This window comes from Coregonus lavaretus (assembly GCF_964263955.1).
Source record: "Coregonus lavaretus genome assembly, chromosome: 2".
NCBI lineage: Eukaryota > Metazoa > Chordata > Actinopteri > Salmoniformes > Salmonidae > Coregonus > Coregonus lavaretus.
The window spans coordinates 34,531,501-34,819,858 of NC_139989.1; the positions used below are offsets into that span (position 1 = coordinate 34,531,501).

Sequence of the window (288,358 nt, forward strand, 5' to 3'; positions counted from 1 at the left end):
GGCCAGCACAGGTGAAACACTTTCCCACTAACAAGATGACAAACCAGCACAGGTGTAACACATACTGACTAACGAGGTGAAACCAATCAGTGCGCCCCACTTGCTAACGTCCAACCTCAAAATATAAATGGAAAAACCAAAGCCTGTAACAGGAACATATCTGTAAAAGAACATATCCTTTTGGAAGTTCCAAGTTAACGAATACTCAGTGTACCGCGATATCAACGACTTCCAATTAAACTCAAAGACAGTCCCTATAAAGACTTTCCAAATAGGCTTATTAAACCCTATGTTTTGATTAATGTACTTTTAATATGTCTGTTTGGGTTATTTGTACATCTCTCCATAACATCAGTAAAACAAATAATAATTCATACTGTGTACACTTCATCTTTGGCACATCTGCATCATTCCTTTTCATTGCGTGCCAATCAAGTGATGATTTAATTATGAAATTATAATTATTATGGCATCCCAAAGGACATTGTAATTAGAAAACGGTATTAACTCTAGAAGAGCCATGGCAGGCAGGCAGAGAAGGACAGGGGGCTCAGTCAGATGCTGAAGCAGTCAAGTTGAACATTAATTTGGAACGAGCGAAGCGTGATTACTTGACCATAGGGCATGAGATTATACATTTCCTCAAAATATTGAAAAAGGGCTGAGCAGGTAGGTTATGAATAAAGAGCAAAAGAGGTGATCAAACTCAAATCTGATGAGTTCACAATTGCTTGAGTTCACAATTGTGAGTGTGTAATTGTGAGTGTGTAATTGCAGAACCCTGGCATATTGTGTGATGGAGATTGATTACTGAGGGGAAGTATTCTACAAATATTTTACCACCACTTTTTAGAACATGATCCTAGGTTACCCGTCTATGTAAGTCACACAGGGGCGCAAATTTCACTGGGGATGGGGGGGACTAGCTAGTAGCTACCACAGCCAGTTCAGCTCTAGCTAGCCTCTAGCTATCTGTCAGGTAGCAGTATCTAACAGCTGTGTGTATGGAATTGTTTTGTAGCCTTTGTTTTGTCCCGTTTCAACAGAAGTACATTTGATGATGTACCATTGTACCATTAGCTAGCAGAGTATCGTATATGAAGATTATGTCTTTGTTAAATGTTTTTCATGAAGAAATGGAATGTTGTTTATGTTAGTATATGTTTTAGTGTAACGTCACATACCACAGACCGGAAGTGTGTTGTAGACAGGGGAGACTGGGGATTGGCCAGAAGAGGGAGCATCATTGTTATAAATAGGGGGGAAAACGAAGAAGAAAGTCAGAACGAGCAGCCATTCTGAGGCGTCACTCTCCGGGTGTCATGTCACCTGTAACTTATGCTGTAACCTCGTGATTTTAATAAAAGCCTCTAACACGATGCAGCATAAACGGACTCTTTGTTGACAGCAATAACTGGCCACCACTCATCCGATACGACATAATGGCACCCCAGATGGGACTGGTCTGCGCCTCTTCTTTGTTTCAGTCAACCGCCAAGCTAACTCGCTTTGAAGCATGGCCAAACAAGGGTGAGTTTTTCTTACCGCTTCGGAGTTTGTTAGATTGGATACGACTTGTGTACACTGGAGAGATGTACCTTTACGACCTTGTCTCGGGTGGCGTTATTGCTGTTGACTAGAGTCTGTTAAAATATATTCCATTGGTAACGGTAGGCAATGGGGAAATTTAGAGCATTAAACGGTAGGATTTAAGTATTGAAAGGGTACAATTAAGGCAGATATGCGCATTCATCTTTAGGGCACTGTACCGCTTTAAGACCTCCAGGGGGGGCCATTTTAGATGTTGGGCCGGCAAATCCGTTTGAACGATAGAATGGGCAGACGGTGGGTTTTTTTAAAAGGAAAACTCTGATTAATGAGGTTTATCTGATTGTGATTATGATTCGACTTTCGTCCGACGGGATGTCTGATTGGGTCTGATTTCTCGGTGTAATGGTCATTAAGTCACGGTAGCAAAAAACGGTAGGATAAATATGTTTAAAGGGAATAAGGGCAGTGCAGGATATGTCTTTGTGTAGTAGGCCGCAGTTAGCTAAAGGCTAAGGCTAATTCTAAATGCTTGATTATATGTTTCAGGCCACGTGGTACATCGTGGCTAAGGCTAATGCTGAATGCTAAATGTGTTTTGTGTCACAGTGTATCTAAGGCTAATGCTAAATGTGTTTTGTGTCACAGTGTACCTAAGGCTAAGGCTAATGCTAAATGCTAATTGTGTTGCGTGCTACATGCTAACATATCCTTAGAGACCCCATTGCGATGGATTAAAGTATCTTAAACTTGTCTCTGTGTGTAAGTCAGGTTATATGTTTTGTGAGCTCTGTTATGTGTAATTGTGTGAGTATAAGGTATAAAATAGTGAAGCTGTAGCGTAATGCTATCGTTCTATGGTGGAAAATGGGGTTAAATGGAGGTGCGCATGTGCATGATTTTACGGCGCTAAAACTACGACATGCGGTTGTGCTAAGCCTACAAAACACTGCATTATGGGTAAAGGTCATAGGTCCCATCTGGGGGCTGCAGGGGGAGACAGAGAAATGGACACAGACAAAGAGGAGAGATTTTAACACGAGTATTCTAGTTTAAACTGCGGTTGGTTAAAGATGAAACTTGTTTTGTGACCTATTGAATTTATAAATTAAATATATGTTGACGGAGTATAATGAATTAAATTAAATGACGGATTAAAATAAAATAAAAATGTTTTTGAGCGATCTAGTTAGTTCTGAGTTTAGTCTTAGAGTGAATAATGTAGAACGAATGAATATTGAATATGGTTGAAATAACTCAGTGATTGCATTAACTACTAAAATGTGATTCTGTGTCTCTGTTTTTCTGTCATATGAGAGGAGCAATACGATACGACAGGAGAGAGGAGGGGCTAACGTGTGACTGACGTGCGTCACGTGACAAGGTGTGACGAGGCAGAGGATCAGATCAGGCTAGTTCACAAAATCATCCTAACAAAATATGTGATGTTATGACAATTTTACATAGGCTTGGCAAATGATTCATTAAAAATTGCATTTTGGAGGCTCTGTATCACTGGGGTTTGATGGGAGTTGTGTTGGGAATCAAGGACTGACATTATTCTGTAAATTTAAGATAATTAGGTGCCTATAGAGCAAGGGGGTTTATGGGAATTGTAGTATTGAAGGGTTAGAGGCTTTGTTTTTGGGGATTGCTTTGAAGTTGACTAACTTACTTGCATTTGATGGGTTGTGGTAAGATAGCCAACACTAATTGATAAATTGGTGACATAGAATATAGAAATAAAAAATTGGTTTTAAATTATTCATAATTTTTAATTGAGTTTTTAATTGGTTTTTATTTTTAATTAAATGGTTTTTGAATAAGGCATTTAATTGAATTTTTTAATATTCATATTTTGATTTATTTATTTTAAAAAATTTTTTTTTTTTTTTTTTTTGGAGTTGTTAGGGTTATATTAATAATTAGAGGGGGGAAGCCATAGGCTATACAGTCTAAAATAAGATAATTCATAATAAAGGAATATAAAAGGGTTGATATAGGGGGAAAAAATAGTAATCCTTTAACTAAAGTAGTGTTAGAAAAACTAATGGCAGAAGTTAGTACACCTTTCTCACATACGGATTCAGCAAAAAGTAGAGCTTAGGGATGTTTATCCTCAGCTTCCGGTGATCATCCAGGAGGGTGATTGTTGCATCAGAGATGAAGATGAATAATAGATAGAGGACAAGCAGAAACGACGATGAAGATGAATCAAAACTCCAGAAGGAAGGAAATGAGATGTCTGGAAGAGAAGAGGGAGGTTAAGGAGGATGGAACTTAAAGAAGATGAGGATGATGAAGATGAGTGATGATGAAGAGGTCATGGGTGGATATGACTCTGTGATCAGAAGGAAGTTGGCAAGAGAGGAAAGAAGAAGGATACTAGAGATTTGATCTCTGATGGAAGTTGAAGGAAGAAGGATACACGAGATTTGATCTCTGATGAAAGCAAAGATGAAGAAAGCGATGAAGATTTGGAGATTAAGGGTGCTTTATGTTCAAGAGGATTTTATCCTACAATGACTAGCAAAGAAGAAATAGATATATAGACCGATGTTTATCATGCCTGGATAAAGCAAATAGTTTAGAAGAAGTAACACAGCTGAAGATACAGAAGAGGAGAAACTGCTGAGAAAAGGATCCCAAGAATTGGAGAAGAAGAAAGAACAGGACGAAGAAGCTCTCAGAAAACTCAATCATACAACTGGTGGAGAAGAGAAGCTTTGGTTATGAAGAATCAGAGTGAACCAAATCAACAATCACTGTTACAGCTTCAACTGAACAATATCAAATGCAATTGTACCAGCCAAGGGGGGTACCAGATGTTCCATATCCACAGCCAGTTTCTGGACAGACACAGAATTGGAGAGGAAGAGGACGAGAAGAAATAGAAGGAGGAGGAAGATTTCAGCTACACTTCCAGCAACTTTCAGAAGACTGTTATAATTGTGGACAGATTGGGTACTTTACCTGTGATGAAAATGCGTCAGGAGGAAACAACAGAGGAAGATAAAGGAGCAAGTGAAGATCACCTGTTAGTGCCTAGAAGATCCGGAAGGGGGGTATCAGCTGAGAGCATCGATTAGAGAAGAAGAGAAAATAGCTAACAATTGAAGTAAAAACCGACCATTAGAAGTGATGGTGAATAGTGGGAAAACTTATCTGGGTTCAGCCTAAAGAGGTTAAACATCTCACTAATTGATAACTAATTAGGATAGGGATTTGAGGTAGTAAAACAGTTAATTACTCTTAAGGTACTAATATTAGAAGATACTGTTATTGCAGTGTTGGGAAGAGATGCATTGTTTAAATTGAATTGTACAATAAGATGTACACTAGACGACTGTCTATTAGGCAATCTGTCTGAAAAGTTAAAAGGGGTGATTGTTTATTCTGGGTTACATTCTTACACTAAGAGATTTCAGGCTAGGCTAAAAGGTGTTTAGTCGTTTGCCAAGTCGGTGTGTAAAGAAGTCAGAAACAGGTGGGAACTTTCCCAATCACGTATTCTAAAAAGTTGGTGGTAAAGGGATTTTGTGAATAAATCAGTGGAAAATGTTTTTAAAAGGTTAGGAGGAAAAGATTAGATTAAAATAAGTTAGGAGAACTAGGTTGAAGGAACTCTAGGACAGTAAGCTAAGTTTCAAAGTTAGTAGTAAGAGAGAGAGAACAATGGTGAAGGACATTTTAGAGTAGGAAGATCAAGGTAATTATAGGTGTATTTGTTATAATCAAAAGTTTGAAAGTTAGGAATTAGGGAGAGGACTGAGAGTTGGGAAAAAGTGACACTAGTGGTGATAGATGGAAGTACAAGCAAAGACAACTTTTCTTTGGGGAAAAATACTTATTAGAGATAATTATGGAGAAGAAGTGTACTTATCTAGTGCAAGCATTAGAAGTTGTTCCGGTTAAGAATTATTGGTTAAAAGGCTATGTAATTCATAAAGTAACGCTTATAATGGAAGAATTGAGGTCTGTTGTAGCCTCCACAGTCATTGAGGGAGTTCAGGAGGAGTAGATTACAGTAGTCACTCCAACAGTAGATAATACACATAGGATATTGGTAATTTCGCACTAGAAGTAATTAAGGTTAATACATCAACTACTTTAATGGTAACTTTGGAAGGGATTAATGATACGATGGCACTAGCAAATGTAGGAAGTATGACACCGACAACAACTTTTCTGAAATTAAAGGGGGTAGCAAGAAGGACTCATGGGTTATGTTACGGATGGAGAGTGCTGTCAATGATAGTACGAATAGGGTTAAAATAAGAGAACAGATAGTAGTAGAGAGAATATAGATTCATCATGGAGGACAGGATGAGGTCTTTGATTTTAATGACAGACAAGGAGAGGTATCTGCAGTACCGCTCGTTAGGGAAGAGAGAAACTAAAGGGAGTGGTTTGATTCTTCTGTTGTGAAAATTAGAGATAGATGGGCAGGTTCCAGCAGCTCATTCTGTAATATCAGTGAGGAATCTTGAGGGTCCATGTCTGGTTAGAATTCCAGTCAAACATGTTAGAGACGGTCGTTCGACCTCTATCAAGTATGTGTCAATCTTATGCGTTGTCATGACTTTGGTATCAGCAGCAACAGTCAGTAACAGATAAAATAATGTCGTTGTCAAAACATTTGTTTAAGCCTAGGGTTAGGTGGTATTGGGTTAAGTGAATTAACTTGTGTGCATTTGTTAGATGTAAAGAAAAATCAGGTAACAGCGTAACTGAAGCATTTGAGGTGTAACCATTGAGGGCTAAAAGTTGATTTTGTTCTAATAAAACATATGAGGTAAGGGGTATGTTTATGGGAATATCAGATTGTGATGATTATATGATGACTTTGGATAAGCATGAACATAAGGTTAGAGATGACAAATATAATGTAATTTTTATGTACCAGTTAGTAGGAACAGCAGGACTTTGATGGTTAAAAGATTAGCTTTTGCCTGACAATGTGACTATGGGGAATTTTAGAGATATTTGGAGGGTTTGTGGTGATAAAGCATATATATTCTTACACTATGGATAGACAGGATGTTGTTACATGTCAACGTTGAAGCTTCCATATGAGGTTTTTACCATTATAAGAGGGATAGCACCAGACACAGCTAAATCTAGGGTTAAAAGGGTGACACTACATGTCATAGTCTTCAAGCCTATCATTGAAGGATGAATCTAAGGGAGAAGGGGGGACTTTTTCCATGGTATGGTGTAACATTTGGGAAGATCCTATTGATGATAATAGTTATACTTTTAGTTCAGATAGTTATATATGCATTGAAGAATATAAGGGATGTGTTTGGGAGATCTGAGAAGATTTGATTTGGTTGCAAGATCAGGTAGGCCAGTAGGGGCAGTGATGGGTCAGATTATAGTTTCAGCTTTGATAACACTGTGTGATGTTTGTAATTTGTTACTGATCTTTGAGAAAGCTATGATATTGAGATAGGTTGGAGAGTGAGGCCTGGAGACAACACTCAGATGCCGGTGTTGACTGTTCCTGATCTGGATAAAGATGGACAAGTGGAACTGATGGATAAATATCATTTTTGATCATTTTTCAAAAAAAATTTCAATATTAGGGTGATGTTGGTATGATTTATGAATCAAAGGGGGGAATGGGTTTATGTGATTCATGCATCATTTATATATCATTTCTATATTCTTAGGTGATATTGATGTTCAATTTGAAAGTGTTTGTTTTGCAAAAGATACTGTTTGGTTTTTTCTTTTCTTCCAGAAGCATTTGGGGGACATGTGGAGATTGAAATACTCAAAACAGGGACAATATGACTGGAGGAGATGAAACAAGGAGGGTGTGGCTGATTCCATCATCAACAGTCCATTGGAAGATGAGACTACGGGGAGATGAAGTGTAGTGGACTACATTCCAGTGTCTGCAATGAAATATAGACATGTGAGGAACTTAGATGTTTTTGTTTATTTCGGTGATGTTTAGGGACAGGAAATTTAGGCAGGGAGAGGTTCACTGTACGGTCCAATGGGTTGACCAGCCTTACAAGTGGATGTTTTTGGATAGGATTTTGTTTGCAGGGGCTTACATGTGTATTTAATTGCATCATAGTTTCAAATGCATTTACATAGTTTATGAGGTTATCTGGAGTACCGAAGGTGGTTGCCTGGGGCAGAGGGACCGTGAGAGAATTTTACTGTCTTGATTGATGGATGGAAGGTTGCCGGACAGTTTTTCGCTCTTACACTCCATAGAGATTTGTTCATATTTCATAGTAATGTATTCACACTTCATAAAGATAGTGATGTATTCACACTTCATAAACAGTTATTTCATAGAAAGGTATTTACACTCTAGAGGAGAATGTTTTTGGTTTAATGTTAAAGATACTCAATAAGATAAATTGTTACTAGTCATAATCCTATTCTGTTTGTTTTCGAGACGTTTAGTTCGTCTCGAAGGGGGGAATATCGTATATGAAGATTATGTCTTTGTTAAATGTTTTTCATGAAGAAATGGAATGTTGTTTATGTTAGTATATGTTTTAGTGTAACGTCACATACCACAGACCGGAAGTGTGTTGTAGACAGGGGAGACTGGGGATTGGCCAGAAGAGGGAGCATCATTGTTATAAATAGGGGGGAAAACGAAGAAGAAAGTCAGAACGAGCAGCCATTCTGAGGCGTCACTCTCCGGGTGTCATGTCACCTGTAACTTATGCTGTAACCTCGTGATTTTAATAAAAGCCTCTAACACGATGCAGCATAAACGGACTCTTTGTTGACAGCAATAACTGGCCACCACTCATCCGATACGACAAGAGCTAGCCAAAAGTTGGCTAACATTAGCTAGCTAGCTCACTAACTTTAGCTATTATTTTTGCCTCAATCACACTAGCCCTGAATCAAATGATAAAACCAGTGGCCAAATGATTGAAGACCAATATTCTGATGTCTTTTCAGCGCAATGTGAGTTTTTATTAGTCAGTATAGCAATGTAATGTTATTGATCTGTCAGTATCCCTAGCTAATTCCCTACTTTTCACACTGACATGGTATAAACAGCTCTACAGGCTTCACTGTCATGATGCACAGTCAGCACACAACACTATGTTCATCATGTCTTAGCAGGATCATATGGTGACAGGTGTCCCTGCAGGGTCAGACAGCCAGGGAAGACCAGTCTATGGAGCTCAGGTGAATTGTGCAGTATAACAATCAGTGAATGGATACCAAGTTCCATCTTGAGTTGATTGGTAGGCTACAGTCTGGGGTCTGTGAATAATGGTCATTTCAATTATTGAACCATTGATTCTATTAATGGATAATATAATGTATAAATGTACACCCATGTTATTCTTTGTCATGCCTCAGCTGAGCAGGATCAGATGGTGACAGGGGTCTCATCAGGGTCAGGCAGCCAGGGAAGACCAATCTGTGATGGCGCAGAGGTGAACTTTTGAAGATACAACACTTTATCTTCTCTGTGCCGCAAACATTGGACAAGCAAGAAGCTTCAAAGATTTAAACTATTTTAAGGCAGTCTGACAAACCTCTAAAGTTGATTTCTAAACTGTATCAAGGGTTGATAGAGGCTTTTGCCGATGACTCAAAACATGTAAAACAAAAATGTGAGGAAGACCTGGGAGATGCTATTGATGATGAATGCCTAGTCATGTTCATATAATCTCAGACATAAATTACTGCAGTTTAAGACCATCCATAGAACGTACTATATGCCAGTGAAACTGAATATCATGCACACAGAAATGTTATTTCTTCTGCTGGAGGTGTCAAACACAAAAGGGGACATATGTTATGGTCTTGTGAAGGCTGGCTGAATTTTGGCAAAGAGTATGTTTGTTTGTCTCAGCATGTCTACAGTCTCTCTTCTTCCTGTTTTTGTTGGCTTGGAAATCTTAATACTGGAGACTTATCAGAAGAAAATGTGTAAACTAGCATTTATAGCGGCTAAGAAATGAATTGCCATTAATTGGAAGTTTGGTTATCCTCCCACAATGGAAGGTGGAAGAAATGTCAAATTATGTATCACTAGATTAGATTTATTTCAAGATTAAGGGTATACTGTGCAAGTTTCATAAGGTCTGGATTCCTTATATGGAATACTGTATGACAAAAGGAGTATGAATTAAAAACATGCCCACGTCAGGGGAGATACCTGTTTAGGTCATCCCTAGCTGCTGGGCTGCTCAGTCCTGGCCCTGGGGGTCTGCCGTCCTGTGGGTTGTCACTCTGGCCTTGGCCTAACACACCTGAAACCAATAATGAATGTTTCACTAAGATCCTAAAGCTGAGTGGGTTGTGTTGGGTGGTGGACCTCTAGGGACAGGACAGGGTGACCCAGCTATATTGTGTGCAAGTAAAAAGAGCTCTACAATACTATTAGGCCTATGAGATGAATTAAATGGAGGGTGGACTGTTTCTGTGTGTTAATGTGTAGGTGTATGTGTTTTTTATTAAACTTTTGTTTTCCAAACCTTTCCTTGAGACATAAAAAAAAAAGATGGGAAGGAAGTTGTGTTGGGGAGAAAGTTGTGTTATTGACCTCTATTCTAATAATAAGCATTACGAGTGTTGATTCAGGAGTTATATTCACTCTGTGTTGGTGTTAGTAACCAGAGTTATTGTTTTATACTGTGGAGAGTAAACCAGTCCCATCAAAACCATGCCCATCATTGTCATATTTCCCAGCGTGCTCTACTGCAGGTAGATTCTTTTTTAGGATTGTTTTAAACATATCTGTTTTTGCATGTACATTGATGAATCTTATGCTAAACAAAGATAAATAACATACATTTTTCTAAACTAATCCAATCAGTTAGTTAGATTTATTGCACCCGTTACTTAAATGGTTTAGGTAGTCTACTTTATCAATTTCTATTATCCTGACTGTCATTCTGAATCCGGGTTGTGGGTAAATACAAATTGTTGGATATCCTAACTCTGTCTGGATTCCGATAGGAATTACACGTCACATTGCATGCGAGCATAATGTGACTTGGAGGCCGGATGTGGCCTGCAAACCAGGCATTTTCTAACAGCACTAAGTTAGGATAAAACTATGCCATCAAAGTAAGGCCTTATGATATATGTTATGTATATAGTTTCATTTTAATGATTACATTCGTCTAGGAACTCAACTGGTGAATGCCACAGGCCTGTTATAGGAAATAATTCAACAACCATGTCTGTGTCACTTACAAATACAGTCATGGGTGGTACCTCTACAATTCACTCAAAGAAAATGCACCCTGGGAAACATGCAAATTAGGCTTTACATCATACACATACAGTGTAGGGTGAAATGCCTATTATTTCACTTGTGTAGAGTGAAATCCTTAATATTTCACTCCAGTCTATTGTGAATTTCACACAGCCAGTGTTCATTTTCTACTATGTATAGGGTTACAGACACACTATCTAAATGTTAACATTTTAATACTTTTGAAAGTGTGAAATTCACTCTGTTGAGAGTGGACGTATATACTCACTGAAAAAGTGTTAAAATGAACACTGCAGCGAGTTAACACAATCGGAAGTGTTAGTCTAGACCAGATCAGCCGCTGCACTTCATTTTCCTCTATTCAAATAACAAAGTTGTCTACTGTGCACTTCCTGATTTATGATAATGCAGCTCAGCAGTTCTAACCTCCTTTCTCTGTCTCTTTATCGTGTGAAAAACCTATACCATATCAGCATCTCCTTATTATTGATGAGCTTTATCATAGAGGAGCAATAGCATAGAGGAGTGTTTTGCAATACTAATTAGCGATGTGTAACACAGATGCTAGCATGACATTGTTATGTAACCTAAGGGGCTGTAGCCTAGCGTAGCTGTGCAGGCAGGTAGAGGTTATCTACATAAATCCTCCCTGAGGGATCCTGCTGCTTTTAGTTATATGGCATTATCACAAGTCCATTAGATACTTTCACTTAAACAACCAGCGAGATTTCAGGCGCTGCTCCCCAAGTCCCTAGCATTAACCGCTAAAGCATCCTTTCACAAATTGACTCAGTGACTTTCACTCCCCAATTTAAGTGTTTATAATCCCCTTTTTCTTAGATGAGATGGCTTTCACACACTTTCACTCTTGTCCTATACTACCTTAATGTTTTAGGGCTGGATTACAGTGTCTCAGACTCTCTTTTATTACCAGAGGTATTCTATTTAAACGGCCACCATTCAAGCTAAGCAATTTAATCAGCAGTCCTTTCCGAGGCTTCTTTTGGTCGCTATAGATCGATTCTGGGGGAAGATTGCTATGAAACATCAATGCGTTTCCACTTTCAGAGTGTATCTTGTGAGAACGCTGTGCAGATCTCTGGAGTACTGTCCTCCTAGCTTACTTGCATCGAATTGGAGGTGGAGGGGGGTTAGTGAGTGGATGCGGAGGGGCCAGATGGGGCAAGTGGAGGGTGAATGTGGAGGGTTGACAGGGATGTACACTGGGAAGAAAGGGTCAAAGGGACCAGTTGATATGCCTGGGAAAACAGACAGACTCTCTAAACATCCTCTGCTGCTACTTAGCCTGCATGCTCAGGGCTTAGCGTCACGGTCCATGCAATCCGGGATCCTTGGGACATCCCTAACCCATTGAAGTTGGTTAGGGTGAGGTCAGGTTTATGGTTATGATTAAGGTAAGGGTAGGGTTTAAGGTTCGATTTAGGGTAGGGATGTCCCAAGGAATATACTATAGTGGGAAAGTGGTCATGTGTTTGGACAATTAATAGACACTGCAGTAAATAAAACCTAATGAAAACATCTGTCTTGTCCAGGACCGGACTCTACCTAGGCTGGTGAGCCATAGCCAATCAGAGCTACAGTAGAGTGCAGGACTGGTGAAGAGATTGGAGGAGGGGGACTAAGGGGATAGGCCAGGGAGAAGCAACTTGTCAGGTGGCCATTGTAAAAGTAAATCGCATTTAAATGTTATTGATTGAGCAAAACAAAAACCCACTGGTTGTTGTTGTTGTTGTTTTCCAAGCCAAAGCCAATACCAGTCCCTCACAGCACACAATTTATTTCCTCTAGCCTATATAAACACACAGTAACCGGACGACTTTAGCAAGCAATTTCCCTGACTTCTCCGATTAACATGTAATTACAAATGCGGCTCTCCCTCTGCCTCTCATCTTACGTCTGTTTGTGTAATTGCACGTTAGCATTGTGATATAGGGCTACACTGAAGGAATCCAATTGAGGGTATCTTCCCACGCAGATCATTCCCTCCCTTACCCTCCCATTGGACAGTCATTATTATTCAGGCTCTTATTCAGTGCAGGTTTTGTCACTGCTAACAAGTTAGCATGCCGTCCCAGTCCAAAGAAAGGCAATTTCACGGCTATGTACGTTCTCAGCCTCTGGCAATGTGAGGCAGCAGTAGCAGTCTGGAACCATGGTTTCTAATGGGGCCCATGTTAGGAGGGTGTTGTAAATTAGCAGAGCAGTAATTTGATTAATTAGGTTGTTTTCTTTTTCATAATGACATCCAAGAGGAAAATAAACCCAAGCCCCACATTGTCTGTTAATGATATTGCCGTAGTGTTGAGAAATGCTCTGTCATTTGTGTTCTCTGTAATTAAATAACAGTAAGTAACAGTAAGGGGTTTGGTATTTTAAAAACGCAAGAGTGATGAATCCTTACAGCGATCCAACTTAACATGATATCAACATCACTGTTCTACTCGTCCTGCTAATGATAAGTCATATGAAGGTTTTACAAACCTGGTTATGCTCATAGCACGTGTACAGTATAACATGTATTTCCAATGTATACAGTAAATGTGGTGTAACACAGAAGAGACAGGAGTCAAGAGAGCAACTGACACAGCCAACACCCTCCTGCCTCATACTCCTCATTTATCCCATATGACACAATACATGTTCTAGAAACACCACAGTGTGTAAAATCACAGTGTGAATCGGCACCTGTAATGAAATCACTAAGATCCTTACTCAAAAGGTGAAAAGGGCCCTCGGAGAGATAAAACATTTAAATGATTAAAGAAGCCAATCTACCCGGCAACACCACCTGGCCATGTCCGGCTCTAATTTGTAATTGGCCAAGCATGCTGCCCAGCTAGCACATTTGATTCCTTGGAAGTTGTGGGAACCGATGTTTTTGTTTTTCCATTGGTTCTGGGAACGAAGCCATAGGATTGGTGACAATTAAAACTGAATGTTTTTTAAGTGTTCCGAATACGGAAATGAAAATGTTGCCTTTTCGGTGAAAGTTCATTTTTAGGTTGCAGGGAGGTTCTGTGAACGTTTTACTATGGTTCCCTGAAAGTTTTCCTGGCAGGTTTTATTAAAGTTCTGAGAACGGAAATTATAGGTTATTTGAAAGTAATTAAATAACTTTCTGAGAACATGTTTCAATAATTCTTGCAACCAATATATATAACAAACTTGGCAAACCTGTATGTGTGGAGTTTCTTCCATTCTTCTCTGCAGATCCTCTCAAGTTCTGTGAGGTTGGATGGGGAGCGTCGCTGCACAGCTATTTTCAGGTCTCTCCAGAGATGTTCGATCTGATTCAAGTCCGGGCAATGGCTGGGCGACTCAAGGACATTCAGAGACTTGTCCTGATGCCACTCCTGCATTGTCTTGGCTGTGTGCTTAGGGACGTTGTCCTTTTGGAAGGTGAACCGTCGCCCCAGTCTGAGGTCCTGAGCGCGTTCATCTTTCCCTCGATCCTGACTAGTCTCCCAGTCCCTGCCACTGAAAAACATCCCCACAGCATGATGCTGCCACCACCATACTTTACCGTAGGGATGGTGCCAGGTTTCCTCCAGATGTGACACTTGGCATTCAGACCAAAGTGTTCAATCTTGGTTTCATCAGACCAGAGAATCTTGTTTCTCATGATCTGTGTCCTTTAGGTGCCTTTTGGCAAACTCCAAGCAGGCTGTCATGTGCCTTTTACTGAGGAGTGGCTTCCGTCTGGCCACTCTACCATAAAGGCCTGATTGATGGAGTGCTGCAGAGATGGTTGTCCTTCTGGAAGGTTCTCCCATCTCCACAGAGGAACTCTGGAGCTCTGTCAGAGTGAACATCGGGTTCTTGGTCACCTCCCTGACCAAGGCCTTTTCCCCCCGATTGCTCAGTTTGGCTGGGCGGCCAGCTCTTGGTGGTTCCAAACTTCTTCCATTTAAGATTGATGGAGGCCACTGTGTTCTTCGGGACTTTCAATGCTGCAGAAAGTTTTTTGGTACCATTCCCCAGATCTGTACCTCGACACAATCCTGTCTCGGAGCTCTACGGACAATTCCTTAAACCTCATGGATGGGTTTTTGCTCTGACATGCACTGTCAACTGTGGGACCTTTATATAGACAAGTGTGTGCCTTTACAAATTATGTCCAATCAATTGAATTTACCACCGGTGGACTCCAATCAAGTGTTTGAAACATCTCAAGGATGATCAATGGAAACAGGATGCACCTGAGCTCAATTTCGAGTCTCACAGCAAATGGTCTGAATACATATCTAAATCTTTTTTTTGTAAAGCAATGTTTTTATACATTTGCAAAATAATTTCAAAACCTGTTTTCGCTTTGCCATTATGGGGTTTTGTGTGTAGATTGATGAGGATTTTATTTATTTAATCCATTTTAGAATAAGGCTGTAATGTTTACAAAATGTGGAAAAAGTCAAGGGGTCTGAATACTTTCCGAATGCACTATATGAACTGTAACTCATTAAAATCTTTGAAATTGTTGTGTTTATATTTTTGTTCAGTATATTTGAAGTGAACGGGAAAATTCAATGGAATAGCATCACTTTTTAACGTTCGACAACATAGCAACCCCATCAATCCTCTGGCTGAAAGTGCTGGCTACCAATAGACATTTTTATATTTCTCACATACACATGATGTCATCCACGTCCTGACATCACTATGAATTCTGGATATTGTGGTTTGCTTACAACCAGGAAATGTAGCTGGCCCGTTTCTACCGATGAGATCAGCGATGCAGAAACGCTCGTATTTGCGCGCAGTGAGGAAATTCAAAGTTTTTATTACACATATTAATGGACGTATATAGTAAAATAGAGCAGCGGTGAAATTTCCCTTTAAGTTATTGACACTTTATATAGGAATCATCAGTCCTCCTATTGCATGTCAGGAACGATTTAATTCCGGACGAAATGCTCAAATTCTACAGATGAAAGGAAAGATGATTTGTCTATCCTTGTTCTACCTCAACATTATCTTTCCAGTTTCTCACGAATTTCTAACGTTTTATCACGGCTCAGGAAAAGACCCAGATGCAGACAGTTTGAATAACGGACGTTTATTATATAAACAGGGGGCAGACATAGGACAGGTCAAGGGTAGGCAGAGGTCGGTAGTCCAGGGCAGTGTCAAACGGTACAGAATGGCAGTCAGGGTCAGGGCAGGCAGAAAGATCAAAACCAGGAAAACTAGAAAACAGGAGTATGAATAACACGCTGGTAAGCTTGATGAGACAAGCACACATACGGGTGAAACAGATCAGGGTGTGACAAGTTTAACCAAGTGTAAAAACCTTGGGCTCTGTATCTGTTGGCATCTTTGTTTGTATGTCAACTTTGATACATCCTCAGTTGTCTAGTCTTCAGGAGGCTTGTCCCCACCCAGTATCACAGATTTTGAAAAAGGCACAAATAGCTTATTGGAAATTCGTGACAGGCACACAATTATTTTTATTTTTTTGTGCGCAGTACATGATTTTGTATACAGTGAATTTCAATCACAGATAAAGACAGTAGGTTACTTAAGACAGAAACTATAGGAGGGAGGTTGGTCGGGTAGGCGTATAACGCGAACGTCTAGCAACCCAAAGGTTGCGTGTTCAAATCTAATCACGGACAGCTTTAGCTAATTAGCAACTACGTACCAGTTTTTAGCTCTTTTGCAACTACTTATCATGTTAGCTAACCCTTCGCCTAACCATAACTTTAACCCTTTAACCTTACTCCTAACCTTAACCCTAACCTTAACCCTTTTACGACTTAGCTAGCATGTTACCTAACCCCTAACCTTAACGCCTAGCCTAGCTAACTTTAGCCACCTATTGTGTTGATTGGCCAGATATACAGGTGGGTAGGAAATAGCAATGCCAAACAGTCACTGTGACTCACTCAGTTCCACTTCGACAGCCTTAACGTGTGTGTGTGTGTGCTTTTGGTTTTACATTTGTGGGACATTTCAAAGTTTTTTTATGGTGAAATATATATTTCTTTTTATTAGACTCAACCAGCTGTTTTTCTGAAGGCAGTTCCCCAGTAGGTGTTGTTTTGTCACTACTGTAGCGAGGAACGTCCTGTGTTGTGTTTGTAGTGATAGGGATGTTATTTGTATGGTTTAAGTTCCTCCACATTTGCTTGTACTGAAGGTGTCAGCTCTGCATTGTGCATAGCACAGAGCGTCCATGCTGGCTCTCCAAAATCCAACAAACCATGCTGTTAAAAAACATTTGCTGCAATTATCGAATTGTTCACGCAGTGTTGTTGGAAGGTGTTCTAATAAAGAGTGAATAATTGGTTTGATGATGCGACTACAAGTGTGAATATAATTATATATCTGTGCACCTGTCTAATGCACAGCATGCATAGCATGCACTTCAGAGAAACAGCAGTTGAAGAAACAGTTCCACTGCTTGAATCTGAACTTGCAAAAGACGTGATTCTTATCGATTCCAAAACACATCTCATTTTTCAAACACTTCTTCCTCTTAGGGGTGAGCCCATCATCACCTTTCAGCACTCCTCCCCAGCTTCAACACACACCTTTACAGACTACACTGACTTTGCACAACTCCGATTCAGATTCCAATTGAGACAGAGCCTTTAGTCAGACAGAGGGAGCCAAAGCGAGAACGTAAGTAAGACAAACCCCTTGACTAGGGCAGTGGCGGTCATGACATTTTGTCAGCCGGTTATTGTCATGCAGATAACTGCTGGTCTCAGGGTAATTGACTGTTAATTAACAAAAACACATTTAGCATCTCCATGCCTCCACGCATACAAGCCAGTGATGTGCGCCTTTCGAACATATACATTTAAAAGTCTAATAAATCCATTGAATACACACCATCACAATAAATCCATTATTTATTTTAGGCCGGTCTAAAGAAACATCATATGAAGAAAATGTATTTCAGAAGAACAGAAAATTAGTCGGTCTACTGTATGTTATCTGGCCATGCGCCAGGCTGTAGGCTAGTATATTTAACAGACAAGACATCCCCTACCATTCTTTTATATTACACTCTTATTTCTGGATAGAACCAAAAAGGGTTATATGCTTGCTTCATATATGGCACACCTAAATGTTCTATATAGAACTGAAATTGGTTCCAAATAGAACCTTATATGGAACCCAAGGGTTCTATATGGAACCAATTTTGGTAGAGTGAAAAATAACCTCTCAGGTTCTGATCAAAGAACCCTACAAAAGGGTTCGATACACCATGGGAATGAATGCTTTGTGTTCAGATTTTCAAAAAGAAAGGTTTCCTCGCTTCTACCATTGTCAGTGGTGTTTTCCAGGCATGGGCTCATATAGGCTTATGCATATGCATAAGCTTTAATATGCCTATGGGTGTTTTGAATTAATCATCACCTTAGAAAGCGCTGTCCTTTTCGTTGTGTTTTGCTTTGAAACAATATCCACAACGACCATGTTTTCCACTCAGTTTCTTCAAAATGATCAATCACAGTGAGGTGAGTTTTAAAAGCATGATCCTGTTTTGATGTGTTTGATGTGATTTTCGCTTTCATTTGCATTGATGTTGGAGTGGTTAGAGAGACAATAGAGCGCTGAGTACCAGGCCATTAGTGACCTGACAGTATTAGCGAGTTGGGCACTACCAACGCATGTCCAGAGTGCATAAGAGGAGATTACCGTGACTCAACTGTCAAGCGGAATTTGACTGCGGTCATGACTGCCGATGTGGCGGTAATACGGTCACCGCAACAGACCTAACATGTCTGATCCTTGTGTGTGTGTGCAAATATTTTAGAGAGCCACAGTACAGGGAAACACTGACAGCGTAATTGACTTGGTGGGGATGTTTGCCGCAGCGCTCAACGACAACACTCTGACAACACGCTGACAACGCTTCTCAACGATGTTCAGCCCCATCGATCTGTGCTGCTGCGTTAGTATGAAGACACACTACATGAGCCATCAAGAGTGACTGCAGACGAGACCCACCCATAGGACTCAATAACACAGGTCAAAGGTGGGAGCACACTTAAATGTCTGCGAGAGAGAGGTAGAGAGAAGAAAAGGTAAGCGACAGAAGCCAGATTTGTGTGAACACTTGAATAACCTGTGCAGATCTCAAGTTAGGATTCAGGCCTAAGACAATAAGTATTATCTTCCACATTACCCTCTATTCTGGCTGCTTCTCTCCACCCTGACCCCTGACCCCTGATGTTAGAGGACACCAGTAGAGCTAAACAGGGAGAGATGGCCCCAATATAGCCAGACAGTATATAGGCTCTGGCCCCAATAAAAGGCTACATCCTTCCCTCAAGTAATTTTATAGTACAGTTCCTATACTGAGTAAGTAGCCTGGGGTTTGTACATTGTATTAATTCATGCATTAGATAGTAATGACAGGTTTCCTTTGTAGTACAGAACCACAAAGACATGTTACAGTTGAAACAGCTTTTTTAATTGTTGTGAAATCTCAGTAAAAAAGGTTCCTCGGGGTTCTATACAGCACCTTTTCTTCTCAGATTGTAGGAAGCCATCTTATCTATTGTTGTCTTGAGCAAAATGTTAATTTGCTTGCCTGAGGGTGTACTGCCCTTTCATGTGAACACACTGATGATAATTGGACATTGGCCTAATCAAAACCCCTTATGCATTGTTTGGCTGCATTTTCTCAAATTCTCTTTTATTCTCTTATTCTTGTTTTCTCTCTCACACACACACGCACGCGCACACACACACACATGCTCACTAAGTGGCAGAGGTGTGGACTCGAGTCATGTGACTTGGACTCGAGTCAGACTCGAGTCATGAATTTGATGACTTCAGACTCGACTCGACAAAATGTACAAAGACTTGCAACTCGACTTGGACTTTAACATCAATGACTCGTGACTTCACTTGGACTTGCGCCTTATGACTCGAGAAGACTTGCTACTTCCCATGAAAACTGGGGAAAAAAAAATTCACACGGCCGCGCCGCTCTCCGTTTATCTGCATCTGTGAAAAAAATGTGCACCATCCACCTGTATGCATACAGAGAGCGCGCGCTGCCTGCACGTTATCCAATCACTGTAGTCCCACGTTGTTTTGATTCGACAGCATCTAAGCAGGCACATTGCAAGACAACCAATGAAGCACATCAAGCAACAACGCGCCAGTTGTCAAAATGATACCGAAGATAGTTTGGTTTGGCTATAAAAATTACGAGGTAGTCGACAAAAAACGAGTTGCAATCTGCAAAACATGCGGATCGAAGATTACAGACGGAGCTGCCACAACGTCCAACTTTGTTCGACACCTGAAGTTGCACAAAGAAAGGTAAGTTTTGAACGAATGCTACGCACCTTATCGGATGTACCGTAACTTACTAGCTAGCTGCTGCATATTTACTGTATCAACGAGACAAACGCACGTCTCCCTTGCTGGTTCATGCTTACAAAAATATGGATTTTTGAACTGCTATTATATGGACATTCTAAAACGCTTTCGTGAAAAACGCTTAACGTTCTTTAATGTACTAAGACAGTGTTATTAAAAGACCAAACTCTGTAAATATCATATTAATAAAGTATACTATGTACAAAACATCAGATGAGCCCAGAATATGAACGCAAACACGTTTAATAACACGTTGCGTTTTCCTCCCATAGAAAACTATTATAAGAAAAGGCTTAACGTGTCTTAATATACTGAGACAGTAATATTAAAAGACCAAACTATAAATATCATATTAATAAAGTATACTAAATGTACAAAACATCAGATGAGGCCAGAATATGAACGCAAACACGTTTAACAACACGTTAAGTGTTTTCCTCCCATAGAAAACCATTATAAGAAAAGGCTTAACATGTCTTATGTAGGCTACTATGTATTCTGGGCTCATCTGATGTTTTGTACATAGTATGCTTTATTAATATGATATTTGCAGAGTTTGGTCTTATAATATTACTGTCTTAGTATATTAAGCATTAAGCAACGTTAAGCGTTTTTCACGTTAAGCGTTTTAGAATTCAGTTTCAGAGTTGCTGGTGTGCTGCCTCATTGAGGTCGTTTATGTAATTTTGGTTAATCACAACTAAGCTGAACTGTCGCTGAAGACAAAATATCACAATTAAACAATGAATGCACCCCCTTTCACAACTCGGATGTAGTTGGTGCATCCCTAAACCCATCCAAGTACAACAGGAAACATAGTAAGACGTATACATTGTAAAGAGGAAAATGATAACACAGTCACAGTAGATCCACCATTAGCCTTCCCTTTTCATATCATGCCCAAACAGCAGACAGCGCATGGACAGAGTGCTACCGTAGTCTACAGTAGGTCTGTGAGGCAGCGCACCACTGGGATATATACAGTATATAATAAAATAATAACGATTATAGTAGTAATGTTCAGAGATGCAATAGATTATTATAGTGCAGTTCTTAACTAATGGGAATATTGTTTAGCTTATTTTTGGTTTAATTTGGTTTACTTTAGTTATTTAATTTATTCAATTATTTTGTTTTTCTATACTTTTCATGCCAACTTGCCATGGCCCCCCTAGAACCCCCTCGCGGCACCCAAGGGTCCCCGTCCCCACTTTGAAAACCACTGCTATAAAGCATATGACTTCAGTTTCTTGAGGGAAAGGGCTTTCTTATGAATTTTGAAGCAGTGAAAATATTCTTAATATTGCATACACTGACACTGAAATGTATTATCGTAAACCGTAGTGTACAATAGGCAATGAATATTAACACAACAACATTGATATGAGTAAAGAGTAGTTTCAAATACAACATGTGTGGCTGTAAAGGATTTTCTGACATCTGTTTCATATTCTTCTCTGTTACAGGTATGAAGAATACCAGATGAACAAAATCATCGTAGATGAACCACAACAGCCTTCAATCTCACAATTCCTTGACACTCGTGACCCACCCACAGCCTGACCCACCCACAGCAGAAGGCCATCTCCAATGCGATACTGTCTGACTTGATTATTGATTGCAATTTCCCTCTGTCTATTGTGGAAAATAAGAGCTTTCGTCACTTTCTGGCTGTGCTGGACAGCAAGTATACCCCAGTATGTCGCCGAACGCTGACCACAAAAACAGAGAGCCTTGCTGAGGAGAGACGGTCAAAGTTAAAAACTCAATTGAGCAACACTGACCATGTTTCAGTCACTGTGGACATTTGGTCTGATCGAAAGATGAGGGGATTCCTTGGTGTCACTGTGCACTGGATGGAGCGAGATGCAGAGAGGGTACAGCTAAAGACTAATCTCTTGGCCTGCAACCGCTTCAAAGGCTCTCACACAGCAGAGCGAATCTGTGACCAATTTGAGGCAATATGTGATGAATACAACATCAAAGCTAAATTGGACTATATAATTAGTGACAATGCTGCTAACATGCGCAAGGCATTTACAGTCTGCTTCCCCAGCGAACAGGAGGAAGATGAAGATGCTGGAGATAATCTTGATGATCCTGAGCTATGGCATGACTTAACCCAAGAAGACCAGCAAACCGTCGATGCTGCTATGGCAAAGAAACAGCGCCTGCAGTGTTTTGCACACACATTGCAGCTGGTTGTGGGAGACGGTTTGAAAGAAACAAAAGCGGCATGTCCTTCTCTCTCCAAGTTATCAAAACTTAGCTCCCTGCTCCACACAAGCACAACGTTTAAAGACATCTTCGATGGTGAATTTGGGGAGCACAGAGGCATCCCTGCTGCAGTGAGCACGAGGTGGAATTCCACACTGCGGCAGGTAAAAGCAGTCCTTCATTGTGATCAGCAAAAGCTCTGCGCAGTTCTTGAGAAGGCCGGGCATAAAGAACTGTCATTCACACCACGAGAGTGGAATCTGCTGAAGGAGTTGGTGGACATCTTAAAACCGTTCGGAGAAGCAACTGATTTGACACAGGGGGAGAAAGTCATTACAATCAGTGCAGTTGTTCCATCCATCTTGTCCCTCAATCACCATCTTGAGAAGCTGAAGCCTCAAGTTCGTTTCCTGAGTGGCCTGGTCAGAGGTCTGCAGGCATCCCTGAAAAAAAGATTTCTTGGGATCTTCATTAATGTAAAAATGGCCCAGTCTCAAGAAGGGATCACTGCCCCCTTTTCAGACACAGTCTACCTGAAAGCAGCTGCCTTGGATCCAGCCTTTTGTCTGCTGTGGTTTGAGCCCCATGTGCTGGTCAACCGTGACATCAAGGCAGAGGTGGCACAACGAGTTAAAGGTAAATATTATTGACTTGCAATGCAACTTAAATGCAACGTACAATAATTTGATCTTAATCTGATATAGGATCTAATGTGATATTAATCTGACTTTAACAATAATAAAAAATTTCAGTCTTGAACAGTATCATCAACATCAGAAATAAGGGCTCTTTTGTTTCTGCTGTTGTGACACGTTTTTATTTTTATTTTTAGAATTGATCCTGCAAGATGCTGCAGAGACAGAGCAGCCTGTGCCGGTGCCTGCTGAAGAAGAACTAGAGGACATGGAAGGAGAAGGGCTGTTTGCTGCATACCATAAGAGGCAGAAAAAGGATGTTGGGACCCCACCAGCAGTACAGCTAAGTCACTACATTGACATGGCAGAAGGACAGAATGCCCTTTTGTTCTGGGCACTGAACAGTAAGACTCTTCCTTCACTCTTTCAAGTAGCCATCCGAGTCTTGGCAGTGCCTGCTTCTAGTGCTCCAGTGGAGCGAGTTTTCAGCCATGGTGGCATCATTCTGCGTCCCCATCGTGCACAAATGACTGACAGACTTTTGGCCAATTTGATCTTTTGCAAATGCAATGCAGTATAGGGGCCTCCCTCCACCTGTCCACAGCACGCATGCGCGCACACACACTCACTCTCTGCTCATCACCTGTCCACACAGCTCTCTCTCTCCTGTGGTAGGAGTTTCACATGGAGTAAGATCTGTTCATTTGCAGTGCAGGTTCCCACACTGTTTTTACTTCCAGAGCTTTGGTGTTTGTCCTTCCCCGTAAACCATTTTCTCTCTCTCTCTCTCTCTCTCTCTCTCTCTCTCTCTCTCTCTCTCTCTCTCTCTCTCTCTCTCTCTCTCTCTCTCTCTCTCTCTCTCTCTCTCTCTCTCTCTCTCTCTCTCTCTCTCTCTCTCTCTCTCTCTCTCTCTCTCTCTCTCTCTCTCTGCATTGTTCTAGTGCAATATGCTGTTCAAATACAAGCATTTTTTTTGTGAAAATTAAATGTTATGTTTTTTGCTGTATTTGATTAATGTTATTGTATAAAAAGGTTTAAATAAATACAAATCTTACAGACATACATGATTTGTATACATTTTATTTCTGTGGTAAGAGGACTTGAAATGACTCGAAACTAAAATGGTAGGACTTTGGACTCGACTTGAGACTTGATGGCTTTGACTTTTGACTCGACTTGGGACTTGCCTCATCTTTGACTCGACTTGACTCGGGACTCGAGAGCAAAGACTTGAGACTTACTTGTGACTTGCATAACAATGACTTTGTCCCACCTCTGCTAAGTGGCAATGGACTCGCACTTATTTTGGCTGAGGCAGGACAAGCCAGAATAAACAATGTTGTGTCAATTCACTCTCACTGACTCCCAGCAGCGCCATGACCAACTAAAACAAATGAACTGAGATCAAATTAACTGAGAGAAATGCCTGCAGCGGACAAAACCACTGCCCATCCTCTTCATGCGTTGTGACTTTCTCTCGCTCCTTCCAAGCTACAGAAGTTAGAGTAGAGAGCTCTCTCTCCCTCTGTCACGCCCTGGCTCTGGGGACTATGTTATGTTGAGCCAGGGTGTGTAATTCTATGTTTGATTTTCGATGTTGGGCTGAGTGACTCCCAATCAGAGGCAACGAGTGTCAGCTGGGTGTCTCTGATTGGGAGCCATATTTAACTCTCTGTCTTTCACTTTGTGTTTGTGGTTTCTTGTTCATTTCGGTTTGTGTTAAACTGTAGACGTCACGTTATCGTTTATTGTTTTGATCGTGTGATCAGTAATAAAAGGGATATGTTCACCTTCAACGCTGCGCCTTGGTCCTCATCTCTAACCAACGATCGTGACAGAAGAAACCACCATAACAGGACCAAGCAGCATGAAGAAGAGAGAGGATGGACTTGGGAGCAGTTGAGTAGGAGTCTCGACTGGGCCAAGCCAAGAGAAAAGGAGAGAGGTTGGAGTTTGGAGCAGTGGGGTGAGAGTCTGGCGAGAATGATGGAGGCCTGGCCCACGGGGAGGAGAGACCCCCAGAAAATTTTTAGGGGGGGGCTCACGACGTCGGGGCAGCAGGAGGCCGCTATGGAGCGGTCCAGCGGGGTTGCAGAGGAGGCCGCCAGGTTACGGGGGCCACTGGTAGAAGAGGGGATGGAGGGTGTAGAGGCACGGCGAGAGGTACTGGCGTGTGTTGCCAGTCCGGTCCGGCCCGTTCCAGATCCCGGTGTAGAGCCAGTGGTGTGTGTCCCCAGTACGGTCCGGTCTATTCCTGCTCCCCGCACCAAACCTACGGTGTGCGTCGACAGCCCAGCCCGGCCCGTTCCTGCGCTCCGCACCAAGTCTGTGGTGCGCGTCGCCAGCCCAGTCCGGCCCATCCAAGCTTCCCGCACCAAGCCAGTGGTGTGCGTCGTCAGTCCGGCACGGCCCGTGCCTGCTCTCCGCACCAAGTCTATGGTGCGTTTCGTCAGCCCTGTCCGGCCCGTTCCTGCTCTCCGCACCAAGTCTGTGGTGCGCGTCGCCAGCCCAGTCCGGCCCATCCAAGCTTCCCGCACCAAGCCAGTGGTGTGCGTCGTCAGTCCGGCACGGCCCGTGCCTGCTCTCCGCACCAAGTCTATGGTGCGTTTCGTCAGCCCTGTCCGGCCCGTTCCTGCTCTCCGCACCAAGTCTGTGGTGCGCGTCGCCAGCCCGGTCCGGCCCGTCCAAGCTCCCCGCACCGGGTCAGTGGTGCGCGTCGTCAGCCCGGTCCGGCTCCTTCCTGCTCCACGCACCAAGTCAGGGGTGCGCTTCGTCAGCCCGGTCCGGCCCGTTCCTCCTCCACGCATCAAGCCAGGGGTGTGCGTCGTCAGTCCAGCACAACCCGTGCCTGGGTCATGTCCGGAGCCGGATCCGCCGCCGAGGCGGAGTGCCCACCCGGTCCCTCCCCTGTTGTGGTTGTTTGGCGCGGCCGGAGTCCGCGCCTTTGGGGGGGGGTACTGTCACGCCCTGGCTCTGGGGACTATGTTATGTTGAGCCAGGGTGTGTAATTCTATGTTTGATTTTCGATGTTGGGCTGAGTGACTCCCAATCAGAGGCAACGAGTGTCAGCTGGGTGTCTCTGATTGGGAGCCATATTTAACTGTCTGTCTTTCACTTTGTGTTTGTGGTTTCTTGTTCATTTCGGTTTGTGTTAAACTGTAGACGTCACGTTATCGTTTATTGTTTTGATCGTGTGATCAGTAATAAAAGGGATATGTTCACCTTCAACGCTGCGCCTTGGTCCTCATCTCTAACCAACGATCGTGACACCCTCCCTCTTTCCCTATCCCCCTCACTCTTGATCGCTCTCCCTCCCTCCTTCCCTCCCTCTCCCAGAGCACCTGAGGAATGAGGGCAGCATTGTCAGAGTGCTGTCCATGGACTCTCTAACAGGCTGTGAGGAGACCCAGGTGTGTCAGAGCAGTGATCCGCTAAGTGCCCACTAGTGTGTTAGCTAGCGCTGATGTTTTCCTCCTACACAATATCTGTCTGACACACACACACAAATAAACACACATACAAACACAGTCTAATCCTCCAAAGTTTTGCAAAAATGTCTCTGTGAGGAAGAGCCAAAAAACAGCTAATTGTTATTCACAGGTTAGGCTTAAGAGTTTATACACATAAACAGGGTCTATATAATTGTATTTTCAGATTTGACTATATTTTCCAACCTCCACTATAGCCCAAAAAAAATGAATGTGCTGAGCAACATCAGAGAAAGGTTGAGAATTGATGTGCCATGCTTGTTCACTCTTAGAAAAAAGGAGCTATCTAGAACCTAAAAGGGTTATTCTGCTGTCCCCATAGGAGAACCCTTTGAAGAACCCTTTTTGGTTCCAGGTACAACCCTTTTGGCTCCAGACAGAACCCTTTTGGTTGCACTTCTACATGGAACCCAAAAGGGTTCTCCCTGGAACCAAAAAGGGTTCTCCTATGGGGATAGTTGAAGTACCCTTTTGGAATTCTTTTTTCTAAGAGCGTATAAGATGCCAATAGAACAATCTCGGGTTCAGGTAAAATGGGGGAAGTTGAGGAAAAGCAGCATTACATTCAATAAGGAGGTTAATTGCATAATGTTAAGAGTCCTTTTGGCAGCCATCCCTTGAGAACGTGGTTTCGCCTTTTCATGCCATATTTTTTAACATCCTGAGTTTAACAAGTACACCCTGGGCAGACGGAGAATGGGCAAGCTCCCCCAGAGGGCAACACTTTATTTTTATTTTTTATAAGGACCAACTGACAATGAAAAATGTGTGCGTGTGCACGCCAGCACGCCGACTCTATTCTCTGTGTATATCAATGATGTCGTTCTTGCTGCTGGTTACTCTCAGATCCACCTCTACGCAGACGACACCATTTTGTATACATCTGGCCCTTCATTGGACACTGTGTTAACAAACCTCCAAACGAGCTTCAATGCCATACAAAACTCCTTCCGTAGCCTCCAACTGCTCTTAAACGCTAGTAAAACTAAGTGCATGCTCTTCAATCGAACGCTGCTTGCACCCGCCAGCCCGACTAGAATCACTACTCTCGGCGGGTCTGACTTAGAATATGTGGACAACTACAAATACCTAGGTGTCTGGTTAGACCGTAAACTCTCCTTCCAGACTCACATTAAGCATCTCCAATCCAAAATTAAATCAAGAATCGGCTTCCTATTTCGCAACAAAGCCTCCTTCACTCAAAGCCTCCTTCACTCATGCTGCTAAACATGCCCTCGTAAAACGGACTATCCTACCGATCCTTGACTTCAGCGATGTCATTTACAAAATAGCTTCCAACACTCTACTCAGCAAATTGGATGTAGTCTATCACAGTGCCATCCGTTTTGTCACCAAAGCCCCATATACTACCCACCATTGTGACCTGTACGTTCTCGTTGACTGAACCTCACTACATATTCGTCGCCAAACCCACTGGCTCCAGGTCATCTATAAATCACTTCTAGGCAAATCCCCGCCTTACCTTAGCTCATTGGTCACCATAGCAACACCCACCCGTAGTATGCATTCCAGCAGGTATATCTCACTGGTCATCCCCAAAGCCAACACCTCCTTTGGCCGCCATTCCTTCCAGTTCTCTGCTGCAAATGACTGGAACGAACTGCAACAATCTCTGAAGCTGGAGACTCTTATTTCCCTCACTAACTTTAAGCATCAGTTGTCAGAGCAGCTTACCAATCACTGCACCTGTACACAGCCCATCTGTAATTAGTCCACCCAACTACCTCATCCCCATATTGTTATTTACATTGTAATTTATTTTGCTGATTTGCACCCCAGTATCTCTATTTGCACATCATCTTCTGCACATCTATCACTCCAGTGTTAATACTCAATTGTAATTATTTTGCACTATGGCCTATTTATTGCCTTACCTCCACAACTTACTACATTTGCACACACTGTATATAGATTTTCTATTGTGTTATTGACTGTATGTTTTGTTTATTTCATATGTAACTGTGTTGTTGTTGATTTTATCACACTGCTTTGCTTTATCTTGGCCAGCTCGCAGTTGTAAATGAGAACTTGTTCTCAACTGGCTTACCTGGTTAAATAAAGGTGAAAAAAAAAAAAACACTTGCCAAAACGTCATAGTTTTTATTTGAAGTTTTATGCTGCCACTCTAACCTGGTGGTCCCTGTGTGCACAACCCACGTGGAGTTCCAGGTCTCCGGCAGCCTCTGGAACTGCCGTTCTGCGGCCAACAAGGCAGAGTTCATCTCAGACTATGCTACCCTCCAGTCCCTCGACTTCTTGGCGCTGACGGAAACATGGATTACCACAGGAAACACTGCTACTCCTACTGCTCTTTCCTCGTCTGACCATGTGTTCTCGCATACCCCGAGAGCATCTGGTCAGCGCGGCAGTGGTACAGGAATCCTCATCTCTCCCAAGTGGACATTCTCTCTTTTTCCCCTGACCCATTTGTCTATCTCTTCATTTGAATTCCATGCTGTCACAGTCACTAGCCCATTCAAGCTTAACATCCTTGTCATTTATCGCCCTCCAGGTTCCCTTGGAGAGTTCATTAATGAGCTTGACGCCTTGATGAGTTCCTTTCATGAGGATGGCTCACCGCTCACAGTTCTGGGTGACTTTAACCTCCCTACGTCTGCCTTTGACTAATTTCTCTCTGCCTCCTGCTTTCCACTCCTTTCCTCTTTTGACCTCACCCTCTCACCGTCCCCCCCTACTCACAAGGCAGGCAGGCAATACGCTTGACCTCATCTTTACTAGATGAGTCTCCGACCACTACTTTGCATCCTTTTCTCTCTCACTCTCCTCCAACACTACTCACTCTGCCCCTACTCCGATGGTAATGTGCCGTCGCAACCTTCGCTCTCTCTCTCCTGCTACTCTCTCCTCATCCATCCTATCATCTCTTCCCTCTGCTAAATCCTTCTCCCTCCGATCTCCTGATTCTGCCTCCTCAACCCTCCTCTCCTCCCTTTCTGCATCTTTTGACTCTCTATGTCCCCTATCCTCCCGGCCGGCTCGGTCCTCCCCTCCTGCTCCGTGGCTTGACGACTCATTGCGAGCTCACAGAAGAGGGCTCCAGGCAGCCGAGCGGAAATGGAGGAAAACTAGACTCCCTGCGGACCTGTCATCTTTTCACTCTACATTCTCTTCCTCTGTTTCCGCTGCTAAAGACACTTTCTACCACTCGATATTTCAAGCCTCTGCCTCTAACCCTAGGAAGCTCTTTGCCACCTTCTCCTCCCTGCTGAATCCTCCTCCTCCTCCCCCTCCCTCCTCCCTCTCTGTGGATGACTTCGTCAACCATTTTGAAAAGAAGGTTGACGACATCCGATCCTCATTTATTAAGTCAAAAGACATCGCTGGTCCTGCTCACACTGCCCTACCCTATGCTTTGACTTCTTTCTCCCTTCTCTCTCCAGATGAAATCTTGCAACTTGTAACTGCCGGCCGCCCAACAACCTGCCCACTTGACCCTATCCCCTCCTCTCTTCTCCAGACCATTTCCGGAGACCTTCTCCCTTACCTCACCTCGCTCATCAACTCATCCTTGACCGCTGGCCATGTCCCTTCCGTCTTCAAGAGAGCGAGAGTTGAACCCCTCCTCAAAAAACCTACACTCGATCCCTCCAACTACAGACCAGTATCCCTTCTTTCTTTTCTCTCCAAAACTCTTGAGCATGCCGTCTCTAGCCAACTCTCCTGTTATCTCTCTCAGAATGACCTTCTTGATCCAAACCAGTCAGGTTTCAAGACTGGTCATTCAACTGAGACTGCTCTTCTCTGTGTCACGGAGGCTCTCCGCACTGCTAAAGCTAACTCTCTCTCCTCTGCTCTTATCCTACTAGACCTACCCGCTGCCTTTGATAGTGTGAACCATCAGATCCTCCTCTCCACCCTCTCCGAGTTGGGCATCTCCGGCACTGCTCACTCTTGGATTGTGTCCTACCTGACAGGTCGCTCCTGCCAGGTGGCGTCGCGAGAATCTGTCTCCGCACCACTTGCTCTCACCACTGGTGTCCCCCAGGGCTCAGTTCTAGGCCCTCTCCTATTCTCTCTATACACCAAGTCACTTGGCTCTGTCATATCCTCACATGGTCTCTCCTATCATTGCTACGCAGACGACACACAATTAATTTTCTCATTTTTTTCGGTTGACAACTCCATTGTGTCCTCCTCCCAGAGTGCAAAGAACCTTGGCGTGACCCTGGACAATACCCTGTCGTTCTCCGCTAACATCAAAGCGGTGACCCGATCCTGCAGGTTCATGCTCTACAACATTCGTAGAGTACGACCCTACCTTACACAGAAAGCGGCACAGGTCCTAATCCAGGCACTTGTCATCTCTCGTTTGGATTACTGCAACTCGCTGTTGGCTGGGCTCCCTGCCTGTGCCATTAAACCCCTTCAACTTATCCAGAACGCTGCAGCCCATCTGGTGTTCAACCTTCCCAAGTTCTCTCATGTCAACCCGCTCCTCCACACACTCCACTGGCTTCCAGTTGAGGCTCGCATCTACTACAAGACCATGGTGCTTGCCTACGGAGCTGTGAGGGGAACGGCACCTCCTTACCTTCAGGCTCTGATCAGACCCTACAACCAAATGAGGGCACTACGTTCATCCACCTCTGGCCTGCTAGCTCCCCTACCTCTACGGAAGCACAGTTCCCGCTCAGCCCAGTCAAAGCTATTCGCTGCTCTGGCACCCCAATGGTGGAACAGGCTCCCCCAGGACAGCGGAGTCACTGACCACCTTCCGGAGACACTTGAAACCCTACCTCTTTAAGGAATACCTGGAATAGTATAAAGTAATCCTTCTTTCCCTACCCCCCATTTAAAAAAAAAGGTGGTTGTCCCACTGGCTATCATAAGTTGAATGCACCAATTTGTAAGTCGCCCTGGATAAGAGCATCTGCTAAATGATGTAAATGTAAATGTATGTTTTCCTTCATGCCCTCTTTCATTTTTAACTCGTTTGTTTCTTTGATACACCATGGGGTTGAATGTTTAGTGTTCAGATGTTCAAAAAGAAAGGTTTCCTCACTTCCTCCATTATCAGTGGTGTAAAGAAATCAAGTAAAAATACTCTAAAGTACTACTTAAGTTGTTTTTTCACTATTTATATTTGTGACAACTTTTACTTCACTACATTCCTAAAGAAAATCATGTACTTTTTACTCCATACATTTTCCCTGACACCCAAAAGTACTAGTTACATTTCGAATGCTTAGCAGGACAGTAAAATGGTTCAATTCACGTATTTATCAAGAGAACACCCTGATCATCCCTAATGCCTCTGATCTGGCAGACTCACTAAACACACATGCTTTGTTTGTAAATAATGTCTGACTGTTGGAGTGTGCCTCTGGCTATCTGTAAAAATAAACAAAATAAACAAAATATGGTGCTGCCTGGTTTGCTTAATATAAGGAATTTGAAATGATTCATACTTTTACTTTCGATACTTAAGTATATTTTTGCAATTACATTAACTCTTGATACTTAAGTATATTTAAAACCAAATACTTTTAGACTTTTACTCAAGTAGTATTTTACTGATTGACTTTCACTTTTACTTGAGTCATTTTCTATTAAGGTACAGTTGAAGTCGGAAGTTTACACCTTAGCCAAATACATTTCAACAAAATGTTTCACAATTCCTGACATTTAATCCTAGTAAAAATTCCCTGTCTTAGGTCAGTTAGGATCACCACTTTATTTTAAGAATGTGAAATTTCAGAGTAATAGTAGAGAGAATGATTTATTTAAGCTTTTATTTATTTCATCACATTCCCAATGGGTTAGAAGTTTACATACACTCAATTAGTATTTGGTAGCATTGCCTTTAAATTGTTTAACTTGGGGGAAACGTTTTGGGTAGCCTTCCACGTTTGGAAATTGCTCCCAAGGATGAACCAGACTTGTGGAGGTCTACAATATTTTTTCTGAGGTCTTGGCTGATTTCTTTTGATTTTCCCATGATGTCAAGCAAAGAGTCACTGAGTTTGAAGGTAGGCCTTGAAATACATCCACAGGTACACAGAAAAATTACTTCAGTCATGCACAAAGTAGATGTCGTAACCAACTTGCCAAAACTATAGTTTGTTAACAAATGTGTGGAGTGGTTGAAAATCAAGTTTTAATGACTCCAATCTAAGTGTATGTAAACTTACGACTTCAACTCTATCTTTACTTTTACTCAAGTATGACAATTGGGTACTTTGCCAAAGTTTTACTTCCTAGTGGGGATTCCCTTTCAAGCACAATCACATTCCCTAAAATAACAAGACTTCAGTTGAACAAATCATTGTCAGAAAAAAACGAACTACATTGCCCTTGGAAACCACTTAGATAGATACTTAAATGGATGAGCAAGGTGAGCTACTTACAGTGAGGGAAAAAAGTATTTGATCCCCTGCTGATTTTGTATGTTTGCCCACTGACAAAGAAATGATCAGTCTATAATTTTAATGGTAGGTTTATTTGAACAGTGAGAGACAGAATAACAACAAAAAATCCTGAAAAACGCATGTCAAAAATGTTATAAATTGATTTGCATTTTAATGAGGGAAATAAGTATTTGACCCCTCTGCAAAACATGACTTAGTACTTGGTGGCAAAACCCTTGTTGGCAATCACAGAGGTCAGACGTTTCTTGTAGTTGGCCACCAGGTTTGCACACATCTCAGGAGGGATTCTGTCCCACTCCTCTTTGCAGATCTTCTCCAAGTCATTAAGGTTTTGAGGCTGACGTTTGGCAACTCGAACCTTCAGCTCCCTCCACAGATTTTCTAAGGAATTAAGGTCTGGAGACTGGCTAGGCCACTCCAGGACCTTAATGTGCTTCTTCTTGAGCCACTCCTTTGTTGCCTTGGCCGTGTGTTTTGGGTTATTGTCATGCTGGAATACCCATCCACGACCCACTTTCAATGCCCTGGTTGAGGGAAGGAGGTTCTCACCCAAGATTTGACGGTACATGGCCCTGTCCATCGTCCCTTTGATGCGGTGAAGTTGTCCTGTCCCCTTAGCAGAAAAACACCCCCAAAGCATGATGTGTCCACCTCCATGTTTGACGGTGGGGATGGTGTTCTTGGGGTCATAGGCAGCATTCCTCCTCCTCCAAACACGGCGAGTTGAGTTGATGCCAAAGAGCTCCATTTTGGTCTCATCTGACCACAACACTTTCACCCAGTTCTCCTCTGAATCATTCAGATGTTCATTGGCAAACTTCAGACGGGCATGTATATGTGCTTTCTTGAGCAGGGGGACCTTGCGGGCGCTGCAGGATTTCAGTCCTTCACGGCGTAGTGTGTTACCAATTGTTTTCTTGGTGACTATGGTCCCAGCTGCCTTGAGATCATTGACAAGATCCTCCCGTGTAGTTCTGGGCTGATTCCTCACCGTTCTCATGATCATTGCAACTCCACAAGGTGAGATCTTGCATGGAGCCCCAGGCCGAGGGAGATTGACAGTTCTTTTGTGTTTCTTCCATTTGCGAATAATCGCAGCAACTGTTGTCACCTTCTCACCAAGCTGCTTGGCGATGGTCTTGTAGCCCATTCCAGCCTTCTGTAGGTCTACAATCTTGTCCCTGACATCCTTGGCGAGCTCTTTGGTCTTGGCCATGGTGTAGAGTTTGGAATCTGATTGATTGATTGCTTCTGTGGACAGGTGTATTTTATACAGGTAACAAGCTGAGATTAGGAGCACTCCCTTTAAGAGTGTGCTCCTAATCTCAGCTCGTTACCTGTATAAAAGACACCTGGGAGCCAGAAATCTTTCTGATTGAGAGGAGGTCAAATACTTATTTCCCTCATTAAAATGCAAATCAATTTATAACATTTCTGACATGCGTTTTCAGGATTTTGTTGTTGTTATTCTGTCTCTCACTGTTCAAATAAACCTAGCATTAAAATTATAGACTGATCATTTCTTTGTCAGTGGGCAAACGTACAAAATCAGCAGGGGATCAAATACTTTTTTCCCTCACTGTATGCACTTTGAGACAAAACCACAGAAATGCTGATACAGCATACCACTAATCCTAAACTTATATCACTCAACATGAACAACTGGCTTTAAACCAGCCTATAAGCGCACCTTCAGTCTACACCACTATAGCTTTCTGATGGTGTTTGGTTCCAGTGGTTAGTCCAGTCCTGTCCGGTTGCCAAGATGAAAAGATGTGAGGAAAAGATCTTGGCCATTCCTCATGGAAATCACTGGTCCTGCCCTCTACTCCATCTCTCCTGTCCAAAAGTAAAGGGTTCATACACACATGCGTACATACACACACACACACACACACACTGCAGGTTGAAGTATTGTGAAAGGGACAGCATTGAACTTATTTTATATACCCCACACCAACATTAGAATGCAAAAAAACCCGCAACCTATTATTATTATTTTGACCAGTCTGATGAAAGCAGACTAAAATCCTCTCAATGAGATGGACTTCTGTGTTATGTATTCTGAATCTTGCGAGAATAGTCTGACATAAGTCTACGGACAACTTGCAGTTTCGTGTTTACTAAGAGCGCACACAGGATGTGTTTATCCCTGTGTCGTTGCTGGTTTGTTTTGGGAGCAGCCTCCTCACTGTCTTAAGACTAATTCAGCCTGCGGCACTGGCACATTAAAGTCTTGTTGAGGTACCCCTTTAATCCACATGTCAGAATCTTTTAACTAGGGTGGAATCTCAGCAAGCCTGGAAACAAACACGGAGTAGCTCTACTCTCCCTTGGGGCAGAGCGGGAATAGGAATAGTGCTTGGAATCACCCCCATTAATGCCACATTGCCTGAAGATCTCTACCCAAAGGCCCTGCAAAAATACCACTGGCCCCTTGTTCAATTATCCTTTCATGACATGCCAATGGTTGCCTCCTTCAAGGTCTTCTTGGCATGTCGTTCTGGTGGTGCTTGTGAGGACATGGTTGTTGTCTTCGACCCTGCCCTCAGCCACAGGCTTTAACACAATACACTTTCCAAATACTCTACCCCTTTAATACATTTACATTTACGTCATTTAGCAGACGCTCTTATCCAGAGCGACTTACAAATTGGTGCATTCACCCTATAGCCAGTGGGATAACCACTTTACAATTGTTTTTTTTGTTGTTTTTTTTTGGGGGGGGGGGGTAGAAGGATTACTTTATCCTATCCCAGGTATTCCTTAAAGAGGTGGGGTTTCAAATGTCTCCGGAAGGTGGTGAGTGACTCCGCTGTCCTGGCGTCGTGAGGGAGCTTGTTCCACCATTTGGGGTGCCAGAGCAGCGAACAGTTTTGACTGGGCTGAGCGGGAACTATGCTTCCGCAGAGGAAGGGGAGCCAGCAGGCCAGAGGTGGATGAACGCAATGCCCTCGTTTGGGTGTAGGGACTGATCAGAGCCTGAAGGTACGGAGGTGCCGTTCCCCTCACAGCTCCATAGGCAAGCACCATGGTCTTGTAACGGATGCGAGCTTCAACTGGAAGCCAGTGGAGTGTGCGGAGGAGGGGGGTGACGTGAGAGAACTTGGGAAGGTTGAACACCAGACGGGCTGCGGCATTCTGGATGAGTTGTAGGGGTTTAATGGCACAGGCAGGGAGCCCAGCCAACAGCGAGTTGCAGTAATCCAGACGGGAGATGACAAGTGCCTGGATTAGGACCTGTGCTGCTTCCTGTGTAAGGCAGGGTCGTACTCTCCGAATGTTGTAGAGCATGAACCTGCAGGACAAAGGATGGCCCTTTTAGATGAGTTGATTAGAATCCAGACCATCCTTCTCACATAGTAGCAAACTCACAGAAAACAATACTATCAACCAAACAGCAGCTGTAGGATTTAATTTGATCACTATTTTGTTGCTGAGAATTTTCCTGCACCGCAGACGAGCTTCGTGATTTACAGAAATTCACTGAAAACCTGCACTAAAACTGGGATATATTAACAGTATTGCACTTTTCATGTAGCACCTTTTGTCCAGCTAATAGCCTAACCACCGATCAAGCAACATTATGGCTAAACGTTAGAATCCGGTTGCTGCAGGATTATTTTGATACGACAATACTGGTCAAATTGAAGATCCTATATCTGTACTATATTGCTAGACCCATCTTATGATGCTCCAATAATACCCTGTCCCAACTTCACCCCTTACTCACTAGGAAAAGCCAATGTACATTTGAAGTCGGAAGTTTACATACCCTTAGGTTGGAGTCATTAAAACTAGTTTTTCAACCACTCCACGAATTTCTTCTTAGCAAACTATAGTTTTGGCAAGTCGGTTAGGACATCTACTTTGTCCATGACACAAGTCATTTTTCCAACAATTGTTTACAGACAGATTATTTCACTTATAATTCACTGTATCACAATTCCAGTGGGTCAGAAGTTTACATACACTAAGTTGACTGTGCCTTTAAACAGCTTGGAAAATTCCAGAAAATGATGTCATGGCTTTAGAAGCTTCTGATAGGCTAATTGACATCATTTGAGTCAATTGGAGGTGTAACTGTGGATGTATTTCAAGGCCTACCTTCAAACTCAGTGACTCTTTGCTTGACATCATGGGAAAATCAAAAGAAATCAGCCAAGACCTCAGAAAAAAAATTGCAGACCTCCACAAGTCTGGTTCATCCTTGGGAGCAATTTCCAAACGCCTGAAGGTACCACGTTCATCTGTACAAACAATAGTACGCAAGTATAAACACCATGGGACCACGCAGCTGTCATACCGCTCAGGAAGGAGACGCGTTCTGTCTCCTAGAGATGAACATACTTTGGTGCGAAAAGTGCAAATCATTCCCAGAACAACAGAAAGGACCTTGTGAAGATGCTGAAGGTAACAGGTACAAAAGTATCTATATCCACAGTAAAACGAGTCCTATATCAACATAACCTGAAAGGCCGCTCAGCAAGGAAGAAGCCTCTGCTCCAAAACCACCATAAAAAAGCCAGACTACGGTTTGCAACTGCACATGGGGACAAAGATTGTACTTTTTGGAGAAATGTCCTCTGGTCTGATGAAACAAAAATAGAACTGTTTGGCAATAATCTTTATGTTTGGAGGAAAAAGGGGGTTGATTGCAAGCCGAAGAACACCATCCCAACCGTGAAGCACGGGGGTGGCAGCATCATGAGGTGGGGGTGCTTTGCTGCAGGAGGGGCTGGTGTACTTCACAAAATAGATGGCATCATGAGGAAGGAAAATTATGTGGATATATTGAAGCAACATCTCAAGACATCAGTCAGGAAGTTAAAGCTTGGTCGCAAATGAGTCTTCCAAATGGACCATGACCCCAAGCATACTTCCAAAATTGTGGCAAAATGGCTTAAGGACAACAAAGTCAAGGTATTGGAGTGGCCATCACAAAGCCCTGACCTCAATCCTATAGAACATTTGTGGGCAGAACTGAAAAAGCGTGTGCAAGCAAGGAGGCCTATAAAAACCTGACTCAGTTACACCAGCTCTGTAAGGAGGAATGGGCCAAAATTAATCCAATTTATTGTGGGAAGCTTGAGGAAGGCTAGCTGAAACGTTTGACCCAAGTTAAACAATTTAAAGGCAATGCTACCAAATACTAATTGAGTGTATGTACATTTCTGACCCACTGGGAGTGTGATGAAAGAAATAAAAGCTTAAATAAATCATTCTCTCTACTATTATTCTGACATTTCACATTCTTAAAATAAAGTGGTGATCCTAACTGACCTAAGACAGGGAATTTTTACTAGGATTAAATATCAGGAATTGTGAAAACTGAGTTTAAATGTATTTCGCTAAGGTGTATGTAAACTTCCGACTTCAACTGTATAAATAATTCACGGTGGGCCTAAGATTCGAGCCCATGCCAGAAAGATACCCTCTCAAGGATCAGCAAACTGCATCACAAAGGGTTACACATATTAGCTCTTTTCAGAAGAAATTCTAAAATAAACAGCATTAGTGCAGGTCAGGGGGCTGTGGGATTGGTCATGGTGAAAAACGTCCTGCTTTCCCAAGCCCGAAAGGGATGGAAAGAGAGATTGAGAGTGGCCTTGAACTGAGGTGAAAATGGAGGGATCTCCATTTGCGCACCTGGGAGCAATCCCTGCATTACGCAACCCCTTGTAGTCCTCATGGCCTTAGTTATGAGGTACTACGATTTGTTAAAGATAAGGGAGCTGGGAGTCGGGGCCATGGGGTGAGAATTTAAATCAAAACTCATTTTGCAAATATTGTGCTAAGGTGTGCTATCTATAATCTAAAAAAGATATCCAGCTATCCCAATAGGAGAACCCTTTGAATAACCATTTTTGTTTCCATGTAGAACCCTTTCCACCTTTTCCCTTTTCACACCCTCTCCTTTTCCCTTTCTACTTGGAACCCAAAAGGGTTCTACCTGGAGTCAAAAACGGTTTTCCTATGGGACAGCCAAAGAACCCTTTTGGAACCCTTTTTTCTAAGAGTGTAGATTGGAAGCCATTAAAATAGGTAATATGAGGTAAATCTCATCAACATGCAGTATCTTATATGATTGGTGTATAATGTATAGTAATAATCAAGTAGAAGAGATGGATGCTAGTCTATTGTGACAGGCCAGGTAAAAGGTAAAATACTGGATATTTAAAACCAGGGTAATGGGTCAGTGGGGCTGGTATTTAAATTTCTTAAATTGGAGCAATTCACAAAGACAAAAAGATGGGGCACCATTTTTCTGTGTTGTATCCTTATGCTGTGTTTTGACAACTTTTACATACAGTTACATCTCTTGATATACACATTCCCTGCCATCCATAATAATTGTAATAGACTAGCACTAGTAGAAGAACATACTAGAAATTCTCAAAAAGGTAATGACTATGTTTCATCAGAGCATGGAACACCTATTCTAAAAAATTTCTCTGTCAAAGTTCATTGTTAGCCCCCAGAAATTCCAAATAGGGTATAGCTGTAGTCAGACACAGCAGGTGGAAAATTGTTGTTAAAATACCAGGGGTCTACAACACACAGCATGCAGGCATACTACCCAAGCTGTTCATTTTAGTCTGTTCAAACACACCCCATTTCAAAGGAAACGTGCACTCATTAAGATCAGGTGTGGCGAATTAGTGGGCGAGGCCAACACACCTGAACACGCTTAACAAGATAGAGGATAGAGATTGTTTTGTTGATGCTGAGAACTGTATGTATATGTTTTAAAATAACATTCTTAGAATGTTCTCTGAATGTTACAAATGTTTTCTTGTGGTTTTTATGGAAGGTTTTCTTAACGTTCTTTGAGAACATGACTTTAAATAGAACCATGAGGAAACCTGTAGAAAATGTTATGCTGAAGTAATGAAATTCCCACAGAAGAACGTTGTTTCTTAACGTTCATAAAAACAGTTTGAGAACATGGCTTTAAATAGAACCATGAAGAAACCTGTTGGAAAGATTATGCTGAAGTTCTGAAATTCCCACAGAATAACATTGTTTCTTAACGTTCTCTGAACTATTTGAGAACATTCCAAATGTCAAACCAGTTGGAAAATGTTCCTAGAACATTACCAAAATTGAAATGAAATCTAACCATATTTGAACTTTTAGGAAATGTTCTGTTAAAGTAATGAAATACCAATAAATAAATACAAATGTGTCAAGTAAGAATGTTCCAATGCCAAGCAACTGTCCTGCACCATTCCCACAATGTTGTGGGAAGGTTGTATGCAAAATAACAATAGGACAACCACGCTCTCAACAAGCTCTAAGAAACATATGATTCTCAGAATGTTATGTGCTAGCTGGGTAAACATCACATAGTCACACTTGACAGAAAACACAGTTTTAACACACAAACAAATTGATCAGTCTTGGCTCTAGATTAGCGAGACTGCTTCAAGTAAGGGCTGTCTGTACACCAACCACACTATATTAAATGGGTAACAAGTGTTATGTACTGTATGACCTGACCTCACTTAATCATCTATCTATATTTCCTTCAAACAATGTAATGATGAATGTGTATTATGAATGAGTTGTGGTAAAACATAATCAGCCATTATGCTGTGGTGCTTCCATCGAGTATTTCACCTTATCTCAAAAGAGTGGGGGTACAAGAACTAAGAACAAAAAACATGTAGAGAAAGAAAGATAGGAAGATAACTTGAACAAATTGGGAAAAGAGGGAGGGAGAGGGAAGGAGATAGGGAGATGAGCCATTTAGTGGCTTACATAAGGAAGCCTCTCCTGCCACTACCCTTATTGTCCTAATAAGCATCGTGACCACAGCAGTGTCAAAACAACTCTAACCTGCCTGACGTGTTTTTCTATCTGGGCTGTTGGTGTGGGGGTGAAAAGACCTACAGCCACTGACACACCAGACACTCCTGTCTGGCTGGCTGGCCCCTGCTCTTCAGACAAGGGGTAGCTGATATCTCTGGTACCTCCAATACAAAAACATAAGGGGGCCCTGAAGTGAGCCCTGATGTGGGGTCTGAGGTGAGTTGTGTTTGAGTGCGTGTGTGCATGACAAAGAGAGCTGAACCTCTCTCTCTCCTCTTGAGTGACAGTGTTGACATTCGAGGACACTTGATGACAATGTAGCCAGGCTAGAGAGTACCCACTCAGTCCTTCATCTCAATCACTTCAACCATGTTCAACAAGATCCCAATGTCATGCACAGTGCTGAATGAGATTACTAACAACTGCTGTGGGGGAGATAAAAACACCAATTGAATATGTCCTGCTGTTGCTAACATAAGGTGAAGTGAGACATTGAATAGAAGTGTCCTTGCTCCACGAAGGTTGACAGCAAAGCAATGAGTGTCATTGTCAAACGTGTCATTTGTGTGAGCGTGTAGTGACACATTTATTGGGCAGCCATCTAGAGTAGAGCGGCAGGTAGCCTAGCAGTTAAGAGCATTGGGCCAGTAACCAAAAGCTTGCTGGTTCGAATCCATGAACTGGCAAGGTAGAAAGATCTGCTGTTCTGCCCTTGAGCAAGGCAGTTAACACCCAGCAACTGCCCTTGGGCGCTGATGACGTTGATTAAGTTACCCCCCACACCTCTCAGATTCAGAGGGGTTGGGTTAAATGCGGACGACACATTTCAGCTGAATGTATTTAGTTGTGCAGGTATCCCCTTTCCCTTACACAACATTGGATTTGGAAGGTGAAAGTAAGCCTGGTCCTATTTGCTTGTTCAGTCAGCCAATTCCTCTGGTCGTTGACAGACTGCACCAAAAAATCTGGGACCAGGCTATAGGCCAAAGTGTATGTTTGTATTTGTGGCTCAATGCTGAATACCAGTGGTAGGTGAAACCGCACGCCAAAACCCTAACCCTAGTTTTATGTCCACACAATGGCTCAACCCTAACCCTAACCTTAACCCTTTCCCCACATGTGCCAGATCTTGAATCCAGTAGGATTCATATTCTGGAGGCAATGTTTAGATTTCCTTTGTGTGTGTGATGTTCTAAAGTCCAGGTAGACTGTGGACAACTAGCGCTGACTGGAGGGGGAAAATGTCCTGATTAGAGAGATTGTGATCATTACATCTGATTGGTAAGTGGTGACAGCCAAGAACGATACGTGGTAAAAAACTGTTGATTAAAAAGCAATTGTAAATGCAGAATGGTTCTCCGTTATTTTGATTGTTTGGTTGTTGTAACCTCAGACCCGACGCCAGAACGAATCAGTTGGACGGGCATTTCATTTCCATAGACGGACCCGTTTTTTCATGGGACCTCCTGTGTGTGCACGCGCCTGCACGCATTGTTTAAATGGGTGTAATAGTAAAGACCATAGGCAGCTTGTGAGTTTCAAGTTTGGGGAAGCTTACAATTGATCCTACATTTCTACCGATCTGCATGTCAGTTATCTGTGGTGTAAAGTACTTACAGTTGAAGTCGGAAGTTTACATACACCTTAGCCAAATACATTTAAAAAGTCAGTTTTTCACAATTCCTGACATTTAATCCTAGTAAATATTCCCTGTTTTAGGTCAGTTAGGATCACCAGTTTATTTTTAGAATGTGAAATGTCAGAATAATAGTAGAGAGAATGATTTATTTAAGCTTTTATTTCTTTCATCACATTCCCAGTGGGTCAGAAGTTTATATGCACTCAATTAGTATTTGGTAGCATTGCCTTGAAATTGTTTAACTTGGGTCAAACGTTTCGGGTAGCCTTCCACAAGCTTCCCACAATAAGTTGGGTGAATTTTGGCCCATTCCTCCTGACAGAGCTGGTGTCACTGAGTCAGGTTTGTAGGCCTCCTTGCTCGCACACACTTTTTCAGTTCTGCCCACACATTTTCTATAGGATTGAATACCTTGCCACTCCAATACCTTGACTTTGTTGTCCTTAAGCCATTTTGCCACAACTTTGGAAGTATGCTTGGGGTCATTGTCCATTTGGGAGACCCATTTGCGACCAAGCTTTAACTTCCTGACTGATGTCTTGAGATGTTGCTTCAATATATCCACATAATTTTCCTTCCTCATGATGCCATCTATTTTGTGAAGTGCACCAGTCCTTCCTACAGAAAAGCACCCCCACAGCATGATGCTGCCACCCCCGTGCTTCACGGTTGGGATGGTGTTCTTTGGTTTGCAAGCCTCCCCTTTTCCTCCAAACATAACGATGGTCATTATGGCCAAACAGTTCTATTTTTGTTTCATCAGACCAGAGGACATTTCTCCAAAAAGTACGATCTTTGTCCCCATGTGCAGTTGCGAACCGTAGTCTGGCTTTTTTATGGCGGTTTTGGAGCAGTGCTTCTTCCTTGCTGAGCAGCCTTTCAGGTTATATCGATATAGGACTCGTTTTACTGTGGATATAGATACTTTTGTACCTGCTTCCTCCAGCATCTTCACAAGGTCCTTTGCTGTTGTTCTGGGATTGATTTGCACTTTTCGAACCAAAGTATGTTCATCTCTAGGAGACAGAACGTGTCTCCTTCCTGAGCGGTATGATGGCTGCGTGGTCCCATGGTGTTTATACTTGCGTACTATTGTTTGTACAGATAAACGTGGTACCTTCAGGCGTTTGGAAATTGCTCCCAAGGATGAACCAGACTTGTGGAGGTCTACAAATTTTTTTCTGAGGTCTTGGCTGATTTCTTTTGATTTTTCCATGATGTCAAGCAAAGATGCACTGAGTTTAAAGGTAGGCCTTGAAATACATCCACAGTTACACCTCCAATTGACTCAAATGATGTCAAGTAGCCCATCAGAAGCTTCTAAAGCCATGACATCATTTTCTGAAATGTTCCAAGCTGTTTAAAGGCACAGTCAACTTAGTGTATATAAACTTCTGACCCACTGGAATTGTGATACAGTGAATTATAAGTGAAATAATCTGTCTGTAAACAATTGTTGGAAAAATTACTTGTGTCATGCACAAAGTAGATGTCCTAACTGACTTGCCAAAACTATAGTTTGTTAACAAGAAATTTGTGGAGTGGTTGAAAAATGAGTTTTAATGACTCCAACCTAAGTGTATGTAAACTTCCAACTTCAACTGTAAGTAAAAATACTTTAAAGTACTACTTAAGTAGTTTTTTTGGGGTATCTGTACGTTACTTTACTATTCATATTTTTGCCAACTTTTACTTTTACTTCACTACATTCCTAAAGAAAATAATGGACCATTCATTTTCCCTAACACCCAAAAATACTCCTTACATTTTGACAGGAAAATGGTCCAATTCACAGACTTATCAAGAGAACATCCCTGGTCATCCCTAATGCCTCTGATCTGGCAGACTCATTAAACACAAATGCTTCGTTTGTAAATTATGTCTGAGTGTTGGAGTGTACCCCTGGCTATCCGTCAGTTAAAAAATATAATAAAATTGTGCCGTCTGGTTTGCTTAATATTAGTAATTTGAAATGATTTATACTGTTACTTTTGATACTTAAGTACATTTGAGCAATTCCATTTACTTCTGATACTTAAGTATATTTAAAACCAAATACTTTTAGACTTTTACTCAAGTAGTATTTTACTGGGTGACTTTCACTTTTACTTGAGTAACTTTTTATTAAGGTATCTTTACTTTTACTCATGTATGACAATTGAGTACTTTTTCCACCACTGCTAGTTAAGCATATTTATATAAGCTATGCACATTTTTGCGGAACAGTTTCAATAATAACGTTTTCGTTTGTCAAAATCATTGTCATGTGGTTAATCATAAAAATCGGAAGTAAAATTATAAAAATCTAAAAATTCAAATAAAACTATGGCGAGAGCCATTGGCAGCTAAAGAAATGAGATCATATAGAACTCAGAGATAGCCTATAGGCCAATGCAGCAGTAGGCCTATAACTTCCATCGTCAACTAAGTAAAATACATAGGCCCAGTGGTGACCCGTCATTCAGGGCAGGTGGGGCAGAGCCCCAACAGTTTTGAGCCCCACCTGTTTAGCTAAAAAAATATATAAGTGCTTTCTGTGGTGGTGGTGGTGGTGGTGGTGGTGGGGCAGCCAGCGGAAAATACGGAGCGTGGGGTTGGTAATGTTCTCTAGTTGTGCCGTGATAAGCTCAGTGTTCTGTCACTCATGGGGACACAACGTCACCGCAAAATCTACGGGGAGAGCTCGAAAATTCAAGCCCCTTGGGTGCTGCCATATAGTTACATTAGAAGTGCCCATCCAAGAAGGCTCAAGGTCATTGTCCACAGATAAAATGATGTTAAATCACATTATATCTACAGTAGCTGTGATTGGACTGATCATGTTCAACATCATACTTTCAAAATCTTAGCTAGCAAGCTAGCAGTCATCATCATGAATCAAGTTTACAATCTACTGGCAAATCCTTTTCAATCCTTGTCATATGAAGAGAAATAATGAAGAGAAATTATAGATAAAACGTATCGGTGCTCATCGGCCATTGGACAAAAACATTACACAACAAGTTGGAAATCGCAAATTCAACAATGAGTTGTTTGGAAGGAATCAGTGGCTAACTGCAAGCATTGCAAAGCAATCACTAGCCTGCTTTTCAGTGGAGTGGATGTGTGGTCCAAGTCTGGGTTTAAGGGTCTCTTTTCCAAGCTTAAAGGGATAAACATTCAACATTGGCCATGCTGTCAATCCAGCATGACTTCTGCCGCTTTCAAAACAACTGGAAACTGAAAACGGGGAAATCTCAGACTTCAGTGTTTCACTTGCTCGGATACTTTAACTGAGATTAATGCGTTTTTCTGTCAGCGCGCGTCTTGGTCAAATAAATGATCAAAATGTATATATTTTATTTGGATGGGCAAGGAGGTACGGTAGCACGGGCCAGGCCCCCTAAGTCCCACCCATAACGCCGGCCCTGTGTAACCTTCTCCTCTTCTGTGTCCGTGCCATTTCGCTATATACAGTGGGGGAAAAAAGTATTTAGTCAGCCACCAATTGTGCAAGTTCTCCCACTTAAAAAGATGAGAGAGGCCTGTAATTTTCATCATAAGTACACGTTAACTATGACAGACAAATTGAGAAGAAAAAAAAACAGAAAATCACATTGTAGGATTTTTTATGAATTTATTTGCAAATTATGGTGGAAAATAAGTATTTGGTCACCTACAAACAAGCAAGATTTCTGGCTCTCACAGACCTGTAACTTCTTCTTAAAGAGGCTCCTCTGTCCTCCACTCGTTACCTGTATTAATTTGAACTTGTTTGAACTTGTTATCAGTATAAAAGACACCTGTCCACAACCTCAAACAGTCACACTCCAAACTCCACTATGGCCAAGACCAAAAAGCTGTCAAAGGACACCAGAAACAAAATTGTAGACCTGCACCAGAATGGGAAGACTGAATCTGCAATAGGTAAGCAGCTTGGTTTGAAGAAATCAACAGTGGGAGCAATTATTATGAAATGGAAGACATACAAGACCACTGATAATCTCCCTCGATCTGGGGCTCCACGCAAGATCTCACCCCGTGGGGTCAAAAGATCACAAGAACGGTGAGCAAAAATCCCAGAACCACACGGGGGGACCTAGTGAATGACCTGCAGAGAGCTGGGACCAAAGTAACAAAGCCTACCATCAGTAACACACTACGCCGCCAGGGACTCAAATCCTGCAGTGCCAGACGTGTTCCCCTGCTTAAGCCAGTACATGTACAGGCCGTCTGAAGTTTGCTAGAGTGCATTTGGATGATCCAGAAGAGGATTGGGAGAATGTCATATGGTCAGATGAAACCAAAATATAACTTTTTGGTCAAAACTCAACCCGTCGTGTTTGGAGAACAAAGAATGCTGAGTTGCATCCAAAGTACACCATACCTACTGTGAAGCATGGGGGTGGAAACATCATGCTTTGGGGCTGTTTTTCTGCAAACGGACCAGGACGACTGATCCGTGTAAAGGAAAGAATGAATGGGGCCATGTATCGTGAGATTTTGAGTGAAAACCTCCTTCCATCAGCAAGGGCATTGAAGATGAAACGTGGCTGGGTCTTTCAGCATGACAATGATCCCAAACACACCGCCCGGGCAACGAAGGAGTGGCTTCGAAAGAAGCATTTCAAGGTCCTGGAGTGGCCTAGCCAGTCTCCAGATCTCAACCCCATAGAAAATCTTTGGAGGGAGTTGAAAGTCTGTGTTGCCCAGCGACAGCCCCAAAACATCACTGCTCTAGAGGAGATCTGCATGGAGGAATGGGCCAAAATACCAGCAACAGTGTGTGAAAACCTTGTGAAGACTTTCAGAAAACATTTGACCTGTGTCATTGCCAACAAAGGGTATATAACAAAGTATTGAGAAACTTTTGTTATTGACCAAATACTTATTTTCCACCATAATTTGCAAATAAATTCATAAAAAATCCTACAATGTGATTTTCTGGAGAAAAAAATTCTCATTTTGTCTGTCATAGTTGACGTGTACCTATGATGAAAATTACAAGCCTCTCTCATCTTTTTAAGTGGGACAACTTGCACAATTGGTGGCTGACTAAATACTTTTTTTTCCCCCACTGTAAGACATATAAGGTGGCAGTGCATTGCAAGTTGACAATCTATCGCTGGTGAAAACGAGCACGGCCTGTGTCATGACACTGTCCCATCCATCAGTCTTCACTTGCCGCAACATTTCACTCATTCAGCAATACTCTCTCAATGGGCCAGAAGGTTATGTCACTATGTGGAACCTTAACTGGTCTGAGACTGACAGAGGCTAATGTGCCTTACGCTTAGGCCATGTGGATCTGCTGGTGCTGGTATTACAATACTTTAGCCACACCGTGGGAAAACTGGGGATAGTTTTATGAACCTCAGAAATAGCCTGCCCTGTTCTAACAGCATATGGATTTGTGATTAAAAGACAAGCTCGTTCCCATGTAAGGGTTGTCTGTCGATTTTACGGTATTACTGGTAAAAAATATCCAGATGCACGCGCACACACACACACACACACACACACACACACACACACACACACACACACAACCCATGACCCAGTTTCTAGTCTGGGAACAACCATTTTTGTTAGATGTGGTGTAAGCTAGGACATGTGAATCTATTCTGGTGATTTCATTTGATATAATTTGATTATAGATTCATGTGCTTTTCTTTAACGTTGACAGCCGGTCAATCTATTCATAATCCATAATTTATAGATGTAAGTGTTGTTGTTGATATGTCTCTTGGCAGAATAAACATGAACCTGGGGAATTTTAGTCATCCTAGTTTAGTGGTGTGTTTTCCCTACAATGTGACATAAAAAGTAAAAATGGATTGTTACATTAATATGAGGAAACAATAATGTAATTTATGTGACTCTTAATTTCTTCATACACTCAGACATGTATTTTCAAACTGAACAGTGATTGCTCTCCTCTACCATCTAGAGGACATACAGTAGAATATATTTCAGCAAAGCATGTCCAGCAGCACGGTATGTGCCTCTCAAGCTTAGTGTGGTTATTATTAGGCTACCCTTTTCACTCGGTGACACTGGACAATAATTTAACAACATTCGTCATTCCCCTATAGCATCACATTCTCCAGAGCAGCTGTGAATGAAGTATATGTTGCCAGGATATGACCGGCCAGATGTGTGCTATATGTCGTGACCTTTGTGTTGTGGTATCTCTGGGGGATAACTGCAAGATGGCTAAGAGAGAACAGCGGAGCCTGCTCTTCTGGCCTGATCACTCATCTAATAATAATAATAATAATAATAATAATAATAATAATATGCCATTTAGCAGACGCTTACAGTCATGCGTGCATACATTTTTTTTGTGTATGGGTAGTTTGAATGTCATAAGCACATTAAGAAGTTACAACGTCAAGAATAGTATGTATGTGGCTGTATGGGGATATTATGTTTGCAACGGTGTGGTTATCCGGATATGAAAATAGTGTATAGCAGCAGGAGGGTAAATCAGGTCTATAGGACAACGCATATTGAATACTACATAAATATAAGTTGCATAATTGAGGGTGAGCGGTACAGTAGTAGTAGTAGTCATTGTTCTAATCTCGACAGTCTTTTGGCACCATCTAGTGTTTCATTACTGCTACATTGCCTCGTGGATGAAATGAATGGCGTTGTGCTGCAATGAATGCATCTTTATGCATTTCTTCACTCTCTAGAAAACAACTCAACTGTACATCCTGGTTTTCTATGCTTACATCGTTTAGATGTTTACATTAAAACATATCAGTTCCATACAAAAATTAAATAAATAGTCCATGCTTTACTTTTTCAATAATTTAGGTCAATGGTCATTAACAAAAAATACATGTATTGATAAGTCCGGGGCCTTGGCAAGAAAAAAAACCCATTACAAAGCGGATTAAATTTGGTACAAACATTCCTCAGGTTATATGAAAACATCCCAGGGGTGCTCATTTCAAAATTAACCAGGAAGCGGAATTCAAAATGGCCAACAATGGAGATGATAATAAATCCATAGTCATATTTAAAACATCTTACTAAGTGACATTTTCAACAACAACAAAAAACATGAAATCAAGTAATAATACATCAAATGTATTCCTTAAGTTCTGATTAGTGATGAAAAGAAAAGGACTTAGGGCCCTGGTTCACATGTGCCAGCACAATGACATAATGCAGTGTTTGACAATCCAGCATCCTGGCATCGACACTTCTGGAAACAGAAGGGGTCACTTTAACAGCCACACCTCAGGAGTTCTCTGCAAGCTTTGTCAGTCTCTGGTAAGAGTTTCCACAAAGGTGTCCAGGAATCAACTATTTTAGCCCATCAAAAACTTTCTGGTGGATGGTTTTCAGACTTGTTGACCAAATGCTTGTTTGGTACACTGCTTGGTTTGAATGTTGAAGCAGTGCAGCCTGTGTTGGGGATTGTTCTCCATTGAAAATTACCTCTTGGAGAAGAGATCCTTCCTCAGATCATTGACATCATCTAGGCTGTTATCTTGTCATAGAGAACACAGGTGTATCTTTCAAGCGATGTGAAAGTGGACGAATCCAGATCAAGGGGTTGAAATGGTTCAGCTGCCATGGAAACAAAGGCATCAGTCACCTCTGGAAATGACTTCCATGCACTCCAAGCTGTCTTTTTGCCCTTTCCATGAAACTGTGAGGTTGTATCACAACTTGTGAATGCATGGAAGTGTGACAAAGCCAAACTCTTGTCCATTCCAAGCTTCTCGTAGAAGTGCACCCTTTCAAATATCAATTAATACATCTCAAAGATCATCTCTACCAAATGTGACGCTTTAATCCGCTGCATAACAGTTTCACATCAAGGTGATATTACATAAATTATATCGTAATATAAAAGCCTATGTTAGAACCACCATCTTCAGTTTAAGGTCATATTAAGAGTAAATTACTCATGTTCTCAATAAATGAGTTTACAGTGGCCATATTGGATTATTTTTTTAAGAAATAGGGGTGCCATGCACCAATTCTGGCAGTGGTGAAAAAAGTACTCAATTGTCACACTTGAGTAAAAATAAAGATACCTTAATAGAAAATTACTTAAGTAAAAGATACCCAGTAAAATATTACTTGAGTAAAAGTCAAAGTATCTGATTTTAAATGTACATAAGTATAGTGGTGGAAAAAGTACTCAATTGTCATACTTTTTTGACAGACATAATTAACAAACGCTGAATTTGTGTTTAGTTAGTCTGCCAGATCAGAGGCAATACGGATGATCTGTTGAGCTGTTGCAGCTCAAGTCAACTACAAAACCCGCAATGCTCTCTCTATTGGCTAGCTGGCTAGCTAGCAAATATACACTACCGGTCAAAAGTTTTAGAACGCCTACTCATTCAAGGGTTTTTCTTTATTTTTACTATTTTCTACATTGTAGAATAATAGTGAAGACATCAAAACTATGAAATAACACATATGGAATCATGTAGCAACCAAAAAACATTTTTTGTTGAGATTCTTCAAATAGCCACCCTTTGCCTTGATGACAGCTTTGCACACTCTTGGCATTCTCTCAACCAGCTTCACCTGGAATGCTTTTCCAACAGTCTTGAAGGAGTTCCCACATATGCTGGGCACTTGTTGGCTGCTTTTCCTTCACTCTGCGGTCTGACTCATCCCAAACCATCTCAATTTGGTTGAGGTCGGGGGATTGTGGAGGCCAGGTCATCTGATTCATGTCAGGAGTGCTGTATGTGGAAGGTGCGGGAATCAGGCGCAGGACACAGAAGCTTCGTTCAACAGTCTTTAGTAGATCAATACGAGCAAAAGTGCCCAGAGACTAGCGATACGCACACAGGCGTAAACGAACAGGAAAAATACTAACGCGCACAATAAGTGCGAAAACCTTTCCTAAAACACAAGGAGGGAAAACCAATACAGACACGAAGACAGGAAGCTCAATAACACACAACACATGACTAACAAAACGAGAACTTATAGGACACATAATCAACGCTAACTAACCACAGGTGTACAACAATCAGACAAAAGCAAACGAACATAGAAACATACAACAGTGGTAGCTAGTACTCCGGGGACGACGACTGCCGAAACCTGCCCGAGCAAGGAGGAGGAGCAGCCTCGGCAGATTCCGTGACAATGCAGCACTCCATCACTCTTCTTCTTGGTAAAATAGCCCTTACACAGCCTGGAGGTGTGTTGGGTCATTGTCCTGTTGAAAAACTATAGTCCCACTAAGCGCAAAGCAGATGGGATGGCATATAGCTGCAGAATGTTGTGGTAGCCATGCTGGTTAAGACTGCCTTGAATTCTAAATAAATCACAGACGGTGTCACCAGCAAAGCACCCCCACACCATAACACCTCCTCTTTCATGCTTTACGGTGGGAAATACACATTCGGAGATCATCCGTTCAGCCACACTGTGTCTCACAAAGACACAGCGGTTGGAACCAAAAATCTCCAATTTGGACTCCAGACCAAAGGACACATTTCCACCGGTCTAATGTCCATTGCTTGTGTTTCTTGGCCCAAGCAAGTCTCTTCTTCTCATTGGTGTCCTTTAGAAGTGGTTTCTTTGCAGCAATTTGACCATGAAGGCCTGATTCACACAGTCTCCTCTGAACAGTTGATGTTGAGATGTGTCTGTTACTTGAACTCTGTGAAGCATTTATTTGGGCTGCAATTTCTGAGGCTGGTAACTCTAATGAACTTATCCTCCGCAGCAGAGGTAACTCTGGGTCTTCCATTCCTGTGCTGGTCCTCATGAGAGACAGTTTCATCATAGCACTTGATGGTTTTTGTGACTTCACTTGAAGAAACTTTCAATGTTCTTGAAATTTTCCGGATTCACTGACCTTCATGTCTTAAAGTAATGATGGACTGTCGTTTCTCTTTGCTTGTTTGAGCTGTTCTTGCCTTAATATGAACTTGGTATTTTACCAAATAGGGCTATCTTCTGTATACCCCCCCTACCTCGTCACAACACAACTGATTGGCTCAAACGCATTAAGAAGGAAATAAATTCCACAAATTAACTTTTAAGGACGACTACCTCATCAAGCTGGTTGAGAGAATGCCAAGAGTGTGCTAAGCTGTCATCAAGGCATAGGGTGGCTATTTGAAGAATCTCAAATATAAAATATATTTTGATTTGTTTAACACTTTTTTGGTTACTACATGATTCCATATGTTATTTCATAGTTTTGATGTCTTCACTATTATTCTACAATGTAGAAAATAGTAAAAATAAAGAAAAGCCCTTGAATGAGTAGGTGTTCTAAAACGTTTTACCGGTAGTGTAGCTACACACAATAATACCAGTCAATATCAGCATGTGAAGTAGCTAGTTAGCCAACCTGGTCTCAGAGCATTTCGCATTATTCTGTATGTAAATCTGAGACACTCTATTTAGTATGATATGTTACGTTTGGTATGGTTACTTAAGGAAAAAATGGGTGGTTGGTCAGAGTGTATGGGTGGGTGTATAACGCGAACGTCTAGCAACCCAAAGGTTCTAATCTCATCACGGACAACTTTAGCTTTTTAGCTAATTAGCAACTTTAACAACTTACTACTTTTCAGCTACTTTGCAACTACTTAGCATGTTAGCTAACCCTTCCCCTAACCCTTTTAGCTAACCCGTCACCTAACCCTAACCTTAACCCTTTTAGTTAACCATCCATCCAGGGCCTTAGCATCAAAAAGTGAGCAGCAGATAAACAATTTGGTAGAGATGCTCTTTGGGATGTATTAATTGATATTAGAAGGGGTGCCCAAAAATAAGTGGTGTAAAGTACTAAAGGGAAAGATTCAACCATTTTTAATGTTATTGTTTTTGTGCATCTCTGAGCAATGTTCTATCGATTCCTGGGGTCATTTCATGCTTTCATGTATATCTGAGCTATTGCCGTTCAAGCAGGCAGAAATTTGGCTGGTATGACATAGTACTGCGATAAAGCCGCTCTCACTACACTGGAAGTTAATAGGAATACGACGTTTAGATCATAAAAACGTCTATCATACATGTCAGATTTCAAAACTGGCCGATGTCATAACGTGAGAGGTTGTCTTCTGTTGAATGAGTCATCTTTTTGCAATATTCCTACCTCAAGAAATGTCCACCACATTTCTCCTATTTGTCTGCCTCTTCAGTCCAGGGTGCATTGCAGCTAACCCTTCCCCTAACCCTAACCTTAACCTTTTAACCTAAATCCTAAATGTAACCCTAACCCCTAGCCTAGCCAAAAATTGCAAGCTAGCTAACATTAGCCACCTAGTTAGAATAAGAACAAAAAATGATTTGTGTGCAAAAACTATTTACAAGATATTTACAGATGTTCACTGTTGCAGTGCCAATTTGTGGTCCTTAAACTCCTCTAGTCTGCCAGAGGTCGTCACGCTGGATGGGGATGGTGATGGAGGCTCTGGTGGCTCTGGTGGTCCACACAACAAAGAAGCAAGTGTCCCTTCCTGTGATGTGGAGCTGCCCTTGGACCTGGTGCCAGTAAGGATGGTCTTCACGGATGGTCTGCCGTGATGCTGTCCTCTTCTGTGCCCCACTTTATATACAACACCCCAACCAATGACTGTGATCTGAGGAACCTTTTTAGCAGCAACGGAGTAACGCGCTTGGCCCTAACCACTGCTTCAAAATTGCTGGCTGTCAACCTCCCTCTCCTCATGGTGTGCCAGTTGAGGTTGGTGCGCTGTCCAACTGTTGCCTGCTGTATAGCCTCCTACTGCTCCACCAACAGCGCCATGCCAGCCAGGATGCCTGCATGCCCCAGGTGCCCTTGTTTTTTAACAATATCCGGTACAGACAGGGATGACAGGGAGGGTAGCGGTTATTCTGGCTCAGGTTCAAGGAGCCATGCCATTCCGCTGAACCTGCCCCGGAGACGGTTCCTTAGCCACTGAAGATCTTCCTCTGTAGTCTTTGGCTGGGTACAGGTCCTCTACTGACTGCACCTGGTTGGGCACGGCTGGCTCCACTCGCATTCCACATCCGTACAACCAATATTGTGAACCGCAAAAATAGCCAATGCAGCCGCATCGCTACACTTATGAACTCCACAGGGGCATTCGCATGAGGAGAAGTGCAGTTTTTCCATAAACTTTTAATTGATAATTTTGGATTTTATCACTTGACATATCAATCAAATAGTGGGAAGGATCATATAAACCAAGACTGTGTGAATGCATGTACCACCCCGAATAAATTAATACTGTGCCTTTGAAGATTTGTCACTGGTCATGAAACTACAATACTGGCTGGATGTCTAAACAAAGTCAATTCTGAATGTCAATAGATTTTTAGATTCATTCTCCTCAATGACTACATTCTAGAACCCAGATATCGCTCATCTAAGTCTGGTATTTGAGGTAATCTAGTTAATGATTATATAATTGATTAAGTGGCTCTTTTCTTGTAGAATGTTGACAGCAGTATAGAACACATTGTATTGCTAAGATGCTCAAACATAACTTAATAGCTACACTCACCGACACAGGATAAACGTTATCCCTCATGCTGGCCCTGACCAAACCGGTAAATTGCTCCTCACTATAGCTGCACTTCTCCACATGGCCAGACTTCCCTTTTAATGCGCTTATACTCATCCTTGAAAAATGCCATGAGGTCTGAAATAGACACCAAAGTCGACATACTGCACAAACAATTATCTAGGCTATGTAAAACCACAGTTTTTTAAATCTACTGCTCTGTTAACTAGATAACTAAAGTGTAGTCAGTGGCTAGCTAAGACTGAGAAACGGGATGGAAGAAGTTCATGGATTGGACAGGTCTCTGATCGCGCTGGTGAACGGTAGCTGACAATGTGGGCTAGAGATGATGTGCAGGAGCTTCCTGCAGGAATATTGGAGTCCTGCTGAGGTCTTCTCTGTTGGTAATTAGCATTTCAAATTTTGGGAGAGTAAATTGAGGCGAATATATTGATAAAACTCACCTTGTCTGAGAGAGAATTACATGGCTATGAAAAAATCACGCCAGGGTAAGCCTACATGAAACACAGACCTTATATGAAGTAGTTCTAAAATCCCAGATGCAAAAATGAATGGGGAAAAAACGATTGGAACCATTACTGGCTTTTACCGTTAGGTTTTATGGGTATTATGACGTGTCCACTGTGCCAGACTATATGAAACGTTGATACCATAGAGAATGATAAAAGCCTCTAGTGGCCAAAAGGCCGTTTTAGCATGGGCAGCGCCATTGAGGGCTTCCACCATGCTTCCGCCATTTTACATTTTTCAAAGTAGTTAACTGAATGAGGATTCTCAATGGCACTGCCCATGCTGTCACAGACACTATAATGGCCAGCCTGGTCTCATAGACTAGATGTAAATACAGGACATGCAAATTAGTATGATATGTTACATTTGGTATGTTTACATAGCAGGTTACTTAAGCAGTGCTTGACATTAACGCTTGTCCACTTCTCCGGGGCAAGTAAAAAAAAATGTTGGAAAAGCAGATTATAGATTTAAGTTGTCTGAATGGACAAGTAAAAATAATCACGCAAAAATCCCAATATCATAATTAGATCAAAATTGGATCAAAGTGTCCTCCGGATGTGATGTTTTGCTCACTGTCCTCTCAATCTCTGCAGAGCTCATCGGAGTATAGTTATTGTAGGCCTGCATTGACAGGCACGAGCGCTCTTTCAATCATGCAGTCGCGAGATGTGTTTTTTTAGATCAAAGCGAGCCGCGTTTGCACATTTGTTGATAATAATTGCTAGTGAGTTTTTTGACCAGTTATAGCAAATTTCTGGTAAGGAATGAAAATCTTGGAAAATTCATGGTGCGTGCATCACCTGCGTGTGTGCCAGTGGGCCGTTGCCAGAGGAGAGAGAGAGAGACATTTTCGCAGCAGGTAAAATAATGATATACAACAGACTAAATAGCCAATTCAAAACATATTGTGTAGTTTGGCTAGTGATCTCGCTAGTTAACTATTTATCTATTAGCATGCATTAATGTAATTGTCATGTCTGATGTGCTAAAATAACTGATAACTGATGAAACCAATGCTGCATACTCCGGTTGTAAAACCAACTTTCAAGCGCTCAAAATTGGCTAGGATTCTCCTCTATTCAATACTGGCCATGTAATTCTGACAAAGTAAAATAACATTCTTAGAATGGCCTAATTGACAAGTAACTCCTATGCTGCCAAGATCTCCCCTGAACACTGAATAATTTTAACCTTACAAATAGATAAACATCTTAGTTAGCTACCGCGCCCACCTTAGCAATTTGATCCCTGGTTCATTGAATGAGGGAATTATTTTATAAAGACATAAAAAGTATTTGGCTGTAATTGTAATGTTGCAAGGTGGCCAACCCTCCTCCTGGAGAGTCCACGAGAGCTACTGGGAGTGCAGGCTTTTGCTCCAGCCCTGCTCAAACACACCACATTGTACAAAAAAAGAAAGAAAAAAAAAGGACCTTAATAAGCTGATTCTGGTGTGTTTGAGCAGGGTTGGATAAAAATCCTGCACACCAAGTAGCTCTCCAGATGGAGAGGGGTTAACGGACCACATGTGTTTTATACAGTAGCCTATCAGTGCAGTATTTTACTCTATGGTGGTTAAGTGCCTTGCTGAAGGCCACAACGGCAGGATATATAATATATAGGATCAGAGACCAGCATCCTTCCATTGTCAATACCAGTGACAATAATGAAGGTTTTTTGTGAAGTGGTTCCTTGCATCATACAACACAATTTTCAGTCACCTTTTTGGCCCATGGTATTACAGACCTTTTTTGGGGGGGGGGGGGATAAGTGACTTGAGCTTTCAGACAAGTAAAAAATCTGTCCTACTTACAAGTGGCTAAAAAGGTTAATGTCAAGCCCTGTTAAGGCAAAAATGAGAGGAAAGTGGTTGGTAACGTGAACGTCTAGCAACCTAAAGGTTGCGTGTTTGATTCTCATCATGTACAACTTTTGTATTTTAGCAACTTTGCAACTACTTACTACTTTGTAACTACTTTGCAACTACTTAGCATGTTAGCTAAGCCTAACCCTTTATCATACATTTTGCAAATGCGTGACATAATGTAAGAATTGCATTTAATTTGAAATTGCAATCCATATGAAATGGATGATGGACATCCACAAATTAATACCATACAACACGTAACATATAATACTAACTGTAAGTAAATCTCGGATTTACTTACAGAATAATACGAAATGCTCTGAGACCAGGTTGCAATGGCACATATATAAAGATGAGTCCTATTTATCTCTATGGTTGATACACGAGTTTATATTTCCGCTAAAGACTGTTTCGGTTATTTCCGCAAGTCTTCGATTCTATTCGTAAGCTGATATGTTCGCATCGGTTTCGGATATTTTCGGGAGCTTTCGGCATGGTCGGTAACGGTCGTGTTCAAATCTTCAGAGCTACTTCTGGCCTGGATACTGAACTAAGATAGGAACTGAAGAAAGAGGGAAACAAAAAACAGTGGACGAGAGAAGGAGCCTGACAACGGAATGACGGTGCTGCAGGAACCTGTTCAGGTAACGAAGTAGTTTGTTATACCAAGAAGAGAACTGTCACATGCAGGACAAGCGGAATGTATTGTGGCCTGCACTGTTCACTCCCTACCAGAAAGATCCACTACTGCTACACCGAGGCCTGAAAACAAATGGCTTGGCTTAGCCAGTTAACGTTAGCATTGCTTCGTTGTCAAAATCGGTAAACTAGTGCCTGTTATTCAATATATACCACACAGGAGTACTCTTTTATAACTGCCACTGTCAGCTACCAGCCAGGTATCCGAAATTAGATAGCGGTAGGTGCCAGGTAGCTAGGTACTCAGTCACTAGCCATATTTAGCTAGGTAGCTATTTTAACTAGCTAGTTATGGAGCCTCAACGTTTGTTTTGAATTATCTTGTTAATGTTAGCAAACTAGATTAGATAACCTAACGTAACTTGCTAACGTTAGCTAATTACTAGACTATGACAGTACATTGAGTGTTTATTTCCGATAACGTTATCTAAATGAACTAATTTAGATAAGTTTGTTAACTAAACATTACAGCTGATCAGATGGATGATGGTTTACATTATTTCGATGTCATTCTTTCTCTGCAGCATAACAGTAGTTAACGCTAAAGTCGTTACGCTTGCAGCTAAGTTAGCTAACTAGCATGTCGTCCGAGGTAACAGTTCATTCAGGTTGTAAATGGGCATTTTGACAGCTGAATTGAACATATTGAAAACCACTGGCTAGCTAACTACTCAGTACTAGCTAGCTACATGGATAACTGCTGTCTGCATTGTCATTGCGTTTGTTGAACATTTGATGCAGCTAGCCACTTGCCAACTACGTAACCTTAAAAATCATCAGATCTGACGTTACATAGCCAAGTAACGTTACCTCAACTAACATAGCCAAGTACCTCAACTTGTGTTAAGGTACTTGGCTAGACGTTACATTGCTAAGTTATCCTGTGGCCACAGATGTTGGTATTGATATCGAACTTTGAAATAACGTTAGCAAAGTGTTTGACACTTGCCACGAAAAACTGGAATTCGACTGAGCCCAATAACATTTTTTTTGTTTTTTCACTGAAAAAGATAGCATTGCCTGCCCGTCGAATGTAGTTAGCTAATGGTTGGTTGTTGTGTCAACATTTCATAGACATCTAGCTAACAGCCAGCCATAAGATGGAGTAGTCATCTATAATAAGCTGCAAACTTTGTATTCAAAGAATGTGTTATCAACGCATGTGCTTATTGACTGACTAGGTCATTGATTATTAGTGAGTTGTAAAGCTTGCTGTCAGAGCGACAACCAGATCAGACAATCGCAGTAGGCTGTGACAATAGAGATGCAGATAGGGGAAATGGGAGACATGACATCATGTATGTATGTGTTTGTTTGTCTCCCTGTGTCTAGGCTGCTGTTTGGCATGCACTAAACCACTATGCCTACCGAGATGCTGTGTTCCTGGCCGAGAGACTCTATGCTGAAGGTAATTAAATCTATCCCTCTTGTCTTGAGAAGATATTGTCCGTGCTGCAGCAAAGCTGAGCTCTTCCTCCTTCAGCTTACTGTGCTGACAACTGTACAGTTCCACCTGACTGCTTTAATCCACACAAATACTCCTGAAAGGTTTTGACATGATGGTGGCTTGTGGGGCCTGACACATGCAAAACAGGTTTTAGAAGACATTGTCATTTCTTATAGAATAGCCTGTAGGTTGCTGTTGCTTTAATGTGGAATGCAGAACACTGCAGTGGACTATTAGGCTATAGCGTAGACGTGAGGCGATCAAAATAACACATCAAGTATGAACCTTGGTCACATGCCAAAAGGAATCTAATGCTGTCAGTGCAAGTCAGAAAATGTCGGAGCCAAATGAATAACATTTATATTTATAACTCCTAGTCGTCTGGGAATGAGGTTGTGCTTTTGGTGTTTGTGTGTGTGTGTGTGTGTGTCAGGGTATGTATCTGTATGTATGTATGTTCATTTAAGTGCACATTTTGCAAATTCATTATTTGGATGCATCTCTTATCCTCCTCACAGTGCATTCTGAGGAGGCCCTCTTTCTGTTAGCCACATGCTACTATCGTTCGGGAAAGGCCTACAAGGCATACCGCCTTCTCAAGGGACACAGCTGCACAACGCCACAATGCAAATACCTCCTCGCCAAGTGCTGTGTGGAACTGAGCAAGTAAGGATGTTATTCTGTTTCTGATGTTTTAGTCCTCATAGTTATGACATTGTGCATGCTTTGAATCCAGAGTGCCACCATATTATTTTCTTGGCCATGCTGCATACTGCAGCCAAGTGGATTTAGGGTCGTACTCTTCTGTCATGCAAGAATTGAATACAATATTTCCTCAAACAAGGATTAAAGAGGGCCAGTCTGAGGACAAGAGGCCTGGATGGCTCCCCTCCCCTTTGACCCCCGTATGCTCACATCAGTGGTCCGGTCCTCTTCTCTTCCCAGGCTTGCAGAGGGAGAGCAGATCCTGACAGGGGGGGTCCTGAACAAGCAGAAGAGCCAGGAGGACATCGTCACAGAGTTTGGAGACTCTGCCTGTTTCACATTGTCCCTGTTGGGGCAAATCTATTGGTAGGATAACCATGTTCATTACTTCATTGTTGACCAATCTAAAGCATGTTCGGGGAACGTTTTCAATTGAGAGCTGATTGCTTGTGTGCTAGCTATCACATAGCAATACCTAATGTTTTACTATACAACTGAAGTATATCATTGCTAATGGATTATTGTACGTGGTTTGAGTAATAGACATTGGACCCTAGTGAAGAGGGTTGGGCGTAGCAGTACCTTGATGTTTGTTTGTCGAGATGGACACGTTTATTGTATCCTGAAGGAAACCTTGTTAATTCAGCTTCCCATGGTGTTGCTAATGAATTAAAGGGAGCAGAAATTGAGAATTGGAGAGGAGGCATGTCTGTGAATGATATTTGAATGTTACCTTGGTCAATTCAAATGGACTATTTGAATGCAGCAAGGGGCTGCAGCAGGATGTGTCCCTTTCTACAGAGATACCGTATTTAGAACATGATGTAAGGTAAGCTCAGCCAGTGGGCTAGAATGTCTGAGCATTTAATTATCACTTAGTCATGAACATCATGTTACAATTTAGACGTGCGTGAACCACAATCAAAATGCTGTTGTCTCAATTTCAAAGGTGTAACCATCTCAGAAATCAGACTCTAAACAACAACGTGGTATGCTGATATATTTCAGTGCTGTTGCATTATTACTGTGTGATGTCAGGAAAACCAATGTAGAGGTGAAGCAAAGGTAATTGGTCTGGTATCTAAGATGTGTGACCGTAATACAACCATAAATGCCCAGTGAGTGGTTGCATCCTCTTATAAATTAGATTTGAGGTACAGGAACAAGCTAATCCTGGCAAAGATATTAGCTGGAATGTTCTAAATTAGATTAACGTGACCGGGTGCAATGTGTTTTGTTGTGTGATTGCACGTGCGTGGCAGTCACCCACATGCATCACTCAATATCGAGAATATCATTTTCTTCCTATTTCTGTCTGTGAAGCAAAACAGATCGTCTGGCCAAAGGTTCGGAATGTTATCAGAAGAGCCTGAGCATGAATCCTTTCCTGTGGTCTCCCTTTGAGTCCCTCTGTCAGATCGGTGAGTCAATCAGCTAGGGTGGGGTGGGGTGGGGTGGGGGGGGGTTAGTTAGTTATATAATGCATATTAAGATGATAGAGTAGAATATGTTTTTGCATGAACAATAGAGTTTGATTCACTCGTCATAGTAAGAGAAAAAGGAGAAACTTCACACTGGTCCTAATCCCATGCATGATGGCAGAACCAAATCTAGTTCCCTGACCAGTGCTCAGGTTCAAATCCACTCTCTATTCCCTCTCCCTGTTCTTAAACTGATTGTATTAACCTGTATCTTTGTTGTCAGGCGATCGTCCGGACCCGGAGCAGATCTTCAGACTGACGTCCCTGCAGTGCTTCAGCGGCGGGAGTGGAGCCCCTCCCCTGTTCCCCATCAGCCCCGCCCACACGCCAAGCCACAACATGCCCCACCGCCAGGTGGACACGGTGCTCATGGAGACGCCCCAGGACACCTTAGTACGTCCCTTCAACTTTTTCTACGGCCAGGTTTGGCTCTCTTTACAATGATGGCTTACATTGAGTTGAGTTTGAGTTTATTTTTACAGGGACAGTGCACATTAATCAACGTTTCAGTAAAAGTGCCGGTTTTAGCCAGCCGGCTAATTTTCAACCGCAGTCCCTGGGCAGGTTATTAAAAACAATTACAATATAGACAATAACAACATAGAACAAGACATTGCATTGTCTTGGTACCAAGATGAAGGAGTGTTTGACCTGGTGTTTGGCAAGGGGTTGGGACTGTGGAAGAATGTGATCTGTGAACTCTAGGGGTGTAACGGTACATTTATTCTTACTGAACAGTTTGGTACGGGGACCTCGGTTCGGTCTGCACTGTGAAACCAAATTAATACATTATATATAAAAAGAACACTAGTAAGCTATTCCTTTTAAAACAACTAGAGCCTATGTGCACGTTGTAATCAAAATTCTAATCTTAATTGGCGCATTTCAAATGATCATTTTGTAAGGAGCAGTCGGGAACTATTAGTTCTGTACTCCATCATTGTTTAAATCTCCAGTTTGGAAACATTTTGGCTTCTCAGTAGAAGCAAACATTTATTGAATTTAGAAGGAAATCAACTAAATGTATTGAATTTATTAGAACATTAATTTGCCCAAGATGATGATGACATGAACAAAATGCATAAGTCATTTGTATTTTCCTTTAACTTTCTGAAGAGGCAACGGCGTGGGAATTCACCCGTCTGTGTGTGTGCGCGTTTGTCTGCCACTATGTAACCGTTAGTGATGATGCTAATGACAACAGTCTTCTGGTAGATGGAAAGGCTTTCCCAAAAACCTTCTCAATGAAATGTTAACTACAAAGTAGTCTATGCTTACCTGGCAGAATGATATCATGATTATTTGCATCAATCCAGTGGTGATTTGTTCAGGAAAATCTGTAATCACGTGTGGTACAGAATCACCGCTAACCAAGCAAGGCTCTTGCTGGCGCACACCTAAATTTAAAGTTGATCTACACCCAAAATGTGTAATTTCTTAGATTTCTCCCAGACCTCATTGTTTCCTGATGTGGTTTAAGAATTGTTGTGGACCTCCATGAATTTGTTTATTTTACCCCCTTTTTCTCCCCAATTTCGATCATCGCTGCAACTCCCCAACTGGCTCGGGAGGCGAAGGTCGGGTCATGCGTCCTCCGAAACATGACCTGCCAAACCGCGCTGCTTAACACCCGCCCGCTTAACCTGGAAGCCAGCCGCAACTATGTGTCAGAGGAAACACCGTTCAACTGATGACCGAGGTCAGCCTACAGGCGCCCGGCCCGCCACAACGAGTCGCTAGAGAGTGATGAGTCTAATAAATCCCCTTGGCCAAATCCTCCTCTAACCTGGACGACGCTGGGCCAATTGTGCGCCGCCCTATGGGACTCCCGATCACAGGCAGTTGGCATACAGCCCGGGATAGAACCCGGGTCTGTAGTGACGCCTCTAGCACTGCGATGCAATGCCTTAGACCGCTGCGCCATTCGGGAGGCCCCAGGACCTCCAATTTTTGAGAGTGAACCTGAATAATGGGTCAAATCTGAGACCTGGAAAAACAAAATGGAACCAGGCAAAAAATAAAACAGATTTTTATAGGGCCATACATTATATGGCTCATGATCTATTCCTGGGTTAGTTTGACATCTTTTGCCAACACTAAAATAATCTACAGTAACGTTTGGCATTTTATTTTCCCACTGTACCGAAACCGAACCGTGACCCAAAACCACAATATGTACCGAACCGTGGGTTTGGTGAACCGTTACACCCCTAGTGAACACTTTATGATAAATAGCACTTCACAAGGAAAGACCTAATAACCTGTCTATCCAAATACCTATCCAAATGTGCACAGAAGAACTGACAACCGCTGTCTCGTTCCCTTTCCCTCCCCTATAGGAATTAAACAGACTGAACCTGGAGTCTTCCAACTCCAAGTACTCGTCTCTGAACACAGACTCCACCATGTCCTACATCGACTCGTCCGTCATCTCCCCGGACACCGTAGGGCCTCTGGGGACAGGTGGCTCCTTGCTATCCAAACAAGTGCAGAACAAACCCAAGAGTGGGCGCAGTCTACTGGGGGGACCGGCAGCACTCAGCCCCCTCACACCCAGGTACCGGTGGTCTCACCACCTACACACACATATGAGATGTTTTTTCTCAGTAGAGGCTCTATTACATGTGTTGGGCTGTTTTATCGTAAGTGGATAGATAACGCATGCCTGTGTCAATCTGCTCATAAGTGTCGTGTGGCACTGTATTTTGAGTGTGCGTGTATTCCCTATGTGTTGAGGCACTCCCGTGTTTCCCACTTCGACTACGTTTACAGTGTCATTATGTAGGGTGTCCACACACTCTGCCCAGAGTGGGTAAACACGCGCTTTGGTGATGAAATGTTACTTCCTTATGTTATAAAATACATTTTACCAAGACAAATATGATTATTCATGTTCTGAATCTTTCAGTGGGGTCTTTCTCTAACACATCAACATTATATCAAAAAAGTTGGATTTCGTAACCTAATACATCCGTTAATAAGCACTAAGCTCTGTTGACATAGCGGTGCAGGTTTCTCGTAACAACTTTTGAGGATTTAGCATTTTGTGGTTGTCTTCAAAGTTGTTTCCGCGGGTCGCAAAGAGCTAAATTAGCATGACACGACCTGGATTAAATGTAAAAGGCTTTGAAGATAAAAAGCTTGGTATACGCTCAATGCTCCGTTGACATTTCACAGAGATACGTTTGTTTTTGTGAGAAATCTTCTAAAAAGAACAGGAATTTCGCATGAATATGAAAAGCATATACTAAAATGTGAAGGCCACTACATATCATGTCTCAAAATTGATATATCTATCTTACCTCTATATTGTTTTATGTCCTCCGGATTTGAGAAGAAAGATGATGAGTTCAACTGTTTGCCTTAATTCTTGCACAGCATCCAGCCTAGCTGACACAATGTTATTTTCCTGTATTTTGACCAGTTTTCTTCTCTGGCCTCCATTGATTTAGTCACCCTAATTTTGGCCATCCTACAAGGGTGAAAACTCCAATAACTTGTGAATGGATTATGATAGAGACATGATATTTGGAGCATTGGTTTTCTTAGAGGGTTATCTGCCCAATTTATGTTATTCTATCCATTGGTCAAAATGTGCGTTTTTGATTGGACACCCTACATTATGGAGGCATATGAATTGGCATTCTGCTCAGAACATTATTCTAATGTCAGCGATCACTCCGCTAGAAATTTGTCCATAGCTTTGAAAATTGTAGTCAAGTAACATTATCTAGGCTATAATTTGATATTGTGCACCTGGCTGCAGTACATACTGGTCTCTCATTCATTCATCCTCCAGCTCCATTGTCCACTAGCCTGTAATTAGGGAGACTGTAATGATAACTGGCTTCAGAAGACATCTTGATTACTGCTTTCCAGATTTTGTCCTCTACGACGGCTTTGTTCTGTGTTGGCTTTTCTACCTGCGTTACAGGCTGCTCTGGTAGTGAGTGGTACTGTAACTGGATGTAAATGGCCTCCATGGGGACTTCTGAATGATAGGCTAAATTATACAGAGCTGAATAAGTCAGCAATGTATATGATGATTATTTTTATACTGAGAATCCGTTTGAATCCTCTTATTCCCAGTTTTGGAATCTTGCCCCTGGAGCCCAGCCCAGGGGACCCCTTGTATCTGCAGAACTACTCTCACAGTGGCTCTGGGATGGATCCGCCCCCTCCCGGAGTCCCACCAAAGAAGGTACGCTATAATGAAGCCAACAAGCCAAACGCTGTGTGGCTCTCCTATTTGGCGTGTTGATCGAAGAGCAACATACTGTGTGTAAAAATCGATCTATGCACGCTTAATAGAAAACAATTCAACTTCAGAGGAGATTCCTTTCATTTCAGTGAAGGATTGAACAAAGTGAAAGTCAAAGATGTTTTGTTGGACATTTTTTAAATGGCTTGTTCCCACTTTTCCACAGTCTGTAGCGAGAATCAGTCAGGCGGGGACGAAGTCGGTGTTTGCACAGAGTGGTAACAGCAGGGAGGTCATCCCTGTCCCTTTCAACCAGACTCAGACCACTGCCCCCCCACAGACCAGGTATGTGCTCATTACCAGGCCCATATGGACCCATGTTTACAGTATGGAAATGCAGAGATGTTGCCAAAAAAGACAGCTGTCCTCACATTACTTTTTTACGTATTATTTTCAGTGCGAATTCATGCAGGGTGAAATTGTGTAAATGTTATGAAATTGTGATCCATATTTGTTTTGAGTCAAGTGTTGTGCTTTAAACTTGAAACATTGCAGCATTTTTGCATGGTCAAAATGTCACTCATGGCGTTGGTGTTCTGTGCTAATGGTTGTCTAAGTATGAAGACCTGATGACCATTGTTCTGCTCTGTTTGTCTGTGCCTACTGTAGTACTACGCCTCAAGTGCTGAGCCCCACCATCGCTGCTCCCCCCAATGTGCAGCCCAGGCGGAGCTCCAGACTCTTCACCAGTGCCAGCTCTACTGCCAAGGTAACATAGCAGAGACTCCTTGGGAATTTGACATCTTTTTTTATTCAAAATGCATCGTCATGATGATATGGCAAGTGACACTTTGCTTCTTGAAAACTTGACTGCTGATATACAAAACATTATGGGACTGTATCAACAGTGGACTAATGAAAGAAATACCAAAATATAGTTTGAGTGGATTTTTCCTTTAAACATATAATCAAATACTGGTATTGAGATGGACATTAGGATTTGTGGTGCATCTTTTTAACCAGGAAAACAAAAACATACATTCGCTCTCAAGTCTAGCATTTAAGTAGTGTAATGATATTTATGAGCAGAGATTGCATTTTATATGTATTATTTTGTTTCTTAATAGAATAGAGGTTGGCACAAAACAGACTGGCACTGGGCTGTGCTGCTGAGATTCTTGGCAAAGACGTTCTATTTCCTAGTAGTCTGTCTGTTCCAAATATCAAAAGCGAGGGGGGGGGAGCAGACATGTTTCTGACGTCAGCAGAGGTCTTTGAGATGCTAAACACAAACAAACATGCATTCCTCAACAGGAGAACAGCAAGAAGCTGAAAATGAAGTTCCCCACCAAAATCCCCAACCGGAAGACCAAGTCAAAAACGGGCAAGGGAGGCATCACCCCCTCCAACCTGAACGAGAGCATTGAGATCCTCAAGCTGGACACGTCCATGACAGAGGGGAAAGTCAGTATGGGCTCTCAGTTCCAGGCCTTCAGTCTGCAGAAGGCTGCTGCAGGTGAACTGGGACACTGTTAGAATTAACTCTCACACATTGACTTTCAATGAGTCTTCTTTACCTGACCATAGCAAGATGTTGAGCTGAGATGTAGGGATACACTGCCATTAAAAACAAATTATGTCAAAGTAATGCAGTAGTTTTCTGACTCTTTTTAAAAAATTTATTGAGTTGCTGTTATAATAGTCTTATTAGCCACCTTGTCATACTTTAGCTATGACTAACACAAACACAACGGAACAATGTCCTTACAAAGATGCCATCACAAGTCCTTATCTCCAACCCCTCTGTGTTCCAGATGGCCTGATGATGCTGATGCGAGACATCGGCCGGGGGTACCTGGCCCTCTGCTCCTACAACTGTAAAGAGGCCATCAGCATCCTGAGCCAGCTGCCCTCCCATCACTACAACACAGGGTGGGTCCTGGGACAGATCGGCAGGGCCCACTTTGAGCTGGCCGAATACATGCAGGTAAGGGAGGGCCTTTTGCTAGGTTCACCTTTCACACTTAAAACGGGGATTGTGGGCATCTGAATATAGATGTACTCCTGTCCTTACTACAATTTCACAGGGTTTAGACTGTCAAATGGATGCAAAGAGTGGACGATGGCTGTGTATGGTGGCTTTTGCTACTTCTCAATGGCTCGATTAGAAACTTTTCTCACTCTTCGCCTCCTGTCCCCTCCCTGCAGGCGGAGAGGATCTTCTCGGAGGTGCGGCGCATCGAGAGCTACCGGGTAGAGGGCATGGAGATTTACTCCACCACCCTGTGGCACTTGCAGAAGGACGTGGCCCTGTCGGCCCTGTCCAAAGACCTCACCGACATGGACAAGAATTCACCAGAGGTACGTAGTTAACTAACACAGACTGGGACTAACATTTGAATGTACCGTATCCACATGTCTAGTCAATTGAGACCTTTCCATTGGGAAATGCTTACAAGTGATTCTGTCTTGGAGTATGGTTGCCTAAATCTAAAAGATCCATATTTTTGTTTCTTCTGCTCCTATTTCTATCATCACTCTTTTCTCTCCTCTTCTATTCCCTCCCTTTTCCCCCTCCTTAACTCACTATTTTTGTCCCCTTAGGCATGGTGTGTGGCTGGCAACTGTTTCAGTCTGCAGAGGGAGCATGACATAGCCATTAAGTTCTTCCAACGTGCCATCCAGGTGAACCCGGGATTTGCCTATGCCTACACGTTGCTAGGCCACGAGTTTGTCCTCACAGAGGAGCTGGAGAAGGCTCTGGCTTGCTTCCGTAACGCCATTAGAGTCAATACACGCCACTACAATGCCTGGTGAGTTAGTGCACAACCTTGGAGTGATAGTGGATGTGACAAAATCTGAATTACAATCGTAATAGATGTGAAATGCTCTAATATTATGTTATAATATTACCATACTATTTTATTTTATTACCTCCGTGTTGTAGTAGTCCGGTCTTGCTCTTGAGACCACATATTGAGTGTCTTGTCTCTGTCGGATACATTTGTACTCGGTCTTGACTCGATCTCGGACATTGAGGACTCGTAATTTCTTCCCGAGACCAGCGGAGTTAAAAAAACTCATAATTCAGTCAGCGCATAAAACCGCTTCACCAGGCCAAATATATACACTCCTTTCTTGAAACATTAATATCTTAACAGCTTATCTATTATAGACATGTTTGTGTAGAGGCGAACCTATAGGCATTCAGTGTGTGACAGGTTCGTGACTCTGAAAGGACAGCAACCGTAATATCAGCGCACTCATGTAGGAGAGTGTACTTTTTGTAAACACAAAGGTGTAGTGGAGGGTATAGGCAGGTATAAACCCTATACCCTGTTTATTTTCAGTGGGCATTGCTTATACTCACTTCTTAATCCCTACTGATGCGTATCAAAGTAGTGTAGTGGAGGTATACAACTTATCAATTATGTAGTACAATTGAGAAATCATGCAAAAAGTAGCCTACACAATCGCAAAGCACGTGAAAAATATTCACATGCGCGCCACACACACAGCCTAGTTTCAGCAGAATATCATCTGCAAGCAGCAAGAGTGTGCAGCTGTCAACTGGTTTTGGCATGGAGCAGCTCACAGAAGAATGACATCGGTAGCTGGAAGGGTAGGAAAGACGTTTCAACATATTTACTAGTAAATGCTAACTAAGGCAACAATGGGTATGCAAACCAGGTATTTAAAAAGTTTAGTCCGAAGTGTTGGTTAGTTGGCTATTTGTGATGTGCAACTGTTATCATGCTCTGTTTGCATCAGGGGCGTAGACATGGATGAGCCTGGGTGGACAGAGGCCCACCCACTGGGGAGCAAGGCCCTGACAGGCCCACCCAATCAGATAGATGTGGTTTAAGCATTGTTGTGGACTTAAAAAGTGTGATTTTGGAGAGTAAAAATCAGAAAAATATATAGAAAAACTCATTAAAAAACATAGGAAAACAGGATTTTTCACACAGGGTGCCTTTTCTTCACTGGGTGGGCCATTTTGGATTTTTTTTGGCAAAATGTGAGTATACCCACTTCTCCAGGCATCACTACAACACTGCATAGGGCCGATGGAAAGACAGCAGTCACACACAGCATGATGTTAAAGGGTAAGCAGTCCATAAACTCGGACATAATAAGCCAGTAGGTCCCAATCGTAAGAATACAAAAACACAACCATTAAGCATTTCCCAACCAAAATGTACTACAACTACTTCCCATTGCAAAAAAACATTTCACGTTTAGCACACAAAGTAACCAACCGGTGACCTAAAGCCTAAAGGGAACTGACAGCGTTTGAACTACTTTGCAGATATGAAACAAACAATCATATCAGTCAAAAATATCAAATTCCCAGTTTATGCTACAAAACCAACTGTATAAGAGGTTTTAAAAATAGGTTATATTTGACTCAACATTCCATATTTGACTCAACATTCATTGGACACTGTGTTAACAAACCTCCAAACGAGCTTCAATGCCATACAACACTCCTTCCGTGGCCTCCAACTGCTCTTAAACACTAGTAAAACTAAATGCATGCTCTTCAATCGAACGCTGCTTGCACCCGCCTGCCCGACTAGAATCACTACTCTCGGCGGGTCTGACTTAGAATATGTGGACAACTACAAATACCTAGGTGTCTGGTTAGACTGTAAACTCTCTTTCCAGACTCACATTAAGCATCTCCAATCCAAAGTTAAATCTAGAATCGTCTTCCTATTTTGCAACAAAGCCTCCTTCACTCAAAGCCTCCTTCACCTCATGCTGCTAAACATGCCCTCGTAAAACTGACTATCCTACCGATCCTTGACTTCAGAGATGTCATTTACAAAATAGCTTCCAACACTCTACTCAGCAAATTGGATGTAGTCTATCACAGTGCCATCCGTTTTGTCACCAAAGCCCAATATACTACCCACCATTGTGACCTGTACGCTCTCGTTGGCTGGCCCTCACTACATATTCGTCACCAAACCCACTGGCTTCAGGTCATCTATAAATCACTTCTAGGCAAATCCCTGCCTTATCTTAGCTCATTGATCACCATAGCAACACCCACCCGTAGTATGCGTTCCAGCAGGTATATCTCACTGGTCATCCCCAAAGCCAACACCTCCTTTGGCCGCCATTCCTTCCAGTTCTCTGATGCAAATGACTAGAACGATCTGCAAAAATCTCTGAAGCTGGAGACACTTATCTCCCTCACTAACTTTAAGCATCAGTTGTCAGAGCAGCTTACTGATCACTGCACCTGTACACAATCCATCTGTAATTAGCCCACCCAACTACCTCATCCCCATATTGTTATTTACATTATTTATTTTGCTCATTTGCACCCCAGTATCTCCATTTGCACATCATCTTCTGCACATCTATCACTCCAGTGTTAATACTAAATTGTAATTATTTTGCACTATGGCCTATTTATTGCCTTACCTCCATAACTTACTACATTTGCACACACTGTATATAGATTTTCTATTGTGTTATTGACTGTACGTTTTGTTTATTCCATATGTAACTCTGTTGTTGTTTTTATTGCACTGCTTTGCTTTATCTTGGCCAGGTCGCAGTTGTAAATGAGAACTTGTTCTCAACTGGCTTACCTGGTTTTAAAATGTACTCTAAGGCATTGCTGGCAGAATAGATGGATGCAGTTCAATGCATTATTCATATAATTCACCAATACATTTCTTGGTAGTCCAAAAAATATTGCTATCAGGTTGTAAATCACAGCTGGCCTGGTACATTGTTTGCTGCCTCCATTCGGGATGCATTGTTTCAGTTTCAATTACTCAATATTCTGGATAAAAACGGATGAATGTAACTAACGTTGGGAATGTCAATACAATCAAACTAGCAAGGGCAATGATCACAAGTCAGTCATAACGCGGCTAATAGGCTAGCGTATCTATTTATGTAGCAAGCTAAAAACATGGAGCCTAACGCTACCTAGCTAGCTAGCAGGATGTCATGCCATTGGAGGAGTGGGTGAGTGACTGACCTTTTTTCCCCCTCATATCATTTTTCGGTGGCTATACACAGCTAGAGATGCAGGTGTCATTTGGTTAGCTAGCAAGATCTTGAAACAACTGTTATACAGTTAGCATATCTCTTGCGTTCGCAAATTCACTCTGGCTATCTACTCTGATTTCAGAGTACTCTCGTCTGATTGTGCCAGAGCGCAGGACAACTGATGAATTTACGAACGCGCAACACCTGCTGAATATGACCGGTGTCAGTAAACGTAGGCAAAAAAAGTTATAGTTAGTCAAGAACGCTCTAGATAACATGTAAACAGCCTAACCAGCTCTGCTACGGTGAGTAAAATGGTCAGAGTGAGGTGTCTGGAAGCAGCTAGCTAGCTAGCAAGCTAGCCAACTTTAGCCAGTTAGCTTGGGTGCTTGGTTAGGACAAGCATGCATGGGCAGGCAAGCTGCAGAAGGATGAGGAGGCTACAATTCCCCATTGTTTAGCTGAAAAAGTTTGAGTGTTTATCTAATGTTCCTTCGTTAGATTCTAGCTCCTCTTGCTCTGGCTAGCATTAGTTGTTGATTATGTTGATGTGCATAACTGAGGTTGAGAGAGCCTGCCTTTTTATGGTTGTTTGATAAATAGAAATGTGAAGAGGACTACCGTGGCGTTTACATATTTGCAGATATCAATTCAGGTGTATTTTGTGGCTTTTGGCGAATGCGTTCTAATGATCTAAAGTCACGCTGTTGCAACTGCCAGTAAACACACAGTCCAGTTCAAAGTGAATGATGGCTGGCCTGTGTGGCAAATGGCTTGTTTGTATAAAGGTCTGTTGTAGCTCTGATTGGCTATAGCGCACCGGTCTGTGTAGACTCCGGTCCCGGACAAGACAGATGTTTTTATTCAGTTTTATTTACTGCACTGTCTATTAATTGTACAAACGCAAGGCCACTTTCCCACTCTATATTGCTATAGAATTTTCATAAATGCCTTAGTATACCTAATTCCTACATTTATGAAAACGTGAAAATGACCATATCGTGAAAATGGTCATTCTTCCTGGGATGTATATGAACTGTTCTTTTTAAATACGATTTCATGTTGCTAAAACGCTGTCAGTTCCACTTTAAATGCAACACTGTTTCACACACAAGTTATTTTCAAAGAGATGGCTATCAACAGCAAGCGTGCCGCAATAAAAAAAACAGTTCCACTCACCAGATGATCATTTGAAACTTCTTGTTGAAAGTTATTCTTGAAATAAGGAGAAGCTAACAAATTAGCAACAACATTCTCTTTGATAACACCTGATGCATCCGCTGCAAACTAGCCAACAACAAAAGCTAGCTAGCTAGACCGTGGGAAAACTACTGCTCGCTATTGCGCAGTGACCTGTTGGCCATCAAGAAGGCAGAAGTTTCCATATGTTTTTGTAAAAACGGTCCCACTCATTAAGTCCAAATGTGATTTGGTTGATTCCACTGTCACTCCAAAGTTTTTCCCAATTACAGTTGAATGGCAGATGCCTTTATCTAGTTTCTGATGGCCTAGCGAATGGCTGGCTTAGCTAGCTAGATGTATCTCCCCAGAGACAGCAAAGAAAAATCCTGATTTTGATCTTTTTTTCTCTTCATCGTTAACCCTTGCCTTTCCAACAAAAACTGAAGAGATTAAATCAGAACATCATTGAACATATTATTATTATTATTATTATTATTATTATTGTCATTATTTTATCAAACCTTAGCCCTTCTCTGAAGGCGTAGAAGGCCCATTGTTCCCCACTGTGTTTGGTTTAGTAATAATTTGTAGAGTGTCTCTATTTTCCCTCAGCGTGCATTTTTTCACTATTCTGAATGTCTAAAGAATCCATATGTTCTGAAATATGAACACAGAAATACTGGACATTTTGAACTCTTACAATCATGGTCTTGAATTAGACTCACATTTTTCTGGTCTCGGTCTTGACTCAGTCTCAGACCCCTTGTCCCCCTCCGGTCTTGGTCTTGACTCGGACTCGATTTGCTCCGGTCTTGGTCATGAATCGGTCTCACTTTAGGTGGTCTCGAACACAACACTGTATTACCTGTATTATGTTATTCTTTGACCTTATGTTATTATATGACCTTATAATGCAGATTAATAAGCTAAAGTCTCAATAAGGAATTAAAACAAATGCGTCATATTTTGATGTTTATGGATTATGGGAGACGCTTGTTATCTCACCTTTCGCTCGTTCTCTCTCTCTACGTCCCTCTTTTTATCCCTCCATTTCCAGGTATGGCTTGGGGATGATCTACTACAAGCAGGAGAAGTTCAACCTGGCAGAGATTCACTTCAAGAAGGCACTTAGCATCAACCCTCAGAGCTCTGTGCTCCTCTGCCACATCGGAGTGGTGAGTGGCCACTACACTCAGTCTTTCAGCTCACTCAGTCTGTCAGGGCACTTTAAGACATTGCAAGCTGATTTTTATTTTTATTTTTTTACTATCTTTGTGTTTTAGAAAAACACTTTATAATTAATATGTATTATTATTGTTACTATTTTCATAGCCTGTAGTATTTTACGTTTGGTACTTGAGTTATATTTCTCCAATGTCCTTTATGGCACGCTAACGAACTCGCTCCATGTTTCCTGTTGTTTCCACACAGGTTCAGCATGCACTGAAGAAGTCTGACCATGCTTTGGAAACCCTGAATAGAGCGATCAACATAGACCCCAAGAACCCTCTATGCAAATTCCACAGGGCCTCCATCCTCTTCGCTAATGAAAAGTACAAGGTAGGTCCATATGGCATTTCATAAGCCACCACTGACTAACCTACTTTTCAGCAGAATTCCTCTTCTTCCGTATTAATATTATCATTATTTTCTATTGGTTAAGTCTAATCAAAAAATTATATTTGTGTTTGCTTTTCAGGCTGCTCTACAAGAGCTTGAAGAGCTGAAACAAATAGTGCCCAAAGAGTCCCTTGTTTACTTTTTAATAGGAAAGGTAAGCAAATGTAAACTTTTTTCTTTGTGGGGATTAAGAGGACAGGAGCAGACCGTAAGTGAAGAATTTACTGTCACTTTGATACTCATACTCAATAATAGACCATAATACACTCACCTCTCAAATCTCATACAGTCTGACTTTGTGCAATGCACTAAATAGCTATGAGAGGTTTATGACATCAAATGTTATTTGTCACATGCGCTGAATACAACAGGTATAGTTTAGATCTTACCGTGAAATGCTTTCTTATGAGCCCTTCACCAAGAATGCAGAGTTTTTAAAAGGTAATAGAAATTTGCTATATAAAGGAGAAATAGGAACACAATAAAATAACAATAACGAGGCTATATAGGGGTACCGGTAATGAGTCAATGTGGGTTAGTTGAGGTAATTGAGGTAATATGTACATGTAGGTAGGGGTAAAGTGACATATTTCCTAGTTTACGAATGTATTCATATGGATGGTGTGTCCTGCTCTAATCATATGCTTTCCTCCCTATTGCTCCCCTCAGGTGTATAAGAAGCTGGGCCAGACCCACTTGGCATTGATGAACTTCTCCTGGGCCATGGACCTGGATCCCAAAGGAGCCAATAATCAGATCAAAGAGGCCATAGACAAGAGGTACCTCCCTGACGACGAGGAGCCTGTCACTGAGGACTACCCCTATGACTCAGGTACAACCACTGTGACTGCCATGACCGACTGATGCATGGCTATGACCATTTAATTCCCTGTTAATGACGACAATGACCTGTACATTTGTTATGAGCTGCATCATCATTTATGAATGTAAAGTATTTGACAGCCTTAAAATTAAACATTGAGTACTAGTAGTAAATAATTTTGAGTCAATATACTTCAGAATTTGAATAGTATATGTTAAACACTCCAGAAAGGTGTGGCCTAGCACTAAAGTACAGATTTTAGGGCGAGGATGCCAATATGGTCAGGCTTCTGTCTATTCATGTTACTTCAGGAAAGAAGCTGAAAAGTTTCAGACTGTCAGGAGCCATGCTTTGACCTCTGACCTCCACCTTGTCCCCAGCAGCTGAGGTGGAGGAGTCGCAGGAGAGCAGTATGACCGACGCAGACGACACGCAGCTCCACACTGCCGAGAGCGATGAGGTCCTGTAACCCTCCTGACCCTACCCCTCCACCCCGACCACTCCTTTGGACTTAAAAATCATGCCAACCTGGAGCTAACCTCTGGACTCCAGTATTTAAAAAAAGAGGAAGAAGAAAAAAAAGGAAAACAAACTGCTGCTAATACAGTACCTCCAATTGTTTGTTTTTTTATTTTTATAAATCATCTGCTATTTCTTGGTTTTGTTTTCTACCACCCCACCACCACCACCATCCTCGTCCTTCTCCCGTCATGCCTTAGTCCTCGCTGGCTTATCATTCTCGTCGGGTCCCATGCAGCCATGTGTTTTTGGTTTGTTTTTCGTAGAATACCTCATCAGCACCACATCGCCCCATCAGTGCTGATTTTGAATGTCCCGCACCTCATCATTGAAAGACATCACTTTCGCTTCTTTTAGGTTTGGAGCGCTGCGCTCATGCCCACGGAAGAAAAATAAAGTCCCTGTCTTAATGTTTAGGTTTTTTGTTAATTTTATCAGCGTTACTCTGAATAAACACTTGTGTTATAGCCTATAGCTCTTTGGTTCCTCTCTCCTGATTGGTCTGTGAGTAAATGTATGGGAGAGGAATGAGGACAAGCACATTTCTCGCCTTTTCTCCGGGGCGTTGGGATGTCCAAGGTGTTCCAACCATGGCTATGGCCCGGCGAGTTTCAGCTAAAGCAGACAGAGAATATCTCCCGACTTAAGATCTAGCAATGCCAGATGTCTCGATCACAGATAAATAAATAAAAGTGACATATTTAACCATGTTTGTTTCAGAAGTGCCTCTTATTGACACTGATGTGAAAAGCCAGTGGTTCGTCCAACCAGTCAACAAGATTCGATGTGCTGTTCTTTTGAGGTGATACATCATAAAATACTTCTAGAAACAAATGTGCTCAAATATGATAATCATCCACAGGTTTAGCCTGAGTGCCAGTCTGTTTGAGCTTTCATGCCATCATTCATCATCATGTCAAACATGTTTTGGCTTGACAATGACAGTAATGGAGTTGAAAAGAGCACAAACCGATCTGGGACCAGGCTACCACAGGTTGGTCCTCACTGACCACACTAATACAAGGTATGATGACGGGGATTAAATGCCCAGTTTCAATATTTGGATGTATGTGATCCCCTAGAATTAAATCACCCAAACAGCCAAATGTGTGTTTGGGGAATTTCGCATTGATTCTGTGTGTATGTATAAAATGTTTCTTGATGTGCTTCTTAACGTACAGTTGGGAAAGGCAAAAATCTCAACACCTCATTCAGAAATATTGCCCCATATCGAGGAGTTGAAATGCCTTTCCTAAAGTTCTGGTGCTTTTTTTCTAAGGCATAGTTTATGCGATAAGAGCAACTTAAAATTTGACCTCCGCACAGCCTGGTCAAAATATGTTCTCATTTTGCAAGTGCGTTGGGGTCTTAATTTTAAATGTGTTCTGTCTTTGGGGATAATGTCTGTTCATGTATATATATGTGCTATTCATTTTAAGGATATTTGAAATTATAGAATAAACTACTTTAAACATGTCTTCGATTTGACTACCTTGTACTCCCCCAAAATGTGATAATGTCAGTAAATGTAAGACTTGTTGGCTGCGTCTGCCTTTACAAACAACTGATAAGACAATGTGTCTTAGTAGATGCTAATCAGAGCAAATTGACCAATGATTGGGGGACTGAACAACAGTTTATAGCCTAGTTATTACAAGCAAAATGGTTAAGTATGGATTTATATAAAGTCTCTCATAATTAATTGCATCGAGAACACTAATGATTAGTTCATGATTTATAAGTGGGGGAAACCAAGATTGTTTCAGGACAGGAGATGAAGGAAGGATATTTTCATCATTGAGGACCTGGATCAGAGAAGAACTGGGATGAGCATCTGCTGTATCCGTGCCCTCACTGACATACCAGGACATTGCATCTTATGCGAGCAGGAACTTGGAGCCAGTGTATGGAGGTTAGGAAGGTTATTCTCTTCTCATGTAGAAGGACAGAAAGACCTCTGCAAGTGGGGCCTGACTTTCACTGACAATGCACCTAGTCCGTTTGTCAGGTTTCAGGTCATCAACAACTGGGCCACTCCACATAGGCTAGCACCATTATCTCTGGATAATGCCATTTTAGTCCAGCTATGTACTATTCCACGCTACAGCAGCCTGAAGAAAAGCCCCTTCAAATGACAGTGATTCAAATGGGTTTAATTGTTGTGACCCAGCATCTGCTTGTCAACACATCTAAAACCGTATTAGGTTGCTCAAAAAGCAAATAAACAGCTTCGACAGTTCTCAGTGGCTATTACTAGGTACAAATTATGCTCCGTTTAGCCAATTAAGGGGTTGAAATTTGGAGACTAAATACAAAGTAATTTGTGGCAAATGATTTGGTGGAGACCGGGATAATTTGGTCAAATTGACGTTGAAGAGCAATTGGCCAACTCTTTAGTCTAACCAAATTATTTTATTTTAAAGTATTGCACTGTTATTGAGCTTGTATATGAATGACAACAACTGGTAAACTTCCATATTATTCACTTTCAACTGGACGCCCATCCCGTGCAGAATAGCAGATAAATAAGCCAATTGCCATCGCTGCATAACCAAATTGACGAATCACAGAGCTAGGCAGGCGGGTAATTCCGGTTCAAGACTGGTTGAGTTGTGCAGGTAAGTGAACATGAATTCTTCACTCTGTCATGTTAAAACTGAGTTTATCTCAGGTAATTTTACAAAACGGATTATGTTAGAGGATAAATGAATAGAGATGGGATAGAAGTGTGTTATCTTGTATGTTATTGATTTATTTGATGATCCAATTTGAAATGCTAAGGTAAAACTGCTAACGTTACTGTGGGGTTGCAGTCAACAGGCCAAATAGTGTATCTAGCTAACGTTAGCTATCGTTCGTTGGGTGTCGTACAGTAGGCACACACACTTGCAAAATTATATACACTATATATTAAAGGATAATTGTGATAACATTGTGACATATTTACAGTAGAATTTCCCACAGTAAGTCACAGTGCGTGATATTTTGTATGGTTAGCTACGTTTATAAAGTAGTAATAGATTTTAGCGCAGGGATTGCTAGCAAGCTATGCTAGCTGCTCGGTAGCTAACTTACTTAGACAAGGGCCGTGGAGTTCGTTAGCCAGTTCGCTAACTATTAGCTAGCCAACATAGTTGATTATGGGCTACAGCCCGTTTCAACGATAAAATCAGTCAAGCTAACAAGAGTATTGAGTCTCAAATGAATACACTTTATTCTTAATTTAGAAGACTGTGGAAGATTGTGCCCTAGTCTAGTGTTACTGTAGCTGCACGTAAATCTTCACCAAAATTCAACAAGATAATTTGCAGAATAATTTTAGAATAAGGCACAATGCCAGGTCATTCTATAAATATAATATGATTGTCATACAGACTCAGAACAACACTTCTCTATAAATGGAAAAATAAATCACATAATGTTCTATGCAAATAGTGTTTTTAGACATTCTTTGTAGTGGCCATACCAAGTAGGCCTATGTCAGTCATATGAGTTATAGTTTTTTTGTTGTTGTCATTTTAGTCATTTAGCAGACGCTCTTATCCAGAGCGACTTGCAGTTTTTTTAGTGAGTGCATACACTTTTCAGGTATATTATTATATATTATATATGATTGATTTATAATGCCATTTGTTTGTATGTACAGGTCCCTTGGACAAAGAACTGGAGGGATTACCTTGTGGAAGTTACAGTGCATTCGGAAAGTATTCAGACCCCTACACTTTTTCCACATTTTGTTACATTACAGCCTTATTCTAAAATGTATTCAATATTTTTTTCCCCCTCATCAATCTACACACAATACCCCATAAAGACAAAGCGAAAACAGGTTTTTAGAAATGTTTCCAAATGTATTACAAAAAGTAAACCTGTTTTTGCTTTGTCATTATGCGGTATTGTGTGTAGATTGATGAGGGGGAAAAAACTATTTAATCCATTTTAGAATAAGGCTGTAACGTAACAAAATGTGGAAAAAGTTAAGGGGTCTGGATACTTTCCGAATGCACTGTACCTGGAAGACTCCTGGATATTTTTCCCCTAAGGATGGATTTGGTGGGAGGCGAGCTTTGCGATTGCAAGGTATGTATACATAACACAATGTGACATCATCATGCAGAGAGCTATTACATGCACTGTGCTTGGTTTAATAACTTTAGACAGATTGCCAAAGTGCATTGTTCCATAAATGACTATGGGTGATATTTCACTATTATCTGAAATGATGTATCACTATAACATTGTGTCACTGTCTGGCATAGCAACCTAAAGACTGTTTCACAAATATGGTGTGGGAGTCAGATGCTGACACAGGTGGAGGAGTGGTTTATCCAATATAGGGGGTGTTAACTCTACTAAAGACCACTAGATGGCGGAATGGCACTTTAGTAGAGTGGACAGTAGCAGAATACAGAACAAGTGGAATATCAATGGCGGGGATCATAAGGCAGGGGATATGACATCCATATATAGATGTTGATTGTTGTCTGAAACCGCAAGCAGTTTTGTGTTTGCCTAATGAAAGGAACTGGATTTGTAAGTAATATAGTGAAGGACTCCAATTCGATTCTCCTAGAGGTCACAGGACCATCCTTTGCCTGTATAGAGCTCGCCAGCTTGTAGTCCTAAAAACCGTAAATGAGTTACCTCTGGTTCATTCAGCCATTCCTATGGGGAAAGTATACGGTTTTGGGATAAATGCTGAAAATAAGGTCTGAGGTTAACACAGGCTTAGGAGATCTCATACGTTTTGTTCTATGCAATAATATCAGTCAGTTAACATTACCTTTATGAATTTTTAAAAATTTGATGTGCTTTTTGTGCTTTTTTTTATTACATAAATGATTTAAAATTCACAAAAAGTTGATAAAGATTCTCATAGAATAAAACGTATAAGATCTCTTAAGCCTGTGTTTACCACAGACCTCATTTTCAGCATTAATCCAAAAACCCTACAAAACTCAATTCATTTTCCCATAGGCTTTGTCCAACTAACCATGGCGGAGTTAGTGCCAACAAAAAGACACCATTACTATTGCTCTCTATTGGTTACAGTTACACACATAGCCTATCTATGATTTTTTCTTCTTATTGGGCTTTGTTGAGAAGGCAGAGACACAGTTCAGGGGTGTATTCATTATGTCTTGCAACAGAAACCGTTTACTGTTTAAGAACCAAACGGAAGAAAACAGAACGAAACAAAGAGGGACCTACCTGAATTTTTCCAAAATAAACTCTAGTTTTCATTTAATATAATATGCCATTTAGCAGACGCTTTTATCCAAAGCGACTTACAGTCATGCGTGCATACATTTTTTTGTGTATGGGTGGTCCCGGGGATCGAACCCACTACCTTGGCGTTACAAGCGCCGTGCTCTACCAGCTGAGCTACAGAGGACCACGTTTTGCGTATGGAGTAATGGAGTAAACGTTTTGCAACACCCATATATTTCCTCTATGGGGGAATGGGACACACTCTTTTCACGACACTTTGATACAAGATGATTTTCGTAGCAGGTTAGGAGACCATTTTCCCTAACCCTTTTCCTAACCTTAACCTCAGTCTCCTGACCTGCTACTTTAAATATTCTAACCTGCTGCGTAAGTTCTCCTTACCTGCTATGAAAAAGTAACTTCGGTATCGAATTGGTGTGAAAAGAGTGTTTCCCATAGGGGAATGCTTTGGTGCACATGCTATCATAACATTGGAGGGTAGTGTCATAGATATTTATAAATAACCTGTGTCCTGGTTATGACCCCATAACCATTCACTTTCACCAATCCTTCAGAACCACGTTTTGATTCGGGGTTATAATGAAACTGGATCCATTCCGGCTCCTGGGTGAAATGTAATAACTGCAAGTCACGGTTTAATTGAGCCATGATGGAAGACACAGCAACCCAGTTTCAGTCATGTAGAAAATGGAACGCTTGACTTTGGCTCCCTCTAGCGGAGACAGGCTGAAGTTCCACTCTAGTGGCGAGTATGTGTAATGTCTCCCGCCGCGGTTTTGCTCTCCGGTTCTGTTTGTCAGACTTAAAATCCGAGGGAGAGGAGCGAGCCGCCATTTTCTGTGTGACGCTCTCCCTAAAACGGCAACAATAAAAACGGATTACCGGGGAAAATACATACAAAAATCGTCGATAAAAGGCGTTGGGAAATATGACAAGACCAATTCGAATTGAATACAACCGCCTTTGAAATAAACTAGATTGAGTATCAATAATTGCACAGAGAGAAGAGAGCAAGCTGACTCGGTTCCTCAGCTACTCGTTGTTTCGCCCATTTCGTGATTCCGGGAGTAACACGGGGTTACCGAATTTGGAGCGCACGAGACGGATTTTGTGAAGAGGCATTATAGAATTATTTGTTTTTCCACATATTTTGTTCCCTTGATGAAATTACTATCAAAGTGCAGGATTTGTTTCTAAAAATTTCCCCGGACTCGGCTCCTCATCACGTGGTAGGTTCCTCCTTTTTTCTTTGTTACTTTTAACTCCGTAGTAAAAAAAGAACTTTGAAATGTTTTAACATCATTTAGCATTTCCCTTGTTAGGTAACCTGCACACCGGTCATTTCACATTCATAGTAATGCACAACTAGTTTTTGTGTGATTTTTATGTTGCATAACTGGGTCTACCTTCCTTTGAAATCCAAGTTCTAGCTACAGACAGTGTAGGTAGGTTTGTTACTCTTCTTTTACTGCATTAGCTGTAGCTGAACGTTCTGCAAAGGTTACAACATTATAGTAATCTACAACTAGCCAGTCAAGATGAGCCATGATATTCTTAAATTATGATTGGGAGAGTGATTTGGAAAATAGAGCTGGCGAGACACAATCATAAAACATTGTACCAGCTACAATTGTGTCAATGTCAAGTGTGTCAATGAAGCTCTTGATTGAGTTTCCAAATTACCTCAAGTCAGTCTATTGGCATACTGATATAATGTATAGAGAACGTCTAAAAACGTAGTTTGCAAGCTTGCTGTATTGGCCACGATATAATGCATCTCTCCGCGCCGCCGCATTCTAAACTTAATCGTGCATAATGTACACACCCAGGCAATTCTATCGAATGATCGCAATCGCGTGAGAGGTGAACCATTTTCGCAATCCTTCAACGTTAACCTAGAAAATGCGTTGTCGCATAGATTACATTGTAATCATGTTGGATACATTTCCAATTGAGTAATTTATGGTGAGGTTTACATAATGGCGCAGCCACTGGCAGTTGCAGGCGCCACGTTTTCCACTAATTGTTTGATCAAAATAATTTCCTTTCTTTAGCAGAAAATTTAGTTTGCTAAATAATTGTACAATTTCAATTTAGCCTAAATTCTGACTTAGCGATATACACAAGGCCTCTAGAAAACAATATAATAATTGTATTCAATATCAACACATCAAGGTTTTGCCATGCCATGATCTCAACCGTCTCCTATGTGCTTGTATACTGTCTAACGTCAGTGCAGATAGTGTAATTTTGTCCCATCCCTTTATCAACCAGGAACTGTGTTTATGTGAATCCCTTTAATTGCACACTAACCTGCTCAACCCCAGGTTAGAGTGTGGCATGATCTGTAGTTTTCCATTATATAATGTGTTATGTTGCATATCCTTGCATCATATGTGATCTCAGCACTTCAATGCTGTCATTGTCTGATATAATAACTTGCTCCAAGATCAAATAATCTCACCAATGTTTATCTTGTGGGGAGGGGGAGCTTACTTTCGTGATGATTGTTTGCTGTCATTATGGGTGGGTCCTCAACACTACAGTACACTCTTGGTGTAGCCGAGCAAGTGAGGCCTTGACTGTTGTGCTCTGCTGCTGTACTGGTGCCTCTGCAGTTTGCAAATCCATTGACTGAATTTCAAGAGAGATCAGGGTCTGGCTGACATGTGTTTTTTGGGAAATGGTTTCAGGAGGTTAAATACACATAAGCGGGACTAGCCCTGACTGTGGAGCGTAGAGAGAAAAAAGCCTACTGATTGCACATATTAGCGAGACAGGGTGACCTCCCCCACGCCCCTGTCCCCATTGCAGCCCACGTGTTGGAGTCAGAATGTGCTGCTGAAAGTGTGAGTCCTCTCACTGCCTGTTTTCACTCCTTTTATTTGTTTTGAAAAGCCATACAATTGACAAAGCAAGACTCATTGACCCTCTAGATCTGGGTGGAATCCTATCAGCCCTCTTCCAGATGTGTGTGTGGTATTGGCGCAACCCTAGGAGGAGGCTAACACAACAAGTATCTAGATTATGAATTTGGAGGCCATTGGTTGACCCAGAGGAAGGTCAACCAACAACATGAATGGAAAACAGCATGGATTCAAGCCATCCACTCAGCTTTTTTCCTTCCCAGCAATGATAACCTTATTTTAGGGCACAGTGTCCCACTTTAATCAGTTTTTCAGGGCATTCCACTCCAAGAAAATTGGTTAGTATTGTTGCAAATGTTACATACTGCCAGTGCCAACCAAAAGTATGAAATTATTATGCTTTGCTGGTTGCATTTTAAGTAAGAAATGTTGCATTATTTAACACTGTGTTGTGGACTAAGAAATAGTCCTATTGTAAGTTATTACAAAGGTGTGTGTAGACATTTTTGGCCTTGATTTAGGCTATCCTAGCACATAGCCACTTGGAGCATATGGCAATTTCCTTAGCCTATATTCTAGATCCTTCTATGTCCTAATTTAGCATCTAACCAATCAATATAGAAGCAGAGTTGCCAGGAAACCAGGAAACAACCAATAGAGGTATGGCTGGTTACTGCTGTAGGCTACAGACCATAATGTGCATAAAGCAACATCTATTTCTCTGGCTAGGCCTAAATGTATGCCTATTCCTGATGATTATGCAAATCTATATAAGGATCTGCTGTGTGTTTTCATAGGCGCACTGGGTTTGGGATTTATCCTGTCAGATGATTGAGTTGGAGAGATGAAAGCAGAGCCTGTTGGTATTTCTGCTGTTATTACTTGGTATTGTTCAGACCCCCTCAGACGGTTAATGTCTGGCTTCTCTGAAGACTTCAGCTCATGATGAATAATCTGTTCCAGTCAGACACACTTGAAATCAGTCCGAGCAATCACAGCTTTATTCATACATCAAAATGATCTGCTATTGTGGTTTTCTGTAGAAGCAGTTTTTGTCGCTCATGTTTTTGGGTTGCAGGTATTGTACACCTTGGTTTGGCATATTCTTGATCACGTCAGGATATTCTGCTGTCGTTTATGTGGAAACACACACACACACAGTAGTCTCTTTCCTGGAATCCTGACTGAAGGATGAGCTGAAGGGTGACATTTGGCTCACTAAAACAACGCCGTTGCTGGTTGTTTTGATAGTACAAACCTAGTCTGCCGAGGCCAAGTACACTCAGACGCACACACCCTCCCGTTTCATGCCCTCAAGCCAACATCCCCCTCCCTCCACCTCAATCCATCTCTCCCCCATCTCAAACCAAGGGGCAGTGCCTCCCTCTGAACTTAACCTTGCTCGGAACACACCTGAAACAATCCCTTTGTTGAAACTCTTCCCAGAATGCTCCATTCCTGAAAATATTTTACCTTTTTTTCCTCCTGCCCCCTCACATAAGAGGAACATGGACCAGCCAGCCAGGTGGGAGAAGCAGGAAAAAGTAATCAACCCCACTCAACAAGGAAGGAAAAAGGCGATCAATGTACATGGCCTGAAGAGAAACCAGAGAAGAAAATTACTTGAAAATCCCCAAATAAACTTTGATTAAAAAGGGAGGGGGAAAAAGATGGGTTAAGAACAAGGGCAATGGCCTAATTTACCAGACTCCTGCCTGGACTTGTCATGGCTCCTCTGTAGGATGATGAAAGTTAAAGGCCAAAGTGTTTCACCCCTCCAGGCCTGACTTCAGACAAGCGGGTTGCCCAGACCCCAGAGGTCAGGACAGTGTCGAGAGGAAGCCTGACCACTGGTAGGCTCAGCAGGGAGTGGTCCGACTGATGCACTGGCCCCCATTCGCTCCTGTGCTGAAGCCACCAAACCAGTCTGGAGGTGGAACCATATGCATCATATATCATTGAGTGAATTGTGGAACACAGAAGCACCACAGGTTTGCTGGTTCCTCAGAGTTTTACTTCTCTCTATGCCAGCTAGCCTATTCAGCCACTGGCTTTTGTTTTTGTTTGTGTTTTTAAAACCCTACAGTCAACTAATTGCCCCAGCTGGGAGTACCTCAGACAGCTGGTTGAAATCACAACCTTTGAGATTAGAGGAGCAGAGGAAACTCTGAATTATTTACACACCCAGTTGCGTTTTTCCCGTTTTCTGGTGTGTATTTCTGTTGCTTTTTTTCCCTTCTCATGGAAAAACCTGAACGACTAAGAGACTTCAAAGGCAGAAACCACTGGCACAGTGTTTACAAAACCAGGTGTGATGTACCGTGTATGCGGAGATGAGTGAGTATACCCACGGGTTGAACCCAACCTATAGTCTAAAGTTCAGTGTGCTGTGGCCTGTGCTCCCTGATGGCCTAATGGCCCAATTAAAACTGCACAGGCGCACATGCTTCCCTTCCTCTCTGGGTCGTTCCATATGATTTCAATCACTTTTTGACTACACCCCTTTTGATTTGAATGAAAATGTATATAGGCCTAGATATTTGCCCCCATGGTAGAAGTAGGGCTTGGCGATATGGCCATAAGATCATATCATGGTATAAACAAAACAAATCTGATGGTATTTGACGGTATTCCATGTTTTTGAATATTAAAAGTTCTAAATTTGCTTTATGAGTTTTGTGACCCAAGGGTAGCAATGCATACATTCTAAGTGATTTTAACGGGTCTTTCTCCATTCTGATTGATTGTTTTATACCTGCACTCATTTGAGGTCATTTCCACACTGCCGCGTAGGGCTGCACGATATTGGAACCTGGCGCCGACGAAGATGACGAGCTCTGCGAAACTTTGCGGTATTTTGTTTTTTTATGTATTATATTTTTTACATGATTAGCTCATTATTAGTTTTGTATCATTACATACAGCCGGGAAAAACCATTGGATATCAGAGCGGCGGTAACTCACCATCATTACGACCAGGAATACGACTTTCCCGAAGCAGATCCTTTGTTTGCTCTCCCCAGGGCAATTGAACTGATTCCAGCGGCTGACCCAAAACATCGCCAGCAAAGGAGAGGCACTCGGAGCGTCGACTTAGGAGGCGCGCACAACACCCACCGCTTCCAAGTATACTACTCGCTAATGTTCAGTCTTTGGATAACAAAGTCGACGATCCCAGGGCAAGGATTTCTTTCCAGAGAGACATCAGGGCCTGTAACATACCTTGTTTCACGGAAACATGGCTCTCTGGGGATATTCTGTCGAAATCGGTCCAGCCAGATGGGTTCTCAGTTCATCGCGCAGACAGAAATAAATATCTCTCCGGGAAGCAGAAGGGCGGAGGCGTGTGTTTCATGATTAACGACTCATGGTGTAATTGTAGTAACATACAGGAACTCGAGTCCTTTTGTTCACCCGACCTAGAATATCTCACAATCGCATGCTGACCATATTATCTCCCAAGAGAATTTTCTTCGGTTATAGTCACGGCCGTGTATATCCCCCCTCAAGCCGATACCACGACGGCACTCAAAAGAACTTCACTGGACTTTATGCAAACTGGAAACCACATACCCTGGGGCTGCATTTATTGTGGACTAGGCTTTGAGGACTAGGCTGCCAAAGTTCTATCAACATATCGACTGTTGTACTCGGCTATTAAAATCCTCAACCATTGCTATTCGAACATCTGGGATGGTTATAAGCCCCCCCCCCCCCCCCCCCCCCCCCCCCCGCCCTCTTTTCGGCAAATCTGACCACGACTCCATTTGCTCCTCCCTTCCTATAGGCAGAAACTCAAACAGGAAGTACCCGTGCTAAGGACTATTCAACGCTGGTCTGACCAATCGGAATCCACGCTTCAAGATTGTTTTGATCACGCGGACTGGGATATGTTCCGGGGATCTTGCGGAAATAATTTAGACGAATACACTGAAACGGTGACTGAGTTTATCAGGAAGTGTATAGGAGATAATGTGCCCACTGGGACTATTAAAACCTACCCTAACCAGAAACCGTGGATAGATGGGGGCATTTGCGCAAAACTGAACGCGCGAACCACCGCATTTAACCATTGCAAGGTGACTGGGAATATTACAAAAAGTGTAGCTACTCACTCCGCAAGGCAATTAAACTTGCAAAACATCAGTATAGAGACAAAGTGGAGTTGCAATTCGATGGCTCAGACACGAGACGTATGTGGCAGGGTCTACAGACAATCACGGACTACAAAAGGAAAACCAGCCACGTCACCGACACCAACGTCTCGCTTCCAGACAAGCTAAAAACATTCTTCGCCCGCTTTGAGGATATCACAGTGCCACCGACACGGCCCATTACCAAGGTCCTTCTCGGTGGCCGACGTGAGTAAGACATTTAAGCATGTTAACCCCTGCAAGGCTGCCGGCCCAGACGGCATCCCTAGCCGCGTCCTCAGAGCATGCGCAGACCAGCTGGCTGGTGTGTTTACGGACATATTCAATCTCTCCCTATCCCAGTCTGCTGTCCCCACATGCTTCAAGATGGCCACCATTGTTCCTGTACCCAATAAAGCAAAGGTAGCTGAACTTAAATGACTATCGCCCCGTAGCACTCACCTCTGTCATCATGAAGTGCTTTGAGAGACTAGTCAAGGATCATATCACCTCTACCGTACCTGTCACCCTAGACCCACTTAATTTGCTTACCGCCCCAATAGATCCACAGACGATGCAATCGTCATCACACTGCACACTGCCCTATCCCATCTGGACAAGAGGAATACCTACAGTTGAAGTTGGAAGTTTACATACACTTAGGTTGGAGTCATTAAAACTTGTTTTTCAACCACTCCACAAATGTCTTGTTAACAAACTATAGTTTTGACAAGTCGGTTAGGACATACTGCTCAGGAAGGAGACATAACCTGAAAGACCGCTCAGCAAGGAAGAAGCCACTGCTCCAAAACCGCCATAAAAAAGCCAGACTACGATTTGCAACTGCACATGGGGACAAAGATCGTACTTTTTGGAGAAATGTCCTCTGGTCTGTTTAAACAAAAATAGAACTGGTTTGGCCATAATGACAATCGTTATGTTTGGAGGAAAAGGAGGGAGCTTGCAAGCCGAAGAACACCATCCCAACCATGAAGCATGGGCTTTGCTGCAGGAGGGACTGGTGCACTTCACAAAATAGATGGCATCATGAGGAAGGGAAATTATGTGGATATATTGAAGCAACATCTCACGACATCAGTCAGGAAGTTAGAGCTTGGTCGCAAATGGGTCTTCCAAATGGACAATGACCCCAAGCATACTTTGGCAAAATGGCTTAAGGACAACACAGTCAAATTATTGGAGTGGCCAGCACAAAGTCCTGACCTCAAGCCTATAGAAAATGTGTGGGCAGAACTGAAAAGACGTGCGAGCAAGGAGGCCTACAAACCTGACTCAGTTACACCAGCTCTGTCAGGATGAATGGGCCAAAATTGACCCAACTTATTGTGGGAAGCTTGTGGTAGGCTACCTGAAACGTTTGACCCAAGTAAGCAATTTAAAGGCAATGCTACCAAATACTAATTGAGTGTATGTAAACTTCTGACCCACTGGGAATGTGATGAAAGAAATAAAAGCTATTATTCTGACATTTCACATTCTTAAAATAAAGTGGTGATCCTAACTGACCTAAAACAGGGAATTTGTACTAGGATTAAATGTCAGGAATTGTGAAAAACTGAGTTTTTAAATGTATTTGGGTAAGGTTTATGTAAACTTCCGACTTCAACTGTATGTAAGAATGCTGTTCCTTGACTATAGCTCAGCATTCAACACCATGGTACCCTCTAAGCTCATCATTAAGCCCGAGGCCCTGGGTCTGAACCCCGCCCTGTGCAACTGGGTCCTGGACTTCCTGACGGGCCACCCCCAGTAGGTGAAGGTAGGAAACAACATCTCCACTTTGCTGATTCTCGACACTGGGGCCCCACAAGGGTGCGTGCTCAGACCACGCCTGTACTCCCTGTTCACCCATGACTGTGTTGCCAAGCACGCCTCCAACTCAATCATCAAGTTTGCAGACGACACAACAGTAGTAGGCTTGATTACCAACAATGACGAGACAGCCTACAGGGAGGAGGTGAGGGCTCTGGTAGTGTGGTGCCAGGAAAATAACCTCTCACTCAAACAAATGAGATGATCTTGGACTTCAGGAAACAGCAGAGGGTGCACCCCCTATCCATATCGAAGGGACCGCAGTGGAGAAGGTAGAAAGCTTCAAGTTCCTTGGCGTACACATCACTGACAAACTGAAATGATCCACCCACGCAGACAGTGTGGTGAAGAAGGCGCAACAGAGCTTCTTCAACCTCAGGAGGCTGAAGAAATTTGGCTTGGCACCTAAAACCCTCACAAACTTTTACAGATGAACAATTGAGAGCATCCTGTCGGGCTGTATCACTGCCTGGTACGGCAACTGCACCTCCCGCATCCGCAGGGCTCTCCAGAGGGTGGTGCGGTCTGCCGAATGTATTATCGTGGGCAAACTACCCACCCTCCAAGACACATACAGCACCCAATGTCACAGGAAGGCCAAAAAGATAATCAAGGACATCAACCACCCGAGCCACTGCCTTTTCACCCCACTATCATCCAGAAGGCGAGGTCAGTACAGGTGCATCAAAGCTGGGACTGAGAGAATGAAAAACAGCTTCTATCTCAAGTCTATCAGACTGTTAAATAGCCATTACTAGCACATTAGAGGCTGCTGCTGCCTATTGAAATCACTGGCCACTTTAAGAAATGGAACACAAGTCACTTTAATGTTTACATATTTTTGCATTACTCATCTCATATGTTTATGTACTGTATTCTATAATATTCTACTGTATCTTAGTCCATGCCGCTCTGTCATTGCTTGTCCATATATATGTGTATATTCTTAAATTCCATTCCTTACTTAGATTTGTGTGTATTGGGTATATGTTGTAAAATTGTTAGATATTACTTGTTAGATATTACTGCACTGTCGGAGCTAGAAGCACAAGCATTTCGCTACTCCCGGAATAACATCTGCTAAACATGCGTATGTGGCAAATACAATTTTATTTGATATTGGCAAACATTGTAGGCCTTATTTTTAACCAAATGTTACAATTGTGATTTGACTTGTGATTTAGAGCAAAACACTTGGGTGAACTGTTGGAATTATGTAAATTCTAATTCTATAGTTAGAATATAATAGTGAGCACTTTGAATACAGTGTTTGACATGACAACAAATAAAAATGCCAGGGAGGAGTAATTGTGACATGGTAGGAACCAAAGTGTTGACAAGTGCTTCTTAAGGGACCCTATACTCTTTGGCTACATTGAATGTTTTCTCTTAGCTACTTAACATATTCTTGCTTCGCGTATTCTTCTTTGATTTAGAAGATACTGTTGCACGAACAACATGCTGATTTAGGTCTACACCATCACTGGTATTATCAGGCTGTATAGCTAGTTACGTTTGCTCTGACTCATTTACATTTATTAGCTAGCCAGCGATTAGCATTAGCATTAGCGGCTAACAAGATTTAGGCCCAACTTGCTAAGAAAATACAAACTAGCTGTTTGCAGATGTAAGAAACACAAACTAATAGTATAATTATAGACCGCTAGTGGGTTTATATTATGGCGCAAAGTGAAAACAGCATCATTGTCATCAATATTGTTGCCTGCGCTGCATTAACCATGTAGACTGAACGCAAGTGTCTCGTGGTTGACGAACAACAAATGTGCTCCTTGAGTGACGCGGTGCTAGGTCTGTGGAAAGCAGCATGAAGAGTGAGCTGAGAGAGATGACTGAAGTAGCGAAGTAAACTAAAAAAATGAATGTTCCACACGGCGTATCATATTTAAAGAACCGAACATTCAAATACCGTTTTATAGAAGGTAAAGTAAAAACCCAAACCGGTCCGTGCATCAGTAACGGTATATCGTAAAATACAGTATACTGCCCAGCCCTGGGTAAAAGTGGTCAAAGTAACTTTTTGGACCTGAATGGCAAAACATTTAGGAGATAGAGGTGCTCAAAGTTGACCCATTTTGCATACCCTACCATAAGCCACCCAACGGTTGAGTTTGAAATCATTTAAGCTTACAAACAGGGTTGCCAAACTATTTTTTAATTTATTGGGGAAAAGTGTTTTAATTCAAAAATAAAAATGTTTAATATAAATTATCTAAAAACGTGTGAGCTCCGATTATATTTCATTTTAGCATATTTTGTAGCTTAGACAAGAGTATGCTGTGTCTCAACTGATGGCGGGCACAACACAAACATCTCAGATGATGAATTGTTAGATATTACTGCACTGTTGGAGCTAGGAACACAAGCATTTCGCTACACCCGCAATAACATCTGCTAAATATGTGTATGTGACCAATAAAATTTGATTTGATTTAAAATAGGTTCGAAGCTATAACATAAGCGAAAATGGGAGGGGGGGGGGGAATCGCAGTTAGGCTAATCGTCATTCAATGCAACAAAAAATATTTCCCCCCATTCCTACCATTTGGCATTTCGCTACACCCGCTATAACATCTGCTAAACACGTGTATGTGACAAATAACATTTGATTTGATTTGACACCAGAGTATGTGAACGGAGCTGAGCGTTCCCAATTTGACTGGAGCGTGGGACGAGATTCCCAAAGGCTGGAGCGTCGGCCTTCTCGCCCGCTCCAGGAGCGCTCACTTCACGAGCTCAGGGCATGCCCGCTCCAGCATGCATTTGTAGTCTACTTGTGTGCTGCTATAGCCCCTTGCTTTAGCTACTGTCATGGAGTTCACTAAATATTTTCATAAAGAAACTAATAAAACACAGGTGCTAAATCAAGGTGACTTACAAAGATGAGGACCAAGCGCAAAAGAGGGAGTGTCCACAACTAAATAATCATTGTGGAATCTGAATATACACTTATCCCAAAAGCATGATGGTGTACTTACTACGTGCACATGCTAAAAGAAAGGAATGAGGTGGGTAGATAAGTGTTTTGTTGTAGCAAAGTATTTATAAACAAAAAATCAGATCTCTTAAAAGTTTAGTTATTATATCTATACAATAGGCCATAATTGATTTGGCCCAATAGGCCTGGCATATTCCCACGTTCAAGGTGCTTTCCGTTTTGATTGGGGTATTTTGCCTAATAACCTTCAGGCCTACCTAATAGAAAAGATCAAAATGAAATCTCTGCCCAGCCTGGCAAGAGTGGCCAAAATGATGTTTAGCATCCTCAGTGGCTCTGCAAGTGTGGAGAGGATATTCTCCGCTGCTTGCCGGCTCTCCAGGCACCATCGCATGAGCATGAAGCCACAGACTGGCCATGAGTAGTTTTTCGTTTAATTTGTATTTAATTCTAAGTAAGTCACAGCCTATATGCACAATTTCTAGACTAGAATGATTTAATACAACGAAATGTTTAAATGCTGAGCCCTTTATGTCCCTACCAGCCTAGTGTGTCGCACTCACAAATGCTTCACAGTGTATTTCTTTGTAGGCTATAGCCTTGAAATAATATAGCCTAAAGAATTCATTTTCGTTCCTTCTTAGGCTCCCTTTCTGGTTCCTGACCTATTTAGAGTGTTTATGCTGTTTTAATATGACGTGTAGCCTATTTGAAATGATGTTCGCTTCTTACATTCACCTTTTCATGTTTATTCAAATACCCTTCATTCAAATCCATATGGTTTCGTTTCAATACTTAAAAAACAATTTTATAGGTCCAGGTAATCACAAACATAGATGGCTATTGGTTAAATTGTGATTGTAATGAATGGAGCGAATTTGGCGCTGCTGAACTACGCTCACATGTCTGACACACACACACGTCAAACACGGACTAATGCATGGACACACACAGTCATTATCAGTGTAGCCTGGGAACTTTGATCCGGACACATTAACTGCTGCATGTAGGAGAAATCCTTATCGCATTTAAGGACTAGGTTTAATGAGAGTTGGTGGATGGTTCCCACGGATGGCAGAGATAGAGGTTACGACCTTCAGCTGCAATACGAGTAGCTGGAGAGTCTGATGGATTTACCTGGTACTGGACCAGGTGAGGGAGAATCATTGATGTTTCTCAGAGTCAATAGGTAGGATATTGTTTTGTTGTAAAACATTTTTTTAAATAATTCTCACGATAGGCCCTATTCAGCATTTTGATTATAATTAAGAACCTTTTTCATCAACATTAGGCCTTTATGGTTAACCATCATCAATGGTAAGTACAGTATATTGTGTTATGACATAATTACAAGCCTGTTTTCCTAATTTAAACATTTTTAGCACAGCCTACATTCTTTCCTCTGTACTGGAGGTTGAACCATTTCAGGTTTTACTGGTGCTGCCTCTGCGATGGCTGCCTCCACCGAAGAATAGCCAAATTGTATTACATCTATGCATTGTGCTCAGAATATGTGATGGGTGTAGAATACGCATCATGTCTTGGTGGGAGGGGCCTAATCAGAATAAGGTGATCGTGTGAAATACGCATCTTCGCAGGGCATGTCCTAAACGGAGCCTGCGGTTTTTTGGACAGGGTATCGCTGGGTGGGTGGTGCTTTTTATACGCCTGCAACTGGTTAGACTGGGATGGTTGGTCTTACATGGCTCTGTAACAGGAGTCCTGTTTCCAACTCTCAGCTCCGCACACTGAGAGCAATATGGCTCAGGGTCGTCCATGAGAATGTGGATTTGTTCGTAACAACGTGTGTGTTTATAGAGCCACTCTTGTGGAATAAATGTGTCAAATTCAATGGTGAGGAGGAGTCTTGCTTTTTTCAGTGCGTTAATAGAATGTGACAACCACAACAAAAATAAATGGGATGACGCAACCCCATGATCTGTAGTTTTGAAGGACTGCCGTTGCAGTGTTTACTTCAAAAACAAAAGTTTTTTTTTTAGGCTTGCTGTTGCCTTTGTTTTTCTTCAGGATCATTATTTAGGGACTAGACGGCGCTCTCGTTTGTTAACTCCTGTAGGCTTCTGTTAATGATCTGCCGTAACAAGGCCCTATTGGAGCGAGGTCATCATATGACGAGACAGTTTCCATCTTTCCTCTTGTTAGGTTATGCCCTCAGAATAACTGGAGGATGCTGGAGAGTGGAGAACATATGTTTGACAGCCTAACATATGTTTTTGAGCTGAAATGACACTCTTGGTCAGTTCATTGAGATTTGAGCTGTCCTCTTTCCCGCCTTCTCTTCAGTCTGTGATTGACAGTCTGATTGGTCCCCTGCAGGAGGCCTCTCAAAGGTCACGTCTGTGACGGCTCTGTCTTTGTAGACCTAGCAGTTAGTAGCTCAATCACTAAACTAAAATTCAAAAATTGACTCAGCTTTTCAACATGGCTATTTCAAGACTTCCTGGTATTGTTCAAAACTTTTTAGGCTTATGAATGTCATAGTAGTAGGGCGTTATGACAATGGATACATTTTCCTTAGTACTTTCATAACATAATAATTTTTAAGTAAATAAATGACACTAATACGACATTTTATTGTGTGTGCGACCAGCTTTGATAGATCTTTAAGCTAGCCTTGATTGGCTTTTCCTGGATATGTGCCAATACCTTTGACCATGTTACCTCAGCCACCTATCTGCACTTTCTTCCATGTTTATTTGCCTCATAACACTTTTTTTCTTTTCCTGTTCTTGCATAGTTCTCTTCAGACGCATGTTATGAAATCTTAAAGCAAAAAAATAAGCTGATTGTAGTTAGTATTAACCACTAGACCTGTCTTTGTCATAAGACAAGGCTTTCAGTTGTTTTGAAAAGTTTGAGCTTTTTATCTGAAGCAGACAATGGATGCCAAAACAATGGTTGCGTCCCAAATGGTGCCCTATATAGTGCACTACTTCTGACCAGAGCCCTATGGGGACCTGGTCAAAATAAGAACACTATATAAGGAATAGGGTGCCATTTGGTACGCCGCCAATATTTAATTCCATTAATATCAGTTTAGTTCACCGGGACAAGCAACTTCACTTGTAAAAAAGTATTATGTCCTTTTTTTGCACTACCGAGTGGCACAGTGGTCTAAGGCACTGCATCACAGTGCTAGCTGTGCTATTAGAGATCCTGGTTCGAATCCAGTCTCTGTCGTATGGGGCGGCGCACAATTGGCGCAGCGTCGTCCAGGGTAGGGGAGGGAATGGCATGCAGGGATGTAGCTCAGTTGGTAGAGCATGGCGTTTGCAACGCCAGGGTTGTGGGTTTGATTCCCACGGGGGGCCAGTATGAAAAAAAATAAATACATGTAAATGTAATTCTAAGGCTATATTGTAACAACAGCCACTTTGATTTAAAAAAAAACCCGCCAACATATTATTTCGCCATTATTACACACAAACATTTTATGTAATAAATGGATTACTAGTAAGAAGTGATGTGGTATATTGCAAAGTTGTATTATATATTTTGTGACCCCAAGTCTTTTAACCAAAATATCAGACAAAAATGTTCAGCTGCCCCTTTAAGGGTGGGAGGTTACTGTGGCAACGAGGGCACTCGAGCTTCTTGCTCCAGTCATCAGTGACAGCAGTGTGCCTGTGAGATGGAGAATCTGACTAGTAGCCGTTTGGTCTTCGCTGAGGGAACTCAAACATTGAAATACAACCTTGCTTGTGCGCAAAACAATATAAATAGCCAAGAAACACAAGGACAAAGTCTCACTTTAGTAGACTTTTGAATAAGTTAGACCAACTTTTATGCCTGTTCACAGCTCTTCTAAAAAGTAATATTCAGCACTTCAATCACAGTGCGCACAGCTCCCCAGCCAGGAAGTTGCTGTGTGTCACACTAGGTGGGATATATATTATAAGATATACAGTGCATTCGGAAAGTATTCAGACCCCTTCCCCTTTTCCACATTCAGTTACGTTACAGCCTTATTCAAAAATGGATTGAATAAATAAAAAATCTCATCAATCAACACACAATACCCCATAATGACAAAGCGAAAACAGAAATACCTTATTTACATAAGTATTCAGACTCTTTGCTATGAGACTCGAAATTGAGCTCAGGTGCGTCCTGTTTCCATTGATCATCCTTGAGATGTTTCTACAACTTCATTGGAGTCCACCTGTGGTAATTTCAATTGATTAGACATGATTTGGAAAGGCACACACCTATCTATATAAGGTCCCACAGTTGACAGTGCATGTCAGAGCAAAAACCAAGCCATGAGGTCGAAGGAATTGTCCGTAGAGCTCCGAGAGGGGATTGCGTCGAGGCACAGATCTGGGGAAGGGTAGCAAAACATTTCTCCAGCATTGAAGGTCCCCATGAACACCGTGGCCTCCATCATTCTTAAATGGAAGAAGTTTGGAACCAGCAAGACTCTTCCTAGAGCTGGCCGCCCAGCCAAACTGAGCAATCGTGGGAGAAGGGCCTTGATGGTCACTCTGACAGAGTTCCTCTGTGGAGATGGGAGAACCTTCCAGAAGGAAAACCATCTCTGTTCAGCACTCCACTAATCAGGCCTTTATGGTAGATTGGCCAGACGGAAGCCACTCCTCAGTAAAGGGCACCTAAAGGACTGTCAGACCATGAGAAACAAGATTCTCTGGTCTGATGAAACCAAGATTGAACTCTTTGGCCTAAATGCCATGCGTCACGTCTGGTGGAAACATGGCACCATCCCTACGGTGATGCATGGTGGTGGCAGCATAATGCTGTGGGGATATTTTTCAGTGGCAGGGGCTGGGAGACTAGTCAGGATCGAGGGAAAGATGAATGGAGCAAAGTACAGAGAGATCCTTTATGAAAACCTGCTCCAGAGCGCTCAGGACCTCAGACTGGGGCAAAGGTTCACCTTCCAACAGGACAATGACCCTAAGCACACAGCCAAGACAACACAGGAATGGCTTCGGGACAAGTCTCTGAATGTCCTTGAGTGGCCCAGCCAGAGCCCAGACTTGAACCCGATCTAACATCTCTAGAGAGACCTGAAAATAGCTGTGCAGGGACGCTCCCCATCCAACCTGACAGAGCTTGAGAGGATCTGCAGAGAATACAGGTGTGCCAAGCTTGTAGCGTCATACCCAAGAAGACTCAAGGCTGTAATCGCTGCCATTGAAGCTTCAACAAAGTACTGCGTAAAGGGTCTGAATACTTAGGTAAATGTGTTCATTTTAGTATATATTTTGTAACTGTTTTTGCTTTGTCATTATGGGGTATTGTGTGTTGATTGAGGGGGAAAAAACAACTTAATCCATTTTAGAATAAGGTTGTAACGTAGAAAATGTCAAGGTGTCTAAATACTTTCCGAATGCACTGTATATTATATGATTCTTAGTTCTTTGTGTGATTAGCTACCAGCTATGAAACAAAACAAACACTTTGAAAACAGTTAATGCAGCATTTATTTTTCTATACATGTGCTTATACAGTGGCTTGCAAAGGTTTTCACCCCCCTTGGCATTTTTCCTATTTTGTTGCCTTACAATCTGGAATTAAAATGGATTTTTTGGGGGTTTGTATCTTTTGATTTACACAACATGCCTACCACTTAGAAGATGCAAAATATTTTTTATTGTGAAACAAACAAGAAATAAGACAAAAAAAACTACTTGAGCGTGCATAACTATTCACCCACCCCCGACCATCCCCCCCCCCCCCCCCCCACAAAGTCAATACTTTGTAGAGCCACCTTTTGCAGTAATTACAGCTGCAAGTCTCTTGGGGTATGTCTCTATAAGCTTGGCACATCTAGCCACTGGGATTGTTGCCCATTCTTCAAGGCAGAACTGCTCCAGCTCCTTCAAGTTGGATGGGCTCCGGTGGTGTACAGCAATCTTTAAGTCATACCACATATTCTCAATTGGATTGAGGTCTGAGCTTTGACTAGGCCATTCCAATACATTTAAATGTTTCCCCTTAAACGACTCGAGTGTTGCTTTAGCAGTGTGCTTAGGGTCATTGTCCTGCTGGAAGGTGAACCTCCGTCCCAGTCTCAAATCTCTGGAATACTGAAACAGGTTTCCCTCAAGAATGTCCCTGTATTTAGCGGCATCCATCATTCCTTCAATTCTGACCAGTTTCCCAGTCCCTGCAGTTGAAAAACATCCGCACAGCATGATGCTGCCACCACCATGCTTCGCTGTGGGGATGGTGTTCTCGGGGTGATGAGAGGTGTTGTGTTTACGCCAGACATAGCATTTTCCTTGATGGCCAAAAAGCTCAATTGTAGTCTCATCTGACCAGAGTACCTTCTTCCATATGTTTGGGGAGTCTCCCACATGCCTTTTGGCGAACACCAAACGTGTTTGCTTATTTTTTTCTTTAAGCAATGGCTTTTTTTCTGGCCACTCTTCCGTAAAGCCCAGCTCTGTGGAGTGTACGGCTGAAGGTGGTCCTATGGACAGATACTCCAATCGCTGCTGTGGAGCTTTGCAGCTCCTTCAGGGTTATCTTTGGTCTCTTTGTTGCCTCTCTGATTAATGCCCTCCTTGCCTGGTCCGTGAGTTTTGGTGGGCGGCCCTCTCTTGGCAGGGTTTGTTGTGGTGCCATATTCTTTTAATTTGTTAATAATGGATTTAATGGTGCTCCGTGGGATGTTCAACATTTCGGATATTTTTTTATAACCCAATCCTGATCTGTATTTCTCCACAACTTTGTCCCTGACCTGTTTGGAGAGCTCCTTGGTCTTCATGGTGCCACTTGCTTGGTGGTGGCCCTTGCTTAGTGGTGTTGCAGACTGGGGCCTTTCAGAACAGGTGTGTATATATACTGAGATCATGTAACAGATCATGTGACACTTAGATTGCACACAGGTGGACATTATTTAACTAATTATGTGACTTCTGAAGGTAATTGGTTGCACCAGATCTTATTTAGGGGCTTCATAGCAATGGGGTGAATACACCACTTTTCCGTTATGTATTTGTTCTAATTTTTTGAAACAAGTAATTTATTTCATTTCACTTCACCAATTTGGACTATTTTGTGTATGTCCATTACATTAAATCCAAATAGATATCCATTTAAATTACAGGTTGTAATGCAACAAAATAGGAAAAACGCCAAGGGGGATGAATACTTTTGCAAAGCACTGTACCTGATTTATCACTCTATTTGTATTCACAAATGCGAGTGACATGCTTGCACTGTGGAGCCCTGACCACCCACCTAAGTTGCTGGTGAAATAGACATCTTACCCGCCAATGCCAAAATCTACAAACATTTGGCGGGTGTTAATTCTAGGCCCTGTTTCTTGCACCCCTTTCATCCTTTCAATGTCAGCCTGCTAGTCTTCCAAACTACACAGAGGGGCAATTCCACCGTAACGGAATAGCGCTGAGACTCAGATCTTTCACTTAAAAGTTTATGCCAAACAAACACCATTGATTTCAAAGTAACAAACCATGCGACTCTGCAGAAGGACTACTTTTAACAATTTACACTGAACATTAAACAAAAACACATTTACTGGAAGAACTGTGCAGATATAAAGTTTGGTACCAGAATTTCTCCAAAATCGCCATGTGTTTTTTATGGGACCACAGTTTCCCAAAACTCTGTTAAATATCTGGTCTGAATTAAGATTCAAAGATGTCTGCAGAAAGACTGGTGTGTCAGCTATATCATGCAAAATATTTTTGCATGATATAGCTTGACTTTGAAAAAGCTATTTTGGTTATTGAACTACAGTAAATTAAGTGGATATACACCCGGTAACAGAATTTCATCATGGATCCCTAACCTGTACTACACAGAAATGCATAATTATGGATATAAATGTCATTCTCTTCATGGTGATGTACAGTTGAAGTCGGAAGTTTACATACACTTAGGTTGGAGTCATTAAAACTAGTTTTTCAACCACTCCACAAATTTATGGTTAACAAACTATAGTTTTGACAAGTTGGTTAGGACATCTACTTTGTGCATGACACAAGTAATTTATCCAACAATTGCTGACAGACAGATTATTTCACTTATAATTCACTGTATTACAATTCCAGTGGGTCAGAAGTTTACATACACTAAGTTGATTGTGCCTTTACACAGACTGGAAAATTTCAGGAAATGATGTCATGGCTTTAGAAGCTTCTGATAGGCTAATTGACATCATTTGAGTCAATTGGAGGTGTACCTGTGGATGTATTTCAAGGCCTACCTTCAAACTCAGTGCCTCTTTGCTTGACATCATGGGAAAATCAAAAGAAAAACAGCCAAGACCTCAGAAAAATAATTGTAGACCTCCACAAGTCTGGTTCATCCTTGGGAGCAATTTCCAAACGCCTGAAGGTACCACGTTCATCTGTACAAACAATAGTACGCAAGTATAAACACCATGGGACCACACAGCCATCATACCGCTCAGGAAGGAGACGCATTCTTTCTCCTAGAGTTGAACGTACTTTGGTGTGAAAAGTGCAAATCAATCCCAGAACAACAGCAAAGGACCTTGTGAAGATGCTGGAGGAAACAGGTACAAAATTATCTATATCCACAGTAAAACGAGTCCTATATCAACATAACCTGAAAGGCCGCTCAGCAAGGAAGAAGCCACTGCTCCAAAACTGCCATAAAAAAGCCAGACTACGGTTTGCAACTGCACATGGGGACAAAGATCGTACTTTTTAGAGAAATGTCCTCTGGTCTGATGAAACAAAAATAGGACTGTTTGGCCATAATAACCATCGTTATGTTTGGAGGAAAAAGGGGGTCACTTGCAAGCCGAAGAACACCATCCCAACCGTGAAGCACGGGGGTGGCAGCATCATGCTGTGGGGATGCTTTGCTGCAGGAGGGACTGGTGCACTTCACAAAATAGATGGCATCATGAGGAAGGAAAATTATGTGGATATATTGAAGCAACATCTCAAGACATCAGTCAGGAAGTTAAAGCTTGGGCGCAAATGGGTCTTCCAAGTGGACCATGACCCCAAGCATACTTCCAAAGTTGTGGCAAAATGGCTTAAGGACAACAAAGTCAAGGTATTGGAGTGGCCATCACAAAGCCCTGACCTCAATCCTAAAGACAATTTGTGGGCAGAACTGAAAAGGTGTGTGCAAGCAAGGAGGCCTACAAAACTGACTCAGTTACACCAGCTCTGTCAGGAGGAATGGGCCAAAATTCACCCAACTTATTGTGGGAAGTTTGTGGAAGGCTACCCGACATGTTTGACCCAAGTTAAACAATTTAAAGGCAATGCTACCAAATACTAATTAAGTGTATGTAAACTTCTGACCCACTGGGAATGTGATGAAATAAATAAAAGCTGAAATCATTCTCTACTATTATTCTGACATTTCACATTCTTAAAATAAAGTGGTGATCCTAACTGACCTAAGACAGGGAATTTTTACTACGATTGAATGTCAGGAATTGTGAAAAACTGAGTTTAAATATATTTGGCTAAGGTGTATGTAAACTTCCGACTTCAACTGTATCCTAAATAGGTACTAGGCCTACACAAAGGTATACAAATGCAATATACTCCTTTGCATATTTGGGTATTATTCTATAAACTGGCTATTTTAATGAGCTCCGCTCCCAAACAAGAACACATTTTGTTGGACTGGACCAAATTTGAACCAATCATAGACGTCTATGTTTCAGCAGTTTTGACATCAAAGTACAGCACAGAACAGAGTTCAGTACAATAGAGTTATGTAGAGTTTTGTGCAGTGCAGTAGAGTACTGTAGAGTATAGTATACTACTCTGTACTGTACTCTACTGTACCGTAAAGGACTTTACTTAACTATACTCTACCCATCTTTAAAAAATATTAATTGTACTGAACGGTGCTCTTCACACTTGTGAAACATAAACGTCTATGATTCGTTCAGATTTGGTTCAGACTGGACCGAATCTGGACCAATCATGGATGTCTATGTTTGGGCCAAATCAAGGCCGTTCCGGACCGGAATCAAAATAAACATCTGTGGACGTTTAAATTAATGCCGGTCCAGACTGTACCAAAAACGTCTTCAGTGGACGTTGAAATCAAGGCCAGGGCGGACTGACCAAATTTCTACTACTTTTCGACTTCCATGGATGTCTGGTGTTGGTCGGTGCTCAGTGGGTAAGAATGCGGCTTACAGTAAATGGAAAGAGAGGGAGCTCGTGTGTGTGTGTGTGAGAGAGGGAGAGAGAGACACACCAAGGAGGGCCTACAGCAGCACCTAGATCTTCTGTCGGACCTGGGCCCTGACAGTAAATCTCAGTAAGACAAAAATAATGGTGTTCCAATAAAGGTCCATTTGTCAGGACCACAAATACAAATTTCATCTAGACACCGTTGCCCTAGATCACACAATTAGACCCAACCCAATCATGAGAAAACAAAAATATAATTACTTGACACATTGGAAATAATTTACAGATAAACAGAGCAAACCGGAATGCTATTTGGCCCTAAATAGAGAGTACACAGTGGCAAAATACCTGACCACTGTGACTGACCCAACATTTAAGGAAAGCTTCGACCATCTATAGACTCAGTAGGCATAGCCTGTCTTCTCTTGAGAACCAGGCTGCCTACGGCGGCCTCTCAATAGCAAGGCTATGTGCACACTGCCCATAAAATGAGGTGGAAACTGTGCTGCACTTCCTAACCTTCTGCCAAATGTATGACCATATTAGAGACACATATTTCCCTCCGATTACACAGACCCACAAAGAATTCAAAAACAAATCCAATTTTGATAAAGTCCCATATCTATTGGGTGAAATACCACAGGGTGCCAGCACAGCAGCAATATTTGTGACCTGTTGCCACAAGAAAGGGGCAACAGTGAAGAACAAACACTATTGTAAATACAACCCATAATTATGTTTATTTATTTTCCCTTTTATACTTTAACTATTTGCACATTGTTATAACACTGTACATAGCCATAATGACATTTGAAATGTCTCTATTCCGTTGAAACTTTTGTGAGTAATGTTTACTGTAATGTTATTTTTTTATTTTATCTATTTCACTAGGAGAGAGGGAGAGGGATGGGAGAGAGAGATTTGACAACCAGATGACAAAGAAAACTGTTATGAGTTGAACGTAATAGTATGCCAGTGGAAGGGAGGACTGTGGTTTGTGACTACTATGATTTCCCATTTTTTCCCCTCATCAATCTACACACAATACCCCAAAATGACAAAGCAAAAGCAGGTTTTTTGACATTTGTGCAAATGTATTAAAAATAATAACGATAATCACATTTATGTAAGTATCGGAGTGGAGTGGTGAGAATCTCAGCTCCTTGCTCACGGAGCTGTTCACCCCTCCGCTCCCCCCGCTCAAAGCCACATCAGTCCGCTCATTATCGCTCAGCGCTCAACGCAGTTTGCATCGCGCTCCACTCAAATCGCCCCCCCCCCCCCCCCCCCCCCCCCCGCTCGCTCCAAAAAAGGAAAGAAATCTGCATGTATTTCACTTTTAGCTTAAACCACAGCCTTACTTTATCTCCCCGAGTTTGTTGCATACAGACTCATCTCGGATTATCCATTCTGTCTTGAAACGGGGATCTAACACTGATGCTAAAATGAGATGTTAATCAGTATAGTATATTCCATAGCGAATTGACACGTTGTTTGCCAATGTTTCTGAAAAAGCAGCGATGCCCATTGGAAGTGCAGCGTGAGTGTCATCGGTGAGCAGGGATTTGATTTCTGTGACAGCAGGGAGGTCTGTGAGGTCTGCCAGTGGCGTCAGCACACTGACAAGGTGCATCAGCTGCCGTACTTGATTCAGGGTGATAGCAACATTAGACTTGAGTTTGTTTTGCCATAACGTGTCTTTTTGGAACAACCGGATGAACGACTGAATAATCCGCAGCTGGCTGCTCCATCGAGTGGCGCAGGCATTTGTGGGGTGGACACCTAATTGGTCGGTTTCCTCTGTGTTCAGGGTGCTCTTGCGTACACTTTTCACCAGGTGCCCGACTTTCACTAACAGCCTATTAATGTTGTCGTGCTCGTTAACGGCGTCTTTGATCGCCAGCTGAAGCATGTGAATGGGGTATCTCAGATGTAAATTTCACACAGTAAAGTACTGATTTATCATAGTTTCTACATTAGAGGTTATCACTTCCACATGGACTTGCGAGGGCGCAGGTGGTCCCTCATCCTCCTCTTCATGTTCTGCGCTGCTGCTGGCATCCGCGGTCACTTCATCCTCCGCCTCCTCTTCAGTGCCAGGGAGGAGGTTAAACGCCTTGATCATGTTGCTGGCACTGTCAGTGACGACCCGTCGTTGCACGTTCCAATATTTGAGTACACTTTCATACTTTTGGTAAATACGATCTGCGGTATGGTGCCCCTGTATGTGCTCACTGCCCAACAAAACCGTGTGCCCCCGGAACGTCCCATCAATTAAACTGGCCATGATGCTAAGGAAGCTGTGCCCTCTTCTACTGGTCCAAATGTCCGCTGACAGAACGAGCCCATCACCATTTTGCAGTAGGTCTTGCAGTTTGGCTTCCATCTCTTCCAGGGCATGTGGCATGAGCGTGTCCCGTACGGTGTTGTAGCATGGGGGGGTGTAGCCCGGTTGAGCTACACCCCCCCGCGTTCTCCTTTACTCAGCGGTTCATAGTCAAAATGCTACATCCAGCTCTCTTTTTCTCTCCCTTGTTATGGTTGGGCCTTTGTGTGCAGTGAAGAAAATTTTGAATTCCTCAACCCTTTTCTCTTGTTGCTGCTGCTGCTCCTCTCGCTCTATAAAATACAAATTCATGGACGACACAAATTATATTAAACAGATGGATTCTGGGTCAGGCTTGAGCATGCTTCAGACTCGTAATGTGAGCGAGCGAAATTGGATCGGGACATAGGGCAACGCTCTGCCTTTTTAAAAATGCTGCTCTGCGCTCTGTCCAAAATCCGTCCCGCTCGCGCTCCACGCTCGCTCCCGCTCCACTCCGCTCACATGCTCTGGTAAGTATTCAGACCCTTTACTGAGTACTTTGTTGAAGCGCCTTTGGCAGCGATTACAGCCTCGAGGCTTCTTGGTTATGACTCTGCAAGCTTGGCACACCTGTATTTGGGGAGTTTCTCCCTTTGTTCTCTGCAGATCCTCTCAAGCTCTGTCAGGTTGGATGGGGAGCATCGCAGCACAGCTATTTTCAGGTCGCTCCAGAGATGTTAGATCAAGTTCAAGTCCGGGCTCTGGTTGGGCCACTCAAGGACATTCAGAGAATTGTCCCGAAGCCACTCCTGCGTTGTCTTGGCTGTGTGCTTAGGGTCGTTATCCTGTTCGAAGGTGAACCTTCACCCCAGTCTGAGGTCCTGAGCGCTCTGGAGCAGGTTTTCATCAAGGATCTCTCTGTACTTTGCTCTGTTCGCCTTTCCGTCTATCCTGACTATGATTATTCAAATTCTATAGTTAGATAAGTGGGCACTTTGAATACTCTGTTTGACATGACAACAAATGAAAATGCCATGGAGGAGTTATTGTGACAGGGTAGTAACCAAAGTGTTGACAAGTGTTTCCTAAATGACCCTAAAATCTTTGGCTACATTTAATGTTTTCTCTTTGCTACATTATGTAGCTAATATATTCTTGCTTTGCGTATTCTTCTTTGATTTAGAAGATACTGTTGCGCAAAAACATTCTGATTTAGGTCTACACCATCACTGGTATTATCAGGCTGTATAGCTAATTACGTTTGCTCTGACTCAGTACGTTTATTAGCCAACTAGCGATTAGCATTAGCGGCTAACATTATTTAGGCCAAATTTACTAAGAAATTGACAAACCAGCTTTTTGCAGATGTAAAAAACACAAACTAATGGTGTAATTATAGAACGCTAGTGGATTTATATTAAGAAGCAAAGTGAAAACCGCATTGTTGTCATTAACATTGTTTCATGTGCTGCGTTGACCATGCAGAGACTGAACGCAAGTGTCTCGTGGTAGAGGAACAACAAATGCGCTCCTTGAGTGATGGGGCAGGTCCGGGTCTGTATGAAAAGTGGCATGGAGAGAGATGGCTTAAGTAGCCAAGTAAACTATAGAAATGGACGTTACACACGGTGTATCACATTTAGCAAACCAAACATTCAAATACCGTTATAGAAGGTAAAGTAAAAACCCAAACCGGTCCGTGCATTAATACCGATATATCGTAAAATACGGTATACCGTCCAGCCCTAGGCCATAGTGCACTACCTTTGACCCTGGTTGCATCAAACATCCTCCAGAATGTTCTCTGTAGACTACTTTGCTGCCTGGCGAAGGGTAAGGGTATTGCTGAGTCATTGCCATAGTCTGAGCTCACTTTCTGACACGACAGCCCAAGCGAGGTCACCTTACATTCCAAACACTCACTGGATCTTTACTCTCCTGGGTTATGAGTGTGACGCTGAGCGCCAGCCCAAGTTGTTTCTGCCTACTCGTTTGTGTGTGTGCGCGCGCACATACATATCCGTGTGTGTGCGGACGTTTGTGTGCGCAGGTTGGTCAACATACAATGATTTTCTCTCTTGAATGTGAATACAGTGTTCTCTTTATAGTGGGAGCTCCATCATGATTACATCCCAACTGTAACATAGTTTGGAGAGTGTAGGACGGGACTTCCCCAGACAGCCTCCCTCATTTCTATCCCTCCCTGCTGCCTCTCAAAGGCTTAAGTTGATGAGAGGTTTTTCTATGTAGAGACACATGGGAAAGCACCCATTAAGAAAACGTGCGCCTGCAGTTGCTGATACAAGAGGTAACTGGCAGCTCTGGAAGACTACGTACCAAGCTGTTCTTGTCACACACAGACAGCTTTAGGCTATTAGATTATTCTTGTTTGTCCTTCTATGTAACTCGGGCCATATTTGCAACTTCATTTTACTAAGTACAGTACCAGTCAAAAGTTTGGACACACCTACTCATTCAAGGGTTCTTCTTTATTTGTACTATTTTCTACATTGTAGAATAATAGTGAAGACATCAAAACTATGAAATAACACATATGGAATCACGTAGTAACCAAAAAAATGTTAAACAAATGAAAATATATTTTAGATTCTTCAAAGTAGCCACCCTTTGCCTTGACAGCTTTGCACACTCTTGGCATTCTCTCAACCAGCTTCACCTGGAATGTGAATTTCCAACAGGAGTTCCACATATACTGAGCACGTGTTGGCTGCTTTTCCTTTACTCTGCAGTCCAACTCATCCCAAACCATCTCAATTGGGTTGAGGTCAGGGGATTGTGGAGGTCATCTGATGTTGCACTCCATCAGTCTCCTTCTAGGTCAATTAGCCCTTGCACAGCCTGGAGGTGTGTTGGGTCATTGTCCTGTTTAAAAACAAATGAAAGTCCCACTAAGTGCAAACCAGATGGGATGGCGTATCGCTGCAGAATGCTGTGGTAGCCATGCTGGTTAAGTGTGCCTTGAATTCTAAATAAATCACCAACAGTGTCACCAGCAAAGCACCATCACACCACCTCCTCCATGCTTCACGGTGGGAACCACACATGCGGAGATCATCCGTTCACCTACTCTGCGTCCACAATGACACGGCGGTTGGAACCAAAAATCTCAAATTTTGACTAATTAGACCAAAGGACAGATTTCCACCGGTCTAATGTCCATTGCTCATGTTTCTTGGCCCAAGCAAGTCTCTTCTTCTTATTGGTGTCCTTTTAGTAGTGGTTTCTTTGCAGCAATTCGACCATGAAGGCCTGATTCACGCAGTCTCCTCTGAACAGTTGATGTTGAGATGTGTCTGTTACTTGAACTCTGAAGCATTTATTTGGGCTGCAATTTCTGAGGCTGGTAACTCTAATGAATTAATCTTCTGCAGCAGAGGTAACTCTGGGTCTTCCTTTCCTGTGGCGGTCCTCATGAGAGCCAGTTTCATCATAGCACTTGATTCTTTGTCCTTTCAAAGTTCTTGACATTTTCCGTATTGACTGACCTTCATGTCTTAAAGTAACGATGGACTGTCGTTTTTCTTTGCTTATTTGAGCTGTTCTTGCCATAATATGGACTTGGTCTTTTACCAAATAGGGCTATTTGAATTTTTTTTGACCTTTTAGTCATTTAGCAGACACTCTTATCCAGAGCGACTTACAATTAGTGAGTGCATACATTTTTCATACTGGCCCCCTGTGGGAATCGAACCCACAACTCTTGCGTTGCAAGCGCAATGCTCTACCAACTGAGCTACAGGAGGGCCAATGGGCTATCTTCTGTATACCACCCCTACCTTGTCACAACACAACTGATTGGCTCAAACGCATTAAGAAGGAAAGAAATTCCACACGTTTTGATGTCTTCACTATTATTTTACAATGTAGACGTGTGTCCAAACTTTTGACTGGTACTGTACATTCAACTTATGTAGCCCTACTTGAATCAATCTGTCATTCACCCCCCCTCCCCGTCCGTTCACAAGGGAATTGTGAACACATACATTGAGCAGGGAGGGGATGTACCGTAGCCTACTTGTTTTCTACTGTAGAGAATGGTGAGAGGTTTATTCGATTGAGGTTTGTGGGTTCGTTTCCCACGGGGGGGCAGTATGAAAATGTCGCTCTGGATAAGCGCGTCTGCTAAATGACTAAAATGTAAAAATGTAAACTGAGATTGAGCCTGGCTGCTGTATTAATGTGCTACTAGCCCTCCACATAGCTTCTACTGTAGGCAGGCTATGGTTACGTCCCAAATGGTACCCTACTCCCTATATAGTGCACTACTTTTGACCAGGGCCCATTAGGGAATAGGGTGCCAGTCGGGGCATATCCTTTGAGTTTCACTGTGAATTTCTCTGCTTGAGTTTGTGTGCCTGGACATATTCTGAGTGAACAAAAGTCCAGTTTGACAAAAAAGGCTACACTCCTCTACAGAGCAAGGATCTGAATAGCAATGTGACAAATATAACATTTTGCTTAACATTTCAACTGTCATTTTTGAATCTGTTTTCCATTAAAATAAGAACAAATCATAAAATTCCACATCAATTCACAATGCATAAAAATGGTCCTATTACGTATGTACAGTGCTTGACTTGGGCAGGAGCTTACCGGAGGTGAGGACCGGCACCTCACATTTTGTACAGCTTGAGCTCCTGCACCTCTTATAGAACATTAGCTCGAAGTATTGTGGAGCTCCTGCAACTAAATTATAAACAGTCTAAGTCAAGCACTGCATACAGTGGGGGAAAAAATGTATTTAGTCAGCCACCAATTGTGCATGTTCTCCCACTTAAAAAGATGAGAGAGGCTTGTAATTTTCATCATAGGTACACGTCAACTATGACAGACAAAATGAGAAAGAAAAATCCAGAAAATCACATTGTAGGATTTTTAATGAATTTATTAGCAAATTATGGTGGAAAATAAGTATTTGGTCAATAACAAAAGTTTCTCAATACTTTGTTATATACCCTTTGTTGGCAATGACACGGGTCAAACGTTTTCTGTAAGTCTTCAAGGTTTTCACACACTGTTGCTGGTATTTTGGCCCATTCCTCCATGCAGATCTCCTCTAGAGCAGTGATGTTTTGGGGCTGTCGCTGGGCAACACGGACTTGCAACTCCCTCCAAAGATTTTCTATGGGGTTGAGATCTGGAGACTGGCTAGGCCACTCCAGGACCTTGAAATGCTTCTTATGAAGCCACTCCTTCGTTGCCCGGGCGGTGTGTTTGGGATCATTGTCATGCTGAAAGACCCAGCCACGTTTCATCTTCAATGCCCTTGCTGATGGAAGGAGGTTTTCACTCAAAATCTCACAATACATGGCCCCATTCATTCTTTCCTTTACACGGATCCATCGTCCTGGTCCCTTTGCAGAAAAACAGCCCCAAAGCATGATGTTTCCACCCCCATGCTTCACAGTAGGTATGGTGTTCTTTGGATGCAACTCCTCATTCTTTGTCCTCCAAACACGACGAGTTGAGTTTTGACCAAAAAGTTCTATTTTGGTTTCATCTGACCATATGACATTCTCTCAATCCTCTTCTGGATCATCCAAATGCACTCTAGCAAACTTCAGACGGGCCTGGACATGTACTGGCTTAAGCAGGGGGACATGTCTGGCACTGCAGGATTTGAGTCCCTGGCGGCGTAGTGTGTTACTGATGGTAGGCTTTGTTACTTTGGTCCCAGCTCTCTGCAGGTCATTCACTAGGTCCCCCCGTGTGGTTCTGGGATTTTTGCTCACCGTTCTTGTGATCATTTTGACCCCACGGGGTGAGATCTTGCGTGGAGCCCCAGATCGAGGGAGATTATCAGTGGTCTTGTATGTCTTCCATTTCCTAATAATTGCTCCCACTGTTGATTTCTTCAAACCAAGCTGCTTACCTATTGCAGATTCAGTCTTCCCAGCCTGGTGCAGGTCTACAATTTTGTTTCTGGTGTCCTTTGACAGCTCTTTGGTCTTGGCCATAGTGGAGTTTGGAGTGTGACTGTTTGAGGTTGTGGACAGGTGTCTTTTATACTGATAACAAGTTCAAACAGGTGCCATTAATACAGGTAACGAGTGGAGGACAGAGGAGCCTCTTAAAGAAGAAGTTACAGGTCTGTGAGAGCCAGAAATCTTGCTTGTTTGTAGGTGACCAAATACTTATTTTCCACCATAATTTGCAAATAAATTCATTAAAAATCCTACAATGTGATTTTCTGGGGGAAAAAATCTAATTTTATCTGTCATAGTTGACGTGTACCTATGATGAAAATTACAGGCCTCATCTTTTTAAGTGGGAGAACTTGCACAATTGGTGGCTGACTAAATACTTTTTTCCCCCACTGTATGTGTGATGATTGTGAGGTACTTTACAATGGCTATGGCACGTCAAGGGAATTGTAGCTTATTGTTCAGATGGGTTAAATGGGAACTTAAATCTGGACACTGACTATAGGTCTATAACCTCTCACATAGTCTTAATATTAATTCCTGCAGAATTAAGCATTTGTTGCTGTAAAATTATACACCAAATGTAGGCTACATTTTGACTGGGGAACAGGAGTGGAGAAACATTATTTATTTCAGCATCTTGCAGAATGCAAATGCTCAGTTAGCACCTCTACAGACGGTATCTATCTTTATCAGCATCATAAAAGCTGATTAGTGTTTCAACCACATACAATATGCATCCAAAAGGAACTTGAATCTTATCAGAAACATGTTAGGTTGTTTTCACAGCTTTCTATTTCCTTACAACCAATGTCATTAGGACATTTAGCATTTTCTCCCCGGTCCCTAAAAGGTTTTGCTCCACGAAAGAAGCAGAGATGATAGCGAACTTTACCGATGTCAACTAGATTGAAGCATTCACTCTATCGATTTATGATATTCTGTTTAGAAGCTGCATGTATCAAATTATAGACAAGTTGACTAACATATAGCCTACCAAAATGTTTGAAATTATAAGCAGAAACACATCTAAATCAGGCCCCCAAAAAATCCTGCACCCCATGTAAAATATTTTTTTCTCTCTGCCTGTAGCCTAGAAGGCATTTGATATGTTAGCGGGTTAGGGTTGGGTGCGGGCCTCAGATTTTCACTTTATCACAAATAGTTGGGCGGTTGCGGATGGGTTAGCAATTGCCGGCTGGTGCGGGTGAACAAACGGCTGACACTAGTGTGTGTGTGTGTGTGTGTGTGTGTGTGTGTGTGTCCATAAACAAATAAACACCTGGGACCCTGTCCACAACTGGAGAGTGATTCCACCCCTCCATTTAAAGTGGGGCCTTCCATCCCCACCTTACCCCTCATCATATGGTAGCAGCACAGATGAGATTAGCACGTTTAACTTGACCTCTCATGCATGTCAGATAAACATACCCCTCCACAATGTTCTAGAATCTATTCACTACTTAAGCCATCTCCCATCTCCCCACTCAACCAGCAACGTGGGGGAGCAGCCTTACGAAAACAACTCACCAAAGAGCATTTCTATAAAGTGCTTCCAGAAATGGCTTGAGATAAACTCAAATGCCTTAGCCCTCCCCATCCCTCTATTCTACCCTTTCTCTCCTTTACATTTTCCCTCAACATTTTGTGAGTAGATAGGCCCCTATCTGCATTGCTGTTCAACATTCCCCACCTACCAATCATGCAGATCCATCCGATTGGTTGCCTTGACTGTCAGTGTTTTCCTGTCAATAAGATGTGGTTGGCCAGACTGGGGACAACTTGTTTCCTCACACCTCTCCCCTCCCCCCTACTGCAGCAGCTCCACGTCCCAGCCCATCCATGGCCTTCACACGCAAGGCCTTTTGAGTAAAACATGATCACAACAAGATTAGGACAAATAATACATATGTCCCTCCTCCCCTCGTCAGTTCTTAGCAGCTGCCCTTATTTTGAAGGTGTTACTATTTGCATTTTCAGTTTCTTTTTAGGAGCTTCTTGTCTTTTTGCTTGCTAGCGCTGTTGCTTAAAATAGTGCAGCTGTTCAGTAATATTGAATTTAGTGTCATTCAGGGACACAGCGATAGGTCAATATTTGCTCATTTACTTGTGACAGTTAAGAAAACACCCTCCCCCGTTGAGGAACATTCACTATTGTAACATCTTTTTGTTGAGTCAAATTGAAAAATGAATTTTACATCTAGGAAATCGGAATAGTTTGAATGCCTGATTTTACTGGGTCAAATATCCCAGTAAATGCTTTGCATTTAGCTTGAAGATGAAATATGGGGACATTTGTTTTTGCACTCTAATAAAGACATAGGCTACATGATTGCATAAAACAAGCCTATGTGATTCTTTACATTATTGCATTTCTTTACATTATTGCATTTCTTTACATTATTGCATTCTTTGTAGACAAATGTAATAAAGCTGAACACAACACTGCCTTTTTTTGTGATTTTAAGCTTAGGCCTAATTTAATAGGAAATGATGGAGCATGTAGCCTAGCCTATTATGCTGCTGCACAATGTTACCCAACACCTGTCATCCATCACCACACCCTTCGGGGCTCTGCAGTGTTACAGCACGGCACCCTTTCAGAAATACATACAAATCTGCTCTCTCTGTTAGTTGACTTCTCAGAAAATGAATAGTGATTTCATGTAGTGTCGTGTCACCCTGGCCTGTATTTTTTTCATGACTGAACATTTCTTCTGCATATTTTTCCTTCCACCATTATGATCTACCTCCCTTCTCCTCAGTCTGTACCCTCCCTTGTTCTTGAATTACATTAGCCAGGCAGCCTGCCAACATCTAACCAAATTACACATTGAAATGGTGAGCTTAGCTTGGCTATGGGGTCTTAAAAGCCCCTCTGAGCTCTAGGAGAATACTTTGAAAATACCGAAATTACCCCTGGTCGGGTACTTTTCCCTTTTCCCTTCACACGGCTCCTTCCTTTTTTACCCCGTTAGCCTACCGCTCGGCTGCTGAAATCCCCCTTGTCCAGATGTGTTTCGGTAGGCCTTCGCTCCAGGTAGGGCTCTGACCTACATTTGGTGAGATCAGCTGTTGCTCCTGTGTCCCACGCAGACATAAATTAAGCTGCATAGCTCCTCTCAATGTAGTACTGCTGTTAAATGAACCCCCCCCCCCCCCCCCCCTTCACTCTCTGTCCCTCCAGCTATGGTTTCATCTACACACCTGCTCCTCTGTGCTCCAGAAACATGTCATTGATGTCTGATGTATTCAAAGCTTCACTGTCTGTCAGCAACCGGTTTTCTTGCAGAGTAGTAATGTGGGATTAGGACCAGATCATTATGACTACTATAGGCAAATTTGAAGCGTCACATAGAATGCTCTTGGTGTAGTCGAAGACTGGTTTGGATGACAGTGAATTATGATTTATCAAGGATGAACGGTTTAAATGGCACATGGATGTTGTGCTGTGTTTTGAATGTAAAGCTCTGTCTGACACACACTCTCTCTACCCCTCTTTCTCCCTCTCTCTGCCTCCCTCTCTCTCCTAGGCTGTCCTCTGGCGAGGCGGTAGGTGGGTGGTGTGGAGCTGGCCTCGGCACCGGGAGAGGCCCCCTCGCCCGCCCCCTCCCTGTGCTGCATGGCTGCGATGGCGCCCGCTCTAACCGACGCGCCGGCCGAAGCTCACCGCATCCGCTTCAAACTGGCTCCACCCTCCTCCAACCTCTCCCCGAGCGGCGTGGAGAGCAGCGGAGGCACCAGTCACATCCTCGTCTCCAGCAACGGCGCCGTCAAGCGCAAGGCCTCCGAAGAGCGCGGTCCCCACGGGGGTTCCATCACAGCTAAGGGGAGGGAGGAGTCGCCGCGAGGCAACGAGGCTCCTTCCACACCTCTTGGGAAACTACAGCCGCTGGTGGCGTCGTACCTGTGCTCGGACGTGACGTCCGTTCCCTCTACCAAGGAGTCACTGAAGCTGCAAGGCGTCCTGCTGCAGAAACACGGCCTTCTGCCCAGCTTCCTGCCCAGGAAACACAAGACACTGGAGATCTCAGAGGTGCAGCTCAAGAGCATCATGAGTAGCAGCAGAGGAGGTGGTCTCCCTGCCCTGTCAAGCCCGCCGCCACCGGTCAACGGCGTGGCCAAGAAGTTGGCCAAAAACGGGCCGGACCGAGACAGTATGACAGCGGTCAATGGCGGTAATAACTGGCCTCCTGCTGGACATGGACTGGACTCCCCAGTGCTCCAGCCCCAACCCCACACGGCTGCCTCTAGAGGAAACTCTCCTCTCAACGGGGGAGGGGAGCACCAGCAGCCCACAGGACTGTCCTATAACCCTGCTGGAAACCCTGAACAGCCAGCACACCCCGCAGCCTCCACCAACACCCCCATAGACTGCCCCGACAGCAAACCCGCCGATAGGCCACCATCGCTGGCCAGTGACACATCATCCCTTTCCCCAACGGACCGACAGACCTCCCTGGGTCTGGGCAGCCTTGGAATGGACGTTAAGGAGCGGACTCAGCAGAGCCAGAGCCGGCAGGGCGAGATCGAGGGGCGTCTGAGGCGCCTGAGGAAGCGCCTCCAGGTGGTTCAGGCCAAGCAGGTGGAGCACCATGTCCAGCAGCAGCTGGGGGGCCTCCTGGAGAGCACGCTGGGGCCACTGGATGCCCTCCGACCTGGCGGAAGACGAGGAGGCCAGGACGCCCCCTTCACCCCGCAGGAGAGGGAGGGGCTTGGGCGATTCTTGAAGGACGGTTCTGTACCAGCGGAGCTGGAGCGCCTGTCCCTCAGCGGAACCACCAACCTGAGGTCCACGGAGAGCGCCTTCGACTCAGACGCCACGGAGAGCAGCTCCGGAGGAGAGACGGACGTGGAGGAGGACGAGCTCACCAGGGTGGACATCGAGCAGCGACACATCTCTCTGTAAGTACCTAGTACCTGGACAAAATGTCTATTAGGGGGGTTGTGCGTAGGAAAATTGGGTTTTGCCGCTTAACAGAAAATGAAATGGATAAAGAAAGAGTGGAATGGGCCTTTTGAAATGAAGGTATGTTGACTAAATTGGCATTTACGATGGGGAGAAAGCAGAGAGAGACGGAGACTGAAGTAGTGGAAAATACAAAGATGCTAGAGTGAGTGAGTGAAAGGGAGGGACTCCGTCCTGGCTTGGTTTGTTGGGTTGTGTTAAGTTGTTAGCCACTGGGGATCTGTAGCCTCGTTTTAGCAGAAACACAATGCCAGTTTCAGGGTTCATCTCCAGTTTACCACTCTCTGCTGCTGAAAGGTAGCCTTATACAGGCCTGTTCATGTCACATACAAGCGCGTGTATGTGAAGTCTACATTTTCCTTTTCCTGTGTTCATGAGGATGTGGCTTGTGCTCTCATTTGTGTGGAAGGTGACCCTGATGAAGTGATGGCTGATGGGTAATGAAAGTGAATGAAAACCCTGTTTAATAACAGGACTGCACTGCTGTGGTGCAGTGCAGTCCTCTGTTTCAAACACACTGTTATGTCTTCAGGGATAAGCCTGGCTCTAATGCACTTATCAGAGAAAGAAACCACAATTTTCTTCAGAGAAGTGAAGGCAGAGATATCCAGAAGAAAAAGCTAGCTTGGCCCCAGGTTAGATTAATTCCAGTGCGGTTAATATCCAATGTCTGATATTGCTGATCTTTTGCCTTGTTGACGCCATTGGATGAGGCACTTAATGTGATCAACGCAAGAGTAGATTTTAACCCATAGATGGTGTTTCCCTCTCTTTTTACAGGCAGATGAAATGATGTGGGAGTAGATGGGCATTTCACCCTGAAGTATTCAGTATTGGTCCTATGTTATTTCATGTTACGTTACCTTTTGAATAGCAGTGGCTAGCTCTTGCTGGTTATGCTAGATGTTCCTATTCAGTTGGATTGGCCTTTTCTTTATGATCCTCAGTTGAGTAACATGTGAGCACCTTGTTTGGATCTTTTTATAGTCAGCCCTGCAGCATTTCTTTCTGACTCCAGCTCTACAAGGCCCACTGATTATTGTGTGTAGTGAGTGGCCCATGGGCACCCTAATCCCTCTATATAGTGCACTACTTTGTACCATGACCCATAGAGCTGGGATCAAAAGTAGTGCACAAAATAGCGGATAAGGAGCCATTTGGGACTCCATGTGAGCCTGACTGTGGGTCAGAGTCACAGAGGCCTTGTTTGAATGTGAACTAAAGCTAAAGACGGACAGACGGCATGAGGGATAACCTACATTCAGGCATGATGAAGGCAGTTGGTCGGTCACATGGCGAATTGCGTAAGACCAAATAGGCTTACTTCCAGCCAGATTATAGTGAGCGAGAGAGAGAAAGGGCGAGAGAGCATGATGACACTGCTGCTGTTTTTTACAGACTCTGTCTGACTGTCCCTGTGGGAGTAAATAGGGGCGCCTGCACCTTTAAGACGTGACAGGGCGGGGGGGACTTTGTTTTTATTAAATGTTTTCTTGTACATGACTCATAGAATGTTATGGAAGGGGATATGATGAACAGATATAACATATTTACAAACACTTCAACTCACCACACAGACCCATTCCTGCTTTTCATAGTTTAGGTTGGCAGCTTGTTGATTTTACCACCTTGTGGTGTCTGTCTGGATATCTGTTATGTCTCTTGTGTAAGGAAAGCTTGTTATTTCCAGACCAGTTGAAGTTGCTATGGTGGTGGTGATGCAGCCACAATATGGTCATTTTAACATTTAGCTCTGAGCAACCCTCTGAGGATCAGTTTGATTTGTGTGATCTGTCTTGTATGTCTGTCTGTCTGCACACAGTGTTTGTCCTGACACACACATACGTACACTAGGGGTGTAGCGGTTTACCAAACCCCCACGGTTCGTTACGTATTGTGGTTTTGGGGTTAAGGTACAGCAGGAAAATGAAATGCCAACAGTTACTCTAGTTAATTTTAGTTTATTTGGCTAAATACCATATTTGTGGCCCAATTCCAGTTTCTGTGACATCATTCACAATGTTCCTGGCATTGTCTGTTGTGACAGAGATTGTTATGTTGGGCCTCTCAAGTAGAGGTCTAAAAAGTTGGACCCGTTCCGAAATGGACCTGGGGCTTTCCCACCCGGACAAATATGCATAAATACATTTTTCACTATAGAGACCCGTTCCGAACCGAGGACCACCAGTTCTATATAGACATGGTCGGATCAGAGTTAGGGAAGCAGCAGAAAAGTCCATTTGTAAGCTACTTTATTAACCAGAGCTTATACAGCGCGAGGGAGAGCAGGTGGAGAAGGGGCATTGTGGTGTGTGAGAGGCAGAGGGACAGCAACCAACCATAACAAGCCAACTTGCGCTAGAATACTAACTTCTGGCTTGTCATAGCTAGGTTACTTATCATCCAATATGATATGAAAGTGTGCGCTTTCTCTTTAAGACCCATGATGTCATTTCGAGGCTTGAGCAAAGATGATATTGAGAGACGTGAGGCGGGGCCCATAGGACGATGAAAATGAAAATGTTTTGGTGACAATCAGCTTTGAAATCAGCAATATTTTGCTTTATGGCTTGTATATTATTTTAAAGGTACTAGGGCAGTGAATTCATGTTAGCTTCAGCTGTAAGCTACCAAGGAAAGCTAGCCTACAAAGCTGGGTTCTACCGGTATCTTCTTGCATTGTAAAGTGTTCTAGCCTGTAATGGATATTGCTTTGCGAACAGTAATTACGTCTCAAAATGTCTACATACCGTGTTGCATTATTCAAGTTTAACTTCTTTGCAGCATAAGTGGTGATGTAGCCCAGACTACCAGTGAGTACAGTGGTTCCTCAGGATGGGCTAGAGCTAGCAATGAGTAAGTGGAGTAGGCACGGAGCTCTCGCGCTATAAGGGGACATCGGCTGCGCTGATAGACATACTTGATTCTCAATCAGTCGACGACACGAGACACATTTGACTGAAGTACCGAAGGTAACAATTCTAGTACCGAACGGTTTTTCATGTTCTAGTATCGAAAAGGTTCTGCCGTTTCGGTATACCGTGCAACAATGCACACACACACTATATAAAGAGTTGTCTGTTGCTAAGCAGTGATGGTTACCCCGGGAGTGTTAACTCCAAGGTGTTTGCTTTCCTTGTGAAAATCTTAAAAGCAGCGCAGTTCCGTCTTGTTTTGAGTTGGTCTCATTTTACAACCCAATCGTTATCTTTGACACAGAAATAGTAGGGTCTCTGTGTACGAGTCTTCTTATTTGTGTGTGGCCTTTTGTACGTGTCATAGTGACGCAACAAAGCTTATGTAAAGATTAGCGTAAGTGAGGGTTCTACTGGAGGGCTTGATGGTCAGTTGGCAGGGCCTAAAACATTTTTTTTTTTGTATACCAGCCACTGTGGCAGGTAGATTAAACAAATAAAAGCCACTCCAATTATTTTAACTAGCCAAAATATTTGTTTTGCCATAATTACACAAAGAAACACACAAAAAAAACTGATGAGCATGCTTAGTAATGTTTCTAAAACAAGTAATGTATTACTAGTAAGAAGTAATGTGGTATATTGCTCGATTTAATTTAATATTCTGTGACCTGAGTATTTTAACAAATGTTTAGCTGCCCCTTTAAGGTTACCTTGGTAACAGGGCCACTCGATGTCATCACATGTGCCTGCAACAATGTCACTAGTAGAGGCCAATGATGTCTCTTTTTGCTAGCTGTGGGAGCAAACTCAAACATTGAAAAGCAACCGAGCTTGTGAACAAAACTATGTAAATAGCCAAGAAACACGAGGACAAAGTAGTAGACTTTAAAGTAAATTAGACTAACTTTTATGCCTGTGCCCATTGCTTCTAAAAACGGGCTTTCAGCACTCAGTGCTCACAGCCTCCCAGACAGGCAGTGTTGCTGCGCAAGGTGGGATAGCTATAACGTTAGGATTCAGGTTTCTTTGTGCATTACCAGATATGAAACAAAACGTCAGAAATACTTAGAAAACCGCTACTGCACCATGTATTTAGCTATAAATCACAACTCTCACTTGTATCCATACTTGACTGTTTTTATGAAGCGCTCACACTGTGGAGTCCGGAGTGTTACCACCAACGTGGCTGGTCGAGAGCATCCTGACTGGTTGCATCACCGCCTGGTATGGCAACTGCTCTGCCTCCAACCGCAAGGCACTACAGAGGGTAGTGCGTACAGCCCAGTACATCACTGGGGCCAAGCTTCCTGCCATCCAGGACCTCTACACCAGGCGGTGTCAGAGGAAGGCAAAAAAATCAGACTCCAGCCACCCTAGTCATAGACTGTTCTCTCTGCAACCGCACGGCAAGCGGTACCGTAGCGCCAAGTCTAGGTCCAAGAGACTAACCGGTGCCCCCGCACATTGACTCGGTACCGGTACCCCCTGTATATAGCCTCGCTATTGTTATTTTTACTGTTGCTCTTTAATTAATAGTATTTTTTTGTGCGTTTTTTTGCGGGGGGGGGGGGGTATTCTTTCTTAAAACTGCATTGTTGGTTAAGGGCTTGTAAGTAAGCAGTTCACTGTAAGGTCTACACCGGTTGTATTCGGCGCATGTGACAAATAACATTTGATTTGAATTAGACATTCTTTCTTTCTACCCGCAGGTGGCCGGTGTTAATTTTAGGCCCTGTTGGTTGGTCTTATATCCTCCTTTTGTAATCATTCACCTTCGGCTACCTTCCAGGCAAGGTCTTGTAGCACCCTGTAGGCCAAATGTTTCACTCACTCCCATAACCCACTAGGCCTAAATATTATGCATTCATTAATAAAATTGCTATATTATTTCATTGCAAAATCAATTAACTTATGTTGCTTTCAGTTCTACCTAACTGGGGTTGTGTTTAGATTCATATCTACTCATCCATAGGCTTAATATGTTTATGAAATACTGTTGCGTTGAGAACTATGTGCATTCTGGTGACCTTTCTCCTCCCTGTGAACCCCTTTCCCACGTCAAAACACCCTCGGGCAACCCGTCTTGCTCCTGGAGTTTTTTTGGGGAGCAACAGGAGCATGTTTGAAATGCAGGACAGGTCACCTGTGCAGGGAAGTGTCCGATAAACATGGCCTAGTAGGCTCTTGGCCCGTATCCACAAAGCGTCTGAGTAGCAGTTCCTTCCTTCAATCCCTTCAAATGATATATGGAGAGCTTGGTCCTTATCTTTCCTCCCACTGATGTTAAACTTGGTGTGAAATATATTTAGTGATGGTGGGGTCCATATCATCTTATTCATTATGATCTACAAGCCAAAACTGATCCTTGATCAGCACTCCTACTCTAAGACACTTTGTGGATATGGGCTCTGATGTTAGCTCCTGAGTGGCTCTGATGTTAGCTCCTGAGTGGCGCAGTGGTCTAAGGCACTGCATCGCAGTGCTAACTGTGCCACTAGAGATCCTGGTTCGAATCCAGGCTCTGTCGCAGCCGGCCGCGACCGGGAGACTCATGGGCGGCGCACAATTGGCCCAGCGTCGTCTAGGGTAGGGGAGGGAATGGCCGGCAGGGATGTAGCTCAGTTGATAGAGCATGGCGTTTGCAACGCCAGGGTTGTGGGTTCGTTTCCCACGGGGGGCCAGTATAAAAAAATAAAATAAAAAAATGTAATCACTAACTGTAAGTCGCTCTGGATAAGAGCGTCTGCTAAATGACTAAAATGTAAATATAAATGTAAATGTAATGTTCTGCTCCTTCAGCCTTATTGCTGCAGTGCACTGACTCAGGATGATAAAGGCCTATTCTGGTGCATTCCACTGTCTGCTCCATTTTGGCCTCTTCCAGAGACCAGCGCGTCCTATGGTCCCCAGTAGCAGCTGTCTGTCTCAAAGTCTGGGCCTTGCCAAGTCTCCATTATGCAAACCCACTGCCTTTGATAACAGGATGTTTATATTTTTTGTAGTGCAGTTTTTTCTCGGTCTCTTCCTCGTCTGTGCACACATCTCAAAGGCTCCTCTTCATATGAAGGAGATTCTCCACAAAGCCTCTTTCATGTATTACAGGTGCAGCTCAATAAATTAGAATATTGTGGAAAAGTTTTAAAGAATTTCAATAATTCAATTGACAAAGTGAAACTCATATATCGTGGATTAATTACACAAAAAGTGAAATAGTTCAAGCCTGTATTTGTTTTAATCTTGATGATTACGACTTACAGCTCATGAAAACCCCAAATTCAGTATCTCAGAAAATCAGAATATGACATAAAACCAGTGAAAAAAGGAAATTTAATACAGACATGTCGGCCTTCTGAAAAGTATGTTCTTGTACATGCAGTCAGTACTTGGTTGGGGCTCCTTTTGCATGAATCACTGCATCTATGCGGCGTGGCATGGAGTCGATCAGCCTGTGGCACTGCTGAGGTGTTATGGAAGCCCAGGTTGCTTCGATAGCGGCCTTCAGCTCGTCTGCATTGTTGGGTCTCGTGTCTCATCTTCTTCTTGACAATATCCCATAAATTCTCTATGGGGTTCAGATCAGGCGAGTTTGCTGGCCAATCAAGCACAGTAATCCCATGGTCATTGAACCAGGTATTGGTACCTTTGGCAGTGTGGGCAGGTGCCAAGTCCTGCTGGAAAATGAAATCAGCATCTCCATAAAGCTTGTCAGCAGAAGGAAGCATGAAGTGCTCTAACATTTCCTGGTAGACGGCTGAGTTGACTTTGGACTTGATGAAACACAGTGGACCAACACCAGAAGATGACATGGCTCCCCAAATCATCACTGACTGTGGAAACTCCACACTGGACTTCAAGCAACTTGGATTCTGTGCCTCTCCACTCTTCCTCCAGACTCTGGGACCTTGATTGCCATATGAAATGCAACATTTTCTTTCATCTGAAAAGAGGACTTTGGACCACTGAGCGACAGACCAGTTATTTTTCTCCTTAGCCCAGGTAAGACGCTTCTGACGTTGCCTCTGGTTCAGGAGTGGCTTGACACGAGGAAAGCGACAGTTGTAGCCCATTTCCTGGATACGTCTGTGCGTGGTGGCTCTTGATGCACTGACTCCTGCCTCAGTCCACTCCTTGTGAAGCTCTCCCACATTTTTGAATGGCCTTTGCTTGACAATCCTCTCAATGCTCCGGTAATCCCTGTTGCTTGTGCACCTTTTCCTACCACACTTCTTCCTTCCACTCGACTTTCCATGAATATGCTTGGATACAGCACTCTGTGAACAGCCAGCTTCTTTAGCAATGATCTTTTGAGGCTTTCTCTCCTTGGTGTTGATGACTGTTTTCTGCTGTCAAGTCAGCAGTCTTCCCCATGATTGTGAAGCCTACTGAACTGGACTGAGAGACCATTTAAAGGCTCAGGAAACCTTTGCAGGTGTTTTGAGTTAGTTAGCTGATTAAAGTGTGACACCTTGAGTCTACAATATTGAACTTTTTCACAATATTCAAATTTTCGGAGATATTGAAATTGGGGTTTTCATGCGCTGTAATCAACAAGATTAAAACAAATACAGCCTTGAAATATTTCATTTTTTGTGTAATTAATCCATGATATATGAGTTTCACTTTGTCAATTGAATTATTTAAATTCTTTAACTTTTCCACAATATTCTAATTTATTGAGCTGCACCTGTATAGTACTGTTGTGTCAATGCTGCTGCTGCTGCAACTCATTCTCACATGGTCTCGGTGCAATACCTTCCTTCCTTCAAGCCCTTCAAATGCAATATGGAGAGCTTGGTCCTTATCCTTCCTCCCACTGATGTTAAACTTGGTGTGAAATATATTGAGTGATGGTGGGGCATGTGAATGCGGACCTAATGCAAATTGAGTGTGAGATTAGTTTGTACCAATACTTTCGGCATCCGAAGTGCAAAACAGTATTTTACATTCTTCTAAACCAAAACAATGGTAAGTAAATTGGGAGAGAGATTACTTTATGAGGTGTGTGAAGGTTTTAAATAAGTAAAGCCTTCTCTCAAGCACTTACCGACCTCTTCCGTCTGTTACTGGTGTGTTAGCGCTTAGTCCTGATTGGTTCCCAGTCTGTCTGTTTTATTACCATAATTGCAACAGTTTGGGTTTCCTGTCATGCTAGCGCAGCTTCCTTTTTTGAATGGCTGTTTGGCACATAAAACTGTAGCCTAGGCCTACATTAGGCTAGTTAGCATGGGAGGAACTAAGCTCCTTCTAGCCAAACAATGGAACAGCCGTTGCCTTTTGTGCCATGTCCTTCAATTATTCTGTGTGCTTCACCGGGCCGTGCCAAGAGTCCTTGTCCATGTGATTTAAGGACCTGAGTCGCTCATTTACAAATGGATCCACTACGTCGTTGCTCCTTCATGCTTGCTTCCTGTTGGTTGACTTTCCAGTTTAGCCAGTTAACTCGCAGGATCCTCGAAGCAAGCGGGTTGGTTTGGATTTCTTCGCGTGCTGGTTCTCATCTTTACAGTGGGGAAAAAAGTATTTAGTCAGCCACCAATTGTGCAAGTTCTCCCACTTATAAAGATGAGGCCTGTAATTTTCATCATAGGTACACGTCAACTATGACAGACAAAATGAGAAAACTAATTCCAGAAAATCACATTGTAGGATTTTTAATGAATTTATTTGCAAATTATGGTGGAAAATAAGTATTTGGTCAATAACAAAAGTTTCTCAATACTTTTATATACCCTTTGTTGGCAATGACACAGGTCAAACGTACACTGTTGCTGGTATTTTGGCCCATTCCTCCATGCAGATCTCCTCTAGAGCAGTGATGTTTTGGGGCTGTCGCTGGGCAACACAGACTTTCAACTCCCTCCAAAGATTTTCTATGGGGTTGAGATCTGGAGACTGGCTAGGCCACTCCAGGACCTTGAAATGCTTCTTACGAAGCCACTCCTTCGTTGCCCGGGCGGTGTGTTTGGGATCATTGTCATGCTGAAAGACCCAGCGATGTTTCATCTTCAATGCCCTTGCTGATGGAAGGAGGTTTTCACTCAAAATCTCACGATACATGGCCCCATTCATTCTTTCCTTTACACGGATCAGTCGTCCTGGTCCCTTTGCAGAAAAACAACCCCAAAGCATGATGTTTCCACCCCCATGCTTCACAGTAGGTATGGTGTTCTTTGGATGCAACTCAGCATTCTTTGTCCTCCAAACACGACGAGTTGAGTTGTTACCAAAAAGTTATATTTTGGTTTCATCTGACCATATGACATTCTCCCAATCCTCTTCTGGATCATCCAAATGCACTCTAGCAAACTTCAGACGGGCCTGGACATGTACTGGCTTAAGCAGGGGGACACGTCTGGCACTGCAGGATTTGAGTCCCTGGTGGCGTAGTGTGTTACTGATGGTAGGCTTTGTTACTTTGGTCCCAGCTCTCTGCAGGTCATTCACTAGGTCCCCCTGTGTGGTTCTGGGATTTTTGCTCACTGTTCTTGTGATCATTTTGACCCCACGGGGTGAGATCTTGCGTGGAGCCCCAGATCGAGGGAGATTATCAGTGGTCTTGTATGTCTTCCATTTCCTAATAATTGCTACCACAGTTGATTTCTTCAAACCAAGCTGCTTACCTATTGCAGATTCAGTCTTCCCAGCCTGGTTCAGGTCTACAATTTTGTTTCTGGTGTCCTTTGACAGCTCTTTGGTCTTGGCCATAGTGGAGTTTGGAGTGTGACTGAGGTTGTGGACAGGTGTCTTTTTTTACTGATAACAAGTTCAAACAGGTACCATTAATACAGGTAATGAGTGGAGGACAGAGGATCCTCTTAAATAAGAAGTTACAGGTCTGTGAGAGCCAGAAATCTTGCTTGTTTGTAGGTGACAATACTTATTTTCCACCATAATTTGCAAATAAATTCATTAAAATTCTACAATGTGATTTTCTGGATTTTTTTTCCTCAATTTGTCTGTCATAGTTGACGTGTACCTATGATGAAAATTACAGGCCTCTCATCTTTTTAAGTGGGAGAACTTGCACAATTGGTGGCTGACTAAATACTTTTTTCCCCCACTGTATATCCATCTGTCTTTTCTTCCTTTTCTCTTCTTTCCCTTCTGTTGATAAGGTCACCTGGTGTGCCTGTTCATCAGTCTGTCAGCCTGACGCCAGGCTCTTTTGTTAGCCCGTTTCTAGACGTTACCATGCAACGTGTCCTCTCCGCAGTCCGCAACAAATGTCGCCATATCCTGGGTTCTGTTCAGCTGCACCCCTGGGCAGTGAATGGGGAAAAAACCCACCCGGACTGACTCAAGCTGCTCAGTGCTCAACAGTAATGTGGCGTCTCAAATGGCCCTCATCTGCTCCTCTCACACACTACTGGTCCATCTGTAATGACCACCTTATCTCTCCCCAAAGCAAGGGTACACTACAAAATGGTTTTTGCAATGTTTCCCTTGTTATAAGTAATCATTTTGTGTCCTCTGCATAAAAATATAAACGCAACAATTTCAAAGATTTTACTGAGTTACAGGTCATATAAGGAAATCAGTCAATTGAAATAAATAAATGAGGCCCTAATCTATGGATTTTACATGACTGGGCAGGGGTGCAGCCATGAATGGGCCTTGGAGGGCATAGGCCCACCCCCTTGGCAGCCAGGTCCACCCACTCGGGAACCAGGCCCAGCTAATCAGAATGAGTTTTTCCCGACCAAAGGGCTTTATTACAGACAGAAATGCTGTTTAATCAGCTTCTTGATATGCCACACCTGTCAGGTGGATGGATTATCTTGGCAAAGGAGAAATGCTCACTAACAGGTATCTAAAAACATTTGTGCACAAAATTGGAGAGAAATAAGCTTTTCTCCTATGGAAATGTTCTGGGATTTTTAATTTCAGCTCATGGAACATGGAACCAACACTTAACATGTTGCGTTTATATTTTTGTTCGGTGTAGATAATCATTGTCTTATTGTTCATTGTTCTTATCTAACCAGAAGGTTTCCAACAAAACAATATTGATTTAAAAAGAAGGCAGTGTTGGGTTGCACATGGGGCTTTAGACGCCTGTTTAATCAGTCTGGAGATTACGAGTCTGCTGGATTAGCAGACACACACCACCACCAGCACCACCACTAGATTAATAGGATGGGATTGAAACGACAACACGCCTGCCTTCTCAGGATGGCTTTCTGGAGCTTATGGTAGAAGATATGGTTCACCCACCCCCTCCTCCCCCATAATGAACACCTTGGGGGTTGGATGGTAGTGTTTTCCTCATCAGGTTTGTGTTGATTAGGGCACAACGTAACAATGTTTTGCAACGGAAAACGAACATGAGCGTTTATTATTGGACAAGTCCAGGTAGTCCCTTCTTCTTTCAGTCAAGTTTCTTCCATTTAGTGCCTAATGAACACAACCCAGCTGAAGGGTTCAACTGATGTTACTGCAAGGCTGTGCCAATGCATCTGATCAAGTTTAGGCCTATCCCAGGGCCAGGGGACAGAATGCTGGTGCCTTCCGTTGCTATCAGATGTATTGGTCTAACTGGTTTGGGAATTTAAATTGTGCTCTACTAAAACAATCGCAAGCACACTGATTGAATAGTTCGCTAGGGCAACCACCACAAAAATGGTCTCGTTTAAATAGGCCGGTGGGCCTTGTCCTTTTACAGGTACAAGACAAGCCTGAAGTGGTATTGAAATGTCTTGTTCTTGGTTCGTTAATGTTTCCTATGATTCATTGAAATGGAAGCTGCTATATGGCACACCCATAGCATTGCTGCACAACACAATGACAATGGGAAGCAATAGCTACAGAGTTAAATTATAAAGTGGTCTTAAGACTCATTCTTACTCAAATGCAATCATATTTATGTTTAATGCCTTTTTTACATCTGCAGTTGTCTCAAAGTGCTGTACAGATACCCAACCTCAAAGAACAAGCAATGCATAGGCAGGCAATGGCATTAAGTTATTTTTTCCAGGGAGGTTGGCCTCGGGTCTCTTTGTTCTCTGTTGCATTTGTAACAGGCACATATTGTATGCTTCCCAGTGTGCACTTTGGGAGTCTGTTATAATGTAGGCCTCATGAATACATTATAACAGGTAGAGATGGTAACCTGGCTTTTTAGTATTACTGGGCAGTAGCCCCTTTTTTAAAATGCATGAATCGATTAATGTTCAAATTGGTATGGCACATATTGTATGCTTCCCAGTGTGCACTTTGGGAGTCTGTTATAATGTAGGCCTCATGAATACATTATGATGGTAGAGATGGTAACCTGGCTTTTTAGTATTACTGGGCAGTAGCCCCTTTTTTAAAATGCATGAATCGATTAATGTTCAAATTGGTATGGCGGTCAAGTCCTCCATTCGGTGTGTTTGCAGTCACTATGACACTCCGTATCCGCAGTAGTGCTCTCCAGAGTCATTCACTCTCTCAGTGATAGCAGGAAATGCCATACAAATATTAGTTAACCACCACCACACACTTCTCTGCCTGTGGTGGTGTGACTGCAAAGATTTGAAGCATAGCCGTTCTCTCTCTCCCTCACCCTCTTTCTCACTATCTCTTTCTTTCACCCTCTGTCTCTCTCTCACCTACCCCCTCTCTCTCTCACCACTGTGTTTGCTCTTCGCTAATGGAGTCAAGAGAACCGCTATGGCTCAGCGCATCATCTCTAAAGATCATGGAGGTTCTCTTAGAAAACCAGCATATCTTAAATCCTAGGACGAATACCACCGAAAGATGGATGGGGTACAGACAGTCATGTTCATGTGTGGTTTCAGGGGATGGTAGGCTACTAGGTTTAGACCGTATTCTCAAATGAATGGGAAATGGGAGTCTCGTTTTCCATGATGTTCCACATTTCCATAATATCGTTATATAGGCTGATGAATTGACATCAATCTTATTTACATTCCAGGGGGACAGAAAAACATGTCAACAAGAGGTGTCTCTTTACGTGCATCTTTTTTTGTGCAGTAGACAGAGTAGGCCTATATTTGGTGCTCTCTTTTGAAAGCTTCTGTGAGAAGGTGGTATAGCTACAGCAGTGTTTATCAGACCCTGAGACATCCCCAAAATCGGTCTTCTCACGAAAACGTGTGTAGCGTCCGACTGGTTTGAGCTACAAACTAATGACTATGGAAAGGGGAGACTCACGAACACGATGGTGTTCTCAGTTTTGCTCTACGACCCCCACAAGTGTCAGGACTCATCTGAAGGTAACCCATACAAACAAATGGAAGTATGGAGGTAGTTTTGTGCCAACAAAAATAAGGGGTTAAATACACTGAGTATACCAAACATTAGGAACACATTGCTAATATTGAGTTGCATCCCCCCCCCCCCATATTGACTCCAATGCATCCCACAACAGTGTCAAGTTGGCTGGATGTCCTTTGGGTGGTGGACCATTCTTGATACACACAGGAAACTGTTGAGTGTGAAAAACCCAGCCGCGTTGCAGTTCTTGACACAAACCGTTGCGCCTGGCACCTACTACCATACCCCGTTCAAAGGCGTAATCTTTTGTCTTGCCCATTCACCCACTGAATGGCACACACACGCAATCAATGTCTCAATTGTCTCGAGGCTTAAAAATCCTTCTTTAACCTGTCTCCTCCCCTTCGACTACACTGATTTGAAGTGGATTTAACAAGTGACATCAATAAGGGATCATAGTTTTCACCTGGATTAACCTGGTCAGTCTACATCAAGGAAAGCGCAGGTGTTCTTAATGTTTTGTATTCTCAGTGTATGTGTCCAAAAAAACTAAAATATTTTCTGAGCTTTCTTGAATCTGCTAGATATAGGACAGACACTTCAAAACCTTATTCCTTATGATACATTTTGACTGTCTTTTTTTGCCATTTATGAATATGCTATTCAATGCGTTTCAAATGGATATAGTATACTGAACAAAAATATAAATGCAACATGTAAAGTGTTGGTCCCATGTTTCATGAGCTGAAATAAAATATCTCAAATGTTCCATACGCAAAAAAAGCTTATTTCTCTCCAATTTTGTGCACAAATTTTTTTACATCCCTGATAGTGAGCATTTCTTCTTTGCCAAGATAATCCATCCACCTGACAGGTGTGGTATATCAAGAAGCTGATTAAACATCATGATCATTACACAGGTGCACCTTGTGCTGGGGAAAATAAAAGGCCTCTCTAAAATGTGCCGTTTTGTCACACAACACAATGCCATAAATGTCTCAAGGTTTTTGAGGGAGAGTGCAATTGGCATGCTGACTGCAGGAATGTCCACCAGAGCTGGTGCTAGATAAATGAATGTTCATTTCTCTACAATAAGCCGCCTCCAACGTCGTTTTACAGAATTTGGCAGTACGTCAACCGGCCTCACAACCACAGACCACGTGTAACCACGCCAGCCCAGGACCTCCACATCCGGCTTCTTCACCTGCGGGATCATCTGAAACCAGCCACCTGGACAGCTGATAAAACTGAGGAGAATTTCTGTCTGTAATAAAGCCCTTTTGTGGGGAAAAACTCATTCTGATTGGCTGGGCATGGTTCCACAGTGGGTGGGCCTGGCGCCCAAGTGAGTGGACCTATGCCCGGCCATGTGAAATCCATAGATTAGGGCCTAATTTAATTTATTTCAATTGACTGATTTCCTTGTATTAACTGTAACTCAGTAAAATCGTTTAAATTGTTGCGTGTTGCTTTTATATTTTTGTTCAGTATAGTAAACACCAAATTCAATATTTGATCAAATAATTTCTGTATATCATTTTTTTATACCTAAAGGGGTCCTAACAAAGAGCTGAATGATCCATGGGATGGCCAGCTTAAAACAATTCCATATTTTAGCAATTGGGTACTTTTCTACCACTGACACACACAGACACACACACACACACACACACACACACACAGCTAGCTGCAGCAACAGTGTGGGCGGGCGTGAAGGAAAGCTTTAAACATTCTGCCTCTACAGTTTCTTTCCCCCAGCAGCAATGCAGCGAAAACACTGACTCTGCAACCTGCCTTTGCATCATGTGGGTGCACCTGTGTTTTTGTGTGTGTAGTGTGCATGTTAGTGATGTGCGGTTCGAATGATTCGTAGTTTCTGGATTACTCTTTTTACTGACTTGAGAGTCATGATTTGTTTTTCTTAGTGACGCGTTCATTTAAGTCTTTCGTTTGACCTGCTGGCCACAATTAATTCTATACAGCAGGATTAAAACGCACTCCTCCTCTGACTTTGGAGACGTGCTCCGACCAACAACTGTCTGTCATATATGGGTCTTTCTATAAATAAAGGGGCCAATATGGGATAAACATTTCTAAATGGTTTGAAACAAAAATAAGTGATTTTTTTATGCAGTTCCACATTTACTTAGAGGAATTTACGCAAATTGGCCCATAACTCCACCTATACAACAACATAGGCCAAGGATTACACATCCTTCAGAGTTCATACAGACATTGGCATTAATAAGTATTTAACCGCCTCTCAATCAGAAAGATTTCTGGCTCCCAGGTGTCTTTTTATACAGGTAACAAGCTGAGATTAGGAGCACTCCCTTTAAGAGTGTGCTCCTAATCTCAGCTCGTTACCTGTATAAAAGACACCTGGGAGCCAGAAATCTTTCTGATTGAGAGGGGGTCAAATACTTATTTCCCTCATTAAAATGCAAATCAATTTATAACATTTTTGACATGTTTTTCTGGATTTTTGTGTTGTTATTCTGTCTCTCACTGTTCAAATAAACCTACCATTAAAATTATAGACTGATCATTTCTTTGTCAGTGGGCAAACGTACAAAATCAGCAGGGGATCAAATACTTTTTTCCCTCACTGTATAGGGCCTACTAATTATTAGTACATTGTAATATATTTGAAAATAATGTGGACTTGCCTGACTAAATAAATTGGATGCATGCATGGTGATTTTTCTGTGGCTGACACAGGCACAGATAATAAAGAGAAAGTAACCAAAAACCACTTCTTTTGTAATGGAAGGATTTGTATGCAAAGCCAATTTGAAGCCAGCATTAGATGTTGTCTTCCTTATAATAACCGCACGTGGTTTTACCTCAACAGAGTAGCGCAACACCCTTCAATTGAAGCGGCGGGAAACAAATGAAAGTGGCCACACCACAGAAAAATGAATCAAAAATGAGGTCCCGGATAATTATAAGGGAGCAGGATAACTTTTACATTGGCTACAATAATTACAAGGACACTTCAAGGACCATATTTAGGAAATGTCTGATTTTCAAGGTAGGCCTATTCCAGTAGCCAAATTTCAAGTTCAAGTAGGCTATTTCAAGACCCTTGTATTGTTTAAAAATGCAGATGTAACATGGTTACCAAAATGTATTTGTCATGTTATTTAATTATCTGATCATATTGTGAAGAAGCTCACTAGGCTATGTAATGTGTGGTCATTATATCCAGAATATTTAATAGGAAGAGTGTTGGGTGATGCCCAATAGTCGATCCTACACAATTGTTTTAAGTATCAAGGGAAGGTGACTCTTTTGTTTAGAAGCATTTGATTTTGCAGTCGCATAAATTATTTTGGATTTGTGTGCCCATAAACTGTTTTCACACCGTAACATATGGAGACACGGAATGTTACGTAGTTACACTGCATTTCTGAGATCTCTACACAAAAAACTGCCCGACAGCTATATCCAGGATTCGTACAGTGTTCAAGTTCAATGTCTAATTTAACAGTTTAATATATGATATAACAACAATTTACACTGCCATAAATGGAAGGACAAAAGTAATGTTTAATGTCACATGATTTTGGACAATTCCGTCAAGACACCAACTGTGAGAAAGGGTTAACCCTTTCAGGTTTTAAATAATCTCGTGAGTTGTATTGAATATAGCTATGTTCCCACCTTGTATCTTAATGTAATGACATGAAAGAAATTGGCAGATTATTATCAATGACTTATCAACAGCTGTAACAAGTTGTCCAGCGTAGGAACTCCTCACTGGTACCCTAGTTTATCGAAAGAGCCATATGCGCACAGGCAATATAGATAATACTGCAGGCAGCATAAACAAGAAAAATACATGTTTAGATCTGATAATTGATCGCATGGTGCAATAATTAATGCAATTCATTGATTATGGAATGTTATGATGGACACAGCTTTGTAAAACCAAAACATAGACCACCTCTGCTCAACAAAGTCGAACTCGAGAATGAATCGTTTGCGGTGCTGCAGTTCGCAAACGATATTGTGCTTATCACCCTCACAGCAGTCAAGCAATGCATCCGCCAACAGTCGTTCACAATCTAGTCCGGTTGCGGCGACAATTAGACCTTGTTTAAAATGTACCAAGAAATAATCGTATTTGTAGGCCTATGCCTAGCAATCAACACATGTTCATTGTTTAAGCACGCTTTTACAAGTTTGTCACAAATTACAGCTCCAATGATCCCCTTATTGTGAACAAGAGGTTTGTAGAATCATTACTATTTCGAGTTGTCAGTTCATCGTTCACCGGTAAGGGGTCCTGCGTGGGTATTACTGACTCAAATGAACTAAATAAGTCAAAATGTTTGTTATTTTGACTGAACAAGTCAAAGATAAGTCAGTAAAAAGAGCCCAACTTCCCATCACTGTGTGTGTGTGTGTGTGTGTGTGTGTGTGTGTGTGTGTGTGTGTGTGTGTGTGTGTGTGTGTGTGTGTGTGTGTGTGTGTGCGCGCGCGCACCTGCCTGTGTCTTCCACACGTGCATGTGTTAGAAATAAGTAATCCTAACCTGACCAGTTCCTTCCTTTCCCCTTCACAGGTGATAACCTGGATTACATTTCTAGTGGACAGTGCTTCCTTTAAAAATAAACTTGTGTGTTCCTTCATGGTTGAGAGCTTTATTCATTGTGGCTGCAGGTGTACACCTTGCCTGAATCTGCATGAGTCTGCATTCTGCATATAAATGACCTCTAAGCCATTTGATTGGCCAAATGTCCCTCTGCTGCACAATTTAAAGGGAAGTGTGGACTGTGGATGAATTTCCCACCCCTGCCCCCACCTACTTATATTAACCTGTGGTTACTACATTACCTCCCTTTTAAGAGGAACTCCTAGCTCTACAGTTGGAGATATGCTGGGGGCTGCAGTGGCAGGTGAACTGGTTAGTGGTTATAAAACCTGGTCATGTCCCTGTGAAATGAGTTCCTCTGCTGCTCGAGAAGGAATTGAAGAACCCTTCGCTGTGGTGTGTGTGCTCGAGGGGTCGGGTAGAGGGGAGCAGGTCGCACATGTAAAACATCTGTCACAGTTCAAGTATCAGGAACAAAATAACAAACAGCGTAGTTGGGCTCAGCGCTATTGTAACACGAATACCACAGCTCATATTCTGTTTGTGTGTATGAAAGGTTAGGCGTGTCAGGTTTGGATTAACTGCTAACGTGCGTTGCTGTAGTAGCATGTTATGGAGAGAGAAAATAAGTGCGAACCTATTGGAGTGATGCCTCCCTCATACACAGTACATAATATACAGTCGTGGACAAAAGTTTTGAGAATAACCAAATACTAATTTTCACACAGTCTGCTGCCTCAGTTTTGATGATGGCAATTTGCATATACTCCAGAATGTCATGAAGAGTGATCAGATGAATTACAATTAATTGCAAAGTCCCTTTTTGCCATGAAAATGAACTTAATCCCAAAAAAACATTTCCACTGCATTTCAGCCCTGCCACAAAAGGACCAGCTGCGAGAATCATGTCAGTGATTCTCTCGTTAACACAGGTGAGAGTGTTGACGAGGACAAGGCTGGAGATCACCCTGTCATGCTGATTGAGTTAGAATAACAGACTGGAAGCTTTAAAAGGAGGGTGGTGCTTGAAATCATTGTTCTTCCTCTGTTAACCATGGTTACCTGCAAGGAAACAAGTGCCGTCATCATTGCTTTGCACAAAAAGGGCTTCACAGGCAAGGATATTGCTGCTAGTAAGATTGCACCTAATTCAACCATTTATCGGTTCATCAAGAACTTCAAGGAGAGAGGTTCAATTGTTGTGAAGAAGGCGTCAGGGCGCCCAAGAAAGTCCAGCAAGCGCCAGGACTGTCTCCTAAAGTTGATTCAGCTGTGGGATCGGGGCACCACCAGTGCAGAGCTTGCTCGGGAATGGCAGCAGGCAGGTGTGAGTGCATCTGCACGCACAGTGAGGCGAAGACTTTTGGAGGATGGCCTGGTGTCAAGAAGGGCAGCGAGGAAGCCACTTCTCTCCAGGAAAAACATCAGGGACAGACTGATATTCTGCAAAGGGTACAGGGATTGGACTGCTCAGGACTGGGGTAAAGTCATTTTCTCTGAATCCCCTTTCAGATTGTTTGGGGCATCTGGAAAACACCTTGTCCGGAGAAGACGAGGTGAGCGCTACCATCAGTCCTTTGTCATGCCAACAGTAAAGCATCCTGAGACCATTCATGTGTGGGGTTGCTTCTCAGCCAAGGGAGTGGGCTCACTCACAATTTTGCCTAAGAACACAGCCATGAATAAAGAATGGTACCAACACATCCTCCGAGAGCAACTTCTCCCAACCATCCAATAACAGTTTGGTGACGACCAATGCCTTTTCCAGCATGATGGAGCACCTTGCCATAAGGCAAAAGTGATAACTAAGTGGCTCGGGAAACAAAACATCGACATTTTGTGTCCATGGCCAGGAAACTCCCCAGACCTTAATCCCATTGAGAACTTGTGGTCAATCCTCAAGAGGCGGGTGGAGAAACAAAAACCCACAAATTCTGACAAACTCCAAGCATTGACTATGCAAGAATGGGCTGCCATCAGTCAGGATGTGGCCCAGAAGTTAATTGACAGCATGCCAGGGCGGATTACAGAGGTCTTGAAAAAGAAGGGTCAACACAGCAAATATTGACTCTTTGCATAAACTTAATGTAATTGTCAATAAAAGCCTTTGACACTTATGGAATGCTTGTAATTATACTTTAGTATACCATAGTAACATCTGACAATAATATCTCATAACACTGAAGCAGTGAACTTTGTGAAGACCAATACTTGTCATTCTCAAAACTTTTGACCACGACTGTAGAAGTGCCTGTGTGTGAGAAGTAGCTGTGTAAATAGAATAGATTGGCTGCTCAGGTATCCTGTTGACTGCAGCAGAAAGTGGAGATTGACTTGTTTTAAAGGGCAGCTCCCCCTGTGCATTGCTCCGGAGCTGTCAATGTGAGCCACCGCCGTCTTTGTTTGTGTCACCGTGTGTATGTGTTTGTGCGCACATGTGGGTTGTGTGTTTTAAGTCAGAGGCTCAGAGACCGATCGAGCAAGCTTTATTCGTTCAACAAACCAGATGTCACATCGCCCTCTTTGTTTCTCCTCCCTCTCTTTAACAGATACAGGAAGTGTGTATGCATGCATTTGTGTGGTGGTGGTGATGTGTCGTGTGTTTGTGGCAGTGTTTCCTGTTGTGCATCACTCTCCAGTCAAGCTAAGGTGGCTGACAGACCTGTTTGTGTGTGTGGGGAGCTGAGAGAAGGAAGGAGGAGTGCCTCCATTGTGAACTGTGGTGTATCATTACACATAGGGTTAGATTTCTTTGTTGACCTGCGCATCTCCTCCATTTTACGCTTGCTTGGTTTCTTTCTATGTTTGGATATTCTGTTTTATCAGGCCTTACTAGTCCAGTGGGAGCATTTTATAATAATATTATCATCTATGATAATATTTCTACACCCAAGGCTAATAAAGACCTCTGTGACTCACATCGTATACCCATTGGACTACACAATGCACCCTGGTAAGAAGAAAATAGAACATAGAAAACGAAACAGGGACAGTGCTACCAACTAATACAAAATGGAGCCTTTATTAGTCAACCAACCTCTTTTTATGGACGTGGCTTTTCTATTTCAGGCAAAGCAGCATATCCCCTCTTGCTTTGCTTGTCAGATTATTCAGGGCCTTCCTCCTCAGAATGGCAGAATTACTTTGGGACATCAGTCTGATAACGCTTTATCGGCGAGAACTCCTCTGACCTTTTGCGAGACAAAGGGTTGATTGAATATGACATTTGGATGCTCTATCAAGGTTGCCGTTTTTCATTCATACAGAACTTAGCAGCCTTGGGCTTTGTCGCCCTACCCTTTGCATGGCGTTCATCAAAGTGAGCTTTTGCTGTACAAGCTATACGACAATTTATTCCAGACGTTGAATAGCGAGGCCTATTCGTGACGGCCTGCCCATGTTCAATGGAGCACATTCTAGTTTGTGTGGATGTACTGGATAGTGTTGGATGCGGTCGACATTTCGGCGGCAACAGTTGCCTACCGTAGTAAGGTGCTTGGAGGCACAGCGGAGGTATAAGCTAGTATGCTCATCAGTTCCTGGTTTCAGTTGGTAGATGCAGCACATCCTTGGTTTCATTTGGAGTGCTGCTGCCCCGCCTCCTCCTCCTCCCCTATCCCAATAGGCCTAGCCCGAGCTCAGTGTGTGTGAAGAGCTCTTCTCTCCCGTCTCTGTGTGCTGCCTCAGTACCTACAGCGTAGTCCCTCCCTCCCTCCTCTAGTCCTGTCTATCCCTCCCTCCCTCTCTCTCGCTCTCTCTCACACCCCATCTGTACCTGGCAGCGCCCGCAGAGCCTGGCCCATAATGAAAGGGCTCAAGTGTGTGTGTGGCAGTGTGAATAAGGCTAATGTGCCTAGTGTGTTAGTGCCCGCATGCCTATATGGCACTTTTCTGATTGCTTGTGAATGTGTGTAGTTTGCAAGGTTTGTGTATGCAGTTTATTCCGCTGCGGATGGTGGTCTTGGCCTATGTACTTGTTCTCTCTTTTCTTAGCTTTTTTAGAAAACCCTTTGACTTTTAATAACTTTAATAAGGATCTAAAAATAAAAGAGATGGCACTGCTATTCATTTGGTCTCCATATCTCTTAGTCTCCAGTATATTTGTAGTTAAGGGGGAGATGGGGTGGCGTCCTCAGGCCCCCAGGAGCATGCTTCATCCCTGGGCCAAACGAGTCCTGTGTCTGCTGCTCTGTGGAAGGAAGGTCTGCTGGATGGATAATGAGATTACAGGGCAGAGAGAGAGGCGAAGACAGGCTGGTTGGGGTTCAGGCTGTCTGCTGCCTCAGGACCACTGGGAACCGCACCGCGCTGGTCCACTATACTGTAGCACCCCAAGGCCTGAATCCTCTAGAAACACAACATCCTCATATTGCGGTGGATTTTCATTTGCTATAGGCTACTACCCCCATAATGGTCCCTCACAGCTCAGAGTGGGTTTATTACAAAATGGAGGCAGTCCTTTTTTTAAGACCAGGCCATAAACAAATTGATTTTTCACGCTATACATCTGTTGGGACAGGACGACTTCTGGTGCCCTCCAAACTTGGAGGTTGGCAGATTTGACGCACTAAAATATACACACTAAACTAAAGGCCTACACACTGCTACACAATACAACTATTCAAATGTCATTATAAATGGTGTAATTCAAAGGTTACACACGAGAAAGGGGAAAATGTGAAAACAAACGCAAAGGGTGTAATTGGACAGGGTTTTGGCATCAGATTTTAAGAGGTCTCGTTATGTTTTCCTCAAGTTGACACCCCCACATGGTTTCTCTTAGACCATTATATGTTTAACAAGAACTTGTGACTACATTTGAAATTGCATGTCATTTTACAAAGAAAAAGAAACAGTCAACAGAAAGCAGTTTGCATATTAACCATACTAGCATGACATCATCAGTAATGGGGCTGCAGATAACTCAATATTTGCACATTTTCCCCAGGTTGGGGGGGGTGTGTATCAATCTGTCTGTGAGTCAGGCTTTACTTAAGTCACTCATGTAATCCTAAACCTGTTGAAAGCGCTTGAAAGACTACAAGCCCCGTCGCTCCCTGCGTGAGCCTCCTTCCCCTGCCTTGTGCGTAGGCCTATATGCACACACAGTGGCCAGTTTATTAGGTACACACATCTAGTACTGGGTCGGACCACCATTTGCCTCCAGAGCAGCCTGAACTATTCGGAGCATGGAAAAGTTGCTCAATTGATATCAAGGGAACTAACATGTGCCAGGAGAACGTTCCCCACACCACCGCCACAAGCCTATACCGTTGACATCAGGCAGGATGGGGCCATGGCTTACACCAAATCCTGACTCTGCCATCAGCATGACGCAACAGGAACCAGGATTCGTCGGACCAGACAATGTTTTTCCACTCCTCAATTGTCCAGTGTTGGTGATCCCGTGTCCACTGTAGACGCTTCTTCTTGTTTTTAACTGATAGAAGTGGAACCCTGTGTGTCGTCTGCTGCAACAGCCCACGAGGGCAAGGGCCGACGAGTTGTGCTTTCCGAGATGCCGTTCTGAACACAACTGTGGTCCGCTTGTTAGCTTGCACGATTCTTGGCATTCTCCTTCGACCTCTCATCAACAAGCTGTTTTCACCCACAGGACTACCGCTGACTGGATGTTCTTTGTTTGTTGCACCATTCTTGGTTAACCCTAGACACTGACGTGCGTGAAAGGCTCAGGGGGCCGGACCGTTCTGAGATGAAACGTTGATTAATGTGCACTGTCCCTGTAAAAATAAACTTAAACTCAAACTCAGATACTGGAACCGGCGATCATACCACGCTCAGTCGTTTAGGTCCCTCATTTTGCCAATCAGTCGAACAGTAACTGAATGCCTCGATTCCGGTCTGCCTGCTTTATATAGCAAGCCACAGCCACATGACTTACTGTCTGTAGGAGCGAACCATTTTTGTGAATGGGTGGTGTACCAAATAAATTGTTAATTCAGAGGAGGCACTAATGCGTTGGAGATAATCTTGTTGTTTTCTGACGTTGTCTGGGGACAACAATACAAATTCCTGGACCGGTGGACTGTACCATGGAGGAAGCCGCTGGGTTCTTGGTGAGTTTATTTTCCGGCAGGCAGGACAGACGCTGGGAATGGGGGCAGAGAGAGCAGTCTACTGGGCTCGGCTTAGTGTTTGTTTGGAGAGAGGATTCCTGTCCTGATGCTGCCGTGGTAAAGATTTGGCCCTGCCAGAAGCTCAGTGACTCAAGGGCTCCTCAGCCTTCCGCCCCCTCCTCAGCCCCCTTGGCCCTTCTCATTCAACAGCCTAGAAAGTGGACTAGATCCTCAGAGGTGGACTAAGAAGACATGCACATTTGGTATTGGCTAGGCCTACTCATGCAAATCAACTGAACTACTGCCAATTTATTATGAGTATTTTAGTAAGCGTGGGCACTGGACATGGTGCATGCATACTCCCTTCCCTGTTGGACCTATGGCAAAATTCCACGGTTAAAGTAGTGCACTATATAGGAAATAGGGTGCCATTTGGAATGCAACCCATGTAGCGTCAAATAGGGTCCGTTTCATTTAATCCCCCAGTCCTTATTTCAACCGCAGTCCTTTCAGCAGATGAATTGCCATAAAAATGTTTTGCATCTGGATCATTCTATTTCATCGGTACACAACGCTTTCCCGTGATTGTAATGTGCTGGTCTTTGTCCACACTTTTACATTGGCAACTGGTTAAAAGCCCAGGCAAAAAACTGTTGGTCATCTCCCTTGCCAATCGGACATAAAACCATACGACACAGAGAGGAAGCTAGGCTAGGATGCTACATTGAGACGGTCTCCTCCAGGGTTGGTGCAAAGCCTAGAGTGAGGGAGGGCCCAGCCTGGGCCTTGCAGTGAGGTAGCTGCAGCCTGCCTGCCTGGCCTGCTCATTAATACATAGAGGAGAGCTGCTGCCGGTCAGATGGTGCGGTAGTCTGGAGGTGGAGAGGAGTGGAGCCTAGCGCCCGGCTGTGACACAGCAGACCAGCCCGCCCCAGCTCCCGCTTCTATTTAAGGCATTTGTCATTTGTAGGCCTTCCACGAACTGGAAAGGATGTTTTGGTTTCCATGGCAAAAGATGTTCAAAGGGTAGGCTAGCCGAGTCATGGCTCATAACCTATGGAGGCAATTTACAGTGGGGGAAAAAAGTATTTAGTCAGCCACCAATTGTGCAAGTTCTCCCACTTAAAAAGATGAGAGAGGCCTGTAATTTTCATCATAGGTACACGTCAACTATGACAGACAAAATGAGAAAAAAAATCCAGAAAATCACATTGTAGGATTTTTAATGAATTATTTGCAAATTATGGTGGAAAATAAGTATTTGGTCAATAACAAAAGTTTCTCAATACTTTGTTATATACCCTTTATTGGCAATGACACAGGTCAAACGTTTTCTGTAAGTCTTCACAAGGTTTTCACACACTGTTGCTGGTATTTTGTCCCATTCCTCCATGCAGATCTCCTCTAGAGCAGTGATGTTTGGGGCTGTCGCTGGGCAACACAGACTTTCAACTCCCTCCAAAGATTTTCTATGGGGTTGAGATCTGGAGACTGGCTAGGCCACTCCAGGACCTTGAAATGCTTCTTACGAAGCCACTCCTTCGTTGCCCGGGCGGTGTGTTTGGGATCATTGTCATGCTGAAAGACCCAGCCACGTTTCATCTTCAATGCCCTTGCTGATGGAAGGAGGTTTTCACTCAGAATCTCACGATACATGGCCCCATTCATTCTTTCCTTTACACGGATCAGCCCCAAAGCATGATGTTTCTACACCCATGCTTCACAGTAGGTATGGTGTTCTTTGGATGCAACTCAGCATTCTTTGTCCTCCAAACACGACGAGTTGAGTTTTTACCAAAAAGTTATATTTTATTTTCATCTGACCATATGACATTCTCCCAATCCTCTTCTGGATCATCCAAATGCACTCTAGCAAACTTCAGACGGGCCTGGACATGTACTGGCTTAAGCAGGGGGACACGTCTGGCACTGCAGGATTTGAGTCCCTGGCGGCGTAGTGTGTTACTGATGGTAGGCTTTGTTACTTTGGTCCCAGCTCTCTGCAGGTCATTCACTAGGTCCCCCCGTGTGGTTCTGGGATTTTTTCTCACCGTTCTTGTGATCATTTTGACCCCACGGGGTGAGATCTTGCATGGAGCCCCAGATCGAGGGAGATTATCAGTGGTCTTGTATGTCTTCCATTTCCTAATAATTGCTCCCACAGTTGATTTCTTCAAACCAAGCTGCTTACATTTTACATTTACATTTTAGTCATTTAGCAGACGCTCTTATCCAGAGCGACTTACAGTTAGTGAATACATATTTTTTTTAATACTGGCCCCCCGTGGGAAACGAACCCACAACCCTGGCGTTGCAAACGCCATGCTCTATCAACTGAGCTACATCTCTGCCGGCCATTCCCTCCCCTACCCTGGACGACGCTGGGCCAATTGTGCGCCGCCCATGAGTCTCCCGGTCGCGGCCGGCTGCGACAGAGCCTGGATTCGAACCAGGATCTCTAGTGGCACAGTTAGCACTGCGATGCAGTGCCTTAGACCACTGCGCCACTCAGGAGATTCAGCCTTAGACCACTGCTTACCTATTGCAGATTCAGTCTTCCCAGCCTGGTGCAGGTCTACAATTTTGTTTCTGGTGTCCTTTGACAGCTCTTTGGTCTTGGCCATAGTGGAGTTTGGAGTGTGACTGTTTGAGGTTGTGGACAGGTGTCTTTTATACTGATAACAAGTTCAAACAGGTGCCATTAATACAGGTAACGAGTGGAGGACAGAGGAGCCTCTTAAAGAAGTTGTTACAGGTCTGTGAGAGCCAGAAATCTTGCTTGTTTGTAGGTGACCAAATACTTATTTTCCACCATAATTTGCATATAAATTCATTAAAAATCCTACAATGTGATTTTCTGGATTTTTTTTCTTCTCAATTTGTCTGTCAAAGTTGACGTGTACCTATGATGAAAATTACAGGCCTCTCATCTTTTTAAGTGGGAGAACTTGCACAATTGGTGGCTGACTAAATACTTTTTTCCCCCACTGTATATTACTGATTCTGATTTTGACTCCACCGCAAAGTTGTTTTGTCCTTTTGAAAATCTATAGTGGATTACGGTGTGAGCCACCATTTTAATGTCCATAACAGATATAGTTCTGTATACCCTGTCATCCTTCTCATACAACAATAAAGGGTGGCTGTTTAGATTTGATTCGTACAGCTCCTCTTTTTGAGGAGATTCGTACACCTCCTCTATGTATTTCTTAGTGTTAACATCTATATTTCAAGGTTGTATGTTTGTAGGGCCGACATCCCTGCATCTGTCTGCTTGTATGGCCAGTATGGACTGTGTGTCGTGTACTGCGTTTGTTGTCAAAGCGTCGACTAGGAGCTTGGCTTACTTTGATGTGGGTAGCTTTGATCGCTGCTCCCATCTGTTGTTGTAATTTGCACAGCCTTCCCCTCCCCCTCCCGTTCAACAGTCACCGTTCTGCTCTGCTGGGTGACGTCCCTGTCTCCCTGTCTCTGGCCCTATCTTGTCATCAGCATCACTGTGCTAATTGAGCTAGTAGCACACAAACACCACGCTGTGACCATTGTTACCGCTCTGCTCGGTTCTGTCTGGGTAATGTTTTTTGTTATATTCTCTGACATACAGACAGGCAGGAGGAGAACATGGTACACTGTAGGTAGCCCTAGTCTAGTTTTCAAGGCCTGTGTACTGTCTGTTTAGTCTTTTGAGTAATGTCTGGGTTGTATTCTATGCAGGTACATACAGTTAAAGTCGGAAGTTCACATACACCTTAGCCAAATACATTTAAACTCAGTTTTTCACAATTACTGACATTTAATCCTAGTAAAAAGTCCCTGTTTTAGGTCAGTTAGGATCACCACTTTATTTTAAGAATATGAAATGTCAGAATAATAGTAGAGAGAATTATTTCTTTCAGCTTTTATTTCTTTCATCACTTTCCCAGTGGGTTAGAAGTTTACATACACTTAATTAGTATTTGGTAGCATTGCCTTTAAATTGTTTAACTTGGGTCAAACGTTTCGGGTAGCCTTCCACAAACTTCCCACAATAAGTTGGGTGAATTTTGGCCCATTCCTCCTGACAGAGCTGGTGTAACTGAGTCAGTTTTGTAGGCCTCCTTGCTTGCACACACCTTTTCAGTTCTGCCAACAAATTGTCTTTAGGATTGAGGTCAGGGCTTTGTGATGGCCACTCCAATACCTTGACTTTGTTGTCCTTAAGCCATTTTGCCACAACTTTGGAAGTATGCTTGGGGTCATGGTCCACTTGGAAGACCCATTTGCGCCCAAGCTTTAACTTCCTGACTGATGTCTTGAGATGTTGCTTCAATATATCCACATAATTTTCCTTCCTCATGATGCCATCTATTTTGTGAAGTGCACCATTCCCTCCTGCAGCAAAGCACCCCCACAGCATGATGCTGCCACCCCCGTGCTTCACGGTTGGGATGGTGTTCTTCAGCTTGCAAGCAACCCCCTTTTTCCTCCAAACATAGCGATGGTCATTATGGCCAAACCAGTTCTATTTTTGTTTCATCAGACCAGAGGACATTTCTCCAAAAAGTACAATCTTTGTCCCCCATGTGCAGTTCCAAACTGTAGTCTGGCTTTTTTATGGCGGTTTTGGAACAGTGGCTTCTTCCTTGCTGAGCGGCCTTTCAGGTTATGTCGATATAGGACTCGTTTTACTGTGGATATAGATACTTCTGTACCTGTTTCCTCCAGCATCTTCACAAGGTCCTTTGCTGTTGTTCCTGGATTGATTTGCACTTTTCGCACCAAAGTACGTTCATCTCTAGGAGACAGAACGCGTCTCCTTCCTGAGCGGTATGACGGCTGCGTGGTCCCATGGTGTTTATACTTGTGTACTATTGTTTGTACAGATGAACGTGGTACCTTCAGGCGTTTGGAAATTGGGTGAACCAGACTTGTGGAGGTCTACAATTATTTTTCCTGAGGTCTTGGCTGATTTCTTTTGATTTTCCCATGATGTCAAGCAAAGAGGCACTGAGTTTGAAGGTAGGCCTTGAAATACATCCACAGGTACACCTCCAATTGACTCAAATGATGTCAATTAGCCTATCAGAAGCTTCTAAAGCCATGACATCATTTTCTGGAATTTTCCAAGCTGTTTAAAGGCACAGTCAACTTAGTGTATGTAAACTTCTGACCCACTGGAATTGTGATACAGTGAATTATAAGTGAAATAATCTGTCTGTAAACAATTGTTGGAAAAAATAACTTGTGTCATGCACAAAGTAGATGTCCTAACCGACTTGCCAAAACTATAGTTTGTTAACAAGAAATTTGTGGTGTGGTTGAAAAACGAGTTTTAATGACTCCAACCTAAGTGTATGTACATTTCCGACTTCAACTGTAGGCTATACTAATTCTTACGCCTCTGTAAACACCGCAATTACACCTAATCGTATTTTTATGAAGCAGCATGTAACCTAGTTTGAATACGACCCTGCTGTCAATTGTTGAGTGCTTGCTATGAGCAGTGCCTGGGAGGAGGGATTTTCTTGTCAAGCAAATTCATATTGCGATCAAGTATTAATAATACGTCCTGTTGCCAAGTAACAGAGCGCATTTGGCCTTCGGTGGTAGATGTATTGAGAGTTCATTAATCTAGCTTTTCGATTTGAATATTCAAATGATCCTTTTTATATTTTGCTCTCATTGACCTAAATGGGCCCAAGGTGAATGGGAGAGCATGCAACACTGGCTTGAAACCTCCCCTGTGTAGCAATCTAGAGGGTCACCTTTCCACCAATCACAACTTAGATTGACAGCCTTGTCGTCATATCATAGTAAAAGCCTACTAGATTTACCACACATCAACAGTAGTACACATCAGTATATTAATTGTTTCTCTTAATTTGATTGTAAATGTTACAGCATTCAACAAAACAAAGCCAACAAAACTGAAATGTCACAATACGTAAGACTTGCATTGTTTTGAGTAATGAGATAAGTCTGTTGACAGTAAAACAGCGATAGTAGCTCCAACGTGATAGGTTGGAGATTAACTAAACATAAAATAGCCTAATAGGTGCAAGGCTGTCAGCCCTATCGAAGCCCACGCAGAGAGAGAGCAGTGTGCTGGCAGGACAAGTAGTTTGAAGCCATTGGCACTGAAATACATTCACATGCAGCAGAACCGGATACTCCTTTCCTCCTCCTCCTATCACCAGCCAAAGGCAAGATGTCTTCCTCTGTTGCTGGCTGGCACCACTCTACGAAGGTGTGGTATTGCTAGGCAAGATTCACAGTAACATGCAGCCGCCCAGCCTCCCTGTGGGAACCTATTAATTAATATACTGTAGGTTAGGACAACACATTTGTTGTACCCTGCAGGGTTGGGGGCAATTCCATTTCCAATCTTGTCAATTCAGGAAGTACACTGAAACTCCAATGCCAATTGAGTCTAGTTTCCGGAAACTAGGCTTATGTCGCATGTCACTACTTCACAGGAGCGCCATTTGAACATAAACCTTTTCTTTCTTTTTTCAAATGTGTTTTTTGGTAGAAATGCCTTCTGGTAAATGTGAACTTTCATGTGCCTTTAATAACAAATTTGTATCCCCATCTGTAAATACGAGTAATATGGTTAAATTACAAGCCTAGTTGGTTAGCCATGGAAAGCAACCTTCCCGCTAGCCATGATTGGCTGAGATAATGAGTGGGCTGGACATGCTGAGAGATGAGTTCAGATTGGTCTGCAATGTGGCACGCTTCTGTCTATAATATGAGCTGGTCAGTATGTGTAGGTAATCCTATCTAATGCAGCTTTTTTTTTTACGATATCACGTAGTAGAACTGCATAAGTGTTGCTCTCCACTTTCTGGAGGACCAAGGTTTGAAATCAGTGGAATTAGAGTATGATAGCTAAGGAGATTAAGAAAATTCTGCCGTTTGATTGCAAATATGCAGACTGAGTCGAAAAGAGAGCACACAGAAAGAAGGCTGTATAAAACACCTGTCTCCGGATTACATCTTCAAACTAAGGGCAACCATGGCATCGTGACAGAGAGGGAAAAGCGTCCATCCATGTATACGGGTAAGAGAGTCTAGCTAGCTACATTTTCAGATATTACACGTTTCTAATTTTGATAGAAAGTCATTTTCATTTCAAGTTAGTGGACTGTTAGCTAACTAGCTAACGTTAGCTGGCTCGCTAGCTAGCTAACGTTACGCGTATGATCTGTGTAGTAATATTCGTATCTGAGCCATTTGCATTGCTAGTTATAGCCTGGTGTTCGCTAACATTGAACCTGGTTGGTTGGCTACCTGCAGATTCACGCAGGGTAGTAAGGTTATGAGTTGGGATTATGGTTCATTGTTTAGCTAGCTAGCTACATGTCTAAACAAAAGACTCCACTATGCAAGTAACTATTTCAATAGAATGTTTATGATGTCACTGCAACAACTGTTGCTACACGTAGCTGGTAAATTCGCTCTGGCTATCTACTCTGATTTCAGAGCACTCTCGTCTGAGTGTGCCAGAGCACAGAATAACTGACGAATTTACGAACGCTGAACACCCATTGAATATGGCCGGTGTCAGTAAACGTTGGCAAAAAAGCGTAATTAAATTGTTGCCAGCAGCACAGTTGCAGTTACCAACACTCTGGATAACATAAAAACAGTCTAACCAGCTCTGCTATGGTGAGTAAAATGGTCAGAGTGAGCTGTTCTCTCATTTGTGTCTGGAAGTAGCTAGCCAGTGTTAGCCAGTTAGCTTGGGTGCTTGACTGCTGCTGTTAGGTCAGAACGCTCGGATCAACCCTACTTTTCGGCCAGAGCGTCCAGTGTGCTCTGAATTTACGAACGGCCAATCTGACAACGCTTTGAGTTTACGAACGCCCAGAGCACACTCTGGCACTACAGATTAAATTACGAACGCACCCGTAGTGTATGCCAGCCTTTAGTCTTGAAATCTTTGGTTGTTTAGTTCATAGCCTCACATGTGAATCCTTAACGAGATGGGTGGGGCTAAAGCTTAAAATGGTGTGAAAGATGCTCTCCAGTAGGTACCAAAACATTCAAGTGCCGTTGTCTCAAAAGTGAGGTTACAGGTTTATCAACTGTCAAAGCAGAATTACTTTCCCATTGTTCCTCAACTGTATTGTATGATATACCAGTTTCTAGCTCTGAGTCTCTACTTTTATCCCCCCCCCCCCCCCAAAAAAAAAAATACATTTCAAATTTTGTTACGTAAGACTGACTCGAGCCGGTCGGTCACAATTATAAAAAAAAATATATAGTACCAGTCAAAAGTTTGAACACCTACTCATTGGGAGCACCATCATGATTACATCCAAACTGTAACATAGTTTGGAGAGTGTAGGACGGGACTTCCCTAAACAGCCTCCCTCATTTCTATCCCTCCTTGCTGCCTCTCAAAGGCTTAAGTTGATGAGAGGTTTTTCTATGTAGAGACACATGGGAAAGCACCCATTAAGAAAACGTGCGCCTGCAGTTGCTGATACAAGAGGTAACTGGCAGCTCTGGAAGACTACGTACCAAGCTGTTCTTGTCACACACAGACAGTTTTAGGCTATTAGATTATTCTTGTTTGTCCTTCTATGTAACTCGGGCCATATTTGCAACTTCATTTTACTAAGTACAGTACCAGTCAAAAGTTTGGACACCTACTCATTCAAGGGTTTTTCTTTATTTGTACTATTTTCTACATTGTAGAATAATAGTGAAGACATCAAAACTATGAAATAATACATATGGAATCATGTAGTAACCAAAAAAGTGTAAACAAATCAAAATATTATTTATATTTGAGATTCTTCAAAGTAGCCACCCTTTACCTTGATGACAGCTTTGCATTCTCTCAACCAGCTTCACCTGGAATGCTTTTCCAACAGTGTTGAAGGAGTTCCCACATATGCTGAGCACTTGTTGGCTGCTTTTCCTTCACTCTGCGGTCCAACTCATCCCAAACCATCTCAATTGGGTTGAGGTCTGGGGATTGTGGAGGCCAGGTCATCTGATGCAGCACTCCATCACTCTCCTTCTTGGTCAGATAGCCCTTACACAGCCTGAAGGTGTGTTGGGTCATTGTCCTGTTGGAAAACAAATGATAGTCCCACTAAGCGCAAACCAGATGGGATGGCGTATCGCTGCAGAATGCTGTGGTAGCCATGGTTAAGTGTGTCTTGAATTCTAAATAAATCACTGACAGTGTCACCAGCGAAGCACCATCACACCACCTCCATGCTTCACGGTGGGAACCACACAAGCAGAGATCATCCGTTCACCTAGTCTGCGTCTCACAAAAACACTGCGATTGAAACCAAAAATCTCAAATTTGGACTCAACAGACCAAAGGACAGATTTCCACCGGTCTAATGTCCATTGCAAGTGTTTCTTGGCCCAAGCAAGTCTCTTCTTCTTATTGGTGTCCTTTAGTAGTTGTTTCTTTGCAGCAGTTCGACCATGAAGGCCTGATTCACGCAGTCTCCACTGAACAGTTGATGTTGATGTGTCTGTTACTTGAACTCTGTGAAGCATTTATTTGGGCTGCAATTTCTGAGGCTGGTAACTCTAATGAACTTATCCTATGCAGCAGAGGTAACTCTGGGTCTTCCTTTCCTGTGGCAGTCCTCATGAGAGCCAGTTCCATCATAGCGCTTGATGGTTTTTGCGACTGCACTTGAAGAAACTTTCAAAGTTCTTGAAATGTTCCGTGTTGACTGACCTTCATGTCTTAAAATAATGATGGACTGTCGTTTCTCTTTGCTTATTTGAGCTGTTCTTGCCATAATATGGACTTGGTCTTTTACGAAATAGGGCTATCTTCTGTATATCACCCCTACCTTGTCACAACACAACTGATTGGCTCAAACGCATTAAGAAGGAAAGAAACTCCACAAATTAACTTTTACAAAGCACCTGTTAATTGAAATGCATTCCAGGTGACTACCTCATGAAGCTGGTTGAGAGAATGACAAAAGTGTGCAAAGCTGTCAAGGCAAAGGGTGGCTACTTTGAAGAATCTGAAATATAAAATATATTTTCATTTGTTTAACACTTTTCTGGTTACTACATGATTCCATATGTGTTATTTCATAGTTTTGATGTCTTCACTATTATTCTACAATGTAGAAAATAGTAAAAATAAAGAAAAACCCTGGAATGAGTCCAAACTTTTGACTGTTACTGTATATTATTAAATGTGGAATTAAATGGAATTTGGTTTACTTTCATAATTGACTCGAATTGAAATGGATTTGACCCCAACCCTGGTGCGTCTGCGGCTAACATCCCTAGCCTGATCTAGTGAAAAGTTATTGTATGACGACTGGAACACCAAGTTAAAAAAATTGATAGATCTTGATTATTTTTGTCTTTTTTTGTAAAAAATAATATATTATTTAGCTCTGTTTTTTCAGCCAGACTGTATTTAAATGCCCCTGATGAGCTCCAGCCATCTCTGCACAGCATGGTGATGTGTCTCCGGACAAGCCTGGGCCAATAGGGACGTGTGGAATTGGAACATGTAGAGGAGTGGAGCCTCGACCCGATATCTGAGTTCCTTACTAACCCCTGTGGGTTGTGCAATCAGACACGCAATGTTTCCCATCCTTGCATCTGGACTGGGTTAGCCAACACTACGTCTATCCTTCCTAATACCAACCCACAACAATTTCATAACACTCTCTTTATTCACTCTCTCCTCTCTTCAGCTCTCACCCTAATTCATCTCTCTACTCGCTCTCTACTACTCTCTCTGTCTCTTCTACTTTCACTCTCCCCTACTCTTTCTCTCTAGCTCATTATTTCTTCTTTATGTAATGACTCCAACATTCCAGCCCCACTTAATCCCGTTAAGTCACAGCAACTATGCTTTAGGCCACGCCCCCCTCTGGCCCAGGCCCCAGCCACGGTCTGGTCTGGTGTCCCAGCAGCACACATTCTGTCTCTCCGTTCACCTAGAAACTCAACGCTGGCCGGGGACGTCACAGAGCACAGAGAAGGCCCCGGGAATACAGGCCTACACTCTTCGGTACCCGTCAGGTCTGCAGCCATCGAACCGTTTGCTTTGAATCATCTGTGGCCTAAATGTATTGCAGTATAGTCCTACCCCTTTCAAAAAACGCTGTAGGTGTTGCCTGGGTATTGCATTGAGTTATCGGTATTTAGTGATTCCCCCACTTTATTTCACTGGAAAGCAGCCGTGCTTCTCCTTGTATGGATCGAAGCGTCCATGTGTTTTATTAGCAGAGAAAAGTGGGAAATACATTCCAGGAAGCCAGGCGCTAAAAGACAAAACATAAACACAAACATGTAAAATTGGGTTTCGACATCATATCCTGTCAATCTTAGTTTCCTGTTCCTTCCTAGAATTTCCCCAAAGTAACTCTCGCTGAGTACACAATACCTCTGCCTGTTGCCCCATATTACAGAATCCTGACAACATATTCCAGAATCATGACCGTTCAAATCTGTGTTCCAGCATTCCTCAGCTGCCTGGTTACAGCAGAGCAGACAGGGAGGCATGTGACCCTCGGGTTAGATCTGTCTCCTTCCCCAGATAGGAAGGAATCCTCAACCTTGTTCTATAACAAATATTTTATTTTGCAGTGCAGTTCAGCCCTCGAAACAGTGTGCAGAAAAAGGAATTCATATGCAAAAACCGTAGTCTGAATATTCAAATAATTATATGTTATGAACCTAGCAAATATGTAAGCCAGATGTGTCCTACCTTTTGGTAGGGTCATAAAAACAAGCCTTGTTGTGTCTGGGTCTGTGCCCCAGTTAAAACATTCACAATCGTTTACAAGACTTCCAAATGCAGCTATTATTCCTCACTTATCTCCTCTCTGCAAGACATTGACCCTCATTGCAGTGAAGTCAAGAATGACACCACTCTCTCCTCCTCTCCCATCCGGCCCTGTTTAGAACCTGTGGAATATATGCTGGTCCAGGGTTGCGTCCCAAATGCCTCCCTATCGCTATATAGTGCACTACTATTAATGTCAAAGTAGTGCACTATGTAGAGAAAAGGATGTAATTTGAGACGTAGCCCAGGTTTTTGGCTGGCTGGTGGTTATGTCTCTCACGGTGTCTATAGAATCAGGTCTGTTATCGGGGTACCCAGAGAGGAGCCTATCAGCCTGGCCGGCCTGCCTGGTCCAAGCGCAACTGTCATACAACAGGAGTTATTTACTGGGTTCCACTGCCTTATCTCCCACACCATAGGGGGCTAATAGTGGGAGGGGGGTTTGAGGCAGGATTGGGGGGAAGAGCGAATGGAGGCAGGGTTAGGGGAGAGTGGCAAAAAGAGGATGGTGGGTGGGGCTAGAGGATGGTGGTGGGAGGGGCTAGAGGATGGTGGTGGGAGGGGCTAGAGGATGGTGGTGGGAGGGGCTAGAGGATGGTGGTGGGAGGGGCTAGAGGATGGTGTTGGGAGGGGCTAGAGGATGGTGGTGGGAGGGGATAGAGGATGGTGGTGGGAGGGGATAGAATTAGAGTATGGGAAAGGGGGAAGGGATAGAGAGTATGGGTGAGGGGGGAATATTCAGTGTGGGGGAGGGGGTGAAGCGGTCACTCGCTCGGGCACGCATCGACCATGTGTCCCCCAATGAAAAGGAGCAACACGGTGGGAATGTGCCTACAGGCAGAAATGTGGCGGGGGATTGTGGGGGCTGGGGGTGTGTGAGTGCAGAGAGGTACGGATAGGGTGCTTTTGTGTGTGTAGGGCCCCCTTCAGAAATCAAGCATGCTGTCAGATTGGCATGCCAGGCAAACTTGAAGCCAGCCTACTTTAAAGTTGCTTCTGTCTGGCTGTGTAACAGAGTTAATATACTGTACATTGTGGATCAACATCCAGTCAAAATAATTGAGTGCTATGGTCTCTTTTCACTTTGAAATGTAGACAATTTTCTGATGAAATGTAGACAATGCCACTGTTAGATTGCATTTCGATTGTGAACATTTTTGTCCTTGAAGAGAAGACTAAGCTGAAATGACAAGAAGCTGCAGTATGCACGACATGAGAGCTTAATCATTCTCACATAAACCCCTTCTTATTCACAGACAGTCTTAATCATCCAGTGCCTTCAGAAAGTATTCACACCCTTTGAATTTTCCCACATTTTGTTGTTACAAAGTGGCATAATAAAAAAAATCTGTCCGTTTAAGCTAGATGCCTATGTCGCACTTCCACATCTGCAGTGAAAGGTGACAGTGCTAGAGCAGAGTTTGTCAGACCATGAAATCGCTCTTCTCACAAAATCGGCAGTACTCACAACCAGCCTCACAACCACAGACCACGTGTATGGCGTCTTGTGGGGGCGAACGGTGTGCTGATGTTAAAGTTGTGAACAGGTGGCCCCATGATGGGGTTATGGTATGGGCAGGCATAAACTATGGACAACAAACACAATTGCATTTTATCGATGGCAATTTGAATGGATAGAGATACCGTGACGAGATCCTGGGGCCCATTGTCGTGTCATTCATCCACCGACATCACCTTAGGTTTCAGCATGATAATGCATGGCCCCATGTCGCAAGGATCGTTACACAATTCCTAAAAGCTGAAAATGTCCCAGTTCTTCCATGGCCTGCATACATACTCACCAGACATGTCACCCATTGAGTATGTTTGGGATGCTCTGGATTGACGTGTACGACAGCGTGTTCCAGTTCCTGCCAATATCCAGGAGTGGGACAACATTCCCACAGGCCACAATCAACCGTCTGATCAACTCTTTGCGAAGGAGATGTCACACCAGATACTGACTGGTTTTCTGATCCACGCCCCTACCTCTTTTAAGGTATGTATCTGTGACCAGCAGATGCATATCTGTATTCCCAGTCATGTGAAATCCATAGATTATGGCCTAATGAATTTATTTCAATTGACTGATTTCCTTAGATGAACTGTAACTCAGTAAAACCTTTGAAATTGTTGCATTTATATTTGTTCATTATATTATGAACCCTCTATGGAAAGATGACTCTCACTAACAAGATGGTGTTCTCCGTTTTTGCTCTACAACCCCCACAAGCATCTTGGGACTCGTCTGAAGTCGGTACAGCCGATCTGCCAACTTCTGTCTGTAGCGTCCGAACAGTTTTACATGTCGGTTATTTTGCTCCCACTGCCCTCACAAGACTCGTCTGAAGGTCCCCCGGTACCAGTTTAAAAAATGAATGGAAGTATATAAGGTGACTGTTTAGTGCGGAAAATAAGAGGTTAATAAATACATGTAAAAAAAAAAAAATATATATATATATATATATATACAGTGGGGAAAAAAAGTATTTAGTCAGCCACCAATTGTGCAAGTTCTCCCACTTAAAAAGATGAGAGAGGCCTGTAATTTACATCATAGGTACACATCAACTATGACAGACAAATTGAGAAAAAATAATCCAGAAAATCACATTGTAGGATTTTTTATGAATTTATTTGCAAATTATGGTGGAAAATAAGTATTTGGTCACCTACAAACAAGCAAGATTTCTGGCTCTCACAGACCTGTAACTTCTTCTTTAAGAGGCTCCTCTGTCCTCCACTCGTTACCTGTATTAATGGCACCTGTTTGAACTTGTTATCAGTATAAAAGACACCTGTCCACAACCTCAAACAGTCACACTCCAAACTCCACTATGGCCAAGACCAAAGAGCTGTCAAAGGACACCAGAAACAAAATTGTAGACCTGCACCAGGCTGGGAAGACTGAATCTGCAATAGGTAAGCAGCTTGGTTTGAAGAAATCAACTGTGGGAGCAATTATTTGGAAATGGAAGACATACAAGACCACTGATAATCTCCCTCGATCTGGGGCTCCACGCAAGATCTCACCCCGTGGGGTCAAAATGATCACATCAACGGTGAGCAAAAATCCCAGAACCACACAGGGGGACCTAGTGAATGACCTACAGAGAGCTGGGACCAAAGTAACAAAGCCTACCATCAGTAACACACTACGCCGCCAGGGACTCAAATCCTGCAGTGAGAGACGTGTCCCCCTGCTTAAGCCAGTACATGTCCAGGCCCGTCTGAAGTTTGCTAGAGTGCATTTGGATGATCCAGAAGAGGATTGGGAGAATGTCATATGGTCAGATGAAACCAAAATAGAACTTTTTGGTAAAAACTCAACTCGTCGTGTTTGGAGGACAGAGAATGCTGAGTTGCATCCAAAGAACACCATACCTACTGTGAAGCATGGGGGTGGAAACATCATGCTTTGGGGCTGTTTTTCTGCAAAGGGACCAGGACGACTGATCCGTGTAAAGGAAAGAATGAATGGGGCTAAGTATCGTGAGATTTTGAGTGAAAACCTCCTTCCATCAGCAAGGGCATTGAAGATGAAACGTGGCTGGGTCTTTCAGCATGACAATGATCCCAAACACACCGCCCGGGAAACAAAGGAGTGGCTTCGTAAGAAGCATTTCAAGGTCCTGGAGTGGCCTAGGCCAGTCTCCAGATCTCAACCCCATAGAACATCTTTGGAGGGAGTTGAAATCCGTGTTGCCCAGCGACAGCCCCAAAACATCACTGCTCTAGAGGAGATCTGCATGGAGGAATGGGCCAAAATACCAGCAACAGTGTGTGAAAACCTTGTGAAGACTTACAGAAAACATTTGACCTGTGTCATTGCCAACAAAGGTTATATAACAACGTATTGAGAAACTTTTGTTATTGACCAAATACTTATTTTCCACCATAATTTGCAAATAAATTCATAAAAAATCCTACAATGTGATTTTCTGGATTTTTTTTCTCATTTTGTCTGTCATAGTTGACGTGTACCTATGATGAAAATTACAGGCCTCTCTCATCTTTTTAAGTGGGAGAACTTGCACAATTGGTGGCTGACTAAATACTTTTTTTCCCCACTGTATATAAATAACAAAAATCATGCTGTTTCTTATATCTCTCAGATATAGGACACACTTCAAAACAAACTTCCTTCTCGAAAATGTTTTGGAGGACGATTTGTTCCATGTCGTGAATTTGTTATTCAATGTGTTTGTATGGGGTAATGGCAGTAAGGCCAAAAATAATTTTTCATCAAATGCTTTTTTTAAGTATTTTTTTTTTATACCTCAATGGGTCTTAAAATTACAAATCGAATACCTAAATGATCCTTGGTATGACCTTCTTAAAACAATTCCATATAGCTTAGTATAATCTTATGGGTTGAAATTGATTGTCATTTTTTTGTCGACGATCTACACAAAATACTCTGTCAAAGTGGAAGAAAAATGCAAACATTTGTATAAAAAAAATATGAAAAATAAAACGCAAATATGTCTTGATTAGTTAAGTATTCAATCCCCTGAGTCAATACATGTTAGAATCACATTTGGCAGTGATTACAGCTGTGAGTTTTTCTGGGTAAGTCTCTTAAGTGCTTTCAACACATTCTTCAAGCTCTGTGAAATTGGTTGTTGACCATTGCTAGACAACCATTTGCAGGTCTTGCCATAGATTTTCAAGTAGATTTAAGTCAAAACTGTAACTCGGCCACTCAGGAATGTTTACGGTCTTCTTGTTAAGCAACTCCAGTGTAGATTTGGCCTTGTGTTTTATGTTATTGTCCTGCTGAAAGGTGAATTAATCTCTGTGTCTGGTGGAAAGCAGACTGAACTAGGTTTTCCTCTAGGATTTTGCCTGTGCCTCCATTCCGTTTCTTTTTTATCCTGGAAAACTCCCCTGTCCTTAAGGATTACACGTATACCCATAACATGATGCAGTCACCACTATGCTTGAAAATATGGAGAGTGGTACTGTTGTATTGTATTTGCTCCAAATATAACACTTTGTATTCAGGACCAAAAGTTAACTGCTTTGCCACTTTTTGCAGTATTACTTTAGTGCCTTGTTGCAAACAGGATGCATGTTTTGGAATATATTTTATTCTGTACAGGCTTCCTTTTCACCCTGTTGATTAGGTTAGTATTGTGGAGTAACTATAATGTTGTTGATCCATCCTCAGTTTTCTCCTATCACAGCCGTTAAACTCTGTAACTGTTTTAAAATCACCATTGGCCTCCATTGTGAAATCCCTGAGCAGTTTCCTTCCTCTCTGGCAACTGATCTTTGTAGTGACTGAGTGTGTTGAAACACCATCCAAAGTTTAATAACGTCACCATGCTCAAAGGGATAGTCAATGTCTGCTTTTATTTATATATATATATATATATCTCTACCAATAGGTGCCCTTTGTGAGACATTGGAAAACCTCCCTGGTCTTTGTGGTTGAATCTGTGTTTGAAATTCACTGCTCGACTGAGGGACCTTACAGATAATTTGTATGTTTGGGGTACAGAGATCCGAGGTAGTCAGTCCAAAATCATGTTAAACACAATTATTGCACACAGATTGACTCCATGCAACTTATTATGTGACTTGTTTATCACATTTCTACTCCTGAACTTATTTAGGCATGCCCAAACAAAGGGGTTGAATACTTATTGACATTTCAGCTTTTCAATTTTTTTGTAATTTGTAAAAAAATAAAAATACATACATAATTCCACTTTGACATTATGGGGTATTGTATGTAGGCCAGTGACAAAATATCTTTCATCTTTAATAATAGTATTTATCAAAGGCTCTCACTATCTATCCTCCATCACTTGGTCTAAACATACTTTATATGGTAGAGGACTATGGTAGAGGAATATGTAGGCCTAAGGCTAGTAAGCCGTTGTAGAGGATTGGCCCACCATTGATCTGGCCTTGTTATAAAACATGTTTTAAGGGGCAATCTGGGATTCAAACAACAAAGCAGGTCAACCCACCACTGTTTCATTGGCTCTAGGCCTATATCATTAATTTAAAACACTTATATTGCCCCTTTAAACCATGTTTCCCTGTCGGTGCTTATAGCATGTTGGTCTCAGTCGGTCAGTCAAAAAAAAAGTATTTATCACATGCTTCGTAAACAACAGGTGTAGACTAACAGTGAAATGCTTACTTACGGGCCCTTCCCAACAATGCAGAGAGAGAAATAATAACACAAGGAATAAATACACAATGAGTAACGATAACTTGGCTATATACACAGGTTACCAGTACCAAGTCGATGTGCAGGGGTACGAGATAATTGAGGTAGATATGTACATATAGGTAGGGATAAAGGGTCTAGGCAACAGGATAGACAATAAACAGTAACAGCAGCGCATGTGATGAGTCAAAACAGTGCAAAAAGGGTCAATGCAGATAATCCGGGTAGCTATTGGTTAACTATTTAGCAGACTTATGGCTTGGGGGTAGAAGCTGTTCAAGGTCCCGTTGGTTCCAGACTTTGTGCCTCGGTACCGTTTGCTGTGCGGTAGCAGAGAGAACCGTCTATGACTTGGGTGGCTGGAGTCTTTGACAATTCTTAGGGCCTACCTCTGACTCCGCCTGGTATAAAGGTCCTGGATGGCAGGGAGCTCAGCCCCAGTGATGTACTGGGCCTTACGCACTACCCTATGTAGCGCCTTGCGGACGGATGCCAAACAGTTGCCATACCAAGCGGTGATGCAGCCAGTCAAGATACTCTCAATGGTGCAGCTGTAGAACTTTTTGAGGATATGAAGGCCCATGCCAAATCTTTTCAGCCTCCTGAGGGGGATGAGGCGTTGTAATGCCCTCTTCACGACTGTGTTGGTGTGTGTGTGTGGACCATGACAATTCTTTCCTTAGTGATGTGGACAGCGAGGAACTTGAAGCTCTCGACCTGCTCCAATACAGCCCTGTCTGTGGATGGGGGCGTGCTCTGCCCTTCGTTTCCTGTAGTCCACGATCAGCTCCTTTGTCTTGCTGACATTGAGGGAGAGGTTTTTGTCCTGGCACAACACTGCCAGGTCTCTGACCTCCTCCCTATAGGCTGTCTCATCGTCATGGGTGATCAGGCCTACCACCGCCGTGTCATCTGCAAACTCAATGATGGTGTTGGAGTCAGACCATTCGGAAGAGACCTGGTTAGCTCCCTGTATTTTTCCAGCAGGAATGGAATGGGTTTGTAAATGCCCTTCCCAGACTTCTCCATTCCTCGCCCTCTTCTCCTCTTTCACCAGCTTCTCTCCTCTCGGCTCCTCACTCCGCTACTCCCCTCTCCCTCCATTTTTTCCCTGCCTCCTCACTCCCTCCCTCCGCTTCTCGCCTCTTTCACTCCCGCCTTCTCACTCGTCTCTCTCACTCGCGCCGCCTTTGCTGCGCCATGAAGGCTAGTCATGTGACAGGGGAGGTGGGCGTGATTATTATTATTTTTTCTCTCCCAGCACATCAAACCCTTTGTTCTCCACTAAACCCCGCCCATAGACAGACACACACACACAGGCTGACTGGAAGAGCTGCTTTCTCTTCCTCTCTCTCCACCCTCCCTCTCTCTCTCTCCCTCTCGCTCTTTTGTCGCTGCTAAAAGCAGCATGTTGCTCCTGGCTCATCCCACACTGCTAATGGCATTTAGATATGCTCATGTATTTTAAAGAAGGGTAGATGATTTTTCTTCCCATGCGCTCGTTCCTTTCCCTTTAATAATCAGATGTTATTTTCCTTCTGACGGTTCAGTCCCTGTTACCTCAGCGACAATGACGATTACCACCCTCCTTTTATTTCCTGTGTTTTTGTTTTGCCTCACTGCTCGCTGCGTTCATTTCCTGGTTGGGCGGGTTTCTCGTTTGTGTGCGTGTGTATACCACTGACTGACATGTAAGCTACTGGCTGGCTTCTGAAAATATCTTAAATATTAATGAAAGTGTTAGATTTTTACATAAATCATAAGGCACTTGGTTTGATGTTGGAGTGGTGGGCTAGTTTGATGTTAAGAGTGCTATATTGAGCATGAGATTCCATTCTATTTCTCTCTGTAGTTTACCAGCTAACAATCATCTGGTGTTCTGGCATTCCTTTACTATGGACATTACTACTGTCTAGCCACACACACACACACACACACACACACTACAAAACAGAATGGCTGTGACGATACCAGTTTCGCAATATTTTGTCCATGCCAAAAAGGAAAATGCGACCAGGATCAAATCCTTTGGTCCTTTAAAAACATGCTGTATGTAAAATATTGGAAAGTAAATAAATGTCACAATATAATGTTGTTTCCCACATTAGGGCTGCTCTCTTCCAGAAGTTAAATCCGCTTTGTGTTTTGTTTCCTTGCCACGATACTAACGAGGATTGTGATACTGGTATCGTCTCTGCCCTGCAAAACAGCTCCCATTCCTAGGTGAGAGCAGAGTAGAGAGCAGTGTGAATGACTCACCCCGGGTGAGAGGACAGGACCCCACGCTTCAAGGTCACACACACACTTTCCTACCACAAAGCCATACATGCTCCTTACTGATGTTACTCTGGATTTCTTCTCAATACCAGGCAGTGTATCCCTATATTTCCACAAGGGCTTGTTTCACCCAGACACGTCCTCCCAGAGTTCTGTGACCCCTCTGTATGTGTCTCTGAAGTTAGGCCTCTCACAGAGACTTAGGAAGTGTGTCAAATAAAATAAAATGTTATTTGTCACATGCTTCGTAAACAACAGGTCTTGACTAACAGTAAAATGCTTCCTTATGGGCCCTTTCCCAACAACGCAGAAATAAATAAAATAGAGAAATAATAGAAAAGTAATAACATGTAATAATAAATACACAATGAGTAACGATAACTTTGCTATATACACAGGGTACCAGTACCGAGTCCATGTGCAGGCTTACGATGTAATTGAGGTAGATATATACAGTGGGGGGAAAAAGTATTTAGTCAGCCACCAATTGTGCAAGTTCTCCCACTTAAAAAGATGAGAGAGGCCTGTAATTTTCATCATAGGTACACGTCAACTATGACAGACAAATTGAGAAAAAAGAATCCAGAAAATCACATTGTAGGATTTTTAATGAATTTATTTGCAAATTATGGTGGAATATAAGTATTTGGTCACCTACAAACAAGCAAGATTTCTGGCTCTCACAGACCTGTAACTTCTTCTTTAAGAGACTCCTCTGTCCTCCACTCGTTACCTGTATTAATGGCACCTGTTTGAACTTGTTATCAGTATAAAAGACACCTGTCCACAACCTCAAACAGTCACACTCCAAATTCCACTATGGCCAAGACCAAAGAGCTGTCAAAGGACACCAGAAACTAAATTGTAGACCTGCACCAGGCTGGGAAGACTGAATCTGCAATAGGTAAGCAGCTTGGTTTGAAGAAATCAACTGTGGGAGCAATTATTAGGAAATGGAAGACATACAAGACCACTGATAATCTCCCTCGATCTGGGGCTCCACGCAAGATCTCACCCCGTGGGGTCAAAATGATCACAAGAATCCCAGAACCACACGGGGGGACCTAGTGAATGACCTGCAGAGAGCTGGGACCAAAGTAACAAAGCCTACCATCAGTAACACACTACGCCGCCAGGGACTCAAATCCTGCAGTGCAAGACGTGTCCCCCTGCTTAAGCCAGTACATGTCCAGGCCCGTCTGAAGTTTGCTAGAGTGCATTTGGATGATCCAGAAGAGGATTGGGAGAATGTCATATGGTCAGATGAAACCAAAATATAACTTTTTGGTAAAAACTCAACTCGTTGTGTTTGGAGGACAAAGAATGCTGAGTTGCATCCAAAGAACACCATACCTACTGTGAAGCATGGGGGTGGAAACATCATGCTTTGGGGCTGTTTTTCTGCAAAGGGACCAGGACGACTGATCCGTGTAAAGGAAAGAATGAATGGGGCCATGTATCGTGAGATTTTGAGTGAAAACCTCCTTCCATCAGCAAGGGCATTGAAGATGAAACGTGGCTGGGTCTTTCAGCATGACAATGATCCCAAACACACCGCCCAGGCAACGAAGGAGTGGCTTCGTAAGAAGCATTTCAAGGTCCTGGAGTGGCCTAGCCAGTCTCCAGATCTCAACCCCATAGAAAATCTTTGGAGGGAGTTGAAAGTCCGTGTTGCCCAGCGACAGCCCCAAAACATCACTGCTCTAGAGGAGATCTGCATGGAGGAATGGGCCAAAATACCAGCAACAGTGTGTGAAAACCTTGTGAAGACTTACAGAAAACGTTTGACCTGTGTCATTGCCAACAAAGGGTGTATATAACAAAGTATTGAGAAACTTTTGTTATGGACCAAATACTTATTTTCCACCATAATTTGCAAATAAATTCATTAAAAATCCTACAGTGATTTTCTGGATTTTTTTTCTCATTTTGTCTGTCATAGTTGACGTGTACCTATGATGAAAATTACAGGCCTCTCTCATCTTTTTAAGTGGGAGAACTTGCACAATTGGTGGCTGACTAAATACTTTTTTCCCCCACTGTACATATAACTAGGAATAAAGTGACTAGGCAACCGGATAGATAATAAACCGTAGCAGCAGCGTATGTGATGAGTCTAAAGAAGTTGGTGCAAAAAGGGTCAATGCAGATAGTGTGTGGTAGTGTGATGGATGGAGAGGGAGCCTCACCAGAGAGGATGGCACAGGGCCACTTAACCTCCCCTCTTACCGAGAGGAGACACGTCCCAGACAGCGTTCATGCAACCGAGAATGTCAGCTTAAAGTCGAAAGAGAAAAGCGAGTGACTCATGTTTGCTACTAATCCATGGTGTGTGTCAGTAAATATCACTGTACTAGTCAGAGATAGAGAGTGGCACTTGTTTTCCTGATTGTCATCACACTCACACAGAATTGTTGTATTATGGTATTGTCAGAAAGTCAAGGAAGAGGCCTGTTTTGCCGAACGCCCTCGCCGGCTCTGAGCGCTTATTGAAATGAGTCGTAAATAAATGTAACATGTCTTGTTATTTCTAAAGAACCTTGTCTGTGTTTCTGGAAGTCAGAAGGGGCACTTCACATGCCCTCTGTGAGAGTGTTGTTATATTACACACACACACATCATGTTTTGTGTGGGAGAGACTTCTTGTCAGAGCTCCTGTCCTGGTTTTAGTTTTTTTGATTTTACTTGTGTGTTTTCCTGTGTGGGTGTTTCTGTGAACGTCAGTGTTATTGGTTGTCCCTGTACTGGTGCTTTTCCACTGAGGCTTACCCCTACACCAGTAGGTCGCCAGTGTTTTATGTTAATGTAAGCTCTAGTGTAATTGTTTCCATAAAGAGTGTGACACTAAGACTTGGGGCGAGCAGAACCAAGAACCTCTGCATCATTCAAGACAGTATCTCTCTCCCGCTCGCTCTCTCTCTCTCGCTTTCTCTCTGTGTCTTGAGTGAAAGAGAGGGAGCGAGAGAGAATGTGATTGTGGCTACTTCCTGCTTCCTGTTCCTGTGTGGATCACAGAAAGGAGCGGGGAGACTCATTGTTGGTACAGCAGCAGGCAGGCAGCAGCCAAAACTCCTCCCTCTGTCCCTTCCCCTCTCTCTCTCACCCTCCCTCTCCACAGTCCTACAACACACAGCATTCTCCCTCTCCTTCTCTCTCCATAGCCCTACAACTCATGGTTCATTCTCTCTTCGCTCCACTGCCCCCGGTGGCTGACTGTAGTACTGCAGTACTTGGCCTACTACAGTACTACCCATCCCCCACACTCACCACAGCCCATGTGGAATTTCTTTAATTTAAAAAAGAGACTTGGGGTAGAAAATAGCACTGTTAATTTAAAATGAACAGGATAAACAGTGGATTCAGGGGTCCTGGTCCAGATTTGTGTTTATTTTGTTAGACAGGAAGAGTTAATTGTTTCTCTCCTATAACTTGTCTTTGGTTCCCCACCACCTTCCCTCTCCGCAATGGCCTTGTATATAGGTCCATGTGTGCTTTTTTTTTTGCTAATCGGAGTATATAATACAGCACCTATGAGTAGATGATTATTCAGTCCCATGTGTTACTGCTCACTGGCTACCTTCATGGAACTGGCCACGTCACACTTCAGGGACCTTTTCCTATATCACACTACAAATGGAAATGGTAGGCTGCCTTACTTTCGTTTTCCTACAGTTGTGTGTGTGTGCGCTAATTAGTCTGCATGTGTGATTGTGTGCTAATGAAGAGAGGGAGTATACAGTGCATTCGGAAAGTATTCAGACCCCTTGACTTTTTCCACATTTTGTTACGTTACAGCCTTTATTCTAAAATGGATTCAATTGTTTTTGTCCCTCATAAATCTACACACAATACCCCATATTGACAAAGCAAAAAGTGGTTTTTAGAAAATGTTTGCTAATTTATTTAAAATAAAAAACAGATATCACATTTACATAAGTATTCAAACCCTTTACTCAGTACTTTGTTGAAGCACCTTTGGCAGCGATTACAGAGTCTTCTTGGGTATGACGCTACAAGCTTGGCACAAATGTAATTGGGGAGTTTCTCCCATTCTTCTCTGCAGATCCTCTCAAGCTCTGTCAGGTTGGATGGGGAGCGTCGCTGCACAGCTGTTTTCAGGTCTCTCCAGAGATGTTCGATCGGGTTCGAGTCCGGGCTCTGGCTGGGCCGCTCAAGGACATTCAGAGACTTGTCCCGAAGCCACTCCTGCGTTGTCACGGCTGTGTGCTTAGGGTCGCTGTCCTGTTGGAAGGTGAACCTTTCGCCCCATTCTGAGGTCATGAGTGCTCTGAAGCATGTTTTCATCAAGGATCTCTCTGTACTGTGCTTCGTTCATCTTTCCCTCAATCCTGATTAGTCTCCCAGTCCCTGCCGCTGAAAAACACCCCCACAGCATGATGCTGCCACCACCATGCTTCACCGTAGGGATGATGCCAGGTTTCCTCCAGACGTGAAGCTTGGCATTCAGGTTTCATCAGACCAGAGAATCTTGTTTTGGCAAACTCCAAGCGGGCTGTCATGTGCCTTTTACTGAGGAGTGGCTTCCATCTGGCCACTCTACCATAAAGGCCTGATTGGTGGAGTGCTGCAGATATGGTTGTGCTTCTGGAAGGTTCTCCCATCAGCACAGAGGAACTCTGGAGCTCTGTCAGAGTGACCATCGGTTTCTTGGTCACCTCCCTGTCCAAGGCCCTTCTCCCCCGATTGCTCAGTTTGGCCGGGCGGCCAGCTCTAGGAAGAGACTTGGTGGTTCCAAACTACTTCCATTTAAGAATGATGGAGGCCACTGAGTTCATGGACCTTCAATGCTGAAGACATTTTTTGGTACCCTTCCCCAGATCTGTGCCTCGACACAATCCTGTCTCGGAGCTCTACGGACAATTCCTTCGACCTCATGGCTTGGTTTTTGCTCTGACATGCACTGTCAACTGTGGGACCATATATCTGGGACCATCTTGTTTCCATTGATCATCCTTGAGATGTTTCTACAACTTGATTGGAGTCCACCTGTGGAATATACAATTGATTGGACATGATTTGGAAATGCACAGACCTATATATATATATCTCAAGGATGATCAATGGAAACAAGATGGACCGGAGCTCAATTTTGAGATTCATAGCAAGGTCTGAATACTTATGTAAATAAGGAATTTGTTTTGTAACTTTTATTTATACATTTGTAAAAAATCCTGTTTTCGCTTTGTCATTGTGGGGTACTGTGTATATTGATGAGGATTGTGTGTAGACGCTTTGGGGCATTCATCTGAATGTGTGACATGAAATCTCTCTGAGTCTTCGAAATACATTTTCTATTTTACATTGCCACATTGTGAAAACAGCATATTTAGCTAAACCAGTCCTCCTAGGCCTACGTCTTCCTCCTAGGCTTAAGTCTCTGTGTCGGTATAAGAGATTCTGGGAGCGAGAACAATAGCCCCTTCTAAACAAAAAGTGACCTTGTTTGGTTGGTCTGTATCGATTATTGATAGCTGTAAAGAGGGTGAGAATGAAAGCCGTAGGGTGTTTGGGAGGGTATTGAACCAGTGTTGTGTCCCAAGTGACACCCTATCCCCTATATAGTTCACTACTTTTGACTATGGGCCATGGTCAAAATGGGCCATGGTCAAAATGAGTGCACTAAATAGGGAATAGGGTGCCATTTGGGATGCACACATAGTGTGTTGAAAGGTTGTCCTCTAAATTCCAGTCAGTGTAAATGAGGAGATGGAGGGAGGGAGAAAAGGAGGGGGTGGGGAAGGAGGAGGGGGGCCTGTAGCAGCAGAGGCCTCACTGGTCTCCAGCCATCTCACCAGACTGATAGGAAAGTGGGTTATGTAACACTGGCTCTATAGAAAGAACATAGCAGCCCTCTCTTTTTTTTTCTCGCTCTAACTCTACATGCCCCTTCACTTTCTCAGTTTCTGATCATCTCTCTCTTCCCTACCCTCTCTTTTACCCCCATTGCACTGATTTCTTGCCCCTGTCACCCCCTCCCACCCTCGTTTCTCTCTGTCTCTCTCCCTCCCTCTTTCTGGGACAGAGTGTGATCGAGGGTAATCTTGAGTCATGTCACAGAGTTCAGAGACCTCTTCCTACCCAAAATGTCCTTCGCTCACAGCGCAATCATGTCGAAATCTTGGCTTGAACACAGCACATTCAGGGTTGGGGAGCCAACTACTAGGCGTGCAGACCCAGGTGTAGAACACATGGGAAGGGGATTCAGTGGAAAGATGGCAACTACAGGTTTGTAACTAGGTACATGTTGTGCTGCTACTGCTATTGAAATGTAAGAACACTAACAAAGTCGAGCAGCTTGGGGAGCCAAGAGAAAGTGTCGATTTAATTAGACTAAATGTCATCAGTCACTGGGGGACTGGAAGTGTGTGTGTGTTAGGAATGGGCATTTGATTTCACTATTCGAATAATATCGTGAATGATTTTGATTTCACTATTCGAATAATATCATTCATTTTCTAATTCAATGGGGACTTGCTCGCGTAACTCAGGAGAGGTGGTGCACTTTGCTTGTTGGAAGGAGGGAGAGGGGGATTTTCCATTGATTAGAAATCTCCCACTTCACTTGCTACACAAAGAGCCTCTGACTGTAAAGCTTCTTTGATTGACCGACAACAACAAGCTAGAGGCGTGAATAGTGTCTAGGCTACCGGTGCGTCTTTTTTATGGGGCGCATTCAGAAAAACTGTCATAAAACTGTTGTTTAATAAAAATGTTGTATGGTCTGTCCTGGAATGTAGCAATGTCACACAGATAATGAAATCAAATTTTAGACAAAGCCTTAAAAAAATATATACACTTCAGTAACCGAGTACTAATGCCGTTCGAATAACCGTGCCCATCTCGTATGTGTGTGTGTGTGTGTGTGTGATGGCTTACATTTTAGATGTAATAACGAAGGTCTGTGGCTAGTGTTGAGTGGAGGTGGGTGGATGTTTTTGAGGCTTTTTTCAATTACTGTTATTTGTGTGACGCACCTTTTACTTCATTCCAAAAGGCCTTGTCACTGACCTTCATAGCCCTCACTGACCTTCCTCCAAACAAGCAATCACACTACCCACACACAATCTCTCTCTCTCACTCACACACACACCCTTCTCTCCTGCCTCTACTCTGACCCTGTCCTCCTCTCTCTCTGCCCTACAGATGGAGACGTGCGGAGGGGCGCTACGCGGTGGATAGGGCCTCCATAGTCAGCCACTGGAACTGGCTGCAGGCCCACGTGTCCGACCTGGAGTATCGCATCCGCCAGCAGACCGACATCTACCGCCAGCTTCGCTCCAACAAGGTCAGCACCGCCACCACACAATAAATACAACACTGGTTTTTAACACTGATTACATTTTTTTTGTTTAGTAATTAAATGTTTCTCTATGATCAGCACCCTCAGTCTCAGCCACCTGGGTTGCCCTGGCAACAAGCCCAATAGTGGAGGGGGAGGGGGCGAACCTGGTGAAAGTCATGATGTCATTGGTAGATGGGGATGTAGAAGCAGGTCATGTGACCTAACATGTCTCTCGCACCCCACGCTCAAAGTAGCTCAGCTCACACCTCAACGACAGATGAGAAAAGTGGGAATGCTTTTCTATTCTGTTCTTGTCAAGAGTATGGTGCGCACCTCGATACCTCTGACATGTCAGTCTGCTTTTATCCCTCACTCTCTTCCCCGCTCTTATCCTCTGCTTCTTTCTTTCTCTTTCTTTCTTTCTCTCACTTCATCCATCCAACAGTAATTTCCCAGTGGAATATCATAGCCTTCCTGGTAAAATCTATAGCAAATTGTCTCAACAGCTTGTTCATGGTGCCCCTTACCTTGTCTGTGGCTACACCAAAACCAGTTACTTTGGTGCAAAGCCACAGTTATCTCTGGTATTATGAATCAGAAGGACTGAAGAGCTCACCCTGGCCTATCTGCGCTCTCGTAGGGTTCCATAATGCTGGCAGAGACCTCCCTCTTTGACGTGTCACCCGAGGACGGGGAGGTGAAGGCGGAGCCTGTTGGTTGCCCGGTAATACAGGTAAATGAGTCTGACGATGTAACTGTCCAATCAGATCCTCAACAAGCCTTTGTCTTAATTTCTTAGACATCAAATCGCATGTCCTAAACATGCCCTAATTTTCGGTGAACATGTCCAAAATTCAATTAGTACTACATCCTCTTAAGTCATGTAGTATAATGTACTGTATCATAGCGAAAGGGAGAACAAATGCGAGTTTTCCACTTAGTGTGGTCCCTCCTTACCAGTTCAGGGGAGAAAGAGAAGAGGGAGGGAGGGAGAGATGACAGCGCTCAAGATGGCACCCTGGCACTGTGCCCAAAAATAGAGAGATGGGAACAAGACTCGCCCACAGAACCCCAACCAGCCTCCGGGACTTAGGGGGGAGGGGGGGAGGTCCCAAAACAGTGGTGGTCTTTGTTTTGTCATGCCAAGTGTGTTGACCTTTCTATCCATTCAGTTGTGGCCCGATGAATTCACTAGGAGCCCATTCAACTGTTCTGGGCTAGGCTGTAGTGGAATGGAGTTGAGGAGGTTGGGTTGGAAGAGAGTTTAGAAGGGGAGTTCAATGGTAGCCGTGCCAACCTTGTCTTTGGTTCCAGGAGTGCGGCTCAGACGGTGGGGCGGAGGGTCCCGGATCGGTCTCCGTGGAAACGGGCCCGAGGAAAGGATGCACGTCCGGGAGACAGGTTAACGGGATCATCAACAGGTACGACACGACCGAATGAACCCTCTTACCCGTCCAGTGTGTGGATCCTGCAGCAAGGCCTCCTCAATGCCAACCACTCTGTCTGAACAAAGGGGGGGGGTTGTGTGAGGGGACATGATCCATGTGGGAATTGCAGCTGCTCATTGTCCTTCCCAAACATACTACAGGGTTTTTACACACAGCACTGTACAAACATGACAAACATGTACATACATGTGTCCATGCTGCAGCCATGCTGCAGCCATTGTTTTCCTCAAGTGGAATGCAGAACTGTGACTGGAAGTTATTTGTGTCATACATGAAAAATAATTATGTCACTGAGTAATATGTATTCACACTCATTATAGTGATAAATGGGATGGGAGTTTTCCCCCATACTGTTACATTGAGACCTACCAAATAAGCTACTCAATGGACAATCAAAAAAATAAATCCATAATTATCATTATGAACATTATCAGTAGTAGTAGTATTATGCTGAGTCATGTATTGCAATGTTGAAGAGTGACTGTCCCTCCCTTCCCTCCAGCTTATGGCGTGGGTCTATAGACCTACATTGTCCATATTTATTAGTGCTGAGCGATTAACTGAAATGTTGGTTATTTTTTGGGTTTTAAACAACTAGTTGACAGACATCGGTTCAATTATTTGAATTCCATTTTGTTCTGTTTTTTTCTGTGAGCTCAATGCGCACATTGCACAGTTTCTCTAGAGATAAATCAGATCCAGCCTGAACTGTGCGATGTAGTAGGGAGTTGTAGTTTCCAACAGGCCATTATTCTACATAGTTTAGCTCATAAAATGTGGTAATTTACTAAAATGAGCATAATCCATTTTACATCTACTTGTCCGGTCTCTGTTTCTTTTATGTCTACTATGGAAGAGGCAGAATGAGCGATTGTGAGGGGATATAGAGAGCAGCTGTTGCTTTGTGAGGTGTCGCTACCTGAAAATACATGATCTAAGTGATTGATAGTTGGTATTCAGCTGTCATAGTATGCCTTATTTACTTTGAAGAACTACAAAATAGTGATTTTGTCAGACAGCATAGGCAGCAGCTCTACAGAGATGAGATGATGACTTGGTATTAAATAATAAAGTAATAAAAATGTAATATACACAACTGAAATATTTTATTAAAGTAATGTGAATATATTATGCTTAATAAGTGATAAGCAGTAATGATGGGCAGTCACTAGCATCATGGGACTTTTATTAATTGTTTTATTCTGTGTTACAGCATTCAACCCAAATAATCGAAACCGAAAATGTGATTTTTTTATTTATTTATATAATCGAACCGAAACCGAACCGACCTCGAAAAGCACTAATCACTCGGCACAAATATTTATCAGCAGCTCATGGATCTAGATGCACTGCTGTGCACAGGGTTTCGCTTTCTATTTTCGTGTAGCATAGTATTGATGAGTGACTGTCCCTCCCCCTTCCTCCAGCCTGCGGCCTGCTTCTCCAGAGTGTTCTGACCTGGAGGAGCAGCTGAGGAAGCAGCCCTCGTCCCAGCCCCAGCCACTGTGCTCCCCTCAGGATGACACGTGTGTGGCGGCCCGCACACGCCCCCTCCTCAGCTGCAAGAGACGACGCCTCGTCAGGCCCAGCACTGTCACCAACCTCAACCGCAAGGTTGGTGTGTGTGTGTGTGCACGCTTTGCTGTTTGTGTGTGTGTTCTATCGTGTGTGTGTGTGTGTGTAATATTGTTTGTGTGTTGGCTTTCACGGCTACATTGTCATTTAGTGTGTTTTTTGCTTATTTTTTTTACTGGGTAGTGAATGAGTGTATTGTTTGGGCTAGTATGACTGTCAGTGTCCTTGAACTACAGAGTGGTTGGCTGATATTTTGTGTGTGTGTATAGCCTATATATTTATGTGTGTGTTTATATGGATATGCCATCTGCAATGTGTGTCCTTTTACTCATGGGTGGTGGATTGGTGTGTGTGTTTATTTGTTAATGTGTAATTGTGTTTCGTAAGCAACTTTTCATAATACTACATGGCTCGACATTAACGCTTGTCCGCAAGTTAAAATAATTCACTCAAATCACAATATCAAACAATTACTCACATCAGAATTGGACCAGAGTATCATCCACATGCGTTGTTGTGCACTGTTCTCCCAATTTCTGCAGAGCGCATCAGAATATAATTGTATTGCATTGACAGGCTGGGTATGTCAATCACTTTTAAAGATCAAAGTGCAGAGCTGCATGTAGCCACATTAGCACATTTGTTCATATTCCTTGCTAGTTAGTGAGCTATTTGCCCAGTTATAGCTCATTTCTGGTCAGCAAACAGGGTTCTTATGGTCATGAAAATCCTTGAAAAGTCATGGTGTGGGCATCACCTGGTGTGTGCCAGTGTGATTGGGCCCCAAGGAGAGAGAGGGAGACGTTACAGCAGGTAGGCCTATAAAATATTGATAGACAACCAATAAACTAGATAGCCAATTCAAAACATATCGTGTTGCCTGGCTAGTTATCTTGGTAGTTAACTATTTAGCTAAAAGCATCTATTAATGTCATTGTCATGTCCGATGTCCTAAAAAAAACGTTCCAGCAGCACTCGTCGTGAATAATGAACGAGTGTGTTAATAAACCAAACCAAAATAGTCCTGTTGTAAAACCGCCTCTCAAGCACTCAAAATTGGGAGTTGTGTAGCTCAGTTGGTAGAGCATGGCGTTTGCAACGCCAGGGTTGTGGGTTCGATTCCCACAGGGGGCCAGTATGAAAATGTATGCAGTCACCTAACTAACTGTAAGTCGCTCTGGATAAGAGCGTCTGCTAAATGACTAAAATGAAGAAAAAAAAAATGTTAAAATTAAATAAATCTGACACATTTGGAAAGATTATATTAAGCATTGGCCATGTCATTCTGTCAACGTTAAGATATTGGTATGGTTGACCTATCCCAAATGACACATGACTCCCAATGCTGTCAAGTAGATCTCCACTGAAACCTGAATATTTTAGCCTTACAAGGCAGATAAACATGTCTTCAATTAGTTACCTTGCTTTGAGGTAGCCAACCTTAGCCATTTGATCCCTGATTCATTCAATTAAGTATTTAGTTGTAATTGTAATGTTGCAATATATTTTTGGCCAACCATCCTCCAGGAAAGCCTTAAAGGGGCAGTGTTCTATTTTGAGACAGGCTTGAATATGCAAAGAAGCCTATTGGCAGAGGGTAGCCTACATTTTTGTGATTCTCTGTATGGTAATAATAATGATAATTGTATTTTGTAAAGTGATTCCTTGCATCATACAACACAATTTGAAGTCACCCTTTTGGCCCGTTGTGTTACAGACCATCATTATTTGGGTGACAAGTGAATTGAGCTTTCGGACAAGTACAAAATCAGTCCTACTTGTCCAAAGGACAAGCGCTAAAAAAGTTAATGTATGCCAGTCTGTGTGTCTTGATTTACAAGTGTGAAAGGACATGCGAGCATCTGTGTTTGTACTAGCATTGAGTGTGATTACATGTGGGGAGTGTTTGTCAATGTACTAACTACAGCATATGGGTTAGTGGTGAGTGATCATCAGCCCTCCACACCAGAACATTTAAGGATCTGCATTAGAACGCTCATAGTGAGAGAACACACCCTCAGTGTGTATATAGGATAGATGTCTTCTACCTCTGTGTTCTCCAAAGAGGTCTATTCCTTCATGTGGCCTTGGAACAGGTGGCTAGTCTCCCGACGACACAGGCAGGGCTGAATGCTGCTGACTCCTGTTCTGTTAAAAGCAGAGGTGTTGTTTTATCTCAGACTAGGAGGAGCCGCCTTACAGACACCCACAATTCAAAAAAGGTTTGACTGGACAAGGGGAGCTTATCCTAGATCAACACTCCTACTCTGTTCAGTAAAAGGAAACGCTGCCATAACGTGAAGGTGCTGTGAACAAGCTCTCCTCTCAGCTCCTAGTGTTTCAGATAGTTGCTAAAGCAAAAAACTAAACAGGGACTCTGGCTTATCTTGGTAAACCAGCACCACCGCAGTTTCAAAGGCTTAGCCTACGTTATGGCAGTAAAAGCTAAGCTAGTGGTGCTATGTATGTTTGAATGTTTTATTTCTTAAACAATTGAATCTGGTCCGATTTTGATTGCCTTACAAGAAGGCAGGCGTTGTAGAAAGTACCTATGTTCGCAGCGGTTAAATTTTTAGAGACATTAGACCCAGAGTTGATATTGTGCAACAGTATGTTGTTGTTGGAACAGGAATATGATGACTAGTTTTGTCCGAGCTACGTCAGAGACTGTTTCCCTCTGTTGTGTACATGTTTCCCATGTGTCTGGATCTTTTACGTTTGTCCTTGTTATTGTATTGAGAATTTGCGCTCAGACTCAATTACTTAGGCCTACCTGGTTAAATAGGTTTAAAGAATCATCCCCCTTTCCTTCCCCTCCCTCCCTCCCTCTCTTCTCCAGGGCCAGAGGATGGGCGTCCCGGGTCCTCGCTGTGGCTGCGAGGTCAACCCCCAGTGTATGACGTGTGGCGGCCGCACCCCCTCCTCCTCCGACGTCCAGTATGAGCGCCCTCTACTGGAGAGGCTGTCCCAGTTCGACCCCTGCGTGCACCCCATCCTCTCCCTCACAGACGGTAAGATTGATCGGTTTGTTGATGGATTGATTGAGTTCATAAAAATACATCCAAACCAGCTCCAGCTGGAGACAACATTGCATTAAAAAGGGTATGCCTAATAGCTACGTGCGCCACATCTTCTCTCTCACAGTTGTAAGTAGCTCTGCCCTCGTCATGCCCTATGTCAAGGGTCAGGGGTTGGCTAACAAGGGACGGGTTGCTGTGCCATCCTGTGCTTGCTGGGTAGTGGAGCAGCATAGTTGGTTTATAAGTGATAAAGATCCAGTATTGAATACTAGGCCATTATATAGACTATTTTCTAGGTAGAATTTGGGATGTAGCTTTGATGTATCGAGAACATGCAGCACCACGAGCTTCAATCCAATCAAGGGTCATTGTTCCACACATTTCATATAACATATATTTAATTCTCACTGATTTCCACTAGTGAGCTCCCTCCCACACTTCTCTAATGCTGTAGTAAAGGCCTGTTTCTGGGCCTGTAATGTGGGCCTGCCAGTGCTAAGATTAAAGGCAGGGGGAAATAGGAAGCGGTCCAAATCCTCAGGGGAGTCTGCGGGGGTGGAGGGGCTTCTTGAGCTTCCAGTCTGGACCTGCCGAAGTCCTCCCCCTGGTGGATTGAGTGAGAAATCCACTCTGACGCTCTGTCAAGGCACTGCTGCTCACTGCATCCACCCTCCCCCTCTCGCAGTCCCAGATGTGCCTTTTCCACATGAGAGGAGCTAGCTAGGCCTGAGATATGTGAAAGCGTCAAAAGTCTGCAGTGTAATGAGGTGTAAAGGACTGGCTGGAGATGGATGGTGCAGTCAGAACTAGGTCAACTGGTGAGAGGGGATGGTTGGTGGTTGAAAAGCCAATGCAGTCTGACCATGCGATGCTACTGTCTGTAGGTGGTAGCGAGGGGTCCAATATGGCTGCTGTAGCTGTTACACACAATGGTGTTGGCCTTTTTAATAGTGCACAGTTGATGGGGTTTGTAGTTTTTACAAGTTTGATCTGATCTGTAGTTCCCCTAGAATATATGCCTATGCAGTTGTCAACACCTGATTGGTGCTTTGTTTCTATTTTGCCGGGCCAATGTGCCCTGTTTAGGTGTAGGTTTATTTGAACATCTTGCTACATATGCAGAAACAAACATAACATTTGATGTCATACAATGTAAAACACAAGTAAAATATTATGATCAGCCTAACTATGTACAATGCATTCTCAATAAATAAACATAGTTTGAGAGCTCTTGCCAAGAGCTTATAAAGATATATTTTTTTATAATGTAAAAGAAAAAAAGGTTTTCTGCTGCTAACCACAAATCCCCTCCCTCTCCCTCTGTTTGTGTAGACGTGACAATGAGTCTGCACCTGCAGCGCGTCCTCAAGTCCCACTGGAACAGCCGGCCCCTGGAGAAGATGAAACCCCTGAAGAAGCTCTCCCTGAAACACAAGCTCTCCACGGGACGCCTCCATGACCCCTCCGCCTCCTTCACCTCCAAAGACAAACACAAGATGACCAACTCCCTCCTCTCCACAGTCCGTAAGTAAAGCCTCATCACCTCTAAAAGCCTGAGACTTTAAGCCAAGCACCGGGGTATTGCCTCACAGTGGGAAAGGCTCGTATAGCCATTTGTCCCTAAGCATGTTAATTTTCTACACCTTAAATGTTGTGTAATACAATAGATTAAAATGTACACTGTAAGGTGATGTATAGGAAGGATCTCTTAGTTTTGCAAAGCTCTTGAGATATGTTCAGTATTGGCTGTTCATATACCAGTGTAACAACACGAAACGTAAGAGGCCCCACCAGCCTGAAATTTGACCATCCTACATAACAAGCCTTTATTTTGTTTGGTACTCTGTTGTATTCAGGTGTGAGTGTGTGGCCCAGCGTTTCCTGGTAAATACAGTGACTCAGCTGCCTAAATGACAAAGCAGTGTAATTGATAAAGAAGCTTAGGAAGTTTTCTGCTTTGAATGCATGGACCCTATTCAGAGAGCACAGATGGATGGAACATGATACACTGATAATAATTTCATTACAACGTTACATAATTAATGCTCAGTGCTCTCCAGAGCTCTGCAGCACAATGTTAAAATGTAGATTTCTAAGCCAGTTTTGTTCGCATTTTTACTCTCACGCAGACCTACTCACAGACCTTGCCGAAAATATGACCGCTTTAGTGTTGTGGTGGGGTCTAGTTTATGAGGATGTTTTTACAGTCAATTAACACTGTTAGACAAAATCAGAACTATATATTGACTGGTCGTGGCTAAAGTAGAAAATGTATTCATATAATAGACAGTATATCTGTGTGTGTGTATACAAAACATACACACTGCCTAACCCTCCATGTTGCTCCATCCTCCTCCCCAGGCCTGTCTCATCACAAGGTGCGTTCAGAGAAGCTACACAGGCAACAGCTGGACAGCCTGCTGGGGTCCACCAAGCTGGAGGGCCGCCCCCACTACCGAGGGGAGCGGGGCCACGGGCCCTACGACAAGAGCCACGCACGCAAGAGGCCCCGAGAACACTCACTGTCTCTGGACAGGATGGACAGTAAGTTGCCTGCAGTCTATTTATTTTCCTATCTCTCTCTTTCTTTCTCTCTGCCTCCCTCTCTCTAAGCACCTCTTTCTTAGCTTGGGCAGCTCAAATGAGTTCTGAAGGGTTCTCCCTCAGGTAATTGTCGCACCGCTCAGACAATTTTTGTTTTGTTTTTCACTGTACGTTTGACCCTTTCCATCTCGCTTACACCTTTTACAAGGTCCATCTTCTTTAATCAGTATACATTTTATCCAGTGTCAGTTACGGATTTTTTAAAGGCTTGAGTACTTGAGAGATGGATGTATATCAGTCGGGAGGATTCTAGGGTATTTCATGATTTTCTCTACTGAGAGGAGCTTGCTGTCAAACGTTGGTTTGGTTATTACAAAGAAATGTATTGCATTAGATCTCTCTAGAGCTATCTCGCTCTCTCCTCAGACACCCCTAAGCTGTACCTGGATGGGGGCAGTCTGTGCCCGTCCCTATCTGCTGGGCTCCACACCCCCACCCACAGCTCCCTGCTCCGACAGCTGTCAGCCTCCTCAGAGACCTGCTCCATGCCCTTCACCCCCTTCAGTAGCAGCCTGAGGGACAACAGCACCCCGGTACGATACACACACATCTGGCCTGTACATCTGTGTGCGTATGTGTGTACTGTGTGATTGAAACAATAATGGTGAAGTAATCATGGTAGAAGTACCTAGAAGTTGGATTGACAGTGACTGACCCTGCTCCCCTTCTACCCCGTACAGCATCAGCCCATCCGCAGGAGGAGGGGAGAGAGCTCCTTTGACATCAACAACATCGTCATCCCCATGTCTGTGGCTGCCACCACCCGCGTGGAGAAACTGCAGTACAAAGAGATCCTCACCCCCAGGTACGCAAGACACAAAATGGCCGCCATGCCTACCTCGGCATGAGGAAGTTGCCTAGAGACAGGAAACTAAGCACAGATCCAGTTTGTGGATTTCCCCCGTCTAATAGATTAATAACGGTTAGGATGTGGGACTGTAATGCTGATCCTAGATATGTCCAGAAGGGCAAATAGCAATAGTTAGGATATGATTTCGGGGACTGTAAGCTGATCCTAGATCTGTGCCTAAGAGAGACTGCTCAGAGCCACGCACATCAGCTGTACACTCACACACACACACTCGCACGTTGGTGGTAAATTACTGATGTATTAATTATATGGCTTCCATTTTGCAGTTGGAAGGAGGTTGACATTTGTGCTAAGCCAATCGCTGAGGAGGCTGACATTGAGGAGGTAAAAAGGATTTTCTCTTAATATAGGATACCAATATCTATTTTGACCTTTTCAGAATCTCAATTGGTGTAGTTTACTGATGCAGACCAGAAGAATAATTCAGTTGCAGTGTTGTCCAAAGATGTCAAACATCTAGATAGAGCTGCCACCAACCTCCAAATAACTGCTTCCTTTACACTATATAGCTCTAATGCAATACATTTCATGGTAATAACCAAACCAACGTTTGACAGCAAGCTGCATTCATCAAGTGTTACAGCACTAACTTGGAGGGCTGATCTTTCTCTCCCTCAAGGTTGAGGACCTGACAGACAATGCGTTCTCCCAGCTGCACCAGCCCTGCGAGGACCAGGAGCGTTCCCGCTGGAGTTGGACGGCCAGCGCCATCGCCAAGAGGAGAGGCAGCCGGTCAGTGACACACACACAACAATACACCCCCTACCCAACAACAATACACCCCCTACCCACAATATGAGTTGCAAGAACACCCCCCCCCCCCCCCCCCTACATGGTCTGCCATAATCCACCCACTCCCCATAACGCTCTCTACGTTAGCTTTTCCAAGAAGGAGTGGATGTGGAGGTTTTTCTAATTTCTTTATTAATCCAGCAATCAGTCCTTTTGGTGTGATCTGTAGCAGAGATGAGGTTCTGAGCTGCATATTGATTGTGATTCTCTTATCTCTGAGCCTGGGACAGTACGTTATACTGCAGTGCAGCACAGGGAACACCTTGGCATGTAGCCTAGCGGTTAAGAGCCTTGGGCCAGGCCGCTGGTTCTGATATCCCCGAGCGGATTAGGTGGAAAATCTGCCAATGTGCCCTTGAGCAAGGCACTTAACCCTAATTTCTCCAGGGTCGCCGTCAATAATGGCTGATCCCTGGCCTTGACCCCACTCTCTGAGGGTGTCTCAGGGGGAGTTGGGATATGCAAAAAAAAACAAAAACATTTCCATTTCACACACTTGTACAGGTTACCCACTTGTACATGCAGTGAAACAGGACAAATATAAGCACCCCCTATTTGACCTTTGGCCTTCTGGAATCTAGATGATAGGTTTCTCTACTTAAGGCTATTCTTCACCTTTCTGTTCAATTGAAGTCTAGCTGAAGATTTCATTTCTGTTCTTCATGTCAAGTTTACTCCCCTCTCCCCCCTTCCAGTTCGTATGTCAGTGGACGGTCGGACGGTCGCACCACTCCCCTGCAGGGTGGCACCAACCCCTCCACGCCGCAGCCCTCCTCCCCAGACACAGCCCACTTCCATGCCCTGCAGGACTACGGCAGTGCCGCCTCCCCCTGCTCCCCAGCCAGCCCCGACCTGCTGTCCTACCCGTACACCCCAGGGTGTTACACAGCGGGAGGGTACTCCTACACCCCTATAGGCTCCAGGGACTCCCACCGCCTGCTCTCCAACGAAGACACGCGCTGCTCCACGCCTGACGGCACCTACGAAGAACTGGTAGGCTCCCCATGGCACATACACTTTAATACTATACACACGTTCACACACTTCAGCTGTTTAATCAGTGTGTATGCCGTCTTTGTGAGTAATGTGGCAGATTGTAGAGGATATATGAGAAGGCACCAGGCCTTTGGGTATAAATGTACACAGACAGACCAATAATATTTGTGATAAGTGAGTGATAGCCCTGTGTTAAGCGGTGTGGTTCTTGTCAAGTCTCTGACGTGAGTTTCCTCTCTCCCTCTCCAGGTTCCCATCCCAGTACACCCGTGGGACCGGAGGAGCTTCCCCCTGGAGAGCGACCCACCACCGGAGCCCGAGGAGCAGCCAGGGAACGCCGAGGAGCGCCCCTACAGAACCATGCGCCACATCTCCGGCTGCAAGACGGGCTCGTCCAGGTCCGAGTCCGACACCGGGGGTCCCCCCTCGCCCCTCCTTTCCCCTGACGACAGCAGCAAGCAGAAAACCCCCTCCGTCACCACCCCCACCACTACTCTCACCAGACCCTCCCACCGATGAACGAAGGCTCTCACCGCATAAAGGACTCGCTACTTTTTCCTTTCACAAGACTCAAAACAAGAACTACATCAACAATGGAATAATGGACTCCTGTTGTTTGATATTCAAACATCAGTCAAATTCTTTCACAGTTTTTAGTGAACATAGACCGAGACCCCCATCAGAAATCAGTTTTGTTCTTTCTTTTCTTGGTCACTGAAATGGAAAAATATATAAAAGTGAAGGGAAAAGGAGAGAAATTAGACTGAAAGCTGAATTTGTGATGAGCAGGGCAATAGTTGCTTCCTGTTTCTGGGCCAATGGGCTGAGGGCTAAGCAGCCACTCAGGCAGTGTGTGTACCTTTCTATCCCCTACCCCATGTCAGTTTAAAATTGAGTAAAACAAAAAACAGCAATGCCTTGTTGTCATAGCTTGTATTTGTTGTGTCCCCTTGAATCAACCTAATAATATTTGTCCCTCCCCAGAGAACCGGAGTGAACCTGAAATGATCCAGTAAGCACTTGTTTTACAGAGCTGTAGTAGTAATCAGTTTGCCATTTTCCTTGAAGTCTGTCTGCTTTTCTTTCCTCTCTGTTTGTCTGCATTGGTATAGTTGTTTGATACATATAGGTTTAATAAGATATTTCCTTTCAACCCCGTCACATAGACTGATAGAACAAGTGGTTGTGAGCGGTGTATGAAATAAGTTTAGCACATCAAGTGACACCACCCTCAATATGAGATTACACATACACTAGTTTCAATAAATCATTCTATCAGCCAAACCAAAGTGAAACAAATAAATAATAATGTGGATATGTTAACTAATATAACGACAGAAAAAAAACGCATTACCTCTACTACATAGGAATTGTCCTGTAGAAATGGAGGGAGTTGATGTGAGTGTCTTTGTTCAACTGTGTGCATGTTGGATTTCTGTCTTCATTTTCTTTGTTGTGTGCGTGCTGTTATTTCACACTTTTCTGATTTGGTTTGGATAATGTGCAAGAAATCACTAAAGCGTGCAGTCAGGTTCCAATTACAAAGAAAGCTCCTCTGTTTTTGAATGTAGTATTTTGGCTTTATCTTGGATCAAGGCCCTTCAATATTCGCTCCACCTAAAATGTCTGTACCCTAGCTATTGACACGGGTTGGCGTAGTTCACATCCGATGCACTGTTTCCAGCTTGTAATACATAATTGCCATGTCACTCGGTATAGTAAAAGAAAACATGAGGGGAAAATATGTAAATGTACCTAATTCGACTCGGTCCTGTGTCACTATCCGTTTTTTGAACTGGACAAGGCAGATAATGTCAATGTACCTGTTGGCTTGTTAATGCAGTTCCACAATTGGATTAAAATCACTCACGCTCTAAGTCTTATTGGGGGTTCAAATGTCATGTTGGTTCAGTCAAATGCTTTTCATGTAACAATACAAACTCCCCAAGTGTGGGTTGTGTTCATTAGAGCAGACAAACGGAAAATGTTCTGAAAAGTTATGTAATGGTTAACGAAAATTAGCGATTCTTATTGGACAAGTCCAGGTAGCCCCTGCCTGTTATATTCCGTTTGGTGCCTACTGAACACGGCCCAGATCTGCCCAGTCAGCTGCCCTAGTTCCCAGCACCCCCTGCTTTGTCCCTCCCTGCACATGAAGTGGAGCATTGTACAGAAATCATCTAGACTAATCTCTCCATCTAAAAAGGCTTTTTATGTTCAATTCACTTGAAGTCAGAAGGCTGTGGTCATCACACACATATGAGGCTATGTAGGGCTTTATCAGTTGTGGAGTCACTTTGACCATGCCCATCTCACCAACCCTCCCACCCGCCTGGCCCTTTCTATTTGGTCACTTTGTAAGTCTGATTCATGCTCTGCCCCAGCAGTCAAACCCACCTGTACCTGTTAGTTAGCCAATCGTAAGCCTGCATCAACCTGTGCCCCAACCAATGCCCTGCTCTTGTTCCAATTACCGCTAGTTTGGAATCATGTCATGAGACGTGTGTCTCACAAGAAAAAAATATGAATGTGCGAGAGAGAAAAAATCCTTCAGATCACTGTTCAGTTGAGCCTTTATTATTTTGTCTCCACCCTCTTCCCTGATTCTGCTGTCTGTAATTTCAAGGAGGTAACATGAGGCATTCACTGGTGAATCCTTTGAATCATTCTCCCACAGGAGTCTGTCTGTCCACTAGTCCCCTTGGTCGGTCCAGACAGACAGACAGGACTCAATTTCTAGGGACCATCGATGCCTGTCCTTGTCCCCTTCCTTCTCCTCACAGAAGTCCCCCCCCCCCCCCCCGTCATGAATCATGATCAACTATGGTTTTCTGTCTGCGAGTGCGGATCGATGTACAATAGGGTTTGACTAGCGTTGAAAAGCCGATATTGTATTGTCTGGGCTATTTTCATACTTAGAATTTCCAACGTGGTGAATGGGGGTGGGTGAGTCGTTTATCCTTTAGCATGTAATAGTTTGTACAACAAAAAAAAAAAGTATATTTTGTAAATAACTTAACTGTGTTTGATGTTAAGGCTGTAGCTATCCTGATTGTATAGGGAGAAGACACGACAAGTACAAAATATTGAACACTTTTTCTTTATGCAGAGGCAAAAAAAAAAAAAGTTTATGGATGATTGACGAATCCGACGGGCAGGCAGCGTTTGTGCTTCTCAAAATAAAAGTGAATTATATTGTATCAACCTTGTGTTCCCTATGATCCTGTCAATTCTGTGAGCTTGTAAGTTCTACATGTGTAAAGCACTTACATATTTCACCAACAAGGTACGTTTGACAGGAAACACCCTAACTCCTTAGTGTCTTCACAAATGTAATGGGAAAGAAGAAACCTTTAACATTGCTGTTCCAATACTGACTTTATTTCCTAATCCACATTTACAGCAACAAGTATTATCCATGTAAACCAAATATTAATAAAATGCACATCACAATCACGACTGTCAAGATTAAACTGCAAACTCAGCAGAGAAGGAGAAACAAAACGGGTCATGGAGAGGAGGGAAGCTAGTTAACATATCATTGCTCCCTTTAAGAGGCAAAAAGGAAAAGTAATTTACTACACTGAAAAGCCCCAAATTACCCTGTATTTTCCACATTTTCTTTCCCTTTAGTTGAGTTAATGACAAGTCCTAGACCTACATACCACCCTCTGCACTAACTTTCTTCCCCTCGTCACGACAGATTTAACTACAGTACAATTAGCCATTTGCTTAAAATGTAAGTCATTTTAAGAAAATGTTTAAAGAATTATAAACCTTTTGAGTTTTTGCTGTCCTTTCAGACTAGTAAACCACTCCTTCAGATTCACTTACTGTATGTGGTTACTTGGAAAAACTAGAAGAGTGAGATTACGTTTCAATTTTCAGCTTATAAATAAGACTAATTTGGGAAAAACAGCCTTACACTTGTGCGTAACATTCACCACACACAAAGTGCATAGGGTTGTTTTATGGTACCTTTTCTACAATACAATAAAACCGTCTAAAAGGATATGTGGCCTAATGTGAGTATCAGTCTAAGTATCCCTACCTATATCTACCTCAATTTCCTGGTACCCTGTGTATATAGCCAAGTTATCATTACTCGTGTATTTATTCCTTATTTCTCTGCATTGTTGGGAAGGGCTCATAAGTAAGCATTTCACTGTTAGTCTACACCTGTTTACGAAGCATGTGACATAACATCTGATTTGAGTATTTTTGGGGCACTTCAACAGTGCAGAACTTTCGGTAGTTCATATGCTAAAATGTCTTATCTTTAATAGATTTGTTCTATCGTAACAATGAATATAATCCGCTTAACACCCTTTTTATATATCAGCACAGTACATATTGTTCATGTTGACCATGAGGAGGAAAGCCAGCAAGATATCATTGACTTACAGTACCAGTCAAAAGTTAACACCCCTACTCATTCCATGGTTTTTCTTTAGTTTTACTATTTTCTACATTGTAGAATAATAGTGAAGACATCAAAACTATGAAATAACATATGTAATCATGTAGTAACCCAAAAAGTGTTATAAAAAACATTTTGATTTGTTTATTTGAGATTCTTCAAAGTAGCCACCCTTTGCCTTGATGACAGCTTTGCACAGTCTTGGCATTCTCTCAACCAGCTTCATGAGATAGTCACCTGGAATGCATTTCATTTAACAGGTGTGCCTTCTTAAAAGTTAATTTGTGGAATTTCTTTCCTTCTTAATGCGTTTGAGCCAATCGGTTGTGTTGTGACAAGGTAGGGGTGGTATACAGAAGATAGCCCTATTTGGTAAAAGACCAAGTCCATATTATGGCAAGAACAGCTCAAATAAACAAAGAGAAACGACAGTCCATCGTTACTTTAAGACATGAAGGTCAGTCAATATGGGACATTTCAAGAACTTTTAAAGTTTCTTCAAGTGCAGTCGCAAAAACCATCAAGCGCTATGATGAAACTGGCTCTCATGAGGACCGCCACAGGAAAGGATGACCCAGAGTTACCTCTGCTGCAGAGGATCAGTTCATTAGAGTTAACTGCACCTCAGATTGCAGCCCAAATAAATGCTTCAGAGTTCAAGTAACAGACACATCTCAACATCAACTGTTCAGAGGAGACCGCATGAATCAGGCCTTCATGGTCGAAAAGAAACCACTACTAAAGGACACCAATAATAAGAAGAGACTTGCTTGGGCCAAGAAACATGAGTAATGGACATTAGACCGGTGGAAATCTGTCCTTTGGTCTGATGACTCCAAATTGTAGATCTTTGGTTCCAACCGCCATGTCTTTGTGACACACAGAGTAGGTGAACGGATGATCTCTGCATGTGTGGTTCCCACCGTGAAGCATGGAGGAGGTGGTGTGATGGTGCTTTGCTGGTGACACTGTCTGTGATTTACTTAGAATTCAAGGCACACTTAACCAGCATGGCTACCACAGCATTCTGCAGCGATATGCCATCCCATCTGGTTTGCGCTTAGTGGGACTTTCATTTGTTTTTCAACAGGACAATGACCCAAAACACACCTCCAGGCTGTGTAAGGGCTATTTGACCAAGAAGGAGAGTGATAGAGTGCTGCATCTGATGACCTGGCCTCCACAATCACCGATCTCAACCCAATTGAGATGGTTTGGGATGAGTTGGACGGCATAGTGAAGGAAAGGCAGCCAACAAGTGCTCAGCATATATGGGAACTCCTTCAAGACTGTTGGAAAAGCATTCCAGGTGACTACCTCGTGAAGCTGGTTAAGAGAATGCCAAGAGTGTGCAAAGCTGTCAAGGCAAAGGGTGGCTACTTTGAAGAATATAAAATATATTTTGAGTTTAACACTTTTTTGGTTACTACATGATTCCATATGTTATTTCAATGTTTTGATGTCTTCACTATTATTCTACAATGTAGAAAATAGTAAAAATTAAGAAAAACCCTTGAATGAGTAGGTGTGTCTGAACTTTTGACTGGTACTGTACATGTAGTAGTGGTCAGCTTGAGAACTTCCGTGTGTAAAAACTACCTTGCAAAAACAAGAATGCATGGTGAGGATCGGGAGTATAAAAAATTATAGGAGGGGGTGTCAGCAGGTGTATCTACAAGCATTCGTAAATATCAGTTTATGTCTTACATCCACAGAATAGGGCTACTAGTAGGAAAGAAAGTGCGCAACATAAGTTTTGATCTACAGCATTTTAAAAAATTGTGCCTGATCTTTGCGAAGAAATATTTACTTTAGTTAAAATTCGATACGTAAGTAGTGCGCTGTGTGGGTAGGTAGGGGGTGATCATTTGATCATCTCTGACAAGAAAGAGGGAGTGTGCAAGTGCACACTTCAGGAGTAAAGTACAGATTTGGAGCGCAACCTATGTCAGGCTTTAGAATTCCATGCAGGGAAAATCTACACTATTGTCTAGGCATGTGTGTTGTGGCTATGCAGTGGCATTTCTATTGCCTGAGGACAAACTGAATTATTCCGCTGCTCTATCATTCGCTACATACTTCAGTCTGAAACTGCCATCATTCAAGTTGTTTGTGGTGACGTCAAAATAAGGGGTGTTGTACAAAACAAAGTAATCAGCAATTGGATAATCTCTAACCAATCAGAGTATCAAAGCCAATGATGAATTTTCAAAAGGCCCCTATATGTGTTCTGGCTCTGGACCAATCAGACGGTCTAGAATGGATTTCCATTCTAGAAATCGTTGGGGACGTACTCAGGTCCAGACTCATTGCTGAGAAGAAACTAAAGTCCATGGGCGTGGCGTTTGGCCGGAGCAAGGAGTTTGGGCAGCCAGGCAAGCATTTCTATGCATTCATTAAATACCTTGAAATGTTTTGAACTGGACATGGGCTTTAACTCTAAGTCAAATACTTTGGGTAATAGACTTGTAGGTAATTGTCATTCTCATGATTTATTTTAATTTTATAATTTCACAAACAATGTGCATTTTAATCATTTCAAAGGCAGAGTTAATTTGCATTACTTACACGATATTCAATACATCACAGCAACTGTTTACGACAACGTTCGAATTTAAGAATCCCGTAAATAAATCTTCGCGGATATCTCAACTGGGGAATATCGGAGTGATTTAAGCACGAAAGGGCAACGGTCTATTTGGCACTTGACCTTGTTTGAATGGTATAGTACAGTGTTACTTTAATTTAGCTGACTTTTTCTAGTTGAGAAAAGAGTTGAGTCTTTGGCTACTTCACATTTTAAGGCCTAAATTATCTAATTAAAACATCCACAGCATGGCAATGAGCAAAGCAATGTGCAATATTTTCATGCGAGATTTTGCGTTCAAATTGAGTAGCCCAATGAAATGCACTGTAAATGGAAAGTAGGGTAAATGTCTTTATAGGGCCTGGCTGCGTGTTTATAGGAATTGAATACTGTTGCTTTTCTGTCACATATAGGTTTTCATTACCTGTGTCTATCTAACTATCAAGAAACAGCTGATCATTAACGGACCACTTTGCCCAGACTGATATCCCCCGTCGGCAAATCCTGCGAGCGATTTTCAATTTCAAGGTCGAAGGGAGAGACTGTGAGGTGCTTCTTTTTCTCTTCGTTTCTTTTTTATCACACAGTTGGTTCCCTTGGTAACCTACAATGCTTTTTCAGGGAGGGACGTGGTCGAATCACAGGCCTTGCTTGGCGAGGGAGGCGGAAACCTGGTCGGCTAGCATGGACAGCGGCGGCGTCTCTGTCATGTTCTGGCTGCCGGGGGATGACACGTTGCTGAGAAGACGGGCGGGTGAGCCGCCTGTGATGATCTCCACGGGGACAATCTCCGCTCCGTGGTCGGTGCGGGCTTTCGCCGTCTCACGGAAACTCAGCTTGTGGCTTTCAATCTGCAGGAGTGGAGATTGATAAATTATGTGAATGGCAAGCAAGGGCACCTACAGTAATATGATGAGCCAAATCTTCCATGTGTAATTATGCATCATTCAAGGGTGTGTGTGTGTAAACCTTCAGGGCCAGTTTTCCCATTAAGCTTAGTCCTGGACTAAAATTTCTTCTAAATGGAGAATTTCCATTAAAAGTGTATTCTAGTCCAGGACTAGGCTTAATCTGGATCTGGGAAGAGTGGAAGTCATGTTAGAGCAAATCCAGTATTGTACTTTTTATGTGATGGCATCATAATGTAAGGATGTCGAACAGAGGATGTGCATATCATTGAACACAGGACCAGTGACGCTGCAGTTTGAAAGGCTCTTGACTTTGTGTTAAAACGCCCTCTTGTGGTTAAATATATACAAACTCCCTCTTGATAGTGTGTGGAATCTTATGGACATGCTGTGTGGGTGGGTGGGTGTTTGGCTGCACAGGTGCGTGGATGTGTGGGTGCGTGTATGTTTTTAAAAGGGGAATTTAGGTCTTAATTTCAAGGTTGAGTATCTCTGTTGTGGCTTGATCCATCCAATTGACTGGACATTTTTGGCGACTTTGGTGTTTTGGTCTGAAGTGATATGTTGTGTACTTACTGGAGACTTCTAGCTTTACCAGGACGCCCCCTCGATTGGGCTGTGTTCAGAACGGGGCGATTGAGGGGGCTCAGTGGAGGGGCCAGTAGGGCTGGGGCTAGGAACTTCCCCATTTAGGGAGGTATCTCCTTCTCCACAAACCCCCTCGGCTTCCTTCCCCTTCTCTCTCTATGGATGGATACCACACCCAGTATGGACGGAAAACATGCATCGGGGTTAAACTAAACAAATTAAACGTAACAAACAAATCAAACAAAATAAATCAAATTAAAAGTAAAAAAAAAAAAAAAAAAAGTTAAAAAGATGAAGAAAATAAAAACGAAATACATTAAAGTTGTTTAAAAATCTAAAAGAAACAAAAAAATAATAATCCCAGATTGCAGTTGAATGAGCTGAGCAAGAGAGTGGTCTGCAGTGCCAGCTTGAAATCAGAGTGAGAATGAGAGGTAGTCTGAGTACCAGTCTCTTTAGCTAAAGTTCCACTCCTTGTCACGGCCAAAGAGACTGGTCTTTCGGCAATCTCAACACTAGATTTACGGCGGAGTTGCTCATTGGTTTTTCGAAAGAACATTAATATTTTCCATGAGAACATGTGGATCCTCGAAAATAGAATTAATAACTAAGTCCAAAACAAATATTTAGCTGTTAGCTAGGCAAGTTGTTGTATTTTGAAGTTTAAAATCGTATTGTGGTTGGAATTGGCAGCATTTAGTTTCAGAATTTAGACATGAGCTAGCAACTTTTGACAGACTGGTTTCGTCTGGACAAACAAAAACGTTTGCTTAGCAACCGGATACCAACGTTCCAATAATGTCTATCTGCAGACTGCGCCCACTAAGCATCACTTACTACATGCCGCGCCCACTGCCATTGCGCTGCTAGCACTCTCTCTGGCCCACACTCCTGCACAGTAGGTGGCGGTAATGAAGCAACGGCTGGATGCCAACCGCCGAAAACCCGCACCTAAGGGGGCTGCTAGCTAGCTAGGCTCGGGGACCCCGCCTGAGGAACACTGCTTTCCTGCAGTTATGTTAAACGTTACGACGAGGGAAGTAGCTAGCTAACTACAACACGCTTGTGTCCTAGCTAGCTAGCGGCTTAATGGCGGTGGGCGCGGCATGTAATACGCGTTCTGCAGCAGATAGACCCTACTCACGTGTTCTGTGGAGGAAAAAAGTTCAAATATTTGCATAATAGTTGTGATTGGAGGATCGCTCGAAAGGTCGAATCAGGATTAAATCCTCTGTTCTCCTCGAGCTCATTAATGATAGAAGGATCGTATTTGAAAATGGCAGAAAGGCCACTCTATTTGGCACATGCTATGGAGTGGATTAGCTAAAGAGACTGGTACACAGGCTAAATAAGAAGAGCTGCTGCCACTGAAAAACATGCTTGGCAAAGAGAAGAGGAAGGAGAGCAGAAGAATGGGTCACCAGAGTTGCCATTGCCAGCGAAAATATAGGCTTAACAATTAAAATATTGAGTATCTGATTTGGTTCTGGGTGCCGAGATTAGGGAAAATACTGCCTCAGTTTTTTACTTTATTGACTTTAAAATGAGCCTTCATGTATTGTGTGGTTGAGAGTTTTTAAAAAGGGATCAGTTACCTTGAGGGAAGTTTGTATTTGCAATAAAATATATTTATTGTTAGGCTTTATATTAACTATTGATATAAAAAATATGTTTGTAAAAAAGTTTTTATAAGTACATGAAAGGTACATGACAAACTTAGGCATACAGTGGGGAAAAAAAGTATTTAGTCAGCCACCAATTGTGCAAGTTCTCCCACTTAAAAAGATGAGAGAGGCCTGTAATTTTAATCATAGGTACACGTCAACTATGACAGACAAAATGAGAATTTTTTTCTCCAGAAAATCACATTGTAGGATTTTTAATGAATTTATTTGCAAATGATGGTGGAAAATAAGTATTTGGTCACCTACAAACAAGCAAGATTTCTGGCTCTCACAGACCAGTAACTTGTTCTTTAAGAGGCTCCTCTGTCCTCCACTTGTTACCTGTATTAATGGCACCTGTTTGAACTTGTTATCAGTATAAAAGACACCTGTCCACAACCTCAAACAGTCACACTCCAAACTCCACTATGGCCAAGACCAAAGAGCTGTCAAAGGACACCAGAAACAAAATTGTAGACCTGCACCAGGCTGGGAAGACTGTATCTGCAATAGGTAAGCAGCTTGGTTCGAAGAAATCAACTGTGGGAGCAATTATTAGGAAATGGAAGACATACAAGACCACTGATAATCTCCCTCGATCTGGGGCTCCACGCAAGATCTCACCCCGTGGGGTCAAAATGATCACAAGAACGGTGAGCAAAAATCCCAGAACCACACGGGTGGACCTAGTGAATGACCTGCAGAGAGCTGGGACCAAAGTAACAAAGCCTACCATCAGTAACACACTACGCCGCCAGGGACTCAAATCCTGCAGTGCCAGACGTGTCCCCCTGCTTAAGCCAGTACATGTCCAGGCCCGTCTGAAGTTTGATAGAGTGCATTTGGATGATCCAGAAGAGGATTGGGAGAATGTCAGATGAAACCAAAATATAACTTTTTGGTAAAAACTCAACTCGTCGTGTTTGGAGGACAAAGAATGCCATACCTACTGTGAAGCATGGGGGTGGAAACATTATGCTTTGGGGCTGTTTTTCTGCAAAGGGACCAGGACGACTGATCCGTGTAAAGGAAATAATGAATGGGGCCATGTATCGTGAGATTTTGAGTGAAAACCTCCTTCCATCAGCAAGGGCATTGAAGATGAAACGTGGCTGGGTCTTTCAGCATGACAATGATCCCAAACACACCGCCCGGGCAACGAAGGAGTGGCTTCGTAAGAAGCATTTCAAGGTCCTGGAGTGGCCTAGCCAGTCTCCAGATCTCAACCCCATAGAAAATCTTTGGAGGGAGTTGAAAGTCCGTGTTGCCCAGCGACAGCCCCAAAACATCACTGCTCTAGAGGAGATCTGCATGGAGGAATGGGACAAAATACCAGCAACAGTGTGTGAAAACCTTGTGAAGACTTACAGAAAAAGTTTGACCTGTGTCATTGCCAACAAAGGGTATATAACAAAGTATTGAGAAACTTTTGTTATTGACCAAATACTTATTTTCCACCATAATTTGCAAATAAATTCATAAAAAATCCTACAATGTGATTTTCTGGATTTGTTTTTCTCATTTTGTCTGTCATAGTTGACGTGTACCTATGATGAAAATTACAGGCCTCTCTCATCTTTTTAAGTGGGAGAACTTGCACAATTGGTGGCTGACTAAATACTTTTTACCCCCACTGTATGTCTATTGGCAATGCAGAGAGATAGGCCTACTTAGTAATCAATGTGACCCTGTGTTAATCGCTCTTTTGCATGACATTTTAGAAATGTTTACAAGCAAGTTTCACTGCATGCTCAGTTTGCTAAGCAAGAGTTTGCCAAGCAAGAGGAGTTTGATCATTGAGTTTAGATTTCAGAGATTTGAAGCCAGAGAGAATATTAGCAATGAATTGTGTGCACAGTGCAGACTCAAGAATTCGGCAGAATAATTCAGTATTTCAGAATATAAATTAGTAATTGATTGTAATCATTTATAGAAAATAGGTTTGTACAGTTGTTTTTTAAAGATTAAAACATGAAAGTATTGTTTTGAAAGAAGTGTGTGTCAATTCGGACATTAGTGATAGTGAGTCTGTTTACCTTCCGTCCGCCACCTCCAGCCACATGACCAACGTTGTCCATGGATCCAATCTTAGACTGAACCTTGAAGTCCAACTTCTCCGATTTGATCTCCACATTGCCTCCACCTAATGAAGACAAGTGTCATTCTTTAGCACTACAAAGGGTATTTTCAACATATTTTTCTATATTTCACATTCGTCAGGGATCACATAAAACAACTATTTTATGTATTTGTTGATATGGCTGAGTATAGACCACCAATGTGATATCACGGTAATAGCCTCAACCATAGTCCATGTTAGAGCAGGGTATCTGTGTTGCATGTGGTTTCATTTCAGTCACTGCAAGGTTTTATTCTGTACGTAAGTTACCTGGTTTGTGGTGAATGTTGGCCTTCGATCCACACTTTGACTGTACGTTGCTTAGGTCAATCTTTTTGTGAGTAATTTGAACCTGGATATAGCAATGGGGAGAAACAACAAATGAGATCATCAGACCATAGATAGAATCAGACCAGAAGACTGGTCATTGTTGGGCGATGCGAGGAGGCAGAATACAGAGAGCCAATCTAGAATGAGTCAGCATCAGTCACATGCAAGGACAAGGACATCACCATGACTGGCTTCCTGAATAGACTTGCTTCTAGCATTATCCTTAATAGAAGTTGGTTGGAAAAGGGAAAGAGGGGTTATTATATTGCACCCACACATGAGAAATTCCTTCAAAATGAAAAGATAGCTAGAATATTTCAGGGAATTCAGTCATCTTTATCAAACATCAGGCCATAATGATGAAATTTGAATCTAATTTGGATGCAAAGGCCCTCTTGGGTGCATTGCATAGATGTTTCATTACATCTCTAGAAACTATGACAATACAATGCTGTTTTCTAACCCAGTTTAACCCACGCCTTGTATGTAAGGATACATATTTGATTAGGCGATTGGTTTACCAGGCTTTCACCTTTCTTTTCATTAGATTTTTTACAGGAATATTCTCTACTACACATTCCCCCCTTCTGTTTTTCTGAGAAGCCAGACCTGATGATCAGGAGGATGAAGCTAATCACAAAATGAATGGCATTCATGAAAACAACAATTTTATTATCTCTATATCTGATCAAATGTCTATAGAAGTAAATGGCTAAATAATACAAAAAAATATATGAATATGAAATTCAAATGACCAGAGCTCTCATAAAATCACCCCATCCATGATCTAAAACAAGTCTACACAACAATCTAGGCAAAATCAAATCCCCAAATCAACCTAAGCGAAATGGGTTTACGCTCCTGAATAAAATGCAGCTATTTGCTGGTATGCAGTTTGAACATGTATTTACACAGTACAGACACATGGTGGTGTCAGTGCTGCATAGAGAGCCAGGCTTCCGTCACATTATTCTCTACACAGAACAGAAGCCCAGCCCTGTTTCTCCAGGCAGATAGGCTGACTACAGCAAGACTGCAACGCTGCAGCCACATCCAACTCAGTGCAGCTTAGTGCAGCCCAATCACTAGCCACTTACCGGTACCACTATAAACAAACTGGCCTCATCATTTCTGTTGTAAAGAGTTGAATCTTACATCTCTACTTAGACAGCACCAGCAATGCATTACAGAGGTCACTAGCTATGGCCTATATAAACAAACACGTCATAGTTATACAGTGGTTTCCCTAATGCCATGCTGTCTTGATTTGTAGATTATATAGTACAGACAGTATTTATTGACTTAGGTTGATGGGTGGTGGTGGAGGGGACAATGAGTTGGAGGTTAATATCACAATTGACAAGATTCAGGTTGAGCCCAGCGGGCAGAACTGGTTGTAATGGTCAACGTCATTCTGTCTTTTGTGACATCATGGTCAGGTTGTATTCTGATTATAATAATGTTTGTAGATGTATTTTTTAGCTAAAATATGCCTTTAACTGATTACTTGACCAGATAACCAAAATATGACCTCTTTCCCAGATATCTTGATATTGTCATGAACAAGATGATTTTAACTAGTTGTAATCTGACATCTTTAGAACCAGAAAATGACGTCATTATGATTTACCATCCCAAATTTTGCCCGCTGGGACTGCATGCACACGGTCATACACCAACCTGGAGAACCATGCCACCATTATAAGTCAATGGACACACCAACGGCAATAACGTTCTACTCTGTCACATCACTACTGAATTCACATCATCCATGTCATGCAAGGTAACAACTAGCACTGAGGTTTTCAGCTCAAGACACTGAACTGTATATTGGACTTGGAGAGTTTGAGACTACAAGAGCCATTGGGGTGCATCAAACGGGTTATTGGAGACACATTTGAGGAGACAGATCTAGGGCAGACAGACCAAAAACACAAACTTGGCAACGGCATCTCCAGGCAAGGATGCCCTGCCCCCTGTAATGCCTTACCCATGCATCTGTTTTCAGGGACTCAAATGGGCTGAGTCACTACGCACCTGTGTCCCTGCCATGCCCTAACTTTAAACCAGTGTCCCATTGCAGTTTAATGAAATCAAAGTTTTCAAAGAGATTGATTAGGCCTTTATCTTGGCTTTCTGGGTGGTTTTTGTGTTGCCCTCTGCAGAAGGTTGAAGCCAGTAAGATTTAGTCTCAGATGCTACGCAACTCTGTTACTCTTTTCTTTTGGTTTAATTTGGCTAATAGTATCCCCGCTGTGCCAGGGCCCACTGTGTACATACAGTACACAACATAAACTCACATCATTTATCTAAACAGATCATTCTCTTTTTAGGGAATGCCAAAGCACACAATAGTCCCTACTGACTAGGATAGCCAAGGAACTCAGCAGTACAGCAGGCCGATAGATAAACCTGGGTGAAAATACCCATCAGCCCATAGAAATAAAATGGATTAATTAATTCTACTTCTCTGGATCTTTCCTCATACTTTGTCAAATCGTTTTGTGGAGAGCTCTATTGAGCGCACATTAAATTATTTTTATTTTATTTTATTTATTTCACCTTTATTTAACCAGGTAAGCCAGTTGAGAACAAGTTCTCATTTACAACTGCGACCTGGCCAAGATAAAGCAAAGCAGTGCGATAAAAAACAACAACACAGAGTTACATATGGGGTAAAACAAAACAAAGTCAAAAATACAACAGAAATAAGTATATATACAGTGTGTGCAAATGTAGCAAGTTATGGAGGTAAGGCAATAAATAGGCTATAGTGCAAAATAATTACAATTAGTATTAACACTGGAATGATAGATGTGCAAGAGATGATGTGCAAATAGAGATACTGGGGTACAAATGAGCAAAATAAATAATAATATAGGGATGAGGTAGTTGGGCGGGCTAATTTCAGATGGGCTGTGTACAGGTGCAGTGATCGGTAAGGTGCTCTGACAACTGATGCTTAAAGTTAGTGAGGGAGATAAGTGTCTCCAGCTTCAGATATTTTTGCAATTTGTTCCAGTCATTGGCAGCAGAGAACTGGAAGGAATGGCGGCCAAAGGAGGTGTTGGCTTTGGGGATGACCAGTGAGATATACCTGCTGGAGCGCATACTACGGGTGGGTGTTGCTATGGTGACCAATGAGCTAAGATAAGGCGGGGATTTGCCTAGCAGTGATTTATAGATGGCCTGGAGCCAGTGGGTTTGGCGACGAATATGTAGTGAGGACCAGCCAACAAGAGCGTACAGGTCACAGTGGTGGGTAGTATATGGGGCTTTGGAGACAAAACGGATGGCACTGTGATAGACTACATCCAATTTGCTGAGTAGAGTGTTGGAGGCTATTTTGTAAATGACATCGCCGAAGTCAAGGATCGGTAGGATAGTCAGTTTTACGAGGGCATGTTTGGCAGCATGAGTGAAGGAGGCTTTGTTGCGAAATAGGAAACCGATTCTAGATTTAACTTTGGATTGGAGATTCTTAATGTGAGTCTGGAAGGAGAGTTTACAGTCTAACCAGACACCTAGTCTGGTTAAATCATAGTAAGTCCCTCATCGTTTTGGGTCCTCTCATTTCAGTTCTGTGTACTAAGGCTGTACCGTATCGATCCAAAGCCAGATTGAATTATGTCTGACGTGCACATTCCATTACAGTAAGGCATTTAGTCAGCTCAATGAAAATGGACATTGGTTGACAGACCTGTGCTGCTGACAGTAACGCACTACGCTGCACTATCCACTCTGGTCTGATTGGTCTGTAATCGTGACTAATTGAGAGAAACTTTGGCTTTATTGGTGATGGGGACTGGGTTGCTTGTGATGCGATAAGGTCAGCAATTCTCATATTCTAGAATAGTCTAGGTTTTAAACAGATGTTGGAAACTTAGTGTGTTGTGTTGGAATTGATTGGTATGGGGTAGAAATGCAGATCAAATCACAATGCTTGCATTGAAGTTAGGCCAGTGTGGAATTAATCTGTAAAGGGCAACTAACTGTATGAGGAATCAGCTTTGAAAGTTGTGTCTTTGAAAACTTTGAAAACTTTAAGCTTTAAGGGGACAAATGGCAGTGACCAGAAGTTAATACAGTATCTCAAAGATATTATGTGGCTTGATCCCAGCTTGAACCTCCACATGAATAGGTCTTATTGTTCTAAATGTTATTAGAAAACATATGATTTAACCTACATGTGATTTCAAATAATGGTTTCGCATTGGAATAATAAAAGGACATTTCTTAACATGCTGCAACTGTACAGTAAGAATGTTAAGACTTCAGAGAAGTGTTCCTACTTGAAACCATTATTTAGAGTGGGGCTTCATTTGTTATGTTGAATATGGTTACACGCATCATACTTCAAGACTATAAATACCTCAACATTTTCATCTTATTTGTAATGTTTTTCCATTAACTTTATTGCTTTATTTAATGTTCCTATAATCAAGTGATGAAGTCTAACTGATTAAAAAGGAATTGAGAGTTGAAATATTGTTTACAAAACGTACATAGCTTGTGCTACCATAATGAGAATATCAGAGAGTAAATTTAACAAAAATTAACAACACACAAACGTACCCTATCAGCCTGTAAACTCCTCAAACTTAAGTAACTAGCTATAAACTAGTGAAGTCCTCATTTCCTTTAAGTCTAGGAGGAGTGGAGAGTGGAGAAGGAATAGCCTTTATGTTCTGGCCAAGACCATGATCTGGTCCTAACTGCAGGAAGACTCAAGACCAAGCCATGAGTTTATCCCCAAGTTACTCACGTTACCACCTCCGGGGACATGCTTGAGATTGTCTTTAGAGCCACACCTAGACTGAACACTAGACATGTCGATCTTCTTATGTAAAATTTGCACCTGGAAGAGGTAGAGGAGAGGCGAAAATAACTATATTTCTGGCAGGTTGCTGCAGCAGCTGCAAGGCTGCGATGTGGACTTGCTGCTGACTACTATTTAGCAATTTACTTAAACCAGATTATCTACAAGATAGCCTCAGAGTTCAGGGTTGGTGTCTGCACTGCAGGTACCAATTCAATAGCTAGATTTCTCACCCTCAGAAGTTACAGGCATGAGACAATGTCCTTATTTTACAGGTCAGGGATATCTGACATGCACGGATCTCAAAACAGTTACAGATCAATGATCAAGTGACCAGTCTTTATGGAAGTGTGTGGGTTGTGTACTGTAGGAGTCCTGAACATGGGTAATGTCTCTGTCTGCAGTCTCTTGACCGCCATGCCGTCTGTGTTACTCACATTGCCACCTCCTGGGGTATACTTGAGATTGGCTTTGGAGCCACACTTTGACTGAACGTTACTTAAATCCATCTTCTTCTCAACTATTTGCACCTGAAAGAGTCAGGAGGGAGAAAGCGTTGTCCTTACAACATCCAAGGAACTAATACAGAACAAACCATTTTATATTGTTCTGGACATATTCAACAAATACTGTAAAGCCAGTTGTGATCACAACTCAAACATATGCTTTGAAAGGCTAATTACTGGAGTTATGGAGTAGTACATGGATTCCGGCCTGTGATATGGGTCCCCTGTAGCTCAGTTGGTAGAGCATGGCGCTTGCAACGCCAGGGTTGTGGGTTCGTTTCCCACAGGGGGCTAGTATGAAAATGTATGCACTCGCTAACTGTAAGTCGCTCTGGATAAGAGCGTCTGCTAAATGACTAAAATGTAAATGTAAATAAGAATAACAGCACTAGGGTTGTTCATTTCAGGCCACTTTTCAGAAGTTCCTGGGTTTTTCAGAAATCCCGGTTGGAGGATTTCCTATTGGCAGATTCCCTCCCCTCCTCTTACTTTGGTTTCTGAAAAACCTGCAATCTTTGGGAAGGTTTCTGGATTTCTTCAACCCTACATATCATAAAAACGAAAGAAAACAGTTTCAAGCCCTTACCCGTCCTCCACCAGGCGAGTGCTTGATGTTCTCTGTGGAGCCAATCTTTGACCGGACGTTCTTCAGGTCAGGCATTGGGGCGGCCAGAGGCACCGGACTGCGCCCCCTGATGGACCCAGGGGATTTAGGAGGGGTCCGCACCACCGCCACCTTCTTCACCTCACGGCTGGCGGGGGACTTGGGTGTGTTGGGGCTGCTGTAGCCACTACGGTCTTGGGGCGTCTTGGGGGAATCAACTACAAGGTTAGGAGAAACAATCTAGGATTAGGTTATTCCAATCTAATTATGTTGTGCTCCTGAGAATATGTTTTCAGGAACAAGACCTGCAAAAGTTCAATTATGTGAACTAGGTGCCGGTGATGTTTTGCTCAGGCTGTAGTTAAAGCCAAAATGCCCAGACACTTCTTGGTAAATTTTTCTCTCCATCACTCCATTCCAAAGAGAGCACAGCAAACAGTGGCGACACCATCCAACGTGCTGGGGATGTAAATGTAGTTGTCAAGCTGCCACATGTTAGAGATGGCAAATGTAGGTTTCAAGCTGCTGGTAGATTTGAATACTTTTCAATGGGGATATGGAGTCTGACCATATCCTTATCATGCTCTCTCATCTCTGCTCACACTCCATTTGTTAACCTCTCTCGAATTGGGGAACTTGAGGTTTTCTCTGCTCCATTCTGGAAGCAGCTGTGATTCATATATCAAAGTCAAACTAATTAAACACTGACACAGGCCACTGTGCTGTGAGGCCATGTTGGCAGAATGGATCTTTAGGTCGAAGGCAATGGGGTCTTCCTATGAAATGTGTGTTTTATGAAAAAAAGATTGTGTAGGGGATTAATGGTGATTGCATTTTATGTGTTCACATTGTAGGTACTGCTGTAAGAGTTTAGTTAAAGGAATACATTGAGAGTTGAGCATCTGTTTAACATGTCCTGAGTACTGACTGACCTCCAGCAGTGGTCTTGGTCTGCATCCTGGTCCCAGCACCCTGGGGTTTAGCACCTGGTGTCCTGGTGCTGGGGGTCTTCCCATCTCCTGTCTGGAAACCAAACAGCACGGTTACTTCTACAATGGAAAAACTACAAACTACACTAACAAGCAATGAACCTGTGTTGAAACAAAAGACTCCTGACTAATTTGGGAAAGAACAGACTGAGTATTTTGGGTTTAGGAGAGGCATTGCATAAGATCACCACGGAACTTTGAAGTATTCGAGTCATAATGCCATTGAGCATTATGAGCCTATGGATAGGCTGGCCTGGGTCTGGGATAGTGGTCAAAGTTGAGGCCTGTCCATCTGTGTTACTTACCCTTGGCCTGGGTTCTCTGGCTCCTGCACTGCATGGACTGGGTTTAAATATTGAGCTGGGCCTGCTAGTGTTGCAGGCTGGGGCAGAGGAAGAGGACCAAGGCTTTTTGTTGGGGGTGGTTTGGACCGAGGAGGGTCGTTTGGGGGTGGATGCTTTGGCAGGTGTGGTGGCGTTGGATGTCTTGTGAACAAAGGTGGTAAAAAAAGTGTTATGAAACACAAAGGAAAATACAAAAGTGAAAGCAAACAACATTTAAAGAAATGCATTACGATGGTGGAACTTAACAAAAAGCTATAAGCGATATAGAAATCTTAAAATCAATAAAATGTCTACTGTGTGTGAGTGGAGAATGGCTTCACATGCAGATGTGCTGTACTGCAATTGCAGAGCTAAACCTTTAGTTTTTTAGGGCATTCAGTTAAAGGCAGATGGTTGATGCAAAAGTGTATGTAAAATTTGAGCCAACATGTTTGGAACCTCCTTTGCAGCTGTAAAGTGAAGCACTGAGATACAGCAGGCATCATTATACCTCAAGGTTACTCCAGAGGTCAGACCTCTGGTACACACATCAGTTATCACCTACCTTTTTCTCAGCTGCTTCTTTCCCAGGCCCTGCACCAGCCTTGGCTACAAGAGAGGGTCAAAGAAAGGGACTCAGAGTCAGTGCTAATATCATAGTCCTGTCTCATCAGCAACTTTGAGACCTAGCTGTACTAGGCTCTCTCTCTGAAGCGAAATTGCCTATTCATCCCAGGCATGAAAATGCTAACGGACAATGCGTGTTGTTAACTACTCTAGTTGCCATATCCGGATGCTTCAAAGTTGCTTTTGGATTTCATAGTAATTGTCAGTACACTGAAATGAATTGCCAGAAAGTAAATTTGTGATAAACTTTGACTGAACTTTAATTTGAAACTTACCCCAGATTCGCAATTATCTGTGTATTGACATTACACTGCACTGGGAGGTTTAGCACATTAAGTCGTATTTATTAAAAACTAGATTTTCAAAAATGACTTCAAGCCTCTTGGCCTGATTTCTATCCCCTTAATCAGTCCACTCAGAGAATCACAGATATCACAATACACTGTCTGGGACTAGGCTAATCATTTGAGGGGGGAACTAAATTAGTTTTAGGGCCAATGAATGTGGTACAGACGACTGCTTAGAAACCGTCCTTTCTATTTAACGTCTGCATGTTATTGGATAAGCAGGAAATTGGGTCTCCGTGGTGACAGTGGTGCTTGCAAATGGTTTGTTAGGCAGGCAATAATATTGATATCTCCTATCAATGGACGACCCCATTAGTCCAACTAGGACCATGAGTGAGTGACAGGGCTGTATTGATAAAATGGGTGGTTCCCATTAAACAGATTCATTATTTAGATTCTAGGGAGTCCAGTAAACATTTCAAAAAGCTTTTACAGAAAATGTACCTTTTGAAATGGGAATCATTTTGTTATCATGTCATGTGCAAGTGCTTATCAGCGATCATCTGATCATTATTGATAATTGGCAATTTTTAGATGATTAGCATAAAGAGAACCAGTGATCCATCTATTGATCCGTAGTGGTAGAGTAGTGTGTAACAAATACACTCTGTGAGAGTGCTTACATTAAACCTGACACAGTGCTGACTTACACTTTTCTGGTAATATGATAGATAGGAAACAGTAGCCAGAGTGTGGTGTGTGTGTGCATGCACGTGTGAACCATACCATACTTGTGTGTGTGTGTGTGTGTGTGTTTCAGAAGACGGGAGGTGGAAGGATAGGTGAAGGATAAGTGACCCATAAATACACAGTCACAATGATGGGATGTTGCACACCCAACAAACATGCAAGTGACATGCAAAAAGGGCTGACCAGTGGAAAACATTGCCAGCAAAAATAATTGGGGCACAGGAGGGTTAGTGACATAGACAGGGTCTGGAAACACAGACAGAACTCAGACCACAAACACAGACAGAAGAGAAAGAAGTGAACAAAGACGAAACAAGAAAGAAACCGGTGGTGGTGGTGGCTACAAGCAGTCCGTTTCGTCAACCGAACACGTTCATATTTTGCGTTTTTGTGCGTGTTTTTCAGAAAGGGTGCTGCTTTATTGTGTTGCTCTAGTAAGAAAAAAAGATCTGTGAGAGAAAAGAAAAGAGGAGGCGGAGAGGTGGGATTGATAAACTAGAACGGAAAACAGACCTTTGAGCTGGGCACCTGGAACATTTGCTTTTCTGCCCGGTGGGGCGGCATCTTTTGGGGGTGCTTTCTGAGTTTTAGCGGCGGTGGTCTTGGGGGGAGGTGCAACAGCAGTAGCGGTCACTTTCTTATCTTTCCTGACCGGACCTTTGGCTGCTGTAGGAGCACCTCCTTTGGCATCACTTTTGGGGCCACTAGCAGGCTTGCCAGCCTTAGGCTTCGTTTCTGCAGGTTTGGCTTCTGCAGGTTTGGCTTTGGTCACCGACTGAGCTGCTGTCACCGCTGCAATGACGTCCTCGTCTGCAGACTCCAGGTATTGGCCTTGAGTGTCCTTTGAGGTCTTCACAGGCTCATCATCCTTCTGGACGGGCTCAACCTCCATCTGGGGCACAGCAATCATGGGCAGAGGACTAGCTACCTTCTCCTGCACCTCCTCTTCCTCCTGCACCTCCTCCTCCGTCCCCTGCTCCACCTCGTCGTGGGGGTCTGGCTGGTGCTCGATGAGAGGAGACTCGTCCTGGGTCCGGTCGGCTGCGGTGCTAGGGGAGAAGGGAGATCCAGGGTCGGCCCTGTTGGAGTCAGGGCTCTTGCTCTCTGGGGGGGTCTTGTCTGCTCCGTTCTGCCACCCTGCAGGGATGCCCTGACCAGGGGGTTGTCCCTCAGGCTCTGTGTAGTCAAAGGACAGGACGCGCTGCTTGGCTTCCTCCGGGGTCATGGCAACGGGAATGACAGGGGCGCGAGCTTCATCTTTCTCCTGCTCTTCCTCTTCTGAGCTGGCTTCCCGCCGTGGCCTCCTGCGGATCGTTGACACCTCTGTTCTCTCTTCCTCTTCTTCATCCTCTTCCTCGTCGCTATCCTCCTCTTTTTCTTCATCCTCCTGCTCTTTCGTCCTCTCCTTTTCTGTGAAGAGAGGGCTCTGAGGCTTCCCAGGACTGATCCTGTCTTCATAGGCAGAGGTAGGCGCCTCCTTGCTCTCACATACATCCTTCTCATCCTCGTCCTCAGACCCAGAGCCGCTAAGGCTGTGGCCCACAGAGACATCAGAGACCTTGTCAGACGGGCTCCTCTTCAGCTCAGACCCCAGCGAGTCTGGGGAGAAGAGCCTTGGAGTGTCCCTCTCGATTGGGGCTTCAGGGGCTGAAGGAGACGCCCGGGGGCTCACCGACCCAGCCCTCTCCCCGTCTTCAATCCCACCGTCGGCAAAGCCGGACCTGCTACTGCGGCCGCTCTCTGTGGCGGGACTGAGGCCTTCTGGCGTGGGGCTGAGCGACGCAGTGAGCTCCTCTGATGTGGTGGGAACCGGGAAGCAGAACGATAAGGGACAGAGGGATAGATCCACAGCAGGACTGTGGTGTTAGAGATACTCACCTCCTCCTCAGAGACAGACACATTCAACACCCAACAAAACAAAAGGAACAGAAATAAAGGGAAAGAAAGAATTGAAAGAAAACAACCACTGAAGGAGCAGGAACACAAAACAAAGGGCAAAGGAACCTTTTTTTGCTGGCATCAACAGGAACAACAATGAAACATCAAATATATCAACTAAAATTATCTGGATCGTTTTTGTACCTAAAGCTGTAGGTGTTTTTATAAGAAGCTCCGTTTGCAAATCACATTTTTAAATGCAGTTGCAAACATTTTGCTTCCATGTTTATAGCGGAAAAATGGGTAGACTATACAATGAGAGCTATGAAGTATGTAAGTAGCTATGGGTTCATAAAAAGCACCTTACAGCTCAAACACTAAACCATAAACTTTGCTTGAAAAAAATCAACCAAATTCACAACAAAAGTCAAAGCAAAGCTGTATCAGATCAATACAAAAACGGTCTCATTCAACACAGTACTCACAATGACCCAACACTGCTGTATTTTTTCTCTCTTGGATTGTTGTGAAAAGCCATGTGATAAATGAAATTGCAATGGCGATGAATCACTGCTAAACTACTGGCTGCCGCATTCTCCAATTTGCAAATGGGCTTTGCGGCGGGGCGGTTTTTCTGGCTGCTAGCCTCACATACAGTACATCATGGTTCTCTTCCTTTAAAAGGGGAAATCTGCAGTTGCTACATCCATTTCTGGACTTATAAATGATGATGTACCCATTGATTCTTGAAGAATATAACTTGAATATAATATAACTTTGCCTCGAGATCTTAGTTCAACCATAAGAACCCAAAATAAGCTTGTTTTACTCTAATGTTTGTAACGTTAAACAAATTAAACGTAAACAAAACATAGTTAAAACTATAGTTTCGGTGTGGTATCACTCCATTCTGACATCCTTGAAAATGATCAAATTTGCTCTTGAAATCCAACTCCCATTACCCACTTAAGATAAATACATTTCAAGGGATCAATATAAATTGTGAATCTATATAGTAAAACAGATTATAATAAGACAGTGTCCTCTGTTCTATAATACATATGCTATAATCATTATAATGGTGATAGAGATGAGTTGTGGTTCAAATCAATACTGGAGTTTGTCCATTACTCTCAATGGTAAACCCAAACTCTTAAACTTGGTTTCAATTGGTGCCTGAGCTATTGGGATGAATAGTTGAAAATAGAGATGTAGATGATGATTTGATATGGATATGCATGGATGGTAGTTGGTCTCGGAAACTCTTCTTCCTCATGGCTACATGTAGTCTGAGGAAGAGAGATGTCAGATTGGTATTGTAGTCATACCTTGACCTGTAGCGGTCGTCCCTCCGGTAGCTGCATGGCCCAGAGGTCCAGGGTTCCATGGCAGAGGAAGAAAAAGGAAAAGGGGGACTTCATTAGACTTTCTAAAGGTACCGGTAAGCTGATCTTCAACATACAGCGAGCACTCACACAACGATGATAAAACTTAACCACACACACAAGCAGCCTGCTGAAATAAATCCTCTAGTCTAAAGCTCGCTAACACCACTAATTTACTCTCGGTCATGCGCAAGTGAAGGGGCACTAGATGTAGTTTCAGGGACAGTCACGTCTGCCTATACTGTCTATCTGTTGATCTCCTTCAGAAAGTATTCACACCCCTTGACTTTTTCCACATTTTGTTGTGTTACAGCCTGAATTTAAAATGGATTAAATTGAGATTTTTGTCACTAGCCTACACACAATACCCCATAATGTCAAAGTGGAATTATGTTTTTCGAAATCTTTACAAATCCAATAAACATGAAAAGCTCAAATGTCTTGAGTCAATAAGTATTCAACCACTTTGTTATGGGAAGCCTAAATAGGTTCAGGAGTAGAAATGTGCTTAACAAGTCACTCTGTGTGCAATAATAGTGTTTAACATGATTTTTGAATGACTACCTCATCTCTGTACCCCACACATACAATTATCTGTAAGGTCCTTCAGTCAAGCAGTGAATTTCAAACCGATTCAACCACAAAGACCAGGGAGGTTTTCCAATGCCTCGCAAAAAAGGGCACCTATTGGTAGATTGGTAAATGTAAAAAAAGTAGACTTTGAATATCCCTTTGAGCATGGTGAAGTTATTAATTACACTTTGGATGTTGTATCAATACACCCAGTAACTACTAAGATACAAACGTCCTTCCTAAATCAGTTGCCGAAGAGGAAACCGCTCAGGGATTTCACCATGAGGCCAACGGTGACTTTAAAACAGTTACAGAGTTTAACGGCTAATAGGAGAAAACTGACGATGGATCAACAACATTGTAATTACTCCACAATACTAACCTAATTGACAGAGTGAAAAGAAGGACGCCTGTACAGAATAAAAATATTCCAAAACATGCATCCTGTTTGCAACAAAGCACTAAAGTAGGCCTAATACTTCAAGAAATGTGGCAAAGAAATTCACTTTTTGTCCTGAATACAAAGTCTTATGTTTGGGGCAAATCCAATACAACACATTACTGAGTACCACTTTCAATATTTTCAAGCATAGTGGTGGCTGCATCATGTTATGGGTATGCTTGCAATCGTTAAGGACGGGAGTTTTTCAGGATAAAAAAGAAATGGAATGGAGCTAAGCACAGGCTAAATCGTAGAGGACTTGGCTTATTCTGCTTTCCACCAGACACTGGGAGATGAATTCACCTTTCAGCAGGACAATAACCTAAAACACAAGGCCAAATCTACACTGGAGTTGCTTACCAAGAAGACAGTGAATGTTCCTGAGTGACCGAGTTACAGTTCTGACTTAAATCTACTTGAAAATCTATGGCAAGACCTGAAAATGGTTGTCTAGCAATGATCAACAACCAATTTGACAGAGATTGAAGAATTTTGAAAATAATAAATGGGCAAATGTTGCACAATCCATGTGTGGAAAGTTCTTAGAGACTTACCCAGAAAGACTCACAGCTCCAATCGCTGCCAATGGTGCTTCTATAAAGTATTGACTCAGGGGATTGAATACTTATGTAAATAAGATATTTCTGTATTTCATTTTCAAAAAAATATCTTAAATTTTTTTCACTTTTTTCATTATGAGGTATTGTGTGTAGATGGGTGAATTCAGGCTGTAACACAACAAAATGTGGAATAAGTCAAGGGGTATGAATACTTTCTGAAGGTATTGTACCTGTCATTTTCTGGAAGGGGGGGGGGGGGGGGGTAGCATAGGTGTTAAGAAAAAACGCTAATCAGCAAATTTTTGATTTCAGGAAAGCTTGATGATGATGACTCCTCCATGTCAACCATTAACAGTTCTCAGTCTGCAAGCTCAGCATCATCTAAGTGGCTATAAATTGCCTACAGCTAATAGGGCAGTCATAGTCACTGACCCCAGTTAAGGACTAAAGCACTAGACACATGCACCATGGCCATGGTAGTTGCATTACAGTTGGCTATCCTGTATTGACATGTGAAACTTATGGACTATTGCTGGCAGTAGACCTACAACAAGCACAGTGAAATGAACATGAGTTCCTACAATGTAGGCCTGAATCTAGATATCTAGCCTTGTTCTCGTGTTATGTCCTGCAGTACATTGTTCTTGTCAGTGTTTCAAGGAAGGTATGGAGGAAGTGAACTAACTACATTACGCACATAGTTCTGTTAATGGGAATTGCTAAATCTTTCACGTTTTTGTGGGCAGGGGTTAGAGCCAAAGCCAGAGCTGGTACGTAGTGCACAGTAGAGCAGACACTGCTGTATCTATAACTGGGGGCTGTTGTTGAGATAACACCACCACCAAAGTATATTTTATCCTTCTGGCAATACCATAAATCACTGTTGAATAAAGGCCCACTGACAGTTGAGAGACCTGGAGTCACTAAGTGTGTTAGTAGCTAAAGGGGTTTTAACACCAAGGACGCGATTATATGAAGCATTATGAGCCCCATGACCATCACTTCCTATGGTAAATGAACCGAGTGTGAGGATGAATCAAGTCCATGACATCAATCCTATGAGCCATGTTTAAAATGCTCTGGGGTGACTAGCTATGGATGCATCTCTATATGGATGTGGGGTTCAGCCTTCTGTTACCATGGTGTCACTGTGCTGACCAAGGCCACAGCACCAGTTAAGTGCTGACCATATTGACCCATTAGCCCAGAAACACCACCCCCCTTTCACTTATTCTGAGGTTGGCCTGTTGGCCATGACTGTGAGAGAGCATGTTACTGCAGAGTGCCACTTATGCAACGCCGTTTTCAGATTCAGTTCTTAACTTACTGACCGCCGACGGGACAATTGTCTAAATACAAGAAGCTTACGTCCACTGTCTTTGTCCTGACAACAGCCTAAAACTTCATGCTAACAGTTAGGATGCTGACAATTATGAATACAAGAGCCACAACTCTAGGCATAATGCATGATGCTACGATCTGGGGCGGTTGGCTTTTTCCTATCAGTGTGACCTGAATGAAAAGTGCTCTGAAATGCCTCACCAAGATAGCTCACCCACACAGAACTCAGAAGCATGGCATAATAATTAATAATAATAATTAATAATAAATATCATGGATTGTTGCGAGTCCAGCAGCAGAATCATCCTCAAATCCTGACAGGAGATTTCATTAAAATGCATTAGGAATGAAAGGCAGATGCCCTCAGAAGAACTGACCTTTGTCTGTAGAAATGAGAGGGAGAGAAAGAGAGACAACTCATTTTTAAAAGCATTGGTCACTGTAGATGGTCATTACGTAAACTGAAAACTGGAGGAAGAAAGAGGAAAAGAGAGGAAGAGAAGAGAGAAGAGGGGAAGAGAAGAGAGGAAGAGGAGAGAAAGAGGAGAGGAAGAGAAGAGAGAAAGAGAGAAAGAGAAGAGAGGAAGAGAAGAGGAAGAGAAGAGGGAAAGAGAAGAGAGGAAGAGAAGAGAGGGAAGAGAGAAAGAGAAGAGAGGAAGAGAAGAGAGGAAGAGGAGAGGAAGAGAAGAAGAGAAGAGAGAAAGAGAGAAAGAGAAGAGGAAGAGGAAGAGAAGAGAGGAAGAGAAGAGAGGAAGAGGAGAGGAAGAGAAGAAGAGAGGAAGAGAAGAGAGAAAGAGAGAAAGAGAAGAGGAAGAGAAGAGAGGAAGAGAAGAGAGGAAGAGGAGAGGAAGAGAAGAGAGAACGAGAAGAGAGAAAGAGAAGAGAGAAAGAGAGGAAGAGAAGAGAGGAAGAGAATAGAGGAAGAGGAGAAAGAGAGAGGTCAGCAGCACATGATTTTGGGGGATACAAAGGCACTCCGAATACAGGTGTTACAGTGGTATCTGTGAAAAGTGAAGCAGGCAGCTGTGAAGCAAGAAGCTAAAACAAATGCATGTTGAGGTAGTTGTGACAAGAAGCTGGATGATGATTCGCGAAGAGGCAGAGGCCAAAAGAACCAATGAGCAAATTGCTTTTGAAGCCACAACAAGAGGCACAATCACAACCAGAGGTGGACTCAATTCCATTTCATAATAATCTATTTCTGATCAATTTATGATTAGTTTATGAAGTATTTCTGATTCATGAATCAATTCCTGAAACATTTCCTGAATGAACACTAATCAAAATGGAATTGAGCCCAACCCTGCAGCTCACACAACCCCTAACAGAAATAAAGGGTTTGGATGTGAGGAGCGGCATACCCGAGAGGGCGCTCTTAGACACAGAGACCTCTGACACTGGTGCTTGAGGCTGTGATTTCAGTTCAGGTGACAGCTCCAGCAAATCTTCTACGAGAGACAGAGGCAAGATTATTAGTTAGTGGTAGAGAGAAAAAAAACGGGCATCACCTCAGGTTAATGGGAACAAAAGAGCGGGCTAGCCTACATAAAGCTAAACACAAGCTGCCTTGCTTTAGAAGTTGTTTTTGTTCTTCAGTGTTGTAGAGTAAGCTATACAATAAGAGCATTTCGCTACACCCGCAATAACATCTGCTAAACACGTGTATGTGACAAATTTGATTTGATTTGAATAATGCTCTTCCGCTCCCTAAAGAGGAAGATGATTCTACATGAAGAGAAATTCTGCTGATAAAAATACCCGAATTGAGAACTTAAAGCAACATCCTCGATGGAATATGCATTCCTTTCTTTTCTAGATATACTCTGACTGTACATGCCATATTTAGGCCTCATATGGTCAACTGAGATCCTGTCGGCCTACAGTAGTAACCAAAACCTAAAAAGCTGGGGCATGTCATCCAATAGAACTGGGCAAAGCTCTGTACGTTATAGGGCTACTGCTACTGTACCTGTAGACTTCCAGTCGTTGCGCTAACGGTAGTTAGCATTGGCTCGCGAAACTACCTCTAACTTCCTTCATACTGCACGCAGAGACGTACAAATGGTATCCACGAGTTCATCTGACTCTGGGTAAGTAGAAAAGCAACTGCCAGAATCGTGCAGTATCCCTTTAAGATCCTCTGTAGATGACACTAAAAACTAAACCGTGTTTATATTAATAGCGTCTCTCCCTGCTCTTGTGGCCTTTCAGGATTATTAGTTTCACCATCTGAATCCTGTTTCCTGGAAGAGAGTGTTGGGTCTGTATACTACAGGATAGAGTGTCTGTCTGAGGAGAGACTGACCCAAATGCCTGGATTACTGTAAGCACACACATACACAAAAACACATGCACACACACACACACACTGATGTCTGTAGGGTTATTTCACCATGCAATATAAAGGAAGGGTAATGCAGAGAACTGCCAACAATAACATCCTTTAGTTCTATCTGTCTGGATGCAACAGATCACCACGGTCTGCTTTTTACTATTAAGGCCTACAAGAAATACTGAAACAGATTGACCAGATTCTAAGATAGTTTTTTCCAACAATGTGTATCTGATGCTCTCTTTTCCATAACCACCCCCTCTCCTGTCAGAATCTATAGTCCTAGTGACCTAGTCCATCACTGACCTTTCATGTCCCCAGGTCCCATGTGTGCGTCTGGCATCCCGTTAGGCTTCTTAACCTCCTGCTGGTCCTGGGGTTCCTTCAGGGTCATGTTGGCCAGGGCAGCCGAGGCCATGGTCTCCCCAGAGTTGAATTGCAGGGCGGCGTGGCCATCCATGCTCGAGTTTAAGTCCTGATGCTGATCCATGGTGAAACGAGTTCAGGCTGGGAGGAGAGGAGAGAGAAGAAGGAAAAAAACAATGAGTTAATGCTCTTTTTAGTTTGGATACCTTCGTTTGATGCAATCCACATGAGCTACTTTGGCATGTGGAGACAGATAATTGCTGCTTTCAATAATGCCTTGAAAAATGAGATGGTGCCTCATCAAAATGTTTCATCCTGCATGGAACACGGACTGAACTGAGAGGATTCTAAGCATTGTTTTGTTGTTGGCTTCCTTAAAGGGTGTCAGAGGAGCAAAGGCCTGCGAGAACCAACCAAAGTTGGTGGGATCTCAGTAATAGGCTACAATGTAAAAGGGTGAAGAGGAAAGATAAGTCATTGACAACTATTCCAAATCGACACCCAGCATACATGCTTGTTGTTCCCCACAGAGAGGGATATGGCTGCTGAGCTAAAGAAAGACAGATACCAGCACACTGTTGAATTCTCCCACAGTTTTATTGTGCAGTGTTTCGACCCAAAGGTCTTAGTCCCCAACCCAGACCCTTCATACAAGAACAGCAACGGATTTATCCCCTCATCCCAGGCAGCCCTAGCCTGGTCCTAGATCTGCTTGTGCTGCTGTCTTGCCAACTCCTATGGCCATTGTCACACCAACTGGCTGCAACAGTGCCATTTCCATGTCGCCCCCTCACAGGGACAATCAGGACTTTTTCCTTTGTCTTCCCCTCACTTGATATAAGCTTTATGTAATCAAAGGACTTTAGGAGCTGAAAGGGCAGTCGGCTTTGCTAACGCAGACAGACGTGGTGCAACAACGGACTGACGCCTAGGGGGAAGACGAAATTCCACAAACATTTGTCTAGACTGATGCCCTTTTCTCAGTGATGATGATTTGAATGGATAGGCTAGGTTTCTTTGTTTATTCAGGCTTTTGCTAGGTAGGGCCTAAAGTTCCATCATTTCTAATGTGGTCCCAAAAGGACATATCAATGCAATGTAGGCCTAATGTCTCAATGTAGCTTGACCTAGCCTGTTTCTTCCCTGATTCGAGTACCCAAGCAAAGCTATCACCTCAATAGTGAGGAAACACCTAGGCTATTCATACGTTTTGAGTTACTCTACAGACTCAAGGCAATCATCCTCTTCCTCAACTAAGCTTAGATAATCGTGATTCATGTTACATGTGACATTGAGCTACAAGTATGAGCTGCTTCCCTGTAACGGATGTCACCATGTCAGGGTTGGCGTACAGTAACGTGAGCATGCTTCTATTTGTTATGAAGCAAGATGATGAAGTGACCAAGATAAACACTGGCCAACCATGGGGGTTCCTCTCCTGCTCTTGCAGAAACAGCAGCTCAGAGACTACACAACACACACAGGCTCCTCCTCCTCCTGTAGAAACAAGCTGCAGCTCATAGAGACTACAAGATCAGATGCACCAATAATAGGGTCATATTAATGCGGGGGGGGGGGGGTTTCCCTCCTGTCTTCTCAAAGGGGAAGAGAGAGTTCCTCTCAAAATACACATGGCAGCAGCTCACTGCGTGACAGCCTGCCATGCATATCCTGTTTCTGTTTCCTTAAGTCCAGCGGTTTGGTTGGTGTTATGTGGGCGTGTTTTTGTGTTTCTTATTAAGTGGATGATTTGTTCTGTTATGCTTGGGGTCACTTGACAATGTGGGCTTCTTGCATGTGTATATTTTCTGGACTGCCTTACAAAACTGTAGAACTGCGTCATTTAGCGATACTGCACAGAGGATTGTTTTTCAGTTTGCTGACAAAACACAATCAGCATCTGCTTTGGACCCGAGCCTAACAGTTCTTTCTAAGCCGTGCCAACCAGTCAAGGGCGTAGTTTTCATTAGACTCATTTACAGCAGTGAAACACCACTGTTCGGACAAAAAAGCGAATCACACCATAACTTGATCTCCATACAAGTAGCATATCTTAGAGTATTTTTGATATGACCTCACCTCACTCAAGTAGGCAATAGTAAGAGGTTGAGATCTGGCCACTGTGAGATATGTGAGGCTGTGAGATCTGAGCACTTGGCAACTGTTAGCTAGCCTATGTCCTGGATAAATAGTATAAGATAATATTGGCGAAGTTAGTCTCAATGCCTAGTAGGGAAACATCATCAGGAGGACTAGGCAAACTGAACTCTGGCACACAGCATTTAACAAACAATGACTGGACTACAGTGATCTTTAGACATAATTGAATTTCTCCCAGTGACAGAAGTCGGGGGATGGGCGTACTGGGTGAGGGAGAAGGGTTGAAACCATGTTCTGGCCAAGCCCATCCTGTGACTGGTCTGGCAGCTGTGTTCTGATTCTCTTTGTGGGCTGATTGCTGTAGCCCTAGAGAGCGAGAGAGAGAGAGAGAGAGAAAGACAGAGCAGACTTACAAAGAGCATCACAGCCCAGTGTGTACCAGAAGCACAGACCTCCTTATGCACTGTGTCAATCCACTGACATAAGGCTACCTTAGGACTCGGAACAAAGAGGTGCAGGGAAATACTTAGACTAACTGCGAATAGGCTCACTCAGTTATTAAAGAGGAGGGTGCAGGGGCCCATTTATTTGGCTAGTTGGAGAGAAACAAAGAAAGGAGGCCATTATCCAAAAAGTGGAAAGGAGAGAGAGAGACCAAATTGATGTTTGATCTAAAATGCCAGAGGGGCAGATGGATGCTCATGTTAATCCTCTTTGTTGAGCATCTCACAGGCGTTTACACCTAATCTTTGTCCCACACTTAGCTGAGCACCCTCCAATGCCAGGCCCACACACACACACACACACACACCCTCCACTGTGTAAAGCAGGGCCAATCATCAATGAATAGGCTAGGATATTCTACACACAACAGACCGGAAACTCGTCTCGCATCATTAGCGAAGAGAAAGAGCAGGCTAGCCAGCTGCACTGTGATTTTAAGTTTGTGGGGGGAAAAAACTCAAACACATTGTTTTTCGGTTAGGGATTCATCCCAATTTTGGTGAAATGTTTTAAACGTTCACACCCCTAGTCAAGGAACATGTCATCAAAGGCAAAGCACTAGGCCTGGATAAACATGTACATTTTCTCCATGTTTGACACGATAAGCATAGCCTACACCCTGTTTATGTACTGTTGATTTGTTAGTCCTGATGATGTTTTCCCACCCAAGCATTGAGACAAGACCTGTTAACCAATGTCTCTATTGGTCTAGGACATAGCCTAAAAGTGGTCAAATCTCAGAGCATGTTAGACTATCACCTAAAAACTCCCCAGTCCCCCATCCCATGTCTTCTCCCTCCCTGTCATCTCCTCTGTGGATCGTCTCTGTGTAACACTTAAAGGTGCAATATTCAGAAATCGCTCCGCCATGTCCTGGTTGCTAAAATTCTAATAGTTCGCTTAATTTCAGTTTATGTGACAAAACAAGCAGATTTATTGTACCATCTAAAATATAGCATTTTCAGCTGTTTGAAGCTGGTGTACAAAACCCCTCACAAAAAATAAAAATAAAAACGTCAGAATGGGAAGCATAGAAATAGCGCACATAGAACAGATCTACATGTCTTAGACTTGCTATCGATGAGAATGACAGATCTATAACACACATTTCTTTGTGAATTTGGTCGGTCACCCAAAAAGTTACATATTGCAGCTTTAATGGGCGGGAGTGGGAGGAATAAAATGGCAGAAGGGGCTGAGTTGATTTGGAGCTCTGTCAGCCCGGAGAGCTACTCGCTGAATAGGACTTCTCTCTAACACACACACACACGACGCACACACATACATACACACATATATCAGCAGACAGCCAGGGAGGGGGGTGGTGGGTGGAGCTAGAGCAGCGCTGCATTCAGAGAGAGCTGCCAGCCAGCCAGCGCCCAAAGGAAGCCTCTCTCTCTCTCTTTCTTTCCTCTTTAATATTCATCAGCAGTCGCTGCAGCAAGCAGAGAGAAGGAGAGAGAGAGAGAGAAGGAGAGAGAGAGAAGGAGAGAGAGAGAGAGAGAGAGAGAGAGAGAGAAAGACAAAAAAAAAAGAGGGAGAGCCTCTAAACACGAACGCATCAGAGACGACCCAGCCCTTACCCCACTGCCTTGCTGTAAGAAAGGAATGAGAAAGCTAGAGCAGCAGATAGAATACAGCGAGGACAAAGTATGCAGCGTGGGGTTTAGCCCAGCCATGGATAGAAGAGAACGGAAGAACAGGGAGAGGACGGAAGCAGACGACACAACGAGAACGAGACAGGGAGGGACTGCGTCTGACGGAGGATGAGGGGTGGTAAAGGGCGAGGGGGGGGGAGAAAAAGATGGAGAGGGAATGGGAGTGAAAGACAAGAAGACACAGAGATTGATTCTGACAGCGAGGAGAGAGAGAAGGAGCCTGTTAGAGAGGGAGGGGGTCAAGCGGAAGGAAACTGTTGTTGGGAGAGGGAAAGACAGAGAGTGAGAGAGAGTGAGAAAGGAGTAAGGGAGGGAGGGATAGAGCAGGCGCGCCTGCAAAGCCTCTGGTCCTTGCAGAAAGAGAGCTGGCGCATGCTCAGACAGGGACACACGCCCAGCCCAGTGCAGCGGCATGATACAGCAGAATCCAAAGGAGACTGAAGAAATGGAGGAACTCTCTTCACAGTCTTCTGATGCTCAGCTCTCATTCTAGCCTACATCCCCAACGTCAGAGGGCAGATACAGTGATAAAATAGAGACATCTTAGAGATGAACTAGATACATTTTAGAGATTCACTAGAGACATTTTAGAGATTCACTAGAGACATTTTTTGAGATTCACTAGAGACATTTTAGAGATTCACTAGAGACATTTTAGAGATTCACTAGAGACATTTTAGAGATTAACTAGAGACATTTTTTGAGATTCACTAGAGACATTTTAGAGATTCACTAGAGACATTTGAGAGATTCACTAGAGACATTTTAGAGATTCACTAGAGACATTTTAGAGATTCACTAGAGACATTTTAGAGATTCACTAGAGACATTTTAGAGATTAACTAGAGACATTCCTCCTCGTGTCGTTTCCCCAAAAAGAAAAATTCAGAATAGTCTAGACGCTTTCCTCTCAGATTAGGCTAGACGCAGTCTTCAGTTTTCCACTTGAATTGATTTGAGCATAACACATGCCGTATATGAGAAGATGTTAAGAGCTGTTTCTGTGTGGGGGGGGGGGGGGTCCATATGAGATGATCCTTATGATCCAATTGGGGTTTGATTAAGCTAAGCCCTTTCAAAATAAACCGTTTTCTTCTCCCTTTACGTAACCCTAACACACTAAACTCTTGCAAGACTATTGTTGAACCTGATTAGCGAATACTGCATGAATTGTTGCCACAGACAGCTCCTGAAATAGGCGACTCCAATCCGGACTGCATTCAAAGTAGAGTCCTTTCCACTTCGTCAAAATTCACTTTCTCCTCTGTGTGACAACAGATTAAAGCAGAACGTGCCGACTAAGAGAAGTCCACCTGACTGTTGTGTAACTGTAGGGCGAGGTGTCATTCGATGTCTGCAGCCAGACCACAGACCACAGTCAGACAGAATTTTAAAGAGGAAAGGGGAGAGAGGGAAAACGGTTGTAGTCTGAGGCCCGGAGTGTTTGTTGCCCATCCATGCAGATCCACATAATGTCTCAAATGGGACCCTATTCCCTATATAGTGCACTACTTTTGACCAGGGCCCAAAGTAGTGCCTATAGGGAATATGGTGCCATTTGGGACACACAGAATGACAAGGAACGTTATACAAAAATAGCTGGTTCAGTCTAATCACTATGAGAAACACAGGAGAGAGTCAGGAGGAGAATGGGTGGAGCATCGTGTGGGACAGAGATGGAATGCAGAAAGAAACAGGAAAACAAGCTGCTACAATATGGAGAAGTGGGATGTTTCTTTCTAATGTGGTGAAATGGAGTTTCCTGCTTTCACGGTCTCAAAAAAGACCAGAAGAAGTTCCCGGAAAGGCTACAGCAATGCATCCACCTTGCCCTCTCCAGGGTCCTCCTTCTGAGTGTCCACTCTTAACATTGTCACTGTTTGGCTCCAGCAAGGGCTATCTGTACTGTAGCTGTGATGTGACTCAGCTCTGGAAGACTGCCCTCTTGGGATAGTCGAGAGGGTGAAGCTGCTAGGCTAAGGGAAAGCAGACCGGTTGCATGTACAACAGAAGAAAGGATTGTTCTGAAATTACCCCACAGTATTACACAATTAGTTCACAAAAGCCTTGCATTGATTTCTCTCCAAAGAGGAAACAATAGCCTAATCTTCTCTGTAATTACTAGAAAGAAGGCCAAGTTCAAACAAGGTTTCTGGTGATCGGACCAAAATCCCCCAACGTTGGCTCTATTTTCAGATGCCTGTTTGAAAATGTTGATGCCATTTGTGCAACTCAGGCAGGCATTATCCTGACTCGATGAGAAGCCGGTATTGTTTGGGGAGAATGTGGATCATGAACCAAGACCCAGCGGGGCAATACTAGACAAAACTGGTTGAAATGGTGTCGTAATGACATAATCTCAATCCGTTTCTGCCTGTAATGGTAAAAGCTATGATCCCTTATTGATGTCACTTGTTAAATCCACTTCAATCAGTGTAGATGATGTGGAAGAGACAGGTTAAAGAAGGATTTTTAAGCCTTGAGACAATTGAGACATGGATTTTGCCCTCAGAACAGCCTCAATTCGTCGGGGCATGGACTCTACAAGGTGTCGAAAGCCTTCCACGGGGATGCTGTCCCATGTTAACTCCAATGCTTCCCACAGTTGTGTCAAGTTGGCTGGATGTCCTTTGGGTGGTGGACCATTCTTGATACACACAGGAAACTGTTGAACGTGAAAAACCCAGCAGCGTTGCAGTTCTTGACACAAACCGGTGCGCCTGGCACCTATTACCATACCCTGTTCACAGGCACTAAAATGTTTTGTCTTGCCCATTCACCCTCTGAATGGCACACATACACAATCCATGTCTCAATTGTCTCAAGACTTAAAAATCCTCCTTTAACCTGTCTCCTCCCCTTCATCTACACTGATTGAAGTGGATTTAACAAGTGACATCAATAAGCGATCATAGCTTTCACCTGGTCAGTCTATGTCATGGAAAGAGCAGGTATCCTTAATGTTTTTTATAATCAGTGTATACGCCTAGAATTATGCTTTGTTAATGACAGTATTGCCTTGTAACTTAAGCTTTATGCCCTTCATTTTACAAAGTAATTAAATAATACTTGCTTTGATATTCGCTCCTCATGACCATTCCTCGATCTTAGTCAGCTAAACACATAATACTTGATTGCACACGGTTTTACTATATTTTATGGAGTCAGATAAACATTTTAATAGGCTAATTGCTTAGTCTTATTATGAGTCGCATGTGAGGTATATATAATATGCATTTATCAAATATTACCCCACCTGAACCCTGTAAGCAGTCTATGGAACATTCTGTAGGTGCGCGGAAAATGCTAATATCGGTACCATGGCTTGAATGGGATTTGTGCCACATATGCTAAAACGTTAACATTTGGAAAACAGTGCCAAGGAAACTAAACCAAAGCATGGATCGCTGTCATACCTTGTCCATAGACTGCTTACAGGGTAAGGAAACCAATGTGTCATTTTGGGTGAACTACCCCTTTAATTTAGGGCTAGGCAACAGACCTGCTGCCACTGACTGAGGCATAAAAACACCCCATGAACTCAGAGCTACTGACCCCACACAGAGTGCCCACTGTCCATCACAATACTAATTTAGTCACAGTTTTATTTTCAATGATTCAGGAGGGGACGATGACATGCAAACCCAAAGGTAGGCTAGGTCTTGTATCTTCTACAAGGGACACAATCTGTGAGCTCTTGTGTTCGTTTCACTGTGGTGACAGAAGCCAAAGAGAGTATTTATTTATGAGCTGTGCTGTGAGGAGAGGGGACATTCCAGTCGTGCTGATCACATCCCATCAGCTGACTAACTGACTGACTTTCTCAACATTCCTCCCTGTCACTGGGCTGGCTCTATACACTCACTCAGGTCAGGGGGTCAGGGAGAAGACATTGTTGTCAGTCATCACCGATGTCGCTGATGTCCTCCAGGACAAATCCTCACACACCCCACTTCACTTCAGATCTCCAGCGGTTCAGTCAGGGCATGCGGGCCCCTACGTTGACTTCACTACGAACACCCTCGGATGCCAGGAACAAGCAAAACAAAGTTGATCCTGGTAGTGTGAACAATGCACAAGTGGAAAAGCTTCCAAAGATAACTTCCAAGGCACTCTCACGTGTTGAAAGTACAAATGCCTTAGTTTATTGTGGCTTGGCTAGGCTTTTTCATAGTAAGATTAAAAAGACGCCACTGATGCCACTGTGGGGGTAAAGCAGTCCTCTTTTTCCCAGTGTTCAGGTCAGAGCAGGGATGGATGATGGATGTAGTGCCGTAAACACTACAGTGCAGAGCATTAAGCTGATGGCTTCTGAGAAGCAATAGGAGGGACAGGCTGAGAGGCTGAACATAGAGGCTGCAGTTTCATTGCCCTGATAAATGTCTAGCAAAACATTTTCCCGGATTTATGTCGCTGGTTGGAGGACCTGTTTGTGCTTCGGTGGTTTTGAACTAGAGCTAGGCGATATGGACAAAAAGTCATATCGCGATAAATCTAACTATTATGCCTGATAACAACAAATACAAAGATTTTATTTGATTTTTTAAATGGACAGTTACTTTCCATTAGCGACAGGGCTCTAGACAATTTTTTTCAAGTGCCAAGTAAGGCAACTGAGATGGTAGCCTATGATTCAAAACGTAAGCTATTTCATCTAACATATCCAGGAAATGCATTATTGATATTTTGATGTGCAACCTGTCTAAATAGGATCCAGAGTTATCAGATGTATTTTTGCCTCTTCAGAGAATTTGCAGACATCTTTGTGCATATTGACCTAGGCTAGAGTCGTCACCACCTGAGGAAGTGGGAACTCAAAACACTTATCTAGACTGCTAACTCTAAATATGATATTGTTGCTAGATGGCCATGTAGGCTAATTGATTAATCTATCAGTAAATGTAGGCTAACGTATGTAACAGGAATACTATTGAGAATGATATTGAGTGTCAGTACCACATTGTATTACAATATCCCTTTAAAATAAGCAATAACCTCAAACATACATTTTACATTTTTCAAAACAAGGAATCTGTTAGGGATGCAGACAGAGAAGAAGTCATCAGGACAGCCGCCTTACATTTAACCTGGTTTATGCAATCAGTTGAATTTCCTGGGATTAGGCAACATTTCTAATACAAATTGACAAGGGTTCCCTCCTTTCCAACTTCATTCTGATTCATTCAAATGTCTGGCTTTCATTCAATCGCTGAGGAGGAGGATAACTAGGGTGCAGTAAAGTCAACCATGACGTGACTGAGTTTGAACATAAATAAACGGATGACTAGTCCATTGACATTCATAGACTCAAAGCGAACCGTCTATTTCAAGGTAGTCATCACCCCCGTCACCAAAATATAGCAGCACCCATTTAGCCAAGATGCCCTGGACACACTCTAGGTCCAGGGCAACCTCACACTGCTAGAGAAACCAACCACTCCCCAGCGGGCAAAGCTGGTTGCAACTGCATCTATATGAAGTCATTGTAACGATATCGTTGCAACCAGTTTTGCCCGCTGGGTCTGAATCTTCTACTCAGCATGTTGACCAATAAACACACCTTGACATGACGGTACGACACGCCTGCACGTTTAAGCCTAGGCTAACCATAATGAATTGGCCAGTCTGTGACAGGTGTAGAGTCTGCTACAGATGGATCAATTATAGAACAAGCAGCCTCTCCATTACGCAGTTAACATGTCTCGGGGTCTTGGGCTGGTAAGAAACATGGTGACCCTGCTGAGTCTGCAAACCGAGCAAGGCTGCATGATGTTGCCAATACAGCCGACTTGTAACCATGAATCAGCTCAAATAGGTCGGAAGAGTAAAGATGACTGCAAAAGCAAGATCATGGCTTCCATGTGTTTGATGCAAATTCCATTCGCTCCATTCCAGCCATTGTTATGAGCCGTCCTCCCCTCAGCAGCCTCCGCTGTACTGTAGTGTGCTGTAATGTAAGGGTGGTGCAGGCAGCAAGGTCACTGAGCCACGGCACTGCAGAGAGAGCCCAGATGAGCTTCCTTTGGTTAAACTGGCTCTCTACTAATCTGGGATGTCTTGGCCTCGGTGTCATGGCTTCCAAACACATGGCTTCCATGTGTTTGATGCCATTCCACTGATTCCGCCGCAGTCATTACAACGAGCCTATCCTCCAAATGAAGGTGCCACCAACCTCCTGTGCTACAGTAGAGTATGCGTGTGCTGGAGATCTCCTACCTGCTATAGGGGAATTCTGGATGGAGGAGTTCATTAACTAGGCTAAAGGTATCCTCAAGTATTTGAGTCAATATTATTGATAGGTTTTTGTATTCCACATTAAATGCAGGCTACAATGTATATAGCCTATCCTTTCTCAAACATTAGGTGAATCCAATGACTGTATAAATAAGGGTGGAGCTGCTTTTCCAGTTCTTTTATATCTAGCACATTAAAGTAATTCTGTATTTATATGCTAAGATGTCAGAGGCTCATGGCGTAGGGAATCAGTGAGAGTGGCCCTCAAAGAATGTCTGGCATTTACCTATATCCTGTCCTGCAAATGTCCCTGAGGAAAAATAGCAGCACAGTGTGATAGTAATCCTATACATTTGTACATCTTATAACAGAGTGCAAGAGAGAGAGCAAGGATGCAGACAGCTTTGAAACCAAGTCCCTTAATCATGCACTCAAAGGCAACCAACAGATATTAAGCTAGTAAGAGTTGTCAATCATGAAATACTTGGTAACATTGGTCTCCTCTCCATCTAATGTCCTTTACGAATACTGGGTTTGAGATTTATAAGGTTTATTTCACGGGTGCGAGCTATCACATTAAGTTAACAAGTCATGTCCTGTTCATCTGGCCAGCTGTTGAGTGAGATACATCTGCTGGCATGGACCGCTGATGACCGCACAGAGGTGTGTGTACAGCTGCTTGTGGCAGGGCAGGCAGACAGGCAGCGTCCCAAATAGTACCCTATTCTCTACAGCTGGGGTCCAGCAGCAGCCTACGCTAGGCTACACTAATGCACTCAGCATGGGTCTCTGAGACAATTATTTGATTCATAGTGCACCCTGACATGTATAGAAGTGCAGAAAGTAAGGAGTGCTTTGGCTAAATATTGGACCAATGCCAATTAGTGTTGGCTAGGATCTCTTTTTCGCCATCCAATCACAATGATGCACTCGGGTTTTGTGCATCTTGTTTATAACGAGTTAGGTGATTGCCAATTTAGTTAAGTCTTTATCCTAAAAGAATTGTTACTGGGGATACATTGTAGATCTCCGGCTAACTGAAAGTCCCTGCCTCTGATCCCATTCAGTGAGGTCAAAACGGATGAGTGCAGATGTAAATTCCCTGCCAAGGACACAGAACAACAAATCACCGCCATAAATTAGGGCCCTAATGGAATCACAGTATGTCGTATGATTATCATACTACACTGCAGTAGCATGTAGCCTGCAGACCAGCTCGTCCAATTAGGCTTTAGTAATGTTTTACAGAGCCCCCTAATTGGGCGGTCCAATCAAATTATGCATGGAAATTTGAAAACTAAGGTTTGTCAGACAGTGGAGGGCCATTTGTCAGCATTTTTTGTATCAACAAAACCCTAAAATGATGGCTAGGAATAAACTATTTTCCTTATTTTCTTAAGTTAGGCTATATTCCAATACTAATGAGCATAGAATACAATGTTAATGGAAATTAGGTCTAGTTCTCGAAGAGCTCCTCAAACAGGACAATAAGTTATTTCTACACATTTCCAACGTATGAGATCAGGGAAGTACAATTCTTACAGCATTCTCCCCCATACATTTAACAAGATGGGCGTGGAGGAGGAATTGGATAGGAGAGAAATGCAGATAAGCCTTTGTCCCTCGATATTCCTTTGCAATAGACTCTGCCTATGATTTCGACCTCGAGCAAAAATAGTCGAGGATTAATGGAGTGTGTTGATTCATCTAACAAATGTACAGACCTACCGGCAAGTAGCGAAACCGGACTGAGATCATGCATGCTCATCTCTCACTGTAACTCACAGCTCAAGAGCTATGAAAAATTGCCGAGAGCAGAGCGAGAAAGAGGTGTGTCCGCCACATTGAAAAAGCACCGACAAACGCCATTATGTTATGGCCCGATTTGGCAAGAATAGATCTCAATATGAAAATTACAAGTGTGCTGAATAATATCGAAATAGTATGAAAAGCAGTGAATCGATTCTACAGGGAATCGATTTGTTTCAGACAAAGCAGCACATGGCAAGGGCTCGCGGAAGGCATCACCTCACAAATTAGATTGGACTTTGAGCCAAGATGAATAGGCTTACATTTTCTAACAAAGTGGCTTAAAATGAATACCCGGCCTACTACTTGATTACAAAGTTGTAATAACAATACTTTACATCGTCTGCATCCCTGGAAAGGGAGGTGCGGCAGCGCACGCCCAAACCATTACAAAGCATTCCTGAAATATGAATAATTAGCTACTAAGCAGGTGAAATAACATTAGTTTGAACGTCTACTTTTGGATTTCTATAGTGGACAGCAAGTAACTACAGTCAGGCAAGCCACTGACAGTAAGTGGACTGATGATAAGGTGTAAGCCACCAGCCAGTGCCAGCGGTGAGCTGATAAGCCAACATCAGCACCATTGTCCGCGGAAAGCACCGTTGCGAAAAACCTATTTCATAGGTTCCAGAGGCAAAGCTACTGCCTATGATATAGCACAAAAATCTAACTGACAACCAAGTGTTGATGTAGCTATAAAAATTTGCTACTGTCTGAACATGGATCAAAGCAGAAATACTATATCAGGCAAAAACCTATCCTGTAAGGAACACTGTGTGATTTGTTCTTTCAGTTCTCAAGCAAGACAAGCTACCCAAAGTAAAGACAGGCCTCAAGTAGGCAAAATAGAAGGGCACTACTAGCTAAAATCATAGCTAAATCTGGGGCCATAATAATTGGCTAGTTAGATAGTTAACGCTAAGCTAATTAGTTTGATAGCTAGCTAGCTAATTTGTAGCTTGCTAGCTACACCCCTTGGCTACATTAATTAGCTAGCTTAGCCTTAGTTTACACCTCATGACAGCTATCATATCTCAATAATTAAGTTAGAAGTCAAAATATATAACATTAAACTACAAAGTACATGTTTCTGGACAAATCCATGTAGCTACTTTTGATCCAATTATCCACATGGCTTGTTTGGGGCTCTTGCCTGTTGCGATGAAGCAGCTAGCCAAGGCAAGACAGTACCCAGGCCCAACCTCTCCTCACACCCAGACCTAGGCAACAGAAGAAAAAAAAATCGCTCGGTTGCTCAAAGCTAACGTTAAATGACAAGCATGAATGGCGCTTTTGTTTTGCCCCGAATAAAACGGAAACTGCTCGAATTCTCCATCAATCGAAGACACCTAGGCGCAATGACTTGCAGAATGTACTAGGTTTGCTATAAATGGATAAGGCGTCTTTCTCTCTTACCTGTGTGGCAGACAGTTATTGTCTCTCCAGCTGCAGTCACTCAGTGGACACCCGACAGAGAATAGTAGTTCATTAGGCGGCCTGAAGGAGAGGAGGGCGCCAGAGTACAGACAGAGATTGTTCTGAAATTCTTCCTGACCGTTCTGCACTAGAATGTTTGAAATAAATGAGGTTTGTGTGTGGCCTACACTGATCTCAGAGGAGGCTGGTGGGAGGAGCTATAGGAGGACGGGCTCGTTGTAATGGCTGGAATGGAATTCATGGAACGGAGTCAAACATGTGGTTTCCATATGTTTGATGTGTTTGATGCCTTTCCATTTAATCAATTCCAGCCAATACAATGAGCCGGTCCTCCGATAGCTCCTCCCACCAGCATCCTCTGTCTGATCTGTTGATAAGATGGTGTTAGATTATATTAAAACTAGTTTAGCTGATATGAACAAATTGCAGGTCTTCAGAGATTATCTACAATGCTAACCCAAATGAATGACACAATGGGAGACCTAACTTGTTAAATAGCCTTCTGCCCTATGTAATAGGTGACAGACACCTTTTGTTATTTTCTTACATTAAACCAATATCTCATCTAATCTAATATATTTGAATTTCCATTCCTCTAGGCCATGTACCAATGATTATGTAAGAATTACTGGAAAACCTGCTTGGAGGGTTCTGGAGTGGCAATACCCCCTTTCCCTGCAACCTGTGGGTGGGGTATAGCAAGGGAAGCACTGTGCTTGTCACTGTTAGTGACCTCTAAACATCTATAGGCCTTGCCTACAGCACTGGCAGATTGACTGATCTAACACTCCTCCATACTAAACCAACCATAGAGGGCAGTAATTAGTTACAATTATGTAATTACTTGTAACTAGACTATACATACACTTACAGTGTATGGAATATCATTTGTTTCCTTATGGAATCAATGGAATAGTCCCCAAAGTGCAAACTCCAAGCTAAATCAAGCACACCTCAAGTTTATTATATGAAAGTACTTATTTCACCCTAGGTCTGGTATGTTTATTAGGAGATAGAGCCTCCTAGAAACACATACTGATATTTTGCAAAGCAATGGTTTGCATGTGTAACACATGTTGCATACAGAGTATTGCCAGAAAGCATTGCATTGTGTCATACATTTTATAGAGGAAGTCTTAACCATGAGGCATGGTTGAGGTTAGCCCATGGAGTTGCTTAGCAACCAGACCACTTGAGAATGAGCATGCTTTTTTTTCTCCAGTTAGGGACAAAGGAGGGCGAGGGTGAGAAAGAGGCAGATGGTACATGTCTGAAATTACTATGGTATGTTTGGTCTGCATTTTATTTTAGGTGATTTGACATTATTCCTCTCTTAAATTGTAACCAATATCTAACAATTGGTCTTAACATACCTTGAAATAAATATTCATATTTTACTACTGATTATGGTCTTCCAAAGCCAAATAAAATAAGATAAATCCTATCTGCAGTTCTGTGGTTTGAAATTGTTCTGTCTATGCCATATTGACACTCACTACAGCTTTGCATAATAGTGTGTAGGCTATGGTACGGCACTGTTGATTTAATTGCAATATTTAATTGCCATATTAGTGTAATAAGTAAGTAGCCTTGCCTGAGCCTTGGCTGTTTCTATAGAATGAGGCAGCTTGATGTACAAGTACACCCCCTGGAAAGGACACTAGTCTATCACAGGGCCAATGTACTGTAAGTGTAAGAAGACAGAATATGTCAGTCTGTTCTAGTCTGGTTTTAGGCATGTGAGGCAGATTTATGTTAGATTTCAACTAAAGGCAGTCAAGTAGGAACAGAGAAAAAGCTTTTTGATTTTTTAGCCACAGGGTGGCATCCTTTCTCTGGATAACATCCCCCAGCATAGACTTACACTGAGTGTACAAAACATTATGCTCTTTCCATGACATAGACTGACCAGGTTAATCCAGGTGAAAGCTATTGATGTAACCTGTTAAATCCATTTCAATCAGTGTAGATGAAAGGTAGGAGACAGGTTAAAGATGGATTTTTAAGCCTTGAGATAATTGAGACATGGGTTGTGTATGTGTGCCATTCAGAGGGTGAATGAGCAAGACAACAGATTTAAGTGCCTTTGAACGGGGTATGGTAGTAGGTGCCTGGCGCAACGGTTTGCACATGCTCAACAGTTTCCCATGTGTATCAAGAATGGTCCACCACCCAAAGGACATCCAGCCATCTTGACACAACTGTGGGAAGCATTACCGTCAACATGGGCCAGCATCCCTGTGGAACGCTTTCGACACTTTGTAGAGTCCATGCCCCTACGAATTGAGGCAGTTCTGAGGGCAAAAGGGGGTGCAACTCAATATTAGGAAGGTGTTCCTAATGTTTTGTACACTCAGTGTACAATCATAGACTCTGCACTAAGGAGTTGGTATAAGCATTCATGTCTCCCATGCAGAAACTTGTGTCTTTGTGAGGTCAAAGCACTATGCACAACATGGTGTGATGAATTGTAGTAGGCCTTTTTTGTCAGTCACACACAAGTGTTGGCTATTTTATTATCAGTCTACATTTTGCGACACACATGCATGTACAGTTGAAGTCGGAAGTTTACATACATTTAGGTTGGAGTCATTAAAACTCGTTTTTCAACCACTCCACAAATTTCTTGTTAACAAACTATAGTTTTGGCAAGTCGGTTAGGACATCTACTTTGTGCATGACATAAGTAATTTTTCCAACAATTGTTTACAGACAGATTATTTCACTTATAATACACTGCATCACAATTCCAGTGGGTCAGAAGTTTACATACACTAAGTTGATTGTGCCTTTACACAGATTGGAAAATTCCAGAAAATGATGTCATGGCTTTAGAAGCTTCTGATAGGTAATTGACATCGTTTGAGTCAATTGGAGGTGTACCTGTGGATGTATTTCAAGGCCTACCTTCAAACTCAGTGCCTCTTTGCTTGACATCATGGGAAAATCAAAAGAAATCAGCCAAGACCTCAGGAAAAATGTTGTAGACCTCCACAAGTCTGGTTCATCCTTGGGAGCAATTTCCAAATGCCTGAAGGTACCACATTCATCTGTACAAACAATAGTACGCAAGTATAAACAACATGGGACCACACATCCATCATACCGCTCAGGAAGGAGACGCATTCTGTCTCCTAGAGATGAACGTACTTTGGTGCGAAAAGTGCAAATCAATCCCAGAACAACAGCAAAGGACCTTGTGAAGATGCTGGAGGAAACGGGTACAAAAGTATCTATATTCACAGTAAAACAAGTCCTATATCGACCTAACCTGAAAGGCCGCTCAGCAACTGCACATGGGGACAAAGATTGTACTTTTTGGAGAAATGTCCTCTGGTCTGATGAAACAAAAATAGAACTGTTTGGCCATAATGACCATCGTTATGTTTGGAGGAAAAAGGGGGTTGCTTGCAAGCCGAAGAACACCATCCCAACCGTGAAGCACGGGGGTGGCAGCATCATGCTGTGGGGGTGCTTTGCTGCAGGAGGGACTGGTGCACTTCACAAAATAGATGGCATCATGAGGAAGGAAAATTATGTAGGATACATTGAGGCAACATCTCAAGACATCAGTCAGGAAGTTAAAGCTTGGTTGCAAATGGGTCTTCCAAATGGACAATGACCCCAAGCATACTTCCAAAGTTGTGGCAAAATGGCATAAGGACAACAAAGTCAAGGTATTGCAGTGGCCATCACAAAGCCCTGACCTCAATCCTATAGAACATTTGTGGGCAGAACTGAAAAAGCGTGTGCGAGCAAGGAGGCCTACAAATCTGACTCAGTTACACCAGCTCTGTCAGGAGGAATGGGCCAAAATTCATCCAACTTATTGTGGGAAGCTTGTGGAAGGCTACCCGAAATGTTTGACCCAAGTTAAACAATTTAAAGGCAATGCTACCAAATACTAATTGAGTGTATGTAAACTTCTGACCCACTGGGAATGTGATGAAATAAATAAAAGCCTAAATAAATCATTCTCTCTACTATTATTCTGACATTTCTCATTCTTAAAATAAAGTAGTGATCCTAACTGACCTAAGACAGGGAATTTTTACTAGGATTAAATGTCAGGAATTGTGAAAAACTGAGTTTAAATGTATTTGGCTAAGGTGTATGTAAACTTCCGACTTCAACTGTATTCTGTATCATTTCTTTATGAGTGTAACCAATGCTGTTTAATGTACTAAACAACATACAGTAGTAGAGTATTCGTATAAGTATTCTGTGTGGTTTACCATGGTTATATTCATTGACGCATACTTACCGCAGTGTATTGGTGACACTCAATACTTTGCACTAACATTACTGCATTGAAGTCCTACTGGTCAGTGACTCGAACTCTTTACATCATTCCATCATATTTTCTGCTATAAAACAAAACATCTGAGAGTGCTACACCAACTGACCAGCCATGCCTGGAAGGTGTCCATCTTCTCCTTTCCGGCCCAAGCCAAGCCCAGTCTTCAGGGAGAGGTCAAGGGTGTATTTTTGGGGGGGGGGCAGGTGGTGCGGCTGTTGGATTGTCTACAGGCCAAGGCTATTGTCCAGAGGATTATCTGGCATCAGATGTTAGACTTTTACAGAGAGGTTACCCTCCTACCCTCCCACCAGACTTATGTGGTGTCATAGACCCTTCCCCTCCCCTCCTCTCCCCTCCCTCTCTACATTCCTCTTCCATACACTGGGTAAAGACTAAAGATGTTGGTATGCACATCTTACTCACGCATACTCACACACTATAACATATCATCTAAACCTACAAGTACAAAAAGAAAACAACAGCTGATGTGGATTTGCTAAAATAATGTGTGAAAAAGGCAAAGAAGGGATGCCAATGTTTATGGTGTCTCATCATGACCAACAGGTGATGGGTGGAGGGAGGCAGACAGAGACAGGTCTATATGGGTTGTTTTATGAGAAATTAGATCATGCAAACATATTTGTTGTTCAAGAAAAATGTGTGTGTGTGTATGTGTGTGTGTGTGTGTGTGTGTGTGTGTGTGTGTGTGTGTGTGTGTGTGTGTGTGTGTGTGTGTGTGTGTGTGTGTGTGTGTGTATTGGGTTAGAGGATGGGTGGGTTAGCTTTTATGCTTCTGCATCTGTAGGGCTGGGCATCTTCACACTTCAGTGTTAAATCGGTCGGTACAACAGTCCCTAAGCTCCAGCTTATGTCAACAGCAGCTGCACCCAATGGCTCTGGCATCACTCACTGAATAGGGTGAGCTCTTAACAGTTGTCTCATCCTCTGTGTATAGGGTCAGATCCTCTCATGCCTCCAAATCAGTCCATCTTACCAGCAAAGCTAGGGATTTTCCAATTATTGTTCATTTACTTTGACTTACAGTAGCTACAGCATACAACTGTTCTGGTGCCAGTTCGCATTACCATTCAGGCAATAATCATTTTGGTTTATGGTTTCAGTGTTATGAATTGTGCTTCGGTTAAATTAGATCCCAGAACATATGACGCTAATACGTGGGCATTCTGATGTGACTGAATTTACATAGATACAAGGCCAGAGGTCGTTGTTTCTATTTAGTGTTCAACCAGTAGAAAACAGTTACTTAGCAACATAATATGCTGTACATGTATGAATATACACATTTATGTAGTTAACAAACGAAGCACAGTTGTCACTCACCTGTTTGGAATGTTATCACATGTCATTGCTCCACTGGCTAGTCTAAATATGCGTACGTGACAGACGCAGGCTTTTAACATGTGAAACCTAAGAATGCGCCAGAGACCCATTACGTAATGGATTTCAATGGGACCACCAAAGAAGGAGAGGATCTCCCCCACTTTAGGGAATACACAGTGCTCCTATTTCAGATTAAGTGCACACCACTTTGAAAATAGTTACCATCTCTCAATATTGTCACTTTGCAACGGTTACGCAACCACACCATGGAAATAAAGATTAACATTGCTTTGGACCTAGATGTTTGACATTGAACATTTATTTCCATTGTCGAAACGTTTTGACACACACATCCACTCACACACACAGAGACAGAATCAGTCACACACATTGATTACAAAGATTTGAACGAAAGAGGGGACAAAAGATATTCAGATCAGCGACATCTTGAATTCTGCAACAGAGAGAGACACCTGTCATTTCACTTTCCCTACTTCATCAGTTTGAACATGTTGATTGCCGACTCAGGGTGCAGGCAAAAAGGTAATGTACTTCACAGTTAAGATGCTGTACTCACTTGATCATTCACCCAGCCATGATGTGTTTCACAAAGGCTGAAATAGAGAGATAGAAACAGAGGCTGTATTAACATTAGGTGGGAACCAGTAGGTTTCCTCAGCACACTGCATAAAGTAGTATGTTGCCGCACCTTCGTAGTTAATGCAGCCGTTGCCATCCTCTTGTCCTTCCATCACGACCTCTATCTCTTTCTCTGTCATCTTCTCTCCTGCAAGTGTAACGGTAGGGGTGTAAGACATTTCAAATGGTGTTAAACACTCCTCACAGACACAACCCTTACGGAAAAAAAACACATGAATTTCACATGTGATCATATGTGTTTCACATGTGATCTCACATAATTACATGTGATCACGTGATCTTATGTGAAGTTAATGTGATAACTACACATGTGAAAACATTTCAGCACGTGAAAACATGAGAAATAAATGTGACAACATGAGGATGCAAAATTTCAACATGTGATACCATGAAACTATATAAATATATGTAAAATATATGTAAAACTGAAAATTAGATTTTCTCATGTGAAAATTAAATTCCACATGTGAGAGTTAGGTTTTCACATGTGAACGTTTTTCAAATGTGAAAGTTTTTCACATTTTTCACATCTACATTTTTAATACATGTGAACACAACTGACCTCACATGTGTCTCTTTTGCTTTCACATGTGAACATTTCAGCTCAACATGTGAAAACAGCTATTTCAACTGTGAAAATGCGATTCTCATATGTGAAACTGCAGATTTCACATGTTTTCTTTCTAAGAGAAGTAATGATCATCAATGAGCTTGACGCCTTGATAAGTTCATTTCCTGAGGATGGCTCACCCCTCACAGTTTTGGGGGATTTCAACCTCCCTACGTCTACATTTGACTCATTTCTCTCTGCCTCCTTCTTTCCACTCCTCTCCTCTTTTGAACTCACCCTCTCACCGTCCCCCCCTACTCACAAGGCAGGCAATACGCTTGACCTCATCTTTACTAGATGCTGCTCTTCTACTAATCTCACTGCAACTCCCCTCCATGTCTCCGACCACTACTTTGTATCCTTTTCTCTCTCGCTCTTCTCCAACACTACTCACTCTGCCCCTACACAGATGGTAATGCGCCGCCGCAACCTTCGCTCTCTCTCTCCCACTACTCTCTCCTCTACCATCCTATCATCTCTTCCCCCTGCTCAAACCTTCTCCCTCCAATCTCCTGATTCTGCCTCCTCAACCCTCCTCTCCTCCCTTTCTGCATCCTTTGACTCTCTGTGTCCCCTATCCTCCCGGCCGGCTCGGTCCTCCCCTCCAGCTCCGTGGCTTGATGACTCATTGCGAGCTCACAGAACAGAGCTCCGGGCAGCTGAGCGGAAATGGAAGAAAACTAGACTACCTGCGGACCTGGCATCTTTTCACTCCCTCCTCTCTACATTTTCTTCATCTGTTTCTGCTGCTAAGGCCACTTTCTACCACTCTAAATTCCAAGCATCTGCCTCTAACCCTAGGAAGCTCTTTGCCACATTCTCCTCCCTGCTGAATCCCCCCCCCCCCCCCCTTGTGACTTGTGACTGCAGGCCGCCCAACAACCTGCCCGCTTGACCCCATCCCCTCCTCTCTTCTCCAGACCATCTCCGGTGACCTTCTCCCCTACCTCACCTCGCTGATCAACTCATCCTTGACCGCTGGCTATGTCCCTTCCGTCTTCAAGAGAGCGAGAGTTGCACCCCTTCTCAAAAAACCAACACTCGATCCCTCTGATGTCAACAACTACAGACCAGTATCCCTTCTTTCTTTTCTTTCCAAAACTATTGAGCGTGCCGTCTTTAGCCAACTCTCTTGCTATCTCTCTCAGAATGACCTTCTTGATCCAAACCAGTCAGGTTTCAGGACTGGTCATTCAACTGAGACTGCTCTTCTCTGTGTCAAGGAGGCTCTCCGCACTGCTAAAGCTAACTCTCTCTCCTCTGCTCTTGTCCTTCTAGACCTGTCTGCTGCCTTTGATACTGTGAACCATCAGATCCTCCTCTCCACCCTCTCCGAGCTGGGCATCTCCGGCGCGGCTCACTCTTGGATTGCATCCTACCTGACCGGTCGCTCCTACCAAGTGGCGTGGCGAGAAGCTGTCTCCGCACCACGTGCTCTCACCACTGGTGTCCCCCAGGGCTCAGTTCTAGGCCCTCTCCTATTCTCGCTATACACCAAGTCACTTGGCTCTGTCATATCCTCACATGGCCTCTCCTATCATTGCTACTCTGACGATACACAACTAATCTTCTCCTTTCCCTTCTGATAACCAGGTGGCGAATCGCATCTCTGCATGTCTGGCAGACATATCAGTATGGATGACGGATCACCACCTCAAGCTGAACCTTGGCAAGACGGAGCTGCTCTTCCTCCCGGGGAAGGACTGCCCGTTCCATGATCTCGCCATCACGGTTGACAACTCCGTTGTGTCCTCCTCCCAGAGTGCGAAGAGCCTTGGCGTGACCCTGGACAACACCCTGTCGTTCTCCGCTAACATCAAGGCGGTGACCCGATCCTGCAGGTTCATGCTCTACAACATTCGGAGAGTACGACCCTGCCTTACACAGGAAGCGGCACAGGTCCTAATCCAGGCACTTGTCATCTCCCGTCTGGATTACTGCAACTCGCTGTTGGCTGGGCTCCCTGCCTGTGCCATTAAACCCCTACAACTCATCCAGAATGCCGCAGCCCGTCTGGTGTTCAACCTTTCCAAGTTCTCTCACGTCACCCCGCTCCTCCGCACACTCCACTGGCTTCCAGTTGAAGCTCGCATCTGTTACAAGACCATGGTGCTTGCCTGTGGAGCTGTGAGGGAAACGGCACCTCCGTACCTTCAGGCTCTGATCAGTCCCTTCACCCAAACGAGGGCATTGCGTTCATCCACCTCTGGCCTGCTGGCTCCCCTTCCTCTGCGGAAGCATAGTTCCCGCTCAGCCCAGTCAAAACTGTTCGCTGCTCTGGCACCCCAATGGTGGAACAAGCTCCCTCACGACGCCAGGACAGCGGAGTCACTCAGCACCTTCCGGAGACATTTGAAACCCCACCTCTTTAAGGAATACCTGGGATAGGATAAAGTAATCCTTCTACCCCCCCCCCTCCCCCCCTAAAAATAAATAAAAATAAAATAAAAAATAATAATATTAATAATGATTTATAAATAAAATATATACAAATATATATATAAAAAAAAAAAAAAATTGTAAGATGGTTATCCCACTGGCTATAGGGTGAATGCACCAATTTGTAAGTCGCTCTGGATAAGAGCGTCTGCTAAATGACGTAAATGTAAATGTAAATGTTAAGGTAAGTGGTACGCTGTTCAGCTAAAATAGTGTAAACATCTATAACCAATGACAATATGAATCTATTTGACATGATTCCTTTGTACTGACTTTTCAATATGACCCCAACTGGGATTTGAATTCAGAACCTCTGGATTTAGGTTATCTTTCTGCTGCGCTACAAAGTCTGTAACATGCTCAGAAGTTCAGCAATTTGAGGGTTTTCTGTATAGTCTAATGTTGGTGTGTCATATTATTCTGTTTTAATGTTACTCCTCAATCACTATGATAAATATAATAGTTTTTCTTGAGTGTATTTTTAACAAAGCTGAGATTTACTTTAATGTCCAAAGTGTAGGAATACAGGTGAAATCAGTCATTGACACAGAAATGGTGGCATAGCAAAAAAGTCTGAATGCAGAACCAAGAGGTTGTGAGTCCAAATCCCAGGTGAGGACATGTTGAATAATAATTACTGTATAAATAAACGTACACATTATAATAATGTATGCCAAAGTGTGCCAAATATGTAAATTGAAAATATTCTGACTGCGTGACTTTCCGGGGACTGATTTCTGTGAAATCTTATGTGAAGAATATAGAGAACTGAGAACATTTTAATCCACATGTGAAAGGTTATCGGATCACGTGAAAATCACTTGAAATTTCATATGTTAAATAAAATGTTACATGTGGAATCAAGGGAAGCCAAACCCCAAACCAATCCTCCTTTCAGATACCCTTACGGGTTTCACATTAACTTCATAGAGCATACATTACACATCTATAATCACGTCATAAACATGAGATTATAGCTACATAGAACATGGGCACTAACCAAGAGTTGCGAGTGCGTGACGCAGCTCGGCACCCATGACGGTGCTGTTGCCCTCCTTGTCAAAGACACGCAGTCCTTCCACAAAGTCCTCAAAGGTACCCCGGTTCTTGGACTTGGATATGTGCTGGAACATTGGTAGGAAGATCTCAAAGCCGATCAGCTTGGTGTTCATTTCTATAGTGGCACAGTGAGCAAGGGAAGGCGTTACAATCAACCCATCAACATACAGCCTCTACAGAGCTCAAGGTGAATGAAGAGATAACGGAAAGTAGGAGAAACATGGTGACTTAAGCAATGGTGTGGCCATGCACGTGTTCAAAGGCTGAGAAAATGATTGATGCCTATGTCTGTGTGAACATGTAACCAGTGACCACTACTACTATACAATGTCTATAGAATACTGGTGTGCCACTGACCCTGTGGCTTGGGTTTCCCTAGGACTCTCATGACTTCTTCATTGGAAGGGTTCTGGCCCAGCGCCCTCATCACATCACCACACTGGGCGTAAGAGATCTTCATCTCGCTTTTGGGGGTCCTGTCGAAAAGCATGAAGGCCTCTTTGAACTCTGGGAAAGAACACAGATCATCAGGGTTAGCTGGGGAAACTAGCAAGCCATCAACAGGTCAGGTCATCCAATACACTTTCCCTATAACAAATAGTAAAATGTACATCAAAGATTTTTTAAAGCAAGATCAGTTTACCGTCAATTTGGTCTGCAGTGAACTCAATCTGAAATAGAAAAAAAGAACACTTCAATAGTGGGAATAATGCTGCTGATTTTGCCCAGCTCATCATTGTAAGCACATTTAGCAATTGTATTATGAAGGATGAGGTGCATCCGAGGCGCATACTATGTACATGACATGGGGGGAGTTCTTTGAAGACCTCCAAGGTCAGCTGTGGACACCCCATTTGTGTCTCTAAGAGTAACAGGGCCCCCTAGTTTCAAGATGGTGGGCTTCGTGTGAAACCTAATTCTCCTCCACTGTCCCCGGGGCCAACACAGGCGAATATAAGAACAATGGGGAGGAAAAGTTCCAACTGGGGACCCGTTAGAAAGGCTGTTCTAGAACCCCAGAGAGACAGAAGAATGCAGATGAATCCGGGTGTAGCACATCTCTGGCACCAAATACCAGCCCAGTTTGTCTTTTATCATCCCTGAGAAAAACAACCTGACGAGGAACCAGTTACAGTTATGGGTTGAAATGTTATTCGTCCATTGAAAGAGCATGTTGGGAACATAAAACAGTTCTATGAACTGTTTGCTCGATCCAGTCGCTGGAAAGTTTTGTTGGATGTGTGCCACTACGCCAACAAGTCTTTGATCGTACGATGAATGTCAGTTGCCAAAGCCAAAGGAACAGAAAATGAAAAAAATACATAATTGATTAGGAACCCCTTATAATATACTTTGATTCACCTCCAACATAATCTCATTCAGATTCAACAGTTACTGTACCAAGCAGAGATGGTTTAATGATCTGAACATAACTAACCTGAAAGGTTATTACATCACTGAAAATGTCAAATCCTTTGCAGAGGATAGCCATGCCAAGAAACTAATACAACAACGGGTTTTTCACTAGACATACTTCCCTGAACAAATAACACAGCTTTAACTCGTCAACTAAAGATGGCATCCTCCTCTCTCATACTTAATGTCATTAGTTCCACTACAAACACAGGTGGATGAGAGGAGATGACAGCAAAGACTCGCAGAGAGGTTAGACCATAGAATTACAACATACAATCTATTTTCTATGAGTTGGACACTCACCGCAATGCTTTGGGGGTCAAATTCGGGCTCCTTGGGCTTCTCTGGCTCCGGAGCCGGTGGGGTCGATTTTGCAGCCTCCTTCTTCGGCTCGGGCTTCTTGGGGGCCATTCTCCTGGTTGGGAAAGTGTGTGAGGGAGAGTGTGTGTGTCGAGGTGGAGGCTGAGAGAGGACAATCTCTGGAAGAGTTATATACCCAGCTTGGGGTTCCCCACTGAGACAGAGGGGTTGGCTTAGCCAACAGGAGCTAGGATAACATTCTATATAAGGGTAAAAATACAGTCTTCAGGATAGAACTTCACAAGACTTCCCTGAAGAACCTGTGGCATGGAATTCATCTACGCAGTCATCTACATGGCTACTAAGACATCATCAGGGTTCTCTCTCTCATAATGGCCAATATTATCAGCACTCAGGTCCCAGTCGACGCTTAACTATTTAGCACATCAGTTGTGACATGTCGCCAGTCAAGGGTTAAGGGCTTAGGTGGGTTTTAAGTATTATTTTCCTCTCAGTATGTTTGTCGGGTATGGAGGAAGGGGTCTTTTTATAGATGCTTAAACTATCTTTCTCTCTTAACTTAGTTGCCCACAAATCCCAAAGAAGAGAGAGAGGGAGAGAGGGGGAAGGCCTGATGGCTGTTTGGGGTTGGAGAGGGGGAGACTTGTGTGAGGGCAGTGAAAACAGATGCAGGGTCTGAACAGCTGACTAAGGAAGGAGGAGGGAGACACTGATGATGAGGAAAGGAATGGCCTGGCTGTCAGTGTGCTCAGTGAACTGGAATGAACTGACTGAGCTCTTGGCCTAGTAGGCACTGAAGTATAACAATTAGAATGAGCTAGACTCTACAGTTACTGTACATACACAGTAAATATGTTGACTCTCATGACGTACTATATTACACAGTGTTATGTCATGTCTTTGGATAATAAAATGCGCTGTAGGCCTATATGGGGTGTCGGTGAAGATTACGAGAACACTATCAAAACATACCATGGTGACTCTGAAAAAGCAACCACTACCCTCAGATGCTTTGTTAACCTCTGCCTGGAGCCCTTCAACACCCAGGGCCTTCCCACCCTCTAAATACAGTTTAACAAGAGGAGCCTGCAGCAGCCACCTGCTAGAGTGTCCCCTTGCATAGCTTCCTTCCTCAGGCTGTGGAGGGTCTGGGTCATCCCCACTAGTCCCTTCCAGAAGCCTCCAGTAAGAGGTAGCAGCACTCGCTGCCTTGGAGTAGTCTGCAGCAATACACTAAAAAGATGAAGAACTCCTGCACTATACTGTAGGTCAACTTTGCTGCCACATCTGGGAAACTGTGTACTGCTACTTCCAGTTCATCCATGTTACAGAGAAGGCATTCAATCTAATTCCCTCAACTAGAGCAGCAACACAGTCTTTGAGTAACTCCTCTGTAGGGGGGTAATATTTATCATATATGATATTATATATATCTTACATGTGACTCATAATAAGACGGCAATTAGCCTATTAAGATGTTTATCTGACTCTATAAAGATAATTAAAATATGTAAGAGACTACAGTTGAGTTACAGTAATAGGCTATCAAGAAATGTCTGAGAATGGAATTCTAAAAACAAGTGTTTTTAATTAATTTGTAAAAATGAATGATTACAGTATCAAGGATAACCTACAAAGCATTATATAGGCTTGCTTCTACCTATCTCTCCTATTTGGTCCTGCCGTACATACCTACACGTACGCTACGGTCACAAGACGCAGGCCTCCTTATTGTTCCTAGAATTTCTAAGCAAATCGCTGGAGGAATTTCTCCTACAGAACTCCATTTTTATGGAATGGTCTGCCTATCCATGTGAGAGACGCAGACTCGGTCTGTACCTTTAAGTCTTTACTGAAGACTCATCTCTTCAGTAGGTCCTATGATTGAGTGTAGTCTGGCCCAGGGGTGAGAAGGTGAACGGCAAGGCACTGGAGCGACAAACCGCCCTTTCTGTCTTTCTGCCTGGCCGGCTCCCCTCTCTCCACTGGGATTCTCTGCCTCTGACCCTATTACGGGGGCTGAGTCACTGGCTTACTAGTGCTCTTCCATGCCATCCCTAGGAGGGGTGCGTCACTTGAGTGGGTTGAGTCACTGACGTGATCTTCCTGTCCGGCTTTTATATCTGGTGTTATTCTCCTGTCTTTTCCGGTGTCCTGTGTGAATTTAAGTATGCTCCCTCTGATTCTCTCTCTCCCTCCCCTCCCGGAGGACCTGAGCCCTAGGACCATGCCTCAGGACTACCTGGCCTGATGACTCCTTGTTGTCCCCAGTCCACCTGGTCGTGCTGCTGCACCAGTTTCAACTGTTCTGCCTGCGGCAATGGAAGCCTGACCTGTTCACCGGACGTGCTATCTTGTCCCGGACCTGCTGTTTTCAACTCTCTCTCTCTCTCTATCTCTCTACCGCACCTGCTGTCTCGACCTCTGAATGCTCTTATATGAAAATCCAACTGACATTTACTTATGAGGTACTGACCTGTTGCACTGTGTGACATCCGCTGATGTAAAAAGGGCTTTATAAATACATTAGATTTATTGATTGATAAGTTTAAGTTACAAAACAAGCAATGCAAGGCATTACTCTAGGCATGATCAGACAGGGAGAGACAAGGACAGACAAGGACAGACAAGTCATAGCCTGAAAGGCCCTTAAAGTCCCTGGGGTGGAGAGAGAAAGAAAGAGAGAAAGTATCTCACCAGCACAGGTCAGGAACAAGACAGAGACAATAAACCTGGGACCCTTTATTACATCTGAGTTGTTTGGCCTCAAAATCTGAGTTGTTGACCAATAAATAGTATTAGTGTAAAGTTTACCTCCAATCAGATATCAGACCTACAGACTTCTAAAGACAACAGAACCTCTGCTTCTCAGAGGTGTGACAATGGGAGTTGGCAAGAGCCACACAGAAAATGCTTGCATACAGTGTAGAGTCACTTCGGGGGCTGGGTCACCCTACCACTCTCCCTCTCTTTTGCAGATTCACGTATGCAGCAGTAGCCTACTCCATACAAACTGACGCTGTATTCCAACAGGCATACTTTGCATGGCTTTTCTCGATTGTGTCCTTCATGTAGCCCTCTCTTCTGAGGGACCTGAGTTCATATCAGTTCGGACCTAGTATCTAGGTGTGTGGCAGTACAATTAGACTATGTGGTCTGTAAATAGGCAGCCTGTGGAATTGTGTGTGGACTGTGTGGGCCTAACCATAAATAAAATAGTGCAGTGCCTCAACGCTCCACCTAGTAGGTAAGATACCCCTTAAGAATATGTGACATCGGTCTTATGTAGCAAAATTTGAAATGGTGTGTTTTACATTGGATAAAAGTAGAGACTCAGATCTACAAAATGGTATATCATACACTACAGTTGAGGAACAATGGGAAAGTAATTTTGCTTTGAAAGTTGATAAACCTGTAAACTAACTTTTGAGAAAATCTTTTGGTACTTCAACTGGAGAGCCCTTCTTTGTCTACACCCATTCAGCATCGTTCACACCCTCTTAAGCTTTAGCCCCACCCATCTCTTTAAGGGTTGATCCCAGCGTTCTGTACTAACAACAGAAGTCAAGCACCCAAGCTAACTTGCTAGCTACTTCCAGACACAAATGGCAGAACAGCCCACTGAACATTACTCGCCCTAGCAGAGCTGGTTAGGCTGTTATGTTATCCAGAGCGTTGGTGACTGTAACTGTGCTGCTGGCAACAATTTAGTTTTTTTTAATAGTTTTTTTTGCCAACGTTTACTGACACCGGTCATATTCAACCGGTGTTGAGTGTTCGTAAATTCATCAGTTATTCTGCGCTCTGGCACACTCAGACGAGAGTGCCCTGAAATCGGAGTAGATAGCCAGAGTGAATTTACTCTGGTCTCAGCTCTGCGTTGTTTTTATTATTAACATTATTATTTTATTAAAACAATACAATACAAAGACAATACAAATTTCCGCTCCAATCAGTGGGTGCTCTGGTCAGTGGACGCCGGCAGGGCGAAGCCCCCTGCCCCCGGCCCAAAGGGCTGTGTTCTTGCCATCTGGGTGAAAATCCAACAGGCTTTGAGTTCCCCCTTTGGAGAGAACTTGAAGGCCTTGGAATCCCCCTTCACTGTCCTACCAATCAGGTTTGCAGATTAGAACTACTCTGTTGGTTAGAATGACATTACTCACTGCAGTGTTCTTGTGGCAGCTTTGATGGACAGAGGGACAGCATCACTCTGATATTTGACCTCTAACCTCGCGTGAGAGAGGACAGTTTAATTTTATACCCATTGTTTTCTCTATGGTATGCTCATGTCCTACCCTAAACCCTAATGTTAACCCCTCCCCTTCCCTTACACTAACCTTAACCATAACCCTTAATCATGGTAGCATCTACATTAATGTAGAAGTGTTTAGAAACATATTTTTTAGTCTTATTTACAATTATTTACAATTTACAATAAAAGTGACTCCAAAATGACACAATACATTATTTACCATTCATTTCTATTGGGCACAAAATAATCTGAAAAACAACCAGAACAAACAGCAAATGCATCCAATATGTTTGTAGAGTCACAAGCTTGATGTAATCATTGCGTGCTAGGAATATGGGACCAAATACTAAACTTTTGACTACTTTAATACACATATAAGTGAATTTGTCCCAATACTTTACAAAAAGTGCAGTCATTTCTAAATGGTTCACCCGATATGGATGAAAATACCCTCAAATGAAAGCTGATAGTCTGCACTTTAACCTCATAGTAATTGTATAATTTCATCCAAAGTGCTGGAGTACAGAGGCAAAACAAACAAAACGTCCCAATACTTTTGGAGCTCACTGTATTTGTACAACTCAAAGATCTTCAAGTACAACGTACAGGTTCTGCCAAAATAAAGGAAACACTTGAGTAAATGAGGGAAACAAAGTATATATTGAAAGCAAGTGCTTCATGAGTTAATTAAGCAATTAACATCCCATCATGCTTAGGGCCATGTATAAAAATGGCTAGTTGCCAATTATTTTGGCTACCATGGCCAGAAGAAGAGATCTCAGTGACTTTGAAAGAGAGGTCTCAAAGGAGCATAGGGGGTTTAAAGAGTGTGTGTTTGTCATCAGATCTCAATCCAATACTTATGGAATTTCTCATGGAAGAATGTTGTCGCATCCCTCCAATAGTTCCAGACATTTTTGTCATTTAGCAGACACTCTTATCCAGAGCAACTTACAGTTAGTGAGTGCATACATTATTTATATTTTTCATACTGGCCCCCCGTGGGAATCAAACCCACAACCCTGGCGTTGCAAATGCCATGCTCTACCAACTGAGCTACATCCCTGCCGGCCATTCCCTCCCCTACCCTGGGCCAATTGTGCGCCGCCCCATGGGTCTCCCGGTTGCAGCCGGCTACGACAGAGCCTGGATTCAAACCAGGATCTCTAGTGGCACAGCTAGCACTGCGATGCAGTGCCTTAGACCACTGCGCCACTCGGGAGATACACAGACACTAAGTAGAATCTATGCCAAGGTGCATTGAAGCTGTTCTGGAGGGTCATGGTGGCCCAACACCCTATCAAGACACTTTATGTTGGTGCTTCCTTTATTTTGGCAGTTACCCGCAGTTTTACCGCTTTCATTTTTGGACTGAATATCTTTCATCACAAGGGGGTGCTGTAGACCAATATTTCACATTGATGAATGTTTTGTTTCTACCCTCTAGGTGGGAGGCTGCTGTGTGAGGATCCATAAGAAACTCAACATTATGTCATTCATTTTGTATGAGATGTTAATTGAAGTAAAAGGAAAGTGATGCCTGGAAGAATGATTTTCCAGCACCTTGGAGAGCACTGCATCTATGAGGAACAGTGTTACCCATTTACATAGGAAATCTATCTGGAGTAACCTTGGTCTTACGTTAGAATGCTTACTAACTAGATCCCTTAAAGTGACTGAATTATTTTAATAATACAAAATAAAACGGTGAAACAAATATTATGCATAAATCTGAATATCACTAAATCTAGTTTTATTTCATTCTTATCAGGGCATCACTGAAAACAGTTGTATTTGTTGAATTACAATGACATCTCCTTTTGCAAGGCCTGTCACCTGTGGAAGTATTCCCTCCCTTACAGAAAAAAACACATGATTTCAAATGTAGAAAATCACATGATTTCACATGTGAAATTTCCATATGTTTTGTACAAATGTGAAACTTACTGTGAAATATCATCACGTGAAGTGTTCCAAAATCATTTGGATTTTCACATGATCACAACCTGTCACGTGAAACCATGTGGTTTTGGAACACTTCACATGTGATCACATAACATTTCACATGTGGATACAAATTGTCACATGATGCCCTGCAAACAAAAAGTTGTTTGGATGTCCCCGTATCGTCACAAAATAGCCGCAGTTTTTTCCACTTACATATTTGACATTCATGATTACATTGTGTACATTTATTTATACAGCAATTATTCAATATGTTCTCATACAGGATTTGAACTTACAACCTCTTGATTCAGTGCATTCTGATCTTCCTGCTACGCCACCATGTCTGTGACAATGATGGACTTCACCTGTATTCCTACACTTTGGACTTCAAAGTAAATCTCATATTTTTATAATACACTCAAGAAAAACGATTATATTTATATTCAGGAGTAACATTAAAACAGAGTAATATGCCCCACCAACATTAGACAAGTATACAGAAAACTCTCAAATTGCTGAGATAAGTAAATGTAACCAATAATGAGAGAATAGTCAATTAAACTGATAACTAAAATAGCAGTGCAGATGGCACTCTTTTGCAAAGTGCAGAGATGTATTATAGGTAATACATCTGTAAGGGACTTCTGGGAATGCTACAGACATTGTGGGGCAGCAGAAAGATCAGTGTACCCCAAATCCAGAGGTTGTGAGTTCAAATTCCAAATGTGGCCATATTGTCAGTACTAAGGGATCATATTGATTAAAGATTTCTACACTTAAAAAAAAAAACATATTTTAGCTGAACAGCATACCACTTACCTTAAACCCCATCCCATTACATTATTTGCCTTACAAAAAAATATGTGACATTTGCAGATTCACATCTGATAATCAAATTTTCAGATGTGAAATATCATTTTTACATGTTAAACCGTGTTCACATGTATTCAATCTAGAGTTCACATGTTAACACCACCTTTTCACGTTAGAAGAATAACATGTTTTCACCTCACATGTATATTGAATTTGCATTATCACGTGAAAAACGTTCACTCTCACGTGGAATTGCATTTTCACATGTGAAAATCGAATTTGCACTTTCACATGCGGAATTGCAATGTTTTCACATGTGCTTTTACATGTTGTCACGTGATCACGTGAAATTCATGTGGTTTTTCCGTAAGGGATATTACACTCAATATGGAATTTGTTCCATTCATGGCTCCTAAATATCTCACACGATCGTTACAAACTATGACTACCATCCTGCCAATACTCTTAAATGGTTTCCTCTCCATGTGTGATGTTTGGGACACAGCCTGTCTCCGCTCTCTGCTCTCTTTAAAGGTTGTGTGCGTGTCTGCTTGACCCGCTGGGATGGAAGGTGTGAGAGATCCAGCCATCTGTTGCAGGGTCAGGGTGCACCAGTTGCCGCGCTCTATGTGTGTCCCAAATGGCACCCTATTCCCTATAGAGTGCACTACTTTTAGTGCACTATGTAGGGAATAGAGTGCTATTTGAGACTCTGTTTGGCTCCTGGGGTCCTGGCATGTGGGCTCTGTGTCAGATCTGACCCTCCAGCTGGTTCTGGGATCGGCTCCAGGTAACAGGCCAGTAACGGGGCGGACGTGTCGGTCCATCCCAGGAGACACCAAGCAGTGTCATTCACCGTACACTTCCATAAACAACCCACCGGGCCCAGCCCCATGCTTCAACTCACCATGGGCCAGCGTTTATCCGGGCAACTTGTTTGTTCTATCAGAGTTAAATATTTGTTCCATCAGAGTTAAATGTTTGTTCCATCAGAGTTAATAGATTATAGTCAGTTTAAACCTTTTACTGCAGTGGGATAAATCAGGGTCACACAGAGTGTTTCTTGGTAGTCTTAAACAAATCTACTTTGAAACAAAAGTATGCACCTCACACACATGGTTATAGGCTTACAAAAAGAAGACACCAGTAACATGTCAGATATAGAGTGAAATGTATTCAATTTTAAGTTTGCATACCAATATTACACTTTATATACATCACAGAAGACTGAAATATAACAAAACCGTTCGTCATAGAAACACTGGATTTTATAACATTCCACCCATGAGGCCATAAGAGGGTGATTGACTGCAGGAAAGGGATGTATACAATGACTTTTATATGACTTAAATTACTTTCTAAACAATAAATAAATAATTTACAGTGGGGAAAACAGTATTTAGACAGCCACCAATTGTGCAAGTTCTCCCACTTAAAAATATGAGAGAGGCCTGTAATTTTCATCATAGGTACACGTCAACTATGACAGACAAATTGAGATTTTTTTTCTCCTGAAAATCACATTGTAGGATTTTTAATGAATTTATTTGCAAATGATGGTGGAAAATAAGTATTTGGTCACCTACAAACAAGCAAGATTTATGGCTATCACAGACCTGTAACTTCTTCTTTAAGAGGCTCCTCTGTCCTCCACTCGTTACCTGTATTAATGGCACCTGTTTGAACTTGTTATCAGTATAAAAGACACCTGTCCACAACCTCAAACAGTCACACTCCAAACTCCACTATGGCCAAGACCAAAGAGCTGTCAAAGGACACCAGAAACAAAATTGTAGACCTGCACCAGGCTGGGAAGACTGAATCTGCAATAGGTAAGCAGCTTGGTTTGAAGAAATCAACTGTGGGAGCAATTATTAGGAAATGGAAGACATACAAGACCACTGATAATCTCCCTCGATCTGGGGCTCCACACAAGATCTCACCCCGTGGGGTCAAAATGATCACAAGAACGGTGAGCAAAAATCCCAGAACCACACGGGGGGACCTAGTGAATGACCTGCAGAGAGCTGGGACCAAAGTAACAAAGCCTACCATCAGAAACACATTACGCCGCCAGGGACTCAAATCCTGCAGTGCCAGACGTGTCCCGGCCCGTCTGAAGTACATGTCCAGGCCCGTCTGAAGTTTGCTAGAGTGCATTTGGATGATCCAGAAGAGGATTGGGAGAATGTCATATGGTCAGATGAAACCAAAATATAACTTTTTGGTAAAAACTCAACTCGTCGTGTTTGGAGGACAAAGAATGCTGAGTTGCATCCAAAGAACACCATACCTACTGTGAAGCCTGGGGGTGGAAACATCATGCTTTGGGGCTGTTTTTCTGCAAAGGGACCAGGACGACTGATCCGTGTAAAGGAAAGAATGAATGGGGCCATGTATCGTGAGATTTTGAGTGAAAACCTCCTTCCATCAGCAAGGGCATTGAAGATGAAACGTGGCTGGGTCTTTCAGCATGACAATGATCCCAAACACACCGCCCGGGCAACGAAGGAGTGGCTTCGTAAGAAGCATTTCAAGGTCCTGGAGTGGCCTAGCCAGTCTCCAGATCTCAACCCCATAGAAAATCTTTGGAGGGAGTTGAAAGTCTGTGTTGCCCAGCGATAGCCCCAAAACATCACTGCTCTAGAGGAGATCTGCATGGAGGAATGGGCCAAAATACCAGCAACAGTGTGTGAAAACCTTGTGAAGACTTACAGAAAACGTTTGACCTGTGTCATTGCCAACAAAGGGTATTTAACAAAGTATTGAGAAACTTTTGTTATTGACCAAATACTTATTTTCCACCATAATTTGCAAATAAATTCATTATAAATCCTACAATGTGATTTTCTGGATATTTTTTCCTTATTTTGTCTGTCATAGTTGACGTGTACCTATGATGAAAATTACAGGCCTCTCTCATCTTTTTAAGTGGGAGAACTTGCACAATTGGTGGCTGACTAAATACTTTTTTTCCCCACTGTACATGCTGTGAACAGGAGGTAGGAAATCAGGTTTAAATTTAAAGGTTTAAATCTATTACCTGTAATTGTGAGTCATAACTAATCAGAAATAACTGTATGATTAAACTATTGTATCTGATGCAACTGAAAGTTCGAAACTTCTAAACTTAGAGAGAGAAAAGCTTCTCTCTGCTTTGATTATAATATTTTCTGAGGGCACTTTACATTGTCACCAGTGAGTTGTGCTATTTGAGTATGCTCTGTCTATGCACTGCAGTAAGCTGCTCTAACAAGTTTCCCCATTACAGTGATGCAACTTTGAATGAGATCAACACACATGTATCATAACCAGATTTAGTCATGTTCCTAACTTCAAGCAATAGGCATACTATATTTAGAAATTTTTTCTATAAATCTCTGCAATCAGCACTCATCAGCTAGCAGTGTGACAGCTTCAAAATTCCTGTGGACATGTCTGCCTGTATCTAATACATGGGTCTGTATCCAACACGACGCCAGACGGTTACTCTTCGGAACATGATGCCTGCAGCAGCTTTGTGCAACCAGAGAGAGGCAGAGAGTCAGCAGACACACACACACACACACACACACCCCCACACACACACACACACATACACGCAGTCTGTCTTTTCATGAGCAAGTGTCAATGCAGGAACACTCCAGGCCTTCTGAGAATATGTGTGCTCATTATGTTACGATATGGCAACATTATCAGATGTGGAGAGATGGTGGGCAGGATTACATTTCTGCTCAGCTGCTTTATCTGTGGCAGGAACCGGGGGAAGATTATGTGCGTACGTGTAACTGTGTATGTGTGTGTGTGAGAGAGAGAGAGAGAGAGAGAGAGAGAGAGAGAGAGAGAGAGAGAGAGAGAGAGAGAGAGAGAGAGAGAGAGAGAGAGAGAGAGAGAGAGAGAGAGAGAGAGAGAGAGAGAGAGAGAGAGAGAGAGAGAGAGAGAGAGAGAGAGAGAGAGAGAGAGAGAGAGAGAGAGAGAGAGAGAGAGAGAGAGAGAGAGAGAGAGAGAGATAGATAGGGGGGGGGAGAGAGAGAGAGAAAGGAACAGAGAATTACATTAAAAGACAGTGAGATGCAGAAACATTTGACCTTCAAAGATTTTTCAGTTGGAAGAGAAAACAAGATGAGGCATCCGGTTCTAATTCTATGCATGATAAATGGGTTAGGAATATGCCTATTATCCATGTGAAGGAATTAATCCAGTCCATACATTTACTATTCTCTCATACTAATGATCTCATTCCTGTTTTTATCCACCACAAGGACAATGATAATGGAATGAATACTGGCACAGTACTGACACAGTACAGATTAGGGATAAATATGGACAGTCATGACCCATTACTAGATGGAATAAAAATGTGTTATTGACATTTATGTATCTGGGCTGCTTTCTTTCATAAGGTCCTTAATTGAGTTTGGTTCTGTCTTGGTCTTGGGTGAGTAACTGAGTATATTACTGGAGTTGTACTGACCAAGGGAATAGTTGTTGGTTATTGACAAACCAGAAGGATTTATGAAGGTGCCATGGACTAACAGTTCCACGGTTACAAAACACTGAAGTGTGCTGACTAACTGAGACTCCACACACCATCCGCCTGCTGTACTTTGTAGAAATTTGTTTTTTTTTAAGCCAAACAACAGATCCACAAATAGACTCCTTATAAATCAACTCTCTCCAAATAAATATTGTGTTTAGATTTCTGGTTTAAGATTATTATGTAAAAATGTTTGGATCGCTTGGTGATAATTGTTATGTTACAATGTGACTTTATCTTGTTGTGAGATTAAATACTATCAGAACAGAAAAAGACTGCATCTTCAAACTACTCATTTACCATGATAGCTATATTGAAAAACATGCTTGTACAATAGACCATACTTTACATAATTAACTACAATTTAAGATGATTATTCAAAATGTGTGCTATACAACACCTGGGAACTAAAGCTATCCTTCAAATGGCAAGTTGAGGGTGTAAATAATAATGTATTCATTTAGGCCTGGCTATGTCTCCCACTGTGCACCCAGCCAGGCAGACACACTTCACAACAAGACAGTCGTTCTTTCAGATAGCAAGCCTTTCCAAGTGCTCCCTGGTTTGAAGAGTTTTACGCCTACAGTATGTGGATCCGTTTTCAAAGTTATACATGCCTTCTTAAAAGGAATAACATTTTACGAAATCTCTGTAATATTTGTGTAATGTAGGATGCAGTGATTGACTGCATGTGCTATTTTATATAGGTTAGAGTGCAGGTAGCCTATATGCATGCATGTGTAGAGTATAACATTATATTAACTCAAGTGCCGGGCACTCAAATTTCCCTTAAATTATATAACACCATTTTAAATAGCTTTAAAAATAGCTTTAGAAAGACTACCGCTTGAAAATTGGCTAGGCCACTCTAGAGAAAAAGCAGAACAGGCCAGTGAGAGCTGTAGGCAGCAGCATATTCCTCGCCTGTATGTTTTTTAAGGATATTAAAATGACGACCTCTGGATAGCCATAGAAATGGATAGTCTTGAATGTTCTCGTACATCCCACAAAGTTTTGGAACAGCGCGCAAAAATACTCCTCAAGTAATGACAGCATTACTATGTTATTATTCCTGTAGTAAATGTTGCTGTCACATCCTCAATTGTCATGGGTAGGCTAATGTACTCGCTACGAAATGTTTATCTTCACTAAAGCACGAAAAACGAGCCGCTGTCAAAGTGTGAAAAGTTTGGACTAAGTGATGATCCTACCTGAGAGAACTCTCAGGTTTCATTCAAGACACCCATGCGTCAGCAACAGCTGTCCTGCAGCGTGGACGGTCTCTGAGAAGGAGGAAAGGTTATCAGCGAAGGCTTGAAAGAAGACTTACCACCGGGTTACATGGCTTTGTGGAAATACCTTTTTTACAGGACAAGGTAAACCAGGTTGGGTAAACAGAAACACTGAGTTGTATGTAATCTTTATGCCCCGCGGGGTTCTTTTGCTGAGGGGTGTTAAGTTGCGTCAATTCAAATCTGGTATTAGGAACAAAAGAGGTCAATACACGTCTTCTAAAATAGACTAGTATTTTAATTAATGCAAACCACTTCAATGGTAAATATGATGTTAGTATATACGGGTCCACTGAAATACCACGCAGGGCACTCAGAGAACTGATCCATTGTTCTAAGTTCTTCTTCAAATACTCTGACAGAGATAGTACCCGCTCCCTGCTGGCCAATCAGAGTAGAGACTGAGCGTGGTTTAGACTTACTCAGCCAATCGTTGGCGCACAGGCTGGTCCCAGCCCCTTGGCGCTTTACCGTTGCACACTGTTGCCAGGCATAAGTTGTTATCATCACAACCTGTAGAGTCAGCACCCATAGACACTGTTCCCCTGTACTCCTTGTACCTACGTCCTTGGACGGTTCACAGATCACAAAGAGGCAGTGTTCGTGTATGTGATACATTTGAGACACAAGTTCTTATCTCCCCCTACTCCCTAACAGCTCCTCACATGAATCACAGCTTGTTATGTGAAACAAGTTATATCAGTACAGTACAAACCTATTATGTTTAATCATTAATGCATTCTTTCTAGGCTAGGCATCACATCTAGATCCCCCTTTTCACACCCACTGGGTGTGAACCCAAAATAAGAAAACCTGATGGAGAGTTAAAGCCTGTCAAGGGGAACGGAGTAGTTGTTAACCTTGGTTTGGCTGTCCCACAGGCATAACAGTCCTCTTTAGACATAGTTCTTGCCGTATACTGAATCCATTCCAACCACAGGTTAAGATCTCTATACCCCGTCTCCACCTGTACTACTTCCTTCAGGTCTATAGTTTGCACTATCTTCACCACAGCCCCGGTCTCACTACCTCCCTCAGAGAGGTTTACTCTATAGGGTGCCCCAGTTGAAGAGGATATCTCACTTGTTCAGGTCTGTAACCTGTTTTAGCGTAATTCAGACTTTCAGACAGTACCTACCCTTATATGGGTCGCACTGCCATTTCTGGTAATTCCCTACTTTCACAATACTACACCTGTCCTTAAACTGTGTATGGAGATTGACATATCCCCCCCTGCTCGGTATGAGCAACTACATAATCCCAGGATGTACATGGTGACATACATATATATCTCCCATCCTTTACGATACTACCAGCCAGTAGTCCCCAACTGGTCCGCAAAGACCTCAAAAGGTGATGTCCTTCCCTACAGTCCCTAGTACTTCCCCTTTCCCTACGTCTAGCTGTCTCCTATGCCTTCGTAGACTGTGCTCAGGTATTATTTTATCAACTTGTGTTAGGTTAACTACTACTTCTGGCGGATCAGGAGGGTTTGAGTGTGTTAGGAATATGGCCCCCACAATCAGACAGCTACCTACCGTTAGGAGACCTGTGAATCCCCACCCTCGCCCTGAGAACATGTCAGACACCAGAGGCCAACCCATTGCTTTACCTTCTATCGAACTCACACAGGGATGATCAGACAGGGTAAGTGAATCTTTGTTAAGGAGCCAACCCCCGAGCCCTAGTGGTGATCGGTTCTTTCTCCTAACTCTGTGTTTGTTCATCAGGTGTAGCTGGGTTTACCTTTTTGCAGTGTGTGACATGCACCCAGGTGGATCTCTCAGCTATTCTAATGGCAAAGGCAGTGACCAATAGGACTTGGTAGGGCCCTTCCCAACAGGCCTGCTTCCAGTTTTTCTTCTTTAGGGACTGGATGCTCACCAGTCTCCTGGTTAGATAGAGTGGGTCACCTTCTCCTTTAGTTCACCTGTGGGGCACAAAACCTCTGACATACGGGTGTGGTTAATAAACTATCTTCACACATACATGTTCAGCTCTCAATTTCTATTCTTGTTGTTTTAAAAAAAAAGTATTTTGTCCTCTCCTTCATATATATTTATTATTTAATCCTACCATCCCCCTTTTGACACATGATTTGCCCATGTGTCAATATTACCACCTACCTAAACAATCACTTAGGTAATATTGGTAATTCATTATCCAATTGCCATCCCTCCACTCTCTCTTCTGTTATTTTATGGTTCAAATCATATATATTATTACCAAATTATAATCTTCTTCACACTTTTCACAGTATTATAAATTACCCTCAACTTAGTAAAATAAACTATCTTAAAGTCCTCCTCTCATGCCTTTAGAATTTACTAGTGTGGATCATTAATTAACACCAGAAAGTTAAAACAGAGTTCAGAGGCCATTGAAATCATTCAACGAACTGTTCCATCCCATAGTATACTAAACATTACCATTATTCTAAATATTTCATAAATGTTAGTCATCCCAAGTGTTCATTAAGTCCTCATGACATTCATTCTCATAAGAAATCATATATACCCCAAACTCAGCCAAAACCAAAAAACTCCATAAAATTCACTGTGCGTGCTCCTCTAAGACCTATCACCCTTGACCTGCTGAAAACCCCCCAAAATTGAAACAACAAGGCTTTATAAACATCATACTAGGTGTGTTGTTTTTTGTTTGAAAAACCCAATTTGAAAAAACAACAACCACAAATAGCCATGCCCCACTTAAATACTGCCTAACTTCACTACTGCTCCCCCTAGCCCTGGGCAACATTCCAATGAGATAAGCTAATTCTCTTTCTCCTGGTTATAATCTAAAGATGGTAGTACACACAAAACATGATACAGATATCCCCAGTCCTAACCCATCAATAATTGTTTGTATCAATCTAATTCCTCATAACTAATCCATAAAACCACTCAAAATTCCTCGAGTATACAGTGATTCTTTAATTGATTACCCTAACTCTGCTACATGTGATCTCATCTCAAATGATCCATTATCAATTATTTGATCAACCCCCTAGGAAAATCTGTCTCCTCTTCTATTGTTCTTGTCCCCCCTGTAAATGTCAAATTTCAGTTTTTAGCCAATACAATCACGGTTACATCAAAAGTAACACCACTGGCGTCGAGCAACTCATCGAATAAAGTAATAACAATTAGAATGTATCAAAGCACTGCCTTCCAGTCAAGCATTCAGACCTCCACTTGAAATCCCACAGCTCAACCCAACTCGCTTGACTGTCTCTATTTTATTTTTTCTCCCGCTAACCAGAGCCATAAATTACTCTCCTTTGTCCTCAACTCATTTTTCACAGCTCTATCGCCATTTCAGTTCGCTATTCAATTTCTTTAACTGTTCTCTCTGATTAGGCCCTAATTAATAAAACAAATACTTGTTATCGTTGATAAGCATACATTTAATGATATTCCTAACATTTGAACTATCTCTCACCCCTCCCCTTGCTCCTTCGGGGAAAGCGCAAGGGGACCTTGTAACATATTTTCATAGACCTTTCTAGAATACTTCTACTTAAGCTATCTAATTCAACCTTTCACATTTCTCAATCCACGTAGTAATCTAGGTATATATCCCCAATGCGAAAACTTTACCCACTGTCCCTACCTGTGTTCGAACCAGGGACCTTCTACATACATCGCCAGTCACTCCACACATTCCGCGATGCTTTCAAAGTAAATACTTCCAGTTCATAGAGCAAGTGACGTCACCAAATGAAAACTGCACTAGCTTTCACCTCATTCAGCAACACAAAGTAATGCTATCTCTCCCTTCACCCATTCTCTAATGAATAAGTGAGTCTTTCTATTTAACCCTAAAACATGCTACAAATCGTCCATTCAACATCACCAAACCAAATACTTAGTAGCATCCGGTCACCACCCACACTCAGACTTCACCGAAATGCAACCGAAATGCCCAACAAAACATAATAGTTCAATGGAGCCCCCTATTGGCTCTCCACTGTTTATACATTACTTCCATACCCACATTAGTTATGGTCCGATTACCCATTAAACCTTATCACATGATCAAACAACGGCACAACTTTAAACTCATATGGGGCGGCAGGCAGCTTAGTGACCAATAGTGCCACGCCAACAACCGAGAGGTCGCCGGTTCCAATCCCCGAGCCGACCAGGCGAAAAATCTGCCGATGTGCCCCTGAGCAAGGCACTCAACCCCAATCGCTCCCATAAGTCGCTCTGGACCAGAGCGTCTGCCAAATGACCAAAAATGCAAATGTAAATATTCTCTACTTTCTCACCCATGATGTAGGTCTACGTTCGGGGTGAGCAAGTTCATACGTATATATCGTCAGAAACCCACAGGCACCTCTCAAACAATCGCCCTCCTGACTTCTCCAAAAGCCACACTCTCGCTGTCTCCAGCCCCTCCCCTCCTGTGTCCAGTCGGAACAGGCTTTGTCTGCTTTTCGTTTTAGCGTTTCCAATATTCTGCCGTTATTTAAAGTACGTTAGTCTATTTATTTAAATCAAATTATTCCCACCTAATTATTTAAAGTCGGTGCATATTTATATTTCAACGATAAACCAAATTATTTCAGTCTAATTATTTAACCAGTATTTTGCAGGGTCAAACATCAACCGTTAAATTAAATAATAAACCAAATTACCTCATCATAATTATTTAAAACCAGTATTATGCTATGTCAAACATCAAACGTTACAGTTCAGTTATATCAGTTCAAACATTTCAGTTTAGTCATACTAGTTATTCATTATCTTTACCTTTACATTGTCAAATTCAACATCGCCTACTATCCTCCTCCCTATCTAAAAAATACTCAGCTGAACCTAGCCGTACCCTCGAAGTTACGGACCTTGCCAGTCGCCAGTATTATCAAAAAGTTCCCGAACCTAGCCGTACCCTCGAAGTTACGGACCTTGCCGGTGTAATTCTTCGAACCTAGCCGTACCCTCGTAGTTACGGACCTTGCCGATAGCAATTACTAATTCAATTATTCCCTGTATCTTCGAACCTAGCCGTACCCTCGTAGTTACAGACCTTGCCGATAGATTTCAGTATTTTCTCCGAACCTAGCCGTACCCCCGTAGTTACGGACCTTGCCGGTAGAACAAATACTCTATGGTACCATGGTTTAACATCACATTCACCACAGGTTTGCATGTCACAATATGGTGCTTATCGACTCATAATAGTTTCATAATTTAGTTCACTTACAGTGGGGGAAAAAAGTATTTAGTCAGCCACCAATTGTGCAAGTTCTTCCACTTAAAAAGATGAGAGAGGCCTGTAATTTTCATCATAGGTACACGTCAACTATGACAGACAAAATGAGATTTTTTTTCTCCAGAAAATCACATTGTAGGATTTTTTATGAATTTATTTGCAAATTATGGTGGAAAATAAGTATTTGGTCAATAACAAAAGTTTCTCAATACTTTGTTATATACCCTTTGTTGGCAATGACACAGGTCAAACGTTTTCTGTAAGTCTTCACAAGGTTTTCACACACTGTTGCTGGTATTTTGGCCCATTCCTCCATGCAGATCTCCTCTAGAGCAGTGATGTTTTGGGGCTGTCGCTGGGCAACACGGACTTTCAACTCCCTCCAAAGATTTTCTATGGGGTTGAGATCTGGAGACTGGCTAGGCCACTCCAGGACCTTGAAATGCTTCTTACGAAGCCATTCCTTCGTTGCCCGGGCGGTGTGTTTGGGATCATTGTCATGCTGAAAGACCCAGCCACGTTTCATCTTCAATGCCCTTGCTGATGGAAGGAGGTTTTCACTCAAAATCTCACGATACATGGCCCCATTCATTCTTTCCTTTACACGGATCAGTCATCCTGGTCCCTTTGCAGAAAAACAGCCCCAAAGCATGATGTTTCCACCCCCATGCTTCACAGTAGGTATGGTGTTCTTGGATGCAACTCAGCATTCTTTGTCCTCCAAACACGACGAGTTGAGTTTTTACCAAAAAGTTCTATTTTGGTTTCATCTGACCATTTGACATTCTCCCAATCCTCTTCTGGATCATCCAAATGCACTCTAGCAAACTTCAGACGGGCCTGGACATGTACTGGCTTAAGCAGGGGGACACGTCTGGCACTGCAGGATTTGAGTCCCTGGCGGCGTAGTGTGTTACTGATGGTAGGCTTTGTTACTTTGGTTCCAGCTCTCTGCAGGTCATTCACTAGGTCCCCCTGTGTGGTTCGTACTCCTGAGTGGCACAGTGGTCTAAGGCACTGCATCGCAGTGCTAACTGTGCCACTAGAGATCCTGGTTTGAATCCAGGCTCTGTTGCAGCCGGCCGCGACTGGGAGACTCATGGGCGGCGCACAATTGGCCCAGTGTCGTCCAGGGTAGGGGAGGGAATGGCCGGCAGGGATGTAGCTCAGTTGATAGAGCATGGCGTTTGCAACGCCAGGGTTGTGAGTTCGATTCCCACGGGGGGCCAGTATAAAAAAATATGTATTCACTAACTGTAAGTCGCTCTGGATAAGAGCGTCTGCTAAATGACTAAAATGTAAATGTAAAATGTTCTGGGATTTTTGCTCACCGTTCTTGTGATCATTTTGACCCCACGGGGTGAGATCTTGCGTGGAGCCCCAGATCGAGGGAGATTATCAGTGGTCTTGTATGTCTTCCATTTCCTAATAATTGCTCCCACAGTTGATTTCTTCAAACCAAGCTGCTTAACTATTGCAGATTCAGTCTTCCCAGCCTGGTGCAGGTCTACAATTTTGTTTCTGGTGTCCTTTGACAACTCTTTGGTATTGGCCATAGTGGAGTTTGGAGTGTGACTGTTTGAGGTTGTGGACAGGTGTATTTTATACTGATAACAAGTTCAAACAGGTGCCATTAATACAGGTAACGAGTGGAGGACAGAGGAGCCTCTTAAAGAAGAAGTTACAGGTCTGTGAGAGCCAGAAATCTTGCTTGTTTGTAGGTGACCAAATACTTATTTTCCACCATAATTTGCAAATAAATTCATTAAAAATCCTACAATGTGATTTTCTGGATTTTTTTTCCTCAATTTGTCTGTCATAGTTGACGTGTACCTATGATGAAATTTACAGGCCTCTCTCATCTTTTTAAGTGGGAGAACTTGCACAATTGGTGGCTGACTAAATACTTTTTCCCCCCACTGTACATCAAACAGGTGTTTCACAAAATTAATTTTGATAAAGCCAATGTGCAGAACTTTGTTTGCTTACCTGTTTTTAGTAGTCCGGACTCTTTGTGAAACACACCGTCCAATGACAGAGATGTCCAATGGGCCGGACAATACCCAGCGAAGTCCCTTCAACCAGATCACGTCGGTGGTCACCAATTGTTAAGTTGCGTCAATTCAAATCTAGTATTAGGAACAAAAGAGGTCAATACACGTCTTCTAAAATAGACTAGTATTTTAATTAATGCAAACCACTTCAATGGTAAATATGATGTTCGTATATACGGGTCCACTGAAATACCACGCAGGGCACTCAGAGAACTGATCCATTGTTCTAAGTTCTTCTTCAAATACTCTGACAGAGATAGTTCCCGCTCCCTGCTGGCCAATCAGAGCAGAGACTGAGCGTGGTTTAGACTTACTCAGCAAATCGTTGGCGCACAGGCTGGTCCCAGCCCCTTGGCGCTTTACCGTTGCACACTGTTGCCAGGCATAAGTTGTTATAATCACAACCTGTAGAGTCAGCACCCATAGACACTGTTCCCCTGTACTCCTTGTACCTACGTCCTTGGACGGTTCACAGATCACAAAGAGGCAGTGTTCGTGTATGTGAGACATTTGAGACACACGTTCTTATCTCCCCCTACTCCCTAACAGCTCCTCACATGAATCACAGCTTGTTATGTGAAACAATTTATATCAGTACAGTACAAACCTATTATGTTTAATCATTAATGCATTCTTTCTAAGCTAGGCATCACATCTAGATCCCCACAGGGGGCACTGAGCGGGTCGTTTACGTGGGTGTCGTTGAACTTTTTGAAGTCAGTCTGTCAATTACGGCTTTGAACTTCACATAATCTTCTTGCAATGTTTACAGTGTGGTGCGATCATGACAACATGGCCAGTGGCTTTACAAGATTGAATTTATTCCTGCCAAGTAAAGAATTTAATCACTGACATCTTGAAGTTATTTTTATAGCCAATCTATAGAAACAAGTGTAGTGCCTTGGCTATTACCGGTTTCATACATAGGCTAGCCGACACCTGTCTCACCCAAGTAGGCTACAGTCGATTAGTTTACTAGTCCTGTGATCCAGTTCTATAATATCAAGATTTAAAATACTGACACATTGGTCATGTATATTGAATATGTATATTATTAATTTAGCCAAGCATCTCCAGCAATAGCCTACAATTGCTGGTTATTGCATGAACAAACCATCTTTCCCTGTCAGTTTGGTAAGTGATCCGTTATTTGAGATTCTGTATCAGTTGCAGTTTCTCTCATTACCATTAAGACAAATCTCCTATTGGATGTAAGCATACAACACACACACTCAGGGGGACGTCTTAACTTGGATCAAATGATAGATACCATGACACAAGTAATGTACCGGCTGCTGTGAGATGTGATCTGGAGAAATGGCATGCTCAGCAGGTTAACATGCCATGGACATAGCATGGCATTTATGCAATAGCCACTGCTGTGACACAGGAGACAACTGTGTGTGTCCCTTACAGAAAACTAATTAGAAGTTTACTGCCGGTATGTGTGTGAAAAGCATCAAGGTTGGAGTGAGTGAATAACCATAACGTTCACTTTAACGTGATGTAAAGCAGTCAATGGTGGAAACGTTGTCAGGCCAGCCGTGCTCAATTTAGAGTGCATCTTAACTTGCACATAGTAAGCGTGTATCTTTTATTAGGTTTTAACTTTTTTTTTTACAGAGTATGTCTTAGATGATGGATGAGTGCATGCCACTTTGTGATTCGGAACTTCCAGTATAGTATAGATCCCTCAAACTCAACTCTGGACCTCGAAGCCAGTTCCACTGCATTTTTTCAATGTTCCCCTCTAAGCAGGGACTGACTTAGACCTGGGAAACCAGGTGGGTGCAATTCATTATCAGGTAGAATAGAAAACTAGCAGGCTCCGGACCTCATAGGTTAAAAGTTGAATACCCCTGGTATAGATCATTAAAATGTATTTAAAATGTCTACTTCCTTTTCAAACTCATTTACTTGAATTCAATGTCACATTCCAGACCGGAAACCTCTATCAAAACAATCAAGGTCTTATCAAATTCACAGGTCAGGAGTCAAAGGACACAGTTTCTTTCTGCAATGTGAAAGACGGAAGCAGAAGCTGAACATTAGAACACAGTGTCTGTCGTTTGAAGTCTTTAAAGCCTCATCCTATTGCAGTAGGCAGCTAGCTGGGCTTTATTTGCGTAGGCACTCCGTCAGATTTGTTTTTACCTCAGACCGGAGGAGAAGGAGACGTGTCCGCCTCTATGTGTGTGTGTGTGTGTCTGTCTGTCGGTGTGTCTTCTCAGATTAGACGGGAGAGGAGCGCACTAAAAGCACAGTACACTGTATCTGATCTCACTGGAGGATCTCACTGTGTGTGTGTGTATGTGTGCGTTTGTGTGTGTGTGTGTGTGTGTGTGGTTGGAAGGGAATTCCCTTTGATGATGATACCATTATATCCTGACAACCCTGTATTGTATCTCTCTCCATCTCAGTGGTGCTATTTGCTTCAGGGGAAATGCCTCTCAGCTGGCTTTGTCTGCCGGGCATTCTGTGGTTTGGTTTTGTGTTGCGGCCCACAGTGTTGCCGTGCTGGTGCATTACATTGGTGTCACAGGGAGGCACATATTAGACTGTGTGTTTGTGTGAGAGTGCTGTGCAGTACTTCTGTTACAGGCAGAAGATATGTGTGCGGGTTTGAGGGATTTTGACAGCAATGGCTTAGAGCAGGGGTGTCAAACGTCCGGCCCACGGGCCGGATCAGGCCCGCAAACGGGTTTAATCCGGCCCACGAGATGATAAAAAAAACAAAAAAATAAAAAATAAAAATAAACATTAATAATAATAATTTTGTAAAGTATAAAAATGCGCTGCAATTTTTCAATAAAATAAACTGCTGTTCCAAGTGCGTCCACTGGATGGTGCAATAGCAATTGTGTTAAGCAAGCAAACTGTTTATACCGGGGCAGAGCAAGTAGGTCAAGCACGTGCAGCCAATGAGCTACTTTGTTTTGCCCGCGATATTTATTACGGCTTCTACTTTTAACATTATGTGCTTTGGCACCCTCATTGCCCCAATATGTCTCTGTCAAAAAAGAGAAAAGTGGACGCAGAGTGCAGAGTGTTCCAAGAAAAATGGTCATCCTATTTATTCACTGAATTGAATGGGAAAGCTGTATGTTTGGTGTGTTCAGAGCATGTTGCAGTGCTGAAAGAATATAACCTTCGTCGCCACTATGTGAGTCTTCATGCCGACAAATATGACAACTTTCAAGGACAGCGGAGATGAGAGAAGGTGAATGAACTGTTGGCGGGTCTGAAGAAACAGCAGTCTGTGTTTACTCACAGCCGAGACATCAGTGACGCTGCAGTGAAAGCTAGCTACCTCATTGCTAATGAAATCGCAGTGGCTTCAAAACCATTTAGTGAGGGTGAATTTGTAAAAACATGCATGATGAAGGCAGCGGAGATTGTGTGCCCTGAAAAGCGGCAGGCTTTTGCAAATATCAGCCTGACAAGAAACACAGTTGCAGACAGGATTTCTGATCTTTCAGTGGATTTGGACAGCCAGTTGAAGCAAAAAGTAAAGTCATTTATTGCGTTTTCGGTTGCAATTGATGAAAGCACGGACATTACAGATGTTGCACAACTGGCCATTTTCATCCGCGGAGTTGATGACACATTGACCGTCACCGAGGAGTTCGTGGAGTTGGTGCCGATGACAGATACAACGACAGCAGCTGATATTTTTACCACACTCGTCGGCGCGCTGGACAGGGTCGGAGTGGACTGGTCCCGCGCTGTCAGCCTGGCTACAGATGGTGCGCCCTCAATGATCGGGAAAAAAGCAGGCGTTGTGACAAAGTTCAGAGAGAAAGTGCAATCTGCAAATGGAGGACGTGATTTTTTGACATTTCACTGCATTTTGCACCAGGAGGCTTTGTGTTGCAAGTCATTAAAGATGGATAACGTCATGAAGGTGGTCATCCAAACTGTTAATTTCATCCGATCCAGAAGCCTGAATCACCGTCAGTTTGACAGCCTTCTCAGAGAGAAAGACCACATCTATGGCCTGCCATACCACACTGAGGTAAGATGGTTAAGCCGAGGTGCTGTGCTGAGGCGTTTCTTTGATTTACGAGAAGAAATTGAACAGTTCATGGAAGAAAAGGGCAAACCAGTGTTAGAATTTCATTCCGCAGAATGGATGCAGGACCTTGCATTTATGGTGGATGTTACAGAGCACCTGAATAACTTGAACAAACAGCTGCAAGGGCGCAACAAAGTTGTCACGCAGTATTATGACAGCATACGTTCTTTCAAGTTGAAGCTGTCATTGTGGGAGACGCAACTTGCCGGTGGTGATGCAGCTCACTTCCCCTGTCTGAAAAATGTGTGCGCGACCCAACATGTGGCAGACATGAAGCGGTTCAAAGATAAAATAACGGGACTGTTACGGGAGTTTGAGCAACGCTTTCAGATTTATGTTTTTATGTTGATGTGCTATTTTTTTAAATTGATTTTATTTTATTTGTATATTTAACCTATTCTTGACTCTGTGGTTCTTGCACTTGTTTGGGGAACAGGATTTCATTATTTTTATCTACATTTCTGCCTGAGAAATGACACCCTGATATAGTTCTGTGATCTGTGATATACTTCTGTGAATCACTGAGGCATTGTGTGTTTGTGTGTTCTTTGTCCTCAGAACTATCAAATAACTTGAGGTGTTTTATGATTAATAGTGATGTTGTGCTTTTGGACACTGTCCTCAGGCTCCAGCTTTATGTTTATATGTTTTTATGTTGATGTGCTATTGTTTTTAATTGTTTTCATTTTATTTGTATATTTAACCTATTCTTGACTCTGTGGTTCTTGCACTTGTTTGGGGAACAGGATTTCATTATTTTTTATCTACATTTCTGCCTGAGAAATGACAAATGACACCCTGATATAGTTCTGTGATCTGTGAAACAGTTCTGTTAATCACTGAGGCATTGTGTGTTTGTGTGTTCTTTGTCCTCAGAACTTTCAAATAACTTGAGGTGTTTTATGATTAATAGTGATGTTGTGCTTTTGGACACTGTCCTCAGGCTCCAGCTTTATGTTTATATGTTTTTATGTTGATGTGCTATTGTTTTTAATTGATTTTATTTTATTTGTATATTTAACCTATTCTTGACTCTGTGGTTCTTGCACTTGTTTGGGGAACAGGATTTCATTATTTTTCATCTACATTTCTGCCTGAGAAATGACACCCTGATATAGTTCTGTGATCTGTGAAACAGTTCTGTTAATCACTGAGGCATTGTGTGTTTGTGTGTTCTTTTTCTTTAGAATTTTCAAATAAACTTGACGTGTTTTATGATTAATAGTGATGTTGTGCTTGTACTATTTTGGACACACTGTCCTCAGGCTCCAGCTTTATGTTTTATGTTGATCGTATTAAAACAAAGAAAACAATCTGAAGTTGTTGTTTTTAAGTTATATATACCATGATTTTTCCGGTCCGGCCCACTTGGGAATAGATTTTCCTCCATGTGGCCCCTGAGCTAAAATGAGTTTGACACCCCTGGCTTAGAGTGATAACATCAAGTGAGATAGAGAGCGATTCTCTGCCAGTGCAACAGGTTAGAAGAGTTAGATGTGAAAGTTAAGTGTATGGGGCTAGAGTCTGTGTGTGTGTGTGTGTGTGTGTGTGTGTGTGTGTGTGTGTGTGTGTGTGTGTGTGTGTGTGTGTGTGTGTGTGTGTTTGTGTGTGTGTGTGTGTGCGTGAGTGCATGCACGAGTGTGTGTCTGTCTGACAGAGTTAATCAAAGATAGAGATACACAAACTGTCTGCATGGGGTATGAGTGAGTTTGACAGTGTCAGAAGTTGGTATGGGTGAGTAAGATCTTCTCAGAAGTCTCTTTTGCTTGGCAGGATGCCCCCACAAACAGGTACATGTGATGGAGAGGAGGAGGAGGAGTTGGGGGTTTTGCCTAGAGGACACCTGCACCTGTCTCCCCCAGCTTGGCTCCTGTCTCACCTGTCTCACTTGTCTCACCTGCCCCTCTAGGCCCAGTTGTCTTATTTACAGAGATGATGGCTTCATTTCCAGCCGCAAGGGGAGGGGGTTAAGAGATGCCGCATGCGTGTGTTTAAACTTGGACCGCTGCTCCTCCAGCCCTCTATGCCAAACCATGCAAATCGGAGCCGCTGGCGTCCAAGACACTCGGAGGCACGCCTCCGGGGGCCTTGCGCCGCTCCCTGAGTGCCCTCATTAGACATGTAGATCAGGTTGTAACTTTTTCTCTGTATTATTACCTGTCCCCTCCATTGAAGTCACATACAGTAGCTGGCAGAGAGGCCTTGGGACTTGTCTTAGGGCCCTGTCTCCTGTGTTGTGCCGTCCGCCTGTTCGCCTTCCCTCGAGGGGACGATGTTGGCAAAAACACATCGTTTCGTCATTTGGCGGCTCTTCTGTGGCTGACACTGGCAGAGACAAGAGGATCCTTTGTGAATCCATGGAGTTTTTGGTCAATTTGTAATGCAAAACTATTTGGAACTTGTAGAGTCGAGGAGGGCCGACACACAAATAGAAATGGACAATGTTCTCAGTGTTAGAAGGGGGACTTTTTGTTCTCTGGTGACCATGGGCCATGTGTGACATTTAAAGACGGCCATCTCTATGCTGGGAAGGCGTACTTGGGTTTTGGGGATAGCCTGGTGTGTTTCTAAGGTTCCTGTAGCTGTTGGTCTCTGTTGTGGGGTAAAGGAGAAAATATAATTATGAAATTCACGCTTTCATGCCAATCCAAACCAATACTGTGCTGGCTTGATTATATTTTCTTTCACATCGTCCTTTCCAGCATGGTTCCAGCAACAAAGGTAGATGCGTAACCAGGCAGGTGCAGTACAGCTCAGTTTGGCTTGGTTTGGCTCAGCTCAGTAGTGGGAACAGGGTGTGTCCCGTGGGTGGAGGATGAGGGTCAGAGGGGGTCACGGGAGAGGCAGGCAGGTGCCATGCAGAGTGGCAGATGCCTCATGTACACTTGGACAAAGAGGTTGTGAGAGTTTGTTAGGGAATTCGTTTTTGTCTTCTGGTCAGCTCCCCAAAGAAAAAGGGGAATCTGAAAATTGGTGTACCAACTGAAGACGAGACCTCACACCTACTGTACCTCCTTCAATATCATCTGCACTACACACACATCATGGCACTACTTTGCAAACTCAACCATGTGCTACTCTCAGTATTATTTTTGATATGTGTATGTTCTGTTTATGACTGTGATACCTGTTTGAGGTTTATGTTATTACACATTTTGACAGGCTTTAGATTTGCTGGAACCAGGCTGGAAAGGCAAATGTGAAAAGATAATATTGGAGCCAGCACAGAACAGTTCAGGTCATACAATACAGTACAGTACAATATTGGTGGGGCAAGGGTTCGAGAACGGTACGCAGCTGCCTTAGTGTCCTCTGGCCTGAGTGTGCTGGAGCTTGTTGTTCAGCTACAGCTAGTCTAGATGAACATTCTGCTGGGTGAGGAGGCTGAGTGGGGTTGACTAGTGGGTTACAGGGCGTTGAAGAGAAGGACGAGAGGTAAGAGATATGGCTCCCCATGAGAGCAAAAGAAAAGAAAGAGAAACTCACAGGGAATGGTCGGTGGGGGAGGAGGGGAAAAAAATCTGAAAAGGCCACCCCTGTGCTGTGTGCTGCCTGGGTGAGTGCTGCCAGCCAGCCATGGGGACAGAGAGAGGGGACATAGGCCCCAGTGTTTGTGTCTTTTACAGCCTGGGCCGACACGACACACTCCCGGTATGGTGTGTGGCGTCCCTTATCGCAGCGATAAGTGGATTTCTGACATGCTGGTGACGGGTGGCTCCCTGTGAAATGAAGGTCCTGCTGTATTTCATATCATGCAGTGGAACAACGGGGACGACATGATCTCATGGAGTTCACATGCGTTATCTGGCGTGGCGAGGGCTTGTGGGTCTGGAGTGGTGCCGTGAGATGACATGTGGCGCTTGACAGTTAGGAAGGACAGACAAAAGCTAGGATAGTATCTTCTGCATTTGGTCCAACCAAATGTTAACAACTAAGGTTTCCTTGGTATTAAAGGGGTAAAGGGGTCAGTCGCTGGCGCTGCTCCTGAGGAAAAAATCTAACTTTTTTGGCTGGTGGATGATATTTCTGGACATGGTTGATGTTGACCCTGGTTCTCATGCCTCAGAAACATGGATACCTACCCATTCCTTCCGGAGCGCCTCCCCCACTCTCCCCCACCCCTGTCCCCTGCCCCTGTACCCCACCCCTGTCGCGCTTGCGTGTAAGCGCCGGCAGCCTTTAATGTCTACCAAATTTTATTTGCGCAGGAGCCAGAAGCCTAAAGCTGTGTAACTTAGTTTCAGGATAGGAATACCATCACTCTGCATTCCCTGGCTGGCTAGTGTGACACACATCGGGTCTCTGTATCCTCCCTTCCACCCCCTTCTATCCCCCCGGTATGTCCCTTGTCAGAATAGTCCTGTAGACCGCGGCATGTTGACATGCACAACGTATGGTGCACTTCCGTGCTTACTGCTTAGCCCCATGCTTGAGATGAAGTTTATAGAATAGCTTAGGCGAACTTCCGTGCTTAGCCCATGCTTGAGATGACGTTTAGGGTATAGAATATCTTAAAGGGGTGGTATTCAAATGATACATTTACGTACATTTTCTTAGCTTGAAAGTAGTCTATAGGCCACATTGTATGCAGCTAGGGTTGCAAAGGGAGGGTATATTACTGGAAACCTTACCAGTAAACTACCAGAATGTTGGTAACTTTCAAGGACTATCTGGAATTCTATCAGATGACATCTAGTGGCCTTTTAAAAAATCAAATAAGATGATTTTAAAATGAAAAATAGAATGACAAAGCTGCAAAACATTATCCTAAATATAAAACATCAACTTAGTGAATACCAATGGTATTCCAGCATGAAATATCCTTTATATATTTTCTACACACTTGTATTTATTTTACTATGTCAATATGTCTTGTTGTAAATGTTTTGGGGTCAAACTGGTAAAGAAAATAGTTATGAAAAAATACAATAGTTGGAAGAGTCACAGAACCTCTTAAGGATCGGACCCTTTTTTTCAATTTTCACCTAAAATGACATACCCAAATCTAACTGCCTGTAGCTCAGGACCTGAAGCAAGGATATGCATATTCTTGACATCATTTGAAAGGAAACACTTTGACGTTTGTGGAAATGTTTAATTAATTTAGGAGAATATAACACATTAGATCTGGTAAAAGATAATACAAACCAAAAAACATGTTTTAATTAGCCAAAGTACAGAAAATTCCGGTATCTTAGGTAAATTACTGGTAGCTTTGCAACCCTACTGTGGGGAGAACAAGTATTTGATACACTGCCGATTTTGCAGGTTTTCCTACTTACAAAGCATGTAGATGTAGAGGTCTGTAATTTTTATCATAGGTACACTTCAACTGTGAGAGACGGTATCTAAAACAAAAATGCAGAAAATCACATTGTATGGTTTTTAAGTAATTCATTTGCATTTTATTGCATGACATAAGTATTTGATACATCAGAAAAGCAGAACTTAATATTTGGTACAGAAACCTTTGTTTGCAATTACAGAGATCATACGTTTCCTGTAGGTCTTGACCAGGTTTGCACACACTGCAGCAGGGATTTTGGCCCACTCCTCCATACAGACCTTCTCCAGATCCTTCAGGTATCGGGGCTGTCGCTGGGCAATACGGACTTTCAGCTCCCTCCAAAGATTTTCTATTGGGTTCAGGTCTGGAGACTGGCTAGGCCACTCCAGGACCTTGAGATGCTTATTACGGAGCCACTCCTTAGTTGCCCTGGCTGTGTGTTTCGGGTCGTTGTCATGCTGGAAGACCCAGCCACGACCCATCCTTCAATGCTCTTACTGAGGGAAGGAGGTTGTTGGCCAAGATCTCGCGATACATGACCCCATCCATCCTCCCCTCAATACGGTGCAGTCGTCCTGTCCCCTTTGCAGAAAAGCATCCCCAAAGAATGATGTTTCCACCTCCATGCTTCACGGTTGGGATGGTGTTCTTGGGGTTGTACTCATCCTTCTTCTTCCTCCAAACACGGCGAGTGGAGTTTAGACCAAAAAATGGAGCCCCAGACCGAGGGTGATTGACCGTCATCTTGAACTTCTTCCATTTTCTAATAATTGCACCAACAGTTGTTGCCTTCTCACCAAGCTGCTTGCCTATTGTCCTGTAGCCCATCCAAGCCTTTTGCAGGTCTACAATTTGATCCCTGATGTCCTTACACGGCTCTCTGGTCTTGGCCATTGTGGAGAGGTTGGAGTCTGTTTGATTGAGTGTGTGGACAGGTGTCTTTTATACAGGTAATGAGTTCAAACAGGTGCAGTTAATACAGGTAATGAGTGGAGCACAAGAGGGCTTCTTAAAGAAAAACTAACAGGTCTGTGAGAGCCGGAATTCTTACTGGTTGGTACGTAATCAAATACTTATGTCATGCAATAAAATGTAAATTAATTACTTAAAAATCATACAATGTGATTTTCTGGATTTTTGTTTTAGATTCCGTCTCTCACAGTTGAAGTGTACCTATGATAAAAAATGACAGACCTCTACATGCTTTGTAAGTAGGAAAACCTGCAAAATCGGCAGTTATCAAATACTTGTTCTCCCCACTGTATATGCAGCAGACATTAAACAGTAACAGATAATTGTGCTGTTGTACTGTATACAGTACATAGCCACAGCTTCTTCTTAAAAGGAGAACATGGTCAAGAACATGGTCTAAGAACAGGTTGCATCACCGCTTCTTGGTGAGTTAGGTCTAATTCTATATTGATTTTAGCCAGCTAGGACTGATGGTTTGGTTAGCTAAACTAGCAAGTCTATTTGTTTGGTTACAAAGGCAACTACTGTAGCTATCTAGTAAATTTGCTTGCTACTTCAGTGGATGTTGATCACATTTACCTGCAAATTAACACATTTCTAGTGGCAAATGTGTTAAATTATAGCCATGGTATAAAAGGGATAATCAACTCGGGGCTGTATACGTTCTCAGGAAAATAATGCAACTCTGTGGAAGGTTACTGCTAGCGCGTCATGGAACACACCTTCTACATCTTTCATTATTATCCATAGCCCTTCATTGATTATCCCTTAACTAACCTTTGACCTCTAACCCGGTATTCTGAATTGCCAGAAAAGGAACTAGTCTATGAGATGTGTTACTTTTTTAAATGTCAGTAGCTAGGTTTCCTTTCAATTTGCGACAGATTTTCATGTGGATATTCTAATTAGTGCATTTTCACATCAAACAGACTTTTTGTGGATAAAAGGCTGTGCGGGATGACATGATGCACTTAACTTGTACCGTTAAATTCCCATGTACCGAATGAAAAATACAAGTTAAATGGGTTTCCATCGCATTTTCAACTCTACTGATGGTTTTGTCACAAAAACTGTTGCATTATATAGCAAATGTGCCCACTCTGGTCTTGGCACATGCGCTCTTGCCAACAGCTCGCAGATTCAGTGCGGGTAGGCTACCTACATTATGAGATTATTATGGATAAGAACAATTTTCCCTTTTATTTATCAAACGGCAGCCAAGCATCGATCATCATGTCAGCAGAATAAGACTCTCAATATTTATTGGAAAGGAGCATTAAGCTCATCACTTTGCACATTCACCACCCTGTGAAGTTCATCATAACTTATTTCATCTGTACCCTAATAAACTGCATGGTTTCCCGAGTTGTAGTGGGAGGACCACACAACATAGCATCGCGTGACTCCAAGTTTACTTCAATATGATGGTTATTATATCTATATTTGCGCATAAAGGTGTTTCCACTGCCATTTCTCGCATAATACATTTTACCGACATAAAAAGATCCCACCATCTCGAAGGAACAAATTGTCTGTCTGCATTTATAAAATTGTACCGGCATTTCATGTTTCCATCAGCCCGGTTGTGACTTTTTTCATGTGTCAGGTAATTCATCCGCATGAAATGGTTGGATGGAAACGGGGTTTTTGTAAACTGTTTAGAATAAATCTTTCGTGTATTTGCAGGAATATATGGTGAGCTTGCAAGCATTTGGCTAAGGGTGTAAACATCTCCCTTCATACAAGCGCATACCTACAGTACTGGGCTGGCTCAAGCATAAATACCACCCTGTAGAACAGAAAGTCTAAGCTTTCTGAAAGGTGCCTGTTTTTCCTGTTATAGCATATGCTGACGGCCCCATATAACTGATGTTGACTGACAGAGAAATGTTTGCACTGTTTGTCTTATTGCCTGTTGCTCGGCTGTTACATACAGTATGAAATGTTGTGGTATCAAATAGTGCCCAGTTTGGATGACTTCAGTTTTACAACCCCCCCATGCTTTTAAAATAACGGTTCTGTTCCGGAACAGTATAGATCACGTTCGTTCCTGGTTCTGATACTGTTCCTCAAAAAATGTCATTATTTTCCCGTTTTTGGTTTTCAGTTCCGTTCCCTGAACCGGTTCCAACCCCTGCTATGTAGGGAATAGTGTGCCATTTGGGACTCAAACCAGGTCTGCCTCAATCTGTTAAGTAGTTGATTCTCTTTACCACAGACACTGTAACCACCCCTTAATATGTTGCTACTCTATTGCACAGTCCTCCGGAGACACCCCACCATTCACCTCAAGATTTACATCAGCACTGCTCGTTCTCAGATGGACAGACGTACAGACAGACAGACAGACAGGTGGACAGACAGACCTCTTTAAGAAAATGGGGTTTGAATTATTTAAATGTCTGGTTGGGTGCAGAGTGTGTGTTGTAGGCTCCACAGAATGACAGACAGAAAGGAAGAACGACAGACAGACAGACAGACAGACAGACAGACAGACAGACAGACAGACAGACAGACAGACAGACAGACAGACAGACAGACAGACAGACAGACAGACAGACAGACAGACAAAGTGGTAGGCAGACAGACAGAACCACAGACAGATAAGACTCTTTTAGAAAACATGTTTGATTTGATTATATTAAAAGTCTCGTTGCTGTGCTGAGCGCGTGCTGCAGACTTGACAGGAGTGAAGGATCCACAAATAGACTCCTTATAAATCAACTCTCTCCAAATAAATATTGTGTTTAGATTTCTGGTTTAAGATTATTATGTAAAAATGTTTGGATCGCTTGGTGATAATTGTTATGTTACAATGTGACTTTGTCTTGTTGTGAGATTAAATACTATCAGAACAGAAAAAGACTGCATCTTCAAACTACTCATTTACCATGATAGCTATATTGAAAAACATGCTTGTACAATAGACCATACTTTACATAATTAACTACAATTTAAGATGATTATTCAAAATGTGTGCTATACAACACCTGGGAACTAAAGCTATCCTTCAAATGGCAAGTTGAGGGTGTAAATAATAATGTATTCATTTAGGCCTGGCTATGTCTCCCACTGTGCACCCAGCCAGGCAGACACACTTCACAACAAGACAGTCGTTCTTTCAGATAGCAAGCCTTTCCAAGTGCTCCCTGGTTTGAAGAGTTTTACGCCTACAGTATGTGGATCCGTTTTCAAAGTTATACATGCCTTCTTAAAATGAATAACATTTTACGAAATCTCTGTAATATTTGTGTATTGTAGGATGCAGTGATTGACTGCATGTGCTATTTTATATAGGTTAGAGTGCAGGTAGCCTATATGCATGCATGTGTAGAGTATAACATTATATTAACTCAAGTGCCGGGCACTCAAATTTCCCTTAAATTATATAACACCATTTTATATAGCTTTAGAAATAGCTTTAGAAAGACTACCGCTTGAAAATTGGCATAGACAATCTATCTAGGCCACTCTAGAGAAAAAGCAGAACAGGCCAGTGAGAGCTGTAGGCAGCAGCATATTCCTCGCCTGTATGTTTTTTAAGGATATTAAAATGACGACCTCTGGATAGCCATAGAAATGGATAGTCTTGAATGTTCTCGTACATCCCACAAAGTTTTGGAACAGCGCGCGAATATACTCCTCAAGTAATGACAGCATTACTATGTTATTATTCCTGTAGTAAATGTTGCTGTCACGTCCTCAATTGTCATGGGTAGGCTAATGTACTCGCTACGAAATGTTTATCTTCACTAAAGCACGAAAAACGAGCTGCTGTCAAAGTGTGAAAAGTTTGGACTAAGTGATGATCCTACCTGAGAGAACTCTCAGGTTTCATTCAAGACACCCATGCGTCAGCAACAGCTGTCCTGCAGCGTGGACGGTCTCTGAGAAGGAGGAAAGGTTATCAGCGAAGGCTTGAAAGAAGACTTACCACCGGGTTACTTGGCTTTGTGGAAATACCTTTTTTACAGGACAAGGTAAACCAGGTTGGGTAAACTGAAACACTGAGTTGTATGTAATCTTTATGCCCCGCGGGGTTCTTTTGCTGAGGGGTGTTAAGTTGCGTCAATTCAAATCTGGTATTAGGAACAAAAGAGGTCAATACACGTCTTCAAAAATAGACTAGTATTTTAATTAATGCAAACCACTTCAATGGTAAATATGATGTTCGTATATACGGGTCCACTGAAATATCACGCAGGGCACTCAGAGAACTGATCCATTGTTCTAAGTTCTTCTTCAAATACTCTGACAGAGATAGTACCCGCTCCCTGCTGGCCAATCAGAGTAGAGACTGAGTGTGGTTTAGACTTACTCAGCCAATCGTTGGCGCACAGGCTGGTCCCAGCCCCTTGGCGCTTTACCGTTGCACACTGTTGCCAGGCATAAGTTGTTATCATCACAACCTGTAGAGTCAGCACCCATAGACACTGTTCCCCTGTACTCCTTGTACCTACGTCCTTGGACGGTTCACAGATCACAAAGAGGCAGTGTTCGTGTATGTGAGACATTTGAGACACAAGTTCTTATCTCCCCCTACTCCCTAACAGCTCCTCATATGAATCACAGCTTGTTATGTGAAACAAGTTATATCAGTACAGTACAAACCTATTATGTTTAATCATTAATGCATTCTTTCTAAGATAGGCATCACATCTAGATCCCCACAACCCCCCTTTTCTTACCCACTGGGTGTGAACCCAAAATAAGAAAACCCAAAATAACAAATTTCAGGGAAATTTAGGATTCTCCCTATTGACACCCTCTTGGGTGTCACTCATTAAAATACAATACAAACAAAAAGGATCACACTTTTATTAATAGGCAATAATGATAATAAAAAGGCCTTCAGTCCTTCCATCTACACCTAACTTTTACTAGGTTGGCTACCAGCCACCCAGGAACTTCAAACCTTCACATAAGGAAAGACAAACATTCACAATGGTTAACTTGATGAATAAAGCATAAAACACAGGATTAATAGAACACAAAACACAAGATTATTAAAACATAAAACACAAACAGGGAAGTAAATGTTGGCCCCCTTTAGACACCCTCTAGGGTGTCACTCCACCAAGCCTGGTAGGTCATATCCTTCATTCCTTAGGTCGGAGTCCGGGGTTGGGCCGTATCTCACCATCTGTTGGGAAACCGCCTGCTCCATCGCCTTTCTCACCAACCCTCGGACACAGGGAATAAGACAACATCCACAAAGAACAAGTATACCAATAGAAGCTATAACTTCACCCAGAATAGTTACAACAATAGTTTTCCATTTACCAAATATGTTATCAAATCAACCGTTTAGGGAGCTATCAATACCAGAGTTCTCAGCCAGTTCGTTCGCCAGCGTGGTGAGTCCCTGAAGCGCTTTGGTCACGGACCCGTCCGGTGCTGTATTATTGGGGATGAAAGTATAGCACATAGATCCAAACAGAACACAAACTCCGCCCCGCTCAGCCAAAAGCATATCTAAAGCTATTCTATTCTGCCATGCCATTAAGCTAGTTTCCGCTGTCTGCTCAGCCAATCCCTTTATTGCATCACAAGTGTGGTTTATAAATCTTTGCTGGTTATAGTAAATATAATTTATCCAATCTACGTTTTTATTAATTGTTGACCACCAGAAAATACTTGATTCAAACCCAGCTGCGATCTGATTCCTAGCTTTGAATTCTTCTGGAACCCCTCGAGGTACTCCTATCCCATCAATATATATCCTTTCATCAAAGGATCCCGGGAGGAGGTCCCACTTTCTATGTGACAACTCACCAGTCTCTGACACGTTTGATTGTTTGCGTATGTAGGTGAGTTCACAATCTGTTATCACCACACAACCATCAGATTTCAGCACGGGCCTGGTTTTGGTTCCTAAAATCCTCTGGCTGCAACAAAGACGAGAGATTAGTCATGGTCTCTTTAGTTGTGACATTCTCTGTGTGGGAGCAGGAGCTAAGATGTCCTACCATGTATCCTATATTATTAGTCCTAGAAAAACAATAATAAGAATCCCCTGAGACTTCAAACGGAGGCAACCTAGGTCGGGGTGACTTTGTTATCGGGGGATACAGATAGTGCAAGTTACTACAAGACTCCTTCACCACATTCCCAGGTGGCTTGAACAATTTAATCATGGAGGATAAACCTGACGGAGAGTTAAATCCTGTCAAGGGGAACGGAGTAGTTGTTAACCTTGGTTTGGCTGTCCCACAGCATAACAGTCCTCTTTAGACATAGTTCTTGCCGTATACTGAATCCATTCCAACCACAGGTTAAGATCTCTATACCCCGTCTCCACCTGTACTACTTCCTTCAGGTCTATAGTTTGCACTATCTTCACCACAGCCCCGGTCTCACTACCTCCCTCAGAGAGGTTTACTCTATAGGGTGCCCCAGTTGAAGAGGATATCTCACTTGTTCAGGTCTGTAACCTGTTTTAGCGTAATTCAGACTTTCAGACAGTACCTACCCTTATATGGGTCGCACTGCCATTTCTGGTAATTCCCTACTTTCACAATACTACACCTGTCCTTAAACTGTGTATGGAGATTGACATATCCCCCCCCTGCTCGGTATGAGCAACTACATAGTCCCAGGATGTACATGGTGACATACATATATATCTCCCATCCTTTACGATACTACCAGCCAGTAGTCCCCAACTGGTCCGCAAAGACCTCAAAAGGTGATGTCCTTCCCTACAGTCCCTAGTACTTCCCCTTTCCCTACGTCTAGCTGTCTCCTATGCCTTCGTAGACTGTGCTCAGGTATTATTTTATCAACTTGTGTTAGGTTAACTACTACTTCTGGCGGATCAGGAGGGTTTGAGTGTGTTAGGAATATGGCCCCCACAATCAGACAGCTACCTACCGTCAGGAGACCTGTGAATCCACACCCTCGCCCTGAGAACATGTCAGACGCCAGAGGCCAACCCATTGCTTTACCTTCTATCAAACTCACACAGGGATGATCAGACAGGGTAAGGGAATCTTCGTTAAGGAGCCAACCCCCGAGCCCTAGTGGTGATCGGTTCTTTCTCCTAACTCTGTGTTTGTTCATCAGGTGTAGCTGGGTTTACCTTTTTGCAGTGTGTGACATGCACCCAGGTGGATCTCTCAGCTATTCTAATGGCAAAGGCAGTGACCAATAGGACTTGGTAGGGCCCTTCCCAACAGGCCTGCTTCCAGTTTTTCTTATTTAGGGACTGGATGCTCACCAGTCTCCTGGTTAGATAGAGTGGGTCACCTTCTCCTTTAGTTCACCTGTGGGGCACAAAACCTCTGACATACGGGTGTGGTTAATAAACTATCTTCACACATACATGTTCAGCTCTCAATTTCTATTCTTGTTGTTTAAAAAAAAAAGTATTTTGTCCTCTCCTTCGTATATATTTATTATTTAATCCTACCATCCCCCTTTTGACACATGATTTGCCCATGTGTCAATATTACCACCTACCTAAACAATCACTTAGGTAATATTGGTAATTCATTATCCAATTGCCATCCCTCCACTCTCTCTTCAGTTATTTTATGGTTCAAATCATATATATTATTACCAAATTATAATCTTCTTCACACTTTTCACAGTATTATAAATTACCCTCAACTTAGTAAAATAAACTATCTTAAAGTCCTCCTCTCATGCCTTTAGAATTTACTAGTGTGGATGATTAATTAACACCAGAAAGTTAAAACAGATTTCAGAGGCCATTGAAATCATTCAACGAACTGTTCCATCCCATAGTATACTAAACATTACCATTATTCTAAATATTTCATAAATGTTAGTTACCCCAAGTGTTCATTAAGTCCTCATGACATTCATTCTAATAAGAAATCATGAACCCCAAACTCAGCCAAAACCGAAAAACTCCATAAAATTCACTGTGCGTGCTCCTCTAAGACCTATCATCCTTGACCTGCTGAAAACCCCCAGTCTCTCCTGACTTCTCCAAAAGCCACACTCTCGCTGTCTCCAGCCCCTCCCCTCCTGTGTCCAGTCGGATCAGGCTTTGTCTGCTTTTCGTTTTAGCGTTTCCAATATTCTGCCGTTATTTAAAGTACGTTAGTCTATTTATTTAAATCAAATTATTCCCACCTAATTAGTTAAAGTCGGTGCATGTTTATATTTCAACGATAAACCAAATTATTTCAGTCTAATTATTTAACCAGTATTTTGCAGGGTCAAACATCAACTGTTAAATTAAATAATAAACCAAATTACCTCAACATAATTATTTAAAACCAGTATTATGCTATGTCAAACATCAAACGTTACAGTTCAGTTATATCAGTTCAAACGTTTCAGTTTAGTCATACTAGTTATTCATTATCTTTACCTTTACATTGTCAAATTCAACATCGCCTACTATCCTCCTCCCTATCTAAAAAATACTCCTCTGAACCTAGCCGTACCCTCGAAGTTACGGACCTTGCCAGTCGCCAGTATTATCTAAAATTTCCCAAACCTAGCCGTACCCTCGAAGTTACGGACCTTGCCGGTGTAATTCTTCGAACCTAGCCGTACCCTCGTAGTTACGGACCTTGCCGATAGCAATTACTAATTCAATTATTCCCTGTATCTTCGAACCTAGCCGTACCCTCGTAGTTACGGACCTTGCCGATAGATTTCAGTATTTTCTCCGAACCTAGCCGTACCCCCGTAGTTATGGACCTTGCCGGTAGAACAAATACTCTATGCTACCATGGTTTAACATCACATTCACCACAGGTTTGCATGTCACAATATGGTGCTTATCTACTCATAATAGTTTCATAATTTAGTTCACTTACATCAAACAGGTGTTTCACAAAATTAATTTGGATAAAGCCAATGTGCAGAACTTTAGTTATATAACAATAGGTGTCTGCTTACATTTACATTTACATTTATGTCATTTAGCAGACGCTCTTATCCAGAGCGACTTACAAATAGGTGCATTCACCTTATAGCCAGTGGGATAACCACTTTACACATTTTTTTTCTTTATTTTTTTGGGGGGGAGGGGTGGGTTGGGGTAAGGGGGGGGGGGGGGGGGGGGTAGAAGGATTACTTTATCCTATCCCAGGTATTCCTTAAAGAGGTGGGGTTTCAAATGTCTCAGGAAGGTGGTGAGTGACTCCGCTGTCCTGGCGTCGTGAGGGAGCTTGTTCCACCATTGGGGTGCCAGAGCAGCGAACAGTTTTGACTGGGCTGAGCGGGAACTGTGCTTCCGCAGAGGTAGGGGAGCCAGCAGGCCAGAGGTGGATGAACGCAATGCCCTCGTTTGGGTGTAGGGACTGATCAGAGCCTGAAGGTACGGAGTTGCCGTTCCCCTCACAGCTCCGTAGGCAAGCACCATGGTCTTGTAACAGATGCGAGCTTCAACTGGAAGCCAGTGGAGTGTGCGGAGGAGCGGGGTGACGTGAGAGAACTTGGGAAAGTTGAACACCAGACGGGCTGCGGCATTCTGGATGAGTTGTAGGGGTTTAATGGCACAGGCAGGGAGCCCAGCCAACAGCGAGTTGCAGTAATCCAGACGGGAGATGACAAGTGCCTGGATTAGGACCTGTGCCGCTTCCTGTGTAAGGCAGGGTCGTACTCTCCGAATGTTGTAGAGCATGAACCTACAGGATCGGGTCACCGCCTTGATGTTAGCGGAGAACGACAGGGTGTTGTCCAGGGTCACGCCAAGGCTCTTCACACTCTTGGAGGAGGACACAACGGAGTTGTCAACCGTGATGGCGAGATCATGGAACAGGCAGTCCTTCCCCGGGAGGAAGAGCAGCTCCATCTTGCCAAGGTTCAGCTTGAGGTGGTGATCCGTCATCCATACTGATATGTCTGCCAGACATGCAGAGATGCGATTCGCCACCTGGTTATCAGAAGGGGGAAAGGAGAAGATTAGTTGTGTGTCGTCAGCGTAGCAATGATAGGATAGGCCATGTGAGGATATGACAGAGCCATGTGACTTGGTGTATAGCGAGAATAGGAGAGGGCCTAGAACTGAGCCCTGGGGGACATCAGTGGTGAGAGCACGTGGTGCGGAGACAGCTTCTCGCCACGCCACTTGGTAGGAGCGACCGGTCAGGTAGGACGCAATCCAAGAGTGAGCCGCGCCGGAGATGCCCAGCTCGGAGAGGGTGGAGAGGAGGATCTGATGGTTCACAGTATCAAAGGCAGCAGACAGGTCTAGAAGGACAAGAGCAGAGGACCTGTTAACAGGAGCTTACCTGTTTTTAGTAGTCTGGACTCTTTGTGAAACACACCGTCCAATGACAGAGATGTCCAATGGGCCGGACAATACCCAGCAAAGTCCCTTCAACCAGATCACGTCGGTGGTCACCAATTGTTAAGTTGCGTCAATTCAAATCTGGTATTAGGAACAAAAGAGGTCAATACACGTCTTCTAAAATAGACTAGTATTTTAATTAATGCAAACCACTTCAATGGTAAATATGATGTTCGTATATACGGGTCCACTGAAATACCACGCAGGGCACTCAGAGAACTGATCCATTGTTCTAAGTTCTTCTTCAAATACTCTGACAGAGATAGTTCCCACTCCCTGCTGGCCAATCAGAGCAGAGACTGAGCGTGGTTTAGACTTACTCAGCCAATCGTTGGCGCACAGGCTGGTCCCAGCCCCTTGGTGCTTTACCGTTGCACACTGTTGCCAGGCATAAGTTGTTATCATCACAACCTGTAGAGTCAGCACCCATAGACACTGTTCCCCTGTACTCCTTGTACCTACGTCCTTGGACGGTTCACAGATCACAAAGAGGCAGTATTCGTGTATGTGAGACATTTGAGACACAAGTTCTTATCTCCCCCTACTCCCTAACAGCTCCTCACATGAATCACAGCTTGTTATGTGAAACAATTTATATCAGTACAGTACAAACCTATTATGTTTAATCATTAATGCATTCTTTCTAAGCTAGGCATCACATCTAGATCCCCACAGGGGGCACTGAGCGAATCGTTTACGTGGGTGTCGTTGAACTTTTTGAAGTCAGTCTGTCAATTGCGGCTTTGAACTTCACATAATCTTCTTGCAATGTTTACAGTGTGGTGCGATCATGACAACATGGCCAGTGGCTTTACAAGATTTAATTTATTCCTGCCAAGTAAAGAATTTAATCACTGACATCTTGAAGTTCTTTTTATAGCCAATCTATAGAAACAAGTGTAGTGCCTTGGCTATTGCCGGTTTCATACATAGCCTGTCTCACCCAAGTAGGCTACAGTCGATTAGTTTACTAGTCCTGTGATCCAGTTCTATAATATCATGATTTAAATTACTGACACATTGGTCATGTATATTGAATATGTATATTATTAATTTAGCCAAGCATCTCCAGCAATAGCCTACAATTGCTGGTTATTGCATGAACAAACCATCTTTCTCTGTCAGTTTGGTAAGTGATCCGTTATTTGAGGTTCTGTATCAGTTGCAGTTTTTCTCATTACCATTAAGACAAATCTCCTATTGGATGTAAGCATACAACACACACACTCAGGGGGACGTCTTAACTTGGATCAAATGATAGATACCATGACACAAGTAATGTACCGGCTGCTGTGAGATGTGATCTGGAGAAATGGCATGCTCAGCAGGTTAACATGCCATGGACATAGCATGGCATTTATGCAAAAGCCACTGCTGTGACACAGGAGACAACTGTGTGTGTCCCTTACAGAAAACTAATTAGAAGTTTACTGCCGGTATGTGTGTGAAAAGCATCAAGGTTGGAGTGAGTGAATAACCATAACGTTCACTTTAACGTGATGTAAAGCAGGCAATGGTGGAAACGTTGTCAGGCCAGCCGTGCTCAATTTAGAGTGCATCTTAACTTGCACATAGTAAGCGTGTATCCTTTATTAGGTTTTAACTTTTTTTTTTACAGAGTATGTCTTAGATGATGGATGAGTGCATGCCACTTTGTGATTCGGAACTTCCAGTATAGTATAGATCCCTCAAACTCAACTCTGGACCTCGAAGCCAGTTCCACTGCATTTTTTCAATGTTCCCCTCTAATCAGGGACTGATTTAGACCTGGGACACCAGGTGGGTGAAATTCATTATCAGGTAGAATAGAAAACTAGCAGGCTCCGGACCTCATAGGTTAAAAGGTGAATACCCCTGGTATAGATCATTAAAATGTATTTAAAATGTCTACTTCCTTTTCAAACTAATTTACTTTAATTCAATAACACATTCCAGACCGGAAACCTCTATCAAAACAATCAAGGTTTTATCAAATTCACAGGTCAGGAGTCAAAGAACACAGTTTCTTTCTGCAATGTGAAAGACGGAAGCAGAAGCTGAACATTAGAACACAGTGTCCGTCGTTTGAAGTCTTTAAAGCCTCATCCTATTGCAGTAGGCAGCTAGCTGGGCTTTATTTGCATAGGCACTCCGTCAGATTTGTTTTTACCTCAGACCGGAGGAGAAGGAGACGTGTCCGCCTCTATGTGTGTGTGTGTCTGTCTGTCGGTGTGTCTTCTCAGATTAGACGGGAGAGGAGCGCACTAAAAGCACAGTACACTGTATCTGATCTCACTGGAGGATCTCACTGTGTGTGTGTGTGTATGTGTGCGTTTGTGTGTGTGTGTGTGTGTGTGTGGTTGGAAGGGAATTCCCTTTGATGATGATACCATTATATCCTGACAACCCTGTATTGTATCTCTCTCCATCTCAGTGGTGCTATTTGCTTCAGGGGAAATGCCTCTCAGCTGGCTTTGTCTGCCGGGCATTCTGTGGTTTGGTTTTGTGTTGCGGCCCACAGTGTTGCCGTGCTGGTGCATTGCATTGGTGTCAGAGGGAGGCACATATTAGACTGTGTATTTGTGTGAGAGTGCTGTGCAGTACTTCTGTTACAGGCAGAAGATATGTGTGCGGGTTTGAGGGATTTTGACAGCAATGGCTTAGAGTGATAACATCAAGTGAGATAGAGAGCGATTCTCCGCCAGTGCAACAGGTTAGAAGAGTTAGATGTGAAAGTTAAGTGTATGGGGCTAGAGTCTGTGTGTGTGTGTGTGTGTGTGTGTGTGTGTGTGTGTGTGTGTGTGTGTGTGTGTGTGTGTGTGTGTGAGTGTGTTTTTGTGTGTGTGTGTGTGTGTGTGTGCGTGAGTGCATGCACGAGTGTGTGTCTGTCTGACAGAGTTAATCAAAGATAGAGATACACAAACTGTCTGCATGCGGTATGAGTGAGTATGACAGTGTCAGAAGTTGGTATGGGTGAGTAAGATCTTCTCAGAAGTCTCTTTTGCTTGGCAGGATGCCCCCACAAACAGGTACATGTGATGGAGAGGAGGAGGAGGTGTTGGGGGTTTTGCCTATAGGACACCTGCACCTGTCTCCCGCAGCTTGGCTCCTGTCTCACCTGTCTCACTTGTCTCACCTGCCCCTCTAGGCCCAGTTGTCTTATTTACAGAGATGATGGCTTCATTTCCAGCCGCAAGGGGAGGGGGTTAAGAGATGCCGCATGCGTGTGTTTAAACTTGGACCGCTGCTCCTCCAGCCCTCTATGCCAAACCATGCAAATCGGAGCCGCTGGCGTCCAAGACACTCGGAGGCACGCCTCTGGGGGCCTTGCGCCGCTCCCTGAGTGCCCTCATTAGACATGTAGATCAGGTTGTAACTTTTTCTCTGTATTATTACCTGTCAGCACTGTCCCCTCCATTGAAGTCACTTACAGTAGCTGGCAGAGAGGCCTTGGGACTTGTCTTAGGGCCCTGTCTCCTGTGTTGTGCCATCCGCCTGTTCGCCTTCCCTCGAGGGGACGATGTTGGCAAAAACACGTCGTTTCGTCATTTGGCGGCTCTTCTGTGGCTGACACTGGCGGAGACAAGAGGATACTTTGTGAATCCATGGAGTTTTTGGTCAATTTGTAATGCAAATCTATTTGGAACTTGTAGAGTCGAGGAGGGCCGACACACAAATAGAAATGGACAATGTTCTCAGTGTTAGAAGGGGGACTTTTTGTTCTCTGGTGACCATGGGCCGTGTGTGACATTTAAAGACGGCCATCTTTGTGCTGGGAAGGCGTACTTGGGTTTTGGGGATAGCCTGGTTTGTTTCTAAGGTTCCTGTAGCTGTTGGTCTCTGTTGTGGGGTAGAGGAGAAAATATAATTATGAAATTCACGCTTTCATGCCAATCCAAACCAATACTGTGCTGGCTTGATTATATTTTCTTTCACATTGTCCTTTCCAGCATGGTTCCAGCAACAAAGGTAGATGCATAACCAGGCCGGTGCAGTACAGCTCAGTTTGGCTTGGTTCAGCTCAGTGGTGGGAACAGGGTGTGTCCCCTGGGTGGAGGATGAGGGTCAGAGGGGGTCACGGGAGAGGCAGGCAGGTGCCATGCAGAGTGGCAGATGCCTCATGTACACTTGGACAAAGAGGTTGTGAGAGTTTGTTAGGGAATTAGTTTTTGTCTTCTGGTCAGCTCCCCAAAGAAAAAGGGGAATCTGAAAATTGGTTTACCAACTGAAGACGAGACCTCACACCTACTGTACCTCCTTCAATATCATCTGCACTACACACACATCATGGCACTACTTTGCAAACTCAACCATGTGCTACTCTCAGTATTATTTTTGATATGTGTATGTTCTGTTTATGACTGTGATACCTGTTTGAGGTTTATGTTATTACACATTTTGACAGGCTTTAGATTTGCTGGAACCAGGCTGGAAAGGCAAATGTGAAAAGATAATATTGGAGCCAGCACAGAACAGTTCAGGTCATACAATACAGTACAGTACAATATTGGTGGGGCAAGGGTTCGAGAACGGTACGCAGCTGCCTTAGTGTCCTCTGGCCTGAGTGTGCTGGAGCTTGTTGTTCAGCTACAGCTAGTCTAGATGAACATTCTGCTGGGTGAGGAGGCTGAGTGGGGTTGACTAGTGGGTGACAGGGCGTTGAAGAGAAGGACGAGAGGTATGAGATATGGCTCCCCATGAGAGCAGGAGAAAAGAAAGAGAAACTCACAGGGAATGGTCGGTGGGGGAGGAGGGGAAAAAAATCTGAAAAGGCCACCCCTGTGCTGTGTGCTGCCTGGGTGAGTGCTGCCAGCCAGCCATGGGGACAGAGAGAGGGGACATAGGCCCCAGTGTTTGTGTCTTTTACAGCCTGGGCCGACACGACACACTCCCAGTATGGTGTGTGGCGTCCCTTATTGCAGCGATAAGTGGATTTCTGACATGCTGGTGACGGGTGGCTCCCTGTGAAATGAAGGTCCTGCTGTATTTCATATCATGCAGTGGAACAACGGGGACGACATGATCTCATGGAGTTCACATGCGTTATCTGGCGTGGCGAGGGCTTGTGGGTCTGGAGTGGTGCCGTGAGATGACATGTGGCGCTTGACAGTTAGGAAGGACAGACAAAAGCTAGGATAGTATCTTCTGCATTTGGTCCAACCAAATGTTAACAAATAAGGTTTCCTTGGTATTAAAGGGGGTAAAGGGGTCAGTCGCTGGCGCTGCTCCTGAGGAAAAAATCTAACTTTTTTGGCTGGTGGATGATATTTCTGGACGTGGTTGATGTTGACCCTGGTTCTCGTGCCTCAGAAACATGGATACCTACCCATTCCTTCCGGAGCGCCTCCCCCACTCTCCCCCACCCCTGTCCCCTGCCCCTGTACCCCACCCCTGTCGCGCTTGCGTGTAAGCACCGGCAGCCTTTAATGTCTACCAAATTTTATTTGCGCAGGAGCCAGAAGCCTAAAGCTGTGTAACCTAGTTTCAGGATAGGAATACCATCACTCTGCATTCCCTGGCTGGCTAGTGTGACACACATCGGGTCTCTGTATCCTCCCTTCCACCCCCTTCTATCCCCCCGGTATGTCCCTTGTCAGAATAGTCCTGTAGACCGTGGCATGTTGACATGCACAACGTATGGTGCACTTCCGTGCTTACTGCTTAGCCCCATTGTCACACCCTGGCTCTGGGGACTCTATATGTTGAGCCAGGGTGTGTAGATTCTATGTGTTTGTGTTCTGTGTTGTAGTTTCTAGTTGTTTCATTTCTATGTTGGCCAGAGTGGTTCTCAATCAGAGGCAACGAGTGTCAGCTGTTGCTGGTTGTCTCTGATTGGGAACCACATTTAGACAGGCTGTTTTCCCACAGTAGTTGTGGGATCATGTTCCGTGTTGGTTGTGTTAGACCTAGGACGTCACGTTATCGTTTGTTGTTTTGTTTATCGTTTAATCACTAATAAATAAGTATGTACGAATATCACGCTGCGCCTTGGTCCTCCTCCTTCGACGTTCGTGACAGAAGATCCCACCACTCCAGGACCAAGCAGCGTGTCCAGGAACACACGCAGGAGGTAACATTAGTAGATGTCCTCCTCGGTTGGGGGCAGATTACGGAGGAGGAGGCCGTCCGTTGCCGGAGGGCTATGAAGGGGGAGACCCAGGCAGGAGAGGAGAAGCGGCGCCAAACGGGCCGTGGTCGGACAGGCGAGAGGCACCCCCAAAAATGTTTTAGGGGGGGGCACATGGCATGGACGACGGGGCTGCGGAGGCAGAGAAGGGGCGAGTTCGTGGACGAGGAGAGAAGGGCCACCGGGTTACGGGAGCCATTGTTGAGAGAAGGGAAGGAAGATGTAGAGACACGGCGAGAGGTACTGAGGTGTATTGCCAGTACGGTCCGGCCTGTTCCTGTCCCTCGCACCAAGCCTGCGGTGCGCGTTGCCAGCCTGGCCCGGCCTGTTCCTGCCCCTCGCACCAAGCCTACGGTGCGCGTCGCCAGCCCGGCCCGGCCTGTTCCTGCTCCCCGCACCAAGCTAATGGTGCGCGTCGCCAGCCCGGCCCGGCCTGTTCCTGCTCCCCGCACCAAGCCTACGGTGCGCGTCGCCAGCCCGGCCCGGCCTGTTCCTGCTCCCCGCACCAAGCTAATGGTGCGCGTCGCCAGCCCGGCCCGGCCTGTTCCTGCCCCTCGCACCAAGCCTACGGTGCGCGTCGCCAGCCCGTCCCGGCCTGTTCCTGCTCCCCGCACCAAGCTAATGGTGCGCGTCGCCAGCCCGGCCCGGCCTGTTCCTGCTCCCCGCACCAAGCCTATGGTGCGCGTCGCCAGCCCGGCCCGGCCAGTTCCTGCTCCCCGCACCAAGCTAATGGTGCGCGTCGCCAGCCCGGCCCGGCCTGTTCCTGCTCCCCGCACCAAGCCTACGGTGCGCGTCGCCAGCCCGGCCCGGCCTGTTCCTGCTTCCCGCACCAAGCCAATGGTGCGCGTCGCCAGCCCGGCCCGGCCTGATCCTGCCACTCGCACTAAGCCAGGGGTGCGAGTCGTCAGCCCGGTACGGCCTGCTCCACGCACCAAGCCAGGGGTGCGCATCGTCAGCCCGGTACGGCCCGTTCCTGCTCCACGCACCAAGCCAGGGGTGCGCATCGTCAGCCCGGTCCGGCCCGTTGCTGCTCCACGCACCAAGCCAGGGGTGCGCATCGTCAGCCCGGTCCGGCCCGTTGCTGCTCCAAGCACCAAGCCAGGGGTGCGCATCGTCAGCCCGGTCCGGCCCGTTGCTGCTCCACGCACCAAGCCAGGGGTGCGCATCGTCAGCCTGGTCCGGCCCGTTGCTGCTCCACGCACCAAGCCAGGGGTGCGCATCGTCAGCCCGGTCCGGCCCGTTCCTGCTCCACGCACCAAGCCAGGGGTGCGCATCGTCAGTCCGTCACAACCCGTGCCTGGGTCACCGGTGCCTGGTCAGGTACCGGTCAGCTGCTCCACACCGGAGCCTGAGCAATCCGCTCCTACGATGTCCAGTCCAGCTCCAGCCAGCGGGGCCAGACCGGACCAGGGGCGCTACGGGGGAATTGTTGGAGGGTGGTGGTCAAGCCCGGAGCCGGAACCGCCTCCGAGGAGGAATGCCCACCCAGCCCTCCCCTGTTTGGTTTATGTTTAGGCGCGGTCGCGGTCGCAGTCCGCGCCTTTGGGGGGGGGGGTACTGTCACACCCTGGCTCTGGGGACTCTATATGTTGAGCCAGGGTGTGTAGATTCTATGTGTTTGTGTTCTGTGTTGTAGTTTCTAGTTGTTTCATTTATATGTTGGCCAGAGTGGTTCTCAATCAGAGGCAACGAGTGTCAGCTGTTGCTGGTTGTCTCTGATTGGGAACCATTTTTAGACAGGCTGTTTTCCCACAGTAGTTGTGGGATCATGTTCCGTGTTGGTTGTGTTAGACCTAGGACGTCACGTTATCGTTTGTTGTTTTGTTTATCGTGTATTCACTAATAAATAAGTATGTACGAATATCACGCTGCGCCTTGGTCCTCCTCCTTCGACGTTCGTGACACCCATGCTTGACATGAAGTTTATAGAATAGCTTAGGCGAACTTCCGTGCTTAGCCCATGCTTGAGATGACGTTTAGGGTATAGAATATCTTAAAGGGGTGGTATTCAAATGATACATTTACGTACATTTTCTTAGCTTGAAAGTAGTCTATAGGCCACATTGTATGCAGCTAGGGTTGCAAAAGGAGGGTATATTACTGGAAACCTTACCAGTAAACTACCAGAATGTTGCTAACTTTCAAGGACTATATGGAATTCTATCAGATGACATCTAGTGGCCTTTTAAAAAACCAAATAAGATGATTTTAAAATGAAAAATAGAATGACAAAGCTGCAAAACATTATCCTAAATATAAAACATCAACTTAGTGAAAACCATTGGTATTCCAGCATGAAATATCCTTTATACATTTTCTACACACCTGTATTTATTTTACTATGTCAATATGTCTTGTTGTAATTGTTTTGGGGTCAAACTGGTAAAGAAAATAGTTATGAAAAAATACAATAGTTGGAAGAGTCACAGAACCTCTTAAGGATCGGACCCTTTTTTTCAATTTTCACCTAAAATGACATACCCAAATCTAACTGCCTGTAGCTCAGGACCTGAAGCAAGGATATGCATATTCTTGACATCATTTGAAAGGAAACACTTTGACGTTTGTGGAAATGTTTAATTAATTTAGGAGAATATAACACATTAGATCTGGTAAAAGATAATACAAACCAAAAAACATGTTTTAATTAGCCAAAGTACAGAAAATTCCGGTATCTTAGGTAAATTACTGGTAGCTTTGCAACCCTACTGTGGGGAGAACAAGTGTTTGATACACTGCCGATTTTGCAGGTTTTCCTACTTACAAAGTATGTAGATGTAGAGGTCTGTAATTTTTATCATAGGTACACTTCAACTGTGAGAGACGGTATCTAAAACAAAAATCCAGAAAATCACATTGTATGGTTTTTAAGTAATTAATTTGCATTTTTATTGCATGACATAAGTATTTGATACATCAGAAAAGCAGAACTTAATATTTGGTACAGAAACCTTTGTTTGCAATTACAGAGATCATACGTTTCCTGTAGGTCTTGACCAGGTTTGCACACACTGCAGCAGGGATTTTGGCCCACTCCTCCATACAGACCTTCTCCAGATCCTTCAGGTATCGGGGCTGTCGCTGGGCAATACGGACTTTCAGCTCCCTCCAAAGATTTTCTATTGGGTTCAGGTCTGGAGACTGGCTAGGCCACTCCAGGACCTTGAGATGCTTCTTATGGAGCCACTCCTTAGTTACCCTGGCTGTGTGTTTCGGGTCGTTGTCATGCTGGAAGACCCAGCCACGACCCATCTTCAATGCTCTTACTGAGGGAAGGAGGTTGTTGGCCAAGATCTCGCGATACATGGCCCCATCCATCCTCCCCTCAATACGGTGCAGTCGTCCTGTCCCCTTTGCAGAAAAGCATCCCCAAAGAATGATGTTTCCACCTCCATGCTTCACGGTTGGGATGGTGTTCTTGGGGTTGTACTCATCCTTCTTCTTCCTCCAAACACGGCGAGTGGAGTTTAGACCAAAAAATGGAGCCCCAGACCGAGGGGTGATTGACCGTCATCTTGAACTTCTTCCATTTTCTAATAATTGCACCAACAGTTGTTGCCTTCTCACCAAGCTGCTTGCCTATTGTCCTGTAGCCCATCCCAGCCTTGTGCAGGTCTACAATTTGATCCCTGATGTCCTTACACGGCTCTCTGGTCTTGGCCATTGTGGAGAGGTTGGAGTCTGTTTGATTGAGTGTGTGGACAGGTGTCTTTTATACAGGTAACGAGTTCAAACAGGTGCAGTTAATACAGGTAATGAGTGGAGCACAGGAGGGCTTCTTAAAGAAAAACTAACAGGTCTGTGAGAGCCGGAATTCTTACTGGTTGGTAGGTGATCAAATACTTATGTCATGCAATAAAATGCAAATTAATTACTTAAAAATCATACAATGTGATTTTCTGGATTTTAGTTTTAGATTCCGTCTCTCACAGTTGAAGTGTACCTATGATAAAAATTACAGACCTCTACATGCTTTGTAAGTAGGAAAACCTGCAAAATCGGCAGTGTATCAAATACAGTGGGGGAAAAAAAGTATTTAGTCAGCCACCAATTGTGCAAGTTCTCCCACTTAAAAAGATGAGAGAGGCCTGTAATTTTCATCATAGGTACACGTCAACTATGACAGACAAAATGAGAAAAAAAAATCCAGAAAATCACATTGTAGGATTTTTTAATGATTTTTTTTGCAAATTATGGTGGAAAATATGTATTTGGTCAATAGCAAAAGTTTCTCAATACTTTGTTATATACCCTTTGTTGGCAATGACACAGGTCAAACGTTTTATGTAAGTCTTCACAAGGTTTTCACACACTGTTGCTGGTATTTTGGCCCATTCCTCCATGCAGATCTCCTCTAGAGCAGTGATGTTTTGGGGCTGTCGTTGGGCAACACGGACTTTCAACTCCCTCCAAAGATTTTCTATGGGGTTGAGATCTGGAGACTGGCTAGGCCACTCCAGGACCTTGAAATGCTTCTTACGAAGCCACTCCTTCGTTGCCCGGGTGGTGTGTTTGGGATCATTGTCATGCTGAAAGACCCAGCCACGTTTCATCTTCAATGCCCTTGCTGATGGAAGGAGGTTTTCACTCAAAATCTCACGATACATGGCCCCATTCATTCTTTCCTTTACAGGGATCAGTCGTCCTGGTCCCTTTGCAGAAAAACAGCCCCAAAGCATGATGTTTCCACCCCCATGCTTCACAGTAGGTATGGTGTTCTTTGGATGCAACTCAGCATTCTTTGTCCTCCAAACACGACGAGTTGAGTTTTTACCAAAAAGTTCTATTTTGGTTTCATCTGACCATATGACATTCTCCCAATCCTCTTCTGGATCATCCAAATGCACTCTAGCAAACTTCAGACGGGCCTGGACATGTACTGGCTTAAGCAGGGGGACACGTCTGGCACTGCAGGATTTGAGTCCCTGGCGGCGTAGTGTGTTACTGATGGTAGGCTTTGTTACTTTGGTCCCAGCTCTCTGCAGGTCATTCACTAGGTCCCCCCGTGTGGTTCTGGGATTTTTGCTCACCGTTCTTGTGATCATTTTGACCCCACGGGGTGAGATCTTGCGTGGAGCCCCAGATCGAGGGAGATTATCAGTGGTCTTGTATGTCTTCCATTTCCTAATAATTGCTCCCACAGTTGATATCTTAAAACCAAGCTGCTTACTTATTGCAGATTCAGTCTTCCCAGCCTGGTGCAGGTCTACAATTTTGTTTCTGTCACGATCGTCTAACAGAGATGAGGATCAAGGCGCAGCGTTGCAGGCAAACATACTCTTTATTACGAGACACGATCAAAACAACAAACGATACGTGACAGTTCACGGTCTACCATAAACAGACTAGAAACAAAATCCCACAAACACGAATGAAAAACAGACTGTTTAAATATGGCTCCCAATCAGAGACAACCAGCTGACAGCTGACACTCGTTGCCTCTGATTGGGAGTCACTCAGGCCAACATAGAAATAAGCAAACTAGAACTCCCAACAAGAAATAGAATACATAGATCTACACACCCTGGCTCAACATAACAGTGTCCCCAGAGCCAGGGCGTGACAGTACCCCCCCCTAAAGGCGCGGACTCCGACCGTGCCAACTAAATACCACAGGGGAGGGACCGGGTGGGCACTCCGCCTTGGCGGCGGATCCGGCTCCGGGCCTGAGCCCCACTCCCTCTCCAACCCCCCAAAGTACCCCTGGTCCGGTCTGGCCCCGCTGGCCGGAGCTGGACTGCACACTGATGGAGCGGATTGCTCTAGCTCCGGCGTAACGCATCTGACCGGTGCCGGACCAGGCACCAGTGGAACAGGCACGGGCCGTGCCGGACTGACGACGCCCACCACTGGCTTGGTGTGGAGAACAGGCACGGGCCGTGCTGGACTGACAACGCACACCACTGGCTTGGTGTGAGGAGCAGGAGTGAGCCGAACCGGGCTGACGAAACGCACCACTGACTTGGTGCGGGGAGCAGGAACGGGCCGAGCCGGGCTGACGAAGCGCACCACTGACTTGGTGCGGGGAGCAGGAACGGGCCGAGCCGGGCTGACGAAGCGCACCACTGACTTGGTGCGGGGAGCAGGAATGGGCCGAGCCGGGCTGACGAAGCGCACCACTGACTTGGTGCGGGGAGCAGGAACGGGCCGAGCCGGGCTGACGAAGCGCACCACTGACTTGGTGCGGGGAGCAGGAACGGGCCGAGCCGGGCTGACGAAGCGCACCACTGACTTGGTGCGGGGAGCAGGAACGGGCCGAG

The 288,358-nt window shown here is 43.1% G+C and overlaps 4 protein-coding genes across 4 annotated transcripts; 2 read left to right on the top strand and 2 right to left on the bottom strand.

The window, feature by feature from the left end:
- The first annotated feature begins 57,701 nt into the window (after nt 1-57,701).
- On the top strand, nt 57,702-76,621 carry LOC311138192 (cell division cycle protein 27 homolog). Its single transcript, XM_084172863.1, has 19 exons — nt 57,702-57,865; nt 59,253-59,328; nt 59,886-60,033; nt 60,313-60,438; nt 61,396-61,493; nt 61,777-61,946; nt 63,893-64,110; nt 65,643-65,754; nt 65,981-66,099; nt 66,424-66,523; nt 67,069-67,270; nt 67,569-67,741; nt 67,963-68,115; nt 68,359-68,567; nt 74,009-74,126; nt 74,383-74,511; nt 74,651-74,725; nt 75,241-75,403; nt 75,778-76,621. The coding sequence occupies exons 1-19, from the start codon at nt 57,839-57,841 to the stop codon at nt 75,861-75,863; spliced, it is 2,502 nt and encodes an 833-aa protein (XP_084028989.1). The 5' UTR covers nt 57,702-57,838; the 3' UTR covers nt 75,864-76,621.
- A 3,321-nt stretch (nt 76,622-79,942) lies between these two features.
- Nucleotides 79,943-182,175, top strand: LOC311100451 (KAT8 regulatory NSL complex subunit 1-like). The gene is given in 16 exon segments (XM_084141373.1): nt 79,943-79,993; nt 114,872-114,950; nt 114,953-116,243; nt 167,531-167,672; nt 168,310-168,402; nt 168,984-169,090; nt 170,545-170,731; nt 173,532-173,703; nt 175,045-175,236; nt 176,074-176,256; nt 176,683-176,849; nt 176,997-177,121; nt 177,454-177,511; nt 177,807-177,919; nt 178,675-178,972; nt 179,225-182,175. Coding segments are annotated over 16 exon segments (3,513 nt in total). The 5' UTR covers nt 79,943-79,957; the 3' UTR covers nt 179,495-182,175.
- A 4,445-nt stretch (nt 182,176-186,620) lies between these two features.
- LOC311148180 (uncharacterized protein) lies at nt 186,621-209,497 on the bottom strand (the record flags this gene model as incomplete). Its single annotated transcript, XM_084185064.1, has 13 exons — nt 186,621-186,833; nt 191,179-191,285; nt 191,532-191,613; nt 196,357-196,449; nt 196,848-196,940; nt 197,503-197,738; nt 198,453-198,543; nt 198,815-198,994; nt 199,398-199,441; nt 201,010-202,290; nt 203,703-203,732; nt 208,037-208,123; nt 209,314-209,497. 13 exons carry the CDS (start codon nt 209,495-209,497, stop codon nt 186,621-186,623), a joined length of 2,721 nt encoding a protein of 906 aa, XP_084041190.1.
- A 19,847-nt stretch (nt 209,498-229,344) lies between these two features.
- Nucleotides 229,345-235,411, bottom strand: LOC311101253 (myosin light chain 4-like; the record flags this gene model as incomplete). Its single annotated transcript, XM_084142373.1, has 6 exons — nt 235,247-235,411; nt 234,171-234,198; nt 233,885-234,034; nt 233,469-233,642; nt 229,469-229,546; nt 229,345-229,373 (listed from the first exon to the last, which is right to left on the bottom strand). Exons 1-6 carry the CDS (start codon nt 235,352-235,354, stop codon nt 229,345-229,347), a joined length of 567 nt encoding a protein of 188 aa, XP_083998499.1. The 5' UTR covers nt 235,355-235,411.
- Between the last annotated feature and the right edge of the window lie 52,947 nt (nt 235,412-288,358).

Coding starts and splice junctions, on each gene's coding strand:
- LOC311138192 (XM_084172863.1), top strand. CDS start 57,839: ATGACGGTGCTGCAGGAACCTGTTCAG. Junction 67,742..67,962: donor AGCTGGCCGAATACATGCAG/GTAAGGGAGGGC, acceptor CCCTCCCTGCAG/GCGGAGAGGATCTTCTCGGA. Junction 74,127..74,382: donor TCCTCTGCCACATCGGAGTG/GTGAGTGGCCAC, acceptor GTTTCCACACAG/GTTCAGCATGCACTGAAGAA.